Genomic DNA, 288,358 nt, shown 5'->3' with positions numbered 1-288,358 from the left:
GTTAAACCTAAGCGCGGACCTGTGTCCGCAACCTGCGCCCGCAGGGTTAAACCTAAGCGCGGACCTGTGTCCGCAACCTGCGCCCGCAGGGTTAAACCTAAGCGCGGACCTGTGTCCGCAACCTGCGCCCGCAGGGTTAAACCTAACCACGGACCTGAGTCGGCAACTTGACTCGGACCCACGTTCGCGACCTGCACTTGCGGGATTAGCATACGCAGATCCGGAGTCATAGCCTGACAGATCCGGAACCGTAGACACGTATACATGCTGACATGTTACCACCACCAGTTATAGGTATATTTACCATCTTTTAGTGTTTGAGGGACCTTTGGATAGCCAGCACGGCACTGATGTCCGGGCGGATGTAGGATGTGAAGGCAGAGGAGGACCATCGTCCGAGTTGTTGCAGGGATGAGGATGAGACGCCTTGATTAGCAGCGGAGGTAGCTGCGCCTATCCTGAACGAATGCCCCGAGAATAATTGGGGCGATAAGCCGGATCTAATGAGAACTTGCTTAAGGTAATGATTGAACTGGTGTTGAGTTAAGGGAAAATCCCCTGAAATAAGAAATAGTGGTGAGAGAGGATTAATGGAAGGTCTAAGACGCAGGAATTTGATCATGGATCCATAAGGGCAGAACGGGGAATCGTTGCGAGCTGCGATGACGGAGCAAGCGCCTCCGCATTTTGAGTGTTTAATGTTTAAACTAAAATGGCTAGCGTGGAAGGATAGGTCGTTAAGGCAGACGTCTTGATTGGGATTGAATGATCGTGAAGCTGTGGTAAATTCGCCTGGTCTAAGAAAAGCATAAAATGCCAGCAGAAATACGGCGTCGAGTAGGGCGTCGATGTAGGGAGAAAATAATCCTTCTCTAAGTTTGGAGAGCATAAGGCGCAGAGTGGAGAGTGTAATGGGTCGTCTATGGTCTAACGCTGGGGGAAACGTTTTTAGAAGACCTCTAAGTATGAGTTTAACGGATAGGTTAGCAAGCAAGCTGGGGAAGCTGGGATCGAAGCAGCGAACGTTAAATTGTACTCCTGCTAAGAGGCCCCGGATGTATTGGGGTTTGAGGTGGCGATCAGTGGCGCAGTAGCACATGAAGGCGCACACGGTGGGGATGAGAACGGGTCTAAGTGAGATGCCTACGGAAACACAAAAGAACGCGAACGTTCTCCATGCAAAGTCGTACGTTCTGAGGGTGGAAGTGGCTAAGCCTTTCCTCATAAAATATCTGGCGGACTCTAGGTGCCTAGCTAAGGGGCTCTTGTTTAATGTAGAGAGAGGAGATGCAGAGGAGGAATCCCAACGGGTTGCGGGCTGGCTTCCGGGCAGAGGTTCCGGAAGGTCTGAAATTGAAAGCGAGAGAGGGAATCAGCCACTATATTGAGGTGGCCGGGGACGTGACGAGCTGAGATGAGGAAGTTGTGGGTGAGGGAGGACCACGTGATGCTTCTCATGAACGGCATGATGTCACTGCAAGAGGAGCGACCTTTATTGATGATCCAGACCACTGACTGGTTGTCGCAGAGCACCGAGATGCGTTTCCGTAGCCAGAGGTGGCCCCACACGTGGCAGGCAACAGCAATCGGATAGATCTCGTGCAGGGCGGAGGATGAGGCATGATTGGGAAATGAGGGAGGCCACGGGCCCGCGAACCACTCTCCCTGAAAGAAACCCCCAAAACCCACGGATGGGGCAGCGTCCGTGAAAAACCTCATGGAATCAGAGGAGTACACGAGGTCGTCGTAAAAGAAGGTGATGCCATTCCAGTGGGCGAGCAGGAGAGACCAGAAGCATAGGTCTGAGCGGCAGCCTTCGTCTAGAAACACGCGGTCGTGGAGGTTTGTTACAGCCGACGCTGCGTCCAGGAGGCGGGAGATGAATGAGCGCCCCTGGGGGATGACGCGCATGGCAAAGTTGAGGTGCCCGAGGAGGGAGAGCAGCTGTAGGATTTAGTGATGTCGCGTATGCGCTGCAGTTTGGCGATGGGGAGAGATGCTTTCATGTCTATAGTGTCGAGTGTGATGCCTAAAAACTCCAAGCTAGTGTCGGGTCCTATGGTTTTCTCTCCGGACAGGGGGACGCCTAGCTCCTGAAAGCAGCATTTGAGTTTCGCCAGGGAAGCGCCTGAGTTATCCCGAGGGGGATCTATGAGGAGAAAATCATCCAGCAAGTGGAGAACGGAGGGAATCCTGACATTATTCAGCAGAATCCAGCAGAGAGCTTCGGAAAAGGAATTAAAAATACAAGGGCTACTTCTGCACCCGAAAGTCAAGCGAACCGCAAAGTAGAATTTAGCTTCCCACTTAATACCGAACATGTTCCACTGGGATGGATGGATGGGAATGATCTTGAATGCGTCAGTTATCGACTGAGGCATAATGAAGGGAGAATGGCTCTGGAGGAATAAGGCTGTTAATACTGCAAAACGGGCCGGAGCGGGGTGCGGACAGATCGAAAATCAGCCTTTTTTTCTCAGAGTATTTACTCGTGGCTACTCCTATTGGGCTTGTCCGGAACACTGAGAACGGGGGTGAGTGAAACGGACCGATAAGGTATCCTTTGTTGAGTTCTTTCTCGATAAGCTGGGAGACTATGGTGGGTTCTTTAAATGCTGATTGCAGATTTTTTGAAACAAGGGACACGGAGGGAGGAGAAATAACCCCGACCCTGAACCCTTGAGAGAGCCCTGACAGAAGATATTCTACGAACACGGGATCTGGGTGAGTAGAAAGCGCTGCTGCTAAATGTGGGATGTTGATGGGGGTGGAAAGGTGATGTTTCAGGAGTTTTTTCCCCCACGTGGTTTCTGCTGCGGGAACTTCACGTGCCCGCGCCTGGGGCAAACTGACTTCGGGTGAGCCTCCCTGCAGGTACTGCAGATATGGAGATAAGAACAATAAGCAAAGGTGCAGATATTTTCGTTGAATTTATAACAGATCCTGTCGTCTGCCCTAATCTGCGCCTCTTGCCTATTCTGCACCTGGTTTTTTTGTTTATTATTCCCCGACTGTGACGCAGGAAAAGCTCTGAACCCGGAGAAAGGCACTGATGGGCAGAAGGGGGAGGTGTGGCCCTGCGTCCCGCAGCTGATGCATGAAACAACTTGTTGCCCGCCAGTCGCCATCACGAGCAGCTCGGTGTCCAGCACGGAACAGTCCAGGCGAACGTTGCAGTGGGCTAAGTGAAGCGCTGCTTTGCTAGAAAAGCTCTTGTGATAGGAGTAGAACGTGGATTTCCCGAATTTGAGATAAAGATCGCCGATGAGGCCCAGATAAGCGTCTAACTCAACTCTTCTTTCCGGGTAAACGGAACACAGGACATCGCGGAAGATGCCGAAAGCAACCAGAAATTGTCCTATGTTGAGGTCTCTGAGGAGCCGAGGATCTGCGGATTTAAAAACGGCAGTGATGCTTCCTCCCGTGGCGATTGACTTGTCGCACTCCGGGGAAGGCAAGATGAGGGTGACTAAATTTATGTCTTTCCCTTCGAGGATTTTCGCTCTCAGCCGAGAGGAAATGTGAGCGCTCTGGGGAATATGAGGCCTACCTGAGTGAGGCGCTGGGAGTGCTGAAGCCAGGGAGTGAGGGGGAGCTATGATTTGTGGAGGAAAACCCCCGAGACCTGGCATAAATCCTGTTGGCAGCGAAGCGGGGACCGAGGCCCAGTTCGCAGAAGAGGTTGAAGCTCCGATGGGGCCTTTATCCATGGCCTGCAGGCGAGCGTCAATTAGCAGCATAGAGCTAGCCAAAGATTGCAGGGAGTTTGCTATGCTATCCGTTAGTGGCTGATTACCGGGGCTCCCGGGCTGGGCGACGCTCGGGTGAGCCTGTGGAAAGGTGGACCTTTTAGATGGACCGGCTCTAGAGGGACTTGACTTTTTTTTCCTTTCCCCCCCGCGGCTCCGCCCGCGTCCTCGCTCCGGCCTCTCGGGGGTGATAGCTGGAGAGTTGGCTGGAGCTGCTGGGGCTGCTGCCCTGGGCTGATGGACCGCGCCGGAGACTTGGTCCGAGAGCTCCCTGAGCTGGGAGAGAGGGAGATCTGAGGCTGCAGAGATACCCTGCTGCCGTAAATGGGTGATTATGAAGTTTGCTTCTGCTGATTGTGAGCTGTCACGGGAAGCCAGGCGGGCGCTCATGCGCCGGAGGCTTGAGGAGTTCGAAGCTGCATCCGGAGGTACATCGGAGCCAGGATCGAGATCCTTCGAAAACGGTTCGTTCTCGGAAGAGTCTGTGTTAGACATTGTGGTTTGTTTTTCTTTCTTTTCTGAGTGTTTGCGGAGGAGTATTCGTTTACTACCTTTTGCGTTGACAGATTTAAAGAGGTTAGCAGGTGCGATGATTAGCTAGCCGGGGCGTAATGCCCCTGATCACTTATTGAAATAACGTGTGACACCCGATGCTGTTGTCTTCCTGATTGAACTTACACTGAGCTACATTTCTCTCCAAAAGTCATCTGAATGACAGTTTTGGAGAGAATCAAGCATAAATCTGTCAAATGTTAAAAACAGCCTTGTTTCACTGAAATAGCCTCAAAATCACAAACTGACATTCAGATTACTTATGGAGATAGTTAAGCATAAATGTCATCTGAATGGCAGTTTGTGATTTTGAGGTTATTTCATTGAAACAAGGCTGTTTTGGACATTTGACAGATTTATTCTTAATTCTCTCCAAAAAGTCATCTGAATGGCAATTTGTGATTTTGAGGTTATTTCATTGAAACAAGGCTGTTTTGGACATTTGACAGATTTATGCTTAATTCTCTCCAAAAGTCATCTGAATGGCAATTTGTGATTTTGAGGTTATTTCATTGAAACAAGGCTGTTTTGGATATTTGACAGATTTATGCTTAATTCTCTCCACAAAGTCATCTGAATGGCAATTTGTGATTTTGAGGTTATTTCATTGAAACAAGGCTGTTTTGGATATTTGACAGATTTATGCTTAATTCTCTCCAAAAGTCATCTGAATGACAATTTTTGAGAGAATCAAGCATAAATCTGTCAAATGTTAAAAACAGCCTTGTTTATCTGAAATAGCCTCAAAATCACAAACTGACATTCAGATTACTTATGGAGATAGTTAAGCATAAATGTCATCTGAATGGCAGTTTGTGATTTTGAGGTTATTTCATTGATACAAGGCTGTTTTGGACATTTGACAGATTTATGCTTAATTCTCTCCAAAAGTCATCTGAATGGCAATTTGTGATTTTGAGGTTATTTCATTGAAACAAGGCTGTTTTGGATATTTGACAGATTTATGCTTAATTCTCTCCAAAAGTCATCTGAATGACAGTTTTGGAGAGAATCAAGCATAAATCTGCCAGACCAGGCTCTCAAAATGTGAAACCAGATGCTTTGTCACGCATGTACGAGCCTGAACCTGCTGCCAAAAAACCTGAAAGCATCCTTCCACTTCATTGTGTGGTTGGGGCAGTTTCATGGCAAATAGAATCTGTGGTGAAGCAAGCACATGAGCCCGGCTCCTAGTGGTTGCCCGCAAAATAGGTTGTTTGTACCTGTTTCTGTTCGCTCACAGGTAATTCACTGGGCTCACACGTCTTTGCTCACCTGTCATCCGGGGATTAAACGCACAATCTTTATGATAAAGCAACGTTTCTGGTGGCCGGCTATGGAGAAACAGGTGGCAGAGTATGTGGCAGCCTGCACCGTTTGTGCCAGAAACAAGACCTCCAAACAAGCTCAGATGGGTCTGCTGCAGCCTCTTCCTGTTCCACATCGTCCATGGTCACACCTCTCCATGGACTTCGTCACTGTATTACCCGTTTCCGAGGGAAACACCACCGTCCTGACGGTGGTGGACAGATTCAGTAAGATGGCACATTTCATTGCATTACCCAAGCTCCCCTCTGCCAAAGAAATGGCAGAGGTCATGTTACGTGAAGTTTTCCGCATTCATGGTTTTCCCAGGGATATCGTATCGGACCGAGGCCCCCAGTTCATCTCAGGTTTTTGGAAGGAGTTCTGCCATCTCCTGGGTGCCACCGTCAGCTTGTCTTCGGGTTACCACCCGCAGTCCAATGGCCAATCAGAGCGGATCAACCAGGAGCTGGAGACCTGTTTGCGGTGTCTCGTTTCCCAGAACCAGGCATCGTGGAGCAAGCACCTGGTGTGGGTCGAGTATGCTCACAACACACTGCCCACCGCAGCTACTAGACTTACTCCTTTCCAGTGTGTTTATGGTTATCAGCCACCCTTGTTCCCTGCCAATGAAGGTGAGGTCACGGTCCCGTCGGCACACGCCATGGTCCGTCGGTGCCGCCGGATCTGGGCAGGTGCTCGTCGTGCTCTCCTGCGCAGTGCCAGCCAGATGAAGAAGGTGGTGGATCGGCATCGCAGACCTGCTCCATCCTATAGGCCTGGACAAAGCGTTTGGCTGGCTACCAAAGACTTACCCCTTCATGTCATGTCCAGAAAGCTAGCCCCAAGGATCGTGGGTCCTTTCCAGGTGTCTAAGGTGATTAACCCAGTGTCTGTGCGCTTACGTCTACCCAGGTCGCTCAAAGTCCATCCGACGTTTCATGTGGGGAAGGTCAAGCCTGTAAGAGAGAGTCCTCTGGTGCCCGCCTCTAAGCCCCCACCGCCTCCCCGGATGGTTGATGGTGGTCCTGTCTACACTGTTAAGAAACTGCTTGGAGTCCGTAACCGTGGTCGAGGGAAACAATTCCTCGTGGACTGGGTTGGTTACGGTCCCGAAGAAAGACAATGGGTCCCTGCAAGCTTCATTGTAGATCGGAGTTTGATCACTGACTTTTATCAGGATCATCCAGGAGGGTCTGGGACTTCCGGAGCAGTCCCTAGAGGGGGGGGTACTGTGGTGTCTCGTCAATTGTGTTAGTCGTGTTTGTTTTATGTCTGTCACTTCATGTTTAGTCAGGTATGTAATTCCAAGTCTAGTAAGGTTTCTATGTAGAGTCACGTTTTCTTGTTACTTCATGTCTTGTCTGTCTATTTCATGTCATGTCTCGTTTTCCCATTTCCTGTTTTATTTTGTACTTACCTCTTGTCTTTCCTTTCAGGTCCTGTTAATTCCTCACTTTGGGTGATTTTCCGTCATCGTCAGTGTCTGCCCCGCCCCTGATTGTTTCCACCTGGTCCCTATTCCCTCATGTATAAATAGTCCTTGTCTCCCTTTGTCTTGTGCCAGTTCGTCTTGTTTCAGTGTGCTTCCATGTCCAGAGACCCAGCGTTAAAACCAGAGAGAAGAGTTTTGTTTGTTTGAAATCGAGAAGTTTTGTTTTGTCCTCGCTTGAGTGATTTTTTGTTAAAACTTTGTTTTATTTTTTCATTAAAATCTGAGCCGTCGCATTTGAGTCCAGTATTTTTGTACCCCGTTCTAACAGTCGCCACTGCTAGAGACCCGGGCCTGTCCTTCATGCCCTGGTTGAAATAGCGGGCGCCGATCCCCACCACCTTGCTTCGAGTGGTTGGGGGACCAGGATATGGCTGAGACGTTCGCCATTCCTTCCGGGTCTGGCGTCCATGGAAGTCCACCGCCCAGGGCTGTACTCTCCCTGGATGATGATCGTGGCGGCGGATGTGTGGGCTACTCACTTATTGCGAGAGATGCCCCCGCCTCACCAGGTCAGAGCGATTATTGGGCCGCAAGGCCGAATAAGCCGCCACCGCTGCCCGCCGTGTGATGTCCCTGGGATATCACGCCGCGTGGCACTTTCCAAAGAGGATCGTGTTGATCTCCTGGGAGCCCCCGTGTTTACGGAAGGGCTCTTTGCTCACGGGATGAGGATTAGTCGCAGCGTAGCTGCTTCTTGCCCATTCCCAGAGGAAGAAACACTGTCCTACACTCCCCGCCCTGCTGTAAACCCCAGTATAGGGAGCCAGCAGGTGGGCGTGTGCACGTGAGTGGAATAAACCGAGTGCTGTCAAAGCACTGTGCGGGTTCAAGAGACGCTATTGCCGGCGTGCTGTTGTCAGAAAACACACCTTGCCTAGTATAATGGCTCCGATTAATGCATTTCACCGTTGCAATGGGAAATACAGCGTTAATACGTGGGCGCGCGGCCCTCGTGAGAGTGGCCGCGGTGCGTTCAGGAACCCCCGCAGGAGAACGGTGGTTTACGTTTGTAAACTCTAGTTCTGGAGGGAGGTGTGTGTGTGTGTGGGAAAAATGCATTCAGTAAAGACTATTGCATTTATCCCAGAGTAAGAGTCATTTCTCTCCACAATTCCACTTTCCCCCATAATGTCCGGTTCAAAGAGACGGCATTGTGAAGGCGCGCGCGGCCCCCCTCCCCCGAGGGCGGGCCACGGTGCGTTCAAAGATCTCAGTAGAGAGGTGAGACGAAGGGAGAGGTGCAGGCACGGAGATCCCGTGCCCGCGGCGCCCTCCACCTCTTCGGCCCACCCCGTGGAACCGGCGTGCCGGCACTCACGGGGACGGGTTTTCCGTCTTTACGGATCTGGCTGGCGGGGGGAGAACATCTCTCCGCCCGGGACGAGGGGGCGAATCCCGCCTCCTCCCTGTATAATGCACAGATCACTACGTTTTCTAATAAGAATGAGGTTGATCTGTATCCAAATCCAAGTGTATCTTGTTTCCACAAAGGCTACACTTACACACAATGTTAACCGTACAAATTCCCCATTCGCTGCCCCAGCTGTAGCTCCTGTAAAGGAGGTGGCTAATGGGCGTGCGCAGAGAGGGATGAACCGCAGGGAGTGCTATCTAAAGGAGAGCGCTATGCGGGTACAGGGACATTATGGCCGGCGTATTGCTGTCAGAGAACACACTACGCCTAGAGCAAAGACTCCAATGCAGTTTACCCGTAGTGGTAAAGGCTGCATTATGGCGGAGTCCGCACTCACACAAGAGCGCGTGGCGGTGCGTTCAGGGACCTTAGTAAAACACACTACGCCTATAAAGACTCCGATTAATGCTGTTTACCGTAGTGGTGAGAACAGCATTAGGGTGGAGCGCGCGCTCTTGTGTGAGCGCGCGGCGGTGCATTCAGGGTCCTCAGTAAATAATCGGCCCTTTCTGTGTCAACCCTCCAGGGGCAAATCTTCCCTTCGCGGGGAGTTTTTGCGGTGGAACGGGTCACCAGAGAGTATCACAGCTTCATAGCTCCACAGCTGAGGGCTTGTCCATTAACACAATGTTCTGGGGAATGGAAACTCAGCTGTGTGCTAACAAGGTGGAGGGACAGGAGGACGCAGCGTCCCACTGTACCACATGTCTATACACTGTACCACTGTATCACATGGACCACTGTCTTGTGGGTGTCCCACACTCACCTCTTTTTATGGGCATGCGAGAGGTAAATGTGTACTATCAGGGTGGATGGACAGGACGCTGAAACGGGGCTATTCACTCCAGTTCTGCAGCGTCCCACCCCCTTTTATGGGCATGCGAGAGGTGAAGCTATCCTCTCGAGAGGGGATGAGTTTCCTCTCAGCAGAGATTCAGGCTCTGGTGCAGAAACAGGCTGTGTCTGTTGTGCACCCTCAGCGCAGGGAAGAGGGTCTTTATTCCATATACTTCCTGGTTCCCAAGAAGACAGGGGAATTCAGACCTATTCTAGATCTCCGCGGCCTGAATGGCCACATTTCCCGCAGGAAATTCTGCATGCTAACTATGAAACAGTTACTGGGGCTGGTGCAGCCAGGCGATTGGTTCACCACCATCGACCTGAAAGACGCGTACTTTCATGTAGAAATTGCTCCAAAGCACAGAAAGTATCTGCGTTTTGCCTTCCAGGGAATAGCCTACGAGTACAACAGGCTGCCGTTCGGCTATTCCCTATCCCCACGCACATTCAGCAAATGTGTGGCCACAGCGCTTCAACCGCTGCGCGCACACGGCATGAGAGTTTTCTTTTACATAGACGACCTCATAGTCATGGCTGGGTCACGGGAACAGGCAATGTTTTGCACAGCACAATTGATCACACACCTAACCAGATTAGGCTTCGCGATCAATTGGAAAAAGAGCACCCCCATACCTCACCAACGGGCGTTGTATTTGGGTGTGGTGCTCGATGCAGGCACGTTGCGCGCCACCCTGTCAGAGAGCAGACGTGCGTCCCTTCTTCAGGGGGTACGCAGACTGCGACAGGGGGCAACAGTGACAGCTTTTACTGTCATGCAGACGCTGGGTCTCATGGCGGCTGATCACATGATGGTCCCGTTAGGGTTACTACATATGCGCCGCCTGCAGAGGTGCTTGGATCCCAAGAGGCACAAGCGGCGGCTGGTGACCATACCCCCCTCAGTGAGGGGCAACCTCCGGTTTTGGGGGTCCCCGGATCACCTCCGGAGGGGGTCTCCACTGGGACGGGTGACCTCCTACATCACAGTGTTCACGGATGCATCCGGAACAGGATGGGGAGGGACCTGCCTGAAGAGGGCTATAGGTGGGCGCTGGGCTCTAACAGAGTCTCGACACAGCAACCTCCTAGAGCTACGGGCGGTAGTGTTAGTCCTCCAGCATTTCAGGCCCCTAATTCAAGGGAGGCATGTAATGGTCAGGAGCGACAACAGCACCACAGTGGCTTATATCAACAGGCAGAGCGGAGTCCGCTCCGCCGCCTTGTTGACCACAGCGGAGAGGCTGTGGTTATGGGCTTCAGAGGTGGTGTTATCTCTGAGAGCCCTCCATATCCCGGGACTGGAGAACGGGGGAGCCGACCTCATGTCGAGGGGCGGCCCCCTGCCAGGCGAGTGAGTGCTTCACCCGAAGGTGGTGAAGCAGATCTGGGCCCAGTTCGGGAGAGCGGAAGTGGATCTGTTCGCCAGCCGGCGAAACAGCCACTGTGCCCTGTGGTTCTCCGTGGCTCGGAGCGACGACCCACCCTTGGGGGTGGACGCGTTTGCACACGAGCCATGGCCAAGGAAGCTGCTATACGCCTTTCCACCGCTGCGTCTCATTCTCCCCCTCCTGAGGAGAGTGAGGCGAGAACGTCTGTCAGTCATCCTAGTGGCTCCGGATCGCGTTGGGGCGCCGTGGTACTCAGAGATGACACAGATGAAGGTGGGCCAGCCCTGGGCGGTTCCCCAGTTCTGGGGGGCGATGTCTCAAGAGGCAGGTGCAATCGGGGCGTTACCCACTCTCGGCCGTCCTCTCCAGGTTTGGCTCCTGAGAGGGACAGGTTGAGACAGGGTGGATTGTCTGATAGTGTTATTCAGTCTATCCAGGCAGCTACAGCTGGATCCACCACAGCCTGTTACAGGCCAAAGTGGCTAGGATTCCAGCGATGGTGTGAGGAGCGGAGAATAGAGCCCCTATTTTGTGAGTTAGGCTCTATTTTATCCTTCTTACAGTTACTGGTGGACAGAGGGCTTGCGCATTCAACAGTGAAGGTGTATGCAGCAGCCATCTCGTCCTGCCATGAGGGATTTGCGGCAGGTCAGCCTTTAGTCAACCACTGATGTCGCGGTTTTTACAGGGGGTCAGGAGGCTGCGCCCAGTAGTGCACGCCTCCACCCCACAGTGGGACCTGCCCCTAGTGCTCGAGGCTCTGGCCTCGGGGCCGTTTGAGCCTCTGGAGCTCTCCTCTCTGAAAGCATTGTCGTGGAAAACAGCTTTGCTTCTTGCCTTAACGTCAGCCAAAAGAGTGTCCGAGTTAACTGCTCTGTCGGTGCACCCGAGCTGTTTACAGATTCGGGGTGACCGGAGCGGCGCGACACTCAGACCGAACCCCTCCTTTGTGCCCAAGAGCCTAAGGAGTGCGTTCAGGTCAAGGGCTATTCAGTTAGGGGGTTTTAGGCTTCCCCTCCATGTGGGACCAGGGAAGCTAAACTGCACCTCCTCTGCGTGCGCTAGCATGTTATGTAGAGTGCACGGCTGCCCTTAGACGCACCGAACAGCTGTTCGTGTGCTTCGGGGGCGGGGTGATCGGGAAAGCTCTGTCCAAGAAACGCCTGGCAGGCTGGCTCTGCGAGTGCATTGCACATGCCTACGGACAGGCAGGGAGAGCCTGCCCCACGGGGGTTCGTGCACACTCCACACGGGCTGTGGCTGCGTCAACAGCTTTATTCAACGGTGCACAGCGGCGTCTTGGTCGACGCCAGGCCCCTTCATAAGGTTTTATCTCTTGGACATGTCGGGCTCTTTCTCCTCGTCTGTACTTGCGGGGGCAACACAGGACTGGTAGGGGGGAGGGGGGTTGTGGGTCAGTTGGCATCTGACCCCCTCCCCGGACGTAATGTGCCTTCGCTGTTTTCGGGCCTTCGGAGGGTCCCGGGAGGGGCGGGGGTGGCGCACTGGGCCCTTGCAGGGCTGGAGGGCTGCTCTCCTCCTGCCGAGAGCAGGAGGGGGGGAGCCCTCCACACTTTAGTCCACACACTCGACACGGGATCAGTGTTTGAGTGTGGGGCAGGGGCTCTGGCGCTCTCCCTGTTATCTTTAGGGATTCAGGGAGGCAGGCGTGTAGTTAGCCCTTTCGGGGCCGAGGGGGCTCTCCCCGGCACTGTTTTTTGAGCACACTTTTTGCGAGGTAAGCGCAGCAGGGTGTGCTCTGTCAGCCACAGCCCAGATTTCTCCTCGGTTACAACCGGGTTAAAGGAGAAGGTGGGGCAGCAGCTGCTGACCATAATAGCCGGTCAGGGGTAGTAGGGTGGAATATTGTTGGACGACAGTGCGCGTATACATCGCGGCTCCACCCACTGTACCCATAGAGTCCAGTAGAGGGCGGAGCCTGTGAGAGATATAACGTCGGGTTACTTAGTGTAACCCTTGTCATATTAGCACAGGCGGAGCCCTCTACTCGGGGCACTGTCAGTCCTATTCCACTCGCTGAAGAGAAGTGTAGGATGATAGTCAGGAGGCGAGGCCTCCTTTTTTACGGTGTGATGCGCGCGCATTCAGGTAGGCCCGCCGAGGGCCGGCTACGTCTATAGAAGTCTCAGTGGGAGAATGCTTTCGGGGTAAGAGAGTACCCATAGAGTCCAGTAGAGGGCTCCGCCTGTGCTAATATGACAAGGGTTACACTACGTAACCCGACGTTTTGGACATTTGACAGATTTATGCTTAATTCTCTCCAAAAGTCATCTGAATGATAGTTTGTGATTTTGAGGCTATTTCAGTGAAACAAGGCTGTTTTGGACATTTGACAGATTTATGCTTAATTCTCTCCAAAAGTCATCTGAATGGCAATTTGTGATTTTGAGGCTATTTCAGTGAAACAAGGCTGTTTTGGACATTTGACAGATTTATGCTTAATTCTCTCCAAAAGTCATCTGAATGGCAATTTGTGATTTTGAGGTTATTTCAGTGAAACAAGGCTGTTTTGGACATTTGACAGATTTATGCTTAATTCTCTCCAAAAGTCATCTGAATGATAGTTTGTCATTTTGAGGCTATTTCAGTGAAACAAGGCTGATTTGAACATTTGACAGATGTATGCTTAATTCTCTCAAAAAGTCATCTGAATGGCAGTTTTGGAGAGAATCAAGCATAAATCTGTCAAATGTTAAAAACAGCCTTGTTTCACTGAAATAGCCTCAAAATCACAAACTGACATTCAGATTACTTATGGAGAGAATTAAGCATACATGTCATCTGAATGGCAGTTTGTGATTTTGAGGCTATTTCAGTGAAACAAGGCTGTTTTGGACATTTGACAGATTTATGCTTAATTCTCTCCAAAAGTCATCTGAATGGCAATTTGTCATTTTGAGGCTATTTCAGTGAAACAAGGCTGTTTTGGACATTTGACAGATTTATGCTTATTCTCTCCAAAAGTCATCTGAATGATAGTTTGTCATTTTGAGGTTATTTCAGTGAAACAAGGCTGTTTTGGACATTTGACAGATTTATGCTTAATTCTCTCCAAAAGTCATCTGAATGGCAATTTGTGATTTTGAGGTTATTTCAGTGAAACAAGGCTGTTTTGTACATTTGACAGATTTATGCTTAATTCTCTCCAAAAGTCATCTGAATGATAGTTTGTCATTTTGAGGCTATTTCAGTGAAACAAGGCTGATTTGAACATTTGACAGATTTATGCTTAATTCTCTCAAAAAGTCATCTGAATGGCAGTTTTGGAGAGAATCAAGCATAAATCTGTCAAATGTTAAAAACAGCCTTGTTTCACTGAAATAGCCTCAAAATCACAAACTGACATTCAGATTACTTATGGAGAGAATTAAGCATACATGTCATCTGAATGGCAGTTTGTGATTTTGAGGCTATTTCAGTGAAACAAGGCTGTTTTGGACATTTGACAGATTTATGCTTAATTCTCTCCAAAAGTCATCTGAATGGCAATTTGTGATTTTGAGGTTATTTCAGTGAAACAAGGCTGTTTTGGACATTTGACAGATTTATGCTTATACGCACGAGTCCCTTTTTGTCAACGATGGTCTCAGCAACTTTTCCAGTAAGCCAGGAGTTCCGAGGCGTTGAGTCATCCATAATGATCACGATGTCTCCTGGTGTGAAGTTGCGTCTGATTTTTGTCCATTTCTGTCGTTCTTGAAGTAGGGGAAGATATTCTTTAATCCACCTTTTCCAGAATAAGTCTGACATATACTGATTGTCCCCACCTGCGGCGAGCGTAAATGTCTTCCTTTTGAAACAGTCCTGGTGGCAGGGATGGTGTTGTCTTAAGGAGCAAAAGATGATTCGGTGTCAGTGCTTCTAGGTCGTTTAGATCTGTAGAAGCTTTGGTGATTGGACGGCTATTGAGAATAGCTTCTGCTTCACATAAGACTGTGTTAAGTCCCTCTTCGTCGAGACTTTGTACATTCAGAGTGAAGTTGAGAACCTTTCGTACTGATCTGATTAATCTTTCTCAAACACCTCCATGATGTGTGCCAGCTGGGGATGGAAGATCCAATGAATTCCTTTCTAGAGAAGTGTTTTGTGGATCTGACCTTGATTCCAACTTTCAATTGCCTCCTTCAACTCACGTTCGGATCCAATGAAATTAGTGCCATTGTCAGATCTGAGTTCTTTGACTTGACCACGTCTAGCTATAAAGCGCTGTAGCGCATTGATGAACGAATCAGTGTCAAGAGACGATGCCATTTTAAGGTGAATTGCTCTTATTGCTCAGCATGTGAAAATGACGCCATAACGTTTCACAATGCTCCTTCCATGCTTCACTCCAAAGAGTCCGAAATTATCAACTCCAACATATGTGAATGGAGGTTCATCAGGAGAGACTCTATCCAGGGGCAAATCCACCATCTGTTGTTGTCCAGGAGTAGCATTTATACGCCGGCAGACTACGCATTTCGACAACCATCCATCCACCCATCTTCTCCCGCTTATCCGTGGTCGGGTCGGGGGGTAGCAGTTCCAGCAGAGAGCCCCAAACTTTATTTTCCCTGGCGACATCAACCAGCTCTGACTGAGGGATCCCAAGGCGCTCCCAGGCCAGCGAAGAGATATAATCCCTCCACCTGGTCCTAGGTCTACCCCTTGGTCTCTTCCCAGCTGGACGTGCCTGGAACACCTCCCTAGGGAGGCGCCCAGGTGGCTTCCTAACTAGGTGCCCGAACCACCTCAACTGGCTCCTTTCGACACGAAGGAGGAGCGGCTCAACTCCGAGTCCCTCCCTGATGACCGAACTTCTCACCTTATCCCTAAGGGAGACACCAGCCACCCTGCGGAGAAAACCCATCTCGGCCGCTTGTATCCGCAATTTCGTTCTTTCGGTCATGACCCATCCTTCATGACCATAGGTAAGGGTAGGAACGAAAATGGCCCGGTAGACAGAGAGCTTTGCCTTCTGGCTCAGCTCCCTTTTTGTCACAACGGTGCGATAAAGCGACTACAGTACCGCTCCCGCTGCTCCGATTCTCCGGGCCATCTCACGCTCCATTGTTCCCTCACTCGTGAACAAGACCCCGAGATACTTGAACTCCTTCACTTGAGGTAAGGACTCATTCCTTACTTGGAGTGGACAGTCTATCGGTTTCCTGCTGAGAACCATGGCCTCAGATTTGGAGGTGCTGATCCTCATCCCAGCCGCTTCACACTCGGTTGCGAACCAATCCTGTGAGTGCTGAAGGTCGCAGACCCGATGAAGCCATTAGAACCACATCATCTGCAAAATCAGTGGTGCAATATTTAGTCTACCTAACTGCAGACCCCCTCCCCCATGACTACGCCTCGAAATCCGATCCATGTATATTACAAACAGGATTGGTGACAAAGCGCAGCCCTGGCGGAGGCCAACCCTCACCGGAAATGGGTCCAACTTACTGCCGAGGACCCGGACACAGCTCTCGCTTTGGGAGTACAGAGATTGGATGGCCCTGAGTAGAGACCCCCTCACCCCATACTCCCGCAGCGCCTCCCACAGTAACTCCCTGGGAACTCGGTCATACGCCTTCTCCAAGTCTACAAAACACATGTAGACCGTACTCCCAGGCCCCCTCCAGGATCCTTGCGAGAGTAAAAAGCTGATCCGTCGTTCCACGACCAGGACGGAATCCGCATTGTTCCTCCTCAATCTGAGGTTCGACAATCGGCCTGACCCTCCTTTCGAGTACCTTAGAATAAACTTTCCCGGGGAGGCTGAGTAGTGTGATGCCTCTGTAATTGGCACACACCCTCTGACCCCCCTTTTTAAAAAGGGGAACCACCACCCCGGTCTGCCACTCCTTCGGTACTGTTTCCGACTTACACGCAACGTTGATGAGACGTGTCAACCATGACAGTCCCTCAACACACAGAGCCTTCAGCATTTCCGGGCGGATCTCATCCACCACCGGGTCTTTGCCACTGTGGAGTTGTTTGACGACCTGAGTGACCTTCCCCCGGGAGATTGGTGTTGATCCCCCGTCATACTCCAACTCTGCCTCTAACATAGAGGGCGGAGTTGTCGGGTTCAGGAGTTCCTCAAAGTGTTCCTTCCAACGCCCTAACACTCCATCAGTTGAGGTCAACAACGTCCCATCCTTACTGTACACAGCTTGGATGGTTCCCTCTCTGAAGAACCAGCACCTTACCGTGGTAGAGAGGTTTGTGTGCCCTGATGAACCTGGGCGCTGTGTTGTCTGGAACCTTGTGTTCCTGGTAGGGTCTCCCATGGCAAATTGGTCTCAGGCAAGGGGCCAAACTAAGATTGGTTCAAAAGACCTCATGAAAGACGACACAGGAAGTGAGGATACCCGGCCCGGAGGAAGCCCGGGGTCCCCTTCTGGAGCCAGGCTCAGAAGGAGGACTCGTCGGCGAGCGTCTGGTGGCCGGGCTTGCCACGGAGCCCGGCCGGGCCCAGCCCGAAAAGGCAACGTGGGCAACACCTCCGCTTCTCCGTCCCACCACCTACGGGAAACAGCGATGGGGTCGGGTGCGCTGCCAGAAGGGTGGCAGTGAAAGCGGAGGGTCTCGACGGACCAGACCCGGGCGACAGAAGCTGGCTTTGGGGACGTGGAACGTCACCTCTCTGGGGGGGAAGGAGCTGGAGCTTGTGCGGGAGGTGGAGCGTTACCAGTTGGATCTGGTTGGGCTCGCTGTGCGTAGAGACGCACAGCGTCGGCTCTGGAACCTTACTTCTGGATAGGGGTTGGACTCTATTCTTCTCTGGAGTTACTCAAGGTGTGAGGCGCCGGGCGGTTGTGGGGATACTCACAAGTCCCGGTTAGGTGCTTCGTTGTTGGAGTTTACCCCAGTGGACGAGAGGGTTGCCTCCCTACGCCTGCGGGTTATGGGGGGGAAAACTCAGACTGTTGTGTGTGCTTATGCACCCAACAGCAGTTCAGAGTATACGGCCTTCTTGGAGACCCTGGAAAGAGTCCTGTATGGGGCTCCTGAAGGGGACTCTTTAATCTTGCTGGGAGACTTCAACGCACATGTGGGCAATGATGGAGACACTTGGAGGGGCGTGTTTGGGAGGAACGGCCCCCTGATCTGAACCGGAGCGGTGGTTTGTTACTGGACTTCTGTGCTGGTCATGGATTGGCCATAACAAACACCATGTTCGAACATAAGGATGCTCATAAGTGTACATGGTACCAGAGCACCCTATGCAGAAGGTCCATCATCGATTTCGTTATCGTATCATCGGACCTGAGGCTGTATGTCTTGGACACTCGGGTAAAGAGAGGCGTGGAGTTGTCAACTGATCACCATCTGGTGGTGAGTTGGGTCGAGTGGCGGGGGAAGCCTCTGGATAGACCTGGTAAGCCCAAACGTGTAGTTCGGGTGAACTGGGAACGTCTGGAGGAGGCCCAAGTTCAGGAGGCCTTCAACTCACACCTCCGGCGGTGCTTTTCGGGCATTCCTGTGGAGGTTGGGGACATTGAACCAGAGTGGTCGGTGTTCAAAGCCTCTATTGCCGAAGCCGCGGCGGGGAGCTGTGGTCTCAAGGTCCTAGGTGCCTCAAGGGGCGGTAACCCTCGAACCTCCTAGTGGACACCGGTGGTCAGGGAAGCCGGCCGACTGAAGAAGGAGGCCTTCAGGGATTTGTTATCCCGGGGGACTCCCGAGGCAGTTGCAAGGTACCGACAGGCCCGAAGGGCAGCAGCCTCATCCGTGGCCGAGGCAAAGCAGCGGGTGTGGGAGAAGTTCGGAGAAGACATGGAGAAGGACTTTCGGGCGGCACCAAAGTTGTTAGTCAGAAAAAAAGTGACTCTGGAGGAATGTGAGGGGAGTTGTCAGGGGACTCTACCCGCCTTAAGAGACACTATTTTCGGATACAATTTATCCATTTTCACCCCTTTTTTATGGTTCTCCAAAAAGTTAACTCAGACTTTTTTCTGACTCTGGAGGAATGTGAGGGGAGTTGTCAGGGGACTCTACCCGCCTTAAGAGACACTATTTTTGGATACAATTTATCCATTTTCACCCCTTTTCTATGGTTCTTCCAAAAGTTAAATTAGAGTTTTTCTGACTCTGGAGGAATGTGAGGGGAGTTGTCAGGGGACTCTACCCGCCTTAAGAGACACTATTTTTGGATACAATGTATCCATTTTCACCCCTTTCTATGGTTCTTCCAAAAGTTAAAATACAGTTTTTCTTTCTCTGGAGGAATGTAAGGAGAGTTGTCAGGGGACTCTACCCGCCTTATGGGACACTATTTTTGGATACAATTTATCCATTTTCACCCCTTTGTTATGGTTCTTCCAAAAGTTAACTTAAACTTGTTCTGACTCTGGAGGAATGTGAGGGGAGTTGTCAGGGGACTCTACCCGCCTTAAGAGACACTGTTTTCGGATACAATTTCTCCATTTTCACCCCTTTTCTATGGTTCTTCCAAAAGTTAATTTAGAGTTTTTCTGACTCTGGAGGAATGTAAGGAGAGTTGTCAGGGGACTCTACACGCCTTACGAGACACTATTTTCAGATACAATTTATCCATTTTCACCCCTTTCTATGGTTTTTCCAAAAGTTAACTTAAACTTTTTCTGACTCTGGAGGAATGTAAGGAGAGTTGTCAGGGGACTCTACACGCCTTAAGAGACACTATTTTTGGATACAATTTATCAATTGTCATCCCTTTTCTATGGTTCTTCCAATTCTCTCAGAAAGTTACTGAAAGATACACTTTTGTGTATAAAAGCTGAAAAGTAGACAATGTATTGCTTTGTTTTAGTAGATTTCGTCAAGCATCTGACTCTTAATGGCAGTTTGTGATTTTGAGGCTATTTTAGTGAAACAAGGCTGTTTTGAACATTTGAAAGATTTATGCTTAATTCTCTCAAAAAGTTACCGAAAGATACACTTTTGTGTTTAAAAGCTGATAACTACCATGAAGTTCTCTGTTTGAGTAGATTTCGTTAGGAATCTGACTCTAAATGGCAGTTTGTCATTTTGAGGCTATTTCAGTGAAACAAGGCTGTTTTGAACATTTGACAGATTTATGCTGAATTCTCTCAAAAAGATACTGAAAGATACACTTTTCTTTTTAAAAGCTGACCACTACCATTAAAGTGCTCTGTTTTATTAGATTTTGTCAAGTATCTGACTCTTAATGGCAGTTTGTGATTTTGTGGCTATTTCAGTGAAACAAGGCTGTTTTGAACATTTGACAGATTTATGCTTAAATTCTCTCAGAAAGTTACTGAAAGATACACTTTTGTGTTTAAAAGCTGACCACTACCATGAAAGTGCTCTGTTTTATTTGATTTCGTCAAGCATCTGACTCTTAATGGAAGTTTGTGATTTTGAGGCTATTTCAGTAAAACAAAGCTATTTTGAACATTTGACAGATTTATGCTTATCTCTCAAAAAGTTACCGAAAGATAAACTTTTCTTTTTAAAAGCTGACCACTACCATGAAAGTACTCTGTTTTATTAGATTTCGTCAAGCATCTGACTCTTAATGGCAGTTTGTGATTTTGAGGCTATTTCAGTGAAACAAGGCTGTTTTGAACATTTGACAGATTTATTCTTAAATTCTCTAAGAAAGTTACTGAAAGATACACTTTTGTGTATAAAAGCTGAAAAGTAGATAATCAAGTACTTTGTGTCAGTAGATTTCGTCAAGTATCTGACTCTTAATGGCAGTTTGTGATTTTGAGGCTATTTCAGTGAAACAAGGCTGTTTTGAAAATGTGACAGATTTATGCTAAATTCTCTTAAAAAGTTACCGAAAGATAATTGTTTTAGTATAAAAGATGAAAACTAGAAAATAAAGTACTTTGTGTCAGTATATTTCGTTCAAAATCTGACTCTTAATGGCAGTTTGTGATTTTGAGGCTATTTCAGTGAAACAAGGCTGTTTTGAACATTTGACAGATGTATGCTTAATTCTCTCAAAAAGATACTGAAATATACACTTTTGTGCTTAAAAGCTGATCACTACCATGAAGTACCCATTATATAATGACTGTCACCGAGTCATCATTTTGAGAAAAAGGCCTTTAAAGTTTTCTCTTCTCTGGAATCCATCGATCTGATTGATTATTAGCGGAGCAAATGATCAAAATACGTACGGAGGGAAGATATTTTCGTTTGGAGGGAAGCTTGCGAGTGTGTGTGTATACGTGTGCGTGTGTGTTTTTTTGTGTAATTTTGCATTTGTGTCTATTGTGTGTGTTTCCCGGGGAAAACACTCAAAGTTGTATTTATCATCTGAATTTGCCGAAACAAGTTTAATATTCTGAAAGCCAATACTTTGTTTAATTGAAATCAGATGAAAACAAACTGTAACGGACCCTGCCGTGTTATCTATGATTACTATACTCTTAAGGCCCTGACAGACCAAGCAGTCACCAGAGGACTAGCCGACGCTGAAGTCGGCTGTTGCCTGGCCGTGTTCTCCTGCGTTTTGGCCATGTGTCGCACGGGAACACACCGCACCGACTTCAGTGCGTGAGTGTGTATTCGTCATTCAAAAGAGGCAACAACCGGAAGACAGAGAAGAAGAACAGACCGTGATATAAACAACAACAAATAGCGTGTGCATTCCATTTTCCCTCTCGTCCATCTAAAACATGTTTCGTGCGGCACTGGAGCTATCAGCCATTGCAGTGTTACTTGTGGAAGACATTCTCAAGCAACAGTCTCTCAAGAAGCGGAAGCGAAGAATTAGGAGAAACCGCACTAAATGGGTGAAGTCATGGATACTACAGCGAGAAGCTCATGGGGCTTTCCCGAACCTGTGTCGAGAGCTGGAATTCAATGAAGTGCCAGATTTCAGAAATTTCGCTTGGCTTTTTCCTGTGCAGTTCCACATGTTGGAGGAACTCATAACTCCAATCATCCAGAGGCAAAACACCAACTACCGGGATTGCATCTCCGTGGGGACACGTCTGATGGTTACGCTGCGATTTTTGGCAACAGGTATGCAAGCTAAAGATGTTGCTATATTTAAAATTGCAGCACTTTGTATATTATTGTATATTTTGCTAAAGCAAATAATATACAAGTGCTTACTAAAGTAAGTAGTAATACCGCAGTGTAATGTAGATGTACTAGTGTAAGTACAAAACCAAAGTACTGCTTGGTTGCTTGAGAATTTACCAAGGGATCAATAAAGCGTTATCTTCTTCCTATAATAATGCTTGTTAAAATATTTCATTATTATATTTTGTATCATTTGTCTGAATCTTCATAGTAGCTAAAGTAATCAAACTATAACCTGTTGTTTTGTAGCTAATGAGTGTTTTGTTCAGCTGCTTGTGTAGATAACTCAGTTATGTGTTTGTTAATATTTGCAGGGGAAAGCTTCAGGAGCCTTTCCTACCAGTTCCGAGTGGGAGTGTCAACCATCCGGCAATTCGTTCCTGAGACCTGTACAGCCATTTACGAGGTTTTAAAAGAGAAATACCTGAAGGTATGTGTGGATACTTACTGGTTTTACTGTGCAAACTCTATGTAATACAGTGAGGTCTGTAGGCATTTGAACAGCAAATGTTTGGTTTGCCATATGAAGCATGGGTCTTAAAAAATATATGTTTTGTTTTTCAGTGCCCAGACACAGTGGAAGAGTGGCAGCAAGTAGCTGATGGATTCCAGGCTCAGTGGGACTTCCCAAACTGCCTAGGTGCCCTGGATGGGAAACACATCAACATCCGCCCGCCTCCAGGAACTGGATCAACCTACTTCAACTACAAACATACATTTTCAATAGTGCTAATGGAACTGGTCGACAGCAACTACAAGTTCTTGTATGTAGATGTAGGTTGTAATGGGAGGATTTCAGATGGTGGTGTGTTTGGTGGATGCTCACTGCAGGATGCCTTGGAGAATAGGACATTCAACATCCCTGCACCTGCACCACTTCCTGCTTCTGACCAGGCGGTTTGTTACCACATTGTGGCAGATGAGGCATTTCCCCTGAAAGAGTACAGAAGCCCTATCCGAACCGCAGGCTAGCTGTAGAGCAACGCATCTTCAACTACAGGCTGTCACGGGCTCGGAGGGTGGTAGAAAATGCCCTTGGCATCCTAGCCAACCGTTTTCGGGTCTTCCTAACCACCATAAACATGGCCAAAGTTGTTTTGGCTTGATGTGCTCTGCACAACTTCCTGCGCACAGAGAACTGTAGCACATACATGGCGGGTGTTGTTGACCAGGAAGGACCCGATCATGGCACTGTCCCAGGAATCTGGAGACAAGACCCTGACCTACGGCAAGCCACCCTGCCACCCACCACCAATAATCCAGCTCGAGCCAAGCATCACAGGGATGAACTATGCCAATATTTTAACGGTATCGGTGCAGTGCCTTTTCAGTGGGATAAGATATTGTTAGGAACCTTACAGACACTTGGACTCAAACGCACGACTCAAAAGAAAGTTTGTTCAAAAATAGTCTTTACTTTGGAAAAGTATAAAGTTCAAACAAAACATCACTCCTAAGAGGCAAAACATAGCAAAGCAAACTACAAACTAAATAAACTTCACTATGGTCGCAAAATACAATAATCTCTGGGCGAGACAAGCTGGCTCTCTAAATGGCACAAGGCACAAGACGAACTGGCACAGTATATATAAATATATACATGAGGTAAGGGGGAACAGGTGGAAACAATCAGGGGGCGGGGCAGACACTGACGATGGTGGGAAAACACACAAAGGGAGGAAGTAAAGGGACCTGAAATGAGACCAGAGGTTAGTACAAAATAAAACAGGAAGTGCAATGACAAGACTAGACAGGTGAACAAAAAGACTTGACTAAACATAAATCTAACCTGGGCTATGAACTAAACGTGAAACAATAACATGAACCTGATTAACATGACATGAACAATTTAGCAGACATGACGGGATGTTACAGATATAGCACCATAGTTTTCTTTCATGATGGTTTGGCTCATAAAGGGGTTGTGTTGTGATATTTTCCTCAAGCTTTGGTAAAGTGTATTCTTTGAATGCAGATTTCAGTTCTGCCCGCTCTGTATTAATGTCATGTGGATTTTCCTGTCATGTTCACAGGTTATCATCATGTAGGCGTTGATAAAAGCTCATTCTAATGTTGTGTTATGTGTGTATGAAGGTACGAAATAAAGTTTAGCATTGCCTTTCCTGCTATTTGTGTTTATTCTTTATAGTAACAGCTACAACATTAAAATACTTCTAGGCAGATTGAGGAGGATAATGGGAGAATTAACAGAGGGGCAGAAACATAAGATATCAAATCAGTGTCAAATAAGCAGCAAGAGCAAAGCATAAAGTGGGATCAAATAATGCAGATATATTTTATATATATATATATATATATATAGTAATCCCAACCGGCCACCTTGTTTATGGTTTGATTCAGTTTTAGTAGAATATAAAATACATGATTGAATGATGAAATGAGCACATAAAGTGCAGACATACTATCATTATATTGAGGTACTTGAGACTAATCCTGCAACTGTATAGTTCTGCTCCACAACAGTTCGAGAATGAAGAAACCATGAAAGGCTACATGTGAATAGAGGGGCAGAAAAACGGCTTGCACATTTACATTTCAATCTTGAACAATGAACAGTGGTAGACAGTATCTCATTTAGTATCATCATCCTGCGCTTCGCCAGAGGCCTTCGAGTGCTGAGTGTGCTTGGCCTCTCTCCGAGCGGTGCCGGTGTGGTGCAGATGGTGGATTCTGCCAGGGGAGTGCAGGGCTCAGCATCAAAGTTGAAGGACTCCTCGGCGGTGCTGGTCGAGGTTTCACTGCTGGTGCCACCGGGGGTTGATTCTGCAGCCACCGGACATTCCTTACATTTTTTTAAATAAATTCACAGTTAGTTGGATTTAATACCAAGACTTTGTTTGTTTAAAATCAAACAAAACACCTGAACCCCGAAAAAATAGTTTTTTACGTAAATCCACGTTTATTTTGAAATGAGCCGTTGCGACTTCCGACTGATTTCGATAGAGCAGGTCACATATGCACTAAAGAAAGCATTACAAATAAAAACAAGAACTGACATTTTGAAGTAGCGCAATTAGTACATTCTGAAAACACATGACCCCAGGAAAAACACACATTTCTGAAACATGCAAATCAATACAACAAAAAGCATAAGCAAAGAAAGTGCAAGACAGTTGTATCGATGAAAGTCCAGTATGAATGCTGAAAAAGTGCACAATGGTCCATGGCAACAGCTCATTCAAATTGTTTGTTTTTAAACGCTTGGGCTTTCTTGGAGAGCATGTTGCCGTCTAGCTCCATTAACATTTGCTGGAGCGCTTCGAACGTGCACTTCAGTTTGGGGGGGTAGTTCAGGTTCATTGCATACATTAGTCCAAACAGCTAATGCAATGTTGTCCACATCAGTTAGTACCTGTTGGCCTTACAGGAAAATCTGTCCTCTGGTCTCATCTGTCCTCTGGTCTCATGGTGGAATTGTGTTTGACAACATAAAATCCCATTGTAATCCCCTGAATGGACCGCAGAATGACGTCTTCATCTTCTGCCTGCAGAGTGCACAGTCACAAAGGGAACAGAGTGAGATCTAACAAATCAATACATATATATATACCCATTACTAAGTCCCTGTGTTTGGTCAGATTGCAGTACTTTCTAACGGCCCGTACACACTACAGGCGTCAAAAAAGGCTTCCAACGCTTCGCCCATTCATTTGAATGGGGTGACGTAGGATATTTTCAAAATTCCCGGAACTGCATTGTGGGTAGCATGGCAAGGCGTTGCAAGCCTCGCGAGCGTCTATCGGCATCAAAAGTTCAACAATGTTCAACTTTTGAGGCTCGAGGCTTGCTCGAAGCTGGCGTCAGCCAATCAAATCCCGTTTTTGAATTCCCGTCATTACAAGCACCAACCAATCAAACCGCGTGTATGCAGGTCTCGACTATTTTCCTTATGTCAGAAAATGGAGGACAAATTAATCATTTCCGTGGCAAATGTCCCAGTCTTGTATGACTGTACTCTGTTCACCTACCGGGACCTAAACCGGAGGAACCAGGCATGGCGGGAGGTGGCAGAGACAGTTGGTGAAACTGGTAGGTTTTCAACTGTTTGGAGAGTTTATATCCAGTTTACTTCGTTTTAGCATTGAACAGACAGCTAGTAATGTAGCATAATAACATATTGTGGTGACCACCTTCGATCGCCTCCGACTCCCATATCTCTCGGCACTACAATATCATATATATTAATAAAAAAATATTATAAGTATAAGCATAATATATAACATAACATATAATACATGCACAGCTATCAAGCATAGGCAGTATATTTAGCCAGCTAGTAATGTAGCATAACATATAATATATATTAATATAATAATAAAAAAATATTATATATAATATAAGTATAAGCATAATATATAATATAACAATACTGATATTCTGAACAATCTGTGTTGTTGTATTTGCTGTAAAGTGTCTCTACTGTAGGCTAATTTTATTATATGTACAGGACTTTGGCTCGACCAAAAATCGTTTATAAATGTGCTATATCAATAAAACTTGATTTGATTCACAGCTATCAAGCATAGACAGTATATTTAGCCAGCATGGAATGTAGCATAAAAATAGCATTCATTAATGGAGGAATAATTTAGTAAATTAACAAAATTCACTTTATTATTTATTAACTTTATTATTTCATTTAATTTCATTAGAGAACGTCTGCAAGAAAAGATGAAAGACGTCTGCTGTCTGCTGTGACCAATTGCCCAGCCAACCCCGAGGACGAGGACTTTCAATTCTTCAAGAGCCTCTTGCCCACCATGAGGCAGATGACAAAGGCACAGAGGGCAAGAGTCCGCCTCGGGGTACACCAGCTCATTTTTGAGGTGGACCAGGAGAACAATGTATACTTTTATAATTCTTTCACACATACTGATCCACATTACATTTTTTACACTCATCACACACACTTCACTCAAATTCACCAAATAAAACATTATTTCAAGTATGTTATGGCTATACTGTGTCTTCACTTGTTCATGTGGTTTGTCAGTTGCAACATACCAGAAGCTTCATGTATGTCGGTATATATAATGTGCTTTCTTCTGTAATTGGTCATGTGAAAACATATTGAAATTATGAGTGGTTTATCAGTAAAAACAGGGCTGAAAGAAAAAGGTTGTTAGTCATATCATAATATAATAATATCAATTCAAGAAACATGTTTATTAGCAATGTTTGATTTTAAAATGGCTCATTTGGAATATTTGCTCTTTAAAGAAAATGGGTAGCTCTTAAAAGAGCTTTTGGTTTGGAGGAGCCATGTTGACCCTACACCACGTTATGCTGCCATGACCCTCCACCCTCCTCATTCAGATAGGAGCAGAAGGTCTCCCGCAGTTGGATGGATCGGCGTGTGGCGTTGTTGGAGCCCATCATAGGTGCATCGCGCAGGGTTGGAGCTTCATCACTCGACTTTGCGACGACAGGTGTGCATGATGACCTTCCTATTGTCTTCCTGCGGAGGACGTTGTGTAACACACAGGTGGCCTTCACACACAACTCTGTTACCTCCGGGCTGGTGGTGATGACACGCCGGAACATTCTCCACTGAGATGAGAGGATGCCAAACGCACATTCAACCACCAACCTGGCCGAGGCGGTAGTTGAACAGCCTCCTGTGAGGTGACGTCCAGGGAACGGACGCAGCAGGTTGTCCAACCCTCAGCCTCAGAAAAGCCTCATCCCCAACGAACACATGGGGAAGAAGGCCGAGCCGCTCTGCTCCTGGGATGACGGTGCCAGGTGGTAGCTGCAGACTGCCATCTCTGAGGCCCTCTCCAAATGCAGAATTCCGCAGGCTCCCACCGTCGCTGCTCCTTCCAAAGCCTCCGACATCCACTACCCTGAAGAGGTACTGGGCATCCACGACAGCCAGCAGTACCAAGGAGTGGGTGGACTTATAATTAAAGTAGAGGGACCCAGAATGTGCCGGAGCCTGGTGCCACGTGCTTCCCATCAATGGCACCAACGCAATTTGGAAAGTTCCAGCGCTCCTGGAACCCAGCAGCGATGGCTCTCCAGTCCTCCGTCTGTGGTACCGGCATGGTCTCCTCGACCAGCGCACCTCGGTCCAGATGGCACCCGCAACCTCCTTCACGATGACAGCCACTGTTGTATGCCCGACCCGATAGCTGAATGCTATGGTCCTGTACGAGTCACCGGTTGCCAGGTACCTGAGAAAAAAGTAATATACATGATTTAAAAAAAAAAAAAGTTATACGCCACGCAGACACAGACAGACACACACATCACAGACAGACACAGACACACATTACAGACACACAATTACACCACAGGCAGACACACACACCGCAGACACACACACACACCAACATACCACAGACACACACACCAACATACCACAGACACACAATTACACCACAGGCAGACACATACACACCAACATACCACAGGCAGACACATACACACCACAGACACACAATTACACCACAGGCAGACACACACACATCACAGACAGACACACACACACACCGCAGACACACACACAGACATACCACAGACACACACCAACATACCACAGACACACAATTACACCACAGGCAGACACATACACACCACAGACACACAATTACACCACAGGCAGACACACACACATCACAGACAGACACACACACACACACACACACCGCAGACACACACACAGACATACCACAGACACACACCAACATACCACAGACACACAAACACCGCAGACACACAAACATACCACAGACACACAATTACACCACAGGCAGACACACACACCACAGACACACAATTACACCACAGGCAGACACACACACATCACAGACACACCAACATACCACAGACACACAATTACACCACACGCACACACACACACACACACACACACACACACACACACACACACACACACACACACACACACACACACACACACACACACACACACACACACACACACACACACACACACACACACACACACACACACACACACACACACACACACACACACACACACACACACACACACACACACACACACACACACAGGAGCAATACTGCGTTTACCTAGCTATCTTAATTAATGTCATTCATCTGAACTAAATCACAGACTTCATTCATCCATTGCATGCATTCTCTCTCTTTATATACAGAGTCATATTAAAGAAGTAGAAATACACAAAACGTACCGTAGGCAGATGGCGAGTCGCAGATGTGCTGAAACAGTTCACCATCCAGGCGGATCTCTTGGACCAGAACGTGGTATTCCCCCCGTTGCAGACGTTTTCTGAGTATCGGATGTACCCAACAGCGACGCACTATACGTGGCCTCCTGCGAGACATTGAATAAACCAACGCTACTGTTGCTACAAAACCGGCATCCATTTTGGCAATAGTAAAGAAGAGCCGGGCTTTTTTTTGCTTTGTATGCCGGGGGTGGGCGGGAGATTCCTGATTGGTTGTTGGTCGCCTTGGGCGCGAGAAAGCGCCAAGCCTCGGACACGCCCAGCTTCAAGCTTTTCTGACGCCTGTAGTAGGCTTGTTTGAGACAAGCAAGACCTGCGCAGACCTGCGCAGTTGCGATCAACGTCTTGCTAGTGCGTTGCATGATGGTTAGTCATTTTGTCCGACTTGCTCTGGAGGCTCGCCCACATGAGACTTTGAAATCTCGCGGGACAAAGACGCCCGCAGCCTTGAGAGCGAGGCGAGGCGAGTTGGCGCACTTGCTCTCCACGAGCTGCGGAAGCGAAATGCTTGATGGGAAACGGCTCGCTGGTATCTCGAGCTGAGCGCTCATTGGTGGTTTTTACCACGTGCTGCTGATGAAACTCTCCAATTGGCTGGCAAAAGTTTGTTGTTGTTTTGTGTCAGTTTTACGTCGCCACTTCCATTCCCAATTTTCATCATTGTTCCACAATGTTTATCATCATGAAATTAATATCTATATATTTTATACTATACTGCTTACCGTTTTCATACTTTATATATCTTAGCATATTCATACACACTGTGCATACTGCTCACAGGCTGATATCTAGTGTATTCATACCCCACTGTTTATTCATCATTCAATTCATTCTATGTTATTCTGTAGATTGTGTACATATACTTTTCACTTCACTGCTTGTTGCACCTGGTTAGAAGCTAAACTGCATTTCGTTGTCTCAGTACCTGTAATATGTGCAATAACAATAAAGTTGAATCTAATCTTGAGCAGGAACAAATGTATTTACTTAGTACATATCTGACATTAACGACACAACACATGTGTGCATTCTTTATAAATGCAAACCGAGTCAAGCCGACTTCGGAGGTGGCGGTATGCACCTTAAAGTTGTTTGCAATCCGCCAAAAAACCGAGAGAAGAAGAAGGAGAATGCGAAGAAGAATATGAAGAAGAAGAAGCCGACTCGGAGCTGTCCGACTTCAGGCGAGCTTTTTGACACCTCCCCCGGCTGCGATCGGCTACTCTCGTCTACTTTCGAGGCGAGCCGCAATGTGTCTCAAACAAGCCTAGTGTGTACGGGCCGTAAGCCTCCTTGTTATCTGATATACTCCTGTCTGACCTGATACATTTTTTTTCATTTCCTGTATCCGTTTTAATAATAATAATAATAATAATAATAGATTTATTTTGTTAACGCTTTTACAGGTGCTCAAAGACGCTTTACAGATATAGTGAAAAGAAAGGAAAAACAAATATGTATTTGTAAATCAAACAAAACATTGGAATACTCACCATTTACTACAGAGCCTTTGGAACAATGTTCAAAGCAAGACTGAGGTCAATCTTCTCCACACCAATTACCTATCACAGAAAAACATATTTGAAATTATTTCATTATTCACACACAAATAAAACAAAAATGTTCTGCTCCTTAAAGGCGACATTTACCATTTAATTATGTACCTTTAGGTTAATATGAACCGACTTTGGGCCGAGATGGGCGCCTCCAATGTAAAAAGCTACAGTAGCCTATACTAATGCAATGAGTACAACTTTGTATGGAGCCATACACATCAGTGTTGCGAGCTCATTTCCATTGGTTTCAATGGAGACGTGCACTGCAGCAGTGCGCACCGCTCGTCATGTGACGAGGAACAACCAATCACAACCGAGAAACATCTCAACTTCCGTAAACACAAGTGTACAGCAAATATGGAAGATAAGTTCATTTCACAGCGGGTGGATCGTAACCCTTACTTTAAGATCTGTCCGGCATGTCCCCCATATTCATGGTATGTGCACCGCTGCTAAAATGTAACACAATCATTAATATCCTCCACTTTCCAGTATCAATTGTCGCTTTCCGGGACATACCCCCACACACAATACTGTGTCTGTTTTGATCCGCTCTGTGTGTATTTATGGTATTTACATGAACACAAAGCGGATCAAAGCAGATACATACACCGTTTTTTAGGGAAAACACTGCGGTCCCACAGACAATATTGTAATATATCTTTAACAATCAACACCTTAAATGGGTAAAGATGGTCGCTTAACGTAACCTACTACCGTACAACCTGCCTCAGAGCCCCTAAAAGTCGGCACAAGAGTAGACATGCAGAGCCGGACCGAGGCAGTAAAGTTCTACACCGCCTGACAGCAGACATGACACAATAATTTAAAACAAGACGTACCGCAAACATGCCGCAAGCTCATCCATCGGCTATGACTCTCCCTCCCGACTGAGCTTGGTTTAATGTGCAAAACTTTGGGCAAGGTTCATAGTTTTAAATATTGTAAAGTGTAGAGCCGATGAATGGGAGTCGGAGGCGGCGTGTTGAGTATGACACTCCACACTTTATTTTCCATTAGTTTACAGAAAGGTAGGAACCACTTCATTACATGCTACTCAAGCTAGAATGATAACAAACCACAGGTGCGCTACCTAACAGGTCCATGGCGCAACACACTCTCTATAGCAGGGGTATTCAACTCAAATTCAACGAGGTCCAGTTAGAGAAAATCTCCCCATGCAAAGGTCCGGAACATCAAAATGTCTAAGTTGCTTTATGAATTAGTGTGATATATATTGAAGTAGCCTGTAGCTTTATCAACATCTGCATGTAATCAACAACTGACTGCCAATCAAATAAAGAAAGTACGATTCAAAAACAACAATATTTATTGGCAATTAACATTGAACTATACAGTACATACTGTGGATATGTGTTATGTTCCTCTCGGGCTGCATTTAAAAATAAAATAGAGAAAATAGTTTTTGAAAATATGTGCATCCTCCGGCCTCCGGTCGTATACGGCCCGCGAGACAATTTGGTACGGCTCTCGAGGTAATTTATAAACACACGCAAAAAATAAAAAATGAAAGAAATCTAGACCGCAAAAAAATTAAACAAGCGAGTGCCTGTTTTTCCTGGCCAAGGTTAGGGTCCTTGAACACAACACGAGCCTAACGTGTCATCACGTGGTATATGTCTCGACTGACAGGGGTGCAGTTCTGACGGAGAGCACCAGAACGCCACTCCAGCACTTCAGAAATTGCAGTACCGATAAGTCCATACACATGCCGCAGTTTCTGCGTGTCTGTGTCTTTAGTTGAAAGCCCAGTTGCGATCTGCTCATCTGTCATACTGATCAGACAGTCAATAACTGTGTTGTTATCATTAGCATCTGGTTAGCTAGCTATGCTAACGAATATAAGAAGCTTTGTCTACAACCAGTGAGGTAAAGGCACATCTTTATATGATCATTATAGTTATCAAAAAAATAAGAGAATAAAGTAAACAGGTATAAAATACTATATGACAGTTATTAATAAAGAAGAATAGGCCTACAGTTTGAAAGGGGAGTGATTTGTCAAATATCCATAAATTAAAAGAAAATCTGTTTACAGTTGTGTTTGGGTGTTGAGAGATGTGTCCATAGATCTCCTAATGTTGCTCTCAAAGTGCACCAGATTGATGCTTTTAACTTCAACATTTAAAAAAAAATCTTCCCAGGGGAGCATGCCCTCCGGACCCCCCTAGAGGAGGTTAGGTCCCCCCCCACTTAAACCATGTTCACATGGATAGGAAACTAAATACATTTGCACACATCTTGTGTCCATATCTTTCTGTTTTGGTGGTCACGCCACACCCTGCACATGCATGCATACGCGAGTCATGGTGAGATATCTGGATTAAGAGGTTGCTTAATCTTTGCAAAAAAGGTTTGCAAAGGTTGCAAAGGTTTCTTTGCACAGAATGAAATGAATGAGTTGTGATTTTAGTTTTTTTAAGCAGAGGTCAATAACTTGTACGGCCCTCTGAGGATATTGTAAACATTGAAATGGTCCATTAACATCGTACAGGAGACAAATAATAGCTTGCAGCAACGTATTGAAAAAAGAACTATGAACTATAAATTAGTTCATTTTTGAAACCATGAACTTTAGTTCAACATTTTGAATTATGAACTATGAACTGAACTAGTTCATTTTAAAATGTGTGAACTGTGAACTGAACTAGTTCATGTAGAAAGTGAACTTTCCCAACACTGAATATCGGCTTTAAAATTAGGAATAACAGATGATTTTAGCAGTCAGAACAATCAATCAATCAATCAATGTTTATTTATATAGCCCAATATCACAAATGTTACATTTGTCTCAGTGGTCTTCACAGTGTGTACAGAATATCAGTATGACAATACGACACCCTCTGTCCTTAGACCCTCACATCGTACAAGGAAAAACTTCCAAAGAAAACCCAGTTTAAACGGAAAAATGGGAGAAACCTCAGGGAGAGCCACAGAGGAGGGATCCCTCTCCCAGGACGGACAGACGTGCAATAGATGCCGTGTGTAAATTGAAAAGATAATACATTTGCAACATAGGTAGTCCAGATGTTTGGAAATGCATGTGTGTATAATAGGAAGATGAATCCACGAGGATATCCATCCAGGACCGATGATCCAGGACCACAGCCACGAGAACAACTAAAGCAGCAGTGTTACTAAGAACAGAAACGCCAAAGAGTCACATCTAATATAAATATATATAAAAGCATTTATTTTAATTGTGTAGCAGTGAGTTTAACATTTTGGCAGCACTGTTGAGCATTTTGAAAATGTATTTTCATGCCTCTGTGCAAGGCTTAGTCTTTCTATCTTTAGTCTATCTTCACTGGTGTAAAGTAACTAAATTCATAAACTCAAGTACTACTTGGGTACAATTTTGAGATACTTGTACTTTATTTAAGTATTTCAATGTTTCTTTTGCTACTTTGTACTTCTAATCCACTACAGTTCAGAAATAATGGTGTACTTTTCCTCCACTACATGTATTTAATCCCTTTAGTTACTTCACAGATCTGGATGAATGATGTGAAATATAATCAAGTGTTAAATCAGACTTTAGTTCCACCTGGAGTAAATCCACCAGCTACCCTGCAGTCTACAAAGTACTTCAGACTAGCTGCACCTTCACCAGCTACCCTGCAGTCTACAAAGTACTTCAGACTAGCTGCACCTTTACCAGCTTTGAGAACACTTTCATGATCAATCATTATAAAACATATCATATATATTATTCTGAAATGGACCAATCTGCACAATGACTACTTTTACTGTCGCTACTTTAATACTTTTACTTGAGGAACATTTTGAATGCAGTACTTTTACTGTAACAGAGTATTCCTACACTCTGGTGCTTCTAGTACAAGACCTGAGCACTTCTACTTTTACTGTCGCTACTTTAACTATATTTTGATGATAATACTTTTGTACTTTTATTTGAGGAACATTTTGATTGCAGGATTGTTCCTACATTCTGGTACTTCTACTTTAACTCAAGTACAAGACCTGGGTACTTCTACTTTTACTCAAGTACAAGATATATAGGCTACTTATACCACCTCCGTTTATAGCCTATGAAAAAAACTAATAGAAAACGAAGGCTAAAGCTAACGTTAGCAGATAGTGATGCTAGTTTGCTAGTTAAGTTTGCTCAACGATAATATTGCGACAGAAAAACTTTTCAGTGCACATCACGCTCTGCTGCTCCGACAGGAAGCTCTGCTCTGAACACCTGAACGGCCCGTTCACAGACTTCTGGCGTCTTTTTTGTCAACAAGCCGAGGCGCAGCGGCAGTTGCACTCCCACTTGCAGCCATGCTTCTCGTTTTCTCACATGCTCTGGCAGCTAGCGCGTGGCCGCGTGCAAGAGAGAGGGGAGGGACTTAGAACGTGCTTGAGAGGAGCGGGACTGCAGGCACGGCTGCAGTGCAAGGAGTGGAAGCAGAGCGCTGAACACACACGGCTCTTATTAAACGGCGTTTTTTCACGGGAGTACTTTCCCCCGTCATTCTTAAAGTACCGATACTAATGAAACGGAGGAATCGTACCGTTTTTAACGGCAGGGTATCGCGGTACCTTTCAAGTATCGGTACACCGTGCAACACTACTTCACTGCAAACATCGCTGCTACAACCCGTTGCTGCAGATACATGCTTTACAACATCAGGAAGTTACGTCCCCAGCTGTCCCAGAAAGCGACGCAGCTTCTGGTGCAGGCTTTCGTCACCTCACGCCTAGACTACTGCAACTCCCTCCTGGCTGGTCTTCCTGCATGTGCCATCCGACCTCTGCAGCTCATCCAGAATGCAGCGGCTCGTCTGGTCTTCAACCTTCCTACATTTTCCCACACCACTCCGCTCCTCCGCTCCCTTCACTGGCTTCCAGTAACTGCTAGAATTCACTTCAAGACACTGGTACTTGCGTACCATGCTGCGAATGGATCTGGCCCTTCCTACATCCAGGACATGGTTAAACTGTACACCCCAGCGTGTGCACTACGCTCTGCATCAGCCAAACGACTCGCTGCACCCTCGCTGCGAGGGGGACCCAAGTTCCCATCAGCAATAACACGTAGGTTTGCTATCCTGGCTCCAAAATGGTGGAATGAGCTCCCCATTGACATCAGGACAGCAGAAAGCTTACACACCTTCCGACGCAGACTGAAAACTCATCTCTTTCGACTCCACCTCGAGCGATAGAATTATTAACAAAGAACTGCTAACAGAGCACTTATATACTAATAAAGGACTGGCTTATTTATAGCCAGTTGAGTAGCACTTGAAATGCTTGGCTCTATGAAAGCTGATGTACTTATATGATTCTGTTTTCTTCAAGGTTGTGTCTTCCTGGTCGAATGTACTTATTGTAAGTCGCTTTGGATAAAAGCTTCAGCTAAATGCAATGAATGCGGATAGTGGCGTTTTGGCACTTTTAATGAGCACCACGGTCTCTGAACAAATGAGACACACTGGTTCTGTGCTCCCAGTGGGCAGGATGAACATGAATGAGTCCGTCCACTCAGGGTTAAAAGCTCTGTTCTCACTGTCCACTTTCCTCTTCTTGGAGAGCGCCATGTGTAATTATTTGTCTCTCCCTGTCTGCCGCTAACACGCCTGTTCACTCTCCTCTCCGCTTCTCTCCCTGAATTGCTAATTATTCTCTTCACTCACTTTCCTCTCCGCTTCTCTCTGCCGCGCTCTCGTCTCTTCTTCTGTGTTTCTCTTCCTGTATTGCTCTCTCGTCTCTTCTTCTGTGTTTCTCTCCCTGTATCACTCACTCGTCTCTTTCGCCCCCTGTCAGCGGCGGTTAAAATAGAATCGCCCTGTCAAAATTGAAATCCCCTATTGATGTATTGATTATAGGTCCGGGTCCGTATACGCCCATCTACTTCCGGTCCATGGGACCTTATTTCGGAAAAATAATGTATTGAAGTCAATGCAGAGAGAAAACGTATCTTTCGATCCCGTTTGAATTGTGCCATGAATTACACATATGATGTTTGTCAATCTTAAAAAATAATTTCCATGTCAAAAAAGTCACAGTTTGTCGTAAAACTGTTGAAATATAAGACTATGAAAAATACGCAACTAGAAAGACTACAAATCCCAGAGTAAGTGATGTCACAATTGTTTTCCTCCACTAAGAGATAGCTAAGATCAGCGCCATATAGATATAATCTATCTATATCGCGCTGGCTAAGATAAGATAACTTTAACAAGATGCCTGTGTGCTTAGTACCAGGTTGTTATCATACCAGCAATGGGTCTTGCTCGTTCTTTCGCTTCCCGTCTGATGAAAGGACCAGGAGTGGCTGGATCAAGTTAGATACCTAGCTAGTAAGTGAATGAAGTAACATTAAGTAAACCAAAATGTTAAACAGTAAGAGTAGTAGTCATATTTCGTGAACCCTTTGAAGAGTACTGTCACCGGTGTGATCATTCTATAATACACAATTTAAGCCTGGGGAAGAAATGCTAACGCTAGCATCGGCGATCTGCACAAATGGTTGACATTAAACATTAAAAAGACCAGGCAGTTCAGAGAGAATCAAAGGAAGGCAGGCATAGAGTGGCGAAGTCCCTCCCCTTCCGGTGGACCTCCATGGGACCTTATTTAGAAAAAATGATGTATTGAAGTCAATGGAGAGAGAAAGATTATCTTTCGATCCCGTTTGAATTGTGCCACGAATTACACATATGATGTTTGTCAATTTAAAAGATCATTTTGCGAGTCAAAAAAGAAAAAGATGTGTCGTAAAACTGTGAAGTTACACATTTGTTTGTGTGAAACGCTCAATGAACTACATCTCTGGTCTCGCAGAACAACACACGTCACCAAGATGGCCGTCACTACTGTCTTGTCAACAAAATAATTGACTACCCTCACTATCACCACGTCCAGAAGAATGTCATGCAAAGCTGCCTGCCTGCCTGCCTTCCTTTGATTCTCTCTGAATTGCCTGGTCTTTTTAATATTTAATGTCAACCATTTGTGCAGATAGCATGAATTAGAAAAGATCGGCAATCGCCGATGCTAGCGTTAGCATTTCTCCCCCGGGCTTAAATTGTGTATTATAGAATGATTACACAGTACTCTTCAAAGGGTTCACGAAATATGACTAACTACTCTTACTGTTTAACATTGTGGGTTACTTAATGTTACTTCATATTAAGGCTAATAAAAATGACAAGGCTGTAATGCTAACTAACGTGCTAGCTACTAGCTAGGTAGCTAACTTGATCCAGCCACTCCTGGTCCCTTCATCAGACGGGAAGCGAAAGAAGAGCAAGACCCATTGCTGGTATGATAACAACCTGGTACTAAGCACACAGGCATCTTGTTAAAGTTATCTTATCTTAGCCAGCGCCATATAGACAGATTATATCTATATGGTGCTGATCTTAGCTATCTCTTAGTGAAGGAAAACAATTGTGACATCACTTACGCGACTCTGGGATTTGTAGTCTTTCTAGTTGCGTATTTTTCATAGTCTTATATTTCAACAGTTTTACGACAAACTGTGACTTTTTTGACATGGAAATTAGTTTTTAAGATTGACAAACATCATATGTGTAATTCATGGCACAATTCAAACGGGATCGAAAGATAAGTTTTCTCTCTCCATTGACTTCAATACATTATTTTTCCGAAATAAGGTCCCATGGAGTAGATGGGCGTGACTTTGCCACTCTATAACATAGTGAATTATGTCCCGTAATGTTCCACCACAAAAGCAAGCAACTGCCGGACTTACGCTCTACAAATACTCACACTAAAAACACGCTAAACACAAGTCAATCAATATAAACTCACCTTATGATTTTCATGGCTTTATCCTAGCTAACACCAGTGAGTGAATGACAATGTTTACAAATTGACAGCTGTATTTATGTTGCTCGTTGTAACAGCAAATGTGAACTCAGCTTTTTGCAAACGATAACCTGTAACATTTGATGACATTAAATCACTTGTAATAACTTTTACCTTGTAGAGATCTCCTCGGAACAGAACCAGCTTGCTCCTCCGATGCGGGATGAAAATATGGTGGACCCCTCCCCCCCTCTTTGTTTAAAAAAAGCTTCAACATTTTCAAATAAAGATTTTTTGCAATTTGTTCTGCTTTTCTTGTCCATTAAAGTGCCATATTGTTGAAGTTAAATTATGAAACTATTAAAAGTAGGGTTTTGAGTCAGAACATTTTGATTTGTGAATAACATATTTGTCAATAATAAGAAGCTGAGTAATCGGCTGCAGAGCAAGCTGCTGACGTATGTGCTCAGTGGGCGGAGTTACAGAGATAAACATAACTTTGTTCTTATTTCTTAACATGATTGAGACTTATAGAACGTACACCCCTCAATATTAAAATAGTTCTACATGATTGATTGATGTTTCGATGAGAAACATGAATACATTCTGTCTCATATATTAACTGCATATTTGCAAATTGAACAACCCCACTTTCCCCTTTATTTCAGTGTAGACAGGTATTTTCTGTGTTAGAGTTTTACTCGCTACAGGGTGTACTGCGAGAGTTTGTGACTTTGCAGACCATTTACATGCATAAAAAACTACATAACACACAAGGGGACGGGTAATAACCGGAAAACCATATGATGAGACCTTTTAAAAGAGAGAATGTTTTGTGTGCTAAAGTGGACAATAGATGTACAAAATGTTCATATAATTGAATTAAATCGTAATAATTAACTGAATAAATAATGACTCTTTTTTTATTTGTTCATTTTAGTTCATTTTGTCTAACATTGATTGCAATCTTCAGCATGACCATATCTCAATGTAGATTCAATGACTTGTTGCTATCTGGGGTGATATCACAGGATCCCTCTAATCACCCTGCTCTACAAGCAGGGCTCTCAAGTCTCACGCATTTGGCGTGAGACACACGCATTCCACTCCATTCACACGCTCACACGCCACACCTTGTATTTCTCACGCAGAGATTCCTTTCCAGGGTACCGCCCACCAAGTTGCGCCGCAATTTTGTAAACAAACTAGGCTTGTTTGAGACACATTGCGGCTCGCCTCGAAAGTAGACGAGAGTAGCCGATCTCAGCCGGGGGAGGTGTCAAAAACTTCGTCTTAAATCGGACAGCTCGGACTCGGAGTCGGCTTGACTGGCTGGGTTTGCAATGGCGGAAATTGATTTAATCTTGCCATTTTAAATGATGTATTCAATAAATAAGGTTAAACCAAATCATTACATTACAATAGATTTTATTTTAATGATTTGGTTTAACTTAAAGAGAAACTTTATTGTTATTGCACATATTACAGGTACTGAGACAACGAAATGCAGTTTAGCTTCTAACCAGGTGCAACAAGCAGTGAAGTGGAAAGTAATGTACACAATCTACAGAATAACATGTATAATGAATTGAATGATGAATAAACAGTGGGGTATTAATACACTAGATATCAGCCTGTGAGCAGTATGAACAGTGTGTATGAATATGCTAAGATATATAAAGTATGAAAACGGTAAGCAGTATATATAGATATTAATTTCATGATGATAAACATTGTGGAACAATGATGAAAAATGGGAATGGATTTGGCGACGTAAAACTGACACAAAACAACAACAAACTTTTGCCAGCCAATTGGAGAGTTTCATCAGCAGCACGTGGTAAAAACCACCAATGAGCGCTCAGCTCCAGATACCAGCGAGCCGTTTCCCATCAAGCATTTCGCTTCCGCAGCTCGTGGAGAGCAACTGCGCCAACTCGCCTCGCCTTGCTCTCAAGGCTGCGGGCGTCTTTGTCCCGCGAGATTTCAAAGTCTCATGTGGGCGAGCCTCCAGAGCAAGTCGGACAAAATGACTAACCATCATGCAACGCACTAGCAAGACGTTGATCGCAACTGCGCAGGTCTGCCCAGGTCTTGCTTGTCTCAAACAAGCCGACTAGTACAGAATCACTGTAGCCACGCATCAACCAATCAAAAGAATGTAAACTGTCGAACAGCCAATTAGAAAATAACATGGCTGTATCCGGGTAGGATTTAGACATTCTGCCCTATACTTTATAGACAGGTAAGGGTTTCAACATTTTCCAGGATTTCAATACTTTGATTGAATACATTAATCAGTTCTTTACACATGGTGCTCTTTTTAGATTTCAGGAACTACTACCTTTCCATGGGCCGGAGGAACAGGACAAGTGTGTCCGGGGCGTGTTATTTACAATATCGGACAAGTAGATCTTTCAATTGACTTGTCCGGCGGACAAGTGACGTTTTTCGACCTGATTTATTGACAAATTATTGATACATTCAGTTTACAAAAGGCAGAACTCATTCGCAAATTGTACGTGTCCGACATTGTTCGTTTAGAAGTGTTAGTTTCGGTTCTGCTTGTCGATTCCTAAGGAAATGCATCGCTGCTTTCTGTACAGTTAGACGGGGGCGGGGCGGGAAGTGTAGCACAGTGGCAGGCTTGGGAAGCAACACTCGGTTCCGAGTAGGAACAAATAACAATGTCCGGTACCGGGATTAATAAGAGTTGTGAGGACAGGAGGCGAGGCCGAGCCCCGCGGACTGCAGCTCTCTCTATGCTCCGTATCAGCTGATCGCTGCGGCTCAGCGTCTCTCTCTTGCGGCTTTCACACCAGCGCTTTTCAGTTTCTAGCTCCGAGCGGGAGCTTTTCTGATTCAGCTCCGGTTTCCCTTTTCAGCTCCCGCTCTGTGCACACCGCCCACTGGCGCCCCAGAGCTGCCCTTGCTGCGTCATGACGTGACCGTTTACATCGCTGATTTCTCCCCAACGGAAGCTCACAACAACAACAACAGCGTCGGGTCGATGATCGTGTTGCTTTTAATCACACGAAGCCAGAATAAATTGAATAACGACTTCTCCAACCTTATACTTTGCTCCAGAGTGCCGTGGTTCATTGTTTATTAATGTGTTTCTGCAGCATTTACCGACCGCTGCAGTGCTGCTCTTCCACGGGAGTTTATTCTCCCGTTAGCTCCCGGTTAGCTCACACTGTAGCGGCCGCTCTAAAGTATTCACTGTCCGACTCACACAAGCAGCTGATGCATATCCCCAGTTCCCCTTAGCCTAAGTGAATGTGTGTCAGTCTGAATTGACACTGTTTGGTATCACAACGCTGTTATGAAAGTGTCTCTGGTATAAAACGGGTGATGTTAGCATAGCAACCGAAGCTAAACTGACTACTCTAATCCGATAGCTGCAATAATACAAAACAACACGTCTGCCTCTCTCCACAATGATCGATAACAGTGAACGGATGGTCAAAGTAAGGCACAAATAAACAGAATCACACGAAGCCTGGTTAGTGTTGCCTGACTTTATAAAGTGTGTTTATAAGCACTACTGCTTGTAGGCAGGCATAACAGTCGACCCATGGGAGGTAGAGATGGGCGAGTCATGATTCATCCGGATCATAACCCGGATCCTAGTAATGAGCCGGTCGTGACGAGTCTCCCTCTCGATTAACCCGAGTCCTTTGAGTCCTACACCTGATGTGACGTAACAATTAAAACTATAAATTGCGTCACTCTTTACTCTCTTTATAACGTGTACAATCACATTACAACGTTGTTGTATCCAGAGATCCAGCAGACTCGTCGCCATGCACGAATCAACAGCAAATGCAGCCCCTCCTCCGGCTCCCGCGAGAGTCCCGTGAGTCGTTGGACTCGCGGGAGCCGTGAGTGAGCCGTGAGCCGTGAGTCCGCAAATCTCTGAGTCTGCTGCGACTCGTCGAGGGAGCCGTGGGACTCGCGGGAGCCGTGGTATGCCCATACATGGGACTCGCGGGAGCCGTGCGAGCCGGAGGAGGGGCTGAGTCGCTGTAGATTCGTGCATGGGGACGAGTCTGCTGGATCTCTGGATCTGCTGCCTGCTATATGTTACGGCTCTGAGTCCTCGTAGGCTACTGGTCTCTCTCGATCATTGACCTGGATTCACGGATCCCGCGATTTTTCCGGCTCTAAATTAAGTTTCAGTGTAGACTTCTAACAAAATGGTCATGTTGTGCAACAGTCTCCTGTAATAATATCTGCATTTCCAATAAGGATCTTACTTGGAAACTCGTTTATTTTGAACATGGCACACAAAAAGAAACAAATGATAGAAAATTGCAAAACAGTTAGAATATATAAAATGTAATTATACAATTATTATTATTATTATTATTATTATTATTATTATTAAATGAAAACACAATTGTGCAAAATTAGCTTAAGTACAGGAACATATTAAAATAACTATATACATATAATGCAAAACACTTATTTTTTAAAATGCACACACACACACACACACACACACACATGTTTTATTAAAGCAAAAGACACTGTGTAGCGGAGGTTAATGTAACGTTAGTTTAATATGCTGGTTAAATGCAACAACTTTTCGGTTTCACTGGTAGGATTTCTACGATCTTGGTCATGCTGACTCATATGACTCAAATGACTCAAATGACTCGTATGATCCGGATCTCTTCAATGATTGACTCAGAAGACTCCGAGTCCATAAAATGATCCGGATTTGCCATCTCTAATGGGAGGTGGGTTTAGTTTCCTGCACGCCTCGACGTAAGCGACGTCACCTCTTAGCTCCAAAGCTCTTGCCTCTGGACCGACAATTTTTTGGAGCTGGAAATGAAGCGGATTCCGGAGCTAAGAGCCGGCGCAGCTCCGGTGTGAACTGGAAAACCCGGCGCTTTTCAGGCTCTAGCTCCGAGCCGGAGCTGAAAAGGCGCTGGTGTGAAAGGGGCATCTCTCTCTCTTTCTACACACAGCGGATCCGCTGCCCGTTTAACAGCCTCATCTTTGTCAAACTTTCTTATGTTCTTTCTCTAACACGTAATGAAGGTTATTAAGCGTTTTAACTCCTGTGTTGTTAATATTAACCACCATTTCCTTTATGAAGTGAAGCAGCCTCCCTGTCTGTCCTCGCGCTGTCCTCACATCCCCGGACCCCCAGACTCGGAGGAGCAGGATGTCAGTATTGTTTATGAAGCAGGGTATAGAAAGTACATTATGGAAATGAAAATACTATTTCTTTACTTTTACAAACAGTGAGCAGCTGCAGCATGTGTATTGCAGGACGTGTGTAAGCGTGCAAGCGTCTTTGCGTTGTAGAAAAACGCTAGGCCTATAGGCTATAAATATAATGTATTATTATTATTAGGTTATGTCCTATGTGTTGGACATGTGTGGTTGGACTCTGTCTCACAGGCAGTGTAACATCAGAGGAGACTGGGCCAATTGTACATTCTCAAACTGCACCACTTAGAACTAAATAAACAATGCAGAGATTATTTTTATATAATTGTATTCAATAACCGTAAGAAATTAAACAGTATGTGATTTGTAAATAGGAATACAGATTTGACTTAATGTTTTCATAAATATATTTTTCTCCCAGTTTGTCATGGGACTTATTTTTACTCTCTCAAAGAACCGGAACCGAAAATAACCGGAATCGAAAAGCAGAACCGGAATCGTTAAAATCCAAACGATACCCAACCCTATGTGTGATGCAGTAAAATCTCACTTCTCACTTACGTTAGCGGTGTCATAAAAACCGTGGGAAAATGTAAAATACGATGACGAAGAAGAAGATTCCAGTGGCCCCAATTTTTGTCCATTCTGGACAAGTGAAAAATGTATTCGGACAAGTAAATTTCCAAACTCACTTGTCCATGGACAAGTACTCTCTAAAAACTTTTTCTCACACCTTAGGTGTGTGAGGAGTTCCTGGAATATCAGCTGATGGATATCCCCATGGTTCCTTTTTTTAAAGGTGACCGGTTTGAGCCAGTTTGAGGCTCACTAAAATAGCTCAACTTGTTCTAGTGCTCCCTCACTCTAATGCCGACGCGGAGAGGGTTGCCACCAACACCTACAACAAAAAACACACACACACACACACACACACACACACACACACACACACACACACACACACACACACACACACACACACACACACACACACACACACACACACACACACACACACACATGAATTTATGTGTCATTTATCAGATAAGACCACCGTCCCCACCCAAAGCCCCGCCGCTGCCAAAATCTCACTCTGAACTCTGTTCAAAACTTGAGAGCCCTGCTACAAGTTACACTGAAAATGCAATGCTTTCTACTAACACAATGTATTTTTCTCTTTACATCTTTATAATTGTATGCCAAATACTCTTATACAGATAAATACACATTTTAGACTTCACATTTTATTGTATGTTTTTTTATCAGGTTTATGATCAATTCAGAAGATAAGTTATCTATAGCACTTAATTTTTTTCACAATAATAATAAAAGCTATTATGCAAGTCAAAGACAGTAAATGCATAACTTCATCGACTAAACCCTTTTAAAGAAATGCATTCTTTGAAAATGTATTACCCATAACCACCAGGAGGTGGATCTCTTCCATAGGGGACACTCCTATAGAAGGGAGGACACACACTCCATTCACACATGGTTGCCTCCCCCTCTTGCATGAAAAGTGTGCCTGTGCATGAGGCAGTCGGGAACATTCAGCAGTAGTAGTGCCTTCCCTGCCTGGCTGCATTCTTACAACAGATCTGGGGCAAGAAGACATCGGATCATGCATTGAATCAGAGACTGGTGGAGAAAATGGTGCAGTTTCTGTCTTTGCTAATATAGAGCAGTGGAACTTGGGTTTGTTAACAACATAGATTATTTTTAAACAATTTAAACTATTTTTGACAAACATGGGGTGCTCCTCATCCAGTGCACAGACTGTTGATCAGGAGAAAAGACCAGGTACAAAGCCAGAGGAGGCCAATGGAGATACAGTGGGTAAGTTTGAACAATCTATGTTTAAATGTCTAAACGTGTCTAGCTTAGTGTATGTTTAATGAATAAGCATACCATATGATTTATACACTTACTCTACATGTACATATGTAGAGTAAGTCACTTTTATGCAGTCAAGGCTTGCTGAGGGGTGTGTGACTCTGCTCTGGAACACTGTGTGCTTTCTCACTCTCTTCTGCTTCGAAGCATTCTACAGCAGCCCATGTAGAGAATTATTCATGTTTACCCATTTTCTCATTGCTCCCCAGAAGTGGTCAGCATTTATTTTTAATAAGCTTGGTATCCATTCAAAATATGCTGCCAGAAACTGAGTGTTTTGGCTTGTGAAATGAGAGTTATATTGTGTGTTTGTGTTTAATTCTCCGCTCCTCTCCTTACCAAAGCCAATTGGGTATTTACATGTACATGAAGCTAGCTTTGTCAAATGTAGTGAGGACTTCATACAACTCTGACAGTAGCACCGTGTGAAAGCCAGCTGCTTTGTTCAGCAGTGCATCTGCAGCCTGAGGAAAGAGTTGTGACCAAACCATTTTTCTGCCAATCTACAGTAGTCTGATTTGTGAATTAAATTATGTTTCCCTACATAGTGTGCATGCTTTTTGTGCTTCCAAAGTCTGAATACAAAGTTTTCCTCAAAAGTGAGTTGCTTAGATTGCCATCTGTTTATGCATGATATGGAGTGTTTGACACTGCTACAGGAATTTAGCGCTCGCACAAAACAATGGATGCTGGATATCAAAGGAGAGGGGCTAGGAGATTGATGGCTTTTCCAAAAAGCCCAAATGCTTTTTAGGCTATCCTGGAATTTCTGAATATATGTTACATCTGAACTTGCAGTCATGCTCTGTAGTTCTTGTTTTGTTTGTCGTTTGGATTCTTATGTGCAAGCCCTGTGTACACTGACCGTGATTGTTTATTCATGCGTGTCATCAGTGTATGATGGTTGTACCATTGTCTCTTCAGCCTGCCAGCTATAGTAACCTGGAAAAGCTTTCCAGACTCTTACAGAATTCCCACAAGAAAACCACTTATTGTATTTCTCAGGAAGGCTTCTACAAATGAATGGGTGGAGTTTTCACCCATTACAGTCACTGTATGATCCACCACTGGTCGCATCCCCTGACCGGGCCCCCTATACTTTACATCCCATCCCTCCCTCTACTCTGTGTTATAAGCCATCCATGGCACTTATTTTGACTGGGATCATCTTTGGCTGCTAAATTATGTTGAAATTCTGGTCATCCATGCTTGGAGAGGCTGTCTATGTCTTCACCAAAACTGTTTTTAACACCAGTTCAAGCTGCACAACAGTGTGGAATACTCTGTTAGATCGTATGTGAGCCGTAAACTGGACACTAATGGAAACATGTTTAAATTCAATTAAGGGGAGTCATACCATAATAACAATTAAACATTTTTTAAAACACTTTTCGTCAAGAATGTAAGTCTGCAGTTCTGAACTCTTAGTTGAAACTTGATATTATTAGAAATATTTCACTTGCATGGCTTACCCACTTTTTTTCTCTGTTGCGTTTCTTCCAATGATTTATTTTCATTTGAGTTGCCAGCCTGTCACATTCCTTTCCACCCATTATTCCACCCATTACTCTCAGCACTTCTGACAGACGAATACATTCCGGAAGCTGTGGCTTCTGAACCATCCACCCATTCTGCTCTGTCTTAGCTGGTGTTTTTGTAAATAAATTAGCTGCAAAACTTATCTAGAGAGAAACTGTCAGTTAAAATGTCCTAGGCTGCCATTGATACTAAATTCATGTTTTTCCACCTGAGGGCTTGTTACTTGTTCAAATATCTAACAGCAGCATTAAGAAGGAGAATGAAGGAAGGGTCTCTCTCAAAATGCAGCAAATGCATTGTCATGTGTATTTCATTTCCTCAGAGAGTGACATGCATGTCCTCCGGGCTTTAGACAAAGACTGGCTTCAATAAATCACATTTTTAACCAGGGAAATTAAAGAATGTTTTCTACCTTGTTGCCTTTATTTTCTATCTCCTGCATTCCATAAGTTAAGCTGTTGTTTGGATTTGTATTATTCATATTATTTATTAGATTGACTTCAGACATTTGTCTTTGGCCTTTTACAAGAACAGCAAAATGATATGCAAAAACATGCTGATAGGCAGATTAAGACAATAAAATACAGGAATAATTGAACACCCTGCAATATAGAAGTCTATTCTTCGTTAAATGTCACCTTAGGATGCATTTGAATTCGGCCATTAGAAATGTTGTTATTGAAGCCTACTGTAGATTAGCTCGCCAACCCCCAAATAATGTTCAATTTAATTAAATTAGGAATGTTTTCTTCATTATTTTTGTTGTCAGGTAGTTACTGTTACAGATTAACAGGGCATCACATAGGGGAGATGTAGATTGATAATATGCTTGCAAGTCGTACATCTAACTATAAAAAATGTTGTGTTGTCCACCCTGTTTTTACAGCAGTCAGAAATGGCTTCATTGCAGAAGATGCACAAACCATCGAGGACCAGATACAGTTGCCTGTGCAGACTGCCTTACCGGACAATTTCCAACCAGGAGCCGATGATGAAGCTGATGTTGTGTTGGTAGCCCTGGAGGCCCAGGAGGATCTTGGGTCTGGGGAGGACCTCCTGTCTGCTCCTGAGCCACAGCTAGAACCTGTCAGCCATTCAGAGCCAGTTCCAGAAACTGCTGCTCCAACTGAAGCCTACACTGAACCTGAGGCTGCACTACCCCATTTAGAGAAATCCGTCCCTGTAGAAACTTTACTGTCTGAGGCCACTCCTGTGGTCGAAGCCCTGGTTGAGGAGGCCACTGCTGATCTAGCTGTGCAGGCAGAGGCCCCTGCTGATGTAGCTGTGCAGGCAGAGGACGCTGCTGATGTAGCTGTGCAGGCAGAGGACCCTGCTGTTGTAGCTGTGCAGACAGAGGCCCCTGTTGTTGTAGAAGAGGCAGCAGCTCTAGCTGTTGAGGCCCCTGCTGTAGTGGCTGCTCAAGTGGAGGGAGAGGCTCCAACTGACAATTCCGCTGCTACCTCAACAGAAAAATGTGTATACCCAGAACCATTTGAATCTGCTGCCCCAGCACCAACTGAAGCCCCAGCACCAGCTGTAGCTGCATCTGCAGTCCCAGCACCAGTCCCAGTACCAAATGAAGCCCCAGAACCAGCTGCACCAACAACTGAAGCCCCAGAACCAGCTGCAGGACCATCTGAAGCCCCAGCACCAGCTGTAGCTGCAGTCCCAGCACCAGCACCAACTGAAGCCCCAGAACCAGCTGCACCAACAACTGAAGCCCCAGCACCAGCTGTAGGTGCAGTCCCAGCACCAGCACCAACTGAAGCCCCAGAACCAGCTGCACCAACAACTGAATCCCCAGAACCAGCTGCACCAACAACTGAAGCCCCAGAACCAGCTGTAGCTGCAGTCCCAGCACCAGCCCCAGCACCAACTGAAGCCCCAGAACCAGCTGTAGCTGCAGTCCCAGAACCAGCCCCAGCACCAACTGAAGCCCCAGAACCAGCTGTAGCTGCAGTCCCAGCACCAGCCCCAGCACCAACTGAAGCCCCAGAACCAGCTGTAGCTGCAGTCCCAGCCCCAGCACCAACTGAAGCCCCAGAACCAGCTGTAGCTGCAGTCCCAGCACCAGCCCCAGCACCAACTGAAGCCCCAGAACCAGCTGTAGCTGCAGTCCCAGCACCAGCCCTAGCACCAACTGAAACCCCAGCACCAGCTGCAGCACCATCTGAAGCCCCAGCACCAGCTGTAGCTGCAGTCCCAGCACCAGCCCCAGCACCAACTGAAGCCCCAGAACCGGCTGCACCAACACATGAAGCCCCAGCACCAGCTGCAGCACCATCTGAAGCCCCAGCTCCAGCTGTAGCTGCAATCCCAGCACCAGCCCCAGCATATACTGAAGCTGGAGCACCTGAAGCAACAGCCGCAGCACCAACTGAAGCCGCAACACCAATCGAAGCAACAGCCACAGCATCAACTGAAGTCGCAGTACCAACTGAAGTCGCAGCACCAACTGAAGTCGCAGCACCAACTGAAGCCACAGCACCAACTGAAGCTAAAGCCCCATCACCAGCAGTAGTAACAGACAAGGCTTCAGAACCAAGTGAAGTATCAGCATCGGACGAGGCAGTACACACTCTTATAGATATAAAGATTGCTGCAGCAACTATTCCACTGTTGCCTCCATTATCACCAGTCACTGCAGCTGCTCAAACAAAGGCAGATCCCTCACCTAAAGGTATGAAACTCTAACACCGATCATTGTAAGTAAGTTTACCCTGTTTTCTTTAATAGTCTATCATAAAAATCTAAAATCCATCATCATTCTTTTTAGTAATCTGTTCCAACAACAGAGACTTAACAAAGCAGATTCAGTTTTCTATATGTGACAATAGTGGGAGATATATGTTTTTTTAACACCGTTCTGTATTTCTTGAGGCAGTTTACTGCTCAGTGATTTTACATGATTAAAAATCCTGACAAACCTGTAATTCAGAAACAAAATAAACTATTCAAAGGCAGTGGCGAGCCGTGACTTGTATACCTAGGCCCTCTGACCCCCCTTCCCTCGAGAAGAAAAGAAGAGTTATTACGTCACAGCGTATACTTCAGCGGAATATCAAAACAGCGGCCCGGGGTGCAAAACCCATCAATGACAGCGGCACCCACAGCCAAGTAACAATTACAAATGAATTAAGTCGGCACGGCGGCCCACATTGAAAATGACTTAGGCCTACCTTTGATGATCAAATCACTTAAACACAAAGTCCATCCTCCTGTCCTTTTGGATGAAGCACTTGATGGCGGGGTCATGCAGCTGATCCTTTGCCACTCAAGTTTATCATTGTAACTCAATCTTGAAAATGACTCGGTTAATACTTTCGCAACGATGTCATCACTATCACTGAAGTGAGCCATCATGAACGAACTTATGCTAATTATAAATCTATCGATTAGATTTATGATTCGAAAATAATAAAAGTAGGGTAGACATGTGGATATTATCCGGCTGAACAAAACGTAGCATTTATCTAACAGGTTCGTTTTCCACAGATCTTATTTCGAGCTATTTTCCAAAATCCTATGGAGAAATTCCATTGCTTTCTGTCGAGGGAATCCGAGCGCAGCTTACTTCCGGGTTTTAGGACGCGTCACTGCACCACTTGCATAGTCCTCACAGCAGGCGGAACTTGTCATAAATTCCGCAAAAATAAAGCCCGCCCATTTAGAGGGAAGATATGATTGGTCAATTATACTGTCATTTGACATTACTCTCTCATTGAGTTACGGGCCCTCTGTGAATGTAGAGAGGGACCAACAAGCTCTCCCGTCTTCAATCAATCAATCAATGTTTATTTATATAGCCCAATATCACAAATGTTACATTTGTCTCAGTGGTCTTCACAGTGTGTACAGAATATCAGTATGACAATACGACACCCTCTGTCCTTAGACCCTCACATCATACAAGGAAAAACTTCCGAAGAAAACCCAGTTTAAAGGGAAAAATGGGAGAAACCTCAGGGAGAGCAACAGAGGAGGGATCCCTCTCCCAGGACGGACAGACGTGCAATAGATGCCGTGTGTAAATTGAAAAGATAATACATTTGCAACATAGGTAGTCCAAATGTTTGGAAATGCATGTGTGTATAATAGGAAGATGAATCCACGAGGATATCCATCCAGGACCGATGATCCAGGACCACAGCCACGACTCAAGATCCAGCGCTCGCGATCCAGGACACAGGACCGCAGGATCATCCATGACTCCGGATCCCAGTGTATATAGACACCAAAAAGAAAGACATTTGGGGAAGCTGGGTTAATCGGAACATGAGAGTACTCAGGTATAGACAGAGAGAAGGAAGAAGTAAGATGTCCCCCGAAAAACTAAGCCTATATCAGCAAAACTAGCGGCTGAATCTAATCATCCCTAACTATAAGCTTTATCAAAAAGGAAGGTCTTAAGCGCACTCTTAAAAACGGATAGGGTGTCTGCCGCCCGAACACAAACTGGAAGCTGATTCCACAAATGTGGAGCTTGATAAGAAAAGGCTCTGGCTCCCATTGTACTTTTAGAGATTCTAGGAACAACTAACAACCCTGCATTCTTGGAACGCAATGCCCTAGTAGGACAGTAGGGTATAATGAGTTCTTTAAGGTAAGATGGCGCCTGCCCATTAAGGGCTTTGTAGGCGAGAAGAAGAATTTTAAATTCTATCCTGTGTTCTATAGGGAGCCAGTGTAAGGCAGCCAGAACAGGAGTAATGTGGTCCCTTTTCCTAACTCTGGTTATAATATTGCCTAACGGAAGCATATATAATGTGAACAAAATAGGTCCAAGCACTGAGCCCTGTGGCACTCCATGGCTAACTTTGGTTTGCGTGGAAGATTCATCGTTAACACATACAAACTGAGAGTGTTCAGATAGATAGGACCTAAACCAGCCTAAAGCAGTTCCCTGTATGCCAACTAAGTGCTCTAGTCTTTGCAATAGGATATCATGGTCGATAGTATCAAATGCAGCACTGAGATCGAGCAAAACAAGAATAGAGACAAGTCCCTTGTCTGAGGCTATTAGAATGTCATTTGTGACTTTAACCAGAGCTGTCTCTGTGCTATGATGTGTTCTAAAGCCAGACTGAAAATCTTCAAATAAATCATTGTTTTTTAAGTAATCACACAACTGTTTTGCGACCGCTTTCTCAAGAATTGTTGAGAGGAACGGAAGATTAGAAATAGGTCTATAGTTGGCTAAAACCTCTGGATCGAGGTTGTGCTTTTTAAGAAGCGGTTTTATCACTGCTTCACAGTTGCAGAGACGACATTTAACCCTTCACATTCCAACAGAAACTGAATAGGCAGATTCGAAGGATTTATTTCTTTGGAAATATTATTTTAAATACAATTAAATCAAGTTATTTTGGTAAAACTAATGAAAAATGTAACAACAAAAACCTATTTTAAAAGATATTTTTAAAAAAACGTTTTTTTTTTATGTTTTCAAATATAATTTTTTTGAATATCTTAGGCCCTCACAGAGGGCCTAGAGGGCCCTGACGGCTCGCCACTGTTCAAAGCATATTCCAATTCAGTTTTCTATATGTGACATTAGCGTAAAACCATGTTTTAAACTACATGATAGTCACCGTCCACTTACTGGTCGGATGGCTGCGTTTTTGGGTGGAGGTCAAACATTGCTACTAGCTAAAATAGCTGGTAAATCTATGCAAACATGCTTGCCAATTAGATGTGTAAACAAGCAGTAAGGGGATAGAACATTAAGAAATATTTCAGTGTTTTAACTATTATTTTTTACATCCAGGTAAACGATCAATGACCCTTCACCAGCCATGCAAGCCAATCTATCTTCTTGTTACACATAAAGACAACGTTTAACAAATTCACCCCCTTGAAGGGGCTGCCATTATAACTAAGCGGGTATCAAAAACACACATGGCAACAACAAACTCAGTTTACCATAATTGTCATTGGAATAAACAATACTTATTCTTAGTCCCTGCCTGTCCTGTGATCGGTCTGAGCTGACAGGATGAACAGGATATTTTTGGGCCGTGGTGATGAACAGATAACACAGTGTGAACAAATAAACACACTCTGGGAGTGAGAAATTAACGCTTTTCTTGAGTGTGTCCATTTTACCAAGAGCATGCTAACAGTACAATAGATTCAACTCTCACTCAATGTACTCTATTGTGAACTGTCTTCTATCATACCGTGTTGCTTCAAATTAAACAATATTTGACTTAATTTGACTTAAACCCAAAGTAATTTAGCACTAAGTAAATGCACAGGACATCTGGTGGTAATTTATAAAGGAATACTTTACCCACAAAATGACAATTTATTTATAAATGTCTCACTCCCCATGTAACCTTGAATTATTGAATACAACTTTTCTCTTATGTGTTCTCAAAAGCCTCCAGGCTGAAAGAATTGGGTGTTGTATGGGAGAGAAACTCCCTCTGGAGGGAACACAGGGATTTATTTTAACAATATATTATAGTTATCAGATATATATATATACACAAAACGTCTCTGAAGAGTTTGTCTCCTAATACCAAACAGATAATTGTAGCATCCCATAAACCCCTCTGTTTCAGGCAGTTTCAAAAGTGCTGATTCTGTGTCTGTAGCTTTAAATGCAAATGAGCTGCTGCTGGCCACGCCCCCCTGCAAGATGCTTGGTTTAAAAAAACATAATGGTGCTCTAGGAGGAGATTCAGGTGATAAGGTGGGTTACCTTGGTTGGTTTGTGGCTAATCGTTGCCCAACCAAAAAAACCAGTTGTGACATCGGGACTTCAGTTGGTAGTATACACCGTGAAGTTGTTTGCGGCCTGCCAGTAAACCCAAAGCAGAAGAAGAAGAAGAAGTGACGTCAGCGGCTCCCTCAGGGACTTATTCTGGTGTGAACGCGATCTACTAGATTGTTCCGGAACTAAAGATTTCCGAGGAACTAAGTTCTGGGAACTATTCCTGGGAAAAGTACTAGGTGTGAAAGCGCCTATTGACATGCACAAAAACCTAATAGGGTCAAAAGGGGCCCCTCCCCCAGTCAAATGAATCAAAAACAATTCTGTTTTTTTATTCTGTTGTTTTGTGCAGTCTGAAAGCAATATAAATAAAGTTTACAGACGATAAACTTTGTTTTTGGCGCTTGCCAAACTGTACATCAGATGCTATGGTGATATGGTGGTGAAGTTTTCCTTTAAGAAGCAGAGCTAGTGGTTTCATTTCCTCCTGCACTCCACCCTTGACTGTCAGAGAACATGCTGTACTTTTAGGGCAGAGATGCCTCTACAGGCAGAATGTGTATAAAACTGGTCTGGTGAAGACAAATTGCATAACATCTACAAAACCTTTTCTCTGGAATCTATGCAGTATGCATACCAGACCATTCGCCATACAGTATTGTGAGTGTAAGTTTAGAAACCAGGTGAATAACTAGTAACCAGTTCAGCAGACCTGGATGTGACAAAGAAGGGATGCTCTCCTGTGGTGCATTGTTACAGTTGTCTCTTTAGTTTTGGTGAAGGTGAAGCCATATGTTAAACGAGTGAAAGTTTCCTCTGTATGAAGTCTGCAATGTCGATTGTATTGTATCATGTATTGATTTCCTCTCAATGTGTGCGCAGTGACTTCTGCAACTGAAGCCTCTCAGGATATAGAGAGCGTGAAAGCCAAAAAGGAGGATTGAGTTGGTAAGAGCACAACCACAAACCAAACTCAATACAAACACAGTATGATCAACTCTGTATCCATTATACTGAGTATCATTTTATATATGTTCAGTGAAGGGTGCACATAACCAACCTTTAAACCGGGTGAAAACGGGATAAATGCAGTAGAGAAGGGGTTTTTGATATTGATAGTTAAATATTGGTGATGTGATGTTTGCTTTATCTGACAAAGGTAATGTAATTAAAACACTGAATAGTGGGGAAGTGTACATCACTTGTATAAGGAATGACTCATTATTTTCTTCATCTTTTGTTTTTAGAGATAAGAGATGCACCAAAAAACATAAACCCAAAGCTACCATTGGAAGAAAACTGGAAGGAGAACAAGACAAAGCAGTAAATGCTATATTTTCAGTATTGTCATCAGCGCTTGCCAAACTGTACATCAGATGCTATGGTGTATGGTGCCCTAATAACATATCAGGATATTTCCTTAATGTGTATATATAACCTTTTTTAAAGGTATTATACTGACACCTTATGTGCCCTTAAGCTACGTACTTGATATGCAGGTCAAACAAGCCATTACAGGACAGGCGAGGTGAGACTAGAGGGTGCAATATTCTGTGAAATCTGTGAACTCCTGTGTGCAACACACTCTCACTCCATAATCGTCCAGGAGCGACGTTTGGTCAGGGTCCCGTGGCGTGCAGTTGTGACGCTCCGAGGCTCCTTCAGCTTCATAAAGGGTCGCAAATAGCTTTCAACTGATTCCAATGTATTCCCATCTGCGGCAGGATTTGACGCTCATGGAAGCACGGCATTCGTTTGTGTCGGCTGCCCTTAAAGGCAATGTCAGCATCCATTCCCATTGGATAACGGAGAATTGTACACCCGGAAGTAAGTATTCCCCTTACTGTCGATTGATTTTACAGTGATATCTGCACTACTCATCGACTAAAAAACACCAGATTATCCTTGTTAATTACACAACATTGATTGGTTTAAATTGCGTGCAATGCTTTTGTATTTTTCCCCTTCGATTCGGAGAAACAAATATTTTTTTAAAACACTACACTACCCAGAATCCCCAGCTATCGTTTAGGACTACACCATGTGCTCTGTTTGACAAACCCCTTGATTAGTTCTCAAGCTCTGTGATTGGTTGACCTCCAACTGCATTCCATATGAAAAAAAAAGGTTTCGTAAAAGATAAAATCATACTTTATTCAGCAGTGCTTGCTTTACTCTTTGAAAGTCATCACATGAATGCATTGTAATAAATGGTTCGGCTGCATTAAATATATTACACATCTGTCGTAGTTCTTTATTTTTATTTATCTACAGAGATCGGGCTCAGAATAGACCGGAAACTATTATTTTACCGTTCAGTTTGAATTTCACAATAGAGTTAGTAGTAATATTTTGTTTTGATATTATTGTTTTTTTATTTAAACCACTGGGTCATGTTAAGACCATCTTTTCTGTGTTGCTGTGGTTTTTTTCCATCGCTTTTGTGTTACAAATATCAAAACAATAACTAAATATATCCGTCGTAAACTAAACCAGAAACAGCGGGATATTTTATTTTGTTAACACTGTAAACTTGACAGCTTTTTAACCCAAACCACGCACGCTATTACACGTTTAGAGTAATGCATAATAAATATGCAGTGGTGTTTATTTGTAAATCATTTAGTATAATCACACAAATTCTGTGTTTTATATTTAACAATTCTGTGTTCTTTATTTATTGATTGTTCAATACCTGACAAGGCCGGATTGTTCAATACCTGACAAGGCCGGAGATGAAATATCTACATAGAGTAATTATACTCTTATAAGATGTATGTAGATATTTCATATGTATTAACATATGTATAATATCAGTTAAAATAAGTGCTTCAACATAGTTAACATTGCTGGAGGTATGCACAAATATTGATAGATGTCTTGTAATGCACTATTGAGGAACCCGCGACCCAAGTTCTTCATTCAATGCATAACTACACCGTAGTTGTGTAAATGATATGTCAATAAACCTTAGAAAATCTTGAAATCTTGAAAGGGATGTGCAAAATAGTCATTATATACAGTCCTTAATTAACTATTAGTAGAGAATAACGAGTAATGAATATACTTTATAGGGATCCTATTAATATCTAATAATAAAAATAATGAAATTCAATAACATGCTTTAACCACTAGGTGTCCCTTTATATCAGCTGTGCACCTTTATGGTGTAAATACAGCCTATCTACCAATTGGATCAAATATAAAAGTCAGCCGAATTAGTGTTGATACTGCAAGGAGACGTATTGTGTGAAAATCAATGTAAGATGTTGTTGAATTGCTGATATATTTATGATCCACGTCACGTTTTCAGTTCCTCATGTTTGTCTAGAAGTCTTCTCATCAGGGCTATAAATAGAGAACTACGGCAGATATGTAATATTTAATGCAGCCGAACCGTGTATTACAATGCCGTTATGTGATGACTTTCAAAGAGAAAAGCAAGCACACTCGGAATAAAGTTTTTTTTTTTTTTTTAAATGTTTTCGGTCTGTTTCCGGTATTTGTTAATGACGATGTGCTGTGAGATGTGAGACTGGAATTGCACAGGGGGAAATAACGTATCTTTAGATGTGGATTTTGTTCACCTAATACGTTTGCGCTGTGGACCAACACTATACATTGACGGGGAAGGGGGTAGAAATAAAGATAACACCATTAAACAGTTACACAACATAACAGAAATAATAGCAGCGTCCCTAGCAACCACCTTGGTAACAATGAAAACGTTCTATGGACGCAATTTCCTGAAGTAATCTTCGTAATAACTAGCAAACTAAAGATCATGTACATCCACTGCACACATAATCTGAAATAACAACTCATATTTCTCGCATCAAATGACATCAAAACGCATTTTAATGGCCAAACTAACTTTAAAATAGGCATTTTCCACCGAGAATAAAACGAAGTTCGGCCATGTTTTTTTTTTCTGCAGGGAGAAATTTGAAGATCATGTGACATAGACGCCCAGCCATTGGAATGAATGGTGAAAAAAAACGGGGTTTGTCAAACAGAGCACATGGTGTAGTCCTAAACGATAGCTGGGGATTCTGGGTAGTGTAGTGTCATCTGCCATCCTTTACTCCGAAAAATATTTGTTTCTCCGAATCGAAGGGGGAAAATACAAAAGCATTACCCACAATTGAATCCAATCAATGTTGTGTAATTAACAAGGATAATCTGGTGATTTTTAGTCAATGAGATACAGATATCACTGTAAAATCAATCGACAGTAAGGGGAATACTTACTTCCGGGTGTACAATTCTCCGTTATCCAATGGGAATGGACGCTCACATTGCCTTTTAAGGGCAGCCGACAAAAACGAATGCAGTGCTTCTATGAGCGTCAAATCCCGCTGCAGATGGGAATACATTGCAATCAGTTGAAAGCTATTTGCGTCCCTTTATGAAGCTGAAGGAGTCTAGGAGCGTCACAACGGCACGCCACAGGACCCTGACCAAACGTCGCTCCTGGACGATTATGGAGTGAGATTGTGTTGTTGTGTGATGAATTTGGGAAGGAATCTTTCTATGTAAAGCCTTGAGTATTTAAAATAGCTGCTTCTGAGGAATACAAGCCAAACACAACTGTAGATTAAATTATGCAAAGAGTTTGAAGTGACAGAAACACCAAACAAAATAAAACTGAAACAAAGCTGTTTTCTTGATATAACACCTAAAAACAAAAGACGATCTGCCTATGTTAGACCTTGATGTAAAAAGAATGTACTATTCTCCTTGACTGAACATGTTCAGTTAAATCAGTTGCTATGGTTGTCAAGACGCCATCTATGGCCCTCCTGATCTTGATTATCTCAAGTTATTACACGGCTTAGTTGAATAATCGATTATGATTGGTCAGTTAAGAAATTCCAGAGGTTATTAATACTCATTAACCCGTTGCTAAGCATAACTGTTGTTAAGGAGGATCAAGGGAAAGAAGCAAAGAGGTTAAAAGACAGCGTTGGAAGTCAGATAAATCAACAGAAGAAGACAAACAGGAAGTCAATACTAGCAGGGACACGCTATGGGGTCTGCAATGTTTAAGGATTTAATTATCGGATCAGAAACTGTGAACAGACTTTGACAGTTACAGTGAACCTCGATCAGTTCCGCTGTTAATTTTAAGCCACATTGTTGTTGTCACAGTTCAGCCATTCGCTGTGGAACGGAGATTTGTTCTCTTTGCGGCAGCAATACGATTATTTTTCGTATTATAAATCAATAACATAATTTCAATTCATGTCAAGGTGTTAGTTTATTGAGTATGTGGCCATGTAAAAAGCGGGATATGTCCAGCGAGGTGGATATTATTGAAAAACACCCCTTAACACCCCTTAACATCCCAAAGCCTGTTTTCTGGACGATATGAAATAATTACCTTGTGATCTTAAGAATAACAAATATTAAAAACTAGCAGTTTTTGGCTTCCGTAGATATCGACTAGTGGATAGGATTTTTATATCATTAGTTATACATGCTGTTTTATACAAAAGTGTAAAGTTTCAAGAAAATTATTTCAGTTGTGAAAGATGTGATGGGTGTATTGGGAACAAAATGTGTTTCAGTGTCTGATGAATCAGTTTTTTTCCTCTGTAATATATAACTTTTTTCTGAGCTTTGTCTATGATTCTGCTAACCTATTGTACAGAATAAAGTTTTACTCACTAAAACATGTGCAATGAAATGGGACTATTTTTGTGTATAGCAACCACCATGTTGCAACATCTTCAATGAGTATGGGATTAGTTTTGTATCATAAAGTCAAAGCAACACATTCTTAGAATAAAGCAAAACTATGAGTTTAAAAGAAAAAAAAACTGAGTCAAGCAAAAGAAAATACATTTCAAAAATAAAACTATAAATTGCAAAGAAATCATTTGTGTAATCATGTAAACTATAAGTCTTTTTTCTTTATTTTAACATAGGTTTTTGTTTGCAGTTCTTGTTTCTTCTTTCTCAATGATCAGACTTTTGCTCTCGCTGCAGCTTTTCTCGTTTGTGCTCCCTCATTTTTTGTTTTCGATTTTGCACAAACATCTCAGGTGGGCGGGACTTTCAGGGGTGTGTCCCCATTGGCTACTCAGTTTTTAAGTTACAGCCCACTACACCACAGATCATACAGTGCAACTCATGCAGCAAACTCCGGAGTCCACTCGGCCACGTTAGTGAAGGCTTTCCTCGGTCGTCGGTCCTCGGTATCACCGGAAGTTGATTTGTCTGCGCGTTTGAGTATCGTCCCATGGCTCTTATTTCTGCCGGAGGACCGAGGAGCGATAATGGAGGAGCGATAACCGAGGAACCACCAGACCATCCTCCGATGAAATTCTCAGATACTCGCTCCGCCCCCTTACTGTGTGTCGCTCACTGATTGGACGATGCAGCGCATGCACTGATCTGATGCTTCTTGACATGAGAGCAGTTTCCCAGCGGAGTGAAGAAAATACATGAAACTCACGAGAGTCACTCCTCAGTTTATACTGTGTTTTGTTTAAATTAATGTATCATTTAGTTACAAATATGTGATATATCTGAACAACAAAGTCATCAAAAATCATTTTATTCACTTATTGGAAACATTTTCATGATCGCTTTTTTCGTTGATACATTTTAAGAATGGCGTTTATCTTTTTTGAGAATGAGTTCTTATTTTATTTTATTTATTTGGGTCTACAACAGATGATACCAATGTTTGTGTCGGTAAATGTGTGGCGGGGGCATACTTGCCAACCTTGAGACCTCAGAAATCGGGAGCATTTCAAAACCACCGCGGGGAGGGGTGCTAGTGGATCGCCGGAGCTGTATTAGCTTAACATTAACATGCTTATTGTAGTTGTAAGTGCACTGTCTTGATGGAGCATATGTGTGGGCTTGACCTGTGTTATACAGGAAAGGAGTGAGCAGAGGGGAGTTTTGTCGATTCTTGTTCTGTTTTCTGTGACTATCTTCCTCACCAGGGGCGGCGCCAGGGGGTAGCTTGGAGTTGCTATAGCAACTCCAACAATTGGCCTAGCAACGGCTTAGCAACTCCATTGTTTTGTTATGAAAATGTATCTATATTTATACACATTCTCGCAAGATCTATCAGGGGTCGTTGTTCGCTCCCATCGCTCTAAACGCTCGAGTTTCACCCATGGTTTCACTACGGCTGCCAGCTGTGTTTAGACGTGCTGGCTCGGGAGCTACAACTACAACAAAATTAACATATTTTACCGTGATTAAATTGTAATACACGTTTCTAAATGATGCCGAAGTAACAACATACCGGTTAGTAAAAACCATGAATTAATGCTTGACAAGTCTACAGACAGACGGCAGGCAAAAACACATTTAAAATGCTTGTTTTCTGAATGAAGATCGGGTCGACCAGGCTAAGCTAACGTTGTATATAGGCCTACTCCCTCCACACTCACAACAACGGCCTACAGACATAAATAAACCAGCGACTGTATTCGCCATGACACAGACAGTCTGTGGTTTGTACTTGTTTAACTTTTGTCCAGTTTCTGAACAGATATGAGGAGATGGCTCCTTTGTCGTGGTGCACTCACGCATTTCTACCACATCCTGGTGGTTGATAGCTTTTATTCTATCAAACGTTTTTAAAATCTACTTTATAGCTTGTAGTAACTCACGGGAGGCTTCTTTTATTTTATTTGTATTCATAATAATTTTTATTTTTCCTCAGAATGTATTATGGTGCATTAGTTACGAATTTGTGTTCTCAAAAAACAGTGCATTGTGTGTAATACAACTGTGATTTTTATTACATTAATTTGTTTTTAAGGAAGGCCAGAGCTTCAGCTGTGTCAAATAGATTGTTCCCTTTAGTTAACGTTTTTTAAAAGAACATTATATTCCGATTTGATCATGTCCCCTTTATTGTATTACGGAGAGCAATGTGAGCATCCATTCCCATTGGATAACGCAGAATTTTACACCCGGAAGTAAGTATTCTCTTTACTGTCGATTGATTTTACAGTGATATCTGCATTACTCATCAACACAAAAACACCAGATTATCCTTGTTGATTACACAACATTAGTACACTGCGGTACTTTTCCCACAAAGGTTCATGCGAACTTAGTTCATGTGAACTCTTTAGTTCGCATGAACTAAGTACAGATCACGTTCACACCAGAAAAAGTCCCTGGGGGTGGATTAGGCAAATGAAGCCACTGACGTAACTTCTTCTTCTTCTGCTTTGGGTTTACTGGCAGGCCGCAAACCACTTCACGGCGTATACTGCCGCCCAAAGTCCCCGGCCGGAAGTCCCCGGAGTTGGGGACTGGCTTCAGTAGAAGCTGCTGGGAGTCCCAGCAGCTTCTACTGAAGCCTTCCGAGTAAATCGCCAGAACGCCGACACCTCCTCATCTCCACCGCTCCCATGTTTTATTTTGTGTTGCCATAAGTTAGTCTCTCTGCGTTTCTGCGCTGGGCTAATGCTAATAATGCTAATGCGAGGATAATAAAATGGCGGCTTCACAAAACTTTTTGGGAGTTTTACGGGGCGTGGTTTGCAATTCGCCCAGCCAATCTGGAATATAGCTCTTTTCTCAAAAAAGAGCCGCTCTAAAGTCCCTGCTCTCTAGCAGGGACTTTCGAGGGGGTAAAAAGGTTCGCATGAACTACTTTTAGTACCGGCTCTTTTTGGTGTGAACGCGATCATGAACTAAGTTCGCATGAACCTTTGTGGGAAAAGTACCGCAGTGTGAACGCGGCTATTGGTTGGTTTAAATTGTGTACAATGCTTTTGTAATTTTCCCCTTTGATTCGGAGAAACAAATATTTGTTCAGTTTAGGATGGCCGAAGACACTACACTACCCAGAATCCTCAGCTATTGTTCCGCATTGCCTCAAGCTCTGTGATTGGTTGACCTCCAACTGCATTCCATATGAAAAAAAACGTTTCGTAAAAGATAAATCATACTTTATTCAGCAGTGCTTGCTTTACTCTTTGAAAGTCATCACATGAATGCATTGTAATAAATGGTTTGGCTGAATTAAATATTACACATCTGTCGTAGTTCTTTATTTGTATTTATCTACAGAGATCGGGCTCAGAATAGACCGGAAACCATTCTTTTACCGTTCTGTTTTAATTTCACAATAAAGTTAGTAGTAATAATTTGTTTTGATATTATTGTTTTTTATTAACTACTAGACCACTGGTTCATGTTAAGACCATCTTTTCTGTGTTGCTGTGGGTTTTTTCCATCGCTTTTGTGTAACAAATATCAAAACAATAACTGAATATATCCGTCGTAAACTAAACCAGAAACAGCAGTATATTTTATTTTGTTAACACTGTAAACTTGACAGCTTTTTAACCCAAACCACCTACTGGTTAAAGCACGTTATTACACGTTTAGAGTAATATTGAAATCTTGAAAAGGGATGGCCAAAATAGCAATTATATACAGTTTTAATTAACTATTTGTAGAGAATAACGAGTAATGTATATACTTTATAGGGATCTGCAGATACATATTTAGTCTTCTCAAGCACCAACAATCATTACATTACATTACATTGCATTTAGCTGACGCTTTTATCCAAAGCGACTTACAATAAGTGCGTTCGACCAACAAAATACAACCTTGAAGAAAACAGAATCATATACGTACATCAGGTTTCATAAAGCCAAAACATTTCAAGTGCTACTCAACTGACTTTAGATAAGCCAGTCCTCCAATCAAATATCTCACCTGATTGTTGGCACTTGACAATCACCTTCCCTGAATTTTACTCAGGTGTAACTAAAGTCTGCTTTAAGGGTTGTTTATATTTCACATCATTAATCAAAATCTGTAAAGTAACTAAAATAAATGTAGTGGAGTAAACATACCAGGTTAACCTTAAAGAAAGCCCTCAGGATTATAAAAGACTGACTGGGAACGGTGACACACCAGACGACGCCGGTACATATGCTCATGTCGGGGAACCACCATGAGACAATCCAGTTTCATGTGCTACGGTCCCCCCAAATCCCTCTGATTTTGGGTTATCCGTGGCTCCGCCGCCACAACCCAAACATTGACTGGGCAACTGGGTCTATCCTAGGTTGGAGTTCCTCCTGTCATCAGGTTTGCCTCAAGCAGGCTTCCGCACCTCAACTATCTGTGGATATGAACCTGGTCCCGGATGTCACAGGGTTTCCGGCAGCATATTTGGACTTTAAGGAGGTTTTTAGCAAGGCTAAGGCGACATCTCTCCCACCTCATCGGCCCTATGACTGCGCCATTGAGCTACATCCAGGAGCAGTCCCACCCAAGGCCCGGTTGTACTCGCTTTCGGCACCAGAGAGGAAGTCCATGGAGACTTACATCAATGACTCTCTGGCTGCAGGAATTATTCGTCCTTCCACATCACCCGCAGGAGCAGGGGGTTTTTTTGTGGCGAAGAAGGACAAGACCCTGAGACCCTGCATTGACTATCGGGGCCTGAACGACGTCACGGTGAAGAATCGTTATCCCTTGCCACTCATCTCGTCAGCATTCGAGTTACTACAGGGGGCTACAATCTTCACTAAGCTGGATCTAGGAAACGCTTATCACCTGGTACGAATCCGTGAGGGGGACGAATGGAAGACCGCCTTCAACACCTCTTCCGAGTACCTGGTGATGCCATTTGGACTTACCAATGCCCCTGCAGTTTTCCAAGCATTGGTGAACGACGTACTCCGGGACATGTTGGATCGTTATGTTTTTGTTTATCTGGATGACATTTTGATCTTTTCAAAGAACCTCAAGGAACACGTCCAGCATGTCCAGACAGTCCTCCAGAGACTTCTGGAGAACTAGCTGTTCGTCAAGACGGAGAAGTGCGAGTTTCACACTTCTTCGGTCGCCTTTCTTGGCTACATCGTGGGTCAAGGAAGTGTGGAGATGGATCCTTCTAAGGTTTCAGCGGTTACCTCGTGGCGGGTCCCTGATTCCCGGAAGGAGCTGCAGCGTTTCCTGGGATTCGCCAACTTTTACTGACAGTTCATCCGTGGCTACAGCACCGTGGCCGCCCCGCTCACCGCCCTGACCTCGTCCAAGGTGACGTTCCGATGGTCCCCTGCAGCCGAGGAGGCTTTTCAGGACCTCAAGGGCCGGTTTACATCGGCTCCTATCCTGCAGGTACCATATCCCGCTGGTCAGTTGGTGGTGGAGGTGGATGCTTCTGACGTAGGGGTGGGGGCCATCCTGTCGCAACGTTCTGGTGAGAACCAGAAGCTCCATCCCTGTAGTTTCTTTTCGAGGAGATTGAGTCCGGCGGAGAGGAACTATGACGTGGGGAATCGGGAGCTTCTAGTCAAGTTGGCGTTGGAGGAGTGGCGACACTGGCTTGAGGGGACAGAACAACCATTTCAGGTTTGGACCGACCATAAGAACCTGGAATACATCAGGTCGGCCCAAAGACTGAATTCCCGGCAAGCCAGGTGGTCGTTATTTTTTACCCGGTTTAATTTTTTCCTCTCCTACCACCCGGGCTCCCGCAACGTTAAGGCCGACGCTTTGTCCCGGCAGTTCGGGAGGGGGGGAGACACCTGGGGTATTCCGGACACTATTCTTCCTGCTCCTCGGGTGATCGGCGTCCTCACTTGGGAGATTGAGGAGAGGGTTAAGACCGCTTTGGTGGACCAACCCGGTCCTAGTTCTTGTCCTCTCAACCGTTTGTTTGTGCCTCAGGTTTTGAGGGCTGAGGTGCTTCAGTGGGCTCACAGCTCCAGACTTTCCTGCCACCCTGGAATTCAACGTACCAAAGGGAAGGTTCTACAACGGTTCTGGTGGGCCACGCTGGAGGCTGACACCCGGGAGTTTGTGAACGCCTGTCCTGTGTGCAATCGGCACAAACCATCTCACCAAGCGCCAGCTGGCCTCCTTCATCCATTACCGGTCCCACGTCGCCCTTGGTCACATATTTCATTGGACTTTGTGACTGGTCTACCACCGTCCCACGGACATACTGCCATCTTGATGGTGGTAGATCGGTTTAGTAAGATGGCTCATTTCGTACCCCTGCCTAAGATCCCGTCAGCTAAGGAGACGGCAGAACTGATTCTTATCCACGTTTTTCGCATTCACGGACTGGCGACTGATGTGGTTTCCGACCGGGGGCCCCAGTTCACCTCTGTGTTTTGGAGGGAGTTTTGTGAACTGATCGGGGCGACGGTCAGTCTCACCTCCGGTTTCCACCCACAGGCCAATGGCCAGACCGAACGGAAGAATCAGGAGATGGAGACCACTCTCCGCTGCATGGCTTCCGATCATCCCACAACCTGGTCAAAACAACTCCTGTGGGTGGAGTATGCCCACAACACCCTCATCAGTTCCGCTACTGGTCTTTCCCCTTTTCAGTGTGCATACGGTTTTCAACCCCCATTATTCTCTGCATTGGAGAAGGAGGTTACCTGTCCGTCTGTCCAGGCTTTCATCAGACGTTGTCGGAGGACTTGGAGGCAGGCTCGAACAACTCTGCTTCAGTCTGCTAACCGGTACGCCACATCAGCGAACCGCCGACGCACCAAGGCACCTGTGTACCAGGTAGGCCAGAGGGTGTGGCTTTCCACTCAGAACATTCCCCTTCGGGTGGAGTCTAAGAAGTTAGCACCCAGGTTTATTGGACCCTTCGAGATTGTCAAGGTCATTAACCCTGCAGCAGTTCGACTGAGTTTGCCCCGGAACATGAAGATCCATCCCACCTTCCACGTTTCTAGGATTAAACCTGTCTGGGAGAGTCCTATGATTCCCGCCACCCCTCCACCACCACCCCCTAGGATGATCGATGGGGGTCCTACCTACACCCTTTGTCGTCTACTCCGTTCCCGTCGCAGAGGAAGAGGGGTTCAATATTCGGTGGACTGGGAGAGCTTTGGTCCTGAGGAAAGGCAGTGGATTCCTGCTCGTCATATCCTCAACCCTCAACTCATCCGAGACTTCCACCTGCGTTACCCGGAGCAGCCTTCTAGGACCCACGCTTAACCAGGCGTTAAGCCAGGGGGCACTCGTCCACTACAGACCAGAGGCTTCGTCGAGGGGGGGGGGGGGGGGAAGTGTCATCAGTCCAGGGGGACGAGGATTTCCAGGAGGGAGAAACCGAGAGAGCATTCTCAGATGAGTATTAGCCTTTCCCCATACCTCCACCTTCCACCCTGTGTCTGTAGGGTTTTTGTTGATTCTTCTTATATATATTTTTTTTTTTCTCTCTCCTAGAATTTTCTTAGACGTCAGGAGCCGTCCATTAAGGGGGGGGTTCTGTCACAGTTTGCTTTCTCACTCACCTATTTTCTGCATTAACTTTCCTTAGTCACCTGGTAGTCACACCCTGTCTCTCTCTCACTCTGTTACACCCATCAGCTCCATTAGTATTTAGGCCCACTTCACTTTCACCTCAGTGCCAGATCGTACTTTGCAGCATGCCAGTCTTTCCCGCATTACCCTTCAGATTGCTCTCCCGGTTTCGACCCTGCCTGTCCCTGACCAGCCTGCCTCGCCTGCTCCCTGACCCGTTCTGTACCTGCGACTCCCGTCCTGCTTTCTCCTGGAACCCTCGCCTGTCCCCGACCAGCCCTTTGCCTACTATCTGCCATTTTGTCTCCTACCAGCCTATTGCCATCAATAAAGCTGGTTACCGACTATCCCTGGTTTCCCGTGTTCTGCATTTTGGTCCTCAGCTCGTTTGTGACAGTAGTGTCTTCGGCCATCCTAAACTGAACAAATATTTGTTTCTCCGAATCGAAGGGGAAAATTACAAAAGCATTGTACACAATTTAAACCAATCAATGTTGTGTAATCAACAAGGATAATCTGGTGTTTTTAAGTTGATCAGTAATGCAGATATCACTGTAAAATCAATCGACAGTAAAGAGAATACTTACTTCCGGGTGTAAAATCCTCCGTTATCCAATGGGAATGGACGCTCACATTGCTCTCCGTAATACAATAAAGGGGACATGATCAAATCGGAATATAATGTTCTTTTAAAAAACGTTAACTAAAGGGAACAATCTATTTGACACAGCTGAAGCTCTGGCCTTCCTTAAAAACAAACTAATGTAATACAAATCACAGTTGTATTACACACAATGACAATGCACTGTTTTTTTAGAACAACAATTCGTAACTAATGCACCATAATACATTCTGACGAAAAATTAAAATTATTATGAATACAAATAAAATAAAAGAAGCCTCCCGTGAGTTACTACAAGCTATAAAGTAGATTTTAAAAACGTTTTATAGAATAAAAGCTCACCGCAGGACGTTGTAGAAATGCGTGTGTGCACCACGACAAAATAGCCTCATTCACTTTACATTGGGGTTGTTTGCGTGGTGCAGACACGTAAATGTAACAAAGTTCGTGAGTCCACCATGCAATGCGGTGTTAAGGAGTCGTGGTGGAGTCACGCATTCTGGTGAGATCAGGTTGTTTTAGTACATTTGTAAAGTTATTTAGGCAATGTTGTTGGTGGGATTTAGGGAGAGACCGCCCCTTCCAGGTGTGTGTGTGCTTTTTCCGGTGTGTGTGGAGGGACTACGAGACGGTAGGAGTTGTGTTCGAGTGTGGGGTAAAGTCATGAGTGTTATACTATTGATTGGTTCTGGAAGGCGTGGCTGTGGCCGTCAATACCAGAAAATAAAGAGAACGTTTTCGACATTGAAGGCTCGAGTGATGCTATGATCTTGAATAGCGGTGAACGCTACAATATGAACAGGCTTGTGCTTGGCCCACTGGTATTGTTTGTTTATTTATTTAGAAAATTAACTAGCAACGCCATGCTGTCATATAGCAACTGCAAAGCTACTGCAGCAAAAAAATCATGGCGTGCTCACCCTGTCAGATTTTCAGTTGCGCACGCTACTAAAGAGACGCGCTACCATGGAAACCAAACAATGGTGTAGCTGTATTAAAGTCTGAGTGGAAACAGTCGTGAGTAAATCCGATTTTGTCAGAAATCGGGAGAAATGCGGGAGAAATATGACCCCGGGAGGAAACCGGGAGAGGGCAATGAAATTGGGAGTCTCCCGCGAAAATCGGGAGGGTTGGCAAGTATGGGCGGGGGTGTTTGCGACTAGTTCCTCCCACCAGGGAAGCATGGAGAGATGCAAGGAAACCACGAGAAGCAGGAAAATTAGTTTTAAGAGCAATGGGAAGTCCTTTCCAGTGGCGTAACTAGGTTGTGATTGGCCCCGGTGCAAACAAAAGTTTGCCCCCCCCCAAACTCAGCGCTGCTTGCTTCTTTTTTTCTCTCTCTCTCTCCACTTTCAAAATCTATTTAAAACTCATAACAAACAAACAAAATTCCCAAAGTTGTTCTTGAAATTAACTTAATAAATAAACTAAACGAAAAATATAGCCTACTTATGCAAACAACATTGAATCTGGACTTGAAATGATTCTGATTAGGCCTATTCGGCATTATTCCTGGAGCACACGCTCTATCTCTCTTTCTCTCACTCTCTCACTCTCACTCACAAACACAGGCTTCAAATCAAGTCGTCATTATTACAACAAATACACACTTGCAACTGATAACACTGGCAATTATTTTATATTTATTAGACTATTCAAAAAAATCATGCTTCAAAAAACAACGGCACAGCGAACTAATCACACAATCACAGAATGAATCATTCTTCATCATGGCACAGCGGCCAAACGTTATCACAGACACAGGTTAGGTGTGCACCATGCGCATTTTCCAACATAAGAGAGGTCACAATTACATTGCTACAGATTTAAATCTCCGATCCCTCTCCATAACAAGAGAAAAGCTACTCATCACCATTAGAAGTTAATCTTGCGGGCCTTGCGCTCAGCAAAGTCGTCAACAACGCTGCTCAGGTCTAACTTCCGGGCCCTGCTGTTCTCTATTGAGAGTGTTGCCAATCCACTGAGTCGTTCTTGTCCCATGCTGCTTCTTAAATACGTCTTAATCAATTTGAGCTTTGAGAATGAGCGTTCTGCGGTCGCAACAGTGACAGGTATGGTGAGATATAACAGCAATGCTGTGCACACTTCGCTAAATGTGGCTGCCATTGAGCTGTGGTCCACAATAAGCATCTTGGTCATATCCTTCACAGATGGTTCTTTAGCTATTTCAGTCTTAAAGCAGGCTCTGAATGCAAGGAGTTAGACGGGGAAACTCAGGGATAAATCCCTGCTGTAGTGGTGGTCCGCGTGCTGGTGAAGGGCATTATCCTGCGCACGGTTCAATGTAGCCTGGAACAGTTTGTTCGTTTCACACATAGAAGTGAACCTCTGTGACAGCTGGCTGTTAATGATGTCCAGGCTGGCGTTGAACACATTTATTCTGAAACGGCTCTCGCCATCACTAAGCCTCTCGTCTTGACTGAGTTCATCGAAGTGGCGTTTCATCCTTCTTTTGCGAATTTCCGTGAACTCGCTCTGCGCTCCCCATCTCTCAGCAAGATTTTGAGCGGTGCGTTTGACCTGGTCAAAGTCATCTCGGTATGCAGATAGGGCCTGTATTGTGTTTTGGAGGACACCAACAGCTTTGTGGATGTCTACATCCTTTGCCTGCAACATCTTTGACACTGCATTCATGTTTTCCAGTATTTTTGTCTGTTGTACGACAAGAAAAATAAAGCTGAATTTTTCCATATGGTTTTTTAGGGCTGTAGCCTCGTCCCGTTCCTCCCTCTTTTCGCTGACCAGTGCGATTTTAGTTAGAGCTTTCATGATATCTACATACCGGTATCTAAGGGCAGCAATTGCATCATGTCTTGAGCACCACCTGGTTGGGCAGAGGCGCTTCATGGTAACTTTACCATGCTCTGAGAGTTCTGATGACATGATACCGGAAAGGAGTGACCATCTCTTAATACTTTGGCTGAAAAAAGTATAAAGAGTCTCAACAATATCATAAAAATTGCGCAGCTCCGCTATATTCTTTACGGAGTCATTCAGTGTCAGATTTAAATTGTGTGCAGCACAGTGTACATATTTGGCAAGCGGTTCCATCTCCATGATCCTGGCCTGCACACCTGAATAGACCCCATTCATGTTCGCCGCGCCATCGTATCCCTGGCCCGACACTTGCTCAGGTGAAATCCGTTACTCTCTATGCTGTCCAGGATTTTCTTTTGGAGTTCACGAGCTGACGTGTCCACTGTTTCCACGAACCCCAAGAAAGCCTCGTTTATCAGGATATCTTTTGCGTTGTCGTTTTCATCCCTCTGGATTGTCACATATCTATACACTTGGCTAATTTGGTCTCTTTTGGAAATATCTTGGGTGGTGTCCATGATCACAGAAAAAAACGGAGCATTATTTATTTCTACTTGAATGTCGCACTGCACCCTTTGCGATTATGTAGATTATCTCATTTTGAACAGCTGGACTCAAGTATTTCACAGAACCTTGTGGTCGCTCAACAAGTTCTTTCAGAACCTGGATCGTAACATGCTAAAAGTTCTATCATACTGAGAACATTCCACTGTTGGGCTGTCCAAGAATCTCCCTATGTCCTCTAAAAGCCAAGTTACAAGTGGCCAGAGTGATTGTAACGTTGACAATACGCTCAAGTACCTGTCTCCAGTAATTAGCAGCATTCCTTGCATTCCTCTCCATGTTTGCATCGATTCTCCCGTTTTTTTCCTACTGTTCATATATGACACACGCTCCGACATGGACCTGAGATTGTGCATGTGAGTCAATCCTCGCAGACAAATGTTGCCAGTCACGAACTCCTTTGAACCACGCTTTACTGTAGAACGGTGCACCTCGGTCAGCCAGCACGGCTCACAATAGGCACAGTCCAGGGTAGGGGAGTAACACAGCCATGTCCGTGGCAGTTTGATACCTGCTCTGGTAGTGGTGGTGTAATAGATCTCGGAGAAACACCTGTTTCCTTGATGTGTGTCTCTGGGGAATGGGCCGGTAGGCCTACATGGGCCAGTTGCTATAATATAGCCTTTGATCTTGGCGTCGGGGGTCTCAATAGCGCCATAGAGTCCCCTATCGGTTGGGGAAGGGGCCCTTGCGGGAACTGTAGGACCACCGCCGGGCACAGCCAAATCCATCCTCTCCTCCTGGCTCATGGCTGGAGAAGAAGGTCGCACAGCCACGGATACAGCTTCACTTGTGGAGCTAGACGATGGTGAGGCAGGTGAGCTATCGTTAGCCTCCGGCTCCGGCTGCCGCTGCACGTCAACATTACCAACGTTAGCGTTCGATTTCGAGGACGATGTATGACAAAATAAACTGTCTAATTTTGTCAGTTTAGCCTTTACATCTCCTTGTTCTCTCTTGTCCTTTCTCTTTTGAGAGCCACTCTTGTGTTCTGGTTTGCTGTACATTATAAATGCTAGCTATTCAATTTGTTATGATTCTGCCGATCTTGCTGCTGCTATAGCTATGTAGTACATATAACTTTTGGTTCGCTCGTCACGCAAGGTATCATATGACATGAAAGGGAGCAAGGTCATTGGACAGACAAATTACAAATTAATTTAGGTTGCTAGGTTACTTTGAAGACTGCGTGAACCAGTCAATGCCATTGGGGCCCCAAACAAATATATATTTAAAAACATTTATTTTTTTTGCATGGGCCCCTGGACGGCTGTGGGCCCCGGTGCAATGTACCGGCTGCACCGGCGATAGTTACGCCACTGGTCCTTTCCTCCGAAGCGTCACGTGAAGCGACGTCCGTTTGTGATGACGCCGCATAGCTGATCGTCTGACAGCAGGCTTGTTTGAGACAAGCGAGACCTGTGCAGTTGCGATCAACGTCTTGCTAGTGCGTTGCATGATGGTTAGTCATTTTGTCCGACTTGCTCTGGAGGCTCGCCTACATGAGACGTTGTCTCGCGGGACAAAGACGCACGCAGCCTTGAGAGAAAAGCACGGCGAGGTGGCGCAGTTCCTCTCCACGGGCTGCGGTAGCTAAATGCTTGATGGGAAACGACTTGCTGGTATCTCGAGCTGAGCGCTCATTGGTGGTTTTTACCACGTGCTGCTGATGAAACTCTCCAATTGGCTCGGCAAAAGTTTGTTGTTGTTTTGTGTCAGTGTTACGTCGCCACATCCATTCCCATTTTTCATCATTGTTCCACAATGTTTATCATCATGAAATTAATATCTATATATTTTATACTATACTTGCACTGCTTACCGTTTTCATACTTTATATATCTTAGCATATTCATACACACTGTTTATACTGCTCACAGGCTGATATCTAGTGTATTCATACCCCTCACTGTTTATTCATCATTCAATTCATTTTATATTTTATTATGTCTATATTACTTTTCACTTTACTGCTTGTTGCACCTGGTTAGAAGCTAAACTGCATTTCGTTGTCTCAGTACCTGTAATATGTGAAATAACAATAAAGTTGAATCTAATCTTGAGCAGGAACAAAGTCCTTTATTAGTATATAAGTGCTTTGTTAATAGTTCTATTGCTCGAAGTGGAGTCGAAAGAGATGAGTTTTCAGTCTGCGCCGGAAGGTGTGTAAGCTTTCTGCTGTCCTGATTTCAATGGGGAGCTCATTCCACCATTTTGGAGCCAGGATAGCAAACCCACGTGTTTTTGCTGATGGGAACTTGGGCCCCCTTCGCAGCGAGGGTGCAGCGAGCCATTTGGTTGATGCAGAGCGGAGTGCACGTGCTGGGGTGTACAGTTTAACCATGTCCTGGATGTAGGAAGGGCCAGATCCATTCACAGCATGGTACGCAAGTACCATTGTCTTGAAGAGGATTCTAGCAGTTACCGGAAGCCAGTGGAGGGAGCGGAGGAGCGGCGTGGTGTGGGAGAATTTAGGAAGGTTGAAGACCAGACGAGCCGCTGCATTCTGGAAGTGCTGCAGAGGTCGGATGGCACATGCAGGTAGACCAGCCAGGAGGGAGTTGCAGTAGTCTAGGCGTGAGCTGACGAGAGCCTGGACCAGAACCTGCGTCGCTTTCTGGGTCAGCTGGGGACGTATCCTCCTGATGTTGTAAAGCGTGTATCTGCAGCAGCGGGTTGTAGCAGCTAAGTTTTCAGTGAAGGACAGGTTGTTATCTAGGATCACACCCAGATTCCTTGCAGTCTGAGTCGGGGAAACAACAGAGGTGCCGATGTTGATTGTTAGGTCAAGCGTGGGACAATCTTTTCCCGGAAGGAAAAGCAGTTCAGTCTTGTCAAGGTTGAGCTTGAGGTGATGAGCAGACATCCACTGAGAGATGTCAGCTAGACAAGCAGAGATGCTTGCGACGACCTGGGTCTCTGAGCGGGGAAAGGACAGAATTAAGTGGGTGTCGTCAGCGTAGCAGTGGTATGAAAAATCATGCGGGCTAATGACAGATCCGAGCGAGTTTGTGTACAAGGAGAAGAGGAGGGGACCAAGAACAGAGCCCTAAGGGACCCCTGTAGTTAATTGACAAGGGTCGGACTCCGACCCTCTCCAAGTAACCCTGTAGGTGCGTTCTTTGAGGTATGAGGTGAGGAGGGAAAGTGCAGAGCCTGAAACTCCAAGTTCTTGGAGAGTATGAAGGAGGATCTGATGATTCACCGTGTCGAATGCAGCAGACAGGTCCAAAAGGATGATGACAGAGGAGAGGGAGGCTGCTTTAGCAGTGTGCAGTTCCTCAGTGACAGCAATGAGAGCAGTTTCTGTGGAGTGACCTGCCTTGAAACCAGACTGGTGCGGATCCAGAAGGTTGTTCTGATGGAGATAACAGGAGAGTTGTTTAAAGACAGCGCGTTCAAGTGTTTTAGACAGGAACGAGAGGAGAGAGACAGGCCTGTAGTTTATAACATCAGACGGGTTGAGAGTGGGTTTCTTCAGGAGAGGGTTTACTCTTGCCTCCTTGAGACTGTTTGGAAAGTGAGCAGAAGTTAGAGAAGTGTTGATGAAATAGGAGAGAAACTGTAGAATATCAGGAGCGATAGTCTGAAGGAGGTTTGAAGGGATAGGGTCCAGAGGACAGGTGGTAGGGCGGGCAGAGGTAATGAGGGTAAGAACCTCACTTGGAGAGAGAGGGGAAAAGGAGGTCAATGTGTGGGTGAAAGGAGGGTCTGGTGACCCAGTGGTGAGTAAAGGTGAGTCAGAAAAAGAAGAGCGAATATCATCAACCTTTTTTTCAAAGTGGTTAACAAAGTCGCTTGACAGAAGGGAGGAGGGGGAAGGGGCTTTGGGAGGGTCCAGGAGGGAGGAGAAGATGGAAAATAGTTTTTTGGGATTAGAATAGAAGATTGGATCTTATCTTGAAAGAAAGTGCTTTTTGCCTGAGAGATCGAAGCAGAGAAAGAGGAGAGGAGAGCCTGATAGGTTAGGAGGTCATCATGGTGTTTGGATTTCCACCGTTTCTGCTGCCCGAAGGACGGTTCTATTAGCACGCAGTGCGTCATTTAGCCAGGGAGCAGGAGGGGACTGACGAGCCTGCCGAGATGTGAGAGGACAGAGAGAGTCCAGAGAGGATGAGAGAGTAGAGAGGAGAGTTTCTGCAGCAGAGGTTGGAGGTAGGAGTTGGAACGAGTCAGAGGAAGGGAGGGCTGAGAGCACCGATGAGGCAAGGGTAGAGGGGGAGAGGGGGAGAAGGAACGGAGTTACGGCGGACAGGTGCAGGATGAGAAGAGATTAGTTTGTTATGTTTGGAAAGGGGTAGAGAGAATGAAATGAAGAAGTGATCGGATGTGTGGAGCGGGTTTATAGATAGGTTAGAAGTAGTGCAGTTCCTTGAGAATATGAGATCAAGGACATTGCCAGCTTTATGAGTTGGTGGGGATGGAGACAGTGAGAAAGCAAAGGCGGTTAACAGAGATGTTAGTTCGTCTATCTTCCCTGTCTGGAGGTTGAAGTCTCCGAGAAGTAGAGGGCCAGTTTCAGGGATGTGTGAGAGGAGATTATCTAATTCCTCCAAGAAGTCCCCCAAGGCGCCTGGTGGACGGTAGAGAACAACAATGGTTAATTGTATGTATGTAATGTGTGGGTTACTGTGACGGCATGGAATTCAAAGGTGGAAGGAGTGAAGTTAGGTAGCTTGAAGAGGGAAAAGCTCCATTTGGGAGAGAGCAGGAGACCAGTGCCACCTCCTCTGCCAGTGGGTCTGGGTGTATGGGAGAAGGAATATGCTGTGGAGAGAGCGGCTGGGGTGGATGTGTTGGATGGAGTAATCCACGTCTCAGTGAGAGCAAGGAAATCCAGAGACTGCAGGGAAGCGTAGCCAGAGATGAAGTCAGCCTTAGGAACAGCTGACTGGCAGTTCCACAGGCCGCCTGAAACAAGATGTTGGATGTCAGTGGAGCATGTGGGATAGACGAGAGCAGGCCGGTTGTATCGATTACGAGATACACGGGGCCAGTGATAATTGCGAGAAGACACATGAACAGGAATGGAGAAAATACACATGATTATAGCATGAGGGGCTAAACAACCAAATAAAATAAAACACCAGCGATACTTAGTTCAATCAAAGTAGGATTTGCCTCCTCTTTGCCACCCTCGTGACTCCAGCAGGACTCTATTGTCTTCGTCTGTCTGACGCTCCAGGAAAGTGCTACCTAAAAATGGACACCTGATTGCTGAGTTCTCACAGATGTGGGGCCACGCCCCTTTAATTAGTTAACTCTCTGCAGCTGGTGGCCCTCAAAAGGAAATCTAGACTGGCTCCCTCCTGAGTTGCTATTGTGTATTTTCAGTGGCCCAATGGTTTTACAATTACATTAAACCATAAGTTATAAAGTTATGAGTTTAACCCTTAATACAGTTACACCTACACAATAAAGCTCTTAGTATTCTACAAATGTTGAAATCAAAGTTAACCCTAGCAGTCAGTTAGTTCAGTTTTAAGGTTTCAGTCAAGTTACTTGTCCCAAGTTTCTGCCTGACAGATACTGTAGCGGTTTTGAGATTTAAAATCACAATTTCCGTCAGATCAACTACAGAGCATTTATGGGTCAGTGACGTGACGCGTCACACAATCTGTTTCCACAAGCAGTTAATTTTATATTGTTGTATAAAAATGGTTAAATATTGTATGAAAGCATTAATCTCACTTCACTTTATTGACCACTATTCGTAAATAGTGTAAATAATACTAAATTGGGAGATTTTTCTAGTATTAAAGTGGTAAGATGTCATTCGGTAAAACGGTTCTCACTTAAAGTCAATGAAGATAATTGTTTGTAAAATGATGAAAATAATTAAAAATCATGAACTATTCTATGCGGCATATTTTTTCAAGTCTCTTGATAAACATTTTAAAGTTTTGATAAGATGCACCTTTAAAAACATAAAGAAATATCTAAAGAACTTTGTTCCGCAAAGAAACATTTTCCTGAATGTCATTCGGTAAAACAAAGATCAGAGGCCATTTTGAACTATAGTCACATGACTTTAGTCAGGCCACATGTGATGACATCACTCAGAGGACCCTTGAAGATTGCCCAAGTTGAAGGTAAGTTTACATTTTGCTCCTAAGTTTGAGAGAATTACACCTTTCCATGTGTGGTACCATGTGTCACAGATTAGAGTGTCATTCGGTGAAACGTCAAAAAAGTGTTTATAACGTTTTTAATTTTAAAAACATTAAGTTATAGGTGAAATTTGAAGTTAACAAATTGAGGTCAAGGTCATTGTTGCTAATAGGCGACCAAGTAACTGCCTGTTAGGAATGAAATTCTATGAAATTTGTCATTCAGCAAAACAGAATTTGTCATTCAGTAAAACCGTTTGTCTGGATGACATCTGTTATCTCGAATGACACAGTGGATGTAACTGATTTCTTTCTTTCTTTATTGATTGTTTTAACATGCTATTGAGTTTGTATAACTGCATTTATTTAATTTTTTATTTAAATTTTGTATTATTATTAAAATAAAACATTTTAACAGATGCCTGTGTCCAACAAGGAAAGGGGTGCACGCTTCCGTGCAAGGATAAGGACAGATCCTGCTGCTAGGGAGGAGAGACTAGCAAAGAGAAGGGACATGTATAACTGTTAACTTGTATGAGAGCAGTAATGGCAGTAAACAGTGTAGGATGCATTGTCTATAAGTAGGGATGATCCAATCGATCGGTCACCGATCGAGATCGGCCGATACTCACTCTCTACCGATCGATCGGTGCTCTCTAAACATGCAGATCGCGAGAGCCGAACGCATGACGTAAAATGATGACGTAAAATACATGACACTTTTCTCTGTGCGCGTCAAAACAAGCTGACAAAATGGCTTCACCAGTCTGGCAGTATTTCAAGGTGTCCGAAACAGACATTAAAATAGCAGTATGCAAGGAGTGTGAAGCAGAAATCCCCCGTGGTGGAACGCAACAACGACAATTTAATACCAGCTCTCCCGGATCTCCGCCCGTGGTGACTGACCGGTGACACACACTTCAAGTTAAACCTAACACACTTAGCTATTGTATCTACCTCTGGAACAACCTAAACTAATTATAAATATATTTATTCTTCACTGTCGGGTCACTCATTACTGGATCAGTGAGCTGCATGAGATACTGACGGGCTGTCAGGAGAGGGAGAGAGGGGGAGAGAGGAAAAGAGAGCGCGTCCGCTCATTTCTCCCGTGTTATTATTATATTTATATATATACAGTCTATGGTTATTATTCAAAGTTAATGTAAACTTGAATAATGTACTTCATTTGAATGTAATAATTATCTTGGTTGTTGTTTGTGGAAGCGCCAGTGAATGAGCCCCATTAACTGAGTTTTAAACATCACTTTAAATGGAAGATCCCATAGGCCCCGCCCACTCGATCGGATCGGCCGATACTGATTCTGCCGATCGGCCCCAACATTGGCGATCGGAGCATAACTATCTATAAGCCTGAATTTGTTTTCCATATCTACAGTACAGTATCACTACAAAGTGCATTTGGCACTGAGTCTGTTTTTTGATGTCAATAAATTTAAAGTTACATTTTAAAGTCTTTGGTATCCTTTTTTAAATGTAGGACTATATCCAGTTATTCGATCTATGTGCAATGGCATATTGCAGTTGCAGTATGTCATTCAGTACAACGAAAGACGTCATACAGTAAAACAATGAATTTTACAACAAATATATAAAATAGTGTGTTACTTGACATAAACAATGAAATGAATGGAGAGTATGAAGGAGGATCTGATGATTCACCGTGTCGAATGCAGCAGACAGGTCCAAAAGGATGATGACAGAGGAGAGGGAGGCTGCTTTAGCAGTGTGCAGTTCCTCAGTGACAGCAATGAGAGCAGTTTCTGTGGAGTGACCTGCCTTGAAACCAGACTGGTGCGGATCCAGAAGGTTGTTCTGATGGAGATAACAGGAGAGTTGTTTAAAGACAGCGCGTTCAAGTGTTTTAGACAGGAACGAGAGGAGAGAGACAGGCCTGTAGTTTATAACATCAGACGGGTTGAGAGTGGGTTTCTTCAGGAGAGGGTTTACTCTTGCCTCCTTGAGACTGTTTGGAAAGTGAGCAGAAGTTAGAGAAGTGTTGATGAAATAGGAGAGAAACTGTAGAATATCAGGAGCGATAGTCTGAAGGAGGTTTGAAGGGATAGGGTCCAGAGGACAGGTGGTAGGGCGGGCAGAGGTAATGAGGGTAAGAACCTCACTTGGAGAGAGAGGGGAAAAGGAGGTCAATGTGTGGGTGAAAGGAGGGTCTGGTGACCCAGTGGTGAGTAAAGGTGAGTCAGAAAAAGAAGAGCGAATATCATCAACCTTTTTTTCAAAGTGGTTAACAAAGTCGCTTGACAGAAGGGAGGAGGGGAAGGGGCTTTGGGAGGGTCCAGGAGGGAGGAGAAGATGGAAAATAGTTTTTTGGGATTAGAATAGAAGATTGGATCTTATCTTGAAAGAAAGTGCTTTTTGCCTGAGAGATCGAAGCAGAGAAAGAGGAGAGGAGAGCCTGATAGGTTAGGAGGTCATCATGGTGTTTGGATTTCCACCGTTTCTGCTGCCCGAAGGACGGTTCTATTAGCACGCAGTGCGTCATTTAGCCAGGGAGCAGGAGGGGACTGACGAGCCTGCCGAGATGTGAGAGGACAGAGAGAGTCCAGAGAGGATGAGAGAGTAGAGAGGAGAGTTTCTGCAGCAGAGGTTGGAGGTAGGAGTTGGAACGAGTCAGAGGAAGGGAGGGCTGAGAGCACCGATGAGGCAAGGGTAGAGGGGGAGAGGGGGAGAAGGAACGGAGTTACGGCGGACAGGTGCAGGATGAGAAGAGATTAGTTTGTTATGTTTGGAAAGGGGTAGAGAGAATGAAATGAAGAAGTGATCGGATGTGTGGAGCGGGTTTATAGATAGGTTAGAAGTAGTGCAGTTCCTTGAGAATATGAGATCAAGGACATTGCCAGCTTTATGAGTTGGTGGGGATGGAGACAGTGAGAAAGCAAAGGCGGTTAACAGAGATGTTAGTTCGTCTATCTTCCCTGTCTGGAGGTTGAAGTCTCCGAGAAGTAGAGGGCCAGTTTCAGGGATGTGTGAGAGGAGATTATCTAATTCCTCCAAGAAGTCCCCCAAGGCGCCTGGTGGACGGTAGAGAACAACAATGGTTAATTGTATGTATGTAATGTGTGGGTTACTGTGACGGCATGGAATTCAAAGGTGGAAGGAGTGAAGTTAGGTAGCTTGAAGAGGGAAAAGCTCCATTTGGGAGAGAGCAGGAGACCAGTGCCACCTCCTCTGCCAGTGGGTCTGGGTGTATGGGAGAAGGAATATGCTGTGGAGAGAGCGGCTGGGGTGGATGTGTTGGATGGAGTAATCCACGTCTCAGTGAGAGCAAGGAAATCCAGAGACTGCAGGGAAGCGTAGCCAGAGATGAAGTCAGCCTTAGGAACAGCTGACTGGCAGTTCCACAGGCCGCCTGAAACAAGATGTTGGATGTCAGTGGAGCATGTGGGATAGACGAGAGCAGGCCGGTTGTATCGATTACGAGATACACGGGGCCAGTGATAATTGCGAGAAGACACATGAACAGGAATGGAGAAAATACACATGATTATAGCATGAGGGGCTAAACAACCAAATAAAATAAAACACCAGCGATACTTAGTTCAATCAAAGTAGGATTTGCCTCCTCTTTGCCACCCTCGTGACTCCAGCAGGACTCTATTGTCTTCGTCTGTCTGACGCTCCAGGAAAGTGCTACCTAAAAATGGACACCTGATTGCTGAGTTCTCACAGATGTGGGGCCACGCCCCTTTAATTAGTTAACTCTCTGCAGCTGGTGGCCCTCAAAAGGAAATCTAGACTGGCTCCCTCCTGAGTTGCTATTGTGTATTTTCAGTGGCCCAATGGTTTTACAATTACATTAAACCATAAGTTATAAAGTTATGAGTTTAACCCTTAATACAGTTACACCTACACAATAAAGCTCTTAGTATTCTACAAATGTTGAAATCAAAGTTAACCCTAGCAGTCAGTTAGTTCAGTTTTAAGGTTTCAGTCAAGTTACTTGTCCCAAGTTTCTGCCTGACAGATACTGTAGCGGTTTTGAGATTTAAAATCACAATTTCCGTCAGATCAACTACAGAGCATTTATGGGTCAGTGACGTGACGCGTCACACAATCTGTTTCCACAAGCAGTTAATTTTATATTGTTGTATAAAAATGGTTAAATATTGTATGAAAGCATTAATCTCACTTCACTTTATTGACCACTATTCGTAAATAGTGTAAATAATACTAAATTGGGAGATTTTTCTAGTATTAAAGTGGTAAGATGTCATTCGGTAAAACGGTTCTCACTTAAAGTCAATGAAGATAATTGTTTGTAAAATGATGAAAATAATTAAAAATCATGAACTATTCTATGCGGCATATTTTTTCAAGTCTCTTGATAAACATTTTAAAGTTTTGATAAGATGCACCTTTAAAAACATAAAGAAATATCTAAAAACTTTGTTCCGCAAAGAAACATTTTCCTGAATGTCATTCGGTAAAACAAAGATCAGAGGCCATTTTGAACTATAGTCACATGACTTTAGTCAGGCCACATGTGATGACATCACTCAGAGGACCTTAGGTGAAATTTGAAGTTAACAAATTGAGGTCAAGGTCATTGTTGCTAATAGGCGACCAAGTAACTGCCTGTTAGGAATGAAATTCTATGAAATTTGTCATTCAGCAAAACAGAATTTGTCATTCAGTAAAACCGTTTGTCTGGATGACATCTGTTATCTCGAATGACACAGTGGATGTAACTGATTTCTTTCTTTCTTTATTGATTGTTTTAACATGCTATTGAGTTTGTATAACTGCATTTATTTAATTTTTATTTAAATTTTGTATTATTATTAAAATAAAACATTTTAACAGATGCCTGTGTCCAACAAGGAAAGGGGTGCACGCTTCCGTGCAAGGATAAGGACAGATCCTGCTGCTAGGGAGGAGAGACTAGCAAAGAGAAGGGACATGTATAACTGTTAACTTGTATGAGAGCAGTAATGGCAGTAAACAGTGTAGGATGCATTGTCTATAAGTAGGGATGATCCAATCGATCGGTCACCGATCGAGATCGGCCGATACTCACTCTCTACCGATCGATCGGTGCTCTCTAAACATGCAGATCGCGAGAGCCGAACGCATGACGTAAAATGATGACGTAAAATACATGACACTTTTCTCTGTGCGCGTCAAAACAAGCTGACAAAATGGCTTCACCAGTCTGGCAGTATTTCAAGGTGTCCGAAACAGACATTAAAATAGCAGTATGCAAGGAGTGTGAAGCAGAAATCCCCCGTGGTGGAACGCAACAACGACAATTTAATACCAGCTCTCCCGGATCTCCGCCCGTGGTGACTGACCGGTGACACACACTTCAAGTTAAACCTAACACACTTAGCTATTGTATCTACCTCTGGAACAACCTAAACTAATTATAAATATATTTATTCTTCACTGTCGGGTCACTCATTACTGGATCAGTGAGCTGCATGAGATACTGACGGGCTGTCAGGAGAGGGAGAGAGGAAAAGAGAGCGCGTCCGCTCATTTCTCCCGTGTTATTATTATATTTATATATATACAGTCTATGGTTATTATTCAAAGTTAATGTAAACTTGAATAATGTACTTCATTTGAATGTAATAATTATCTTGGTTGTTGTTTGTGGAAGCGCCAGTGAATGAGCCCCATTAACTGAGTTTTAAACATCACTTTAAATGGAAGATCCCATAGGCCCCGCCCACTCGATCGGATCGGCCGATACTGATTCTGCCGATCGGCCCCAACATTGGCGATCGGAGCATAACTATCTATAAGCCTGAATTTGTTTTCCATATCTACAGTACAGTATCACTACAAAGTGCATTTGGCACTGAGTCTGTTTTTTGATGTCAATAAATTTAAAGTTACATTTTAAAGTCTTTGGTATCCTTTTTTAAATGTAGGACTATATCCAGTTATTCGATCTATGTGCAATGGCATATTGCAGTTGCAGTATGTCATTCAGTACAACGAAAGACGTCATACAGTAAAACAATGAATTTTACAACAAATATATAAAATAGTGTGTTACTTGACATAAACAATGAAATGAATGAAGGGAATTTAATTATAATAAGAGGTTTCATATGATTTGAAAGCATTTTTACCTGTACTGGAATAATGTAGGAAAAAAATGTTGACGGATGAAAAGCTATTGCCTTAAAAGACAACATATTTAATATTTGTAGTTTTGGTGTGAAAATGTTATACAGTACCTGGATATAGATTCCTTACAGTATAGATCAATAATTACATTTTTCACTATCTGTGACTGTGTCATTGTCATTGATTTTAATATCATATGGAACATAGCCTTGTTTTGCCAAATGACATTTTCAAGGGGTGTATACAATGACATGCATAAAAATGCCTTATAGTGTTACCTTTTTCAGTGGGCACATGCAAACATGAAAAATACATATTTGAATTCACTCAGAAAATGTTGAAACTGACTTGCTGTTTCATTTTAATTTTTTTGTCATTTTGAAAATATAAAATGTCACTGACCCTTAATACAGAGTATACACACTGAAACAGAGAAGTCTAAAGACAGAATGTTACTCACACAATTCTAGAAGTCACCAGTTGTTATCCTGTCAAAATCGAGTTGCACTCGAATAAAAATGTATTTACTTAGTACATATCTGACATTAACGATTAAACACGTGTGCATTCTTTATAAATGCAAACAGAGTCAAGCCAACTCCGGAGGTGGCGGTATGCACCTTAAAGTTGTTTGCAATCCGCAAAAAAAACCGAGAGAAGAAGACGAAGCCGACTCCGAGCTGTCCGACTTCAGGCGAGCTTTTTGAGACCTCCCCCGGCTGCGATCGGCTATTCTCGTCTACTTTCGAGGCGAGCCGCAACGCGTCTCAAACAAGCCTACTAGCTCTGTCCCCGTTATTTTCACAAACACCCCCGCCTCTGTTAGTTCACATTTACTGACACAAACATTTGTATCATCTGTTGTAGATCCAAATACATAAAATAAAATAAGAACTCATTCTCAAAAAAGATAAAGGCCATTCTTAAAATGTATAAATGAACAATAGTTTGATTAATATTGATTAGAGTGCACAATAGAAATAAAATAATTGAGAGAAGAAAAAGAGATATGTTATCTATCAAAACCCAGTTAGATTAACATTCATTGGATTGCACACTTTGTTTGTTTGTTTGTTTGGATATGTAGCAAATTAACATTTTAAATAGCACTTAATGACTGACTGAATGGAAATGACAATAAATGAAAATGTAAAACGAAAAAAGCGATCATGAAAATGTTTCCAACAAATGAATAAAATGATTTCTGACCACTTTGTTGTTCAGATATATTACATATTTGTAACTAAATGAAACATGAATTGAAACAAAACACAGTATAAACTGAGGAGTGACTCTCGTGAGTTTCATGTGTTTTCTTCACTCCGCTGGGAAACTTCTCTCACGTCAAGAAGCATCAGATCAGTGCATGCGCTGCATCGTCCAATCAGTGAGCGATACACAGTAAGGGGGCGGTGAGGATTTCACCGGAGGATGGTCTGGTGGTTCCTCTGGACGCTACTCAAGATGGCGCAGACAAATCAACTTCCGGTGATACAGAGACCGAGGAGCGAGGAAATGAAAAATGAAGTGAAACGCAGCCGGTTGAGATATAACATACAGACATGTATAGTGTATGACTCCATGTATTATTGTGTACCATATATTGTTTATGTAAGTAGCTGCGACTACTAACTGTGTTCATTGGTTAGGGCTGTACCACATGATTGTGATGTCACTACCTGGGGTATAAGACCGTTGGAAGTCACGCCCCTTCTCTCTCTGTCCTCAAGCCTCTTGAGATGTGTGCCTATATTAAATAACGCCGTGATGAATGGCTAAACTTGAACTGCTGAGATTATTCACCTTTCTGCTGCAGGAGACAAAAGGTGTAAGTCTAAATCTGCTAACAGGTTATGGGCCCAGATGCGATTAATTATTCTACAGTTCGAAGCGCACGTGCGATAACAAGGCGAGAAGATTGCCTGTTAGCACGGTTAGCATAGGAGTAGCTAGTTAGCCACGTGTTTTAGATAGTTTAGCATCGGGAGAACCGAGGGAAGCTAAAGCTAAGCTAACGAGGACCAAAGCTAAGCTATTGAAGCTACAAACGAAAAAGCCATGGTGAATAGAACCACGAGGAAGAGCAAGTGGCCCACGTTTGACGGGAAAGCAGAAGAGTATGAGCTCTGGGAAGAGAGGATCTGTGTTGCATGCACAGAATGGGATTGAAGGAGACCATCCTTCGAGCACCCGCTGGAGAGCTAACCGCGGCACTGAGGGCTCAAGACGACAAGCTCAATGCTGATGCCTATTGTGAGTTAGCGCCGCTTCTCGACAATACCAGTTTAGGCCTGATATTCAGAGACACGAAGGACAAGGGCCGAGAAAGTCTCAGAATATTAAGGGAACACTATATTGGAAAAGGCAGACCCAGGATCGTCACCTTGTATATAACCATGACTGCGCTGAAGAAAGCTGATAATGAGACGGTAACAGAGTACATTATCCGAGCTGAGCAGATCATTACGGCACTCAGGAGCGCGGGAGAAGCACCGAGTGAGGGACTAATGATGGCGATGGTTATGCGGGGATTACCCGAAAAATACAAGCCGTTCACTCTAATGGTGACACACGGTGACAGTGAAGTAACGTTGGGACAGTTCAAGGCGAAGTTGAGGAACTTCGAGGCCTCAGAAGATTCAGCCCCAGCCTCAGACGAGACGAGCGAGAGGGTGCTGAGGGTCCAAGCAGCAACAAAGAGAAAGCCCGCCAAACGATTCATCCCCGATGGCGACGGAGAACACGTCGGCACATGTTGGCGATGCGGAGAGAAAGGCCATTGAAAAGATGACTGCAGAAAGAAAGTCTGTTGTAGCTTTTGTAAAAGCAAGGGGCACACAGACAAAGCGTACACAAAGAAGGACCGCGGTGATGCCGCTCAGTGCGCGAGCATGCCAGGTGGTACCAGAGAAGCTGCGGGAGGAGGTGACTACACCCTTAAAGTGCAAGCTGAAGGGACCAGCCTACAGAGACAACAACTACAGACTCACAGAAAAGGATTGATCGTGGACACGGGAGCGTCGTCTCACATCATCATAGATAAGAAGAAATTCAAGATTTTTGACAGCACCTTCAAGCCGGAGAGACACAGCATGGAATTGGCAGACGGGAGGCGCACCTTCGGAGTGGCACAAGGCAGAGGAGAAGCAGAGATGTGTCTGATAGACAGCGAGGGACGACGGTGTAAAGTGACTCTGAAGAAAGCGCTATACATCCCATCGTACCCCCAATAACTCTTTTCCGTGAAGTCTGCTACAGCTAACGGAGCCAAGGTTTTCTTCGACGATGGTAAAGATGCTCTGATGTTGGTACATCTGGTACAATAGTCTATAATTTGTGCATAACTCTGCTTCTACTGTATGTTTCACACAGATTGGTTGTGAACCCGTTGTGAGTGAGATCTTCCCATATCACAAGAATAATTGCTGAGAACATGTTGATGATGTATTACCCCAGTGACCTGTATGTTGTATGTTACTTGTTTGTTTTTTTGTTTTTTTCCTCTGTATTGTCTACAAATTAAAAATAAAGTATTAATAAAAAATAAAAAGATGCTCTGATGTTACCGGATGGTACCAAGTTTGACATTTATGTATGTAAGAAAATGTACTATTTGCAAACAGAGTGTGATGTTGAAGCCATGATATCCAAACGTGGCATGAGATTATGGGTCACTGTAATTATGAGGATGCGTTAAAGCTGCAGGATGTAACTGTTGGTATGCATATTAAGGGTACAAAGCGTAAGTCTATTGTACAGTATGCAGAGGGAAAGTTTACCCAAACGAGAAACAGAGATCCGACCGATAAAGCAAACACACCACTTGAGTTGGTGAACACTGATCTAGCTGGTCCAGTTAATAATGAGTCCATAAATGGCTTCAAGTATATGCACTCATTTACAGATGTGTGTACAGGGGCAGTGTTTGTTTATTTCCTGAAAGCGAAGAGTGGCGCAGTTCAAGCCACTGAGAAGTATCTGGCAGATGTAGCTCCCTATGGGACGGTGAAATGCATTAGATCAGATAATGGGACTGAGTTCACTAGTAAGGAGTTTCAGACACTATTGAGAAAGAACAAGATCAGACATGAGACGTCTTATTCTTATTCCCCACATCAAAATGGGACAGCTGAAAGAGAAGGGCGCACTCTTTTAGAAATGGCCAGATGTATGCTTATTGACAGTGATCTGCCTAAAAACCTGTGGCACTATGCCATTCAGGAAGCAGCACATACCAGAAACCTGTGTTTTAATAAGCACACGGGCACTACGCCATATTCAGCACTGACAGGGAAGAAGTGTAACTTAGCGAGGATGCATACGTTTGGAGCAGTGTGCTATGCGTACCAGCAGGACAGGGGAAAATTAGATACTAGGTGTGAGAAAGGACGTTTTGTAGGGCACGACAAGGGAAGCCCTGCCTATCTAGAGACAAAGAGAAGGTTCAGAAGCACAGACTAGTAAAGTTTATCACCAGCACAACTTGTGATAGCGAGACTCAGACACAGTGGTTAGAACAGGATTCGGAGGAAGACTGTGAAGAGGGAGTAAAGGCCCCACAGCCTAGTGTACTGAGCAAAGATGTACAAACTAACGCTCCACAGTCAGCACCAGAGGATGATGGCGAACAGCACCCTAGGGTGACGTCACATGCCTCAGACAGTGGGAGATATCCCAGTAGGGAGCGCAAACCCCCAGAGTACTTTAGAGATTATACTCAGGAAGATAGTGATGAAGAGGATAAAACACTCACTAGTATAGATTATTGTTACAGAGCAGTTTGCAGTGTACCTCTGACCTTTAAAGAGGCCATGACCTCGACTGAGTCAGAAAACTGGGGAAAAGCGATGGATGAGGAAATTAAGTCTCTAGAAGACAATCAGACTTTTACCCTGACAAAATTGCCAGAGGGCAGGAAAACAGTGGGAGGTAAATGGGTCTATTCAGTTAAGGAAGACGTTGACGGACACGACAAGTACAAAGCTAGGTTTGTAGCGAAAGGATACAGTCAGAGGTTAGGGAATGCTCCGGTATTGGGACAAAATGAACATGGGATCACTCCGGTCATTGTACGTACTTCGTCTCACTGGAATATTAACGGTCAGATTGAATACAACATCGACCCAATTTCTCCGGTCAATGACGGGAGAGTTTTGAAAGTGACAAAACACTGTTGATTTTCGAAATTCTCGAAAAAACGAGTGCCAACGGAGGAGGGGCTCCAAAAAGGGCAAGTCTTCGGCGCTTGGGCACTTTTTCACTCCCCCGTTGCACTTTACAACGGAGAGGGGAATCGAGACCTCCCTTCGTCCGTCAAAAAAATTCATTCATCTTTTCCAAGCTACCATCTGCATGGAATCGGAAACCCGGTTTTTGAGAGCACTTAGAAAAAAAACGGCTGTTTCACATCATGGAGGAATGTGTCCGCTACATGAGTGATTTGGCTCGGATACAATTGTTGCCTGGAGGACCCCCAATCATGGTTCTTACCAAACTTTAAGTTTTGGAACTGGTCTCTGGATGAATGCAAGGGGAGTTGTCAGGGAATTATGAGACACTATTTTGGGATACAATTTCTCCATTTTCACCCCTTTCCTCTGGTCTCCCAAAAGATAACTTAGAGTTTTTCTGACTCTGGAGGAATGTAAGGAGAGTTGTCAGGGGACTCTACCCGCCTTAAGAGACACTATTTTGGGATACAATTTCTCCATTTTCACCCCTTTCCTCTGGTTCTCCCAGAATATAACAGAGTTTTTTCCTGATTTCTCACTGATCGAATGACAAACGCGACCCGCAGCTCGTCTCAAACAAGCCTACTGCCACTACCCGATCTGCAGCTCTGCCCGATCTACAGTGCATGTGCGAGATGGTCCGCCATATTGGACAACCCCGGACGGCAACCCAAGTAGGACACTTGACACAGTGGCTTTTGGCAAAGCTCAAAAATAAAACTTGAGAGAGGGATGAGTTATTGTTATTACAACGTGACTTCACTATTATTTAACAACTCTTTTTATTGGATCATTTTATTTGGGGTTAAGTACATTGTCAGAATAAGTGAGAAATGAATTTAACTTCTGTTAGACAGAAGCCACTGTGTCAAGTGTCCTACTTGGGTTGCCGTCCGGAGTTGTCCAATATGGCGGACCATCCCGCACATGCGCACTGCAGATCGGGTAGTGACAGTCCCATTGCTCTTAAAACTCATTTCCCTGCTTCTCGTGGTTTCCTTGTGTCTCTCCATGCTTCCCTGGCGGGAGGGACTAAACGCAGAAAAACGATGGGATGCAAGGATTCCATTTAATCGACCTGAGATAGGCCCTTGGTGTCTCCTGGGGAGTTTTCATGAAAATATCGGACTTATCTTATGGATTGCTGTACATTATACTTGTGTTGTGTTTATACTTTATTCCAACTTTAAATATTGTAATACCTGAACACACTGCTGCTGTTAAATAGTTTCCTAATTTGGGATTGATAAAGTGTCTGTCTGTCTATTTATTTATTTTATAGATAAAAAAAAACATCTATGTATTTTCAAGCTAAAGGTGATACACAATATAAACTGTATACTATTATTTTTTCAAAGACGTGTTACATTTCAAAAGCATATATTGCTATGTTTAGGACAAACAATTAAAGACTGCTTTAATGTAACAAATTCTACAATATAAAAGTGGCAAATTTGCTTTATTAAACAGAGCAGACCTAGGTTGCATACCAACACAATTAGGAACATGCTCACATCTTACTATGTTGGTCTGAAGAGCTGAAGCATTCATGCACAATGGATAACAACTGTGTTGTCTCATTCTTTATCCTGTGAGAAAATGATATACATCTAGCATTACAAACTCAACATACATGAGGAAGATATGAATAATCAACAGATTTGAGTGGAATTTCAAACATTTCCATGTAGAATAAAGACAAAAGACTGATTACACAAATTACATTTATTGAAATTTGAACCATGAAGATGAAGTCTCAAAGAATGTTTTCAATAAAAGGACATAAAACAAAAAGGTGGAAAATAATAACATCTATTAAATGCAGTGGCGTACCATGTCTATCACAACTGGACCTTCTGGAGACACACAAAACCACTGAAATGCGTAGTGCATGGTCCGAGAAGGACAAACAAATCAACGTAACACTGTAATATTACAGATCAATAACACAGATACGATTCTCATTTATTCATTTTATATACATTTTATTTATATCATTAAATCGATTTTTTGGTTTGTTTTATCTGAGTGTTCCAGGGTATTCTCTGAATACCTTGAAGGCCCTGACGGTTCGCCACTGCTTAAATGTATATGTAAAGACATTTGGTGAAATGAAATGACACTGAGCCAGTGATAACAGTAACGCCCAGCGTGGATGAAGATGGTGCAGGTCTTTCGTCATGCCTCCCTCCTAGGATCTAATGCTGTCCCCTCAGAGGAAGTGGGAACACGGGATAAGACCTCTGGACGCCACGCTGTCTCAATGATCCACACTGTTAATATGAGAGTAAAATAAATGTTTTAGGAAATGAAAAATATGAAGTTAACAAATAAAACACAGCTCAGGGGCAGTCATGGACGGTAGGTTTTCTTACAAAGTTAACTCAGCCTCCATTGATTTTCATATCAAATTAGCGTGTTAATAAAATACGCTATCATGGTTTACACGACTGCAGCGGGTGCAAAATGCTGCAGCAAGGCTCTTAACTGGCACACGGAAGTTTGACCACATTTCCCCTGTTTTAGCTTCTCTCCACTGGCTGCCAATTTATTTTAGGATCCATTTTTTAATTCTTTTATTTACTTTTAAATCCCTCAATGGCATGACCCCATCATACCTTGCTGAGCTGCTACAGCATTACACGCCGAACCGCCCTCTCAGGTCAGCGGACCAACTGCTCCTGAATGTGCCTAAAACCAGGTCAAAGCTCAGAGGGGACCGTTGCTTCTCTGTAGCGGCTCCCAAACTGTGGAACACTGCCTGCTTTTAAATCGCTTCTTAAAACCCACCTCTTCTCCTTAGCATTTTAACATTTGGCGTTTCAACATCTTTTAGAGTGTTGCTTTTTTTGCATTTAAATTGTTTTTTGTTTTTACTTGTACTTGTTTTATGGTGTGTGAGCTGAGCTGTGTTTTATCTATTTGTCTGTACAGCACTTTTGTTACGCTCCTCGTAAAGAGACTCAAAACTTGAACCCGCTATGCAAGAACACTTGGGACGGAGACTTAGGTGAAGTGTCAAAAAAGCTGGATTTATTTACGTCCTCAAAAAACAGGCAGGAGACAAAGTAAACTCTCAACAGAGTGGGAAGAACGTGGAGCAGGGCTGAGACGGAGGTTGGGCTGGACATGGCAGGCAGGACGGAATGGAATATGGAGTTTCTGGAACAGGCACAAAACAGAACAGGATTAGTATATGAAAAAATCCAACTGGAAGAATATACAAAAAGACTAGCAATACTAGTCAGCCGGAACTGGAGTTTACCACTGTGAGTATACGAAGAACTGGCGAAGTCTGATGATCGAACCGGAGTTTTAAGCAGCAGCAGGTGAGTAGTGGTAATCAGTGATGATGAGAAACAGGAGCGGAGGTGAGTTGGTCAACCACGCCCAGCCAGGAAGACAGACAAACAGATAGACAAACAAACAGAAAAAAGGAGAAGGAGATACTGCAATTCCTCACAACTTTGGTCTGGAGGTTTAAAGTGCTTTATAAATAAAGTTGTATTGTATTGTATTGTATTGTACTTATAAGCCATGATTGCTTATTTTATTTTATTTTATATCTAAACAGAATCATGAAAGCCTGTTGGTAGAGTCAGGCACACAAGTCTGTTTGAGTGTGTTCACCAGTGTCTGAACGCTCACCCACTGCTCACTTTGTAGCTAACTGTCCCTGCTATTAGGCTACTAGCTTGCATTGTTATGGATCTAAAGTTAGCAAAAGCTAACTTTCATAGTTCATAGCACAGATTTTCTTTACTTCTCACTTAACACAATAAAGAAACATACCGTATAGTACAGCACAAACAACACAAATGATCAATACTTACATATATTTTCACTCGTAGTATTATAATCATTGAAATGCTGGTTCTTCTGCTGGTTCTTCTTCTATCCACGCTCAGCTACCACACCGCAGCTGCACTGTACAATCGCTGGACGACTGGGCTTTAACTAAAAAAACTGAGTAGCCAATGGGGACGCACCCCTGAAAGTCCCACCCACTTGGGACGTTTGTGTCAGAATCTCAAACAAAAAGTGAAGGAGCGCAAATGAGAAGTCTGATCATTGAGAAAGAAGAAACAAGAACTGCAAACAAAAACCTATGTTAAAACAAAGAAAAAAGACTTATAGTTTACATGATTACTTACACAAATAATTTGTTTGCAATTTATAGTTTTATTTATGTATTTTCATTTGCTTGACTCCGTTTTTTTTTTAAACTCATAGTTTTGCTTTATTCTTAATGATACAAAACTAATCCCATACAATGTACAACACAGTACAGAAAACAATCCAGGTTGCACAACATTTTGGATTAATTCAATCCCTCTAACAACACCCACCTGACCCACAAAGCACTCAGCATTGTGGGTGACATAGTATATAGTGGGGGTTGGGTCACTATATGATATGTCACCCACAATGCTGAGTGCTTTGCGGGTGAGGTGGGTGTTGTAGAGGTCCAGGAGTGATGGGAGTGAGGCACCGCTTCAGTTTTCGGACAAAGTAGAGGCGCTGCTGGGCTTTCTTGGTGATTGACGTGGTGTTGTTGCTCCAGGAGAGGTCCTCAGTGATGTTCACCCCCAGGAATTTGGTGTTGCTCACCTGCTCCACAGCAGCACCACCGATGGTCAGTGGGTGGGGGTGTTGGTCTATGCAACATGTGGCCAGCTGGTTCACCTCCCTCCTGTAGTGGATCTCGTCGTTGTTACTGATGAGACCCACCACGGTTGTGACTGGCAGTGTCTCAGTCAGTAGGGGCTTGGACTTTCCCCGAACAGACCTAAATATCCATATTTGACTGCTACTTTGAGAGGTCCCAGTTCACTTCCTGGCCCCTGCAAGGCACCGTCGTCCTCGCAAAGGATCATCTCTCTCTTCCCCGGCGGAGCCTGAAGGTGGAGCCCCGGTCCACAACGGTCCCAGCGGGCAGACCCACTCCGGCCCCTGGGCGGACCCACACATGTCACACCCACACCTTTTCCTACACACACACACATGCCCCATACACCACAGCCCCCGACCGACCCTCCCCCTTTTCCTGTCTCTTCTCAGGGTCCAGTCTACACGTCTGGCCATACGGCTCCACAGGGGGCTCCTCTGACGCCAGGGCAGGATTCTATGGAATGCCATTTAAGCCAAAATTAAATAAATAAATAAATACATATATATAAATATGCCTATGAAATAAATTCTGAGATAAATAAATGAGGCAATAAATACGTATACATGTACATTTAAATACACATTTATTTATTTCATGGGACTTTTATTTCATAATGACATATTTATTTATTTCAGATGACTTGTATTTCATAATGACGCCTTTATTTATTTCAGGTGACTTGTATTTCATGATGAGACATTTCCATTCCTTATATGCAAATTAACGGGGCGTGGTTAGCTCACAGATCCAGAGACCCAGACCAAAGCAACAGCACCACACTGATTCCCGAGAAGAGGAAGAAAATGGAGGAGAAGGACTATAAGGCAAACTACTAAATTCTCAGAGTCAGACATCGCATGTAATCTGATACTCTAAATTTCTCCTGCCAGAAATGTTCGCTTCTTCTTCTTCGGTGTAAATTGTCCATTGGCAAACCAGTTGACTTCTTCTTCTCTTGGTTTTTTGGCGGATTGCAAACAACTTTAAGGTGCATACCACCACCTACTGTACATGAGTGTGAATCATCATATCATTCCATCTCTTAACTCATGGACGTATCTATGATCTAATCCAAAAATAAATAAAAAAACATAATAAATAAAACAAAACAAAACAACAATCTATGATCTTTCCTGACCTAATGTTAGATAATTTTACCTACCCCAGTTTCACTAAAGGTAAACAGTGCCTTTCTGGTAGCTCTTTCTTCCTCTCCTTTTGTTCCCAAAATACTAACCACACTCCATTCCCTCTCTGCCTCTAAAACGTTATACTTTAGTTTTTCTCTTTCAGCTTTATAGATGTTCCACATTTTCTTCAACTCCACAGTTCCTACACTTGTCACCGTTACTTTTCCCCATGACATGCAGCGCACCATTCAATGCTGTGTGATTTATTCTGAGTCTAGCTATCATCATTTCCTCCCTTCTGTTTCTTTCTTTATAAATATGTGTCTGCTGGCATACCAGCAGACCAGCATTTATCTAAAAGCCGAATCTAGATTTATTCTCTCTCTCCATTCGAGAGGGGGGCGGGGCTTAAGGGGCGCATGCTCTGTGAGCGCACAAACGGGTTCTTCTGCTCTGACAGCCAGGCATGACGGGTAATCTGACGTTTCGCTCTCTCAAAAGTTGGGCCATTTTGACTTCATGCGCCAATGAGCAGCTCTCATAGGAAATAACGAGGCCCCTCCTCCGACGCTGTATCCAGTTCTTATTAAACATCCATGCTCAAGACGGGTAACATAACTACCCTCGGGGCACTTAGTTCTCTCCGCCATGTGTTTGTGTGCGCGCGCGCGCGTGTGTGTGTGTGTGTGTCATGCATGTAGCAGGTTATGTGTGTAAACTGCCCCATCCCCTCGCACACCCACAGGGGAGAGAGATCTCGCCTCGATTGGAAAGATCGAAAATAAATGATAGACGCACTTTGTAGTCTTATTGCATATTAGAAACGGAGTTGGCGACAGTAAGACTGCGATATAATGTTTATGTAGATATAATACATATGACATCTATTTTTTAAATGTCTCCAGTACCGATAAAAAGATCGATAACGTTGGACGTTAACGGTACCACAGTCTTTAATAATTCAGCCCCGGGGCCCCGTTAATACTGGGGCTTGGTACCCATCCCTAATTTTAATTATTACATCATCAATATTAAATTTCAAATAACCAAGTACTTGGTGTCTCACAAAGCGCAAGTGGCTCGTGCTGCTAAGAACATACCTGGTGATGGTGATGATGGTGGCTCTTCGCTGCAGGATCTGGTCGATGTCCTCCTAGCAGAAGCGATTGCCTTCGTCGTTCTCGTCCATGATGGCGGCGTAGGCTCCTTTCCTCAGCAGGTCCTCGATCTCCTTCTTGGAGAACTGCTGGACCGGCTAAAGGCGACGCAGAGAGACATTTACACAAGTGGATTTAGAAAACTCTTTTTGAAAATAAACTAAGCGTACTGCAACAGCGACTGACCCAAAATGACTTAGCATCTAGACATATGACAGATTTTCTTTTTCTCACCCCGTTGTTGTTGCCTTCTTTGTTCCGCAGGACAGCATGGTCCAGCCCGAGCTTCAGACTAGCTTTATCCAGCATTTCCCTCTCATAGTTTCTAGTGATCAGACGGTACACCTTCACCGCCTTAGACTGGCCAAAACGATGACACCGAGCTTGAGCCTGAAATAAAAAATTAAAAGAGGGGTCAAAAGAGCATCATGTGCAGCTGCTGTTCAACGTTTGTAAGCATTAAATGGGAAAATATACACTTAAAGAACCGAGGGAATAAACGGACTGCTGTTGTTGTTGTTGTTGTTGTTGTAGCCCTATTGAACTATCTTTAGGACGGACAGAGCAGATATATATATCGTACCTGCAGGTCATATTCAGGGTTCCAGTCAGAGTGGAATATCACACAGGTGTCCGCAGCAGTGAGGTTCAAAAGTTCTTGATCAGGTGTTTGATGTGGGCTGGCATGATCCTTTCTGCAGTGATAAATAAATTAAACAAAGAAGACATTATTAATAATAGTAATGATGGTAACAACAATAATATTAGTATAACTATTTATATAGCACTTACACAATAATTGAAAAGTGATTCTCACAACAAAAATAAAGAACAAAACAATAAAACAACTAATTATTATAGGAATGTTAAGATACAAATAAATGATAAACATTCTAAGAGGCCGACTACAAAAGGTAAACTCAATGGCTCTTGATGACATCAATGAGCAGTCCCAACACATGCTGCTGTATAAAAAGAAATAGGTCCTGATTTCTTCTATTTAGTGTTGGATGATTTGTTGTTTTGATTGCTGAATGATGTTAAGATATGTTTTACAATTATAACAAAAAGATTATTGTAATTGGAATTAAAAAGTTTACAAATCGTAGTTTTAATAAAATGACTAGCAATATAGGATTTATTCAACAGCGGTAAAGCATTAAGTTGCTAAATTAACGTACACTGAACTGTAAAACTTACCACTATTTAGGAAAGAACCTGATCAGAAGGATTGACTAGTAAGACAGCAAAGAGGTGGAGGAGGTCTCTGTCATGTACAACCAGGATGTTACACCTGAAAGAAAGATAAGAAAATAAGAGAAGACAGGAGGACAAAGACCTTCTTAAGTAAAAGACGAAATCATGTCAAGCTTTACATCTTTCAGTCTTTACAATGCACTGTTGGAAATTACATTCCAAGGCTAAATTCAAACTCAATACCATAAATAATTGGGTACCAAAGTGCTTTACCTGATAGAACACGTTCCACACGGAGCAGCAACCATCCGGCTGGGCATTTTGCTGCATATCATCTCCTCCCTCTCCACTGTTTCCAGTAGATATCTACTGCCTGTCCAATAAAACAGAAATGCCCCAAAACAATCATATTTAAAAAGTTAAAAACAATAACTTGCTTTTGGCATTCAAATGTATTAGAATCTCACCTTTTTCCTGGATGTCAGGAAGGCGTTCCCTTCAAGTCCGCAACCAGTCATAGGAGTTCAAATGCAAAGCCTGAACGATGACAAGAGTGAGACTTACATTTTACAAGATAAGTAATACCAGAGCAGTGTTTAGGACATGCAGAGAACAGATCAAATCCCCTGACAGAATCACACACTTTGGTGATGTCCTCATATGATAATGATGTTTCATTTTTAGCAGCAAAGTAACATTACTCAAGGTATATGTTGGACCCAACTCATGTACAGTATGTTTTGCATCTCCTCAACAATGGTCTGTATAGTTGAGTAGAAACAAACTGTCCCTACAGTTTCAGGTAGATTAAAAAAGAAAAGTTTGCAATGAAGCACAAAACCCCTCTTTGTATTAAGCTAGCTGCCACAGAAAGTACAGCTTAACATACTAACCTGGTAGAGTTAGCTAACGTTAGCTAACTTCATGTCCAACTAAAAACCTTTAACGTGCATTACATTGACGATTTTAAACACAACTTAACTCTCTCAACTTGTGAAATAACGTTAATTTAACATGCCCTTAAATAACTACATCACGTTTTTCAGGGGCAACACAAACTGCAGAAAACGTTAGCTGCTAACTGTTGTTAGCTAAGACAGCTAGCTCGTAACAATAGCCTACTAGCAAACGTAAGGTTACGTTAACATTAACTTAACGTTGTAAGAAAGCAAAACGAACCTTCGAGAAATATTTTACTCTCAGACTGGGTGTAATTGTGTAGCGTTGCTTACCTCCAGAAGGACTTTTAGCTGTTTCCCAGTAGAGACAAGAGATGGGCGAGTCATGATTCATCCGGATCATTAACCCGGATCCTAGTAATGAACCGGTCGTGACGAGTCTCCCTCTCGATTAACCCGAGTCCTTTGAGTCCTACACCTGATGTGACGTAACAATTAAAACTATAAATTGCGTCACTCTTTACTCTCTTTATAACGTGTACAATCACATTACAACGTTGTTGTATCCAGAGATCCAGCAGACTCGTCGCCATGCACGAATCAACAGCAAATTCAGCCCCTCCTCCGGCTCCCGCGAGAGTCCCGTGAGCCGTGAGTGAGCCGTGAGTCGTTGGACTCGCGGGAGCCGTGAGCCGTGAGTGAGCCGTGAGTCCGCAAATCTCTGAGTCTGCTGCGACTCGTCGAGGGAGCCGTGGGACTCGCGGGAGCCGTGGGACTCGGAGGAGGGGCTGAGTCTGCTGTAGATTCGTGCATGGGGACGAGTCTGCGGGATCTCTGGATCTGCTGCCTGCTATATGTTACGGCTCTGAGTCCTCGTAGGCTACTGGCAGTGTTGGGAAAGTTCACTTTCTACATGAACTAGTTCAGTTCACAGTTCACACATTTTAAAATGAACTAGTTCAGTTCATAGTTCATAATTCAAAATGTTGAACTAAAGTTCATGGTTTCAAAAATGAACTAATTTATAGTTCATAGTTCTTTTTTCAATACGTTGCTGCGAGCTATTATTTGTCTCCTGTACGATGTTAATGGGCCATTTCAATTTTTACAATATCCTCAGAGGGCCGTACAAGTTATTGACCTCTGCTTAAAAAAACTAAAATCACAGCCCATTCATTTCATTCTGTGCAAAGAAAAAGCAACCTCTTAATCCAGATATCTCACCATGACTCGCGTATGCATGCACGTGCACGGTGTGGCGTGACCACCAAAACAGAAAGATAATTTATGGACACAAGATGTGTGCAAATGTATTTAGTTTCCTATCCATGTGAACATGGTTTAAGTGGGGGGGACCTAACCTCCTCTAGAGGGGTCCGGGGGGCATGCTCCCCTGGGAAGATTTGTTGCACTATGAGAGCAACATTAGGAGATCTATGGACACATCTCTCAACACCCAAACAGAACTGTAAGCAGATTTTCTTTTAATTTATGGATATTTGACAAATCACTACCCTTTCAAACTGTATTCTTCTTTATTAATAACTGTCATATAGTATTTTATACCTGTTTACTTTATTCTCTTATTTTTTTTAGAACTATAATGATCATATAAAGATGTGCCTTTACCTCACTGACTGTAGACAAAGCTTCTTATATTCGTTAGCATAGCTAGCTAACCAGATGCTAATTATAACAACACAGTTATTGACTGTCTGATCAGTATGACAGATGAGCAGATCGCCACTGGGCTTTCAACTAAAGACACAGACACGCAGAAACTGCGGCATGTGTATGGACTTATCGGTACTGCAATTTCTGAAGTGCTGGAGTGGCGTGGCGTGGCGTAGGGAACCTCCGGCCCACCCCTGCCGTAGAGTCTCACTCTGAGCGAGTGCTGCTGCAGCTGCTCTCGGCTTCGTCCATACTAATTAATTCATTCATTCATTCAATGCTCGCCGGTTCCGCGGTTCCACATTGTTTGTTGTGAGGAGTCTGATATATTTAGTATATTTATATTTTAGTGCGACAGCCAGGGGTGACAGGCGCGTACGCGTCACAGGCAGCTTGCTGTTGCCAGATTGGGTGGTTTTCCGCATTATTTTGAAGCCTGTTTACGGTGTGTTTTAACTGGGTTTTCGGCTGAAAGGCATATGAAATCTGGCACACTTTTGAACGCCGTTATAATACAGTGCTGAGAATGAACGCACTTTTGAACGCCGTTATACAGTGCTGAGAATGAACGCGTTCTCAATTACGTTCATCTAGCGGAAATACAGTACGTTCAGTTCACGTTCGCCCAAAATATGAACGCGTTCATGAACGATCGTTCATTGAACGCGTTCAGGTACATCACTGGCTACTGGTCTCTCTCGATCATTGACCTGGATTCACGGATCCCGCGATTTTTCCGGCTCTAAATTAAGTTTCAGTGTAGACTTCTAACAAAATGGTCATGTTGTGCAACAGTCTCCTGTAATAATATCTGCATTTCCAATAAGGATCTTACTTGGAAACTCGTTTATTTTGAACATGGCACACAAAAAGAAACAAATGATAGAAAATTGCAAAACAGTTAGAATATATAAAATGTAATTATACTATTATTATTATTATTATTATTATTATTATTAAATGAAAACACAATTGTGCAAAATTAGCTTAAGTACAGGAACATATTAAAATAACTATATACATATAATGCAAAACACTTATTTTTTAAAATGCACACACACACACACACATGTTTTATTAAAGCAAAAGACACTGTGTAGCGGAGGTTAATGTAACGTTAGTTTAATATGCTGGTTAAATGCAACAACTTTTCGGTTTCACCGGTAGGATTTCTACGGTCTTGAGAGGCTTCTCAATACTCAAATTTCCCCTCCTCGACTCCCCTCCTCGACTCCCCTCCTCGACTCCCCTCCTCGAGACTTAGACCCGCCCACAGGAGATGCGAGCGGAGGACCGAGGAGGGGAACCGAGGAGAGAGGAGGGGAAGCAGCAGACGTTTAAAGAAATGAGAACTCCTCTCCTCTGAGCGGTCATATTAAAGCGACGTCCGTTCATTATGACGTGGCAACAGCTGCATCAGCTGTCGAGTGTTTTGTCATATTTTATAATCTCTGTTAGATCAGCTGAACATTGTTCCCCCACATATTTTATTTGAATTCATTGAGAGTGCGGTATAATGAGACAATAACAGGCTACAGATGCGGACACACACACACAAATATATGTATATAAATATATACAATTTAAAGTATGAGAGCACTCTCATAATAACGTAACACAATCAGAGACTGGATATACCCCCCCCCCCCCCTCTCTCTCTGGTCGCTGAAATGGGGAATTGAAATTACGGGCCAAAAGTTGTATTTGCAAGTATTAAAAGTAAGGACATCAAACCAACTGAGACCCGTCTGTCCGCGGCATCTGCGCACTGTACAACACACACCTACACACTGTACAACACACACACCTACACACTGTACAACACACGCACCTACACACTGTACAACACACGCACCTACACACTGTACAACACACGCACCTACACACTGTACAACACACTGTACAACACACGCACCTACACACTGTACAACACACACCTACACACTGTACAACACACACCTACACACTGTACAACACACACCTACATACTGTACCACACACACCTACAGCTGCTAAAGCATAATCAGGCTACAGCCGTTGTGTATTTTATTATGTGAAGCACTAAATGGTTTTAGAAAAATATGGACTCTTTGTAGATATCTACTAAACTAAAGCAAATAAAGAGAGTAGGCCTGTTATACTGAGTGATATATATTTTACACACTGCTCTGCTTTCTGCAGGACCTCACAGCTGTTCTCACTGTAAACATCGCGTTGCGATGAGAGCAGGTTCTCAAATAATATCCAGGGGATGCATGCAGAGCTGTCATTGGCTGAGATAAGTCCGGCCGTGCGTCACGCCTCCACCGTTCCCGGAAATGCATCCGCGGAGGAGCCGTGGAGGAACCATCAGTGTATCCTCGGTTATAGCTCCTCCAGAGAGCCTCCTCGATGCTCGATCCTCGGTCCTCGGTGTGCATTTAGAGAAATGAGACGTCCTTCAAAATGGCGCGCTGAAATTCATTTCCGGGTCACTACCGGAGGACCGAGGAGTCGAGGAGTCGAGGAGGGGAAATTTGAGTATTGAGAAGCCTCTTTGGTCATGCTGACTCATATGACTCAAATGACTCAAATGACTCGTATGATCCGGATCTCTTCAATGATTGACTCAGAAGACTCCGAGTCCATAAAATGATCCGGATTTGCCATCTCTAGTAGAGACTAGAGAGAGCTGTCAGAGCGGTTGCTCTCAGAAGAGCAGCATTGGGCGGACCAGATAAGAACCAGAGAAGAACCAGTTAAGCACCAGAAAAGCACAAGAATGGTTCTTGAACCGGTTTGGTTTATTGGCAGTTTGCAAACCACTTAAGAGTACTGGAGTGTGAAACAAAAGCTATTGAGTCAGTGTTGTGGTGCTGTTGCTTTGGTCTGGATCTGTGAGCTAACCACGCCCCGTTCATTTGCATATAAGGAATGGAAATGTCTCATCATGAAATACAAGTCACCTGAAATAAATAAATGCGTCATTATGAAATACATGTCATATGAAATAAATAAATGTGTCATTATGAACTACGAGTCTCTTGAAATAAATAAATGTGTCATTATGAAATAAAAGTCCCATGAAATAAATAAATGTGTATTTAAATGTACATGTATACATATGTATTGCCTCATTTATTTATTTCAGAATTTATTTCATAGGCATATTTATATATATATATATGTATTTATTTAATTATTTATGTATTTATTTATTTAATTTTGGCTTTTTTTTGGCAGCCTGGCCACTTCCGCCGTGAGTGCCCGCTCATGGAAGTTGGACAGCTGGTCCGGGTTGTGGGACCGCCGGTGTCCTCCCCAGGTCCCGAGGGTACGTACAGTACCGGTATGTATACAGGGTGATACCAGAGGTAACCGAATATTTTCCGTCCATGACGGATTTTTTTTAACAATGACGGAAAAATCTGAAAGCTGTCCGTCCTTTTGACGGCCTAGTGGAACTTCTGGGTGGTACACACCAGGCTCTGATGGACACTGATGAAGTGGCCACGGTGGGGGCCGCGGAGGTCCCTCCGCCCCCGCCAGCGGTTCCAGTGGGGGATTTCCCTCTTGAGCCTTCAGCACGGCTTCGACCAGGTGGTGAACATTGATGGCTCCCAGCTACACCCAAACGCAGCACTCACTTACCCACACTTTACTGTGATTTGAACAGGCTATATTGTGTAAGCCGTGACACACAAACAGGAGAACTAAATACCCAGTTGTTGGTGCCAAAAAGCCGTATGGAAACGATTTTTCAGGCGGCTCATCATAAACCCATGTCAGGTAATCTAGGGTATGATAAAATACTACACTGGATAATTGGCCAGGCATTCGCGCAGATGTGAAGTGGTGATGTGCATCTTGCCGTGAATGTCAGCTGGTTGACCTGCTGGCCACCCCAAAAGCGATGTTGCGCCCCCTACCATTGATTGAGGTGCCTTTTGAGAGAGTGGGTAATGACCTCTGTCGCCTCCTCCTCCTGTTTGCTGGTTATTATGTAAATTAGCTGTGTGGTTGCTTCAACGTCATTGGCTACCATCTCCTGGTTCCGCCTCCGAAGATACTAATTGGAGCACGCCGGGCTCGATGCGCTCCAATCCCCGTGCCATCCCAGCGCACAACTGCGAGAGATGACGCTACAAAGCCTGGGGACAGCTATCACTCAGGAGGCTCTGCTGCGATCAGACGCCTCACTCATTTTGCTCCTGTGTCGTGGACACGGTAGACTTAAACTATTAGAACTTGTGTGGTCCGTGTTTAGTGTTGTGTGTTAGCGTGTTGATATATGTGCTTAGAGTAGCGTGTTGATATATGTGTGTAGAGTAGCGTGTTTTGGTTTCCCTGTGTTAGCTGCATTTCCCTGTGGCTTCCTTCCATTAGTAGTGATTAGTAGTAATTAGTAGTGTTTTCAGGTGTGGATTTAGGGTCACTTTTAGAGTCCTCCTTCTGTTTAGCAGTTTACCTGTGCCCTTTTGGCTCTTTAGTTTGGCTTGGGCTATATTTGCCCTCTTTTGGTTGTACACCTGTTTGTTATTCCATTAAACCCTATTGTAATTCATTACCAAAACCATCTGGTGTGTGTTGCCTTCCTCATCCCTAGTGGGTTCGTAACATACATGGGGGATCGTCCGGGATATATTCACCTGAATCCTGGGGAAGTGGGTTTGGTGGTGACGATTGGGTAAAACCTTGAGTGCAGTTCACCTGGGTATGGCATCGTTTAATTTGAAGTCCTTTTTAATCAGTCCTTCAGTCAAGCAACTAGATCAGTGTCTTAAAGAAGACCTGTTAGAGATTGCTCAACACTTCAGTCTCACTGGGGCAAAGCAGTTATTAAAAGCAGAGTCACTTAATAACCCTACACCTGACGAGATAAATGACTGTTTTAAGCCCTTCATATTTGATGGGTTGATATCTTTAACTGGTAGGCCTACCGATCAGAGACCTGTGTGTATACTGCGAGACACTGGAGGTGCACAGTCTGTGATAGTTGCCTCTGCTCTGCCACTTTCTGACCAGTCAGCCTGTGGTTATGGCTCCATACTATGTGGCATTGAGATGGATTATGTTCCACGGCCCGTACACACTGTACATGTGCAGTCAAGATTAGTCACTGTTTTTTCCCCTGTTGCTGTGTGTCCCGCGTTACCTATACAAGGTATAGTATTCTTGATGGGAAACGATATTGTGGGTGGTAAGGTGACTCCTGCACTGGAAGTAATGGACGGCCCTCGGTCCGCAGGGTCACCTGAGGTCATAAATACTCACATTTTCCCTAGTTGTGCAGTCACATGTGCACAGGGGCGTAAGACTGACTCAGATGTGACATTGTCTGATACTATGTTTGTGCCGATGCTTCCAGATGAAGCTGTGTCCGAGGAAAAGCCAGAAGATGTGGCTTCCCCTTCTCACGAGGATGTCGCGAGACCAGCGCAACATGCCGGCTCAGACACGCCTCCCGCCAGACCGACTCTCCCGGTAATCCGAGAGTGTCTGCTAGGCTATCAGTTAGTCATCTTCGGTCTATTGTTAGTCTTACGGTATCTTGAGATTTGTGTGGGATCTAGCTTTTGGCTAATTGTGATGTGTATTTGCTACGATATCTTCATGTTATGGATTCGCCTGTACCGGCACCGTGAGCGGCTCATGCAGTGGGCTCTGATCGAGCGGGACTACCAGGTTAGATACCCGCCATATAAAAGGGCTCAGAGAGTGTATTGGCTGATGATATGTCCAGGTTGGTTGGTGTTATTCGTGTGTGTGTGTTATTAGATAGGATCGTTAGTGTGTGTAGTTTCACAAAACCTGTGGGTTCGTGTCTTAAGGGGGGGGGGGGAGTGTGACGGATGTCGCCTCTCCGGTCCTGTTAATCCTGTTTGCTGGTTCTTATGTAAATGAGCGTTGTGGTTGCTTCAACGTCATTGGCTACCATCTCCTGGTTCGGCCTCCGAAGATACTGATTGGAGCACGCCGGGCCCGATGCGCTCCAATCCCTGTGCCATCCCAGTGCACACCTGCCAGAGGTGACGCTACAAAGCCTGGGGACAGCTATCACTCGGGAGGCTCTACTGCGATCAGACACCTCACTCATTTTGCTCCTGTGTCGTGGACACGGTAGACTTAAACATTAGAACTTGTGTGGTCTGTGTTTAGTGTTGTGTGTTAACGTGTTGATATATGTGCTTAGAGTAGCGTGTTGATATATGTGTGTAGAGTAGCGTGTTTTGGTTTCCCTGTGTGGTGTGTGTTGCCTTCCTCATCCCTAGTGGGTTCGTAATCATGTGCATTGGAATATTAGACCAGAGTGCACAGGGATATCGCTTTGTCCCAGTAGATAATGCATCACGGTATCCTGAGGCAGTGCCGCCGTGTAATATCTCTGCTAAGAGCGTTGCACAGGCATTGTTTCATATAATCTCCCAAGTCGGGATCCCGAAAGAGGTCCTGACTGAGCAGGGCACTTCATTTATGTCACGCACACTACGTGAGCTGTATGAACTGTTGGGCGTCCACTCAATCCCGACTAGTGTTTACCATCTCCAGACTGACGGCCTGGTGGAGCGGTTTAACAAAACACTAAAGAACACGGTTCGTAAATTTGTTCATGAAGATAGCCGTAATTGGGATAATTGGTTAGACCCTCTGTTGGTTGCAGTGCGGGAAGCAGAGGTGGGAGTAAGTCCTACATGTGCAAGTCATGAGCAAGTCTCAAGTTTTAACCTACAAGCCCAACCTTTTTTGAACCGAGAGCTACTTTTAAAGTTGCCAGTCAGATCTACCAGTCCAAATAGAGAGGCATAGCCATTACTGACAGCCTACTACCAGGTAAATACACACTTCTACTTGTATAAAACTGACCTTTGTACGATTAATACCTCATAAAATACTGCAGATCCTTTATCTTAGTATTTAACTGAAGTTACACAACAGTGTTGTTGATACAGAGTTGGAGTTTATTCACACGTCACAGTGGGTAATGTTTTCAAGAAACATTGAACAGTGCTGCCACATATGACTCAGGAAAAAAAGAAAAGACTCTGAACCCTTTCTTTGCCATTATATAACAATAGTTTTGCTACAAAAGTATAAATTAGGCTTACTAATAAGACAACTCAGATCTGAAGCTACACAGGAATCTGCTGCCAAAGTGCAATACATAAGACTAAATTAATAGAATTTGTTGCATTTTAGTAGATTATAAAAAGAAATGCCTTTAAAATGGGATGCAAGCAATAGTTTCTTAACCTGAATTGATAATAGACTATAATCAATTTAAGTTTGCATTCTTATACCATTTTGTACAATAATTATAATGACTAAGTTCAAACAAACTAAAAATCACAGCTGATTAATAACGGTATCTAACTTGAGTTTTTATTATATCAAAAACCTGTTGAAATGCTTCTGTTATTTTTACTGTCCCCCAAAAGCACGTCGCAGCCTCCAGGAATGCTTCTTTCACAACTTTGCCGTCTTTGAAAGACTTCATGTGTTTCGCAAGAACGTGACTGACACGATAAGATGCTATGGGAGCAGCCTTGCTCTTGTTGTTGGGCCTGGTGAAAATGGCTGCTGTGCTAAATAGCTGTCCTTTCAGGCCCCTCCCCTTTTGGGAGCGTAGGGCAGAATCAGGAGGGAATTCCGTCTCGTAGCGTTTGTGCACTGTTTTGAAATGCCGCTCCTAAATTACCCTTCTTCGATAAAGCCACGCTCGCATTGCAGATGAGACAGATGGACTTTGAATTGGAATAGATACAAAAATAATCATCCTCCCACTCCGAGTGAAAATGATATATTTTGGGCTCTTTTGCTTCTGCCATAATTGCGGTCTTGTCACTCCTGTTGACACGGACACAACACACTCTCACTCCCTAAGCGTCCAATAGCGACGTTTGGTCAGTGTCCGTGGCGTCCAATTGTGACGCTCCTAGGCTCCTTCAGCGTCATAAAGGGACGCAAATAGCTTTCAACTGATTGCAATGCGTCGGGATTTGACGCTCATGGAAGCACGGCATTCGTTTATGCCGGCTGCCCTTAAAGGCAATGTGAGCATCCATTCCCATTGGATAACGGAGAATTGTACACCCGGAAGTAAGTACTCCTCTTACTGTCGATTGATTTTACAGTGATATCTGCACTACTCATCGACTAAAAAACACCAGATTATCCTTGTTAATTACACAACATTGATTGGTTTAAATTGTGTGCAATGCTTTTGTATTTTTCCCCTTCGATTCGGAGAAACAAATATGTTTTCTGAGTAAAGGATGGCAGAAGACACTACACTACCCAGAATCCCCAGCTATCGTTTGGCCTACACCATGTGCTCTGTTTGACAAACCCCGTTTTTTCACCATTCATTCCGATGGCTGGCGTCTATGTCACGTGATCTTCAAATTTCTCCCTGCAGAAAAAGAAAACATGGCCGAAATTCGTTTTATTCTCGGTAGAAAAGGTCTATTTTAAAGTTAATTTGGCCATTAAAATGCGTTTTGATGTCATTTGATGCGAGAAATATGAGTTGTTATTTCAGATTATGTGTGCAGTGGATGTACATGATCTTTAGTTTGCTAGTTATTACGAAGATTACTTCAGGAAATCGCAACGTTTTCATTGTTACCAAGGTGGTTGCTAGGGACGCTGCTATCGATATTATTTCTGTTATGTTGTGTAACTGTTTAATGGTGTTATCTTTATTGCTACCCCCTTCCCCGTCAATGTATAGTGTTGGTCCACAGCCTAAACATATTAGTTTAACAAAATCCGCATCTAAAGATAGCTTACGTTATTTCCCCCCTGTGCAATTCCAGTCTCACATCTCAGAGCACATCGTCATTAACAAATACCAGAAACAGACCAAAATAATAATAATACCTTATTCCGAGTGTGCTTGCTTTTCTCTTTGAAAGTCATCACATAACGGCATTGTAATACACGGTTCGGCTGCATTACATATTACATATCTGCCGTAGTTCTGTATTTATAGAGCCCTGAGGAGAAGACAAACATGAGGAACTGAAAACGTGACGTGGATCATAAATATATCAGCCATTAAACAACATCTTACATTTCTTTTCACACAATACGTCTCCTTGCAGTATCAACACCAATTCGGCTCACTTTTATATTTGATCCAATTGGTAGATAGGCTGTATTTACACCATAAAGGTGCACAGATGATATAAAGAGACACCTGGTGGTTAAAGCATGTTATTGAATTTCAATATTTTTATTATTAGATATTAATACGATCCCTATAAAGTATATTCATTACTCGTTATTCTCTACTAATTGTTAATTAAAGACTGTATGTAATGACTATTTTGCACATCCCGTTCAAGATTTCAAGATGTTCTAAGGTTTATTGACATATCATATAGGCCTACACAACTGTGGTGTAGTTCTGCACTGAATGAAAAACTTGGGTCGCAGGTTCCTCAACAGTGCATTACAAGACATCTATCAATATTTGTGCATACCTCCAGCAATGTTAACTATGTTGAAGCACTTATTTTAACTGATATTATACATAATGTATTATACATATAAGATGTATGTAGATATTTCATCTCCGGCCTTGTCAGGTATTGAACAATCAATAAATAAAGAACACAGAATTGTTGAATATAAAACACAGAATTTATGTGATTATACTAAATGATTTTCAAATAAACACAACTGCATATTTAACTGTTACACATGCTGATGTAACGCAAATGTTCCAACTTGGGATCAATAAAGTATATCTTATCTTAAGCTGATCGATGGCTACTGCCATATGTGCACAATGTGCCTCTGAACCTTGACAAGTGCATGTTTCAGGCTTATCAATTAATGTAATGTAATGTTATCACAGGGGTCACACACATAAGACCAGCTGTTAAATAAAGCTCTTCTGACCTTAGCTGGCATGTGGGTATATATATTAATACTGCCCATATTGGGCACAAGCAATTTTCACCCATTTATTAATTATATGTTTTAAATGTGAGTGTTTCCTGTCCCCTACACCTCCAGGGATGTACACAGTTTAATACTGGCAACTTCTTATTATGGGAAATACGAAAACGTCTTTTAAAACTACAACTCCCAGTAGAGACGTGCCATAGAGAACATGTTGCGAAACAGAATAGCCAGCATGTGTAGTTCGGGGTACGGGGTGGGGGAGGGGGGACGCGGTGGACCCGTTCAAATCCAGTTTTGGACAGTCTGCCGTGGTTCCATCCCATTTCAAGTGCTGTTCGAGAATCGGCTTAACCCTCGGAGCACACTCTCCAATCACAGAGCTTGAGGACTATCACGGGGTTTGTCAAGAGCACATGGTGTAGTCCAAACGATAGCTGGGGATTCTGGGTAGTGTAGTGTTCTGCCATTTACTCCTGGGAATGGACGCTCACATTACCTTTAAGGGCAGCCGACATAAACGAATGCCGTGCTTCCATGAGCGTCAAATCCCGACGCAGATGGGAATACATTGCAATCAGTTGAAAGCTATTTGCGTCCCTTTATGACGCTGAAGGAGCCTAGGAGCGTCACAATTGGACGCCAGGACACTGACCAAACGTCGTTATTGGACGCTTAGGGAGTGAGAGTGTGTTGACGGACAACGTCAGCGAAATATTGCCCACTGCCCACCAGCCACGCCCCGACACATGGGGTCACGCCGGCCAATCACAAAGCTTTGATGCATTCAAGTGCATTATTCTGGCACAGGAAGATTATGTTATAGGACATAGTGTTAATTTTGTCAGCTATTTTTTTATTTAGTTTTAGTCTTAGTCCTGTGTTAAATTTTCTTTTTAGTTTTAGTCATATTTAGTCACCTTCATCCTGTTTTTATTTAGTCAAGTTTTAGGGTGTGTTCACACCTAATAGTCCGCTCTCTGGTGCGCACCAGACCACAGTTTGTTACATTGTTTCATTTTTCAGAAGGTTCGGTTTGCGTTCACACTGGCAAAAACTCAAAGGGACTATAAACTTTAAACACAAGTCATGTGCACGGAAATGCTGTTCAACCATTGGTCAGACATTAAGGGGGTACAAACGCTGTTAGTCTGGAGATCAACAGACATGATTATATAATCAAAAAACGTCCGTTAAAAAACATCCCTCCGCTTCACGTCGGGCTCCTGATCAGCCTGTCGGTGTTCTTTTCCTGCTTATCCATGAGACGTCCTGCAGAGGAGGGGCGTTTCACCAACGACAGGTGTTCTAACTTTTATGTAGCTGACGGAGAATTTTTACTTTACACGATACTGTTCAACACTTAATTCTGCTTTACTCTTTAACTAAACAACCGCGGATGTCTTGAAAGACTCTTTCGCTAAAGATTTTTGAAGATATCCGCGTTCTTGTGACACGTACATACTGCGCTTCCTATGTTTTGGTGCGGACTGCGTTCACACCAGTAATGCACCGCTCCAGAGTTCGCAAGCAAGCGCTCCAAGACCACCCATTTTAGCGGACCAGAGTCCGGTTGTTTAGTTCACTTAAGAGGTCTCGGACTGCGTTCACACCGACCCAAATGAACCGCACCAAGCGGCTAAACGCACCAGGGTTAGATTCAACCGGACTATACAAGGCAGGTGTGAACGCACCCTTAGTCGACTAAAAGTCTGAGCATTTTAGTCTTATTTTAGTCGACTAAAACAGTAAACATTTTAGTCAAGATTTAGTCGACTAAAAGTCTGAGCATTTTAGTCTTATTTTAGTCAAAGAAAACTAATTATTTTAGTCTACTTTTTGTCAATGAAAACTGTTGAGTCTTTTTTAGTCATCAGATTATATAGAACATTTCAGTCAAACTAGTCTAGCCAAAACCAATAATTTGTCATTTTAGTATATATAAATAGGATTATATCTTGTCCTTATTTGATGAAAAACACAGGTTGAATGATTAAGCAGCTTTGCAGAGAGTATCTGGTCAGGTTTGTGGTGTTTTTACCAGCTGTGTTATGGCCACATTGCTTCCCTTCTGATAAAACAATGCATTCGCTTCTTTTTCTCTGCCTCATTGTAGCGAAAATGGGCCCAAATATCACATTGTTTCTTTCTCCCAAGCAGTGGTGGCTTTAGACTTTTTCGTTGTCAGTCATTTTGACGGACAGGATCGTAACATTTCTGTCATAATCCATTATTATCCGTCGAGTGCACAATTTATCACTCACTCGCGCTGACGGGGGGGTATTCGGTTAACGCGAGTGCGACCACTGCTCCCAAGCCCTGTTGTTGCCATTTTATTTTCTGTTAAATAAGGTTAGTTAGACCATGAGTTAGACCCGAGTCTTTCACGTTAACAATGTGCCGCTGCCCGGTGTAATTCAAATGTACCACCGCGCGCAGCACAGACACACACAGCTGCTGCCCTGCCAGTGCCGCAGCACCGGAAATAGAACTGCTGGGAAAAAAACTAACTATGAGAGATGTAACGTTATCTTTGATAATATTTCGTCTCCTCATTTTTCGTCAACGAAAGTAAAGAGAGATTTTGGCATAGTTTTTATTTAGTAAACTACATTTTCGTCTCGTCACTTTTCGTCAACGATATTGCATGATGATTTCGTTACAGTTATTGTTTATTGTGCCGCCTCGTCATCGTCTCGTTTTCGTCATGGAAAAAAAGGTCGTTGACGAACATATTTCGTCATAGTTTTAGTCAACGAAATTAACACTAATAGGACATTAACGATAAAACAGAATATTGTTGTTCTATTTTTAGACACATCTCGCGATCGACTGGTTGGGCACCCCTGATTTACACTGAAGACAGAACTTAGGCTACTGCTGATTTAATGTAGCGGACAGACATATCATATTGACATGCTTTGGTCATCCTTTGAAGTTTAATTAATTAGCTGACTATAATTAATGATCAGGGTTGGGAAGTTTACTTTTTTGAAATGTAGTAGGTTACAGATCACTAATTACCCTGTTAAAAATGTAATAAGTAATGTAACTGACTATGTAACTATTTGTATTGATATTCTAATTCATTCCTGAGACTGCAGCCTCCGACGCTGCAGCTTCATACTACTTCCTTTTCCACCAAACCGGTTCCAGTGCCAGTTCCGGGCTACAGCCTGATTTAGCTCTGGTTCTTCCTGTTTCCACTGCAGCGGAGCCGGTTCTAAGCACTGAAAACCGGTTCTTAGCTGGCCCCACTCGGCTGCCCGGCAAGAACCAAGAACCAATACTTCACGCCGGTGGTGGCTGGCCCATAGGGCGTTGATAGACGCGTTTATGAATGGACTGGCAGATCCCATAAAGGATTGCCTGGCTCCGTTGTAATTACCTCAAGACCTGGAAACATTCATTTCCATGGCCACTCAAGTGGATAATCGCCTCAGAGAGAGGGAGAGAGAGAGGGGCGAGCCACACCTCCAAGCCACCAGGGGCGTTTTCCTGGGAATTCTTCCTCATGAATTCTGCCTGTTTCTGCAACTCCAGAAACAGCGCCTCTACAAGCATGGGAGGAACCCATGCAGCTGGGAAGGACCAGTGATTTCCCCAGAGGAAAGACAGCGCCGACTACAGGAGGGAAGCTGTTTTTACTGTGGACGTCCGGGCCACCAGCATGCCGCATGTCCGGGAAAAGGACAAGCTCTTTTCGAAATCCCGTTTGTGTCTCCCCACTTTACAAATATGTTTATTATTTTTTAACACAAGCCGTCATCGCCACGGAGGAGCACACAGCCTCTGTGAGAGAGCGAGCGAGCGAAAGAGAGAGAGCTAGGGAGAGCACACCTTTTGTCACGATTCTCATGTTATGTCACGTTTGTAGTTTTGTCTGTGTTGGTGTTTTTCTTGTCTTTGGGTTTCCTGTCTTATTGTGTAAAGTGTTCACCCCCGTTTCCTGCCTGTCTGCTTTCTGTCTGTTTCCCTCCCTGATTACCCGATTGTGTTCACCTGTTGTCCTTGTGTTTCTCCTCCCCTGCCCAGCTGTGTCTTGTTCTGTGATTACCCTTCTGTGTATTTAGTCTAGTCTTCCCCTGTGCTCCATGTCGGTTCATTGTTTCCCCTCCATGTTCTTCCACGGTCTGTGTTCCTTGTGTTGCTTTGGATATTTTGGATTCTGCCTTGTTCAGCTTTATTATTTAATAAAGCTCGCTTTTCGTTATTCTGCATTTGAGTCCTACCTGATTCACCCATTCGTAACACCTTTATCTATTTAATATAGATAAAGTAAGAAATCATTCCAATGTGTACTATAGGACAGTAAAAAAAACTGTTTAAAAGGGGAGTGATTAGTAAAATATGCATACATAAAAAGAAAGAATGCTAACTAGGTAACATAAGATAAGAATAAACAAGTTTAAATGATTTGTTATCGGTTATTTGTTACCAGATTGATGCCTTTAACTTCAATTTAAAGAAAAACATCTTCCCGGGTGAGGGTGTGAGGTCATCACAAATAAAACAGGTTCACATGGATAGGATACTAGATAAGTGTGCACACTCATTATGTACATTACACATTTTTCTTGGATTTGTTAACACTATAGTCCCTAATATATTTGTAGAAAGGCAGGAAATGGAATTAAATCGAGAATAACTGTCAAAATCAATCATTTCTCTCACACTTGTATCACTTTCCAAAGTCCCCGCCATGTTTACAATCACAACTGAATATTTTTTAATTTTTCATAATTAATTAATCAATAATTAAAATTATTTTAGCCATGAACAGGCACAATGATATGTAAGGAATGAAACTGCCATTTCATTTTGGCGCAAAAAAATGCACTTCACTGGCACTTTAAGACTATTCCTTTGGTCCACCCCATCAATGCCAGCGCATAAGATGGCAGACTAATGTGTCAAGTCACGGATCATACTGAGCCCGTTCAGGTAGTGATTCAGAATCATTCAGAAATGTTACAATTTAATTTATTCAATTTTCCTCAGCACTCACTTGTATTGGGATTCCCCTGGTTAAAAAAACCACAATCCACACATGGATTGGTGCTCAGGCCAAGTTAAGGGATGGGGAGGGGAATGTGAGCAAAATTGTAGTGTTCCTAACTCGCCTCGCCCTGCTATAACGCAGACCCCGGCGATCAGAGTTAATGACATTTTCTCTCACTGAACCTCTTTGAAATGCAATTGAATGCCCCTGCATTATAGCGACAACAACAATAATAATAATAGCAATAATAATTGGGAGGGGGGGCGCGGCTGTTCTTATGTTCTCTGAGGGGAGGCTCACCTTCCCACAATTTGAAAACCCCTGCTTTAGACAATAAGAAATATAAAGTTAACCGTTGAGTTGCTCAGTTTTTTTAGATTGTCAATACTATTACTGTATAACTAATATATCAGGTTAAGAGGCACATTCAAATCAAGATTGGTCTTTAAATACATTTTGTCTTTTGAATTGTTTGTCTAAAGTCAAGGATCTAGAACTGGTACTTAGTTTTAATGATACAGTCTGGTTATTATGCTGTTTGGAGGAGGCCTCACAGGTAAGAGCACTAACTAGCTACCATCACATGTAAATTAGCTTGACTTAAATGTATTAAACGTATAATTAAGTGATATCAAAATATAAATAACTAATGTCATGCAAACATATTAATATTTGATATTATATATTATATATCGGGCACCTAGTTAGGATGCCACCTGGGCGCCTCCCTAGGGAGGTGTTCCAGGCACGTCCAGCTGGGAAGAGACCAAGGGGTAGACCTAGGACCAGGTGGAGGGATTATATCTCTTCGCTGGCCTGGGAGCGCCTTGGGATCCCCCAGTCAGAGCTGGTTGATGTCGCCAGGGAAAAGAAAGTTTGGGGCTCTCTGCTGGAACTGCTACCCCCGCGACCCGACCACGGATAAGCGGGAGAAGATGGATGGATGGATTATATATTATATATATTGATTCCAGTGTTGAATTTAGCACAATTGAATACAAACGTTAAGGGATTTTAAGATTCTGAAGTATTATGCTAAAAACACAATAACTTGGATTATTATTTATAGTATGCTGAATAGTTTCATGTCCGCTTACCTTAGAAACGTAAAATGCACTGGCAGTGTGCAGATGGGGAGCATGTTAGCTTCAGCTAGCTCTGGAACTTCCAGCTAGGTGGCAGGAGGTCCCGCCTCGACTCAGCCTCTTTGCCCTTATTTGGATCAGTCTGGAGCAGGCAGGAGTTAGACTCTGACGTCACTGTCGAGCCGTTAGTGGCCGACACCGCCTACTTTAGGCTTCTCGGCAACTCTGCAGAATCCTATGGGTGACGTCACAGACCCTACGTCCATTTATATGTATAGTCTATGGGCAAAACATATACAAAAACTGAAATGTCCTATGTGGATCTCCAACCCACTCTCTTCAGTCTGCGTACAAATGTCACGACTTTACACATTGGAAATGCGTGCCTTAGCGTATCATCTTGTCTTGATGATAATAATAATAATAATACATTTATTTTGGGGGGCGCCTTTCATAACACCCAAGGACACCTTACAGGGTTACAGATTTACAATTTACATTTACAATTTTACCTTACAAATTAAAACAGTGGATTTAGTGAAGTATCAGCCGGGGTAAGACAAGACAAACAACAGGAAATTGACTACAAAAAGACACAAAAGGACACAGGTTACAGATTATAAAGAAAATGCCAGTTTGAACAGGTGGGTTTTGAGTTGGGTTTTGAATGTTGTTATGGAATCAGACTGTCGGATGTGTAGTGGCAGGGTGTTCCAGAGTCTGGGAGCCGAGCAGCTGAAAGCTCGAGCACCCATGGTTTTGAGGCGATAGCTTGGGACGGTGAGAAGTCCTACGGACGAAGAGCGGAGGGTGCGGGAGGGGGTGTACTCCTGAAGGAGGTCAGAGATGTAGATGGGGGCAAGGTTATGGACAGCTTTGTATATGAGTAGAATGTTTTGTAGTCAATACGGTAGCGTACAGGAAGCCAGTGTAGCTGAGTGAGAATGGGGGTGATGTGGTCGGATGAGTTGGTGCGGGTGATGATCCGGGCAGCAGAGTTCTGGATTATTTGCAGTCTATTGAGGAGCTTGATGGGAAGGCCAGTCAGAAGTGCATTGCAGTAATCAATCCGGGATGTGACGAATGAGTGGACCAGGATTTCAGTGCTGGGTTGGGACAGAGATGAGCGGAGTCTGGAGATGTTCCGAAGATGAAAGAAGGCGGTGCGGGTGATGTTTTTTATGTGTGGTGCGAATGAGAGGGAGCCGTCCAGAATGACACCGAGGCTTTTCACTTGGGCAGCGAATGGTATGGGGAAGCCGTCGATGATGATGTTTGATGCTGGGGTGATATGTGAATTGGTGAGGGTGGATTTGGAGCCGATGAGCAGGGCCTCAGTTTTGCTACCGTTAAGCTTCAGGAGGTTCCTGCTCATCCAGCTCCTGATGTCCTCAAGGCAGGTGGTGAGGGAGGTTGGGGGGAGGGCAGTGGTGGGTTTGGAGGAAATGTAGACCTGTGTGTCATCGGCGTAGCAGTGAAAATTAACCTCATGGTGACGGAGGATTTTGCCCAGGGGGAGGAGATATATGATGAATTGGAGTGGACCCAGTACTGACCCCTGGGGGACACCCAGTGAAATAGCACTTTCTTACGAAGCTGCGATAGGCCAGATGCCTAAAACGCCTATAAGAGGAGGAATGGATGATAACATATATGTGCTGTCCTGTTTTTCACCCTCTGGCTGCTTGAACTGAATTTCCCCACAGGGATTAATAAAGGTCATTCATATATAGCAAACCATTATTTGATTTTTCATCTAATACAGTAGTAGTTTATTATAGCTAAAAATAACTTACTCTTCTTCAGTTCTACGCCTCAAAGGTCCATAATCAAACCGATAAATATTGTGGAGGGTGTAGGGATTGAGGCAGTTTGGTTCTAGTCCGGGGTGGTCAACCATGCACACAATGGGTTCTGGGACTTGGTGCATTCGTGTTAAAACCTATAGGAGGATAAGATATTTGTAACATAATACGTTTAGCAATTAAATCCAACTATGGCGAGGTTTACAAAATAAACATTCAATTACTATAGAATAAATAAAAGGCCTCCTCTTCATCATCATCCTCTTCATCGTCCTCTTCATCCTCAGATAAACACCTTTTATTTTTAGCCTGATTCCAGTATTGACTTGACAAGTATGTATGGTGTATATAATGTTGTGTGCAACTGTTGGTGTTTTTGTATCTGTTGTGGTAACACCCTGTTTTGACCATAATTCACCTTTGGTATAGTAATAATAATAATAACTTAGATTTCTATAGCGCCTTTCATGATACACAAGGTCGCTTTACAAGGAAGAACAGGAGTAAAAACAAACATAACAATGTAATAACATGTTGCAACACGGACCCTTTAGTGTGTGCTCTTAGGTTTAGCTTGTCATTCCTAGCTTGTCAGACAGAGCAGACATGTATTTTACCTGATTCTAAACACACCGCCCCCGACTCCCTTTCATCGGCACTACACTGTCACCTTTCTAATCTCCCTGCAACAGAGGTTTTCCACCTCGGTAGGCATTACTGCGCAGTTTCCACACGTGCACCTAAATAACACCAGTTGGAAAGTTTGGTTAGTCAGCGGACACACTTGTTACTGTGATGTAGATAAATGATGAAGTTCTAACATTACATCTGAAATGTAGCAGCTATACAAAATTAAAACGTTCCACTGTGAAACTGCCTGCTGTATTCTTGTTTGGGACGGTGGATCAGGTCCATCACGGTCCGTTTCACTCTCAGGGTCGGACTCCGGTTCGTACATATATGGCTTTACTGACGCCATTTCATTTCTGCTACTCCGCTCAGAGCCGAAAAAACAACATGGGCGGAGCTCTCTGGTGGTTGACAAATCAGAACAGAGGGGCCGAGCTGACCAATCGGAGCACACTGGGCTCACAGGGAGGGGGGGCAGGAGCTCCATCGAGTCGTTTAGCACAGGGAGTGAAAACTCATACTATACAGAGATAATGTATGAGAAACCAATCTGAGTTTGGAAAATTGCACAGTATTTTTCTATTGTAATATCCCTCAACAATGGAATTATGATCAGTGGAAATGGCCATGACATGTGACCTTTAAACAGGGAGAGGGAGGGGCAGGATCGGGTTTTGTCCCACATGGCTCTAAACAGCTCAATAGGCACACTGTATTAAAGACACTAATTAGAAGAGCACAGACTAAAACAGCAATGTACAGACGAATCAGAGGATTAAACATGATCTTAAAATATATTTTATATATATATATTTTTTTTGCTTTTTTTTGTAATCATTATTTTTAATACTTTCTGCTGACACTAGGTGGGGCTGTGCCCCACCTGCCCCTAATGACCAGTCGCCACTGCACATGATGATGGATTACTGTTCCACATTTTTCCCACTAATTTGTTTTACAATTAGGCCAAAGGTAAAGAGAGACATTGATGATCTTGTGTCCTTTTTGTTAGTACGTGGTTCCATTTTGTCTATATGGCCTTGGACGGCTTCACTAAGAGTCACCCAGTTCTGCCCTGCTAAAGTCCGGCTGTGTGCAGTCACAGAGATGCTATGGCTGCTCAACATGACATTGATGGTCTGGTCCAAGAATGGACACCATTTCCTGCTCCCAGAGAGAATGACGCTCCTCAAACTGAACATTACAGCCGTTGATACTGTCTCACGTGGGTCTGCTCCCCCCACAGAGCCATGAACTGAAAGCTTGACATCTGCTTTGAACACATGGAAGCCTCCCTATCACAACAGCACCAACCCTTGGGTCAGTCAGATGGAACTAACGGCTTCACTTAGGGCATTTGGGTCAGAAATATGACTCTCGTTACCACAAAGTGGGTTGTTTATTTTTTTAACGCTATTCATACTGCTATGCAGAGGATGCCTGTAAGTTGGCAAGCTGTTAAAAGCCTCTACTATTTTTAGTATAGGCCTAATGTCAGGGGCCTCTTACTGTCTAATTCTGCATGTATTCATATAATTATGGACAGTGTTTCCACCTGGTAAGACTAGAGGCTGCACGAAACTCAGGCTACAATACAACCATTATGTTCTGCTCTAACGATTCAATTTATTGATTCTACATCAAAACAGTTCGTTTTTATTGTTTCCAATGATAACGTCACCTTAAGTGGAGGAATGCAAACCTGTTTTCAAATGTAAGGTTTTGAATTTGTTTGACATTTCTCAGTAATGACACCCTCAGACGCCCACTATCATTCATGCTATGCCTTCAGTGGTAACTCAGATGTTAAGGGGGTTGAAGCTTTTCCTCCTGCATCGGCTATGCTTTGTTTTTTCAACAAAGGTATGCATGCTCCTGCATAATATGTTTCTCACAATTGTTTTTTGTAAGCTACGCACAGGTGATACTGAGTCTTCTCGGGTAATGGATGATGATCTATACCATGCTTACATGGACTCGTATGTTTTATTTAATATCTAACATAAGTGAGAGAAGAAAGAGATGGGGAAGTGAGAAGAGAAAGAGATGGGGAAGTGAGAAGAAAGAGATGGCGGAAGTGAGAAGAAAGAGATGGGGAAGTGAGAAGAAAGAGATGGGGAAGTGAGGAAAGAGGGAGATGAGGATGAGAGAGAGATGAGGAAGAGAGAGGGATGAGGAAGAGAGAATATAGAGAGATGTGGAAGAGAGAATAGAGAGAAGAGCGAAATGTTTTATGGAAGAGGAAATGTATTTCTGATAAACTAATCTTTTATCAAACGGTAAATGGTGAATTAATATAACATTTAGAATCATTGAGAAGGGGTTATATCCATAGGGACAAGCTCACCTTTAACTTAAAATAACATTTATCTGCTTTGGACTGATGAGTATATGATTCTTGCATGTTAAATGACTAACACATACCTTACATTTATGCATGTGCATGTGTCAAGAAGGCTCCCAAATAATTCTGAGGGGCCTATCCTATTTTTGTAATTGAATGATAATGTGCTAATCCATTACCTTGAGTTGTCTTCACTCAGGAAAACATCCCTATCAACCCTATCAACCTATGTTAACCCAATAACTAGGACAGCTCTGAAGGCCAAGGGTAAGAGAGAGAGGATCACACTCTCCGGTTGCAGAGAGCACCCCAGCCACGGGCAAGGAGGCACGAAGTCGTTCGAGATGAGAGGATTCTAATCTTCAACTTTCTGAGGAGATGGGATGCTTCTTCATCTTTCTGCTCAGGGGGCTGAAGCAAACAACCCTGCAGGACGAGCGAGGGCTTCAGAGGCTTCTATAATACAAGGTTCCTTGTTTCTTGGAGGAGCAGATGTCTTCCTAACCTCTCCCATCACGGGGGGGGGGGGGGGCATCTGGATGTGCCACTTGGAATAGGCAATTGCACTGCTCTCAAGCAGATAGCAGACAAAATGCAGGCAGATGAGCCTCCATTTCACTGGGGGGATCAACTACAGTGCTCACTGAATGAGCCACACAAAAGCAGAGCAATTGGGGGGGTTGAAATATGGCGCTCTAAGAAGAGTTTTGAGCCAATCAGCACCTCAGTGCTAATCTATACAGTATCAGGATGCCTTTACACACACCAGACATTCTGTGTCATAAAGAGAGGAGGAGAACGAGTCAGGAGGACATGTTCTTCCAGCTCTTGTACAAAGATAACATTTGAATTGAATGACCAGATGTTTACAGATGTACAATTAATGATTGTTTTTATATTTCCGATGTGTTAAATAGTGGTGATAAATACATTTTGTCAGATCAGATAACACTTTCACACTAAACAAAATAAATTAATTGATATTTTCAGATTATAAAGGTATTGAACAATAAGATATTTCTAATATTATAACAGATAATGTTACTATCCTTAATTGTCCAGCAATCAGGCTTAACAACACTACTCTTCAATATATTACCCATGCACAGACATACCTAAAATGATGGTTCAAGTTTTAAATGTTTAAACCTTCCTTTCCAGGTTTTTACAAAAGTCTTTGAATATTTGCCTAACTTTTCCTTTTCAGATTGTTAAACATTTTGAGAATTGTTTAATTTTCCCTTTAGATTTTGAACAATGTACTTGATTAAAATGAATGTATTGATTTAATTAAAACTGAGTGCCTTACTCTTGAGTAAAGCGTAATGAAGTAAACGTAAAGTAATCCTAAAATTGAGGACACTGTAACTTTGCAGATTACAAATTGATCAAATCACCACTGTAAATTGTATACCTTAACTGTGATTTTATACCTCAGCTGGATCTGTTATGATCCTGATTATAAAATCAGGTGAAGTATAAACCTCACCTGGATCTCTTATGATCCTATGTTTTAAATGCATTTGACTAGTGATTGCCTTAAAGTAAATCTTTAAACTGCAAGATGGTTTTGATTTTATAGTTTGATAAGTGAGATCAACTAATGGTTAATTGTTAAAACATATTATTTTGAAATAGATGTTTTTGCTATTATGCGTCTGTGTTTTATGTGTGTTCATTAGTGTGCTTTTGACAACAGATGATCCAAACATTGATGAGAGATGATTTTTTATTATGATGGCTGAGCAATCATTGTGATTGAATGTTTCAGTCTTATTCTACTTTGTGATGTAATTGATGTACGGTGAGACCACATTCAAATCTGAAGACACCTATTGATTTAAGTATTGACCAAATTATTATTATACTAATGTTTTCAGGTTATCAAAGATGATAACAAAGTGGACTGTTAGAGAATATTTCTTCTCTCTTCCTAAGTATCAAATAATAATTCTTCCTTACTCCTAAGATATTTAACATCTACTGTTTACATTTACGATCAGCCCTGCTCCTTATCTTCCGTAAGAAATGTGATAATGCAGTTGTATGTTGATACTAGGTTTTACAGCTTGACCTACAGGGCGTATGGAGGGTTTGCGAGTGTGAGAACGCTAGTTTCTAAGCTCCAGAGATGGAGAGACGTCTCCGGTGCCTGCAGAAGTGTTTACGCCTTAATTACGCCCATCCCCAATATGTGTAAACTAGTTAAAAGGTCTACCAAGATGCGAGGCTGATCAGAATTGACATGACAACCCACCCATGCAGTCAGAACCTTTTGCTGCTGTGACTTGTGATATGAATTCTCAGGCTGTTGACTTGTAATAAACTACCAGTGTTTGACATCAAAGCTCCAACTCTCCTCGTGACTCTCTGAGTCCTGACTCTCCATTGCTGCAGAAGTTTCCCTTACAGTCACTAGCAAGTGTCTCAAAGTGCTCTTCGACAACAAAGACCCCTGAACAAAGAAAGGACGCTCTAAACAAGCTGGGGCTACAATATTTGGACTTGGAGAGTTGTGAGATGTCTGAGCAGTGGAAAGATAGACTTTTTCAGCTTCTTAAGAAGTATGAGTCCATCTTTTCCAGAAACAAGATGGATTTTGGGGAGGCTACAGACTTTGTCCACAAAATACACCTTGTGGACGAGAAGCCGTTTCGCTTGCCTTACCGCCGGGTTCCACCAAGCCAGTATGAGCAGCTGAGGACTACACTGAATGAGATGGAGGGAAAGAGCATAATCAGGAAATCTCACAGTGAGTAGGCATCCCCATTGGTCTTGGTGTGGAAGAAGGATGGCAGTCTGCACATTTGTACTGATTTCAAATGGATCAATGCAAAGACTGTAAAAGACGCACACCCATTGCCTCATCAAGCCGATGCTCTTGCTGCACTGGGAGGAAATGTCTTCTTCTCTACCATGGACTTGACTTCTGGGTTCTACAACGTGCCACTTCATGAGGAGCAGAAAAAGTACACAGCCTTTTCGTCACCCTTCGGCCTCCATGAGTACAATAGGATGCCTCAAGGCCTGTCCAACAGTCCCGCAACCTTCGTGCGGATGATGTTGTCAATATTCGGAGATGCAAACTTCAGCAGCTTACTCTGTTACCTTGACGACGTGATGGTTTTTTCCCCTAATGAACAGCTGGCTCTTGAACGTCTGGAAATGGTGTTCTCCCGTCTGAAAAATCACAACCTCAAGCTGGCCCCTAAGAGATGTCATCTCTTGAAGAGTTCAGTTAAATTTCTGGGTCATATCGTTTGTCCAGATGGGGTGAGAACAGACCCTGACAAAGTGAAGACCATTGCTGATGTGGGGGAAGCAGAGTTGATGGAGAGCGATGGTGTCACGCCTTCCTGGAAGAAGATCAGGTCATTCTTGGGCATGGTCTTCTATTATCAGCATTTCATTGCCGATTGCTCTGCGAAGGCCAAACCTCTGTTCAGACTCATTTCTGGCCGACAAGTTCAATCACATGCGAAGAAAGGCAAGAAATTCAAGAAAAAGTCCTCGGCCCCAGCAGCTCTAACGTCTAATGACTGGACACCTGCGTGTCAGGAATCATTACAAACTCTGAAAAGTGAGCTCACTCATGGTGTCACGTTGGCTCACCCGAACTTCAATGAGCCTTTCATCCTCGCTGTTGATGCTTCTTTTGATGGTATTGGAGCCGTCTTGTCACAAGTGTCACCTGGTGAGACAGTTGCACGGCCTGTCGCCTTTGCAAGTAAGACGCTGACCCGGTCTCAAATGAACTATCCAGCACACAGGCTGGAGTTTTTGGCGCTGAAGTGGGCTGTGTGCGACAAATTCAGCCATTGGTTGAAGTGGAGACATTTCACCGCTTGGACAGATAACAACCCCCTTTCGTACATTCTGACAAAACCACGTTTGGATCCCTGTGAACAAAGGTGGGTGGCCAAGCTTGCAGCGTACAACTTCGATCTTAACTACGTTCCGGGTGTTAAAAACATTGTTGCAGATGCCTTGAGCCGTGAGCCTTTTGTCCAGTCATGTGTTGGTTACCGCTTGTTGAAAGAGCCATATGTTGCACTACTGGATGAAGTAAATGAAGTTGTCAAGGGCACAGTGCACGATGTTTTTCGGCTGACAAACAACTGCCAGGTTGTCCAAGACACTCGGTCAACGTCATCTGACCTTGGTGCTGGGCCTGTTCACCAGTCTGTGGGAAGTTCCATCAGCTCAGAAGAAGTGTCAGCTGCATTGAGGGCTCATGGTGATCGTGGCCTACCCAGTGCTAACTTATCACTGCCACAGTTGCCTGAGGAAGACTCTTCCACTCCTATTCCTCAGAGCCAGCTTTTGAATCTCCAGGAGCAAGACAACATAGGGCACCAGGTGAACATAATCAGGAGTAACAGAAAGAACGGGAGGGGGAACACTTTTCAAAATAAAAGACGTGCAATATACAAGGCCCGAAGCCGTTAGTCCACAGTGACGAAGTTACCTTCGTCACATTTCCTCCTTCCTCTCCCGAAAGAGAACAGTAGCTCATTCCTGCGACACTTATGGATCTTGGTCATTTTGCTCTCCTCCATGTGTCTCCACTCCGCCCGGTGTTTCTGCGTCTCTTTCTTCTGGATCCTCTGTCTCTTCTTCAGACTCAGTTTCTTCCGGAGACGTTTCTTCTTTTGGCCCGACGCAAGCAGAGAGGCGTCTGCGTCTGTGGTCTCCGGCTCCTTTTCTGTCTCTGCATCGCCCCCTGCTAGTTGGTCCTCAGACTGCACCTCCTCCTGCCCATCCACCTTCTTCCCCTTTTTCCCCTTCTTCTTTTCCTCTGCTGTCGTTTCAGCTGGACTCACAAGACCCTCCTCGTCCACTGCATCCGGCTCCATTTTACTTTTCTTAACCTTCTTCAATGGAGTGGCCTGAGGCATTTGTTGCTCTGCAGCCAGCTCTGCCTTTAATCGGTTCTCTTTTATCAGGGAAACCTGTTCCTGTATCCCTGAAAACGGCTGCTCCATGTTTCCCAAAACGGCACTCCTCCCGCTTGAATCTGGCTGTCTCATACTGCATGTATGACTTCATAATCTCCCTCAGTTCCTCCATCATTTTCACCTCCTCACTTGGTCAATCCCACTTCTGACACCAAATGTGAAGCTGACCGTTGAGCGGCCCGACCAAGCAAGGAGGCAGAGGCAAATGATTCAAATATAACCCGGTGTGGGCATTTATTCATCGCTGTGGTACAGGATACACAGCCTCAATATTGCTGCCCAGGTGAACACAGTCACCAGCCACAAGGATCTCACCCACACTACCAGCCTCCACCAAACAGGAAACATAGAGCCTAAATACACACCCACTAATCAGCAATTAGACACAGGTGGGGGGGGGGGGGGAGACAACACAGGGCACCAGGTGAACATAATCAGGAGTAACAGAAAGAACAGGAGGGGGAACACTTTTCAAAATAAAAGACATGTGCAATATACAAGGCCCGAAGCCGTTAGTCCACAGTGACGAAGATGTAAATCGCCAGCTGATATATCCGTACTTTCTTCCACAGCAATTGAGTATTGAGTAGTTTACAAATTATTTTGCTTTATCTTTGAGCTGTGATTGCAAATCGTCAGAAAGATCATTCACACGGCTGGCTATCATATTTCTTGTCAGACTGACATTGGCAAAGTTTTGTTTATTGGCGAGGCAGACAAACTTTAAGCATACAGTTTTTTAGAAAGCGATTTCCTCTGCTATTATGAAACTTGCCTTTACAGCTCCATCTGTTAAAGATTTGGCCCTATGAAAGATATTTTGCTGTTGTTGCCTGCCTTTTTTGAGCTCCGTGACTTTCTGAAGCCTCTGTTCCCTGTCCATGGTGGCATATTGCTGCTGGTGGGCCGTCTCAAAATGACGACGCAAATTATATTTTTGAACACGGCTTTTGTGTCATTGTAAATAAGACACACAGGCCTCTCTTTATACTCAGTAAAGAAGTATTCTATCTCCCACCTCTCTTGAAATAGCCTCCCTTCAACATCAATCTTCCTTTTTTTGTTGACATTCTCTGTGTTACTAGCTGACAGGTGAGGGCTAGTTGACATTCACAGACCGTTACGGCCCGTCTACACTCAGTGATGTACCTGAACGCGTTCAATGAACGATCGTTCATGAACGCGTTCATATTTTGGGCGAACGTGAACTGAACGTACTGTATTTCCGCTAGATGAACGTAATTGAGAACGCGTTCATTCTCAGCGCTGTATAACGGCGTTCAAAAGTGCGTTCATTCTCAGCACTGTATTATAACGGCGTTCAAAAGTGTGCCAGATTTCATATGCCTTTCAGCCGAAAACCCAGTTAAAACACACCGTAAACAGGCTTCAAAATAATGCGGAAAACCACCCAATCTGGCAACAGCAAGCTGCCTGTGACGCGTACGCGCCTGTCACCCCTGGCTGTCGCACTAAAATATAAATATACTAAATATATCAGACTCCTCACAACAAACAATGTGGAACCGCGGAACCGGCGAGCATTGAATGAAGTATGGACGAAGCCGAGAGCAGCTGCAGCAGCACTCGCTCAGAGTGAGACTCTACGGCAGGGGTGGGGAACCTCCGGCCTCCGGGCCGTATACGGCCCGCGAAAACAATTTGGTACGGCTCTCGAGGTAATTTATAAACACACGCAAAAAATAAAAAATGAAAGAAATCTAGACCGCAAAAAAATTAAACAAGCGAGTGCCTGTTTTTCCTGGCCAAGGTTAGGATCCTTGAACACAACACGAGCCTAACCTGTCATCACGTGGTATATGTCTCGACTGACAGGGGTGCAGTTCTGACGGAGAGCACCAGAACGCCACTCCAGCACTTCAGAAATTGCAGTACCGATAAGTCCATACACATGCCGCAGTTTCTGCGTGTCTGTGTCTTTAGTTGAAAGCCCAGTGGCGATCTGCTCATCTGTCATACTGATCAGACAGTCAATAACTGTGTTGTTATCATTAGCATCTGGTTAGCTAGCTATGCTAACAAATATAAGAAGCTTTGTCTACAACCAGTGAGGTAAAGGCACATTGAAATGGCCCATTAACATCGTACAGGAGACAAATAATAGCTCGCAGCAACTTATTGAAAAAATAACTATGAACTATAAATTAGTTCATTTTTGAAACCATGAACTTTAGTTCAACATTTTGAATTATGAACTATGAACTGAACTAGTTCATTTTAAAATGTGTGAACTGTAAACTGAACTAGTTCATGTAGAAAGTGAACTTTCCCAACACTGTCTACACTACAGCGTCGAAAGCTCCAATCTGCCCATTCACTTTCAATGGGGTGACGTCACGTAGCCGCGCTTTTTCGCCGAACTGAATTGTGGGTAGCAGAGCGGTCCGTCTCAGGCGTCTCCGGCGACAGAAGTTGAACAATGTTCAACTTCTGACGCCGGAGTAGCCAGAGCCAGCCAATCAAATCCCGTTTCCCAAAATCTGACAGCTGAAGCCGTAGCCAATCAAACCGCGTCTAAGCTGGGAGAGATATCCCGCCGTTCATTTCTATATTTCAAAAAAAGTCATAGCAATTGAGAGCATTCTGCCTGTGCCAATCAGGTACGAACAACGTCATTTGCGTAGCTTACGGCGTAGGCTCTTCCGCCAGAACAGAATCATACATTGTATTAATGATATGAATTGATATGCGGGCCTGATCAAAATTGCAGATGGGCCGGATTCGGCCCCGCGGGCCTTGAGTTTGACACATGTGCCTACACCCTACCCCTACACACTCCCCCTCCGTGTCACATTGAGGGTTGTTCCAAAGCAATCAGGGCGGAGGGGTAGTGGGTTATAAAAGCCTCCGAGTTTGCATGGACGCAAGCTCGATAATCTCACTCCACAGGTGTGCAACCATTTTTCGGGCATGGAGGAAACAACGTCATACAAATGTGAGTTCCATGTGGTTATTTTTTTTAACGATAATTAATACGCTGCCTTAACTAAAACATGCCAATGCATGTACTCGCATTTTTACAATAATCTGATTTTGTGTCCATCTGTCAAGCTAAGATATATACATATATCTTAGCTCTTAGCTTGACATGCTCGCTCAGTTAGCATACACATATATATTATTTATATAATTTATTCCATTCCTTTAAATATTTAAAATACAAATTAGCAAAATAAACACAATTACACTGCGCTAAACAGCCAAATCGACAAACAACCGAGAACCTAAATAGTATGCAATTATATCTAAAACCACAAGACGTTAATTACCTGTACTCGGTGCGCCATATTGTCTGTTGTCTGTTCTCTGTAACCTCCATGTCTCTTTAAATATCCTTGTGTCAGCGTCTCACGTGTGGGGCGCTCTCTCTTCTGACCATATTTGGAAGTACAACTTCCTACAGGTTCAACCTCCACCGGCTGCAGCTGGACCCTTCTCCTATTTATACCTTTAACCCTTAATGGAGGGAACTTCATTCAGCGGCGAGCAGGGCCGTATCCAGGATTTCCTAAATACCGAGGTCCAAACATGCTAGGGGGGTTCGGGGGGAGATTTTTGGGATTTTCATGATCTAGTTAGCTGCTTTTTAAGTCCTGTGGGGGGTCACACATTGGATAATATATTGATTTCAAACCATGTCAGTGGGCTGCAGCATACATTATTTTTGAAAGTGTGATGCATAAGAATCAGTTGATTGTTACTATTAATGATCTGGACATGCAGAAGAGGCTAAAATGATCACAAAACATTGTCAACATTCATTTTCCATAACCTGAACCCTCTCTTCCATCGTCTTTAGTCTCTCTGTCTTCTTCCTGTTCATTACTCTCTCCGTCTTCTACTCTTTCTCTTTGTTCAATCTCTCCCTCGTTGTTTACTTTTTGCTCCTCCTCACTTGTCGCTCCTGCCAGTGAATTCAAAGCAATTCAGCCATTTAGTTAATTTGTTTTCACTTTTTGTTTTATTTCAAATGTTTTGTTTGATTCTCAAAAAAGAACAAAGATGTAAGAAAATTGTGTTTTATACAATTGTATGTTATTATGACATCATAACTGCAATAGATGTATGTTGTTTAAAAATGATGCCTATTGTAAATGAAGACTATTGTTATAGATATATAGATGGATGGATGGATGGATAGATAGATGGGGTTATTAAGCCTACATTCTTTTGTGCGACAGTACCTGCAGTTCCTCCCTGACTTCCATCACTTTCTCTCTCTCTCTCTGCCTGTCCTGTCTCTTCCTTACCAACGCTGAGCTTCGACTGACGTAGTCTTTTCATTATATCTGAGTCAGTGTAAAAAGAAAACAATACAATGTTATATCTTCAATGTTTTACTCAAATTGAAAGAAAGAAAAGCATTACGTTTGTTAAAAGGTAATCCTTCTGACATTGGATGAATGTAATTAACGTAAGCTCTCTAGCTAGTTTATTCTCGCAATTTAAACCAAAGTACAGCCTATAGCTGCAATATAAGTTAGTGTGCATGTTGTCGGACGTCCACTGACTAACGTAGAGCGTTCACACAGGATCTGCTGGTCCTATGATGTCCTGATGAACAGGAACACAAGCAGCCCGCTGGACTCACATCTCTAGATACTTCATCACTCCTTCGCTGCTCCGATACAAGTCCGGGCTGCGGTGGTTTGTTGATACATGTCGTCTTCTTCCGTTTGCTTTAATCGAGGCTACGTAGTTATGCAGTGCCCCCATCGGCAGTAAATGGAAGTACCTTCACAATGATCATCATTGACTTTTTTTAGACCAAATTAGGAGGGTCAGTCAGGCCACTAATGAGCTAAATCATTCACATTTATAATTATTATTACTTTATAAATTAAGAGTACTAGGGGTCTAATACAAAACCTTTGCAGGAATCGTCATGCATTCTGAATGTTTCTGTACTTTAAAAACAGGCATCATGGCTGAAGATCCTGTTCTTGTCTAAGATGATTCATACTAATTTGTGAATTAAACATCCATATTCACTCTTCAAAACTGAAACAACTAAAACATTGTTTGTAAAGCATTGCAGGCCTAAAGCTCCACGTCAGTGACCTATATTTTTATTTCTTCCAACAAACTTTAAAAATTGCAAACAGCATGTTTTTAAAGATTTAATCTTTTAAGAAACAAAACATCAACTTCCCAGGACCCTTAAAGGTCCTGGAAACTGCAAAAAATCCCTTATTTTTATCAATGCACTCTGATTTTAGGTGGCGATTTGCTGTGATGTCTGATGTCTTGGATGAGTGGTGCCTTTGTATGTGCATTTTTAGGTTTTTCTTAAGGAGTTGTAGGCTACAGAAACAACATGTTGTGTTTTTGCGCTTTGACAACATTTTGGGGGCTGTGGAAATATTATGCCATGTTGCTGCAGCAGTCAGGGCCATCACTGGAGTGGTCGCTGGGGCCATCACTGGAGCGGTCGATGTGGTCGCTGGGGCCATCACTGGAGCGGTCGATGTGGTCGCTGGGGCCATCACTGGAGCGGTCGATGTGGTCGCTGGGGCCATCACTGGAGCGGTCGATGTGGTCGCTGGGGCCATCACTGGAGCGGTCGATGTTGTCGCTGGGGTCATCACTGGAGCGGTCGATGTGGTCGCTGGGGCCATCACTGGAGCGGTCGATGTGGTCGCTGGGGCCATCACTGGAGCGGTCGATGTAGTTGCCGGAATCATCAGAGACCTAGTTGTGGCTGTTATTGGAGCAGTGGCCGGAGTGACTGTTTTATTTGGAGCTGTAGCCAGTGACGCCAACGTAGTTGGAAGTTGAATGCAGCAGTTTTTAAAGTGATTAAAGAACATCTCCTTCCTCCCAATGATTCGTGGGCAAAGGCCACAGTGATAATGGCTGCTGGCCACACAGTCCAGATGGCATTTATAGACATTATAACCTAAAAAAGAGACAATAAGTGGTTTAGAGCAGGGGTTCCCAACCTTTATTGTGCCAAGGACTGGCAGATCCAATAAATAAAATCGCGGACCGGTTGATTTTAATATTTACTCACCAGCAGGTAGCAACAGAGGCTAATTGTATGCAACAGCCTGAACAAATACTAGAAAAATATGCATCCAAAACATATTAACAACGTTTAAAAAAGAACCGGTGTCGTTTTTTCAGAAAAACGGAAAACCAAAAAACCGACGTTATTCGGTTTTTAAACCAAAACGGGAAAACAGATAAATCAACGTTTTGGTTTTGTTTGTATGATTTGCGGATAATCCAGTGATGGGAAAACGAGGAGAAGGCGCATTATGAAGGACATGTCCGGGGTGTGTGTGTGTCTGGGGTGTGTGTGTGTCTGTGTGACATTGGCATTTGTTTTCAGAAGATATTATGATAGTGTTGTTTGTTCCGGTGCACTCCGACAGCATTTAGCACTACATCGAGATTAAGATTAAACTCATTTATTATGGGAACACCCACATACACTATGGAGTTAGCTAGATGTGTGTAAATTACTGTTCATGGTCATTTGAAAACAAATGCCGGTGTCGGACAGACACAAACACACCGAACACACAGAGCTGAGCTGAGCTGAGCAGAGCACATACACACACACACATCATGCACCTTGGTGACTGGACATCTCCTTCATACAACTAATAAAAGGGGGAGTAATCGGGCAGTTCGATGTGTGTAGAGATGTGTGTGGTTAACACGTAGCACCAGGGGTGAAAGTGGTTTGAATTTCTTGCAGGTACTATAATGCTACCCCAACCTTCATTGGTTCATATTGTTCTCCTCCCGCCCCCAGCTTCATGCATCCCTGAACACAAACTTCACATTTGTAATTCCTTTATGGGGTAGAAATTAGAAACACTTGACAATATAGTAAATTATTTATTTTCAATTGTGCATACAACTTGTGTCAAAACTTAACAGACCATTAGCAAGGCATGTTGAGGGAGGTAAACTACACACTTTTCCACAAGTAGCTCTCCTCTTCTGTGTACCGGCGAGCCATGCAGCTTGTTGAGTGGGCTGCTCTTCTTCCTTTGCCCAGCCAGGTCTTCACATAAGGCACTGTCTGCATGGTGGTCCCACAGAGCTGATGAAGAGGAGATTTGCTGCATTTTTTGTTGTAAGTTTGCTCCTATACTCTGTTATGATGTTGTTCATTGTGCTGAACCCCCGTTCACAGTCAGCATTGCTTGGAGACAGTGTGTCCACTGCCATGAGCAACTTCTTCATTTTGTTGGGAATGTTTCTTCCTCCACTGGCCTTATATTCTGTGAATCCAAGATGGGCCTCTTGTTGGTTCACATGTAGGACATCACACAAAGCCCTCACCTCATTATCTCCAAATCGAGGATTGTCATGGTCCCAGTTGTCAGGGTTGAGGACTGCCATTTGATTGATAAGGCTGTTATAAGCCTCTTTTCGGTTGGCTGCAACACTGGCCTGTGCTCTGTTTGCTGTGGTTGTGAAGAGTCTTTCTTTCATATTGTCTGCCACTGCTCGGATGAACTGAGCAGAGTCAATGATGGGAGACCTGACAACTCTTAACTCCTCTCCCTTGAATTCCATCACTTCCTCTGCCTGACTGGCATCAACTGCATGTTGTCCTGGGTAGCGATTGAAACTTTCTATACGTTTGACATACGTCGTCATGATGTCATGGGCCTTTGGGAGTGTGGTCTTCCTGTTCTGAAGAATTTCTGACAAGTTCTTAAGTTCAGTCAGAACATCTGCCATCAGTGCGAGACTTTTCAGGAAGTTGATGGAGCACAACTTAGAAAGCAGACCTTTGAATTTGGCCCTCTCTCTGCTGTCCCTTGTATCATCCTCTGATGCCTCACGGAAATGTTGTGCCAAGGCTGGATAAGACTGCCAAACTGCAGAGACTGCCCTCCACGAAGAAGCTACCCAGCGAACACTGAACACTTTTCCAATCCTCCTGAGGGCGATGTCCAGGTTGTGAGCACATTCCCTCAGCTGCCTCATGTTTTTTGGTGACTGGCTATATAGTGAATATAGGCTGTCCATGAATGCCTGGAAGTCCTTTGTTCCCCCTGTCACATCCAGTGCCTGGTCAACAGCAAGCTCCAGTCTGTGATTAAGGCAGTGCCATAGTATGATGCCTGGGAAGTCATCCTGGAGCAACTTCCCAACACCTGACTTCACTCCCAGCATGACACTGGCCCCATCACTGCAAAATCCAATGAGGATTTCTCTCAGCAACTCAACAGTGAAGCCATTTTTAAGCAAGCAACCCATAATCTGTTCCTTGATATGAGCAGCAGACATACTTTCCAGCTCAACCAGGTCCAATGGAAAGGCAATGGGCTCCATGTCTCCATCAACACTAGCCTTCAGGAACACAATTAGTGTTGATTTGTGCCCAACACTGGTTGACTCATCAGCCAATACTGTGATTTTGCTCTTGGTCTCTATTATCTTTTTTAGAAGTTCCTTTTTCATCTGTGATGACACATGCTCAATTATGTCAACACAGACAGTTTTGCTATGCAAAACACGCCCTAAATCAGCAGAATTGGCATGCTGCAGGTCAATCAGACTCTCAAAGTCTGTGAAAGGCTTGTTGTTCTTGGCCACATAATAGGCTGTCATGAATACCTTGGCAGTAGACTCAAACAAAGACTCCTGACTACTCACGTTCATGTTCAGAAGAATATCTTTCTTTGCTGTCTGAAGAATCTTGACTGCTTCATTATGTGCTGCAGAGTTCAGATTTTTTTGCGCAGTGATGAAAGCTGGACATCCCTTGATTGACCAGCTGGGATTATCTTTCCATCAGCCCACTGAATAGCAATATTAACACCACGGGATGCCATGACACCTAGATCCTTCACATCATGGCATGGGGTACAGCCTAGCCTTCCATTGTGAGCATACATCCATTCATTTTCTGTTTGAACTGTTCATATTGTTCTTCTTTCCATATAGAAGGGTATGCAGTAGGGCTAGCATCACCTGTGGTGGCTTCTGAGGGACCTGCTGCCACTTCTTCTGGCTGAGTCTCCTCTTCCTCCCTCTGGGCCTCAACTGTTATAAATTAGAATACAAATGTATAACTAAATTCAGCAGACAGTCAAAAATGTACAAGTCTCTGTCTTTCTTAGAATTTTCAGAATATTGGTTACATAAATTAAAATACTAATAAAATAAAATGTCTCAAAATGTATGCAACAATGTGCAGATTAAAATAGAAGATATCAAAGCAAAAATATTTAATGTTTATATTTAAGATATACAGTTTGCTAGTTAGCTAACTTATTATACATCATGGCCAGGTTCATTCTCTGGGCTAAATAAGCATCATCACCTGTGTCATCTGTGGGCGTTGTTTTTCTAATTTTAAGCACATTCTGAGTTTCTTCATCTCTCTCCTTTCTCTTAAACATCTGAAGAATCGTCGTTTGCATTTTTGCTTTAATTACCACGTAGCCTAATTTTCTAGCTGTCATTCAGTCACTCTATTCCTTTCTCCTCCCGCTGTTCTGATCAAGTGTGAAAAAGCAAATACCCGCTCTATCGAAATCAGTCGGAAGTCTCAACGGCTCATTTCAAAATAAACGTGGATTTGCGTAAAAAACTATTTTTTCGGGGTTCGGGTGTTTTATTTGATTTTAAACAAACAAAGTCTTGGCTTTCAGAATATGAAACTTTTATTTCCAAAATCACACGATAAATACATTTTTGAAGCTTGTAAAGGGACGAAGACAGCTCTCACTCGCAATCTGCTCTTCCGCAGCGCCGCCCCCCTCCCTCCGGCTGAAATTATGAATGTAAGGTGTAGAGTAATCACGGCAGGGTCCGTGACAGTTTGTTTTCATCTGATTTCAATTAAACAAAGTCTTGGCTTTCAGAATATTAAACTTGTTTCGGCAAATTCAGATGATAAATACAACTTTGAAGCTTGTAACGGCATAATTACAAGCGGAGAACGGAGTAACTTGCCGTCACAGCAGGCATAACAACAGCCGGTGTTTCTCGTGAGTGTTTTCCCCTGGAAACAAACACAATACGCACAAACGCAAACATACACAAACACACACACACACACACACACACACACACACACACACACACACACACACACACACACACACACACACACACACACACACACACACACACACACACACACACACACACACACACACACACGTATACACACACACACACACTCTCGCGAGCTTCCCCCAGACCAGTAATCCAAACCAAAATATCTTCCCTTCGTAGTATAAATTCCACGGGTGGAGCTGTCAATTCTTCCTGGTCCTCCGGACCGCCTGGACATCTCTTACCGGTACTAAGGACCGGGTAGGACCGGCACACTTTCACCACTGCGTAGCACCCTATGTCACTCGCTGTTCTGATGAAGGTAAACACAGCGTAAAAAGGCACATCTTTACCCGCTGCTGCACTTCTCAGAGGCGGAGTTACATGTCCCGCTGCCTCCAGATGCTGCAGCGATTTCATGAAGTGAAGGAGGCTTTCCTTCTATAAAGGCCCTGACACACCAACCCGATTTTGGGAGTCAGAGGCCGTCAGAGGCTGTCGGGCATTCGCGGCGCCGTAGTCAGGTTGGTGTGTCCCGCACCGTCGACCGTGACACGCCTTATTTGGACTGCCAGACCCGATGCATGGCCGATTCAACATGTTGAATCGGCCATGCATCGGGTCTGGCAGTCGGACCAAATAATCACTCTGATTGGCTGTTCAGCTAGCAAATCAGTGCATGAGAAGCGAAGCGGAAGTGAGGGACGTAAACAAACGATTTAAGAAGGCACACACAGACTGCTATTCATTTTCATCTCATCATGGCGATCTGGAATGATGCAAATGAAGACCTGCTCATCACCTTGATCCAGGAGAGGCCAGCTCTGTATGATATTACAGAGAAAAGATACTCTTCTTCTTCTCTGTTTTCCGGTTGTTGCCTCTTTTGAATGACGAATACACACTACCGCCGCCTGCTGGTAAGGAGAGTTATTGCCACTCACGCACTGAAGTCGGTGCGGTGTGTTCCCGTGCGACACATGGCCAAAACGCAGGAGAACACGGCCAGGCAACAGCCGACTTCAGCGTCGGCTAGTCCTCTGGTGACTGCTTGGTGTGTCAGGGCCTTAAAACAGCTGTGGGCAGCAGATACCGTGAGAGTCCCGGACATGAATTCATAGATCAAGGCAGAATGGTTTACTCTCCTGTTTTGCCAATCCGGTGCTTAAACAAATGGCTCTACACCCCTGGCCGAAATGTCCTTAAAATGAAGTCGGAGTTTGAAATATATCTCAAATAATGTATGCACTGCCATTTCCCCACATAAACATAACAGTCTGCAATCAAACTGTTGTCTCCTGTGTGCTCCTCTTCCTACTTGGCGCACCGGTAACTTTCTCGTGCGCACGAGAGGCTGAGACCTTCGGCTGAGCCGCCGAATCCCTCGGAACATCATAAAAGCCATTTTCAACAGTTTTCTGGTGGAAGATTAACTAGGCGATTAAGGGATTAAGGGACAGGTGGCGAGTAGTAATACAAATGCCACTTCAATCTCATTAGTATGCAGAAAAAGTGACAGGTCGCCCCGCCCCTTTTCGACCGGAAGTCCCGCCTTATTTGACCGGAAGTCCCGCCTTTTTATTTTATTTTGAAACCGGAAGTCCCGCCTCGTTCGACCGGATGTCCCGCCCCCGCTTCCGGCGGATGTCCCGCCCCCGCTTCCGGTTTTCAAAATAAAAATAAAAAATAAATTAAAATTAAAAAAATGAGAAAAATAAAATGCCGTTGTTTTCAATCAATTAATATGCCTAGGATATATGTCCCGCCTCCTTACCACTTCCTGTGTGGTTAATCCTGTATACAGTATCGAATGTAACTTACAAATACTTGCAAATAACATGAAATTAATCAAAAGTAAGGCATCTTAAAAACATATATTTAAACCTCTCTGTTTTTGCAAACAGGACATGACATGAGGGGAGAGAACATATGGTGGAGGAGGGGGAACACACACACACACACACACACACACACACACACACACACACACACACACACACACACACACACACACACACACACACACACACACACACTTTCCCCGCCCCTCACCCTCTCCCTCTGTCTAAATAAAAAGCCATCGTCTTTAGTCACTCTTAAATATTTTTCAAGTCGAGAGAAAATGGCCAAGAGACGTCTTGATATGAATTTAATCAGCGAGACACCGGTGACAACTTACAGCCATCCGTTGGGTGCTCCAAATCAAAGTAAAGCATATAAAAAACAGATATTTTAAAAAGTCAGCCTTTTTGCTAAAGGATAAGGGAGGGGGAAAACCCCAAACCCCCTATGGAGAAGTCATAAACCCCCTATGGAGACAAGCATGTTGTAAACAGAGGGGAGGTAGGTAATATACTTAAATATATATAGAAAGTCAGAGAATATTTATCAGAGGATAACGCATATACATTTGTACAAGTCGACACGGGTGCATTTTGTTAAGAAAACAGAGTTTTCGTACTCAGACCGCTGCAACAATTTCAAGCAGATCTCTGCGATATGCAGTCGCTGTCCGAATATAATGATGGCTTTAATTATTTGTTAACAGTCATAAATGTATTTAGAAAAACCTGTGCTCAAACATTAAAAAGAAAAAGAAGGGTAAGGTTACCAAAGCTTTTGATACAGTTTTAACACACAGCGAGATCCCTAAAAAGTTACAAACAGCTGAGGGGAAAGAATTCTTTAATAAAGTTTAATAAAGTTTTTCAAAACTTGTTGAAGAAAAACGGTATACAACATTATATATAACCGCCATTGACATAAAGGCATGTATGGTAGAAAGATTTAACCGTACGCTGAAAACTAAAATGTGGAGGTATTTTACAGCTAAAAACACTCCTAGACCTATGATAGTGTTTTTTATGTATGACAACTCTACAACTGGTAGAAAGTTAAGTACTTTTTCTGAGCAGATTTTCTTTAAGACTGTGACTCTTAACTAACCAACCCCCGAGAGACAGACATACTCATCCACTTTTCAACGTATTTTGTTTTTGTCTTTCTCGCTTTTTTTTCCATTATATTTTTGGAAAAAACTACATAGTGATTGCTAGCAAAAATACAACATGCAACTAATACATTATACAATATTACGACTTTTGGCGATATTTTCAACACAATATACTTGTACCTTTTTTTTTTTTTGTAGGACTTCAAGATATGTTGCATGTCATGCATAAACACGGTGTCATCTTTCTTGAAACTGATGTGCTGTCCGTTTTACAAACAAGTTATGTTTATGCTTCTTCATCCTATGAATGTTCCTCCCCCGTCCCTCTTCACAATAACAATCAAGGTGGATCTGTGAAATGAAACACCTCTTCCCAAAGCGTGACTACCCTATTGAGGGCATGCGTCTAGGGCAGTAGGGTCTAAATCGATGGGCCAGATATACTAACATGCAGAACGTACGGTATGTTTGAAAAAGACTAACCATTTATCCAGTTCAAGCTGTCTTTAAGATGTGACATCGCGCTCTGACTATTTCCCATAAAATCGTGACAAACTATTACTTGTTCTTACATTTGACCTCTTGCTGCTTGGTTGAAAATGATAGATGAAAAAGAACTTTTTTAAAAAGAGTCAAACCACAAATGTTTTAAGATTGTTACAAAATGTAAAAAATAAAAAAGGTCTGGAGACAAAATTAATTCAGGTGACTCTGGCTTTATTAGGACAACAGACATATAATACAAATGGGTTAGGGGTTAAATATAACCATCGTGGACTTAATAGTCTAACAAAATACTTTTATCTGAATACATTTGTTCTTTTTAAGAGCACTTTTTGAAATTATTTATTTATTATTTCAGTGGAACAATCCAGTGTTTGTTAACATTAACGCTTTCTTCTCTTTTTCTTGTGTTACTAAGATACTTTTAAACACACTTTGGTGTATGCAACACTTGTTCAGATAAAACAAGGTTTTTTCTTTTCTGATAAACTTACATATTTTAGTTATTTTATGTTACCAAGATACTTTGAGATACACCCTGATGTACACAACACTTAACAAAGGGTATAATATGAAGTAGTTGGTAAGGAAGGGGTTTTTCTTTAAGGGTGCAAAACTTTTAGAACGGGGTAAAATATTAATTAATTTGTATTGAATTGAGTTTTCTTTTTTTGATTTTCAACATACTATATGACTTTTACATATTTCTGACGTACTATACTTTTTTTTTTGACTTTTTTCTGTAGAATCTTGACAAAACTATTACTTGTTCTTAAATGATGACCTATTGCTGGAGATGAGATGAAAAAGCTACAACGCTTAAAGAACTTTTTTCTAAAAAACTCTCAACTCTACACTGACTCCCCCCACTCAACGCAATAAGTCCCACCCCACTCAGCAAATCATCTAAAACGAAGGACCCCATCAAGACGACCGTTGAAAACTAGCCATGGATCTGAGAAAAACCAAGTCTGATGTAGCCTACCCTTATTATCACCAGGATAATGGATATGGGCTTAATGACTGGATGGTACAAAGTAGGGGAGAGGATGTTCCCGAAGAAGAGCTTTCGTCTATATCATATCCATGTAAGGTCTTTAGGACAAAAGAGGACCATGATAACATGACATATGAAGAATATCTTTCTTTAAAAGATGGTATTATAGATAACCTTTATAGAAACAGTATATCTCATACCACTCGCCAAGATCGCAAACGACAATTAGCAGAAAAGAATAGAAAAAGTAAAGAAAAACGAAGAAAAAGAAAAACAAACATGAAAAGGAGAAGAAAAATTAAAAGCAAACGCAGAATGCGAATGAAAAGAAAAGGGACCATAGGACGGAAAACTAAAAAGACAAAAAGAAGGAAGGTGAAAAGAAAAAGAAACAAAGTGAAGAAATTTAAACTAGAGGATGGTGTTGAAGAGCCATTACCGGATCATAATAATCTTATAGATCATCTCCCGCTAACCGACTGCTGCGAATGTGTTGAACAAATACCAAAAGCAATGGCAGAACTTTGCTTCAGTATAATGAGAGAAAAAGCGCGATACTGTGGAATTGCCCAAATTGGCGACAGTGCCAGAATATGTATTAAAAGACTGTTGGAGGATCTCTATTCTAGTGTCGGTTGTCATTACAGCGAAGGATACGCCAAAACGTGTGACGACATAGACAAAGCTTTTGAAGACAATTATATGGTACCTGTCCTTACAGCTAAACAAATCCTACGCCAGGTATTCAACAGACCACAAGAAGCACAAGAAGCCCCAGAAAGGATTACATTCAGAGCTAATAATGGAGAAACCGAAGAAGAAGCAAAGCAGATTATAATCGTTGCGGGTGAAAGGATAGAGAATTTACATGTGATGTTAATGCATTTATCTGATATAAAAAATGCTTTCGTATACTTCCAAGAGACCCCTAAACATCTACTTGGGCTGTGTGAATTGAACGACAAACCGATCACTGTCAATGAAACGCGGAGAGAAGCAGCAGTGCAAATCGTTAAGTCTATTACCTTGTATGCACTACGACATTAACTTGGTAAAATGTAATATGTTTTCTATGAATTGTGTTGAATGTTGTGTTTTTTCAATTAAACAACCATTACACAATGAAAATGTGTTTTATTTTTTTGCTTTCATATATAGTAATAGTATTGTAAACGAAACATTTATAGTGTATCATGTGCTTTCATTGTATGCTCTGTTTTTTGACATTGCTTTTGGTATTTGTTCAACACATTCGCAGCAGTCGGTTAGCGGGAGATGATCTATAAGATTATTATGATCCGGTAATGGCTCTACAACACCATCCTCTAGTTTAAATTTCTTCACTTTGTTTCTTTTTCTTTTCACCTTCCTTCTTTTTGTCTTTTTAGTTTTCCGTCCTATGGTCCCTTTTCTTTTCATTCGCATTCTGCGTTTGCTTTTAATTTTTCTTCTCCTTTTCATGTTGTTTTTTCTTTTTCTTCGTTTTTCTTTACTTTTTCTATTCTTTTCTGCTAATTGTCGTTTGCGATCTTGGCGAGTGGTATGAGATATACTGTTTCTATAAAGGTTATCTATAATACCATCTTTTAAAGAAAGATATTCTTCATATGTCATGTTATCATGGTCCTCTTTTGTCCTAAAGACCTTACATGGATATGATATAGACGAGAGCTCTTCTTCGGGGACATCCTCTCCCCTACTTTGTAACATCCAGTCATTAAGCCCATATCCATTATCCTGGTGATAATAAGGGCAGGCTACATCAGACTTGGTTTTTCTCAGATCCATGGCTAGTTTTTAACGGTCGTCCTTAGTTTTATATGATTTGCTGAGTGGGTGGGACATATTGCGTTGAGTGGGAAGGCTTCATCTGTAGAAAGTACTCTGTTTGAGGAGATTTCGTAATAATGGCAGTTTGTCATTTTGAGGGTATTTCAGTGAAACAAGGCTGTTTTGAACATTTGACAGATTTATGCTTAAATTCTCTGAGAAAGTTACTGAAAGATACACTTTGTGTATAAAAGCTGAAAAGTAGATAATGACGCGTGCTTTGTGTGTACAGACACACAGAAAACACTGAAAAACACAACAAGAAGGACTGTAATACACATGTATCAGACACGCTCCCCTTGCTAAAATGATGACAACAGTTTTTAGATGTAAAAAAACACTTTTTTTATTTTTTTCACACGCAAAATCAATAGTTATACTGATTGTAGCATCCCCAGGACAGTCTCCAGCTTAGAATTCCCCATATTACTGGAGATATCGTGATGGAGTTTTTTCACTTCAGTCAAAATATTCACGTCTATGCTGTTTTCGACGCAAAGATGCATTACATCTACAAACAGAGCATACAATGAGAGCACATGATACACTGTTGATGTTTGTTTCATTTCTGAGATAATGTTACAGAATGTTTCGGAAAATGAAGATTCCAGGACCACTTTAAATGTTTCGTTTACAATCATTTCCCAATGACCCGGAATAGTACTGCCAGAACGAACGATATCCAAAATGTCTTCTAGTTTACAAACTTCAGCCATTCTGCTTACACGGGGGTCACTACTCATTCTGTTTTCAATCGTCCCCATCATCACACTTATTAAACGGGTAAGGACTACATTATGATCAATATATACAGAGCGTTTTGCATAGTAGTTTCCCATTTTTATTTTACTTAAAGAAAAAAGTCACTGCATTGAACAAGTCCCTGGCTTCTTCTCCATCCGACTGCTGTTTGTTAGTCTTCTTCTTCTTCTCCATCCAACTCTGTATGGATATTTCAAGTCTCTCCTTGAGGCATCTGCATTTTACAAGCTTGTGCAGAAAGGCTTCCGAAGCGCGTCCTATCCTCAGTTTATCCTCGCAAATGCCTTTTTCAATAAGACTCTGGTCAATCACTGCAACGAAGTCGGCGAGCCAAAGTCTTTTCATTAACGCTTTGTAATTGTTTCTGAAGAAGAAATCGGGCATGTCATTCCGACAATCGTGTTGCCTCTGGTCGGGGTTACTGCGTCGGCATTCTTTGCAGATTTATTTTCTGTACCGATACATCACCATCTCCAGAATATAAAACAATTCCGATTTCACTGTGTCCCTAAACCGAGACTTCTTGACCCGAGGAGTAGCATCAGCAGCAGTAGTACTGCAAGATTCGGGTTTCCCACATGGTGGTGTCGCTGGTGGACTCTGTTCCTGACTGCAACTCGCGGGGGGAGTCTTGGCTTTTCTCTGCTCCATGGCTAGTTTACAACGATCGTCTTAGTGAGGTCCTTCGTTTTAGAAGATTTGTTGAGTGGAGGGTGGGGCTCATTGCGTTGAATGGGGGAGTCAATTATAGAATTGAGAGTTTTTAGAAAAAAAGTTCTTTAAGCGTTGTAGCTTTTTCATCTCATCTCCAGCAATAGGTGACATTTAAGAATAAGTAATAGTTTGTCATGATTTTACGGAAAAAGTATAGTTTATCAGAAATATGGAAAAGTCATTGTGTACAAATAGTATGTTGAAAATCAAAAAAGAAAACTCAATTCAATACAATTTAATGAATATTTTACCCTGTTCTAAAGTTTTACACCCTTAAAGAAAAACCCCTTCCTTACCAAGTACTTCATATTATACCCTTTTGTTAAGTGTTGCGTACATCAGGGTGTATCTCAAAGTATCTTGGTAACATAAAATAACTAAAATATGTAAGTTTATCAGAAAAAAAAACCCATTGTTTAACTGAACAAGTGTTGCATACATCAAAGTGTGTCTAAAAGTATCTTAGTAACACAAGAAAAGAGAAAAAAAGCCTTGATGTCAACAAAACTGTATTTTTCCACTGAAATAGCGTTAAAATAAAAAAAGTGCCTTTAAAGAAAATGTATTCAGACAAAGTATTTTATTTTCAAAAAAAAAAAAAAGTTTAAGGTTTTGCATACATAAAAAGTGTATCTTACAGTTCCTTTGTGAGAGAATTACACACAAATCTGCCAAGTGTCAGGGAAAATTGTTAAAATCACAAACTTACCTTTTAGAGAAACAGTCTTTAAGAAAAAATCTAATCAGACTGTACTTCATTTTCTAGTTTTAAGGTTTTGCATCCCTCAAAGTGTGTCTAAAAGTATCTTGGCAAGAGAAAAAAGCCAAAATCTGCCTTTAAAAGAATCCGAATTCCTTATAAATTACTTTATATTCACCCAGTTTCAGTTTTCAGACACCAAACTGTATCTAAAAGTATCTTGGTAACACAAGAAAAAGAGTAAGTGTAATTTCTTCGGTAATGTTACAGAATGTTTCTGAAAAATGAAGATTCCGGGACCACTTTAAATGTTTCGTTTACAATACTATTACATATAGAGGAGAGCTCTTCTTCGGGAACATCCTCTCCCCTACTTTGTACCATCCAGTCATTAAGCCCATATCCATTATCCTGGTGATAATAAGGGTAGGCTACATCAGACTTGGTTTTTCTCAGATCCATGGCTAGTTTTCAACGGTCGTCTTGATGGGGTCCTTCGTTTTAGATGATTTGCTGAGTGGGGTGGGACTTATTGCGTTGAGTGGGGGGAGTCAGTGTAGAGTTGAGAGTTTTTTAGAAAAAAGTTCTTTAAACGTTGTAGCTTTTTCATCTCATCTCCAGCAATAGGTCATCATTTAAGAACAAGTAATAGTTTTGTCAAGATTCTACAGAAAAAAGTCAAAAAAATAAAGTATAGTACGTCAGAAATATGTAAAAGTCATATAGTATGTTGAAAATCAAAAAAAGAAAACTCAATTCAATACAAATTAATTAATATTTTACCCCGTTCTAAAAGTTTTGCACCCTTAAAGAAAAACCCCTTCCTTACCAACTACTTCATATTATACCCTTTGTTAAGTGTTGTGTACATCAGAGTGTATCTCAAAGTATCTTGGTAACATAAAATAACTAAAATATGTAAGTTTATCAGAAAAGAAAAAACCTTGTTTTATCTGAACAAGTGTTGCATACACCAAAGTGTGTTTACAAGTATCTTAGTAACACAAGAAAAAGAGAAGAAAGCGTTAATGTTAACAAACACTGGATTGTTCCACTGAAATAATAAATAAATAATTTCAAAAAGTGCTCTTAAAAAGAACAAATGTATTCAGATAAAAGTATTTTGTTAGACTATTAAGTCCACGATGGTTATATTTAACCCCTAACCCATTTGTATTATATGTCTGTTGTCCTAATAAAGCCAGAGTCACCTGAATTAATTTTGTCTCCAGACCTTTTTTATTTTTTACATTTTGTAACAATCTTAAAACATTTGTGGTTTGACTCTTTTTAAAAAAGTTCTTTTTCATCTATCATTTTCAACCAAGCAGCAAGAGGTCAAATGTAAGAACAAGTAATAGTTTGTCACGATTTTATGGGAAATAGTCAGAGCGCGATGTCACATCTTAAAGACAGCTTGAACTGGATAAATGGTTAGTCTTTTTCAAACATACCGTACGTTCTGCATGTTAGTATATCTGGCCCATCGATTTAGACCCTACTGCCCTAGACGCATGCCCTCAATAGGGTAGTCACGCTTTGGGAAGAGGTGTTTCATTTCACAGATCCACCTTGATTGTTATTGTGAAGAGGGACGGGGGAGGAACATTCATAGGATGAAGAAGCATAAACATAACTTGTTTGTAAAACGGACAGCACATCAGTTTCAAGAAAGATGACACCGTGTTTATGCATGACATGCAACATATCTTGAAGTCCTACAAAAAAAAAAAAAGGTACAAGTATATTGTGTTGAAAATATCGCCAAAAGTCGTAATATTGTATAATGTATTAGTTGCATGTTGTATTTTTGCTAGCAATCACTATGTAGTTTTTTCCAAAAATATAATGGAAAAAAAAGCGAGAAAGACAAAAACAAAATACGTTGAAAAGTGGATGAGTATGTCTGTCTCTCGGGGGTTGGTTAGTTAAGAGTCACAGTCTTAAAGAAAATCTGCTCAGAAAAAGTACTTAACTTTCTACCAGTTGTAGAGTTGTCATACATAAAAAACACTATCATAGGTCTAGGAGTGTTTTTAGCTGTAAAATACCTCCACATTTTAGTTTTCAGCGTACGGTTAAATCTTTCTACCATACGTGCCTTTATGTCAATGGCGGTTATATATAATGTTGTATACCGTTTTTCTTCAACAAGTTTTGAAAAACTTTATTAAACTTTATTAAAGAATTCTTTCCCCTCAGCTGTTTGTAACTTTTTAGGGATCTCGCTGTGTGTTAAAACTGTATCAAAAAGCTTTGGTAACCTTACCCTTCTTTTTCTTTTTAATGTTTGAGCACAGGTTTTTCTAAATACATTTATGACTGTTAACAAATAATTAAAGCCATCATTATATTCGGACAGCGACTGCATATCGCAGAGATCTGCTTGAAATTGTTGCAGCGGTCTGAGTACGAAAACTCTGTTTTCTTAACAAAATGCACCCGTGTCGACTTGTACAAATGTATATGCGTTATCCTCTGATAAATATTCTCTGACTTTCTATATTTAAGTATATTACCTACCTCCCCTCTGTTTACAACATGCTTGTCTCCATAGGGGGTTTATGACTTCTCCATAGGGGGTTTGGGGTTTTCCCCCTCCCTTATCCTTTAGCAAAAAAGGCTGACTTTTTTTTTATATGCTTTACTTTGATTTGGAGCACCCAACGGATGGCTGTAAGTTGTCACCGGTGTCTCGCTGATTAAATTCATATCAAGACGTCTCTTGGCCATTTTCTCTCGACTTGAAAAATATTTAAGAGTGACTAAAGACAATGGCTTTTTATTTAGACAGAGGGAGAGGGTGAGGGGCGGGGAAAGTGTGTGTGTGTGTGTGTGTGTGTGTGTGTGTGTGTTCCCCCTCCTCCACCATATGTTCTCTCCCCTCATGTCATGTCCTGTTTGCAAAAACAGAGAGGTTTAAATATATGTTTTTAAGATGCCTTACTTTTGATTAATTTCATGTTATTTGCAAGTATTTGTAAGTTACATTCGATACTGTATACAGGATTAACCACACAGGAAGTGGTAAGGAGGCGGGACATATATCCTAGGCATATTAATTGATTGAAAACAACGGCATTTTATTTTTCTCATTTTTTTAATTTTAATTTATTTTTTATTTTTATTTTGAAAACCGGAAGCGGGAGCGGGACATCCGCCGGAAGCGGGGGCGGGACATCCGGTCGAACGAGGCGGGACTTCCGGTTTCAAAATAAAAATAAAAAGGCGGGACTTCCGGTCAAATAAGGCGGGACTTCCGGTCGAGAAGGGGCGGGGCGACCTGTCACTTTTTCTGCATACTAATGAGATTGAAGTGGCATTTGTATTACTACTGTGGCGCAGTGGTTTGTGCATCTGATCATCAGATCAAGGGGGGTGCTGGAGAACTCCAGTTCGAAACCCGCTCCTGCCGCCACTGCGTCAGGCCGTTGTGTCCTTGGGCAAGACACTTCACCCGGATTTGCTCCTGTGGGTATTGTCCACAGTACATGTATAATACTAATGTGTACTTGTAAAAGCGCCTCGATGACTTTGAGGCATGAAGATGGACGGTGTGGCGCAGTGCGCTGTGCAATGATCATCAGATCAAGGGGTGAAACCCGCCGCTGGATGAAATAATATGACTGGTATAGGTGCGAAAATTAAACACTTTAAAAAAAAAATATTATGATACATTTTTTTTATATGTTTATAATTCTGTAAATATTACGATAAACTCACAGCTATTTCGCGGCCCGGTAGTAACACCTCCGCGGACCGGTACCGGGGTTGGGAACCCCTGGTTTAGAGGATTCTAGAAACAAATCGAAATTATTTCCTTGTAAAGATGCAATTATAAACAAGGTGTTTGTGCGAGAGCAATAAATAATCATGTCACCAACAATAATATTTTTGCCTATAAACTGAATTTTTGCAGATTGAATGTGTGATTATGCACATATTGTGCCATTAACCCCAAATGTGTGAGGCATTACACCTTAAGGAAACTTGGAGACCATTCGAAATTCAAATTATGAAGTATACAATGATCATATAGAATTATAGATGGACTTACCTCCATATTTTACAAGCGACCTCTGGTGGCTCTGCAAATGAGCCACCAGGCCAGGGTATGACCCGGTCCTGTGACAAAATGGACACTTGAAAGTGTCCAAGTCCAGTTTTATTAGCTCTGGGAATACTCCATCTGAGAATGTTGTGCTGTTTGTCTATAGGTGAAAAAATATAATACAATTTAAGTGAGTTTAATATTGGAAATAGTTAACTCCTTAAACAAGCAGCAATGGACTGGCCTGTATAATCCTGTGGGACGAAGCTGGTCATACTACCTCACTTTCAGAAGGTTTAAAGAGAAACTAAGAATAAAAACTCATAAATAGTGTAGTGTGCTTTTATTACATGTACAGCACTTTGGCTCGACCAAAAATCGTTTTTAAATGTGCTTTACAAATAAAACTTGATTTGATAAATTATTTGATCATTTATTTTAAACGTCAGGCCTCCAACATGGCCACAAACCCCATCTAAAAACAGAGGCTCTGTCCTAATTACCTGGTTGCATCCACCTGGGTTACTTGGCTCTACCCAATACGTTTATATAATTTTACTTTAAACCACACTTAAAGGAATAATATAAGTATACAACACTGCATATGTACATGGCTACAGTGTAGCAACTAATACAAGTTTTAAATAAACATTTAAATGTGAAAGACTTTCCTTCAAAGGCTGTTCAAAACTGCTTTTGAATTTTAATGAATATTTAAAACTTACACAAAATCAGATTCTTGTAAAAATTAGAGTATATGCATTGTTCCATCCGTCAAGCTAAGATACATAATATCTTAGCTCTTAGCTTGACATGCTCAGTTAGCATACATGTGTATATATATATATATTCCATTACTTTAAATGGAATATTTAAAATATAAATTAGCAAAAGGAACACAATTTACACTGCGCTAAACAGCCAAATCGACAAACAGCCGAGAACCTAAATAGTATGTAAATATATCTAAACCACAAGACGTTAATTACCTGTACTCGGTGCTCCATATTGTCTTTTTCTGCGTTCTCTTTAAACTTCCATGTCTCTTTAAATATCCTTGCGTCAGCGTTTTGGGCGCGCTCTCTTCTGACCATATTTGGAAGTTTAACTTCCTTCAACGTCCTGCAGGTTCAACCTCCACCGTCTTGCTGCGGCTGCAGCTGGGTGTTATTGAACAACGAATATTTTCCTCAGAATCCGGCTTGGATGAACCTAAGGAAACCAGTAGAAGAAAGAGGAAGTAAGGACATTTGTTTTAAGAGCAATAGAGTGACGGAGTCCTTCCCTTTCCGGTGGACCTCCATGGGACCTTATTTCGGAAAAATTATGTATTGAAGTCAATGGAGAGAGAAAGATTATCTTTCGATCCCGTTTGAATTGTGCCACAAAATTATCTTGTAAATAGACAAACATCATATGTGTAATATGATGTTTGTCAATTTAAAAGATAATTTTGCAAGTAAAAAAATAAATAATGTGTCATAAAACTGTGAAGTAACACATTTGTTTGTGTGAAACGCTGAATGAACTACATCTCCGGTCTAGCAGAACAACACACGTCACCAAGATGGCCGTCACTACTGTCTTGTCAACAAAATGATTGGCTACCCTCACTTTCACCACAATGAAACACGTCAGGGCTCGACATTAAGGACTGCCCAGCCTGATGGCCCGGAGCAAACTAGGGCTGCAGACTATTCGTCCAAAGATCAGCTCCTAAATTTTAACCCTATCTCCTATTCCTTGACCTCTGAGTGAAACGTCACGGGGTTAAGGGATAGTGGACAGGAGAATTCAAAGGGACTTAGGAGAAGAGACTGCGGTACTTTAGAGAATCCAAATGCACTTTCACTATCCGACGTGTTTATGATGCGCCAGCGGACGTCATGAATGTGCGTCTGCTTCTGTGGGGGAACTATGGAAACTACAGTTTTCTATCCAGCGGACTACAACATGGATGTTCAATAAGAACGAGGGACTACTGTAAACTCATCTAGAGACTCTGCACCGTGCTCTGATGCTGTTGCTTTTCTTTATGAACGTGGACAACAGAGAAACATATTCTTCATGACCAAAGTTGGCATTGAAATAAAAAAGGAAAGTGAAACTTATGTATGTATGTAATACAAATGTATTTATTATAAACGTTAGTCCTTAACATCTATCACTGTGTATATCACCATTCAAACATCTTTTAAAAGTTGAACAAACTCCACACAGCTCAGTAAAGACTGTGAAATGTTGACTTTATTTGATAATTTCAGTAAAAACTAACGTTCATATTTCTCTTTTTGATTATAATACTGATGAACGTTCAAAACAAAGCACTTTGGCAACTTACCACCTATGTTTTAAAATGCTTAATAAGCACCGTAACTTTCATGATATAATTTCTCGGTCATAATCGGTTGTTTCTGTGAACGGCCGACTGTTGAGTAACGGCAAATGCTGCGGCTGCAAGGCATTGTGAGGCAGCATTTTCGCTTCTCCTGTCGGTTAGGGAGGTCCAGTGTTTCCTAAGCTAAAGGAGGTTATAAAGGAAGTTTGAAACCTCCTTTCCTATCATTCTCATCATTCTAGAGAATTCGAACGGCACTTATCATGGCTGCCACTGAGGGACTTCCGGGTCATTTCACTACTTTAGGAAGGTTCCTAAGCTAAATGGACTATTCGACTTCAGCCTAGTATTTAGCTCGGGCAATGAAGCCTCACCTGCTGGTTGCAGGTGCAATCTAGTATGCCAGTATCATGCCATCACGCGGATCCAGTAATGAGTGACCCGACAGTAAAACTAAACATATCTATAACTAGTTTCGGTAGTTTGAGAGGTAATTAAAATAGCTACGTGTGATATTCTAAACTGTTTTGTCCACTCACCGCTGCAGGTGATCATGCAGAGCTGCGTGTCGACTCGTCAGCAGCAGCTGATCTCTCTCTCCCGTCAGATTAGACTTCACTCGCGTTTATGTCCATATCAATCAGATACAGCTAGTTCTAGCTAATGATATGATTACCTGCCAGTGCTTATTAAAAGACACCTAAACTATAAGTGTCACTATGCAACTGGGTGAGGCCACAAAGTATAGCGCAGCATTATGCATGTGTTTACATGCCCACCGGAACCCCGAGGCATTACCAACAGATCAACGCACAATCAACCCATACAGGACATCTCTTTCTCCACATTAAGTGTTAGACATTAGAGTTGACTATTCTTGTCTGTCACATACTCTTCTTGTCTGTCACATAAGTGGCGCAACTAAAGCGGTATTGCGCTAAAGGGAAATTATTTTGACCGAAGAGATTTTGGCCCAATCCCAAACCACTCCCTACCCCTCCGTGATGGAGTGAACTCCGTCTGTAGACACACTCGCAGCTCAACGAGGCTCCCTCCTGTCAGATGGAGGGAGTAAATACAGCAGCAAGCTTTGGGACGGCCTCCCTTCTCTCCGGCAGAAACAGGAAATGCCGTAACTGTATGTAACAAACCGCGGTGAATTTAGTTCTCATTCATAACACTCCGTTCGAAGTCTCACTATGGGATGCGCCTCATCGCGGAGCAAACAGAAGCATCAATCTCATTACGCCAATCCTGATTGGCTGGTGATCTTGACGTCAACGTCAGGGGAAATCACCCCCTATAAGTAGCCTGCGCCACGACGCATGCGTCATTCAAACACCTCTTCTCGCTTCAGAGCACATCTCTAATGGTACACTCTTAAAACGACTGGGTTAAAAACAACCCAATCTGGGTAGTTTCCCAACCCAGCGCTGGTTAAATATTGGACAGAACACACGCTGGGTTAATTTAACCCAACAAATTGGGTTGGTTATTTAACCCAACAAATTGGGTTGGTTATATGTTATATTACCAACCCAATTTGTTGGGTTATATAATATTACCCAACAAATTGGGTTGGTTATATAACCCAATGAAGGGTTCACATTGACTACACTGCTGGGTTTAGTTGTTAATGTATAATTAATTATGAATTATTACTAATTATAATGGGTTGTTCCCTTTTATAATTGACATTTCATTGGCACAACTGATAGTCATCAATTTAACTAAATTATCACAATTGTGTGATGCATTTACTCACCTCTAATCCTTCGGTTGTTTTCTTGATCAAATATATTCTCACACCAATGTAACAATAATGATTTATTAAAATTCAAATCACAGAATCAACACATCAAAAAATAAAATTCCCAGTTACTCACACAAGGGTTATTGATACAATGGAGAGATGTGGAACAAGAGGGAGAGGAGTGAGAAAGGAAGAGATGGGTGGGGGGGATGCAGGCCAGTCTACTTGCAAGCATGTATTTGCGTTTTCAGGAACTTCACTGCTGGGGAAACAGTTCCCTCGAGTTCATAAACAACATCCTGGAAAAATTGCCAAGTAGGCAAACACTGATTTGTATAGTTTATGTCAAAGACATAAAAACTCTTGAAACAGGTATCCACAGCTGCGAGAGCCGTCTCAGTCTCAATAGCCTTGCCTGAGATCACAACAAAGGCTTGAGAGCACAGCATCCCATCCTGAAGCAGTAGCACGAACGGGCACAACCTGGACGATTTGGCTTGCTCCAAATACTCCACCATGTTAGTTCCGACCTATGATGAGAAAGAAAAGAAAAAAGATAAGTATTTCTACCGGTGCAGAGAAATTGTCATCAGCTCTCTACTGAAGCTCTTTCAACCCCCTCCCACCCCATCAGCTGATTTAAGAAAGAAGCGTGACAGCCCTAAATTCAATGGCGTGGTCTTAAACAATTTATTCTGGGTGCGTGGCCAGTCTACTTATGTGTGGTCTGTGGTTTATACATCCCACGTCGATATGGAGTAACAACTTACACCGAGTTACAACTTGTAAGAATAGTGCTTCATGAAATGAGTATTCTGACAAGCTGTGTCACTCATTCCACGAATACAATCTTTACAAGTTGCACCTCGCTGTAAAGAGGAATCAGGCTTTCCAACAGTGTAAAAGAACAATTGGAGTCATTTCACTATGAATTTATATTTGAATTTCTGTTAAAAGGTAAATAACTTACAGGCTTAACATCAATGAAGAATCTCTTTGATTCTTCCACACTGGCGCGGACCAGTTTTCTGCCCTGTTTATAAACAGGCGGAGGGAGCATGACGGGCAGCAGCATCAGGGCTACTTCTCCCCTGGCATCTGTAGGAGGACAATTATGGGTGTCAATATAGACTTGAATAGTCGTATAATACAATAAAATAAAGTTCCACATCAATCAAATCACCAAAAAAAATTTCTTTCTTGTTTGAGTGTTTTGTTAGTTAAGTTCTTATGTATAGTGCATTTGAGTATCCAGAAAAGCATGATATAAAAACAAACTCCTTATTATTATTAGTAAGGTATTCTTTACATTTGCTAAGTTTGTTATAAAATAACTATCTTACCCAGATTGATCTGTTCCTCTGGCAATGCGAGTTTCCCTTCGCGTTTCGCCAGATGAATGATCTTGTCAGCGTAAAGAGGAACCCACGTTTCGAAGAGTTTAGGTGCAGGCTCTGCGAAGAGGATCGAAAAATCTTGTGCAATCTAAAAGATGGAAACAAATTGAGAAACATGGTCATTTAGACAATATGACAATACACTCACTATTCCTAGTGCATTGTAAAAAAGTACATTTTCCTGACCATAAAGTGATGAAGTTTTAAATACAGGACAAATAAAGATATTGACATAATTCTGGCAAGTTGACAAGACCTATGATGGCTGAGCTCCAATACTTAAAGAAGCAAGGTTAATAAAAGCATGACCAAGATTTAGCCTGTAGGAATCCAAACTCACGAGTAGTGACAATGCATAACAGAATGTGCACACGCTACTGTATGTGCACAAGAATTATATGCACCAACTCTTTATACAGTATGTCCTGTGTATACTATTGGATTAACCCATTTAGACCTGAGGCCGATTCTAAAAATGCCTTCTAAATCCTGACCTAGGTTTTCTGAAAAACTTCAAATATTTACTCAAAAATTACAAAAAATGTATGTTGCTATATACCATGGGTCGGCAATAGGCGGCTCGCGGGCCATTGTTGGCCCGCCAGCAATAATATTTGGCCCGTAATTTTGAGAATCAAAAATAAAATATTATGAGATTTTTTTTTTTTTTTTTTTACAACATTGGACCTTGAGTCGCACATCAGGGTTTCTGTTAGCTGGTAATTACCGGTTTTTATCTGGTAAAATTCATTAAAAACCGGTAAATTCAAAACCTGTTGGTCAAAATGTCTGGTAATAATTAGGGATGCTCCGATCGATCGGCCGCCGGACATTATCGGCCGATATTCACTCTTAATAGTTTGATCGGTGCTCTCTATAAAGGCCGAACAGGGGAGCTGGATCTGATCGATATGGACATAAACGCGAGTGAAGTGTAACCGGACCGAGAGAGATCAGATCAGCTGCTGCATAATCACCTGAAGCCCCGCCCACTGTTTACCAGCTGCATGAGAAACTGACGGCTGTCAGGAGAGAGGGAGAGGGGAAAAGAGAGGATCCGTTTCTCCCGTGTTATTATCCAAACGTTTGAATAATGTACTTCATCTACTACAAGTAGTTTGTTTGAATGTAATAATTATGTTGTTTGTGGAATCATTTATTGAAAAATGAATCTGAAGTTTTCGATCTGTAACGATTATAAACTGAAGCAATATAACAATTACTCCCATTAACTGAGTTTTAAACATCAGCATATCCTGTCATAGTCCGGTGATTACCTGCTAACGGAAACTTTGCTACACCATTCTTATTATTATTATTATTGAAACATGACCGGTAAGTTTCGAATTTGTCCGGTAAAATAAAATCTGTCCCGACATACATTCATAATGTCAGCCGAGGGAGGGGAAGCGGCGCAGTGGAAGAGCAGAGCGCGAGGGAGAGCTGTCATCTTCCCTTTACAAGCTTCAAACATGTATTTATCGTGTGATTTTGGAAATAAAAGTTCCATATTCTGAAAGCCAAGACTTTGTTTATTTAAAATCAAACAAAACACCCGAAAAACTAGTTTTTTACGCAAATTCACGTTTATTTTGAAATGAGCCGTTGCGATTTCCGACTGATTTCGATAGAGCGGGTCACATATGGCAAATGTGTGGTTGTGGGGAACCAGGTCAATTAAAGTACTTATTTAACTATTAAATACATTGAGTTTGAGTAAAATACTTGGTTACTGATTAATTTAGGTTATAATATATTAAATTGCAAAGCAAAACATGCTGTAATTGATTTATTTTGTCCTTTAATATTTTTTAAAGGTTTTCAACCTGAAAGAATCCTAATGTGTCCTTGAAAAGTTGAAATAAAGAAAAGGAAAAAGGATTCCAGTTGTCCATGCGTCCTCTGTTGCCCCTCAAGCCTCTCTCACTCACTCAAATAAATGCCAAAAACCCAGAGAACTTGACAATACTTATCAGAATAAAAGTATGTTAAATAACACTGCTCCCTAGTTAATAACTCTACTTTACTCAGTGGAGGCTCGTCCATTGAGGAAAGGGAGGACCATCCTCCCTACAATTTCAGAGAAAAATAAACTTTGAAGAGAACAATAAATACACCTCAATTTAAAAGATAAGTCTGTTAAAATACAGATAATAGCCCCGGCTTTGGGACTGAAATGGGGCTAGAGAGGACGAGCCTCCCTTTGGGCGGGTCTAGCCAGAGGCTCTGGATTGGGCGCCTATATCATCAGTGAACCAATCAGCGGATCTGACTGCGCATCAGAGTGTTGATGGGGAGGGTTATCAGCGATATCAGAGTTTTTTCTGAACCGGGGAACAGGGGCGCTGCGCCCTCTTACCAAAATCAATTCCTTGAATTAGGCTTTGATTATGTTCTGGCCCGCCATCTTGTGGCTCAGCAAAAAATTGGCCCACGGCCAAACTTACTTGCCTACCCCTGCTATATACTGTACATAGCAACAGGAACACCAAAAGGGGTTCCTGTCCTGAAAGGTATAGTTATTCCTCAGGTCCCCAAAAACATGGTCCAGGTGATTTTCTTTCAAAAGAAGCAATATATTTCATTTTGTGTCGCTCTGTCCTAATTCTCCAATAAGCAATGAGTAGTTTCCATTCTCACAAAATGGCTAAACGCGTCTCCTCCTGGAGGAGAGCCTGGCTTCTATTTACCAAACTGCTCTAGCAAACAGGCGCCAGGCTACTATACATATATTTGAGTTTTGACATACCATGCCTGGAGTAGTACGACAAGGGAACATGGCCAGGACTTCGGGAATGGACTTCGAGTGCTCGGCCCGTATCCATCCTGCCCTGTACTGGCAGCTGTCCCGCATATATGCCTCCACCTGGGCGAGGGGCTGCGAGTTATTCTTCAACCATTCTGCAAACTGCACAGCTCGCTCTTCGGATATGGTGGCTGCTGTAAAATACAAAAGATCACATTGTTGTCAAATATAAATATTACACCAAACCATGCGACCCCGGTGATCTCTCAATGTGCTATACACTATTTTCTTATGTCACTGATATGACAGGGTTCCATAGGTTTGAAGTGATGCCTACGTGTGCTAACTTCCTGGTATATAAAAGTAGCGAAATCCTCTGAGACAACATTGATGCAGCAATTGAGGCAGTTTCACAGAAAAACAAAATTAATGGAATAACAGCTCTAAAGCCAGAGCATAATTCTGCACTGAGATTTAAGATGCAGCATTACAGGCTGCATAACAAATATGACGCCATAGAGAATACTTTGTTGCAGAGCTGTCTGTCAGATTACAAATACCACTCTAAACCAGAGGCAAATCTGGGACAGATTTTCTTTGCATTACCTGGTATGACTATCCTGCTGGGCACAGTGTCTGGTTCCCTCTGTGGCCTGGGCCCGCGCGAGCTCCTCCTCAACTGCTTCCTGATATTACGGAGTCTTTCTTCTAGGAACCCGGTTGCTGGGTGGTGGAATCGCCCCTTGGCATACCATGTTCCCTGACAAGATATTAAAATAATCCCCATATAAGCCCATGAGCATAAAATGTCGACTTGACCCTGTGCATATACATTCAATTTAAAAAAAGAATCAATCTTTTTTTAGATAGTATTTAGTTTTACTTCACAAAAAGTACTCACAAAACCACTGCTACTGTCATCGTTTAAGCAGGGGAATGCATGAATCAAGGCGGAAGCCAGGGCAATTTTCATCACCGCGGTAGGTCTGAAAATGGCCAACATGTACAGATAGAATCATTAGACAATAAAACAGTCGTCATACTGTAAAAACACTCTAAATGTCAACAAGACAAGTAATAGTATTTGAGAACATTGTGGTCTTAGGCCAGGAGCCCATCTCCTGTATCGACCTATATAAAGTATATAAATATAGTTTTTTTATATAAAAAAATATAGAAGACTATATAGACCAAAAAGATCCTGCATTTTAGCCATGCCTCATTTCGCTCTATTTGCTCTTTCCAGTGCTGTTTTTGCAGGGGGCTGATTCTGTGAGCTGCAGCTGACCACGCCACACTGCAGGAGAGGGGAGCATGCTTTGAGATCAGCTGCCTCCGTGTTTTATTCTTATAGAAGAAAGAAGAGAAGTAACGGGGCAGAAACCCTCCTTTTTACACAGCGGTCCAGACATAGTTCCTTTGGCATTAGGGCAGGGATATCTAGATACTTTCCAAGCTTTGACATAATGAATTGTGCTACTTTTAAAGCAAGCAACGATGTTTTCAAATCTGTAATCAAAAAGCTCCTCAAAAACACTATAGAAGCAGTTCCTGCCGTTGTTACGTTAGTTCAAACAGCAACAACGGACTACTTTTCTTAGCGGATGCATGTCAATTTAAATCAATACATAAAACTATTTTTTAAATCAATAAAAATCATTTTCTAAATCCATAAAAGCATTTCAATTAATATTGGGAGTCATGTCGTTACTTTGTTGAGAATGTGGCCTTGTAATAAGCGGGATAATGTGCACATTGCATAATGTGCCTTCAAGCCGATCTAGATCCCTCCGCAAAAAAAACAAAAAACCGGCTCGTTTGTCCCGTGCAATTATTATTATCCCTCAATCGAGTTCGCTATTCAGCATGCAAACGTTAGCTTAAACAAACGTAACATGCAACGTTAGCCTAATCTAAAAAGCTCTACTACGGCGTACCTTTCATGTGGCTCGTCAGCGCAGACTCTCGCATCGTTATGTTTGCAAACTTTGCAGGAGGCTACTCGTGGGCTTGACCCTCGTGTTAGCCATGGCTTTGTCTTCTGCTAGCCAACGCTCGTTGAAACGGCAACCTGCTGACACACAGTCATCTATCTCTCATCAGAATGCCCAGGTCACACGTAACACAAACACTTGCAGGTCGCGCGCGGGAAGATGCAGCGGAGCTGTTTTATGTTGAAGCGAAGCAATGCTTTTCTTTTAATCTAAAAAGCGAACTATTCAGTCAGACAGCAATTTATTATTAAAGTAAAGCATTTACATTTTCAAGCACTTTATCTCAATTTCAAGCACCATTCCCAAAATTCAAGCACTTTCCCAACCTTGAAAACACCCTTCAAGGATTTCAAGCACCCGTACGAACCCTGCATAACACAGTACCCATAAAATGAAGGCATGGAGATGACTTATAAATTAGCTTACCTCTGAACCTTTCTATCAGCCCTGGAAGCTGCCACTCAATCAACTTTGAGGTCACAAAATCGTCCATCTATTGTTCGTATCAACCTGAAACATCAACACAAACAGAGCCCATTAAGGAAAAAAACATACAATAACATGAAATAAGATTCAGTAGTCCAAACGTCTTTTCACTGTTTTAACATAACGGTTAGGCCTAACGTTAACGTTACCAAAGTTTTAGTCGGAGGTTAAACGGGTGCTGTGGAAAGCCTGGTGAGCTAGCTAGGTGAGGCCTGCTAGCATGCAGAGGCTAGCTGATTCACCACCGCGCTTTCCTCTCCATAACACTCACTTGTGTGATATTGCATTAAAAGCCAAATTGACGAGATAACTAACGTTGTCCTTCTAGCTACAATACATGACACATTTCTCGGGTCATTTCGAGTAACAACAACATAGTGTGTTTGCTACATAGCTAGCCAGCTAACGTGTTAGCTTGGTACACAATAGTGCTCCACAAACTTACATCTTAACAACAATATGACGCTTTATATAATAATATCAAGTCAACTACATGGTAAAACAATGTATATGTAATGTATGTAACAAACCTTGCTTTGAGTCTCCTCTCTTCACTTCAGTGGGACCGTCCGACCAAAACTGTCGTGTTGGAGCGGGAGAGTAGTGGGAGGTGCTTGGTTTCGCGGGTTGTGCAATGCGCATGCGCATGCCCGCACGTCAACCCAATGTGTTGGGTATTCCAAAACAAACCAACACAACTTCATAGAAATTGCAACCCAACAGCTAATAACTCCATACCCAACAGAAATAACCTAGCGAATTGGGTTCTCAGAATACCCATTTCCATCAAAATAACCCAATTAAATTAACCAACAGGCTCAACCTAGTGGTTGGGTTGACAAAACAACCCAACATTTTTAAGAGTGTAGCCGGGCTAGCTTAACAGTTCACAGACTGAACCAAAAGCTAATTTTCGGTCGACGGGCGTTAGCCGGCTACCCTATTCTGCCTCGCAGAAGAGTATAGTACTAACACACCAGTTAGTATTATAATCAACCTCGCCATTCTTCCTCAGGAATTAAGGTAAGGTTTTGATTGTTCAAGCTAGCAACACACCTGCTGCTAGCTTGTTTTTTCCCTCACCACGGTAGCGAGGACGGATTTTTTACTTTTTTCTTCCACGAAGGAGAAAAAGGATTAAAAGGATATTACCACACCAGGTAATATTCTTTGAGAAAAAAGACCCACACCGTCCTTTTTCTACGGATTAAAGACAGGTTGGCAACTATTTTTTCTCTCGACGTACCTGTTACGAGCGGGTCCTCTTCACGCCACGCAGCGTATAAGATGGACGCCTCTCTCCCTCACACCAGAGGAGTCAGGAACTCGGAGGCTCGGCTCTGCGGCTGCGGGTTGAAAGTGTCAGGCACAGACTCACACCAGATCAGATCTGTCCTGCCTCGGGCTGGAACACGCCCAGGAGGCCATTGACAACCCCGGCCTCGTGCGGGCATTGTGCCCGCTTCACCATGAAGAGCCTCCGCCGAAGGTTAGCACAACAAGCTAGCCTGTCGGGACAGGACCCCCTCATGTCCACTGGTTTGCTGGCTGGCAATCAAGACACGGGGGCATCCGCCGCAGAGATGGAGCCCCTCACTGGGTCGGTCTGGGGCTCATCGACAGCGGCAGCCGCAGAACCGGAATCCCGCGCCATATCAGACCGAGACCCGGTGGCGGCAAGAGACGCGGGAACGGGGCCCCACACTTTACCAAGCTGGGGCTCCCGGCTGGACCTCACCATGGTTTCACCCGCGGAAGATGTCCTAGAGTTAGACTACATGGAGGACGAAGAGGATACCTCTGAGTTCCTCCTGTCTGACTCGGAGGAGCAGGAAGACGACATCTACATGTCATCGGCTCAGGCTGCAAAGCCGGGAGCGATGGCTGCTCTCCCGGGCGATAGCACACCAGCTTCGCCCTGTCTAAGCATGGATCTGCAGGCCGTGTGTCAGCGCGCTGCGTCCAGGCTAGACATCCCATGGCCCGAAATGGCCAAGGAGACCTCCAGGTCCCGTTACGAGGGGAAACATTTTCCCCAAACAACGAGGACGAAGAGGCAGCTCCTTCCGGTCTTCCCGGAGATGTTGGATGAGGTGTCGGTCTCGTGGAGAGACCGGCCCTTTAGCAACAAGGCCCCAATCCAGGGTGCCTCCTCCCTTGACTGTGACAGTATGGAGAGGCTCGGCCTGCTCCGCATACCGCCTATGGAACCGCTGGTGGCAGCCCACCTCCTACCGAGGATGGCCCGTCACCAAGCAGGAACCCCACGCTGCCAGCAAAAACGGACCGATTGCAGTCGACCATGACTGAACGGGCCTACAGAGCCGCAGCATTGTCCGCCAGGGCTCTGAACGTTTCCTCGATGCTAACCGCGTACCAAGCGGAGCTCTGTGAGGATCTATCGAGCAATCCTGGACCGGCCACTCTGGACGAGATAGCCGCGGTCACAGACATTTGTCTCCGTGTCCAATGCTGCGCCGTCCAGGCCACGGGCAAGGTAATGGGGATCATGGTGGTGCAGGAAAGAGCTAGATGGCTCAACCTCACCAACCTCCCAGACCGGGAAAAGGAAGATGTGCTTGACATGCCCATCGGCTCCGCTCTCGCTTCCATGCAGAGGAAGTGCGAGTCGAAAAAGAAGGCCCTCCACCTCTGTCTCCCTCGAAGGGTCCAGCCGCTGCCTTCGCAACAGCGGCCCTTCGCCCAAGCTGCACCGAACCCTGCTAGGTTTTAAGTACCAGGACAGCAGAGGTCGCAGCCCACCCCGAGTCCCCAGCCCAGGCAGGAGACGAGGGCGAGTTGGCCTAGAAAATCTCCGGTTCCGGCTGCAGCCCAGGCGCAGCCAACCCAGAATTTCGGCCAGCAGTCGAGGAAGAAGAAGCGAGCGGCCTGACAGCCCCTCCTTCTCCCCTCTGTGACAGAGCTGGAAGTTCTTTCCCCGGCTCTAAACGTGTCCCCGCTGCATTCTATGGTATGCTTATGACATATTCTATGCCAAAATACATGGGACTAGGGGAGACCTTCTTGTTGTTTGCATTGTCACTGATAAATGACAGCGCAGTATTCATTGTCAAGATTTTGTGTTTTTAAACTTGGGACTCTTTTCAGACTGCTCCGGAAAAGATTTGAGCCTTAATGTGTAATGTTTTCTGTATTGTATGGTAAGCTTATCCTTTCATTTGATAGTCCCATTTGGATGTGATAGCTAACATTTTCAGTAAGCCAACCTGATCTCACCAGAATGCGTGACTCCACCACGACTCCTTAACACCACAATGCGTGGTGGAGTCACGAACTTTGTTACATTTGCGTGTCGGCACCACGCAAACAACCCCAATGTAAAGTGAATGAGGCTCCTTTGTCGTGGTGCACACACGCATTTCTACAACGTGCATTGTGTGTAATGCAACTGTTATTTTTATTAAATTAGTTAGTTTTTAAGGAAGGCCAGAGCTTCAGCTGTGTCAAATAGATTGTTCCCTTCAGTTAACGTTATTTAAAAGATAATGATCATGTCCCCTGTATTGTATTACGAGCGTCCATTCCCATTGGATAACGGAGAATTTTACACCCGGAAGTAAGTAGCCTATTCTCCTTACTGTCGATTGATTTTACAGTGATATCTGCACTACTCATCGACTAAAAAACACCAACTTGTCCTTGTTAATTACACAACATTGATTGGTTTGAATTGTGTACAATGCTTTTGTATTTTCCCCCTTCGATTCGGAGAAACAAATATATTTTCGGAGTTATTGGACGGCAGAAGACACTACACTACCCAGAATCCTCAGCTATCGTTTGGGACTACACCATGTGCTTAGCTTGACAAACCCCGTGATCAGTCCTCAACCTCTGTGATTGGATGCGCGACGTTTACACAGAGCGTCCAAAAGGACTTTGAAATGGAATGAAACCCATCTATGGCACACTATTCAAAACAGGAATCGAATGTGTCCTACCCCCCTCCCCCCCTTAGGTCACAGGCTCCTCCAACAGTGCTACGCAATAAAACAGATGCACAGAAAAAATAGTGAAATAGTGCAATAAGAGTCTATATACAAGTGATTGGAATATGATATATTAGATAAATAATTTCTAAGTAGCAGCCAGATGAATGTTATTTCTAAGTTCAGGTGTTTAATAGTCTTCTGGCCTGTGGGATGAAGCTGTCTCTGTGTCTGGTGGTTTTAGTCCGAATGCTGTGGTACCGCCTGCCAGACTGCAGCAGACAGAACCGTTTGTGGCTGGGGTGATGGTGGTCTTTTATAATCCTGAGGGCTTTCTTTAAGGTTAACCTGGTATTTTTAATCCACTACATTTATTTTAGTTACTTTACAGATTTGGATTAATGATGTGAAATATAAACAACCCTTAAATCAGACTTTAGTTACACCTGAATGAAATTCAGTGAAGGTGATTGTCAAGTGCCAACAATCAGGAGAGATATTTGATAGTTGGTTGCTTGAGAAGACTAAATATTTATCTGCAGATCCGTTTAAAGCATATTCATTACTCGTTATTCTCTAATAGTTCATTAAAGACTGTATATAATTGCTATTTTGCACATCCCTTTCAAGATTTCAAGATTTTCTAAGGTTTATTGACATATCATATACACAACAGTGTAGTTATGCAATGAATGAACAACTTGGGTCACAGGTTCATCAACAGTGCATTACAAGACATCTATCAATATGTGTGTACCTCCACCATTACACTGTCGTATTCTGCACATTTCTTTAATTAAAGCCTTATTAGTTAGCACATCCTCCTATCAGGCACTAAACTGTTTTACTCTAGATATCATTTGAGTATCTTCTTGATATTTTCTATTCTATATTTATATAATTGACCTTCTACTTTCCCACTATTTTGTATGTACTCTTAATATTTGAATGTTTTCATAAAATATAACACATTCAAAAGTGCGTTACAAAAATGAAAGACATTAAGAAAAAGGCATTTTAAACAGTCATTAAAAAGCAACACAATCTTCCTGCATTGCAATTACTCTAAACGTGTAATAACGTGCTTTAACCAGTAGGTGGTTTGGGTTAAAAGCATAGGTTAAAAGTTTACAGTGTTAACAAAATAAAATATACTGCTGTTTCCGGTTTAGTTTACAACGAATATTATTTTGTTATTGTTTTGATATTTGTAACACAAAAGCGATGGAAAAAACCCATAGCAACCAAAAAAAGATGGTCTTAACATGACCCAGTCGTCTAGTAGTTAATAAAAAACAATAATATCAAAACAAAATATTACTACTAACTTTATTGTGAAATTAAAACAGAACGGTAAAAGAATAGTTTCCGGTGTATTCTGATGCCCGATCTCTGTAGATAAATAAAGAACTAAGACAGATGTGTAATATTTAATGCAGCCAAACCATTTATTACAATGCATTAATGTGATGACTATCAAAGAGTAAAGCAAGCACTGCTGAATAAAGTATGATTTTCTCTTTTACGAAACGTTTTTTTTCATATGGAATGCAGTTGGAGGTCAACCAATCAAAGAACTTGAGGACTGATCACGGGGTTCATGGTGTAGTCCCAAACGATAGCTGAGGATTCTGGGTAGTGTAGTGTCTTCTGCCGTCCAAAAACTCCGAAAAAATATTTGTTTCTCCGAATCGAAGGGGGAAAATACAAAAGCATTGCACACAATTCAAACCAATCAATGTTGTGTAATTAACAAGGACAATTTGGTGTTTTTTAGTCGATGAGTAGTACAGATATCACTGTAAAATCAATCGACAGTAAGGAGAATAGGCTACTTACTTCCGGGTGTAAAATTCTCCGTTATCCAATGGGAATGGACGCTCGTAATACAAGACATGATCATTATCTTTTAAATAACGTTAACTAAAGGGAACAATCTATTTGACACAGCTGAAGCTCTGGCCTTCCTTAAAAACAAACTAATTTAATACAATTAACAGTTGCATTACACACAATGCACGTTGTAGAAATGCGTGTGTGCACCACGACAAAGGAGCCTCATTCACTTTACATTGGGGTTGTTTGCGTGGTGCCGACACGCAAATGTAACAAAGTTCGTGACTCCACCACGCATTGTGGTGTTAAGGAGTCGTGGTGGAGTCACGCATTCTGGTGAGATCAGGTTGCAGTAAGCAGTAGACAAAAGAAGTGAAAATATGAATGTAATTTATTTTCAATATTTACATAAATACATAATTATTTTAACAAATAAAATAACAAAAAACATCATAACAAATACAAAATAAAAGGTTTGAAAGACAGCCATGCCCAGCATGGGCCTGGAGAGCTGCAGAGTCCATTGGGGGAAGAGGGGGGGTGGGATATGGGGAAGAGGAAGAGCAGCCATGTTAACAGTGTTATGGCTACAGATGTAATATCTAACTCAACATTAGCCATGACAGTCTGGGCTTAGCAAGGGCCTTATGGCGCATTTCCACTGCAACGGGGTAGCCCCGTTTAAGCGTCCCTAAGCGTCCTCGCTCAGGCCTCGGGCTGCCTCGCTGGCCGTCCGCTTTTTGGCGGGCTTTTTTGGCGGAGCGACGCTGGGTAAAACTGCAGTGGCGTCATTTTCAATGCGACACAACTCACAAAACACACACAACAATGGAGGATGTGGAAGCGATCGTTTTCTTGTTTATTGTGAAATCCATGGTGCTGACATGCTGTGCTCTGCATAACGTCTGCGAGAGTCATGGAGAGGACTATGATGATGGGTGGAATGCACCAGCAGCAGAGTCTCAAGGTGCAGAGGAGGGCACTGACATCAGAGAGGGTTTGATGCGCTACCTGAATACCTACATATGCATTGTATTGCATTCATTGTATTGAACATAAATAAATCTTTTTTTTTTCATATACATGTGTTTGTCAAATGTTTTAAACAAATGTTATCTGAATTGAATATTTAGTAAGTACTGCCCCATAATAAGAACATTTGAGGAAATATCAGATCATGAAAAGAAAATCTTTCTAATAAATTAAGCGAATATCAAAGATAACTATAAACATAAATACTAAAGTGTAAAACACAGCAAAACTATATTCATAAATGCAAGTGTAAAATAGTGTGGACAATTGTAAACATGGATGGAAACTAAAGTATCCACAACATAAATAATATATTAAATATAACCTCAATCTTTCTTCTAGACATGTTAAAAGCTTGCTTGAATGGGTTATAGGTTTATTTTGTTCTCTCGTCTTTGAAATATATAAGGAATGTGTTGTTTGAGTCTAGTAGAACGTAGAACGAGGGTATTACAATTGAGCAATTTCTACATGTATGATGTATTTATCATGTATTCTTAATACTATTACAAAATAAACATGTAATAATGTTTTAGAGGAGGACCTCAAGCTAGCAAACTCAATTTCTTGCTTTAAATCTCTTAAAAGTAAGGGGCTTTTTCCTAACTGATGGTGTTTGTTATTGCTTTATAAATTCATGTATGTTTATGTCTTCTCTAAATCAAGATTATGTGAATCTAATTTTTTTCTGTTGGGTGCCATTCATTATCAACAAGAGATAAGATAAGTCAAAGAAGTACTTTATTGATGGCAGTATAAAAATACAAAAAAAATGTTGTATCAAAGGCATGCCATTAAACAATACAAATAAAAAATGTAAAACTGTATTGCAGCCAGCATAAATATACATGGAATTGTAAATATAAAATGAACATTTTAAAGAAAATAAATAAACAAGGAAGTACAAATGTTGCATTTAAAAATTAACTAGATACAAAATATATAATATGTACAATAACTATTAAGGTTTTTTGAAGTATCACGGAGGAGACGGGCCACGTCGGCTGCCCAGTCATGGTGCCGTTCCTGCTGGGCCCGATCCTCTCCTCCTCGTTTCCTCTTGCCTGGGTGACAATAAGATAATAATTAGCAATAAGGAAAAAACATAGGACAGGTACAGGTCACACAAGGATATAAGAATAACATGTATAAACAGAACAACAGTAAGGTGAACTAAAGAAAGTTCTGGCCCTAGATGTTTACAATGATTGTGAAAGTGAATTACATTATGTCCAGCCTGTTGATAATGAATATACATATATGTATATGATAGGATGTCACACACAACTGTACTAGCTGCTTACTAGCTAAGACTTTACTTGTAACAGAGCATTTCCACACAGTGGTATAGCTTATTTTAATTACTGTTGATGGATGATCCAAGGTTTAAAAAAAACAAAACACAATTCCAGTCGTTTTGCCATTTCTATTTCTTACCTAGAACCACACGTGATGGCACTCGGTGTTGGTGGTTAAGTCGGTGTCGATTCTTTAGCTGGGGTCCGTTCTGGATTCGATGACGATGTGGACGGAACACTGCCATCAACCGTTGTTCGGGAATGTTCCTCCTCACAAGTCCCAATGTAATCATCTAGAACAGCAAAATGACTTGTTAATTCCACAAACTACTGCAGCACAATACTAAATAGCAACAACAACTATAGAAAAGAAAAACTGAACGTAAACAATGGCACATATGGTGTTAGCAAACAATAGCTCTAGCTAAGGCTATCTGCCTTAGCTAGCTATGTAGCTCTTCGGGGCTCCATAAAAGCATGGGTTGTCGAACATTAATGTAAGGATAAAATAGACTTCTTTGTTAGAAGTGAGCGTACCTTGCAGGGACTCCAGTAAAGCCGTTGCCGTTTTCCCTACATTGCAGGAAAGTCCTCGAAAATCCGCGTTCGGACATCTGTGCAGAGACATCCTGGAACACTTTCACATTTCGCGTTGTTCCGTCGAGCTCCCGCTGGATTTTATCATCCCCAATGAGATTAAGGAACGTCGTCACCTCCTCGGTCGACCACGGTGTGCTTTTCTTCGACGTTGCCATTTTTGTAGCTCCTCCGTTTACAAAATGCTGCAAGCTTGCTTCTAGATCTATATGCGACGCTAGGGATGATCTCGCGCGCGATCTTGTGACGATTCTCTCTGACCAATCAGCAGTCGAGTGTTGACGTCACAGCCCTGGCCTGGTCTGATAGAACCACGATTTTATGGGGCCGGAAAAAGAGAGAAAAAGTACCCGCTAGCCGGTACTAGGCTATATGGAAATGCCACCAAAAACTGGCCTGGCCGCTTGAGGACGGTTAAGGACGCTTAAACGGGGCTACCCGCTGCAGTGGAAATGCGCCATTAGAATACATACTCTAAAGGCCAAATCCAAAGACAGTGATACTGACATTTTAGCAGTTCACAGTCTTTGGGGGTGGTCTTTCAGGCAATTGGCTGGTGACTTAAAAAAAATATCATTTCCCCTAGGGGTGAAATGAACTCCATCTTGCAAACAGCCCAGGACTGTCATGTCTAATGTTGGAGTGGTCAACAATGACACCATTTAGGCTATGAACAAAAGAAGCCATCACACTGTTAACAAACTTCCGGGCCTTGTCAATTTTGACAGGATTTGCACCAGCCCTCCACCGGCGCCTCTGGGAGAGCATGATCTTCATGCCAGGGTGCCGATGGTGAAGCTGGTGCAGGTCCTCCTTCATCTGGTTCAGCAACTGAACACTGGGCACATCCCCCAAGTCATTGCCGCCACAGTGGATGAGGAGGACATCCGGGACTGCTCTTCCTCGCAGGGAGTAGGAAAAGAAAGGGAGGACACCTCTCCAGCGCAGTCTACCCAAACCGAACCAGCACACCCTCAGGTCGAGGCCAAGGTTGCTGCCGATGGTCTCTGTAGCTCTCTGGGCTCCACGCATAGCTGTCTCCGATTATCCATACAGTCACTATGGGAGGAAAATAAATGAGTAACAAATGCTTCAGATAATGAGGAATATCAAATTAAGTATAAAGGGTTGCTCATTTTGTTCCTTTGACAATAACATACAAAATAACTATGAAATCACACCTGTATGGTTAAAAGTAACAAGAGAGCAAAACCTCAAAAAACAGATTAACAGCACACAGTTTATATATTTATATACTGTGTGCTGTTTTATCTACAATTGTGCACACATGTATATGTATAGTATGTTTGTGTTTAATGTCAACCATCTGAAGTCATGTAAAGTAAGCCAGGACCATCAACTTACAGGTTGTGCAGTTTGGCGTGGAGGAGGTTGCAATCTTCTATTTTCTTAATGCTGAAAAAAATAAATAATCAATATAAAAGCACCTTTCTTTTTCTACAGTCATATTTCATTAATCACATTTAATTCACGCAACACTGGCCATATCTCTGCTAGTATACACAGTTTAGTTAAATGACATTTATATTTCAAAAACGGTGAAGCACTTAAAAAACAATTGTATAGTGTAGGTTCAAGAACATTTAAATCAAAAGGACAAGTTTTGTAAAGTTACAGGGTATCTTACCTTCAGAATATGCCGGGAACGAGGAGCAGTGACCGCAAGCTGGGTTGTTAGCATAGGTTGTTAGCTTAATACTGAGAGCATGTTAGCTTAGCTTCTTAGCCTGAGCAAGGGCTGCAGTCGGATAGTTTAAAAATCAGATCCTAAGTTCTAACCCTATCGTCTATTCCTTGACCTCTGAGTGCAACGTCACGGGGTTAAGGGATAGTGGATAGGAGAATTCAAAAGCACTTAGGAGAAGAGACTGCGGTACTTTAGAGAATCCGAATGCACTTTCACTATCCGACGTGTTTATGATGCGCCAGCGGACGTCATTGTGTGCGTCTGCTGCTGTGGGGAAACTATGGAAACCACAGTTTTCTATACAGCGGACTACAACATGGATGTTCAATAAGAACGAGGGACTACTGTAAACTCATCTAGAGACTCTGCACCGTGCTCTGATGCTGTTGCTTTATGCTTTATGAACAACAGAGAAACATATTCTTCATGACCAAAGTTGGAATTGAAATAAAAAAGGAAAGTGAAACTTATGCTCGTCACCCTCTCCCTCCGGTCCACATTAATACAAATGATCCCAAGACATATGATTGACTGTATGAACTAAAGATCTTAAAAATCAATACAAATGTATTTATTATAAACATTAGTCCTTAACATCTATCACTGTGTATATCACCATTCAAACATCTTTTAAAAGTTGAACAAACCCCACACAGCTCAGTAAAGACTGAAATGTTGACTTTATTTGATAATTTCAGTGAAAACTAACGTTCATATTTCTCTCTTTGATTATAATACTGATGAACGTTCAAAACAAAGCACTTTGGCAACTTACCACCTATGTTATAAAATCCTTAATAAGCACCGTAACTTTCATGATATCATTTCTCGGTCATAATCGGTTGTTTCCGTGAACGGCCGAGACTCGAGTGACGGCAAATGCTGCGGCTGCAAGGCATTGTGGGGCAGCATTTTCGCTTCCCCTGTCGGTTAGGGAGGTCCAGTGGTTCCTAAACTAAAGGAGGTTATAAAGGAAGTTTGAAACCTCCTTTCCTATCATTCTCATCATTCTAGAGAATTCGAACGGCACTTATCATGGCTGCCACTGAGGGACTTCCGGGTCATTTCACTCCTTTAGGAAGGTTCCTAAGATAAATGGACTATTCGACTTCAGCCTAGGTCTGGAACGTCACGCTCGGTGGCAGCAGGTCCCGCCTCGGCACCGCCTCAGCACCGCCTCTTTGCCCTTATTTGGAGCAGGCGGGAGTTAGACACTGACGTCACTGTCGAGCCGTTAGTGGCTGACTCCGCCTACTAAGGGCTTCACGGCAACTCTGCAGAATCCTATGGGTGACGTCACGGACCCTACGTCCATTTATATATACAGTCTATGATTTTAACACTCTAAATATTTTATATTAATATTTTGATGGAAAAATGAGCTTATTTCTTCAATACCTTCCAGGTCATGTGACCGATTCACTCAAAATCAATGCTGGGTCAGAGAACTACACTGGCTGCATAGGACACACCTCTTTTTATTGCATTTTAATACTCTAAATATTTTTATATTAATATTTTGATGGAAACATTTGCTTATTTCTTCAATACCTTCCAGGTCATGTGATCTAATCACTCAAAATCAATGCTGGGTCAAAGAACTACACTGGCTGCATAGGACACACCTCTTTTTATTGTATTATAACACTCTAAATATTTTATATTAATATTTTGATGGAAAATGTAGCCTTTTTCTTCAATACCTTCCAGGTCATGTGACCGATTCGCTCAAAATCAATGTCAATGAGCCTCCTGTCATCATTAATGGACGTCTCTTTAAAATGACCGCTCAGAGGAGAGGAGTTCTCATTTCTTTAACCGCCTGCTGCTTTCCCTCCTCTCTCCTCGGTTCCTCCGCTCGCATCTCCTGTGGGCGGGACTAAGTCTCGAGGATAGGAGTCGAGGGGGGGGGGGGTTGAGGAGGGGAGTTAGAGAAATGAGAAAGGTCCCAGGGTTGCATTCCAATAGTCCATTTAGCTTAGGAACCTTCCTAACGGAGTGAAATGACCTGGAAGTACGTCACTGGCAGCCATTATAAGTGCCGTTCCAATTCTCCAAATGAAAGGAAAGGAGGTTTCAAACTTCCTTTAGCTTAGGAACCACTGGACCTCCCTTACCGAAAGGAGAGGAGAAAATGCTGCCCCACAATGCATTGCAGCCGCAGCATTTGCCGTCACTCAACAGTCGGCCGTTCATGGAAACAACCGATTATGACCGAGAAATGATATCATGAAAGTTACGGTGCTTATTAAGCATTTTAAAACGTATGTGGTAAAGTGATTTGTTCTGAACGTTCATCGGTATTATAATCAAAAAGAGAAATATGAACGTTAGTTTTGACTGAAATGATCAAATAAAGTCAACATTTCACAGTCTTTACTGAGCTGTGTGGAGTTTGTTCAACTTTTAAAAGATGTTTGAATGGTGATATACACAGTGATAGATGTTCAGGACTAACGTTTATAATAAATACATTTGTATTGATTTTAAGATATTTTCATAGTTCATACAATCATACGTATTGGGATCATTTGTATTAATGTGGACCGGAGGGAGAGGGTGACGAGCATAAGTTTCACTTTGCAGGTCTCCCTTGATAAAGAGATCTATGATCTCAATGGGACCAATCTGGTTAAATAAAGGTTTGAAATGAAATGAAATGAAAACTTTCCTTTTTTATTTCAATTCCAACTTTGGTCATGAAGAAAATGTTTCTCTGTTGTCCACGTTCATAGAGCAAAGCAACAGCATCAGAGCACGGTGCAGAGTCTCTAGATGAGTTTACAGTAGTCCCTCGTTCTTATTAAACATCCATGTTGTAGTCCGCTATAGAAAACTGTAGTTTCCATAGTTTCCCCACATTCATGACGTCCGCTGGCGCATCATAAACCGGATAGTGAAAGTGCATTCGGATTCTCTAAAGTACCGCAGTCTCTTCTCCTAAATCCTTTTGCATTCTCCTATCCACTATCCCTTAATCCCGTGACGTTTCACTCAGAGGACAAGGAATAGGAGGTAGGGTTAGAATTTAGGAGCTGATTTTTGGATTATCGGAACGCAACCTAGGGCCCGGGCTGCAGTCGGATAGTTTAAAAATCAGCTCCTAAGTTCTAACCCTATCGTCTATTCCTTGACCTCGGAGTGAAACGTCACGGGGTTAAGGGATAGTGGACAGGAGAATTCAAAAGGACTTAGGAGAAGAGACTTGCGGTACTTTAGAGAATCCGAATGCACTTTCACTATCCGACGTGTTTATGATGCGCCAGCGGACGTCATTGTGTGCGTCTGCTGCTGTGGGTAACTATGGAAACCACAGTTTTCTATACAGCGGACTACAAGATGGATGTTTAATAAGAACGAGGGACTACTGTAAACTCATCTAGAGACTCTGCACCGTGCTCTGATGCTGCTGCTTTGCTTTATGAACGTGGACAACAGAGAAACATATTCTTCATGACCAAAGTTGGAATTGAAATAAAAAAGGAAAGTGAAACTTATGCTCGTCACCCTCTCCCTCCGGTCCACATTAATACAAATGATCCCAATACGTATGATTGTATGAACTAAAGATCTTAAAATCAATACAGATGTATTTATTATAAACGTTAGTCCTTAACATCTATCACTGTGTATATCACCATTCAAACATCTTTTAAAAGTTGAACAAACTCCACACAGCTCAGTAAAGACTGAAATGTCGACTTTATTTGATCATTTCAGTAAAAACTAACGTTCATATTTCTCTTTTTGATTATAATACTGATGAACGTTCAAAACAAAGCACTTTGGCAACTTACCACCTACGTTTTAAAATGCTTAATAAGCACCGTAACTTTCATGATATCATTTCTCCGTCATAATCGGTTGTTTCCGTGAACGGCCGACCGTTGAGTGACGGCAAATGCTGCGGCTGCAAGGCATTGTGGGGCAGCATTTTCGCTTCTCCTGTCGGTTAGGGAGGTCCAGTGGTTCCTAAGCTAAAGGAGGTTATAAAGGAAGTTTGAAACCTCCTTTCCTTCATTCTCATCATTCTAGAGAATTCGAACGGCACTTATCATGGCTGCCACTGAGGGACTTCCGGGTCATTTCACTCCTTTAGGAAGGTTCCTAAGCTAAATGGACTATTCGACTTCAGCCTCTAGAGGCTTCTCAATACTCAAATTTCCCCTCCTGGACTCCTCGGTCCTCCGGTAGTGACCCGGAAATGAATTTCAGTGCGCCATTTTGAAGGACGTCTCATTTCTCTAAATGCACACCGAGGACCGAGGATCGAGCGTCGAGGAGGCTCTCTGGAGGAGCTATAACCGAGGATACACTGATGGTTCCTCCACGGCTCCTCCGCGGATGCATTTCCGGGATCGGTGGAGGCGTGACGCACGGCCGGACTTATCTCAGCCAATGACAGCTCTGCATGCATCCCCTGGATATTATTTTAGAACCTGCTCTCATCGCAACGCGATGTTTACAGTGAGAACAGCTGTGAGGTGCAGAAAGCAGAGCAGTGTGTACAATATATATCACTCAGTATAACAGGCATAGGCCTACTCTCTTTATTTGCTTTAGTTTAGTAGATATCTACAAACAAAGAGTCGATATTTTTCTAAACCCATTTAGTGCTTCACATAATAAAATACACAACGGCTGTAGCCTGATTATGCTTTAGGAGCTGTAGGTGTGTGTGGTATAGTGTGTAGGTGTGTGTCACACACACCTACACACTGTACCACACGCACCTATACACTGTACAACACGCACTGGTACAGTGTGTATGTGTGTGTTGTACAGTGCGCAGATGCGGTGGGCAGACAGGTCTCAGTTGGTTTGGTGTCCTTACTTTTAATACTTGCAAATACAACTTTTGGCCCGTAATTTCAATTCCCCATTTCAGCGACCAGAGAGAGGGGGGATATATATCCAGTCTCTGATTGTGTTACGTTATTATGAGAGTGCTCTCATACTTTAAATTGTATATATTTATATAAATATATGTGTGTGTGTCCACATCTGTAGCCTGTTATTGTCTCATTATACCGCACTCTCAATGAATTCAAAGTAAATATGTGGGGGAACAATGTTCAGCTGATCTAACAGAGATTATAAAATATGACGAAACACCCGACAGCTGATGCAGCTGTTGCCACGTAATAATGAACGGACGTCGCTTTAATATGACCGCTCAGAGGAGAGGAGTTCTCATTTCTTTAAACGTCTGCTGCTTCCCCTCCTCTCTCCTCGGTCCTCCGCTCGCATCTCCTGTGGGCGGGACTAAGTCTCGAGGAGGGGAGTCGAGGAGGGGAAATTTAAGAATTGAGAAGCCTCTTCTGTATTGGACATCCTTTCCTCGGAGCGTCACGTAAAGCGACGTCCGTTTGTGATGACGCAGGCACAGCTGATCATCTGAAAGCCATGGATGTGTAATGCAGCCAGCTCTGTCCCACACACACACAACCCCCCCGCCACTGTTAGTCGGCTACACATTTACTGACATACAAACAGTTGTATCATCTGTTGTAGACCAAAATAAATTACATACAATAAGAACTAGTTTTCAAAAAAAGATAAAAGCCATTCTTAAGATGTATAAACGAACATCAGTTTAAGATTTATTTGAGTGCACAATAGAAATACAAATAATTGAGAGAAGATAAAGCGTAACAGAACTATTGTGGGTTAAATAAATGTGAACAGATGATGCATTACCGTAACGGTATGGTTGTATACAAATAACATTAAGTAACGGCACTTACACTTGTGTTGTGTTGGCTGTTAAACTGAGCCAAATCAGCTAATTCATGTATCAGCTGTGACTGAATAGAAATGACAATAAATCCACATGTAAAACGAAAAAAGCTGTTCTTGCTGACAGACATTAAATCCGTCTCACAGGGAAGGAAATTCCTGGAGAAGGGTCTAATAACTGCGGCCGCGGCCAGTACACGGGGGTACACGATGGTACACGACACGCCCACCTGACACGACACTACGGTGGCTGAGAAGGGTCTAGCTGCGGCCGCGGACAGTGGAGGTTGAACCAAGCCCCCAGGAGTGCGCCGGAGTCTTGTGGCCAAACGGCGGTACTACACTTCCTTTGTGGTCTAACTCGTTGGATACTTTTTTTTAAACTAAATAAACTACCCAGTATGAACGTTCCCGGGTAGCAGTTCTCTTCCCTCCCTTCAATCTAACCCTTCCCTTCCCCCCATCCTAACCCTAACCCCCAAAACCTCTCCTACTGTAAGAAATTAAAATCAATGTTTATACTACATGGGTTGTATGATGTAAATCTCGTCAATTCGCTTTTAACGGTGGTGCCTCTCAGCCACTAGGCTTGTTTGCGACACATTGCGGCTCGCCTTGAAAGTAGACGAGAGTAGCCGATCGCAGCCGAGGTGTCAAAAAGCTCGCCTGAAGTCGGACAGCTCGGAGTCGGCTTCTTCTTCTTCATCTTCTTCTTCTTCGCATTCTTCTTCTTCTTCTCTCGGTTTTTTGGCGGATTGCAAACAACTTTAAGGTGCATACCGCCACCTCCGGAGTCGGCTTGACTCGGTTTGCATTTATAAAGAATGCACACATGTGTTTAATCGTTAATGTCAGATATGTACTAAGTAAATACATTTGTTCCTGCTCAAGATTAGATTCAACTTTATTGTTATTGCACATATTACAGGTACTGAGACAACGAAATGCAGTTTAGCTTCTAACCAGGTGCAACAAGCAGTAAAGTGAAAAGTAATGTACACAATCTACAGAATAAAATATAGAATGAATTGAATGATGAATAAACAGTGAGGGGTATGAATACACTAGATATCAGCCTGTGAGCAGTATGAACAGTGTGTATGAATATGCTAAGATATATAAAATATGAAAACGGTAAGCAGTATAATATAAAATATATAGATATTAATTTCGTGATGATAAACATTGTGGAACAATGATGAAAAATGGGAATGGATGTGGCGACGTAAAACTGACACAAAACAACAACACACTTTTGCCAGCCAATTGGAGAGTTTCATCAGCAGCACGTGGTAAACACCACCAATAAGCGCTCAGCTCGAGATACCAGCGAGCCGTTTCCCATCAAGCATTTCGCTTCCGCAGCTCGTGGAGAGCAAGTGCGCCAACTCGCCTCGCCTCGCTCTCAAGGCTGCGGGCGTCTTTGTCCCGCGAGATTTCAAAGTCTCATGTGGGCGAGCCTCCAGAGCAAGTCGGACAAAATGACTAACCATCATGCAACGCACGAGCAAGACGTTGATCGCAACTGCGCAGGTCTTGCTTGTCTCAAAAGAGGCTTCTCAATACTCAAATTTCCCCTCCTCGACTCCCCTCCTCGAGACTTAGACCCGCCCACAGGAGATGCGAGCGGAGGACCGAGGAGGGGAACCGAGGAGAGAGGAGGGGAAGTAGCAGACGTTTAAAGAAATGAGAACTCCTCTCCTCTGAGCGGTCATATTAAAGCGACGTCCGTTCATTATGACGTGGCAACAGCTCGAGTGTTTTGTCATATTTTATAATCTCTGTTAGATCAGCTGAACATTGTTCCCCCACATATTTTATTTGAATTCATTGAGAGTGCGGTATAATGAGACAATAACAGGCTACAGATGCGGACACACACACACAAATATATTTATATAAATATATACAATTTAAAGTATGAGAGCACTCTCATAATAACGTAACACAGTCAGAGACTGGATATACCCCCCCCCCCCCCCCCCCCTCTCTCTCTCTGGTCGCTGAAATGGGGAATTGAAATTACGGGCCAAAAGTTGTATTTGCAAGTATTAAAAGTAAGGACATCAAACCAACTGAGACCCGTCTGTCCGCGGCATCTGCGCACTGTACAACACACACCTACACACTGTACAACACACACCTACACACTGTACAACACACACCTACATACTGTACCACACACACCTACAGCTGCTAAAGCATAATCAGGCTACAGCCGTTGTGTATTTTATTATGTGAAGCACTAAATGGTTTTAGAAAAATATGGACTCTTTGTAGATATCTACTAAACTAAAGCAAATAAAGAGAGTAGGCCTGTTATACTGAGTGATATATATTTTACACACTGCTCTGCTTTCTGCAGGACCTCACAGCTGTTCTCACTGTAAACATCGCGTTGCGATGAGAGCAGGTTCTCAAATAATATCCAGGGGATGCATGCAGAGCTGTCATTGGCTGAGATAAGTCCGGCCGTGCGTCACGCCTCCACCGTTCCCGGAAATGCATCCGCGGAGGAGCCGTGGAGGAACCATCAGTGTATCCTCGGTTATAGCTCCTCCAGAGAGCCTCCTCGATGCTCGATCCTCGGTCCTCGGTGTGCATTTAGAGAAATGAGACGTCCTTCAAAATGGCGCGCTGAAATTCATTTCCGGGTCACTACCGGAGGACCGAGGAGTCGAGGAGTCGAGGAGGGGAAATTTGAGTATTGAGAAGCCTCTATACAAGCCTACTGTCGTGTCGTGTCAGGTGGGCGTGTCGTGTACCACCGTGTACTGGCCGCGGCCGCAGCTAGACCATATTGAATTCCTGGGGGCATTTTACATCCATGGGCGTCAGCGTGTGTCAATCGATTTCCGGGTCAAGTGATCGAGAAGAGAGGAGTCGAGGAGGTACATTGGGGCCCAATTCGAAACCGCACCCTACACCGTACGCACTTACACTCCGTTTGCGCGTTCGCGTGGAGGGTTCTCCACATTAAGTTCCGTTCCAATTAAACAAGTGGGTAATGGGAGTGGGTTGTCAAGCTCTCTAACAGTCAGTCTGCAAAGAAGGAAGCCTCATTCAGCTGTGAGTGTGACTACAGACGGATTGGGTAGGGGTCGGTTCGGAATTATGCCGTAGTTTCCGGAAGCAAACGTTAAACCGACCAGCGTTGGCTTTGTCAGTCACTCCCCGATCTGCAGCCCTGCACATGTGCGAGACTCGACTGTTTCTCGTCAGAGAAATACACATGGTAATTGTAGCAAAGTGGAAAACAGAAAACTACACCTTGAACACCGTGCATTCGTTCTGGGGAATCTAGAGGTGAACACATGCTGTGTTACTATCTGAACGTAATGTTTTAAAGGCATGTTGTGTTGTTCCCCCTTTTAATCCAACTCCCAAACTAAGCGTTATGCTGACCTGGAATAGTAGCTAACGTTAGCAAGCAACTATGGCAAGTCACGTGGTTCTTGTTTTTTTTTTTATAGAAAATGTCTGCGGCTAAAGTGAAGATGCGAGGGAAGAAGATGAGGAACCAGCCCTCCAGTGTTCAGTATGTGGAGAGCGGCACACAGAACGGTAATGTGCCTTCTGTTGGATCTGCGCTTCTGCTTCTTTGTTGTTTGTGTCATACTGTATCCGTTGTATTCACTTCTCTTTATCTCCATGACCTCGTCTCTTGTTGATGCATGATCAGCTTTTCACAGGGTCAGCAAATCAGTATCCTGTAAGATAAACAGTAATTTATTCATGTATCTGCCGAGCTCTGTTTCTTTTACTTGAATATGAATAGTCAGCGCTCCTAGGCACTGCTTTTACTGTCTGTGGGGGCAGAGTTGATCTAAATGCAGTAATGCTGTTCTGAGCAACATTCATGGTGTAATAAACTCGCGGCTCTTGGTAAGATGTACTGTGGGCTTCTATGTTGTAACAATAGTTTACCCCAGCGTGACAGTTGGGTGGTTTGAGATACTTAATAATCTAAGAAATCAAAACAATAATCCAATGTGCTAATGTTGCGTAAGTATGATAATAACAAAAGGAATATTATAGGTATACAAAATAAATTGGTCACTTTTTAAGTTGAAACCAGATTTTGTGTTTTTATCATGCTTTTATAAACAGATTTTAAACTCCTCAAGCTATAACAAAAATATTTGCCTCCAGACAAGCACCCCTAAGTGTCTGGCAGTTGTCTGACATTATTGTTAATCCATCCTAGCCAGTTAATTCAACATTTTACATGGTGGCCTTGAACTGATAAAATAATTGTCTTCCCTAAGGTGGCGGTGGTGATGAGGGTCCATCTAGCATCCATCCCTCTACAAAAAGGCAGACAAACACCCACCAACGGGGTGGATGGGTCCGTGGACACCAGAAAGATGGTGGGGGCTACTCTAGGGAAATGCCCAATTACATCACAGGTAAACACGATGTCCTACTCTCATAATTTATAAACACATTTTACTTTTATATCTATAACGCTGCTGTTTTGCAACCCTGTTGCTTTCCTGTTGGCCTTTATATAAATATGGTATTAAGTGGAAGTAAGGACACTGCAAATTCACTGTCAGATTAATACCATTTTAAAATGTAGTGTCTCCACCCTTCCCCCTGCTTCCATCATTACTCAGCTGGAGCTTTTGCCAGGGCCAGGGCGGAAGAGGTGAGCACCATGCTTAAAGCCGTCACCAAGACAACGGGCAGCTGCCATGTGTTTGGAGCCCTGCCTAAACACATGAGGAGAAGGGCCATGAGCCACAACACCAAGCGCCTCCCTTGCAGACTGAGAGAGGTGGCTAACAGAATGGTAAAGCAAAAATATTCCCTTTTTTAATCTTCTACATAACATTTTCTGTCTCTTTTTTTCATAGACTATCCATCTCTGAGTACAGTGACATTTCTGTTTCTTTCCTCCTCCAGCGGGAAAGGAGCCTACAGGCCGGCCCCAAGAAGAAGAAGGAACAGGCAAAGAGGAAGAGCCGCAAGGCGCGTCGCCGCCACGGAAATCTGCTGCTGGAGTTCAACCGCCGCCAGAGAAAGAACATCTGGCTGGAAACGCACATTTGGCACGCCAAGCGCTTCCACATGGTTAAAAAGTGGGGATACTGCCTTGGGAACAAGCCCACCTACAAATGCTACCGCTCTTGTCACAGGGCAATGAGCAGCCACTGCCTGCTACAGGTAACCCTTACTGAAATGGAGGTCGTGTTGGTTTTTTTCTAACAAAATTAGGATTGTAATCAACAGGATTTCACTGCCATTTTAAATATTTGGAATTTGTTGTTTTTGTTAACGTAGGACCTATCTTACTATTGCTGCATAGAGCTTCGGGGAGAGGAAGAAGAGCTGCTGGCTTCTCTCTCACAACTGACCGGCAAGGAGACCGGTGAGACTAGCCTTAGTCCCACAAATTTCATTCTTGGTTTTTACTATATGCTCCAAAATACTGTGGATATGGTTTTAATCTTCCACATGAATTCTTCCTTATTGAGTTTGGAGTGGTAATCTGTGTACTGTTAATTAACACCCTATCTGATCAAAGTAGTTTATTGTTATTGATTTAATTACAATGTTAAAAGCATTTGGTTTACTTCAGGTCCCACCTTTGCTGCAGCACTGTGTCTATCAGGGTGCAGACAGGGCAGTGTGGTGGTGTACAGAGCAGGACAGTACCCCACGCAGCCCCTGGGCCCTGTCACCTTCCTCTGGAGACCCCGTTCACAGGATTTAACCAACAGGCAGCTGTGGATCTGGGCTCATCCCACTATTAAACAGGTTTGGTGGTTGACAATGAGTTCAAATGCAATCTGTAGTGAAAGGTTTCTTTTGGTTGCTATGATCGTTACTGGAGTTAAACCTTGTCTCCCATTCACTGTGTGCTCGTTTTAAGGACCTTCTTCTGGAGTTACAAAAGGTGTGCCAGTGTTGTGACCCTGTGGTTCCTCCAGTGGTGACACCGGCTGAGGTTTTTCCCACCCTACAATTGGAGCCAAAGCCTGAGAAGACCTCCGATGCCAAGCAGATTACTGAAACCAAGAGAAAGCGAAAATGTAAGGATGCCATTGGACCTCCTGCTAAGAAGATTCTTGGAGATGGAACCAGATCTCCCAGCACCCCGGTGACTTGGAAGTCCAGTTCAAATCGAATAGTTATAAGGTTAGTGTAGTTCGTATAGAAGGTAATTAAGATGTATACATACAATTTGGCTTGGATGTATTATTTTCACTCAAAAGTATTGATATATTTTAGTTTTTACTTGTGGATGTGTTACAGTGATCTCACAATGGAAATAGTTCGCTATCGCCTGATTGGACCACAGTCCTTTTCTGTCCTGGCGGAAACCATGGAAGCAGCTACGGTCTGTAATGTAAGAATTATAGTCTTGGGATCATGGAAAGCAGAAAGCCTCTTAACTGTTCTCGCATTTAACTCCAAACAACTGTGTTTTTCTTTCTTTAAGGAAATAAATATATCCAAGCCCTCTCACCTCTGGTGGCCTGAGCAATGCAAAAGCGAGAGCAAGATGAACCTGCATCAACAACAAACTCATGTCTTTCATATACTAAAAGGTGTATTGATATTTTTTATTTTCACACAATCAAAATACTGTTGTTTTTTACGACATAGTACGACATTTGTTGCCATCTGGTTAGGTATGTGTGTGCATGTTCATCTCACCATGACTGTATAATTCATCCAGGCATCTTTTCGACTGGAGAGCTGCCCTCAGGCACAGTGCTGGGTCTGACTGTAGATGACCCCAGGCTGACTTTACCAACAAAGAAGGTTAAAGCTTTGCCCTGTGTAAGGCCGGCACAAGGTAAAATCTGACCTATCAGACACTGGAGGAGGGTGGGCCCTTTATTTACACATACACATGGTTATAAGGCATGCAATCACAAGTCATCTCCCCAGACTGGAATCATAACCTCTATTTTTCTTATGTGGACTAAGTCATACAGCGTGCAGATGCATGAAATGTTCCTTTTTATATATGCAAGCAGAAACCTAACCCTTAAATAAGACGTCTATAGTTTAGGTAGAATCAGTCTGTTGTTGTGCTCATGAGCTTGCTTCAGTGAGTACACATCTGGTTCTGTGCGCCGGGGGGCCTCTGCCTGGCCATGCAGATGTTCCAGGTTCGAATCCTGGCAGGACCCTGTACTCCAAATACACCCTCAGTGACACACAACAGCTGATTCGCTGACAAAAAAGGGGTTTCTTTCAACCGTGCCGTTTTTGTGTTTATAGTTTACTTGTTTCAAATGTACAACAATATTAGACTAAAGGAAATCCAGTCAAGAAAAAAAAAAAGAAGCAAATTACATTACATTGATGCTTTATGTCCATGCTTGGACACTTCCTTGTTTACTTTCGCCCACATTATATTAAGAGTGTTCAGTAGAGCACCTTTTCTTTCTTTACTTACACCTCTTCTAATGCCAAATGGCTAGATCGAATAAAAAGGTTTTGTTTTTATACAAATTTAGTTTTTAGATAACTTCACATAAAAAAAACTACAAAAGAAAATGCACAAATAATAAAGAAACATGGGCCAATTAAGGCTCTAAGCATGTTGTGATGATGTATGACCAAAACTACGTTAAATCTGTTCACTGAATAATTTTGTATTACCTTATACATTACAAATATATTCAGCCCAGTTAATTTTGAACAATTATGTTTTGTTTTTCAGTTACAAAAGCTTGAGAACTTCTGGGATACAGGAACATAATCTCTCTCTTCAATTAGCACTAACCAAGAGAGGGATTAGCATAAGCAGGACTGCAAGGATAATATGGCACGGCTTGAACTAACCAGGGTTATCTGTAACTTGTTATGACAGTTTGATTAAATTCCTTATGATATGTAAAACCTGTAAAAGCCACTGGGATAATTGGTAGGATAACAAGTTTTTTTCCCCAAAGATTTTAAATCCTATAACATTTTTGAAAAGGAATGTCTGAAAGCACTGCAAAAGCATTTTCTCTCAAATCCCATCTCTACCAGACTCTGTACTATAATAAGATATTGTCATTAGATTTAAGCTTAGCAAGACCTGCATAAATGAGGATGAAACAATAAATGAACTTATATTTAGGACTGTTACCTTACTGCCTGGCAAAAAAATGGCTGGCCTACTTTCTGGTGAAAACAAAGAATTGGCCCCAAGCAGGAAAATAATGTTTTATTATACCTTAAAGATGCTGTGTTTTGTATTGCACGTCAACAAGGAAAATATCCGAAGTTCCGATTTATATATACTTGAAAAAACAATAAAAGAAGAAGAGATCTGTGGCAGATTGTAATCAATGGGACCCGGTCAGTCAATACTTGTATATGTATGGGAAATGCAGCTATAATGCTAATAAGGTTAAAATCAAATGCAGACTCAGAGTAAACATTTGCAGTGTTCAAAGTAAAACTGGTGAATATATATTAACTGCATTAGAATATAACACTGACAAGCAAAGAAAAATCCCAGTTTCAGTGTTAGCTGCTGCCTGCCACTGGTCCACCAGCAGACTGACGGGACATCCATCCTCTATAGTTTTTAATTTAAGTATATATCTTGTATTTGAGTTCCTTGTAGATCAAAAATGGTACGGTATTCTTACTTTTTTGATTTGATTAACGAAAACCTCAGAATCTGTATTTACCGGCAGTCACATGGCGGCTAATGTTTTCACCCAAAAAGGGTTGACCATGACGTAGACGGAAAGTACCCGGATGGATTTTTTTCATCTATAAATCAGTCAAAAAGATCTTCATATGTCCTTCTCACACTTATGATGATGCTGGTCATAGAGGATTGTGCCATGTCTGTGTGTGTGTTTGTTTCAGAGATGGACGAGAAGAGGAGGGAGCTGATGTTGCAAGGAGTTCCTGAACTCTGCTGTCAGAGTGACCTGTGGGAGCAGTCGGTCCGCAGCAACGTCGCTGATAACAAAACATCCGAACAGGTTGTCCATCATTTTGTTAATAGCAGAAATGTAATTCAGTACTTTCCAGTCACTCAGTTATTTATCTTACATATGTAACTCTGGAAGCACAGATAATCGCATAGGTTGGTCATTTCTCAAGCATTTTCTTCGCATTTCCTTCAGGAGTTGAACCGTATGAGGAACGAGGTGCTGGTTCCGGGCTCCAGGCTGAGCCCAACCCCTCCGCAGGGCAGAGTCCCCATCCTGCTGGTTCAACAGCCTGGCAAGCAGGTGGGAAATGAGATGAGCTCCTGGGGGGCTGGATGGGACCTACTGCTTCCCAAAGGATGGGGCATGGCCTTCTGGGTCCCATTGGTAGGTAGCATGAACAGTGGGTGTATTTGATTACATTTAACAACAATGAAATGCAGTTTGTATTCAACCAGAAAGTGTAATAATGTGCATTAAGTGTTACAAAAGATTTACATAACAAAGAATGTTGGAGTAATGTACATAAATGTATCAGTATCTCTAGATAAGGTTAAGATTTATAATTGTATACATATAAGGTGCAGGGTTTAGGCATATATAGGGATGGGTACCGAGCCCCGGTATTAAACGGGCCCCGGGGCTGAATTATTAAAGACCGTGGTACCGTTAAGCTCCGAAGTTATCGGTACTGGAGACATGTAAAAAATGTCATATGTATTATTGCTACACAAACATTATATTGCAGTTTTAGTTTCGCCAACTCCGTTTCTAATACGCAAAAAGTCTGCAAAATGCGTCTATGATTATTTTTGATCTTTCCAATCCAGGAGAGAGATCTCTCTCCCCGCCTGCTTGCGAGGGGGCGGGGCAGTTTACACACACACGCAACTGCTACATGCAGCATCACACACACACACTGAGGGGATGGCGGAGAGAACGCGGTGTGGTTAAACTTTACCCAACTCGATGTGGACAATGCTCGTTACCAAAAGTGCAATAAGAGTTTAGCATGTTAACTCAATTATACAAACATGGGTTAATGATTAGAGGTAACTGAGTTATTTATTTTGTTAAAGTTTCAGCTATTCTGTTTACAGTTCTGTCATCAGATTATTTAATACGATTTGTTAAAACTATGTTCTTTCTTCTGATGTGAAATATTATGTATTTTATTTAAATAAAAAGCAATGTTAGTTTTGTTCACAATTTGTTTAGTTAGTTTACCTTTTTTTTTTTTTCTTAAAGAACCAATAAGAGTACCGTTAAAAGACCGTATCGATAAAAGTAGTAGTAGTAGTACCGTTAAAACCTTAATGATACCCATCCCTATGGATATCATTAAATACAGGTGTAATGAATATTACATACAGATGTGATAGTAATACCAGACATTGTAAATGTGTTACAAGAAGTGAATTTTCCCTGACTGTGAGGTGCCATGACATTCAAAGGGGAGTGTGGTGGTGGGCTTGTACTAATTGACTCATGGATTTGAGGACCCTGGCTAGTTCTGAGTTTGAAAGTTCAGAAGGGTTATGGAGTTGTGGAAAAAACTGTTGCGTAAAACTGCCGTGATGTCATCTTCAATGCGAACCACAAAACCAACATCAGCTGTTAGCACTCTCACCCTCATATCTGTTCAGAAACTCGACAAAAGTTAAACAAGTACAAACCACAAACTGTCTGTGTCATGGCGAATACAGTCGCTGGTTTATTTATGTCTGTAGGCCGTTGTTGTGAGTGTGGATGGAGTAGGCCTATATACAACGTTAGCTTAGCCTGGTCGATCCGATCTCCATTCAGAAAACACGCATTTTAAAAGGTTTTTCGCCTGCCTGCAGACTTGTCAAAGCATCAATTCATGGTTTTTACTAACCAGTGTCAGTTGCTTCGGCATCATTTTGAAACGTGTATTACAATTAAATCACGGTAAAATATGTTCATTTTGTTGTAGTTGTAGCCCCTGAGCCAGCGATTTTCTCTGACCATTCAGCAGTCGAGTGTTTACGTCACTAGTTTAGCATATTCAGCCCGGTAAGAACCTTGATGTTGGAGGGCCAGAAAAAAGGTGAAACAGTAGCCATGAGTCGGAAAAGCAAAACAAATAAAAAGCGCCATTTGGGTCCTGTCCCGCTTGGCAAACAGTCTGTGGTTTGGATGTGAGGGACCTTTGATGACGCTGTGAGCACATCGCAGACACCGTGTACGATGGAGGTCAGCGCTGGCAGGTAGTGGGACACCGATGATGTGTTGAACTGTTGCAGGGCCTTCTTGTCAGCTAAAGAGCAGCTGCCATACCACACCGAGATGCAGCTGGTAAGAACGCTCTCGATGGTGCAGCGGTAAAAATTATTCTGTATTTGAAGAGACGGGTGGGCTTTTTTTAGCCCCCTTAAAAAGTACAGGTGTTGTTGTGCCTTTTTAAACAAGGCTGGATGTTTTTGAAAGACCAAATGAGATCATCACAGAGATGGACATGCAGGAATTTGAAGACTGAGCCACGTTATACCTCAGATGTGAATACAGGGTGCGTCTGCAGCCTTTGGGCTTTCAGTAGTCCACAATGAGCTTTTTGGTGTTAATGATGTTAATGATGTTGAGGCCAAGGTTGTTGTCAGCGCACCATTTTGTGAGAAGCTGGATCTCCTCCCTGTAGGCCGACTTGTCGCTGATAAGGCCTACAACAGTGCTCATCTAACTTAATGCTGGCGTTGGAGTCATGTACAGGAGAGCATAGGGGCTCTATTTTACGCTCCTCACACCATCGCTGGAATCCTAGCCACCTCGGCCTGTAACAGGCTGTGGTGGATCCCGCTCTAGCTGCCTGGATAGACTGAATAACACTATCAGACAATCCACCCTGTCTTAGCCTGTCCCTCTCAGGAGCCAAGCCTGGAGAGGACGGCCGAGAGTGGGTAACGCCCTGATTGCACCTGCCTCATCAGACATCGCCTCCCAGAACTGGGGAAGCGCCCAGGGCTGGCCCACCTTTGTCTGTGTCATCTCTGAGTACCACGTAGCCCCGACGCGGTCCGGCGCTACTAGGATGATTGACAGACGTTCTCGCCTCACCCTCCCCAGGAGAGGGAGAATGAGACCCAGTGGTGGAAAGGCGTAGAGCAGCTTCCTTGGCCATGGCTCGTGTGCAAACGCGTCCACCCCCAAGGGCGGGTCGTCGCTCAGAGCCACGGAGAACCACAGGGCACAGTGGCTGTTGCACCGGCTGGCGAACAGATCCACCTCTGCTGTCCCGAACCGGGCCCAGATCTGCTTCACCACCTCCGGGTGAAGCGCCCACTCGCCTGGCAGGGGTCCGCCCCTTGACATGAGGTTGGCCCTCTTGTTCTCCAGACCCAGAATGTGGAGGGCTCTCAGAGATAACACCACCGCTGAAGCCCATAACCACAGTTTCTCCGCTGTGGTCAACAAAGCGGTGGAGCGGACTCCGCCCTGCCTGTTGATATATGCCACTGTGGTGCTGTGGTCGCTCCTGACCATTACATGTCTCCCCCAAATTAAGGGTTTGAAATGCTGCAGTGTTTCCCCTAGGATGGAGTCATAGCAGCGGTGCTAAGGCACCTGGGCCCAGCATAATGTGAGCGCGGAGCTCCCTTTCCTTCTCCAAGGTGACTGGCTCAGAGACAGTACTACCCAGCCTGACGCATTGAGTACGGTCGGTTAGATAACTCTGAAACCAGCAAATGGCATTATGACAAACGAGACATCAACATAACATTAGACATAATGTGGTGATCTGCCGAGTCAAATGCTTTGGCTAGGTCAATAAACAATGCAACACAAACATATTGTTTTTTCATCCAAAGCAGCCTTAATATCGTCTAAGACTTTCAGACTGGCAGTCACAGTACTGTGCTTTGATCTGAATCCAGATTGCATAGGGTTAAGGATGTTGTGTGCATTTAAAAAAAGTTTTAGCTGAGTAGAAACTAGGGACTCAAGAATATTTGATAACACAGCAAGATAGGAGAGGGGCGATACCAGAGCTTGCTTCCACACAGCTGGCAGTGTGTGAGTGGACAGGGAGAGATTGCAAATATCAGTTACTGGTTGTGCTATAATCTGAGCTGCAATTTAAAAAAAGAACGGGTCGAGGCCGTCAGGCCCGGCAGACTTTTTAGGATCAAGTAATCAAAAACAGGGGAGTTCATCTCTTGACTAGGGCTGTGAGTGTGACCCTTAAGTCATGACTTTGCTCATCAAAAATGTGACCAGCCTTTTTGAAGTGAGCATTGAAAGCATTAGACATACCATCAGAATCTGAAATAAAAGAATCACTGACCTTCAGTTTTTATGGGAAACTAGAAACCTTCTTGTTCTGAAGTGATTTAATTGTTTTCCAGAATTTAGAATGGTCATTAAAACAATCAGTGGTTAAGCTCAGATAGTAATCAGCTTTTTTAATAAGGGCTGAACATTTATTTCTGAGGATATGAACAAGAAGCCAGTCATCACTAGTGTTAGACTTTCTAGCTAAGGACCATTGCTTATTTCGATAATGAATTAGATCAGATAATTCTCTAGTAAACCATGGAGTGTTCCTATTCTTGACTCTGAATTTTCTAAGGGGGGCATGTCTATTAATAATCGATAAAAAGTGATCAATACAAAATTGGACTGCAACATCGACAGATGGAATTAACGCTATGAAGTGCCATTTAACCGCCGCCTGATCGTGTAGGAAAGCCTGCTCAGAGAAGTGTTTGAAGCAGCGCCTGAGCACAATAAGGCCCTTGGCTTTGGGCAACTTAGTGCTCCTAACGCAAGCAATAGTGGAATGGTCGCTGATATCATTAGGAAAAACACCAACATACTTATGAGCTGCATTTGTTAGAATGACATCTATAAGGGTATCGTTATTGGGTTTGGCAGGGTTTATTCTAGTGGGACTATCAATAAGCTGAGTTAAGTTCAAAGAATCACAAACCTGCTTACATTTTGAAGATTTATCACTCAACCAGTCCCAATTTAAATCACCCAATAATATGATTTCAGAAGAAAACGTAGTCTGACAGGAGAGCTCTCCTCCACCCTGGTTGTAGAAACATCAACTTCTTATATCCGTTAGCGCAGCTAGCACCCGATTCTAATAACAACAGCGCCGTACCGTTACATTTACTTAATTATCACCAAAAATCGACCCTGCCATACAGACAGTGGCAATGTCTCAAGATTAAGCAAAAATACACCTTTTATTGAACATACAGCAACACAAATACTACAAATCCACATAACAATCAAAAATGAAAAAGGTTCGCCACTTATTATTATTTGAATAAAAAAAGGGTACCTGGCTGGCGCCCCCCAGCAGCGGCCGCTATTTGTATATAGGGGAAACACTGTGCTGGAGGATCAACACTACTGCCCGTAGCTCTAGGACAGTGTTTCTCAAACTTTTTCATACCAAGGACCACTTAACCAATAAAAAAACACTCGCGGACCACCTAACTCCACAAATATCCCAAAACACATTGTTTTTCTAGAACGGATTATAAATCGCCTGGAAATGGTACAAACAAGTGGCAACATGTGTGACGAAGGTGTTGCCCTGGGCTTTATCATGCAATAGAAAGTGAAACTTAAGCTCGTTCCATTATGGAGATATTCCCGCGAGAGTGCGAAAAACTTAAATGTATTTATTTATTTCAAATGTGAAATGTTACCAATATACTCACGGACCACTCCCCTAGTGGTCCTTGAGTATATTGGTAACATTTCACATTTGAAACCACCAGTGGTCCGCGACCACACTTTGAGAAGCACTGCTCTAGGAGGTTGCTGTGTCGTGTTTCTGTTAGAGACCAGCGCCCACCTATAGCTCTCCCCTGGCAGGTCCCTCCCCATCCTGTTCCGGATGCGTCCGTGAACACTGTGATGTAGGAGGTCACCCGTCCCAGTGGAGACCCCTCCGGAGGTGATCCGTGGACCCCAGAACCGGAGGTTGCCCTCCACTGAGGGGGGGATGGTCACCAGACGCTGTTTGTGCCTCTTGGGATCAAAACGCAGGCTGGAGAACGACCTCTGCAGGCGGCGCATATGCAGTAACCCGAGTGGGACCACAACGTGAGCAGCCGCCATGAGACTCAGAGTCTGCATGATAGTCAAAGCTGTCACTGTTGCCCCCTGTCGCAGTCTGCAAACTGCCCGAAGCAAGGATGCCTGTCTGCTCTCTGACAGGGTGGCGTGTAGCCTGCCTGCATCGAGCACCACTCCTAAATACAACGCCTGTTGGTGAGGTATGGGGGTGTTCTTCTTCCAATTGATCGCAAAGCCCAACTTGGTTAGGTGTAGGATCAATTGGGCTGTGTAAAACATTGCCCGTTCCCTGGACCTGGCCATGACTATAGCCGCGTTCACACTGCGGTACTTTTCCCACAAAGGTTCATGCGAACTTAGTCCATGCGAACTCTTTAGTTCGCATGAACTAAGTACAGATCGCGTTCACACCAGAAAAAGTCCCTGGGGGTGGATTAGGCAAATGAAGCCGCTGATGTCACTTCTTCTTCTTCTGCTTTGGGTTTACTGGCAGGCTGCAAACCACTTCACGGCGTATACTGCCGCCCAAAGTCCCCGGCCGGAAGTCCCCGGAGTTGGGGAAGGCTTCAGTAGAAGCTGCTGGGAGTCCCAGCAGCTTCTACTGAAGCCTTCCGAGTAAATCGCCAGAACGCCGACACCTCCTCATCTCCACCGCTCCCATGTTTTATTTTGTGTTGCCATAAGTTAGTCTCTCTGCGTTTCTGCGCTGGGCTAATGCTAATAATGCTAATGCGAGGATAATAAAATGGCGGCTTAACAAAACTTTTTGGGAGTTTTACGGGGCGTGGTTTGCAATCCGCCCAGCCAATCAGAAATATAGCTCTTTTCTCAAAAAAGAGCCGCTGGAAAGTCCCTGCTCTCTAGCAGGGACTTTCGAGGGGGTAAAAAGGTTCGCATGAACTACTTTTAGTACCGGCTCTTTTTGGTGTGAACGCGATCATGAACTAAGTTCGCATGAACCTTTGTGGGAAAAGTACCGCAGTGTGAACGCGGCTAATGAGGTCGTCCAGATAAAAGAAAACGCATGCCACGGGCGCGCAGCGGTTGGCCACACATTTGCTGAACTTGCGTGGGGACAGGGAGTAGCCGAATGATAGTCTGTTGTACTCGTAGACTACACCCTGGAAGGCAAAACGCAAATACTTTCTATGTTTCGGAGCAATCTCGACATGAAAGTAAGCGTTCAGGTCGATGGTTGCACCAGTCCCAGTAACTGTTTTATAGTTAACATCTGGAATTTTCTGCGTACAATGTGGAGATTCAGGCTGCGAAGATCCAGAATGGGCCTGAATTCACCCGTCTTCTTGGGAACCAGGAAGTACAGAGAATAGTGCCTATGACGAAGGTAACTTTGTCACGATGGACTGACGGCTTCAGGCCGGGTAATATGGCACTTTATTAGCTTGATTGCACAGTATATGTTGTCTGTGGCTGATGATTGTGTGCACCTGGTGTCCTGTGTTGTCTCCTCCCCCCTCACCTGTGTCTTGTGATGATTGGAGTGTGGGTATTTAGGCTCTGTTGCCCTGTCTGTTGAGAGGGCTGGGTGTGTATGTGAGATCCTTGTGGCTGCAGGATGTGGACAAGGAGAACAGCAGGATTGAGGCTGTGAACTTTGTGCCCATGTTTTTAATAAATGCCCACGTCGGGTTATATTTTTGGACGTTCTGCCTCTGCCTCCTTGCTTGGTCTGGGCCGCTCAACGGTCAGCTTCACAGTGCCTCTCCTCTCTGCCTTGAGTGAGCACAGCAGACACAGCCTGTTTTTGCACCAGGGCCTGAACCTCTGCCGAGAGGAAACCTATCTCCCCTCGAGATGATAGCTTTGCCTCTCTTATGCCTGTGAACGGAGGAGGGATGCTGCAAAACTGGAGTGAATAACCCAGTCTCAGCGTCCTGTCCATCCACTCCGTTAACACACAGCTGCGCTTCCATTCCCCATAACACTGCATTAGGGGATGTGCAATCAGCAGTGGGGCCCCAGCGATAAAGCTATGGTACACTCTGGTGACCCGTCCTGCCGCAAAACTCCCCGCGAAGGGAAGCTCTGCCCATGGGGGGGTCGACACAGAAAGGGCAGACTCTCTACTGAGGTCCTTGAACGCGGCTCACGCGCGCTCCGCCATGATGCATTCACCCAAACAGTGAAATGCATCAAGCTGAGTTTTTACACTCGGCGTTTTATCACACTCACCCGCGCATGCCCGCTAGCTTCTTCCTTTACTGGAGTTACAACCGGGGCAGCGAGTGGGGAATCTGTACGGTCAACATTATGTGGCAGTGTGGGTGTGTGGAAAGAAAAGACACCTGCTGAGGGGTAATCAGCGACACTCCCAACACGCCAAGATTACTGGCCGCCGCCATCTGCGCTCTGAGCCTGAACATCTTATCCAGATGCTCAAGCGGCAGCATTTCACGGCCACTGGAGAGGTTGGCCCAGAGTGGGTAACGCCCTGATTGCACCTGCCTCTTGAGACATCGCCCCCCAGAATTGGGGAAGCGCCCAGGGCTGGCCCACCTTCGTCTGTGTCATCTCTGAGTACCACGGAGCCCTGACGCGATCCGGTGCTACTAGGATGATTGACAGACGTTCTCGCCTCACTCTCCCCAGGAGAGGGAGATTGAGACGCAGCGGTAGAAAGGCGTAGAGCAGCTTCCTTGGCCATGGCTCATGTGCAAACGCGTCCACCCCCAAGGGCGGGTCGTCGCTCAGAGCCATGGAGAACCACAGGGCACAGTGTCCGAGTGGCCCTGCACCCTGAGGATTCCAGCCCATGTTGCCACTGGAGCCTTTGTCCCCAGATGTCTGGCAGGGGGGGCGAAACGAAGGCCGGCTGCGCCAGACGGGCCGTAGAAGCCCTGACTCACCGGCCTCTGTGGCAGTGGTGGGGAGAGCGGTAAGTCTACGCGCTCCGCGTGTCATAGTCATCACCGCGCAGACCTGTGCTGCTGGCCTTCCTGGCGGCCGCCGGAAGCATCAGATAACGAGGTGTCGTCGTCCCTCTCCCGACAGCGGGCCCATCCGGTCAGCTGGCATGGCGAACACAAAAGGCACTCCCTCATCGTTGTCCTCCATCTCCACCACCTCGAGTTCTGGGTCCTCCACTGGCGAGACGTAACCTACCCCGAACTGCACCAGTCGGTGGCGGCGGCTGATCCGAGGGATTAAACGGCAGCCGCTGCAGGCCGTAAATGGGCCCAGGTTGGCCGTGGCGTGGTCGAACCCCAGGCACTCGATACACTGGCGGTGGAGGTCGGTGCCTGCAATAACGCCCGGGCACAAAGGGCAGGGTCGTTGCTCCAGTAATGGTGAGTCCATTTTTCTTCTTTATCCGTCTCTCTTCACTCAGTGTTTTCTCTTGCTTGCTGAAGAGAAAGGTATGGCAGTCAGGAGGCGAGGCCTCCTTCTATGCGGTGAGATGCACGCGCATTCCGGTTGGCCCGGGCCTGCTACGTCTATAGGGTGACTGTGGCTGCGAGGGAGTGCGGTCGTCTTTCAACCAGAAGGTTGTGGGTGCGATCCCAGCCCATGCAGTCAACATGTCGATGTATCCTTGGGCAAGATACTTAACCCTGAGTTGCTCCCGATGGCATAGCCAACGGTGTGTGAATGTGTATGAATGTTAGTTCCTAGAGTTAGGTACACTGCTCTGTATGGATGGGTGTGAATGGGTGAACGACATGTAGTATGTAAAGCGCTTTGAGGGGTCTTAAAGACTGGATAAAGCGCTATATAAGTACAGTCCATTTACCATTTATAGAAGTCTCAGTGGATGAATGCTTGCATGATATGATCAAGGGGAGTACCCCATAGAGTCCAGTAGAGGGCGGAGCCTTTGAGAGATATAGCTGTAGTTACGACATCCTCAGTTGACCTATTGGGGTGCAAACTGATTAGGCTATAGTGTGGAAGTAGGACTATATCCGAATATTCGTTCGTTGGCCAACTATTCGGGTTTCAATTTCATTATTCGTTTTTTTTATTCCTAAATGTATGCTATCAATAAAGGCGAATTGCCATATTCTTATACTATATTTATACTTTTGAATTGCACTGCTAAAATGCGGAAATATATACAATCTCAGCTTGGGCTCTAGGGCTGCAACAAACGACTAATTTGATAATCGATTAATCTATCGATTAATGAAACGATTAATCGACTATTCGGACTATTACTGTATGCCTTGCACAATTTCTCAAACGCTCTTATTTAGCCATCAACTTTTAGATTTAGCTTGAGGTTGTTTTAGGCATGTGGAAACTAACAATAAAGATGAATACTTGATTCAAAAATACATATATTATTGAAATAACTTAAATTGTGAACAAAACTAACATAGCTTTTTATTCAAATTAAATAAATAATATTTCACATCAAAAGAAACAACAGTGTTTTAACAAATCGTATTAAATAATCTGATGACAGAACTGTAAACAGAATAGCTGAAACTTTAACAAACTAAATAATAATAATAATAATTATATATAATATTTTTATAGCGCCTTTCAGGAAACCCAAGGTCGCTTTACAAGTCGGGTAGAGGGGGGGGGGGGGGGGGAGTAGGGGAAAAAAGGCAGACAGGTTAAGGGGGTGGGGGGGGGGGAAGTAGCGGACAAATAAACCTATTAAACTAACTATACAGTGGGGAAAGCCTTGGTAAAAAGGTGCGTTTTGAGGGCTTTTTTGAAAATGTCCAGGGTTGGGGCGCTGCCGATTTCAGGGGGGGAGAGAGTTCCAGAGGGTGGGGGGATGCCACACTGAAGGCTCTGTCACCAAAAGTCCGCAAATAACTGTTACCTCTAATCATTATGTTTGTATAATGTAGTTAGCTCCGTGTGTTGCTGCTAGCATACATAACACCTGACGTGGACACGTTACTCGTGGACGCGGCTACAGAGCTACTAGAAAGACAGTGGAACCCGGTGCATTCCTCCGTCTGGATGTGGAGCACTTTCGCTAAATGTTTAGAAAAATAGCTCGTGTTACCGCCCTTACATGCTAAACTCGTATTGCACTTTTGGTAACGAGCGTTCTCCACATCGAGACGGGTAAAGTTTAACCACCTCGGAGCGCGTTCTCTCCGCCATCTCCCAGGTGTGTGTGTTGCTGCATGTTGCAGCTGCCCGTGTGTAAACTGCCCCGCCCCCTCGCAAGCAGGCGGGGGAGAGAAAGATCGAAAATACATCATAGACGCATTTGTTTGTCTTTTTGCATATTAGAAACGAGTTGGCGACACTAAGACTGCGATATAATGTCTTTGTAGCAATACTACATGACATATATTTTTTAAATGTCTCCAGTACCGATACAAAGACCAATAAAGTTAGAGCATAACGGGGCGTAAAACACACGTGATGACGTCACCAACGAATCGACGACTGAATTAGTTGGCAACTAATTTGGTAATCGATTTTAATCGATTAAGTCGATTAGTTGTTGCACCCCTATTGGGCTCCTGACATCGCTTTCCCTCAGTCACGAACGTGAACGTCACGCTTCACCTTGCTTCACACACCTGAACACAAAATGCCGAAGACTCCAGCTGTGTGGGACCATTTTAAATTGGACGACGATAAGAAGAAGGCAGTGTGCCAAATATACGACAAGAAACTGGCCTACCACGGTGGCACAACAACTCTGAAAAGTCACCTGAATGCTGTAAGTAGTAGCCTAGCTTAGCTGTTGTCAAGTTGCCATGATGAAGCTGCTTTATCTGCCGTTCAAACAGTAAAGTTACACATGATAAAAACGTGCACTTACTTTGCTTGGAAATAAATATAAATCTTATAAGTATAAATCGTAATAGTATGCTCTTTCTGCGCTTCTGCTTAACAGCGTGTTGTCTGGTGTCTCGGATTCGGAGCGTGTTATGAAACCTTTTGGAAAATGTTTTTTTATTTAAAAAAAAAAATTCTCTCCGTTCGAATATTCTAATATTCGCTGCTGATTACTACCGAATATCCGGAGCCCGAAAAATGATATTCAGGACAGCCCTATTAGGGCTGTGCATCTTCACTGGTCTCACGATTCGATTCGATTACGATTATCCTGTCTTCGATTCGGTTCGATATCCCGGTGCATCACGATTCATACCAATGCGTTGCATCCTCAATTTTCTATATTACTGCACATGGCTTATTTTTCATCAATGCATACATGCAGTAAATACATATGAACTCTCTTTTTATTATTTAGAAAGTGCTTCAGAAATCAATAACATAAATGTCTTGACATTAATTTATAAACCAAAATAAATGGATTGTATAGGTCTAGCCTCAGGACTTGAGTCTGAACACAGCAGACAACAGGAGTATTTACAACAGCATATACAAACTAAAATACTGCATGTGGGTGCTCACTTATATTCTCTGTCTTACTGTTACATGAATCCCATGAATGTATGAGATTAAGTTAGCTTCATTATATCTCAGTGATTAAGTGAATAATAAAGTTTCTATCGGGTCACTATCAGCCTGTCACTCATTATTTTCAGGGAGGGGGCGGGGCTTGGAGGAACGGAGAGGAGACGGTGATCGCGGAAGCTTTTTTCCTCCTGCCTTCACAATCTTTAGACACGTATATATCGTCTGAAAATTGCTAGAGGACATTCATACTCTGCAATCCAAGACTTAATTAAATCCACCAAAAACCTGACATGATTGTAACGCGATTATTTTTGAAAAACATAAATCCCTGTGTGTCTGAGCCGCAGCGACATGGAGTGAGTCAGAGCGGGTCCTTCTGCTGCTGGTTCTGGACTGGTGGTGTTGTGTTGGTGGATAAAGCAGACTGCTCCGTGTTGCTGTGCCGCTGTCACGTATGTTCACTGATCTCTGCGTCACCGACCGATTTGATATTAAAGTGACAGAAAAAACGTTATAGTAAAGCCGCGGCCGGAAAATCAGGAAGCAACGTTACTACTCTATAACCGATTATCTTCCGTCACTGCATCGAGACCGAATCGTCCACGTCCGCATCGCAATGCATCGTAGAAACGATTATTTTCAACACCCCTAAGCCCTATGTGGAAGCAGGGTTTCCGTTAGCCGGTACCGGTTTTTAGCTGGTAAAATGTATTAAAAACCGGTAAATTCAAAACCTGCCGGTCAAAATGTCTGGTAATATTTAGGGATGCTCTGATCGGTTGGCCGCCGATCATTATCAGCCGATATTCACTTAATAGTTTGATCGGTGCTCTTTATAATTGCCGATCAGGAGAGCTGGATCTGATTGATATGGACATAAACACGAGTGAAGTATAACGCGAGAGAGATCAGATCAGCTGCTGCTGTGTCTGACGGAGACAAGCAGCACTGCTTGATCACCTGAAGCCCCGCCCACTGTTTAGCGAGCTGCATGAGAAACTGACAGGCTGTCAGGAGAGAGAAGGATTGAGAGAGGAAAAAGAGAGGCTCCGGTTTCTCCCGTGTTATTATCCAAAGTTAATGTAAGCTTTTGAATAATGTACTTTATCTACTATAAGTAGTTTGTTTGAATGTAATAATTATGATCTTGAACTTTTCGACCTTTACGATTTATAAACTGAAGCAATATAAAAATGAGCCCCATTAACTGAGTTTTAAACATCAGCATATCCGGTCATAGTCCGGTAATTACCTGCTAACGGAAACTGCTACACAATTCTTATTATTATTATTGAAACCTGACCGGTAAGTTTCAAATTTGTCCGGTAAAATTAATTATTTCCGGACATTTGACCGCCAAGAAAAAATCCTAGCGGAAACCCTGTGTGGAAGGTAGGCTGGACTTAAGTTGAGCCAGGACCAGTGTCCCGAAGCACTTGGCGATGATGGGGCTGAGTGTGACGGAATGAAAAACATTCAGACTCCCTGCAGCAGTTTTTTTGACAACTGGTACAATAGTTTTCAACTACGGGCACTTGGGGACAAAAACCTGGGCCAGTAAAGACCTCGGACGGCACATGCTTTGAGCACACTTCCAGCGAGGCCATCTGGAGCAGTGGTAGAGAGTCGGGTGGTCTGTTCTTTTGGTCTGGGGATGGCTTTGATGTTTGATCAATTTAAAAGGCCCTCAGGTTTGCATCATTTGTCAATTTCCCTATAATCCAGTGTTTATTCTTTTATGCCTTCTTTTTCTATCTGCTAGGTGTACAGAGGAGTTCGCATTGGAGGGCTGAATATGAGTCTGAAACACTCTCAGAATAAAGGAGCCCCACACTTTCCCCACGATTACCCAGACTGCCCTGCAGGCGTACGTTTTCAGGAGGAACAGGAAGCAGAGCTCTTGGCAAAGTTCAAAAGGTCAGCTTAAAACTGAGCAGGGAAGGAACCAAAAACATGAATATTGTATGTTTGAGTATTTGTATTTTTACGGAATTCAGCGGGAAAATATTGTGCTGCCAAAGCTTACATGTATTTTGTATTGTATAGAAGGCTGATTTTTACTGATGGAACTGTTTCTAAAATGTAGTTTAATCATCCATTGCAGAGGCAAACTTGAGCTTAGTAAATGGGAAATGTGTCCTTTAACAAATCATAAAGTAAGGTGATAATTAGACTAGTGCTTGAACTAAATATACCTTGAAGTAGTTACACTATGACTATACAATCATCTGCTAGGTTAAGATAGTATTCCCTTGCCTACACTCTGAATAAATGAAGAGCATGACAGTGGATTAAAGTTTGATAGAGAGAAGCACTCCAAAGCTCTGACTAGGTATGGGTATCGTTTGAAATTGATCGATTCCGGTTCTGCTTATCGATTCCGGTTCTTATCGATTCCCCGTTTCGATTCCAAAATTGTAAAAGAAAGAGGTCAAACCTTTAGATAACAAAACTATCTTTATTCTTTTAAGCTTTAACTGACATTTTTACAAATAAAAAATATACATGCAATACAAATGTATTGCACAATAGCTGTGCTTTATTTTAACTGAGCTATGCCTGTGGCAAGCTATTAACAGGCATTACACTGTGCCTTGTCGTCTTCTTTTTTAGTGTAGTGGAGCCTCACTTTAGAGCGTTTTATGCGATCCATCTTTGCTGTAATGAAGTGACTGAGCTTGTGAACTGTCTACGGGAGAGCAGAGGGAGCCTCGCTGCGGGGCAACTGTAGACCTCTGTCGCCTGTCAGCGCAACTTACATGATGCCATTTAAAAAAATTAAGGGCGGTGCCGGCTAATCCTTCTGTAATTTCTCCAGAACTCACAGATGGCCAGTCCGCCCTTACCCTGTATTCCACCGGGTCACCGCTGAGCAGACAGACCCGCGGCGCAGATGGACCCGGTGGAATACAGGGTCTACCGCATTTAGGAACCGTTAAGCAGAACCGAAATTGTGTATTTTGTATGGGTACCCGGTACCCGGCATTTTGTTATCGGTTCTCATCTGGAACCGAGTTTCGGTTCCCAACCCTAGCTCTGACCCCAGTAAATTCCCATTATGCACATTTCCCAGACTGCGTGCTTCTTTTTCAATACTTCTGTGGCCGTGTAGCACTTATGGCAGTTTGACAGGGGTTTAACCTTCTGACCTCTCCTGTAGACGTCCACCCGCCAAAAGAACCAATTATATTAAACATGGCTGTCTGGCTCCGTTCTGTTGCCCGTGGCAACAGCTGTCCGAGGAGTGTGAGCTTATCACGAGGGAAGGAGAAGAAGAGAGGAGAGGAGAGTGCCAGAGCACAACAGAGGCTGACACAGTGATGGAGGAGATGACATCATATGGAGAAATCGCTGAGACAAAGCCTCTGAGCCGAGTCGTTGTACTTAGGTAAGTGTTTGTCTTTACCTTCCCTTTATTCATGTTTGTGACATTCACTGAAGATTTACTATTTTTCTGAATCCTCTCCTCTATTGTGAACATGAACTCAAGTCAGTATTGACTCAACGCACACCCACTGCAGTTCAACACCAAGCTGCAGGGACGTGCCCAGACATTTGGAGGGGCCTCCCCCCGAAAATAAACACAAGACCTTTTGAAAAGTGTAACTTGTTTTTAATGTAAAAGAAATCAAACAATTATTACATCAACTAAATGGAACAGTAATTCACATCTCATAACAAAATAAGCTAAGGCGACTACTTGCATTCGGTGACTTGATTTTAAAATTGAAAACCAGGGAAATGTTTTGTTTTGCGGTCCATATCGCATTAAAATATCTAATGTTAGTAACTGTTAAAGACAAAAAATGGACAATTCTGTTCTAATGTAGTTTGACCATTGTAACTGCTGTGCAGTCCAGACATACTGATAAAATAGGGCCTCTAACTAATTAGCTTAAATAAACTCACTAATTGATGAAACCAATTCAATACGCATTGTTCTTATTCTTATAATTTTTTATGAGCACAGTAACGGTAAGGTATCCAATTACTTATGTATTTAGTATTCCATAACTTAATAACAGAGATGGTCAAACTAAAGTGGTAGAGACATGGCAGGAATCCTACAATGAAGCGGGATAGTGAACTGTTCACCGTGAGAGGGCGATCAAGAAAAGAGAGCGAGCGGCCCTGTTGAGGGAGTTTACAGATGAAAAGACACAGAAAGACAGAAGCACAATAACATGTATATTTAGGTGTTTTTTTGTAAATAACCGACGGTATCAAGAGTAAGTAAAGTCCCCTGGTTTTATACCCTAACTGCCATGAGACAATTCAAAATCAAGTTTCCAAAATCCGACACTGAGGTGGCAGATCACCGGCAGATCACAGCGCTGACAAAGTGTGTTTCCCGCAGCGAGACGCTACAATACTAACTGTAGGCTCGTCATGTTGATTTGGCCACAACAGAAAAAAGAAAAACAAACTCTCGCTCTCTCCAGAGAGGCAGGTCAGCCAAAAAGGCCAAACGGCTTTTTATCCATTCATCCTCATGAAACCATCACACCAGTCTTGAGTAATGAAAGACTATATGAGAAATACAATGGATTGCTTTTCACTGTCCATTGGTTGCCTTTTTGCTTTCAGTATTATAATTAATATATATATTAATAATCCTTTAGGGAGCTTTACAGGGCCATAACAATGTTTCTTTTTGTATATGAATCATTTTTTACAAATGGATATTGATTGTTTTGTATGCTTCTTAGGAACAGAAAGTCACTGAGACTGCTCTCTGGTTGGTGCAGACCCACGACATCTAAAGGTCAAAAGTCATGCCGTGTTGGGGAGCTGCCACCTCTGGACCGATCAGCCATGACGGTGTTTCTCACTGCACATAGGATGACTCTGGTGTGGGTGCGTCTTTCAGTACTGTGCAAGGGCAAACCAGAGCTCCATGCCATGGTGTGTGTGCCAACAGCAGAAGACCTGAATCTTCTGAAGAAAAAGTGTGGCAGCAGTGGCCCCCAGGAGCCCCCGCACAGAGACCACTTTAAAAGCAGAGTTCGACGCAGAAAAAAGGAGCCCAAGAAAGCTGCTGAATCATCTTCTGATAACATTCAGGGCAAAGAGTCAGTCTTTTCCACTGAACCAAACCCCACCACATCTGTCGTCCTCAATTCCTCATCCTCTGACATCATTCTCGGGCTGTGGCCAGACCCTCTGCCGAGCATCACCTCTAACTGCTCCCGGGTGACTCTGGGCTGGGTCACCCAGGGCGACTTCTCCCTGTCTGCAGGCTGCGGGGAGGCCCTGGGTTTCGTCAGCGTTACTGCTCTTCTCAAAACCCTCTTCAACCAGCCGATGGAACACAGAGGAGTGTTGCTGCTGCGCAACCCCACATCTCTGCACTACCGCTTTGCAAAAATCAACATAGAGGTCTGATAGAAACATCTGGGCCCATGCAGAACTGTACTTCCCATCTGAATTCTTGGGTATTGGAACAACTCAAGATATGTCATTAATTTGCATGATTTTTCATCCCCCAATGCCTCTGTCTGAGGGACGCACCAGGTTAAAACAAGTGTTTTCTTTTAGCAACAGGTTTCCAAATGAATCGAAGTAAGGCTTATTTCACACCTTCTATATTCATGCTAATGATCCCAGGAGTATTAATGTTGATGGTATGTGTGCACATACTTTTTTTTTTTGCGTCAAATGCATGGGTTTGAATTTTGGAAAAGTGTCCCTTTCTGTTTGAGAAGCCTTGGTTAAAAAGGTTTAGTTGGAATATAAGCTAATAAAATATCCTGCACATAACAGTCGTTGTTATTTTGGGGTAATTACTGTCCACATTCCCACTTGTAAGAACATACAGTGTTACGGCACACTCAATAATTGAAATATCCATTATGTTATCAGAAGTAAATGCTATGATCATGCAATATTTTTATAGTTGCATTGCATGAGCACTGGTTTTCCACTCATCCCATAATGTGTAGGTGGCAGATAAGAGTTTTGTTGCTTGGCAACACTAAAGTTTAGCAGTTAGGAATGCAGTCTGAAATGTTCTGTTTCTACTTCTTGGAAACAGGTTTCAGAGTCTTGCATGCTCAAGTTTTCCCACACACCTGCGAGCTATGTGTGAGCAACTTTAATTAATATAACTAATACTGAACATCTTATGTTTGTCCTTTTATTCACTTCATATCACTTATAGTTGCCTGGTCATTTAAGGTCCCCAACCATTAGAGGGCAGTAGTGTTCCTAATTTCACTTATGTTATGAAATGGACACCATCAGATGTTTCCTTGTTCATTGACAACAGATCCCAAATAGGCAGATTTATACAATTGATTTCAATATATAGATGTGATTTATTTTATAAATACAATGTACTTGCTAGAAAGGGATTTGATGTTGCACTCTGATTCACCACAATGAGATAATACTCTTCAGCTACTGTTAACTGTGCTGGTATAACTGTTAACTCGAGAGATGTCTCTGATATTTAAAGAGGCCATTTTTAAAGACCAATGTGGCCATCATTACATTACATTGCATTTAGCTGACGCTTTTATCCAAAGCGACTTACAATAAGTACATTCGACCAGGAAGACACAACCTTGAAGTAAACAGAATCATATAAGAACATCAGGTTTCAAAGAGCCAATCGTTTCAAGTGCTAGTCAACTGGCTTTAGATAAGCCAGTCCTTTATTAGTATATAAGTGCTCTGTTAGTCATTCTATCGCTCGAAGTGGAGTCGAAAGAGATGAGTTTTCAGTCTGCGCCGGAAGGTGTGTAAGCTTTCTGCGGTCCTGATTTCAATGGGGAGCTCATTCCACCATTTTGGAGCCAGGATAGCAAATCCACGTGTTTTTGCTGATGGGAACTTGGGTCCCCCTCGCAGCGTGGGTGCAGCGAGTCGTTTGGCTGATGCAGAGCGAAGGGCACGCGCTGGGGTGTACGGTTTAACCATGTCCTGGATGTAGGAAGGGCCAGATCCATCAATATGCCACTCAGCTATTGTATGAATTGATGCCTACCATTTAATTTTAGAAAGAGATATTTTTCAAGTTCACAGGAAAAATGATTCACACACAAATCAACCAACATTACACTCCCAACAGATGGTGCTGGTCCTATGCATCGTCTGATTGGCCAGCTCTGTTGCACATGAGTTTGGCAGCCAGCGATCCGTATGTCTGCGCCTCGGGCTGCACTCTGTCTGTGTGACTTCTCCCTGTGAAGGTGGACAGCACACACATTAGACCCTGCTGCAGTCGGATAGATCCAGGGTTGCTGCTTGCTAATCAATGCACCATGCTCAATGCAAATAGGTATGTATGTAACATACCATCATTTGAAGAGAGGTGATTAAAAATGTATCAGAAACTTACGAGGAATCTTATCCATTGAGATACAATTGGGATTTTGTAGCTTTATTTTTGGCCTGTTTCGGGCGATCAGGAAAACTCCAAGGAAAGACAGAAGACAACTGGAAGATAATTTTTAGATACAATCTTACAACAAATACCACATTTAAATAGGTGGCAACAACTTGTGTGTTATTGAACACTTACCCAAGAAGAAACATAAAAATGTTTAGTAAAGCCAATTCTTCAAATTCCTCGTAAAATACTATCCCTGCAAAGTGAAAATCACACACACAACGATGTAGACTCAAGTGCTTTGTGTAAATAGACCTGAAAATCCTGAGCACACATCACACGCATGGGAGGAATGTGAGGAGTTTAGTTCTTAAAGTTGAGCAACAACACATAACTGTTAATTTTTTCTCTGAGTGATTGTTTCCATCTGCGATAGTTGGAACAAAAGTGCATCTTCGATCTTCCTGAGCTCACTTAGAGGAACACACCCCGAGGTGTCGTAATGCTGCCAGAAATAATGAGTCATCAATTTCTTGTGCAGTCAATTGAGGGTGTTGCGTGTAGGTGGAGAGAGCCACTGTAATACCAACAGCAAAAACAGCAGGAGATTATAATAAAAGGTGAGAGTAGTTTAAATCCCTGCATGCCCTGGGTGGATGATTTATGACTATAGCACATCAGAGGCCTGTACTACGAAGCTGGTTCAACCTAACCTGGATATGTTTTGAGTTATCCGGTTGACTTAATCCAAAACAAAGCCGCTCTCGCTAAACTGTCCTACGACGCGGGTTATCAACTCGTTCGCTCAAGCCAGCCGTGTCCTAGTTAGGTGCGCGTTCACATAAAAGGGGTGGTATCTGGAGCATTCGACCAATCACAAACATGGAAAAGCGTACTGACAGCGCAGCGTCATACTTCCTGTATGAAAAGTCAACTATAATATTAGTCAAATATGAAGAAGTTAAACTTTAAACATAAACTTAAACACTTTATCCAGGATCAAAGCCACATAGCTGCACATGCAAGGTGAATACAGCTGGTAAAATAACAAGTTTTTGAATGCGTACATTAACAGGAGCCACGAGTGGATCTGACTCGAGTGTTTCGTCAACTTAATGTGTTGTGTAAAATAATACTTCTGCATACAGTGTGACACTGTAAGCGTTGCACGGCCAGATACGTCTCAGCTGACTCGGATAAGGAAATATGATACATTATGATGTGATATTTGGGCGGTAGTCTACCGCTTTTAGTTTAGTTTATTTATTTATAGTGTCGTGGACAGTCCCCATCGATGAACTGTCAAATGGTGCAGTTTTAGCCGACATGGCTAATTTCCAGCTGTTGTCCCCGGCCAGATGGGAATAGACACCCTTAAAATTACAATATATCAACAGCATTAGTGATAAGAAAATATATAAAATAAAATAAAAAGGAGGAAAGAGGATAAAAGAGAACAATAAACAACACACGTTACTATATACAGTACATGTCACATATAGCACATCACAATCACATCACAGAAACGAGGGGCAAAATCCATGATCACAACATGTAACACTCACGCCATACTTAACACAGACTAGTGCGTGCAGGTGTAGTTCTCAGTGAACCATGTTTTTAAGTGAGCTGTGAAGGTATGTATGTCTTTGATTCTTTCACACACATACGCGTTTTGGGCCGAGGGCGACACCGTACTTCCGGTATGCGCCATTTCACGCGAGGTGCAAGCAGAATATCATAGTCTATTGCCTTAATCAATATAGTCAACTCTAAAATACCACATATATGCATTGGCATGATAATATTATTGTGACAAGTGGGGTATTCACCTGGTGTTTCCAGAAGATAGACGTAGATGCTGCCAAAATCGACCGAAGGCCACTTTCGAGAGTCGTTTTTCAATACATCTGGAGGCAGTCTGTAAGGGCAATCGGACAACCCACACAGCTCTAGTTTACGCTGGTAACGACCTAGAGCACACCCCTCAAATCCAGAGATGTAATCCGAAGACATGCAGCGATTTCTTCGGTCGTTAATCCAGAAAAAAAACCTAGTGCGCTCTGCTCTGCTAGCTAGCTGTTTATATTAGCACCTCCAGGATATTAGCACCTCCAGGAAAATGGCGTATTTATATATATATATATGGCACGCGTTGCATTATGGGTAGCTCGTGACGTCACTGTGTGTGAAAGAATTTGAGTGGGTACAGAGCCATTTAATAGAAGAGTTACGACATCTCCGTTCACTCCAATGGACCACTTTTTTACAGCAATGGCGGATCGTGGATCCTGTCAATCGTTCCCCGGAAGTTAGCGCCAAGGCTGGCAGAGCTGTGGAGTTGCAGCATAATAGACCGTCCGTGACGGACTTTTAAAGGTAAGAAGAAGTTTAAAGATGTATATTGCGGATATTATCAGTACATCTGATTCAAATGAACATGTGTATTAAAGGATGTCAGTGGATTATCCCTAAATTAGTAGATTTAGGGAACGTTTACAGATAACAGATTAAGCTAGCATACCGAAGCAAGTTAGCAACACACGTTGAACAGCCTTTTAATTGTAAATTCCGTTCTCTCTATGTCATTTCGTCCAACATGTTGAATTAGAGAAAAGGGGCTTCTAAACGGGATTGTATGCGGGGGTGGAGGGAGTTAAATATTAGATAAATATAACTTTGGTGCGTGTAAGAGTGAGTGTTTTTAGCAGAGCCATATTGTGTCCTTGTGATTCTGTTGATTATTACCTGTCTGTATAATGTTGCAGCCCAGCTGATTCTGGATTGATGGCAAAGGGAGAGGGACTTAAGTGAGAGTGAAAACACAAGGTACGTTTAATACTACTGTTTTATATAAGTAAACACGTTATCTCCCCAAGGCAATAGGTGTGCTATATAGGTGTGTATAACCCTTTCTCCTGTCTGTTGCTCCCTCTCTCAGCACAAGAACCAGAGGGGGGTTCAATGGAGCCTGAATACCTGCACTGAGACCCTCACCCTGCACCCTGAGTCTCAACTCTGTGTTTTTCAAGTCTTTCCCTGTTTTTTTGTATTAAACAAAACATTAAGCTTTCCCAATGGTGTGGTTTTCGTTTTGTGAAAAAGTGCAAATGCAGTGTTTGTATATAAATCACATATTTTGTTGCTGTTGGTCGTGAAATTGCTCCTGCTGACTTGAGCCAGCCATTTTTTCCTCCGCTCTGTGTCAGTGGGGAAGCCGTACATTCGTACTCCTTTCTCTGAGAGATTTGAGCATCCCCAGGCAGCACATCAAACCATGGTGGCGACTAGGAGGCAGCACAGCAAACCATGGTGGCGACTAGGAGGCAGCACAGCAAACCAGGACAACACGGAGGAAAAGGCACCGACAAACTGCATGATATGCTCTTCTATGTTTATTGAATTCCATGTATTTGCAATGGAAGTTCCTAAAGCAACACATTTAACATCATCATCATCATCATCATATCCTGTCGGTCTCCTGTCCTTTCTGAAAGCCATAAAGACGACATTAGTCATTTAGATAACTTGTGTCCTCAATTACCAGGGGATTACTGAAACTACCATGAATTTAAGAAAATGGTAGAAATTAATCTAATCTGAATTTTAAAGCATTACTTTAGATCCCCTCCCTCTAAATGTATCAATAAACATTAGAAAGTGATCCTCCTGACTACCATACAAGTTTAAGAAGATAATATTGGTTTGAAAGAATTCAAAGCTATAAATAAACAGCAACAGGCTCTTTAACCAAGGCACTGTTAGTAACATGTAAACTAGTTGTTCACACTAATCCTAATATTATCACTTAATATTAGCAAATTCGATTTTATTTTTGAAAACATATTGATGTAAATACATACACATATCGATTTGTTGTATAAATATTGCAAATCAAAACCTTTATTCACTAATAATTAACAAAAATCGTAGTTCTATCTCCTGTTATCAATGCATTCACATTGCCCGCCATGAACTTCCGGGGAACGATCCCTCGTCTACATGAACCACGTGACGATAACCGTTTTTGGACTTCCGGTGTCGTAACTCTTCTATTAAATAGCTCTGAGTGGGTAGAGAGTTCCAGTTTTGTATTGCTGTGACCGAGAATGATGACTGACCAAAAGTACTCTTCCTGAATGGGACTGATAGGTCGCCACGTGTGGAGCTTCTGGTGGTCCGTCCGGTTTTGACATGTTTCTACCGCCTACCGACTTTGCTGGCTTTCCCTACCGATTTTCAATCCTCCCAAACTATAACAAATAAAAATGACACTCCATAGACACTGGACTCGACTTTTGGCGGACACCGTTTGCAGCGTGTCTGTGATCCCATCATAGTCCGCTGTGTTTCTGAAAGAGAAACAACGTGCAGACCGGGGGTAACGCTGCCTTTCCTCTGCACTCCCGGGGCTGATGGGTAATCACTCCCATATTAGTGAGGGAACAGAGACGAGGCATTTGAGTCCTGCAGGGTTTTCCCGTTAATATCAGTGTCTCGAAAACACATGTTGGTTACTGAAAGACATCCAGTGTTTGGTCTTTTCCTGAAGCATCCTTCACATACAGTGTCTCAACTGAAAGAGGACCACAAACACACACACACACACACACACACACACACACACACACAATATAATACAATTTTGAGATTTGGGGATATTTATCTCCCAGTCTTTCACTTTTTCTGACATTTTCAACACCAAACATGTCGTTAATGTCTCTGTTTAGTGAACTACAGCAATCTGAAAGCCTGTACATTATTTATTTTCTGATTTATGGCGCAACACAAATATATTTCGCTCTGTGCAAACCTTTGACTCTAATATGTCAACAACATGAAACAAGAATATGAACCTGGCTTTATCCAATGTTCACACAAGCAAGAGTTCTACATCCTTACATATCCTTGATCTACTGTCTGTGTCCATAAACACATAAAAAATATAATAAAATGTGGAGACTTAGGGATATTTATCTCCCATTATTTTACTTTTCGGGCATTTTACAGACCAGACATGTCGTTGATGTCACTGTTTACCAAACTACCACTTTTTCTGAAAAATGCATACAATTATGCAATATATGTTAAATACATGGTTTATACATGTAATTGGGGTTCCATTTCTTCTGATTACCTAATTTGGGCGTGCACATTTGCCACGTGCAAACCTACCTCTTTTGGATTTGGAAAGGTTGGCATGTATGGATATGAATGATAATGGGACACATCGACGTCTGCACTCACAGTGCCGCGGACTGTAGGCTACGTAATGTTACTTTGATCTGGTTACTTATGTTGTGGCAGATATTTAAGTAAGCTTTCTTAACGCTAATGTTATAATAGTCAGATTGCTCTGAAGATGGGAGGTGATATTCTATTAATTTTCACGTTCACACAGACGGTGATTTGAACTGCAACAGCAGTTTAAACTGTTTTCCTTTATCCTGTAATATGACTTGATCGTTTTAAACTCTGCACACTGTTGTTATCAGCTGTTCCACCATGGGTTCTACCTCAACCTGTAATAGATTTATCCTTATTGAAACGGTTACATTCAATGAAAAATCAAATCAATGTGCAGGCTTACGTGAACACTGTTCTACATAAACAATATGGGCAGTTTATACATTAAATAGATCAACAGTATAGTGGCGATATGCTCCAAGTGGAAGCGAACTCCGCACAGTTGATCTCTTATCCTGGAACCTATCCTGCTCAGGCTAGCCGCTAAAAAGTGAACCAGCTTCGTAGTACCGGAAATCCCAGAAGTTATCTTGCTAAACGAAAATCCTGCTTCGTAGTAGGCTATACCCCCCAGGTTAGCCGCTCAGCATAAGTTACCATGGAGATCTAGCCTGCTAAAAAGAGAACCAGCATCGTAGGACCGGAAACCCCGAGTTTTCCCTGAAGTTAAGCGAAAATCCTGCTTCGTAGTACAGGCCTCAGATCAGGACTTATTACAACAAATATATATAAATATGTCTCTTATATTTTTAGAGCCTGACATAAAAGCCTACTGTAGATGATTTGGACTGGTAGTGGAATATACAGTGCATCCGGAAAGTGTTCATACTCCTTCACATTTTCCACATTTGTTATGTTACAGCCATATTTCAAAATAGATTTGAGTTGTTCTCAACATTTGAGACACAATACCCCATAATGATCAAGTGGAAAAAGTTTTAAAATATTTTTTTAAAATGACTTAAAAATAAAACACTCAAATATCACATAAACATAAGTATTCATACCCTTTACTCAATACTTTGTTGAAGCAGCTATTACAGCCTCAAATCTTCTTGAGTATGATGCTACAAGCTTTGCACACCTATATTTGGGCAGTTTCTCCCATTCTTCTTTGCAGATTGTCTCAAGCTCCCACAGCTTGGATGGGGAGCGTCAGTGCACAGCCATTTTCAGATGTCCAGAGATGTTCAATCGCGCTCAAGTCTGGGCTCTGGCTGGGCCACTCAAGGACATTCACAGTCTTGTCCTGAAACCACTCCTTTGTTATCGTGACTCCAATCAAGTTATAGAAACATTTCAAGGATGATCAGTGGAAACGGGATGCACTTGAGCTCAATTTTCAGTGTCAGTAGTATTACCAATGCTGTTTCAATCACATTAGTATGCATGAAAAGTGACAGGTGACACGCCCCCAATTATGCAAATGAGCTACGTCCCGCCTCCCATTGTTCGCGATCCTTTGATGTGAGTGGGTACAATTATGTTAAAGAGCCTGTGACACGGTTTTCCCCCATCATCCAAACCCATCAATTTGAGTAAATATTGTCCCCTTGAAAACCGTTACTGAACTGATGTTGGATATTTGTACTTTGATAACCATTAATCTGCCCTTCAATGTTGACAATTTTCTGGCTCTTCTCGCGGATTCTTCAAGTCCCGCCAAATGATGGGTGACGTCATTGCGGGCACAGCGCTCCAGCTGCACCGTCCAGGATCCCAGCTTCTGCATGTAAACGCACGACGGTGCACACAGCAGCAAGCTCAGACAGCGATGACAGTTTGAAGGATCGGTTTATGTTGTATCTGTTAGAAGTTTAGGAATTAGGTGCGTCAATATGGGCGATCATATGGTCATGTAGCCAGTGGTGGAATGGGACTAAAAATCATCCCGGGACTCTCGACCGGCCCACTTCGGTACCGCTAGTAAATTGTCAACGGGGGGAGTGGGGGATGTCAGGGGCGGCGGGTGCTGTAGATAGTAAATGTAAATATGTAAATATTTGTGTCACTGCATCCTGGTAAAATACAAATATAATGTATAATGTCTGTGTCTTTGACCTTAGCGCTGCTAGCCACCTGTGCCCTGTACTACGAAGCCAGTTCAACAGACCCTGGATATGTTTGAGTAACAAACAAACTAACAACAACAAACTAACACACGATATCTCGCAAAGCGGTCCTACGACGCTGGTTATCAACTCGGTAAATCAAGCCAGGGTTTCTCTCTCCAGCTGAGAGCGCGTTCTTGTCTAAGACACGAGTGGATCTGACTTTAATTACATTTGTCTCGAGTGTTTCGTCAACATAATGTGTTGCTTAAAATAATACTTCTGCATACAGTCTGTGACACTGTGAGTGTTGCACGGCCAGATGAGGCTGGAGAAGCTGACTCAGATAAGGAAATATATGATATATTATGATATTATATGATCGATGATCTGATTGATGATGTAATATGAATGATAAGTGCGACACGTTGGCGTCTTCTCTGCATACGGCAGTTTAAACTGTATTTCCTTTATCCTGTAATATGACTTGAGAGATTTAAACTCCGCACACTGAGTTGATCTCTTTTCTATAGACGCCGGAGGTGGGCAGCGTCAAGTAAAAGAAGTTATTTAGCCTTCTCAAACCTGAGCCTCACGCGCCGCCTATGGGGGATGTGCTAGTTACTTATCCTACCGGCCCACTTCGGTACCGGCCCATCGGGATTCGTCCCGATGGCCAGTCCGCCACTGCACCCAGCCCACGTAAACTGTCAACGGGGGGAGCCTCACTGCGGGGAAACGGTGGACCTAGTGTCCCGATCGGAGTGGGAATAATAATAATAATCCGTGCATTTTATCCATTAATTTCCCCAACATTGTGGTAAAAAAACCACACGTTTAATCCATGTTGTTGGTGTACTACAACTACAAAAAGCATCGGTTTGTTTTCTCATCAGGAAATGCAGACCGGCTCAAACAAACGATTTTTAATCATCATCCTCACGATCATTTAATGTATCATATGTTCGCCGAATTGACATGAAAGCACTAATAAATGTAGTTTCATCCACTTGAGTTTACAACTACAAAAATAATCGATTTGTTTGTGCAATATTTCATTGCACAACAGTTGTTGGGATGCTGTCACAGGCTCTTTAAGCTAAGTCCCGCCTCCCTTTGTTCGAGATCCTTTGATGTGAGGGGTGAGGTGTTATAACAGGTAGGTGTGAAAAGCCCCCCTGTGTAGTGCCTTTGTTGTCTAATCCTTTGATGTGTTGATTAAGGCAGACTCTTTGAAGTTATGCGTGAGACTGTCTGGCCCCTGTCCCCACAGAGTTGTATAATCGAATTAGCCTTTGATGTTTGCCCTTTGATGTGAGGTGTTATAACAGGCAGGTGTGATTTCACACCGGTGTGTTATAAGCCTCTGATGTTAATCTAGGTGTCTCTTTGAAGTTATGCGTGAGACTGTCTAGCCCCCGCCCCCTCACCGCCCAGGCCTCTCCCCCTTTCTCCACCCCTTCCTTTGGCTATGAGGCCAGCAGATAGTGGGGGGTGGAATTAGGTGAAAATAGAAATACGCTCAAACTAAATAAAAAAGACAGTAATTTCCACTTACCAAGTCACCTTTCAAAAAAGAAAAATGGCCAAGAGACGCCTCGATATGGGTTTAATCAGCTAAAGGCCTGTGACAACTTACCGCCATCCGTCCGGAACGCCAGTCAAGAAACGAATGCAGCATCTGTGCGGGGTTCAGACGCCTCCAGCCGAAGATCTGTGCACAAACTTATCTCGTGCCCTTTTGGTCATGTGAGCGCGTTCATGTGTGTTGGAGGAGAGCAGAGGGGCTCTGTGAGGAAGTGGCAGATTTTCCCCCGGTTGTGTACTTTTCAAATACGTAAAGAGGGAAATAATAAAATATCCTATTCCCCCCATGATCTTTTTCTTTTTTATAATTACTTCACACAACTATAAGGAAACCCAATATGAAGTCATGTGAGGTTGTATGGGTGTAATATTAGAATTTGTTGTATGCAACAACAAAAAAAGGTTTGACTGCAAAAGACTCTCACTTTTTACAGAGGGCTCCGCCTCCCACTCAACATAACAAGTCCTGCCCTCCTCACCTGATCATTTCAAAGTAAGGGGGTGGAATTAGGTGAAAATAGAAATACGCTCAAACTAAATAAAAAGACAGTAATTTCCACTTACCAAGTCACCTTTCAAAAAAGAAAAATGGCCAAGAGACGCCTCGATATGAGTTTAATCAGTGAGACGCCTGTGACAACTTACCGCCATCCATCCGGAGCGCCAATCAAGAAACGGATGCAGTATCTGTGCCGGTTCAGACGCCTCCAGCCGAAGAACTTCATGAAGAATGGACTCTGAAAAATGGCGATGTTTGGGGTTATGTATTCCCCTATATGGCGAATGAACTGCATTTCTACAATCTGAAGAATGGAGAAACGTATGGACCCCGTAGTGTTAAAGCGACACTGACCTCAACAGATTGGGCTGTGTTAACTCTGGTGTCTTCCAGAGATCTCCACGCAACCACTGTATCGGAAGAAGTAGTGCATCAAGAAACCATAGTGGAACCAGCGGTGTACAAGATATTTTCAAAGAAAAGCAAAGAAACACAGACAGCATGCGAGATCAAAGAAGAGTTTTATCGCTGCCCCTCAATGTGGAGGAAGAAGAAGGAGATATTCCCCCGCCGCCAGAAGTGAGAAGAGTCCTGACAAGCACCGTCTGGGAAACTAAAAGCAGACCATCGGGGCGATGGTATTACTGTGCAAGCCGTTTGGTGACGCTGGGGAAGGACCCCTCTGATGATTTTGTTTTGCAGTATTTCAACTCTACATGCAGGGTTTTTCAGACATCCTTGCGGGTGCCTCTGACTGCTTCGCTGAAAATGATTGATGGAAAAGCTACAAAGCTTAAAGAACTTTTTAAACAGAGTCAGACATCGTCTTTTTCACCATATACTGGTGAAAAAGACTCTCACTTTTGCAGAGGACTCCGACTCCCACTCAACATAACAAGTTACACCCTCCTCACCAGATCATTTAAAACTAAGGACCCCTCAAAGAAAAGCATTGTGTTTTCTACCTATGTAAAAAGAGCGTCAGGGTTGTCTTATGAAAATGTGTTATCTCTGTATCAAGATGATGTGTTTAAAAATGAATTTTGTGAAAAATACCAACGGTGTGAGAGACGTCATAAAGACACTCATTTTAACCAGTGTTTGTTCTCTACAAATGTTTAAAGATTGTTACAAAATGTAAAAAAATAAAAATAAAAAGGTATGGAGACAAAATTAATTCAGGTGACTGTCTTCATTAGGAAAACAAAAATATAATACAAATGGTTTAGGGGGTAACATGTAACTATCTTGGACTTAATATTCTAACAAAATACTTTATCTGAATACATTTTATTTTAAATGCAATTTATTTGAAATTATTTATTTATTATTTCAGTGGAACAATCCAGTTTTTGTTAACTTCAATGCTTTTTTCTCTTTTCTTGTGTTACTAAGATACTTTTTGACACACTTTGGCGTATGTAACACATAACAACTGGTAGAATATGAAGTACTTTGTAAGGAATTTGTTGTTCAACGCAATAAGTCCCACCCTCCACTCAGCAAATCATCTAAAACGAAGGACCCCACTAAGACAACCGTTGTAAACTAGCCATGGATCTGAGAAAAACCAAGACTCCCCCTGCGAGTTGCAGCCTTGAACAGACTCCTGGACTACCATCATCACCACCATTTTGGACACCCGAATCTTGCAGTACTACTGCTGCTGATTTTGCTCCTTGGGCCAAGACGTCTCTGTTTATGGACACAGTGAAATCGGTGTTGGTTGATATTTTGGAGAGGGTGATACATCGGTACAGAGAAGAAATCTGCAACAGGTGCCGAGTCAGTCACCCTGGCCAGAGGCAACACGATTTTCTGAATGACATGCCCGATTTTTTCTTCAGAAACAATTACAACGCGTTAATGAAAAGACTCTGGCTCACCGACTTCATTACTGAGATCGACCAGACTCTTATTGATAAAGACATTTTCACGGATGATTGGAGGATCCAAGGCGCTTCGGAGGCTTTACTTCACAATCTCAGAGAGACTTGAAAAGATCCATACCGAGTTGGATGGAGAAGAAGAAGACTAATAACCAGTAGTTGACTGAAGCCAGGGATTTGTTCGATACATTGACTTTTTTTTCTTTAAAGTAAAATAAAAATGGGAAACTACTATGCAAAACGCTCTGTATATATTGATCATAATGTAGTCAATACCCTTTTAATAAGTGTGGTGATGAGGACGATTGAAAACAGAATAAGTAGTGACCCCTGTGTAAAAAGAATGGCTGAAGTTTGTAAACTGGAAGACATTTTGGATATCGTTCATTCTGGCAGTACTATTCCGGGTCATTGGGAAACGATTGTAAACTAAACATTTAAAGTGGTCCTGGAATCTTCATTTCCCGAAACATTCTGTAACATTACCGAAGAAATTAAACAAACATCAAAAGTGTATCATGTGCTCTCATTGTATACTCTGTTTGTAGATGTAATGCATCTTTGTGTCGAAAACAGCATACACATGAATATTTTGACTGAAGTGAAAAAACTCCATCAGGATATGGGAAATTCTAAGCTACAACCCTGATGCTCTTTTTACATAGGTAGAAAACACAATGCTTTTCTTTGAGGGGTCCTTAGTGTTAAATGATCTGGTGAGGAGGGTGTAACTTGTTATGTTGAGTGGGAGTCGGAGTCCTCTGCAAAAGTGAGAGTCTTTTTCACCAGTATAATGTCCTTCGATGTCTGACTCTGTTTTAAAAGTTCTTTAAGCTTTGTAGCTTTTCCATCAATCATTTTCAGCCAAGCAGTCAGAGGCACCCGCAAGGATGTCTGAAAAACCCTGCATGTAGAGTTGAAATACTGCAAAACAAAATCATCAGAGGGGTCCTTCCCCAGCGTCACCAAACGGCTTGCGCGGTAATACCATCGCCCCGATGGTCCGCTTTTAGTTTCCCAGATGGTGCTTGTCAGGACTCTTCTCACTTCTGGCGGCGGGGGAATATCTCTTTCTTCTTTCTCCACATTGAGGGACAGCGGTGAAAACCCTGCATGTAGAGTTGAAATACTGCAAAACAAAATCATCAGAGGGGTCCTTCCCCAGCGTCACCAAACGGCTTGCGCGGTAATACCATCGCCCCGATGGTCCGCTTTTAGTTTCCCAGATGGTGCTTGTCAGGACTCTTCTCACTTCTGGCGGCGGGGGAATATCTCTTTCTTCTTCCTCCACATTGAGGGACAGCGGTGAAAACTCTTCTTTGATCTTGCATGCTGTCTGTGTTTCTTTGCTTTTCTTTGCAAATATCTTGTACACCGCTGGTTCCACTATGGTTTCTTGATGCACTACTTCTTCCGATACAGTGGTTGTGTGGAGATCTCTGGAAGACACCAGAGTTAACACAGCCCAATCTGTTGAGGTCAGTTTAACACTACGGGGTCCATACGTTTCTCCATTCTTCAGATTGTAGAAATGCAGTTCATTCGCCATATAGTTACATAACCCCAAACATCGCCATTTTTCAGAGTCCATTCTTCATGAAGTTCTTCGGCTGGAGGCGTCTGAAAATCTGCCACTTCCTCACAGAGCCCCTCCTCCAGCACACATGAACGCGCTCACATGACCAAAAGAGGGCACGAGATAAGTTTGTGCACAGAATTTCGGCTGGAGGCGCCTGAACTCCGCACAGATGCTGCATTCGTTTCTTGACTGGCGCTCCGGACGGATGGCGGTAAGTTGTCACAGGCCTCTCGCTGATTAAACCCACATCGAGGCGTCTCTTGGCCATTTTTCTTTTTTGAAAGGTGACTTGGTAAGTAGAAATTACTGTCTTTTTTATTTTAGTTTGAGCGTATTTCTATTTTCACCTAATTCCACCCCCCCCCCCACTATCTGCTGGCCTCATAGCCAAAGGAAGGGGTGGAGAAAGGGGGAGAGGCCTGGGCGGTGAGGGGGCGGGGGCTAGACAGTCTCACGCATAACTTCAAAGAGACACCTAGATTAACATCATAGGCTTATAACACACCGGTGTGAAATCACACCTGCCTGTTATAACACCTCACATCAAAGGGCACACATCAAAGGCTAATTAGATTATACAACTCTGTGGGGACAGGGGACAGACAGTCTCACGCATAACTTCAAAGAGACTGCCTTAATCAACACCTAGATTAACATCAGAGGCTTATATCACACCTCACATCAAAGGATTAGACTACAAAAGGGGTGTGAGGGGACAGGGGCCAGACAGCATAACTTCAAAGATACTGCCTTAATCAACACATCAAAGGATCTCGAACAAAGGGAGAATTGGGGGCGTGTCACTTGTCACTTTTCATGCATACTAATGTGATTGAAACAGCATTGGTAATACTACTAGTGTCAAAGCAAAGGGTGTGAATACTTATGTACATGTGATATGTAATTAAATGATTTTTGTTTGCAAAATATTCTTTAAATACGTTTTTGCTTTGTCATTATGGGGTGTTTGTGGGTTATTGAGAACAAAAATGAACTTAATCCACGGAATGAAATAAGACCCCACGGTTTGATGATTGATTGGTGTGTGTGGGCTGTCTTTCATTTTGACACACAGAACAATGGGGGCTATCATATCTTATTTCATTACGTGTTGATTTCTATCAACACGTAATGTTGTATCGATGTATATAGGAGATGTACTACAGCAAAAATGATTCTCCGTCGGGACTTCCTGCAACAACACCACACCGTTATCTTGATTCTGATTGGCCAGAAGACATTATCAAAGATGTTCTATTGAGAAGACGATCACTAGGTGACAAAAGTTTTCAAAACCGTTTCTGGTCTTCGGTATTTCCAGACAAGTGGCTACTGAAATCAATCTTACTAACTGCTGTCTGTGCAATTTACTCCGCGCGAGTTGGCAGACTTTATTTTGCTTACTTTAACATCATTTTCATGGTGGGGCTAAGCCATTTATTGGTATGGCTGTAGCCTACCCCAGCCACCTGACCGCAAATACCTCATTCCTTCCGTCTACTTGGATCCGAAATGCTTCTTGTTTTGAGCTGTCCCCCGTTCAAATGAAATCGCCGCCAATCATATTTCCATGCTCGCGCCAGGGGGGGGAGGGGTTACAAGGCTTGCGTCTTGTGCTGCATTCACTTGCACTCGGACATTAGAGATTTTCTCTCATAAATGTCCAATGAGCCACAACTTTTCTTTCAAAACAAAGCTGCCAAATGGGGTGGCAGCTGGGGTGGCAAGGCTTTTTTCTGAGGTGGCAGCTGCCACCCCATGCCACCCCGTAGAACCACCACTGGTGAGCAAGCATTTTGAGGAACATTCATCATTAACTCCTCCAACAAATATAGTTTATTTAATAATAACACTGAATATGTGAATCATAACAGTGATTGACAGCTGATAGGAATGATATGATTGTTAATATTATCATATTCATACAGACAAACATCGATGAGACAGTTAATTAATGTACTTATTGCAGCAGTGCATAGCTGTGGTACCCCCAGGGTTGGGTTGTAACGGAATACATGTAACGGCGTTACGTAATCAGAATACAAAAATCAAGTAACTGTATTCAGCTCGCGTTACATTTGAAAAACGAGTACTCTGATTACAGTTACTTTCGTAAACCTGAAGTGAATACATTTTGGATTACTTATTGGAATTATTGGTGGAAGGATTTCCTCTCAACATTTAATATTCAAGTAGTAACAGCCGAATCATCACAGCCCACAAAACCTATTAGCGCCGCAGATGGACCAAAATAGCGTTTGGAAAAAAATCGCGGGTCCGCTCGCTCAGTGAAACAATAACAACGAAACATGGAGGAACAAAAGTCTGCGTTTAAATCGCGTGTGTGTATATATAGGTGTGTGTGGTTAAAACACATCAGCCTGCGGTCGCTCTTTAGTCTTTAGCCTTACTAATGATTATTTCTGAAGGTATACACAGTGAAGGCGGTGCGTGAAAGGCGGTGCGTGAAAGGCACTGCGCGGCGTGCTCGTCTTCTCAGAGGCTGAGTTAACCCTCCCGCTGCCTCCTGGCGCTGCAGAGATTTCATGAAGTGAAGGAGGTTTTCCTTCTAAAAAACAGCTGTGTCACGGACATTAATTCATAGATCAAGGCAGACTGGTGCACACTCTCCTGTTTTGCCAATCCGGTGCTTAAACTATAGCTCTACACCCCTGGCCGAAATGTCCTTAAAATGAAGTCCGAGTTCGACATTTTAATTGTCCTGCCAACACTGGCAGGACAGAAGGCGACACGCCCGTTCTAAGCCGTGTCCCTTACTCCTCACATCCCAAGCTGCATCCCCAACAAGTGTATTATGTTGTTAAATCGTTTCAGATGTGCTCTTGATAAGCCATTAAAACAGTAAAAACACGTTCAGTTTCCTTTTGCTTTTTTGTGTCTCCTGTTCACCAAAACATACCCATCTGTGATGGAAAAAGAAAGTAATCCAAAAGTAATCTAAAAGTAATCTGATTACGTTACTTTTTTAAGACACGTAACTGTAACTGTATTCGGATTACTTTCAGAGCCATGTAATCAGTAATCAGTAACTGATTACATTTACAAAGTAACCCTCCCAACCCTGGGTACCCCTGCTGGTCTAAGAGTGAGACAAACTCATTCAGTTATTGTTCAGTTAAAATTCATTAAATTATGTCTGCCACCTTATATATTTATATGTAAGGCTTTATTGATGTGCCACAATAATGTCACCTATGTTATTGAGTTAACATATCAATATTGTGGCTTTCCAAGTTAACATTGTTGATATGACATTGTTGATATGACTGCGATATGACTGCGATTAAATCAGCATATCTTCTGCCACCCCTGAAATTCTCCTGTCACCCTCTTGCCACCCCATGAATATTTGTCGACATCCGCCCCTGCCCTCGAGGTAATTTATAAACACGGGCAAAAAAGAAAAAAATTAAAGAAATCTAGACCGCAAACAAATTAAACAAGCGAAGGTCTGTTTTTCCTGGCCACGGTCAGGGTCCTTGAACACAACACGAGCCTAACGTGTCATCACGTGGTATATGTCTCGTCTGACACTTCCAAACATTGCAGTACCCATAAGGAGCCGTACACATGCTGCAGTTTTTGAGTGGCTGTGTCTTATTATTGACTGTAATAATTAAAGAGTTGAAGTGGCGATCTGCTCATCTGTCATACTGATTATACAGTCAATAACTTTGTTGTTATTAGCATCTGCTAGCTTTTTCTACAACCAGTGAGGTAAAGGCACATCTTGATATGATCATTATAGTTATTGTAAAAAAATAAGAGAATAAGGTAAACACGTATAACATACTTTATGACTGTAAACAAATGTTGATATTAATAAACAAGAATACAGTTTAAAGGGGGAGTGATTTGTAAAATATCCATAAAGAAAAAGAAAATCTGCTTACAGTTCTGTTTCATATGTGTTGAGAGATGTATCTCCTAATTTTGCTCTCAAAGTGCACCAGATTGATGCTTTTAACTTCAACTTTTAAAAACAAATATTCCCGTGGGAGCATGCCCCCGGACCCCCCTAGAGGAGGTTAGGTCCCCCCCCCCCACACTTAAATCATGTCCACATGGATAGGAAACTAAATACATTTGCAGACATCTTGTGTCCATATCTTTCTGTTTTGGTGGTCATGCCACAACCGTGCACGTGCATGCATGCATGGTAAGATATCTGGACTAAGAGGTTGCTTTTTCTTTGCACAGCATTGAAAGAAAGGCGAAATGAATGGGCCGTGATTTTAGTACTTTTAAGCAGAGGTCAATAATTTGTACGGCCCTCGGAGGATGTTGAAAAAATTGAAATGGCCCTTGAGAGGAAAAAGGTTCCCCACCCCTGCTGTAACATAACAAAATGTGAACAAAGTTAAGGGGTATGAATACTTTCCGGATGCACTGTATTTAGCTATGACACTGAGGCTTCACTGGAAATGATCTCATGGCAACAGCAGTTGGGCAATTTTTCCACTTGAAGAATACCAAACATGGTAATTAGTTTATGATTGCAAGGTCAATTTTAACAATTGCTTTAAATCATAAAGTGTAGGGTGTTCATTCAAGACGAAAATGCTTTTGAAAATGGTTGTCTTGGTATACAAAGAACACCATAAACGATTAGATAATAGAAGTCACCTGACACTACTCATGCTATAAATACTGCGGGGCCTTTGCCAAAAAATGAGTAAGTGATTCACATCTACAGGTATAAATCACCATCTTGACTTTGTTTTATTTGTTGGGGAAAATATTACATATATATAATAGAAATGTATTTTGCTCGTATTTGTGGCAGAACAATACATGAACTTAACACAAAATAAACTACCCTGGCTATAAAGGAACATGTCACCTGTTTGAACAACAATGAAGCTCTGAGTCACAGGATACGTTACAGAATGCAGAATACCAGTATTGTACTGATTCTTTGTTAGTTTTTGAATCTCTTAGGATTCGTTGACAAAAACGAGCTTGTCTTTCACTTAAAGAGGACCTATCATGCAAAATGCACTTGTGTACGTCTTTTATACATGAATATGTGTCCCCGGTGTGTCAGGGAACTCACCAAGTGTCCGAAAACACAACCCTCTCTCTTTTCCTCCATACCCAAATCTCTAAAAACGGGGCTGCAACGGAGCTGCTACAGACGTCAGAAAAGGGGTGCTCCGCCTATATGGCCAACTCTCCACCTATCAGGGGAATGGGGGGTTGGGCCACGGCCATTGGCGCTCAAAAGCGCTGGAGACGCTGTAGTACATATGCCAGGCCTGTAAGTGGCGCTGTAGTCTTCCACAAAAGCAGCGAAGAAAACTTCCCGCGCATGGTTGCCATGGTTACCCTTCTGTTTATTCTCCGCTGTGGACGCTCTGGCTCTTTTTCTCCCTCCCCGAGGCAAGCGTTTGCTCCTGCTGCTGTAATTCTCTCCGGTTAGTCCACCAGCAGATGACAAACACCCACCTCTCCGCCTCTTCCAAGGCACGAGGGGACCGTGCGGCAGAGTTTCAGTTAGATCTTTTTCCGCCGGTCAACATGTCCGTTAAAGTTTAAATCTTCCGGACAAAATTAGAAAAGTGCCGGTCAAAGGGCTTCTTTGTTATTTATTGAGCTTTAAAACAAATGATTAATGACTATATATATATATATATATTAGAGCCGGGACTCGATTAAAAAAATTAATCTAATTAATTAGAGGCTTTGTAATTAATTAATCGAAATTAATCGCATTTTTAATCGCATTTTTAAAAATCGCATTTTTAAGCACAGGGCCATCTAAGCTAATGTACAGATGGCCCTGAGCCCAATAGAGATTGCCCTGAAAAATGCACGCGGACGAAATGGCACGAAAGGGTTTGGGGGGCCTCCGTCCCCCTAGACATTTTTAAATTTTTGCAGGTCTTAGATGCTGTCTGGTGCATTCTCTAGACTGAATTATAAGATGAACCACCACAATATTATATTGTACAATTTCAATTTTATTCTTCATTTCACTTGTTTGTTTGTTCTTGTTTGCTCGCTTGCATGCCCTGCATAGCTTTAAGAAATACTTAAGTTGTTGGTCAAAACACTTTCCATCTGATGAAGGCAAATGCCTTCCCAGATGGAAACAAGTAGAAAACATTACATTCAGTTATAACTGCCGAAACAAACATTATTTACACTATTATGGCCCCTGTTAAAAATGTTTGTAATGTTAACTACTGTAAGTTGGTCGAACGAATGCCTCCTCATCCGGAAGCTGACCGAGCAGACCCGAGCAGCAGTCGAGAGGAGCCGAGCGCATCCGCGAAGAACACGTCAGAGTTCCCGTTAGCCGGCAAATCTAAATATCTTCGGTCAAAATAATTTCCCTTTAGAGCAATTCCGCTTCAGTTGCGCCACTTATGTGACAGACAAGAAGAGTCAACTCTAATGTCTAACACTTAATGTGGAGAAAGAGATGTCCTGTATGGGTTGATTGTGCTGTTGGTAATGCCTCGGGGTTCCGGTGGGCATGTAAACAAATGCATAATGCTGCGCTATACTTTGTGGCCTCATCCGGTTGCATAGCGACACTTATTGTGTAGGTGTCTTTTAATAAGCAGGTAGTCATATCATTAGCTAGAACTAGCTGGATCTGATCGATATGGACATAAACGCGAGTGAAGTCTAATCTGACGGGAGAGAGAGATCAGCTGCTGCTGACGAGTCGAGACTCGACACGCAGCTCTGCATAACCACATGCAGCGGTGAGCGGAACAAAACACACACTTCAGGTTAGAATATCACACGTAGCTATTTTAATTACCTCTCAAACTACCTGAACTAGTTATACTGTAGATATGTTTAGTTTTACTGTCGGGTCACTCATTACTAGATCCGCGAGCTGCATGATACTGGCATAATAGATTGCAGCAGGTGAGGCTTCATTGCCCGAGCTAAATGCTAGATGGCCCCGGGCCATCGGGCAGTCCTTAATGTCGAACCCCCAGTGAGCCAGTGAGTTGGTTATTCTCTCAGACGTGGACTGACTTACCCTGGCCCTGAAAGCAGTCGTCTGGTCTTAATTAACGCGTTAAAGTCCCGGCCCTAATATATATATATATATATAGGGCCGGGACTTTAACGCGTTAATTAAGATTAATTAATTACACAAAAATTAACGCGTTAAAAAAATTAACGCATTTTAATCGCACTTATTTTTGCACAGCGGAACGTTTCTCACTGGTTGAGTTTCAGGCGTACCGATTATACTGGAGCACCAACTAACGTTCATGACTTCAGCATGGGACTTCAAGCAACAACAAACCACGGTGAACAATAGTCAAACATGAACGAACAAGCTAATGAGACCGCTTTGGTCGGCCCCGTGGATGGGAAATTTTGTTTTAAAAAACGGACGGATGGAAGCGTCGACAAGAGCACGGTTGTGTACAAATTATGCAAAAAAGAATTTGCATATCACCGCAGCACATCAAGCCTAAAGTATCACCTAAATGCAAAGCATGTAGCAGCTAGCGTGGACGTTAGCCCGACTCCGAGTGCAAGGAACCACACCCTGACCCAACCCACACTCAACCAGACGACTGGTTTCATGGCCAGGATAAGTAAGTCCACGTCTGAGAAAATAACCAGCTCCCTGGCTCACTGGATGGGCTCGACATTAAGGACTGCCCGATGGCCCGGGGCCATCTAGTATTTAGCTCGGGCAATGAAGCCTCACCTGCTGGTTGCCCGATCGGGCAATCTATTATGCCAGTATCATGCAGCTCGCGGATCTAGTAATGAGTGACCCGACAGTAAAACTAAACATATCTATAACTAGTTTAGGTAGTTTGAGAGGTAATTAAAATAGCTACGTGTGATATTCTAACCTGAAGTGTGTGTTTTGTTCCGCTCACCGCTGCATGTGCTTATGCAGAGCTGCGTGTCGAGTCTCGCCTCGTCAGCAGCAGCTGATCTCTCTCTCCCGTCAGATTAGACTTCACTCGCGTTTATGTCCATATCGATCAGATCCAGCTAGTTCTAGCTAATGATATGACTACCTGCTTATTAAAAGACAACTACACAATAAGTGTCGCTATGCAACTGGATGAGGCCACAAAGTATAGCGCAGCATTATGCATTTGTTTACATGCCCACCGGAAGCCCGAGGCATTACCAACAGATCAACGCACAATCAACCCATCCAGGATATCTCTTTCTCCACATTACGTGTTAGACATTAGAGTTGTCTGTCACATACTCTTCTTGTCTGTCACATAAGTGGCGCAACTGAAGCGGTATTGCTCTAAAGGGAAATTATTTTGACCGAAGATATTTAGATTTGCCGGCTAACGGGAACTCTGACGTGTACTTCGTGGATGCGCTCGGCTCCTCTCGACTGCTGCTCGGTCAGCTTCCGGATGAGGAGGCATTCGTTCGACCAATTTACAGTAGTTAACATTACAAACATTTTTAACAGGGGCCATAATAGTGTAAATAATGTTTGTTTTGGCAGTTATAACTGAATGTAATGTTTTCTACTTTTTTCCATCTGGGAAGGCATTTGCCTTCATCAGATGGAAAGTGTTTTGACCAACAACTTAAGTATTTCTTAAAGCTATGCAGGGCATGCAAGCGAGCAAACACAAACAAGAACAAACAAACAAGTGAAATGAAGAATACAATTGAAATTGTACAATATAATATTGTGGTGGTTCATCTTATAATTCAGTCTAGAGAATGCACCAGACAGCATCTAAGACCTGCAAAAATTAAAAAATGTCTAGGGGGACGGAGGCCCCCCAAACCCTTCGTGCCATTTCGTCCGCGTGCATTTTTCAGGGCAATCTCTATTGGGCTCAGGGCCATCTGTAAATTAGCTTAGATGGCCCTGTACTTAAAAATGCGATTTTTAAAAATGCGATTAAAAATGCGATTAAAAATGCGATTAATTTCGATTAATTAATTACAAAGCCTCTAATTAGATTAATTTTTTTAATCGAGTCCCGGCTCTAATATATATATAAGAATAAAACACGAAGGACGGAGCCTCTCTTTTCCTCCCCCTCTTCTGAGAGCCCAGCAGCTGATCAGAGCATGCTCCCCTCTCCTGCAGGGGGGCGTGGTCAGCTGTAGCTAATTTGCATTAAAGCTACGTCACAGAATCAGCCCTTGCAAAAACAGGGCTGGAAAAGAGCAAATAGAGCGAAATGATGCATGGTATTTTGAAAAGAAAACTTCACAGACATGTTTTATATAGGTATGGCCCTACAATATATTTGTCAAATATAGCATGATAGGTCCACTTTAAATTGGAAAAATACACACTTTCATTAAATGGGTGAAACTGTTGATATACCTGCAACAATGGCACTTGTGGTGAAAAACACAAAGTTGATAGGAACCACCTCTGTGGCATCAAACATTGTCATTGCCTGATTGAGAAATCTGTAGAAAGAGGACAAAAATCAGTTTGGGAGATGCAGCGAAAATAAAGACATTTGTTATAGAAACAAGTGTGTATATTCATCCGTCATATCACTTTAGATGCCAATATCACCATCTCAAATATAATTATTTCCCTCAGATTCTGCTTGAACTAATATGTCTAAATTGCATCCAGCCTGTGACAAACATCAGGGATTTCAACAACAAAATAGTGTCTGAAAGAGAAAAAGAAGGTTCACAGAGGAAGAGAGACAAAACCAGGACTTACTTGATCTGGAAGGCACAGGAGACAATCATGATGACACCCATGACGTAGAAGATGGGGTAGATGAGCTGCAGCTGGCCTGTTATTGACTCTGCGATCATCCCTGACACCGCTTTGACTGAGATAACTGTCAGAGAAGCTGCCGAACAATGGATCACTTTATTATCACAGCAGCAAAACATATTTTATCCAACTCAAAGCAAGGCACCTTAAAATATATATATATATATATATATATATATATCATTGAAGTGTACACTACAATAAGAATATTTTTATAATTTCTCGGATGATGGCACCTGTATAGTTAGAGTTAACATTGTTGTATTTTTCAATCTGGTGAATAGAACATGGATAACAACTTCGGTTCCCCTTCAGAAAGCAGGGTGAATCGGTGAAAATATTCAAAATTTAGCGATGATACTAGTGATATAGATTTTTTTATGTGTGACTAAAATATGTTTTGCTGCTGCCGCAGTTTACAACAGAACATCACTGAGCTTCTTTGCTTGTGCTCCCTTCCATTAAACTATACAAACTATCCCTTTAACAGAGATGATTACAGAGCATGAGTCCAGTTTTAGTAGCCAGGCAACGGAGCAACCAATGACTTCCTCAATATGTTTAATCCCTAACCTCTGCTCTCAATCAGACAGCTGCCATGGGTTCTTACCTAGCAGAGCCACCAGCAGCATCACAATGACGATGTGCTTCACATTCCTCATCTTGTACAGATAGAGCAGGAAACAAAAGAGAAGCATCTCTAGTAACTGTTGAGAGTGAGAGGGGGACACACAAATCATTCATTGAGATTCCATTGCGTCAAATTTTGCCATTACAATTTTAATCAGAACTGTACTTTTACTGACCATCTTATCTTTATTACAAAGGGTGGTATGCAGGCAATGAGCTGCATGCTTAAAGGGGACCTATCATGCAAAATGCACTTTGTGATGTCTTTTATACATAAATACGTGTCCCCGGTGCGTCGGGGAACTCAAGCAGCGTCAGAAAATAAAACCCTTTCCTCTGTACCCAAATCTTTTAAAAACGGGTGCACAACGAGCGGATAAAGATTTCCATCCGCTGTGACGATTTCCATCCGCTGTGACGATTTCCATCCGCTGGGACGTCGGCGGACCCACAGAAAGTTGCTATCAGAAACAATGCCTGACGTGTTTTGGACGTAATCAAGTCTAGCAAGCCTAGCTAACACTCAGAGCTAACCTGTACTGAAGAGCACATGTGTTTAAAAAGTAGGAAATAAAAAAAGAACTCACTTTGTGATAAACCTGCAAGAGAAAAAGCATTTGAGCTCCATACTATTTCGGAAATAATCCTTGACGTGGTTTAAACAAAATGGCGTTTTATCACAACCGAATTAGATCAGGAATTCTGATCAGGCATTAGCTCCGCCTCCTCTTCTCTAAGGACCCAAGATCCGCGTTTCTCTAACAGGGCTTCAAAAGAGGGGTTTGAGCAGTATGAGGCATGGCTACAATGGGTGATCTGTTTGGTATTTTGAAAAAAAAACGTCACAGACAGATTTTGTATAGGTATGGCTCTACAATATATTTTTCAAATATAGCATGATAGGTCCACTTTAAATTATAGTTTCACATTGATCACTGTGGTTGATGTAGTTTTCATTAATGTTGAGATATGATATAAGCTCTGCTGATGTGGTAATGTCACTGCTGTGATATTAATGTTTGACTCTGGCTGTGTTTGCATATTTTAAATTGGTATAAAGGGATCAAAATTGGGGGTTAGGGATTGTGGGTCATAAAGCTGCCCTGATTACCAAGGGGTCTCCCAACGACACGGGGTTTCCCCTCCAGGGGCAGTTTTGATACTGCTCTGGGGCTCTACCAGCCGTAAGCTGTAACGGACGTTACACATACATACAATAACGAACATTACACATACATAAAATAAAATAAGTAGTCAGTCTGTGGCAGATACAGTGTAAAATCAAATGAATAGGCATGCAAATAAACACAGGTGATACAGGACAAACATCTGAAAGAATATGACGTGGGCTACTACACTTTAGAATCGTATTCTCGTTGCCCCCTTCCCCGCCCGGTCTTTGGTGTTATTAATCATTACCAACATTATTTTTCAGAAACTCCATGAAGCTCCCCCAGATATTTTCGAAAACTGCCAGCTTTCCTTTAGTAATGTATGTTAGTTTTTCTAAAGCGACACATGCTGACAGATCCTTAATATATTTATTCATACTAGGTTTGTTCACATTTTTCCCTTCTATAGCTATTGCCCTCTTAGCTTGTAAAATACACAAGTCTATAAGTGCACGCTCACTCTTCTTAGAAACAAAGTCTTTTGGATAAATACCCAGGATGCACAACTTTGGCTGACAAGGGATTTTCAGTTTTGTTATCTGGTTAATCGTGTTAAGAGCCTCCTTCCAAAAACTATTGACCACATTACATTCCCACAAACAGTGAAAGAGTGATCCTTTAGCATCGTTACATTTAAAGCAGGTGTCTGGGGTATTGGGATTAAAGTGATGTAGTTTTGATGGCGTTATATATGTTCTTAAAATCCAAGAACATATATAACAGGCTTAAGTATCAACTTAAGCCGTGTGTTGATTGTTTGTGTTTGAGCCTTCAGGCACACTTCAGACCATTCTTTTTCAGAGATTTCCTCTTGTAAATCAAGCCTCAAGTTTATCTTCTGAAGATGCAGGTGACTTGTCTACAAAATGTTTATAGAGCAGCGATAGCTGGCCTCTACCAACCACGTGTTTAACTGTAATGTCTTCCAACATTGAGAGAGGTGGCTGAGTAAGTGAGCGGTTTTGAGATACAGAGATAACATGTCTTATTTGTAAAAATGTAAAGAAGTGCTTAGAAGGAATATCATACTTTTCTTGTAGTTTAGTAAATGGCATTACATTTCCATCATTGTACAAATCGGTAATCCTGCTTAATCCCTTGTTCGCCCAAGTCTTAAAACCAGCATCTTCTCTACCAGGTATAAATGGCCCCATATGGGGGTGAAACCTGACCAACCTGATCTCACCAGAATGCGTGACTCCACCACGACTCCTTAACACCACAATGCGTGGTGGAGTCACGAACTTTGTTACATTTGCGTGTCGGCACCACGCAAACAACCCCAATGTAAAGTGAATGAGGCTCCTTTGTCGTGGTGCACACACGCATTTCTACAACGTGCATTGTGTGTAATGCAACTGTGATTTTTATTAAATTAGTTAGTTTTTAAGGAAGGCCAGAGCTTCAGCTGTGTCAAATAGATTGTTCCCTTTAGTTAACGTTATTTAAAAGATAATGATCATGTCTTGTATTACGAGCGTCCATTCCCATTGGATAACGGAGAATTTTACACCTGGAAGTAAGTAGCCTATTCTCCTTACTGTCGATTGATTTTACAGTGATATCTGCACTACTCATCGACTAAAAAACACCAAATTGTCCTTGTTAATTACACAACATTTATTGGTTTGAATTGTGTGCAATGCTTTTGTATTTTACCCCTTCGATTCGGAGAAACAAATATTTTTTCGGAGTTTTTGGACGGCAGAAGACACTACACTACCCAGAATCCTCAGCTATCGTTTGGGACTACACCATGAACCCCGTGATCAGTCCTCAAGTTCTTTGATTGGTTGACCTCCAACTGCATTCCATATGAAAAAAAACGTTTCGTAAAAGAGAAAATCATACTTTATTCAGCAGTGCTTGCTTTACTCTTTGATAGTCATCACATGAATGCATTGTAATAAATGGTTTGGCTGCATTAAATATTACACATCTGTCTTAGTTCTTTATTTATCTACAGAGATCGGGCATCAGAATACACCGGAAACTATTCTTCTACCGTTCTGTTTTAATTTCACAATAAAGTTAGTAGTAATATTTTGTTTTGATATTATTGTTTTTTATTAACTACTAGACGACTGGGTCATGTTAAGACCATCTTTTTTTGGTTGCTATGGGTTTTTTCCATCGCTTTTGTGTTACAAATATCAAAACAATAACAAAATAATATTCGTCGTAAACTAAACCGGAAACAGCAGTAGGCCTATATTTTATTTTGTTAACACTGTAAACTTGACAGCCTTTTAACCCAAACCACCTACTGGTTAAAGCACGTTATTACACGTTTAGAGTAATTGCAATGCAGGAAGATTGTGTTGCTTTTTAATGACTGTTTAAAATGCCTTTTTCTTAATGTCTTTCATTTTTGTAACGCACTTTTGAATGTGTTATATTTTATGAAAACATTCAAATATTAAGAGTACATACAAAATAGTGGGAAAGTAGAAGGTCAATTATATAAATATAGAATAGAAAATATCAAGAAGATACTCAAATGATATCTAGAGTAAAACAGTTTAGTGCCTGATAGGAGGATGTGCTAACTAATAAGGCTTTATTTAAAGAAATGTGCAGAATACGACAGTGTAATGGTGGAAGTATACACACATTGATAGATGTCTTGTAATGCACTGTTGATGAACCTGTGACCCAAGTTGTTCATTCATTGCATAACTACACTGTTGTGTATATGATATGTCAATAAACCTTAGAAAATCTTGAAATCTTGAAAGGGATGTGCAAAATAGCAATTATATACAGTCTTTAATGAACTATTAGAGAATAACGAGTAATGAATATGCTTTAAACGGATCTGCAGATAAATATTTAGTCTTCTCAAGCACCAACTATCAAATATCTCGCCTGATTGTTGGCACTTGACAATCACCTTCACTGAATTTCATTCAGGTGTAACTAAAGTCTGATTTAAGGGTTGTTTATATTTCACATCATTAATCCAAATCTGTAAAGTAACTAAAATAAATGTAGTGGAGTAAAAATACCAGGTTAACCTTAAAGAAAGCCCTCAGGATTATAAAAGACCCCATCACCCCAGCCACAAACGGTTCTGTCTGCTGCAGTCTGGCAGGCGGTACCGCAGCATCCGGACTAAAACCACCAGACACAGAGACAGCTTCATCCCACAGGCCAGAAGACTATTAAACACCTGCACTTAGAAATAACATTCATCTGGCTGCTACTTAGAAATTATTTATCTAATATATCATATTCCAATCACTTGTATATAGACTCTTATTGCACTATTTCACTATTTTTTCTGTGTATCTGTTTTATTGCGTAGCACTGTTGGAGGAGCCTGTGACCTAAGGGGGGGGGGGGGGGGTAGGACACGTTCGATTCCTGTTTTGAATAGTGTGCCGTCGATGGGTTTCATTCCATTTCAAAGTCCTTTTGGACGCTCCGTGTAAACGTCGCGCATCCAATCACAGAGGTTGAGGATTGATCACGGGGTTTGTCAAGCTAAGCACATGGTGTAGTCCCAAACGATAGCTGAGGATTCTGGGTAGTGTAGTGTCTTCTGCCGTCCAAAAACTCCGAAAATATATTTGTTTCTCCGAATCGAAGGGGTAAAATACAAAAGCATTGTACACAATTCAAACCAATCAATGTTGTGTAATTAACAAGGACAATTTGGTGTTTTTTAGTCGTTGAGTAGTGCAGATATCACTGTAAAATCAATCAACAGTAAGGAGAATAGGCTACTTACTTCCGGGTGTAAAATTCTCCGTTATCCAATGGGAATGGACGCTCGTAATACAATACAGGGGACATGATCATTATCTTTTAAATAACGTTAACTGAAGGGAACAATCTATTTGACACAGCTGAAGCTCTGGCCTTCCTTAAAAACTAACTAATTTAATAAAAATAACAGTTGCATTACACACAATGCACGTTGTAGAAATGCGTGTGTGCACCACGACAAAGGAGCCTCATTCACTTGGGGTTGTTTGCGTGGTGCCGACACGCAAATGTAACAAAGTTCGTGACTCCACCACGCATTGTGGTGTTAAGAAGTCGTGGTGGAGTCACGCATTCTGGTGAGATCAGGTTGAACCTGACAGTGGGGGGTGTCCCCTATATATCTTTGGACCTCATGCCAGATGTGTATGGTATTTCTTAGAAAGGTTTTTTTTCAAGTAGGGTAAAACGGAGCCGAGAGCGTCTATTATTCCAGATAAAGTTGGCAAATATGTTCTTACATTTTTAAAAAAATTACTCGGGTGGGGGTAAGGGGATTGATTGAAACAAATAGAGCAATTTGGGTAATGTATTCATTTTTAAGATGTTAACACGACCGATTAAGGAGATTGGCATTAAGGTCCATCTGTTAAGCGATTCTACCACAGAGTCTACAACAGGGTTATAGTTGGCTGGAACCAGATCATTCATTTCAGGTGTGATTTTTATTCCTAAATAGGTGAATCCTTCCCTATGAGCTGAAACGGGAGTTTGTATTCTAGGTTGCTGCCTCTCTTGTTCATTTAGATAAAGTATTGAGGATTTATGCATATTTATTTTGTAGGTTGTAATTAGTTCTAACAGAGATGGTACAGAATACTCTAGATTTGATTAAAAAAAAGAACAACATCGTCCGCATAAAGTGATATTCGATGATCCAAGTCACCGACTGAGATCCCAGATATAGATGGAGAGTCTCTAATAGCCATGGCAAATGGCTCCATTGCTAACACAAACAGCAATGGGGAGAGGGGGCAGCCCTGACGTGTAGATCTGTACAATGAGAAGGATGTAGAAGTAATATTATTTGTCACCACTTCAGCTGTTGGGTTCTTATATATCGTCCTGATCCATTTGAGAAAGCCTTCGCCTATTCCAAACCTCTCCAACACTTCAAATAAATACTTCCACTCAATTCGGTCGAAGGCCTTCTCTGCGTCTAAGGACAGCAGTGCCATGTTAGGTGACCCTCTTTTTTCATAAAGAATATTTAGTACCCTTCTAACATTATGAAAAGCTTGCCTTCCCTGAATAAAACCATTTTGATCATCTTTAATCATGGAAGGCAGTAGTTTGTTTAGGCGTCTCGACAACGTCTTGCATAAAATGTTGCTATCTGTATTAAGCAGTGAGATTGGTCTGTACGATGCACAGTCAGTGGGGTCCTTTCCTGGTTTTAGCATCAGAGTGATTAGTGCCCCTCTAAGAGATGGTGGTAGGTCCTCCTTTTCGTATGACTCCAACAGCATATCCAAAAGTGGTTGTAGTAGCTTATCTTTAAATTGTTTATAGATTTCTACAGGAAGCCCATCTGGACCAGCCGCCTTCCCCCCGTCATGCTGGTTATGGCTTCTGAAAGCTCGTCAGTTCCTATGATATGGTCTAGTTTTCCTTTTGAATCAGTTGAAATAGTGGGGAAAACTAATGAACTTAGAAAATGTTCCTGTTGGCCTGAATCTTTATGTTCGGATGTATAAAGTTTTTCATAAAATATTTTAAAAGCATTATTTATTTCTGCTTGGTCATTTGTTAATTTACCATTTGTTTTAATGCTGTTGATCTTTCAGATTGCAATTTTTTTATACGCCAAGCCAATATTTTCCCAGTCTTTTCTCCCTGATCATAGTAGCTTTGTTACTCGATAATTCACTATATTGAGTCCTTAGGACCAAAAGTTCTGCTTGTAGTTCTGGGGAATCTTGGGTAACAATCCTATCCTCCAAATCTTTAATACAACCCTCCAGTGAATTTAATTTGGATTTAAAGGCTTTGTTCTGCGAGCTAGAATAGCTAATAATCATGCCCCTAATGTATGCCTTAAACGCTTCCCAGCGTACAGTTGGAGAGGTTTCGTTAGTATTCATGCTAAAATAGAGGTCAATATGTATTCCTACAAATTCAACAAATGTTCTATCCTGTAGCCATCTGGATTGAAAACGCCACCTAGGTGGATTCATAACAAGATTAGAGTTATTAAACTGTAATGAAATTGGTGAATGGTCAGAGAGGACCCTACTGTCATACCAACATTTTGTAATTTTGTAATTTGTAATTTTGTAATAGAAACCAGGAAATGGTCTATACGTGAGTGTCTTTGGTGAGTGGTGGAAAAACAAGAATATTCTCTGGAAGCTGGTTTAAATGACCTCCAAACTTCAAACAAATTAAAATCCTGGATCAGTTGTTTAAGGGTTTTCCTTGTTTGGTGTGAGACAAGTCTGTCCCCCTTGATCCGTCAATACTGGGCTCTAGTGCACAATTGAAGTCTCCCCCTATAATATAATGGCCTGGGAGGGAGGATAAAGTTAGAAAAATGTTTTTGAAGAATAAGGGAACATTCTCATTAGGGCCGTATATATTGACAACATTCAAGGTTTCTGTAAGAAGGGTGCCGTGAATAATGGAATATCTGCCTCTTGGGTCAGAGATAGTCCTAATTATGTTAAAAGGAATGGATTTATGTATAAGAGTTAACACACCTCTAGCATGGGAAGAATAGGAGGCTGCGATGACCTGACCATTGAATATCACATCGTGGCAAATGTGATTCCTGTAAAAGCAGTATTTTGGAATTCAACCTCTTAGCTTTATTTAACACTTGCTTAAGATTCGATAAGTTATTGAGCCCACGTACGTTCCATGAAGTTATCTTAAATTATGTATTGGAAGTCATATTCTGTTATCTGAACATAAATACAACAGTATTTAGAAGAAACAAAACGCCCCATGTGAAATTCCCCAAACGAACCCCACACCTCTCTGTGCTCAAACGATGAGCATCCCTTTCCCTCCTAAAGACTCTAATCATGGAGCTACCTGGTCCACAAAACTGAGGAACAGAATAAATGTCCACAAACAAGTCCCTAAAGCGTTGCTCCGTTCCAATTTCCATACAAATTATAGAAATGTTAACAAAGGGAATGAATATAACTAAACACTTCTATAAAATATTTCCAATTTAACTTGTCAATGTTTTCATTCAATAGGCAGCAAGTTTAAAGCTCTTAAAATAAAAAGTATTCATAAGTAAACACCACGTTTAGCTGCCATTGTTAGGATCTACAATGTGATTTTGGGAGTTTAAAGGCATAACTTAGATTTAACCGTTCAAGGACATCACTTATTCTTAAGAGTATCAATAACAGAAAACAGTGTAATATAATAAATGTAACAAAGATATACCAGTGTATAGCCTATACATCCTACATAAATATTATTACTGCTAAATACTGCAAAGACAAAACTTTACTTTGACAGTGTATATATAGCAGATTTTGTCCTTTTACAGTAACAAGTAATATACTGTAGGCTATTCTTTATGGTAATCTCACCAGGAGCTTTCACAGAACTGTTCAATCTCTGGGCCTCTCCTGGATCTTGTTCAGGAACGTGTGTACATCCGTAGGAGAAGTGAAGAGGCGAGAGTTGCCATCATGCGTCACTCGGAAAGAGGATGGATATTGTATTCCATACCGCAGACCCATGTCTCTGCACCTCGTTTTAACTCCATCGTAGGCTCTGCGCTTTTTATCCGTCTCCTTGGCGACGTCATGGAAAAACATTATATGATGTTTGTCAAAGTGGATTTTACCCTTTTCATATGCAGCCGACATCACTTTGGTTTTGTCCTTGTAGTTTAAGAACTTAATCAGAAGTGCTCGAGGCGAGCAAGGTGCTTACACAGCAGTCAATGATGGATCAGAAAATGGGTCAAACAACCAGCCCTTATCGCCAGCATACACTGCATCTACTGCAGGTAATAACAGTTCAGATCATGGGGACATTACGTTACTGTCGTGGACACTAACGTCTTCCTGCCCGACTCGCCGGCTTTGCCCGCCTCGCCCACGGAGGCGGAGAAGCCACAGCCGTCTTCGTTACCCCAAACTCCTCAGCGGCTTGCAAGTGCCAGAGGACCTCTGCAAAACAGAGCCTGCCCAGGTATATTTAAAAAAGTACCCAACTCGCCTGTACAGTAGGGTAAGGCGCTCATTTTGCAGCTCATGGTTTCAAAACAGAGATTGGCTGGAATATTCATGTAAAAAAGATGCCATCTTCTGCTATGCATGTAGACATTTCGGTTCAAGTAAGTCAGATTCCTTCACCACAACTGGCTACAACAACTGGTGCCAAGCTCTTATAGGCTACGTGATAAGGGACTGGGAAGGCATGAATCAAGCAAAGAGCACATAGATCTCCTGATGTTGCTCTCAAAGTGCACCAGATTGATGCTTTTAACTTCAATATTTAAAAAAAAAAATCTTCCCAGGGGAGCATGCCCCTGGACCCCCCCAGAGGAGGTGAGGATAGAGGATAGAGGGTGTTAGGTACACTCCCCACTTGTAAAATAGCACTTTACCACTGCACCCTCTCTAATCTCAGATGCACCCTTAGTCATTTTGTTCTGGAACCGGGCCTGACGCAATGAAACATGTTGAGCATAGAAAATGCGATTGAGCGCGCACTTGAACATTTCTGAGCACAGAGAAATATATTTTCTCTCATAAAACTCCTGCTCCGTGCGCAAGCAGACCGCTGCATGCGCTCTCTCTCCCTCGCTCGCTCGACCTCTCCAGCCTGTGCGCGCTCAGCTTTGCCTGCGCTCGCTCAAGTTGTCACAGCGTTACAAATGTGCCACAAAACCAACCAATCGGAGAACTCGAGAAGGTCAATTCTGATTGGCTGGTCCAGCGCCATGTAGAGAGAAGAGTTGCGACAGCGGAAGTCCAAAATGCTTGATCATCACGTGGTTCAGAGAGACTCAGAAAGTTCCCTGAAGTTCGTGGCGGGCCATTTGAATCACGATTTGAATGCATTAATAACAGGATAGAAATGCAATTTTTGTTAATTAGTGGTCAATAAAGGTTTTGAGTTGCAATATTTATACAACATATTGATATGTGTATGTAGTTACATCAATGTGTTTTTGTTTTTTTAAAGTAAAATGTGCTAATATTTGAGGATTAAGATAAAATAAGAAGTACTTTATTGATACCAATTGGGGAAATGTTTACGCTGCAGCAGCATTGTATTGCATTGTACATTAGACAGTTAAAAAACTAGGATTAAACAATCGAAAATGTAAACATCTTAAATAGAAATAAAATAGCATTACAAAAAGTAGAAAATAGACAGTGTGAACAGCTATCTTACCTGTTAACATACAGTATAGCCTACATGTTAGGCTAACATTGCCTTGGTTACAGAGCCTGTTGTTTATTGCTTTGAATTATTTAAAACAAATATTATCTTCTTAAACTTGTATGGTAGTCAAGAACATCAAATCCTAATGTTTATTGATATATTTAGAGGGAGGGAAGGAATGTTTAAAAATTCAGATTAGAATCATTTCTACAATTTATTTAATTCATGGTGGTTACAGTAATCCCCTGGTAATGACCTAAGTAATCTAAATGACTAATGTAATCTTTATGACTTTCAGAAAGGACAGGAGACCCACAGGTGCCTATCAATGATGGTCAACTGACAGCACAATGAGTCAAAGGACTAGCAGCAGCAGCATGATGATGACATGTGTTGTTTTTGGAACATCCATGTAAATAAATTGAATTCAATAAACATTGAATAGCATGCATGCAGTTTGTCTGTGCCTTTTCCTCCATGTTGTCCTGGCATATAGTCTCCCCCATGGTTTGCTGTGCAGCCTGGGGATGCTCCAAGAGCTCAGAGAAAGGAGTACACATGTAAAGTTTCCCCACTGACAGAGGAAAGAATGGCTGGCTCAAGTCAGCAGGAGCAATTTACTATCACAAAAGACAACAACTTTTTTTTTCACAAAACAAAGACCACACCATTGGGAAGCTTAACGTCTGTTTAATCAAAAATAAGGAACAGGAGGAGGCTTGCTAAACTCTGGGAGTTGAGACTCAGGTGCAGGGTGAGGGTCTCATTGCAGGTCTTCAGGCTCCATTGAATCCCCCTGGGGTTCTTGTGCTGAGAGAGGGAGACAGGAGAAAGGGTTAGATACATCTAGCAACCTAGAGGATGGGAAATTGCTGACCTATTTTAAACTTACCTTGTGTTTTCACTCTCACGTAAGTCCCTCTCCCTTTGCCATCAATCCAAAATCAGCTGAGCTGCAACATAATACAGACAGGTAATAATAACAGAATCACAAGGACATTATGACTCTGCTAAAAACACTCACCCATAAGTTACGTTTTTGTTTACTGTTTAGAAGTCTCAAATATCCATTCTAAATCCATATCAATAGCGATGCATCACAAACATAGCTCTCTTCCTTATTATTGTGTAACGTTAACTATACACAATAATAATAATAATAATAATAATAATAATACTAGCTTGAACTCCAAGATGGATATACTCATTTCACCACCTCCACCCACTACAATCACAAGCCCCAATGTTATATTTAACTCATATGTAACTCCCTCTACCTTTTCTCTAATTCCACAACGTTGGAGGAAATAACATTAAGAGAACGGATGAATAGGCTGTTCATGGTTAACGTGTGTTGCTAACTTTATCCGGTATCCTAGCCTAATCTGTTTAGTTGTCCGGTTGAAAATGAACGCAAGCTCTATGCCCATTGTAGAACAGGAAACAGAAGTTGGTCCAGGTTCTGCTCAACCCAAAATTGTGATAGAGAGAGAAACATGTTTTGTCATTCTGCCACCTCTAATGCTTACAGCAAGTAATCAATACCTCAGAAGGGTTCATGTACATGTTAGCTGTTTGCTTAAACTACCCCTATAGCTATGTTGCCGGCTAGCAAACTCAGGTATTGCAAACAATAACGTGATATCAGAAAACTAGAAATGTATAACTCACCTGACACTGTGGCGTGCTATTCTCTTCATTCGAGTCTGTCATGTCCTGTAAATGTCAACGATGGATGTGTAATAAGAACGTCAACAGCCTGATGGCAACAGAAAATTCCTCTCTCATCTCAGATAGAAGATATAATTGGAGACGACCAGCCAATCAGAATTGACCTTCTCGAGTTCTCCGATTGGTTGGTTTTGTGGCACATTTGTAACGCTGTAACAACTTGAGCGAGCGCAGGCAAAGCTGAGCGCGCACAGGCTGGAGAGGTCGAGTGAGCGAGGTCGAGCGAGCGAGGGAGAGAGAGCACGTGCAGCACGGAGCAGGCGTTTTATGAGAGAAAATATATTTCTCTGTGCTCAACATGTTTCATTGCGTGCTCAGGATAGAGGCACAAATATAACGCCATATTAGTTCGCCTTGGATAGATTGTATTGAGTGTATCACCCAGAGGTTGCGTTAATCGAATATTTTCCGTCTATGACGGATTTTTTTTAACAATGACGGAAAAATCTGAAAGCAGTCCGTCATTTTGACGGATTAGAACAAACTCGGAACAGCGCCAAAGTTTCCCCGCAGCGAGGCTCCGGTGTTAAGCATGCCCGCCAAAAAGGACATGATACCGTTTCCAAACCCAACTTTGCCCTACAAATCATTGAAATGTCTGTGAGTTTTGGCTTTACGCTGTGCGCAAGCCCACATTAACCTGCCATCAGGCCCTGGGGTTTTGTAGGCCCCCTATGTAAACAACAAATCAAAGTCATTTATAGCCTCGGCAGGCTCTGTGATCGCACTTCTCCACTCTGCTCTACGCGCGCCTGGTCCTCTCCTCCAGATGAGTGACATATCGGGCCTCCCTCATGTATTTGTCCGGTTGCCGTTGGCTCCCCTCCACGTAGCAAGTTCTCGTCGTTCTCTCCATCTCCTCCAACATCCCTCCTGTCTGTTTTTCCTCTCCAGCTACTCCATCGCTATCAGAACCAGACGGCCTACTTGGCTCCGAGGCCCGGCGGGAGGCCGGCGGGAGGCCGGCACCGCTACCGCTCGATACAGAACTCATCTGTCCTTCCTCCTCATCCTGGCCTACAGGTTTAAAATAACCTGTAAGCTTCGACATTTTTTGTAATAGCTGCTTGTCTCAAAACTCCTTTTCCCTCAACAATTTCCTTTTCCGAGCGCCACTCTCAAACTTTTTCTTCTCAAACTTTTTCTCCTAAACAACCTTCATCAATCACTCGCAATTTGAATACGTCACATGTGAAACATATTCTCATTATGATTGGCTGTTAAGTGGTGCCCACTGACTGTTTCGGAGTCATCATTTTTGAGAAAAATCTCTGGAATCCATCGATCTGATTGATTAGCGGAGCAAATGATCAAAATAGTATGGAGGGAAGATATTTTCGTTTGGATTACTGGTCTGGGGGAAGCTCAGTGTGTGTGTGTGTATACATGTGTGTGTTTGTGTATTTTTGCATTTGTGTGTATTGTGTTTGTTTCCCGGGGAAAACACTCACGAGAAACACCGGCTGTTGTTATGCCTGCTGTGACGTAAAGTTACTCCGTTCTCCGCTAGTAATTATGCCGAAGCTTCAAAGTTGTATTTATGATCTGAATTTGCCGAAACAAGTTTAATATTCTGAAAGCCAAGACTTTGTTTATTTGAAACCCCTGCCGTGTTATCTTATGATTACTATACGCCTTACATTCCTAATTTCAGCGGAGGGAGGGGAACAGCAGAACAGCAGAGTGGCGAGGGAGAGCTGTCTTCTTGCCTTTACAAGCTTCAAAAATGTATTTATTGTGAGATTTTGGAAATAAAAGTTTCATATTAAAAAAAATAAAATGGTATTGGCTCATGATAGTAAATTAGTTTTACTTACTTTATTGTATTACGGAGAGCAATGTGAGCGTCCATTCCCATTGGATAACGCTGGATTTTACACCCGGAAGTAAGTATTCTCTTTACTGTCGATTGATATTACAGTGATATCTGCACTACTCATCAACTAAAAAACACCAGATTATCCTTGTTGATTACACAACATTGGTTGGTTTAAATTGTGTACAATGCTTTTGTAATTTTCCCCTTCAATTCGGAGAAACAAATATTTGTTCAGTTTAGGATGGCCGAAGACACTACACTACCCAGAATCCTCAGCTATCGTTTGGGACTACACCATGTGCTTTGCTTGACAAGTGGCAGGTGAAGTTTACACATCAAACATCATTTTGAAATGGAATGAAACCCATCCACGGCACACTATTCAAAACAGGAATCGAACCCCCCCCCCCCACACCTGAGTGAAATTCAGGGAAGGTGATTGTCAAGTGCCAACAACCAGGAGAGATATTTGATTGTTCGTGCTTGAGAAGACTAAACATTTATCTCCAGATCTCTATAAAGTATATTCATTACTCGTTATTCTCTACTAATAGTTAACTGTATAATGGCTATTTTGCACATCCCTTTCAATATTTAAAGATTTTCTAATGTTTATTGACATATCATATACACAACTACGGTGTAGTTATGCAATGAATGAAAAACTTGGGTCACAGGTTCCTCAACAGTGCATTACAAGACATCTATCAATATGTGTGTATACCTCCACCATTAAACTGTCAAATTCTGCACATTTCTTATTCTATCTACATACATCTTAAAAGAGTATAATATAATTAATATGTATAATATCGGTTAAAATAAGTGCTTCAACATAGTTAACATTGCAGGAAAGTTGCACATCCTCCTATCAGGCACTAAACTGTTTTATTGCTTATCTAAAGCCAGTTGAGTAGCACTTGAAACGATTGGCTCTTTGAAACCTGATGTTCTTATATGATTCTGTTTTCTTCAAGGTTGTGTCTTCCTGGTCGAATGTACTTATTGTAAGTCGCTTTGGATAAAAGCGTCAGCTAAATGTAATGTAATGTAATGTATTGCAGAGATCACTTACAGTATCTTCTTGATATTTTCTATTCTATATTTATATCATTGACCTTCTACTTTCCCACTATTTTGTATGTACCCTTAATATTTATATATTATATATATATATAATATAACACATTCAAAAGTGCTTTACAAAAATGAAAGACATTAAGGCATTTTAAAACAGTCATTAAAAAGCAACACAATCTACCTGCATTGTATTACTCTAAACGTGTAATAACCTTTATATATACAGTCTATGGTAATAACGTGCTTTTTTTTTGGTGGTTTGGGTTATAAAGCTGTCAAGTTTACAGTGTTAACAAAATAAAATATACTGCTGTTTCCGGTTCTAGTTTACGACAGATATATTCTGTTATTGTTTTGATATTTGTAACACAAAAGCGATGGAAAAAACCCACAGCAACACAGAAAAGATGGTCTTAACATGACCCAGCGGTCTAGTAGTTAATAAAAAACAATAATATCAAAACAAATTATTATTACTAACTTTATTGTGAAATTAAAACAGAACGGTAAAAGAATAGTTTCCGGTCTATTCTGAGGCCCGATCTCTGTAGATAAATAAAGAACTACGACAGATGTGTAATATTTAATGCAGCCAAACAATTTATTATGCATTCATGTGATGACTTTTAAAGAGTAAAGCAAGCACTGCTGAATAAAGTATGATTTTATATTTTACGAAACGTTTTTTTTTTCATATGGAATGCAGTTGGAGGTCAACCAATCACAGAGCTTGAGGCAAAGCGGAACAATAGCTGAGGATTCTGGGTAGTGTAGTGTCTTCGGCCATCCTAAACTGAACAAATATTTGTTTCTCCGAATCGAAGGGGGAAATTATAAAAGCATTGTACACAATTTAAACCAAATGCCAAACATTTCTGACTTTTGTTGCCGTCTGTGAGGAAAATAAATGGGGCTCAGAGCCTCAGAATACTGAAATCTGTATTTTTAAAATCTTTTTTTCGTTCTAATTTGTTATTCTTTTCAAAATAACACACTGTTATTTACTCACCAATAACACACAATTATCCTTTTTTGGCGTCCGTCAGGAACTGAATTTCAAAATAAAAATAACCATGAAACAGACGTAGGCCTCTAGGAGTTTAGGATGGCCGAAGACACTACACTACCCATAATCCCCAGCTATCGTTTAGGACTACAGTCCCCGTGATTAATCTTCAAGCTCAGGGATTTGATGTTGGAGTGGCAGTGCGCCAAGGTTACGCTGAGCGTCAAACAGCTGTTTGAAGTGGAACGAAACCACGCCAGACTATCCAAAACTGGAATCGAACGCCCCCCCAGAACTACACATGCTGGCTATTGTGTTTCGCAATATGTTTTCTGGGACGTCTCTACTGAACATTTTCGTTTTTCCCACAATTAGAAGTTGCCAGTATTAAACACATTGGTGTTATCAAATGTAAAACATATAATTACTAAATGGATGAAAATCGCTTGTGTCCATAATGCGCAGCATTAATATATACCCACATGACAGCTCATTGTTACTTTGTAATTCTACTCCACTACAATTCAGAGGTTAACCTGGTATTTTTACTCCACTACATTTATTTGAGTTACTTTGCAGATTCTGATTAATGATGTGAAATATAAACAACCCTTAAAGCAGACTTTAGTTACACCTGAGTAAAATTCAGGGAAGGTGATTGTCAAGTGTCAACAATCAGGAGAGATATTTGATAGTTGGTGCTTGAGAAGACTAAACATTTATCTGCAATTGACATGAATGGAAACGAGTAATACAGTATATTCGTTACTCGTTATTCTCTACTAATAGTTAATTAAAGACTGTATATTATGGCTATTTTGCACATCCCTTTCAAGATTTCAAGATTTTCTAAGGTTTATTGACATATCATATACACAACTTGGGTCACAGGTTCCTCAGCAGTGCATTACAAGACATCTATCAATATGTGTGTATACCTCCACCATTACACTGTCATATTCTGCACATTTCTTATACTATCTACATACATAAGAGTATAAATAAGTGTTTCAACCTAGTTAACATTGCAGGAAAGCAATATATTAGACGTTAAAGAGCCTGTGACAGCCTCCCAACAACTGTTGTGTAATGAAATATTGGGCTACTAGTCATCTCCAACCGTCAGTTTAAAAAAGAAGGTGCGATACCGTTCCGACATATCAATAATTTCGAACATCGCGGAGAAATTCCTTCGACTCATTTTGAAGTTTTTGGGGAAGCCGGAAGTGACGTCAATGCGGGACCGCTTCACTGTGCGGCGAGAGAGCCAAACACGGACAAAGTGTGTTGTCATGGGTAGAAATGGTGAATTACTGAGTTTAGGCACGTTAATAACGTTGTAATAAAGTTGACTACAGTATATTCATTTTCATGTAAATTCGGCGAAAATAAACATAAATGATCGGGGTGAAGATGATGATTAAATTAGGATTAAAATCGGAGCTGCTGAATTTCCTCCCGTCGGATGTGATATAAAAACAAATCGATTATTTTTGTAGTTGTAAACTCAAGTGGATGAAACTACATTTATTAGTGCTTTCATGTCAATTCGGCGAACATATGATACATTAAATGATCGTGAGGATGATGATTTAACAAACCGATGCTTTTTGTAGTTGTAGTACACCAACATGGATTAAACGTGTGGTTTTTTTTACCACAATGTTGGGGAAATTAATGGATAAAATGCACGGATTATTATTATTATTCCCACTCCGATCGGGACACTAGGTCCACCGTTTCCCCGCAGTGAGGCTCCCCCCGTTGACAGTTTACGTGGGCCGGGTGCAGTGGCGGACTGGCCATCGGGACGAATCCCGATGGGCCGGTACCGAAGTGGGCCGCTCGGATAAATCACTAGCACATCCCCCACTCCCCCCGTTGACAATTTACTAGCGGTACCGAAGTGGGCGGGTTGAGAGTCCCGGGATGATTTTTAGTCCCAGTCCCACTGGCTACATGACCGTATTATCGCCCATATTGACGCACCTCATTCCTAAACTTCTAACAGATACAACATAAACCGATCCTTCAGCCTCATATGAGCTCTCAGACACGTTCAAAAGTAAACTGTCATCGCTGTCTGAGCTTGCTGCTGTGTGCGCCGTTGTGCGTTTACATGCAGATGCTGGGATCCTAAACGGTGCAGCTGGAGCGCTGTGCTCGCAATGACGTCACACATCATTTAGCGGGACTTGAAGAATCCCCGAGAAGATCCAGAAAATGGTCAACTTTGAAGGGCAGATTAATGGTTATCAAAGTACAAATATCCAAAATCAGTTCAGTAACGGTTTCAAGGGGACAATATTTACTCAAATTGATGGGTTTGGATGATGGGGGAAACTCGTGTCACAGGCTCTTTAAGTACTTTGTCAGGCTTAATATTTATCTGTAGATAGATACCCCCAAAGTTTTTTTCTTATTTAAAAGAAGACCTTGATCTAAAGTATTATTTCATGTTAAAATAAAGGTTAATTCATTTTTCTGTTTTGCACCTCCTCATATTAATATCTTTGTACATCCTGCACTAAACTGTTTTATTGTAGAGATCACTTATAGTATCTTCTTGGTTTTTTATATTCTATATTTCTATCACAGACCTTCTACTTTCCCCCATGAAAGTATGTACTCTTAATATTGTTTTAATCAAATATAACACATACAAACAATAATTCAATAACGTGCTTTAACCACTAGGCGGTGCACACAAGGTACACACAGCCATAATAACTTTGTATTATTAGTGTAGGACACTTATGCAAGTACAACATTCTGAAGATGTGTAGTTTTATTCATGCTTTCACATAATTGTACAGCATATTGCTATATTATTTCAGACTCAGTATTTACATTCTTATATTCAAAGAAAATCAGTAATATCTTTAAAAACTACAGTCCTTTTATATCAGCTGTGCACCGTTATGGTGTAAATATAACCTATCTATGAATTAGATCAAATGTAAAAGTCAGCCGAATTAATGTTGATACTGCAAGGAGACGTATTGTGTGAAGAGAAATTGAAGATGTTTAATTGTTGATATATTTATGATCCACATCAAGTATTCAGTTTCGGCTGCATTTCTTCAGTTTTTCCAAAGGTCTTCTCATCAGGGCTTTATAAATAAAGAACTACGGCAGATCTGTAATATGTAATGCAGCCGAACCGTGTATTACAATGCCGTTATGTGATGGCTTTCAAGAGAAAAGCAAGAACACTCGGAATTAAGTATTATTTTATTCTTTTAAAATGTTTTCCGGATTTCATATCATATAAACACCAAATCCCAGCATGAATTGCGGCTAAAACATCCAATCAGCGAGCTTAAACCATAGCTGAGGAGTCCGAAATTATACGATTTCAATTAAAAGCAATAATTGTGGCTTGATATTGAGTAAGAACATGTTTTTATGAACCACACAGCTTCCGGTCTTCCAAGACCCGACCCGAGAAAAAGACGTGCTGCAGGCACGAAACAGATTACCAGTAGAAATACATTGCTTTTAAAATTGTGCTGTGCAACACGAAAAAAAGGGGAAAATCGTGTTGGTGAACACGAATCAATAGATTAAAAATCGTGTTGATGAACACGAAATACCATGAGACTGGGTTGGTGCACCACGACAAAGCAGCCTAATTCACTTTGCATTCACGTTGTTTGCTTGGTGCAGAGATGTAAATGTAGCAAAGTTCGTGACTCCACCACGCAATGCGGTGTTAATGAGTCGTGGTGGAGTCACTGATTCTGGTGAGACCAGGTTGGTCTGATCAACACCGCGCCATAACCGGAAGTCCTCTTGAATTGAACTAATTTATACTTCTGTGATGAGTTTTGAGAAAAACACAGATCTACAGTATACAAGACCCATCACTATGACAACAGGTATGTTTATGCCATCCCTGCCTGAGGCTAAATTGGAGAAGCAGAGCATATGGGTATCAAACCATGAGGTAGGGCCGATCTGTTTTAGTTGTCACAGACTCCACTTTACAAAGTCCATGTAAACACAACACAAGGACAAGAGAAATCTTTGTTAGGCTGCGGCCCCACGAGGACGAAAACGGCTAAACGCATAGGATTAACGCAAACGCAATCGCAAACGGCTTCCGTCCACATGCAATAATTATCCGGATAGTGTCTGCCCACACGAGACCGCTCCGTTTAGCTCCAACCGCTGGAGAAGCTGCAGTACATATGCAGGAGCCTCTACGTGGCGCTGTAACTTCTCCACAAAAGCAGCGAAGAAGCATGGTTGTCATGGTTGCCCTTCTGTTTATTCTCCGCGGTGGGGGCTGAGGGAACCGGGCAGAGTTTTTCGCCAGTCAGCGTGTATTAAAGTTGAAATCTTCCGGACAAAATTATAAAAGTGCCGGTCAAAGGTCTTCTTTGTTATTTATTGAGCTTTAAAACAAATGAATAACGACTCTATATAATATAATGATAAAATACACGGAGCCTCTCTTTTTCCTCCCTCTCTTCGGACAGCGCCAGTGTCTGTCTCATGCAGCAGCTCATCCAGTAATCAGTGACCCGGCCGACTGTAAAAATAAACATATTTATAACTAGTTTAGGGAGTTTGAGAGGTAATTAAAATAGCTAAGGGTGATGATCTGACTTGAAGTGTGTGTTTTGCTGCAGAGGGAGGAGCTGCAGGTGAGCAGAGCTGCGTGTCTCCGTCCTGTCAGATTAGACTTCACTCGCGAGAGAAAGATAACTAATCTGAATTCAGGGTGCAGTTTACTTTGACGTGGGGGTGAGCAGCAGAGGTGGGGAGAGGCGGGGCTATTGCCTCATCATTATTGCTGTAGATGTTGCACAAACAACTGTAGCATGGTCAATAGCGTCCGGAGCACGATAGCAACTCCGCCATTGTTGTTGTTGTTGGTGGCGAAACACTTCAGCACTGGCGCGGGGTAAGCGGAGGTGAGCAGAAGAGGTGGGGAGAGGCGGGGCTATTGCGCAATCACTATCAGTGATCTGAAAATGTCCGTATAGGGCGCACACACGGAGCTGTTTGACCCCCCAGAGAGTGGCGTATGCATTTCTATCCACCTTGGGACCCGTTGTCGTTTCCTCAGTCGTTTAGTGCCATATTCGGTCGTCCTCGTGTGGCCGAACGGTCTATATGACACTAAACAGTAACGCAAACGACCGAATTCGTCCTCGTGGGGCCGCAGCCTTAATCAACGATTCATTTCACCTTTCTCTTATCCATCAACTGTATACTTCAACATTTTGACAGAGGATTTATACTATACTTGAATTGAGCCTTAAAAGGAGTGCTCCTCTCTAAAGGGAGGTCAAAGGTTGGGTGAGCTAACTAACAGCAGGGCAAAAGCTGTCATATGTACAAGTACACACTTACGAGCATCCCATGTAGACATACAAAAAGAAGCTCAAAGTCTGTTCTGGTTGAAAAATTACAGCAAATAGAAAAATACATGGCATTCTTACTTTTAAATATATGGGATATTTAAAGGGGTTACGTACAAGGTAAAGCAGGAAGTGCCAGTTCATCACGTAGTACTGTACCAGATGGGCTGTAATGTGTATGGTAGTGTGGGGGGCAAAGTTCACCAGGACATACGTTCCTGTTATTGCCAGGGTGCCACCTAGAGAAGAAGGAGAACAGAGAACGGCGAGATCAGTGTGCATGATTTTGTTTAATGTGATTTCAGAACTAACTGTACATCATTTGTATTGCCTGTTTTAAAGGGTACAACTCTAAAATCCTGGAAAAGAAACTGCAAATATACTGTATGGCTGAACATAAGTATGGGGAATACATATATTTAAACTGTCACTGCAAATCTTACATTTCTGATTCCCATGCAAAATATTTCAACATGCACACTCATTGTGATTTTCAGTTTTTGCAAATGTTCCCTTTAATGAATTGACAATTATGCATTAATACATTAACATCCACACTAAACTAATTTATTTTGGTAATAAATACAACCTAGTTTGACATCCTTCAAAAAAGCCCTCGCTATTTCACTCTTTCGCTTTCAACTGCTAATACCCTAAACGTGTGATTTATTAAGGCAACACACGTTTATTAACTTTTGTATTCAAGTTTACAAAGTTAATGTAAACTTGAATAATGTACTTCATTTGAATGTAATAATTATGTTGGTTGTTGTTTGTGTTGTTCATGTATTGTTTGTTGTTGTTCATGTATGCAGTATGCAGTACATTTTCAATGTAGAATGAGTGTCATTGCGACTAACATAAAGGCCATGATCATTTAGCAGCAGTCTCTACAATTTGACAAATGACAAACAGCTTTCCATAAAATAATATAATAGGATTGATCGGTTTATTTCACTGGCAGAAACAAACAGCAATTAGACGTTTAAACTGCAGGATCAAATGTTTGATTTTATCTCAGTCTGAAAGGAAGTAAAATGAGGTCAGTAGTGTTGTAAACTGAAATATGTTTTCTTCTGTCACAAGACTTTTTGCGACTGAGAGTCCCTGTGATATGCCTGATCTGTTCGATGAAGACTTGTGAACTTGAGAGGAAGTGTTTGCTTACCAACAATGTCAGAGGCACGCACTGTCTCCTTCAGGAAAACCACGGATAACACAGCGCTCGCTGGGAAGTGAAAATATATTACTGTCAGTTTAACTGTGATTATTATCAAAACAGTGTTTCCAGTCAATTTAGTTCGATATACTTCATTGGCATGCACTAAATGCTTTGCCTAAACAAAATTACAATAGTAAAAGAAAATAAATGTTAAAGTAAAAACATGTTAGTTTCAATATTAGCTTTTTAGAGGGTAAATAAATACATATAATATTTACTTCATTATAAATCTGAAAATAATTTGAATTGTGAATAAAAACAAACTGGCTGCATACATGTATGCATTTATTGAATGTTAGTAAATAGCATTTACTGTCCAGCATGCAGGTTGAAATTATATCTGTAATTTCTTATATATTGTATGTATACAACAAAGCATGTGCAGTTAAACATACAGGCAAGCACAGATTTACTCACAGTTATATATGGGATGCTCCGATCGATCGGCCGCCGATCGTTATCGGCCGATATTCACTCTCGGCCGATCGATCGGTGCTCTCTATAAAGGCCGATCAGGAGAGCTGATCACATGACGTAAAATACATGACACTTTTCTCTGTGCGTGGCAAAACAAGCTCGCCAAAATGGCTTCATTTTCTGGCAGCATTTTAAGGTGTCCGAAAAAGTCAATAAAATAGCGCGATGCAACGTGTGTGAAGCAGAAATCCTGCAGCTCCGCCCGCTGTGATGGACCGGTGAGCGGAGCAAAACACACACTAAGAGTTAGACCTAACACACTTAGCTACCTCTGGAACAAGCTAAACTAGTTATACATATGTTTATTCTTCACTGTCGGGTCTAACCCATTACTAGGGTTGGGTATCGTTTGAATTTCCACGATTCTGATTCCGATTCTACTTTTCGATTCCGGTTCTTAATTCCGATTCCTTGAGGGGCAGGGTAAAAAAAACTATACATGATACTAGACACATTCTTCTTCCACCAAAAAGATTACATTTATTCGAGAAACTTTTACACAGGTTAGTTTTCAGTAATATTCACATTAATCAGTCTGTTTATATTCACTGCTATGTAATAAAGTAAACATATATTGTTCTAAACTGTATTAAAGTAAACAGGTATTATCTTGAACTCTATTGAAGTAAACATGTATTATTTTGGACTGTTTTAAGTAATCCTATATATATAACCGTCTCACTTACACTCAATGACCCAGATACCCTGCTACACACACATACACCTCCTTCCACCAGCACACACACATATTCTTTTCAAGGTTCTTTCTGAGGCCAATATAATGTCAAGCACCAATATATCTGTGTACAATGTTTGATTGTCTGCGAAAGAATAGTTTGTGTGAAATATTCCTTGGGAAAGTAAAGGAGTGAAGTCAGGTGGAAGATAAAGATTGACTCTGTCCTTGTTTACTTCCGAAGCTCTCACGCTCTGTTCAGAAGTAAGGCACCAATATATCTGTGTACAATGTTTGATTGTTTGGGAAAGAATAGTTTGTGTGAAATATTCCTTGGGAAAGTAAAGGAGTGAACTCAGGTGCAAGATAAAAAGTGACTCTGTCCTTGTTTACTTCCGAAGCTCTCACGCTCTGTTCAGAAGAAAAATACTTTTTTCCAGAACTCTGATTCGCTGTATTGGGCCCGACCCGAAGTGAATTCAACCAGTAAGAACACCTAGGGGAGTGAGCAACCGACACAACTCCTCCCCACGGACTCTCTGATTCGCTTAGGAGTAAAATGGGGCGGAGTTGTGTCGACTCTTCCGTCCCATTTTACTCCCAAGCGAATAAAATATGTCTATATATACTGTTGTTTATTCATGCAAAATGCCTCCTGTTTCTGACTGGCTTAGGGTTGCCAACTTCCAGGAATGGAGAAACAGGACACATGCATGAAGATTTTCGGGTTTCTAGCAGATTTAGTTCATTTTTTACGTTACTTTATTTCGGTTTTAGGGTTAGGGTTATGTTATTTAATTCTTTTGGGGGAGCCAGCCCCCTAGGGTTCGAGGGGTCAAACCCCCCAAAACCCTCAAAATGCATAGAAAACTATGCATACCTATAACACAATACAAACACAATGATCTTACACCTGCATTAGGCGACTACATCACATTGTGTATCAGCATGTTCAATTCGAATAGGTGGGCCCTAGGGACATCTTGGCACCTCAATGTACAATTGGCTATTTTGTCCAAAATGTTAAAAAAATAAATATTTAAAAAATGGTAATAAGTAATGCAAAGTATACATGATGTGAACATGCACGGTACATCATTATTAGACTTAATGTTATCCTTCAACCAACCATTTTCCCAACACACACACACACACACACACACACACACACACACACACACACACACACACATGCACACACACACACACACATGCCCACACACACACACACCGACGCACACACACACACACACACACACACACACACACACACACACACACACACACACACACACACACACACACACACACACACACACACACACACACACACACACAGTATTGTATTATTGTATGAGAGAGGTTCCATGTTGAATTGAGGCGAATATGTGTAATGTTCAGAGGTTGTTGTGTTTAATATTCATGAGAATATTTCTCATTGTTCAAATGATCATAAACATTTGCATAAAGCATATTTGTCCACTCATATGTGGATAAGAGTATTAAAAACTTGAAAAATATTCCTCTAAGGTACATTTAGAACAGATTAAAAATGTGCGGTTAATTTTCGATTAATCGCGATTAACTATGGACAATCATGCGATTAATCGCGATTAAATATTTTAATCGACTGACAGCCCTAATATATATATATATGTATAAACATCATTGGCACATAATCTGCCCTACTCAAGGTGACCAACAACATTATCCTCTCTGCTGACTCTGGTTCCCTCTCAATTCTCATTCTCCTAGACCTAACAGCCACATTAATACATCTCCATTAACAACTCCAAATCCCCCACAGCCCCCGTCAATCATGGCGTCCCTCAGGGTTCTGTACTTGGTCCCCTTCTGTTCATCATCTACATCCTCCCAATTGGACAAATCCTCTGTCAACACCAACTCCAGTTCCACTGTTGTGCTGATGACACACAGCTCCACCTCTCAACAAAATCAATTTACACACCACACACTCCCAGCTCAGCACCTGCCTCACTGACATTACAATTTGGATGCAAAACAATTTTCTAAAACTTAACTGTGACACATCGGAACTTATAATTGGCCCAAACTCACTTACCCGCTCAACCCAAGATTTTTCTCTTACCATCGATGGCTCCATTGTCAACCCCTCCACTCACATCCGTAACCTTGGCATCATCCTCGACCCCACCCTCACTTTCCTCCCTCACGTCAACCAGGTCACAAAAAACGCTTTCTTCCATTTAAAGAACATCGCTCGCATCAGACCCTCCCTCTCATCGACCGCTGTTGAAACTCTGATCCATGCCTTTATAACATCCCAACTGGATTACTGCAACAGCATACTTTTTGGATCACCTGCGTTCACACTAAAAAAACTTCAATATGTCCAAAACTCAGCTGCCCGCTTGCTCACCTCCGCCCGACCACATCACCCTTATCCTCCATGACCACCACTGGCTCCCTATCAAACACCGCATTGACTTTAAAATGTTACTTTTCACTTTCAAAGCCCTCAACAACCTTACCCCCCTCCTACCTCTGTGACCTCATCCAACGACACACCCCCACCCGTCGCCTCAGGTCTGCTGAAGCTAACCTACTGCAGCCCATCAGGACAAAGCTCCGGACCTGGGGGGGGCAGGGCCTTCGCAGCAGCCTCCCCCACACTCTGGAACTCCCATCCCAGCCACGTCAGATCCGCCAACACTCTCACATCATTCAAACAATCCCTCAAAACTCACATTTTCACCCTTCAACTCCTAATCAATTAACCCCCCTTATTCCTCCTAGCTTAGCACTTTCTACTTTTGTTGTTATTTTTGTTTTACTTGCTTGTAAGCGCTTTGAGCACCAGGAAAAGCGCTTTATAAATGTAATGTATTATTATTATTATTGGTAAGATATTTAGCGGATACAAAATAGCTTACAAGCGGGACCTCTTCTATTAGATTCTTCCTAATGCAGGGTCGGCGTCATGGGGGGTCATTCACGGGCCATCCCCCCCAAAACGAGTCACTGTGCCCCCCCAATTCAGGGCAGGCAAGCCCTGCCACTTTGCCGGTTTAAAAAAAAAAAATCATATTATAAGTGAAAACGTTTCCACTAAATGTTTTTTGTGTGAAATAAATCAGAAATAAAGAATACAAATAAAAAACATAGCCTGAGGTGTGCTCAATGCTGCTCGTTGATTGGTGTGTTGCTTGACCAATGACCCCCGACCTTTGTTTTGTTGTCATTACGTGGCTGACTGATTAGTTGTAAGCCCAGTGGCGATCTGTTCATCCGTTATACTGATTATACAGTAAAGCTATCGAAAATAATATGATACAGTACAGTACAAGTACTTCTGGGTCTCTGTCTTTCATTCAAGCTCGGCTCTGTGTATGTGTGGCACAAGCACATTTTGTTGTTGTTAGCATCTGGTTAGCTAGCTATGCTAACGGATATAAAGAGCTGTTTCTACAACAAGTGTAGAGGAGAGTCCTCTCCTGTCAGACTGAGAGTCTCAGATAAATACAGCTCAGTGAGGTAAGGTCAGGACTCTGTCAGTGTTTAGATAGTTAACTTACCCCCCCATGCTATTTTTGGTCAAAATTGACCGGTGTGTTTTGCACAGTGATATCTCTGGAACCCCTTATCCAATTGTGATGGTTGACATCTCATTCGAACAGTCAAAGCAAGTAGAATCAAGGGATGATAGACAGAATGACACCAGGGGTGAATTTCATATTATATTTGGTAGTAAGTATAGTAAGTTCAAAGATAGTGCTTATTTTACGTTACTGTACTGTATATTATAAAAATGATTGCCATATAGGTTGTGTTTACTGGAGATGGAAATGATTTAGTTAGTGTTGTAGCTGAGATTCCTCCCGTTCCAATGATGTATGGGATGTATTGATTTGATACAAGCAAGCCAGTGTTTCATGTCATGGTCCGGACCTACCGGTGGGCCAATCAAGTTCAGCATTCCCTGTGATGAATATAAAATAAGACACTGATACTGTTTTCTTCAATGAACATTTATTGAAAGAGAAATATACCATAACAGAACATGTGTGTGTGTGTGTGTGTGTGTGTGTGTGTGTGTGTGTGTGTGTGTGTGTGTGTGTGTGTGTGTGTGTGCTCACGTGTGTTCACGCACATGGTTGGCAATACAAAATGGTGGAATGTCACCTCAGGCTCCTCTCCCTCAGGGCTCTCAGGGGCCTCTCCCTCAGAGGCCTCTCCCTGGTCTGTTGTAGGCTCATAGTCTGGATCGATGTTGTCTTCCATTTCTGAGACCTCTTCCTCTATCTCCTCTTCATCTGGTTCAATCTCCTCTTCATCTGGTTCAAAAATGTGTCCAGAGCCCCTCGTACAGAACATAGCGTAATCGGTGTCAATGAGTCAAATGTGAGCAAGGCACAAATATAACTGCTTGAGAGCCAGTAAGGGAGGCACATTTAGCGCGAGAAAGTGAGAGGTTTGTGTTTCTCGAGGGGCACAGAGCTGCACCTGTGAGAAGGTATGATACATTGTATCATACAGCGCAAGAAAGGGAGAGATATGTGTGTGTGTGTGTGTGTGTGTATATAGATGTTTTCCATCTGCAGGATGACCATAATACACTCATACCCATTAATTTCTATGGCGGTTAAATCTGACCCAAAACATCAAGGGTGTTTCACTGTTGAATAAATCACTCAAAATTCAATGCAAGTGGTGATCATCAAGTGTATATGTTCAGAGGCCTAGTGTGGAGGATAACATAAGGTATTGAGGCAATTGGATGAAAAACACAATATTTATGATTCAAATAAAAGTCATTCGGTCACTTTTGACCCGAAACGCAAGAGAAGACCACGGATAAACGGGAGAAGATGGATGGATGGACCTTTATATGATCATTATAGTTATTAAAAAATAAGAGAATAAATTAAAAACAGGTATGAATACTACATGACAGTAAAACAAGAATACAGTTTAAAAGGGGAGTGATTTGAAAAACATGCAGAAAGAAAAAGTAAATATGTTTACAGTTCTGTTTCATCTGGGTGTTGAGAGATGTATCCATAGATCTCTTAATTTTGCTCTCAAAGTGCACCAAATTGATGCATTTAACTTCAATATTTAAAAAAAGAATCTTCCCGGGGGAGGTTAGGTCCACCTAAAACATGTTCACATGGATTAGATACTAAATACATTTGCACACTTTTTATATGGTGGCCTATGTCCTATGTTTCTGTTTTTGGTGGTCGTGCCACAACCGTGCATGTATGCACAAGTCATAGGTGTGCTATAAAATAGCACTACACCCTGCAATGTGTGTGAAAACAAGAGACTTTACACCATGTTTTGAAATTGAAGTTGCGTTGGCGTTTGTGTGTTGGTTGTTGAAGGCAGTGTGTGCCGTGGTAAATGATTGCCCCCCCCATTCAATTTGTTCCAGATCCGACCCTGTCCTAATTGTTGAAAGATATCTTTTAAGGATCTGCCCTCCCATTATTTTATTATCAAGTGAATGGTAAATAAATCCATATTGGTAGGTATGGTACTTGTATGGAATGGAGTGCCAAAAGATATATATATATAGAAAAGATTATTACAAAATTGTAGTGAGAAAAACTTTTCAGCAACACTAAGAATATTGTTGAGACATATATCTGTCAAACAGGTGTATATATAGTAATGGTTATAAGTAAAACTAATAGCTTGGAAGAGCAACAATGCCTCTTTTCTTTTTTTTTAATGAACATATAAATGTTTTTTGTTGTTTTCTAGAGACATTGCACATTAATGAACACTTAAAACAATACACATTTCAGGTGTAAAGTTGCCGGATTTAGCTTTGAGCTACTTTCCATCACATAAAACATTTAAGAAAATGACATTTATAAACATAGAAAAAACAAATACATTATGCAAAAAGTGCAAAAGAGCAAGAGCAGCATACACAAGTATTTATCACATGGCAATACAATATGGCAGCAACGACATATAAAGTGCAAGAGAAGATACAAGAGATGCATAAAGTGCAAGAGAAGATACCCCTGAGTTAAAGTGCATTTAGCGGTGATTGCACGTCTGTTTGTTTCTCAACCATTCTTTGAGTTGACCTTTAAAACTATTGAGAGTGGGACATTCCTGTATCTCAGTTGGGAGGCTATTCCAGAATGAGCCAGAACGTTCACTTAAATGTTGTATGGAAATCTTCAAAACGTTAATGTTACTATAACTTTAAATCTGTTTCATAATGCACTTGAGTGAATTTTATGAAACGCCACACATACTGTAGAGGAAAACCTTTCAGACTTTGGACTGTAATTATATGGACTGTACTTATCCAGTCTTTACGACCCCTCAAAGCGCTTTTACATACTACATGTCATTCACCTATTCACACCCATTCATACAGAGCAGTGTACCTTACTCTAGGAACTAACATTCATACACATTCACACACCGTTGGCCATGCCATCGGGAGTAACTTCAGGGTTAAGTATCGTGCCCAAGGGAACATCGACATGTTGGCTGCGGGCTGGGATCGAACCCACAACTTTCTGGTTGAAAGACGACCGCACTCCCTCGCAGCCAAAGTCGCCCGCACATAAGGTACGCTCTGGCAAGAGGACTGCTTAGGAAAGATCAGAAGAAGAGCAGACTTCACATGGCATCACTTCCTGTTCCCTGAGAGAGCAACCTGTCGTTGTGCCTTGGTGGAAAATGCATGAGGGGGGAAAGGTTGCACCTACCTATGACAGACACACAGCCTAGCGGGGCTATGAGTGATGCTGGGGCAAAGCCGTAGGCAGCAAAGTTCCCCAGTTCCCCGAAACCCATGAGTGCCACGCCGCACCACCACGTCCCAGAGGTGTAGTAGGGCTTTGATCCACGTTGGGACTGACGCACATGGGCATATTTCTGTCAGAGAGAGAGGGAGCAGGAGCCAGCGGCATCATATCCTAGGGACCTCATGTGACTATAAAAATGTAGTTTTAAAGATTGTCAATTAAATCATCAAATCGATAATGTCGAGTTATCACATTTTGATTTAGTCAGGACAGTCCTGATATATAATATTAATGTAGAATTTTTACCTAAAAATTACAGTAATGGCAGATTTTCCATATTATGATTAAGATCACAAACAACTTCCTGAAATACTACAAATTACTTGAGGTCCACGTTTAGTTCTGTTTAGGGCCAGTAAAATATATAAGACCTTATGATAAATAGGATGAAATTTAAAAGAAAAAGGAAATGTTGCCATTATCTGAATCACGCTAGGAAAACAAAAACGATGATCATTTATCAGTCAATGTATTTATAGCTCAGCCTTTAAAGCTTCTCAGTCTGGCAGAGGCAATCATCTATGTTGTATTAAAATAATCAAATTAACTCTCTAAATGACTTGGTTGAATATTTATTGGTAAGCGGATTAAAAACAATGGCGTTCAAGTCACTTGAAATATTGCCTTCAAAAGATCAGAGAGCATCATAAGCATTATAGTAAAGTAGGTCTGTACTTTATTATAATACCTATTATGCTCCCTGATCCTTATGAAAGCACAACAACGTTGCAGTTTGGTTCTTTAAGTGGACAATTGTATTGCTTTTCACAATATGAATATTAAGTAGATTTTAAAGATTCACTTTAATTCATTACAATTCTTAAGCTGCAAAATGGCTGCTGTAGCATGTCAGCAGAACACAGAGTCACTTTCTTATAATGAACACAGAGAATCAACTTGAAATAAAGCATACCGTCAGGAAAATGCAGTCTATAAGTAACTCGTCAAAGACTCTAAGTGCTTCTTACCTGTATGTTGAGTGAAATGCTGATGAGGACGTTCCCACATATGGAGATAATGATTCCCAGGAGATAGGTCTGTGGGAACAAACAGTAATCAGGCAAGATTAGGTAACATTCTACTTGTCACACAACAACTCCAAACACCCCATAGTACTCCCTGCAAGGTTTCACTCCAGCTGTCACATCTGTCATTTCCAAGACAACCACAGAGACTATTGTTCCAATAGGCACTTTCACACCAGAGTACTTTTCCCAGGAATAGTTCCGATAGTTCCTGGGATTTTGCGTTAACACCAAAAAGATCTGGAACTAGAACTTTTTTTTCCGAACCTTTTCACCCCGTAAAACTAAACTAAATGTTTTCGTGAAGCCGCCATTTTATTTGCTTGCATTAGCATTATTAGCATTAGCCCAGCGCACCAACAGAGATAGACTAACTTATGGCAACACAAAAGAAAACATGGGAGCGGTGGAGATGAGGAGGTGTCGGCGCTTCTGGCGATTTACTCGGAAGGCTTCAGTAGAAGCGGCCTGCCAGTAAACCCAAAGCAGAAGAAGAAGAAGAAGAAGAAGAAGAAGAAGAAGAAGAAGAAGAAGAGACGCCAGCCGCTCCCTCAGGGACTTTTTCCGGCGTTAACGCGATTTAACGTGTAAAAAAGTTCCAGGACATTTTTTTTTTTCGGGGAAAAGTTCCGGGAACTATTCCTTGGAAAAGTACTTTGTGTTAAAGTGCCTATTGCTGCTTTGTTCGAAGGCACAGTGTGTGTGTGTGTGTGTGTGTGTGTGTGTGTGTGTGTCTTTCTAATTCAGATGCTTAAAAGGTTCTTAATATAGAAATGTTTATTCTCACACTCACATGCAGTAAAGAGCAGCAAACAAACACACCTCCCACCTAGGGATGGGTACAGAGCCCTGGTATTAAACGGGCCCCGGGGCTGAATTATTAAAGACCGTGGTACCGTTAAGCTCCGACGTTAGCGGTCTTTTTATCGGTACTGGAGACATGTAAAAAATATGTCATATGTATTAAAACTACACAAAACATTATATTGCAGTTTTAGTGTCGCCAACTCCGTGCGTGCGTGCGAGAGAGAGAGAGAGAGAGAGAGAGAGAGAGAGAGAGAGAGAGAGAGAGAGAGAGAGAGAGAGAGATTCACAGAGTCTTCACACAGTAACTGCAATTTGAAGTGTGAGGAGGGAATAATCTTATTTACTGGAGTAAATTAAGCATGCCAGCAAATATATTTATAAAATGAAATGTAATTCTTTTTAATTTGTTTGTTGTCCAATGTTTGGGGAACAGAGCGAGAACCAACCTGATCTCACCAGAATGCGTGACTCCACCACGACTTCTTAACACCACAATGCGTAGTGGAGTCACAAACGTTGTTACATTTACGTGTCGGCACCACGCAAACAACCCCAATGTAAAGTGAATGAGGCTCCTTTGTCGTGGTGCACACACAAATTTCTACAACATCCCGCAGTGAGCTTTTATTCTATACAACGTTTTTTTAAATCTACTTTATAGCTTGTAGTAACTCACGGGAGGCTTCTTTTATTTTATTTGTATTCATAATAATTAAAAAATTTCGTTAGAATGTAAAAATGACATTAGTTACGAATTTGTGTTCTCAAAAAACAGTGCTTTGTGTGTAATGCAACTGTGATTTTTATTAAATTAGTTAGTTTTTAAGGAAGGCCAGAGCTTCAGCTGTGTCAAATAGATTGTTCCCTTTAGATAACGTTACTTAAAAGATAATGATCATGTCCCCTGTATTGTATTACGAGCGTCCATTCCCATTGGATAACGGGGAGTTTTACACCCGGAAGTAAGTATTCTCCTTACTGTCGATTGATTTTACAGTGATATCTGCACTACTCATCGACTAAAAAACACCAGATTATCCTTGTTAATTACACAACATTGATTGGTTTGAATTGTGTACAATGCTTTTGTATTTTCCCCCTTCAATTCGGAGAAACAACGATTTTTTCGGAGTTTTTGGATGGCAGAAGACACTACACTACCCAGAATCCTCAGCTATCGTTTGGGACTACACCATGTGCTTAGCTTGACAAACCCCGTGATCAGTCCTCAAGCTCTTTGATTGGTTGACCTCCAACTGCATTCCATATTAAAAAAAAGTTTCGTAAAAGAGAAAATCATACTTTATTCAGCAGTGCTTGCTTTACTCTTTGAAAGTCATCAAATGAATGTATTGTAATAAATGGTTTGGCTGCATTAAATATTACACATCTGTCGTAGTTCTTTATTTATCTACAGAGATCGGGCTCAGAATAGACCGGAAACTATTCTTTTACTGTTCTGTTTTAAATTTCACAATAAATTAGTAGTCATATTTTGTTTTGATATTATTGTTTTTTATTAACTACTAGACCGCTGGGTCATGTTAAGACCATCTTTTCTGTGTTGCTGTGGGGTTTTTCCATCGCTTTTGTGTTACAAATATCAAAACAATAACAAAATAATATTCGTCGTAAACTAAACCAGAAACAGCAGTATATCTTATTTTGTTAACACTGTAAACTTTACAGCTTTTTAACCCAAACCACCTACTGGTTTGGGCACATTATTGCACGTTAGTAATTGCAATGCAGGAAGATTGTGTTGCTTTTTAACGACTGTTTAAAATGCCTTTTTCTTAATGTCTTTCATTTTTGTAAAGCACTTTTGAATGTGTTATATTTTATGAAAACATTTAAATATTAAGAGTACATACAAAATAGTGGGAAAGTAGAAGGTCAATGATATAAATATAGAATAGAAAATATCAAGAAGATACTCAAATGATATCTAGAATAAAACAGTTTAGTGCCTGATAGGAGGATGTGCTAACTAATAAGGCTTTATTTAAACATTAAAGAATACTTTAGGTGAAGGTCTTCTTTTAAATAGGAAAAAAGCTTTGGGGGTATCTAAATATTAAACCTGACAAAGTCTAAATTGCATGGTTTGTTTTGGAACTTGACAATCAACTTTCCTGCAATGTTAACTATGTTGAAGCACTTATTTTAACTGATATTATACACATTAATTATAATCTTATGTATGTAGATAGTATAAGAAATGTGCAGAATACGACAGTGTAATTGTGGAAGTATACACACATATTGATAGATGTCTTGTAATGCACTGTTGAGGAACCTGTGACTCAAGTTTTTCATTCATTACATAACTACACTGTTGTGTATATGATATGTCAATAAACCTTAGAAAATCTTGAAATCTTGAAAGGGATGTGCAAAATAGCAATTATATACAGTCTTTAATGAACTATTAGAGAATAACGAGTAATGAATATGCTTTAAACGGATCTGCAGATAAATATGTAGTCTTCTCAAGCACCAACTATCAAATATCTCGCCTGATTGTTGGCACTTGACAATCACCTTCACTGAATTTCACTCAGGTGTAACTAAAGTCTGATTTAAGGGTTGTTTATATTTCACATCATTAATCCAAATCTGTAAAGTAACTAAAATAAATGTAGTGGAGTAAAAATACCAGGTTAACCTTAAAGAAAGCCCTCAGGATTATAAAAGACCCCCATCACCCCAGCCACAAACTGTTCTGTCTGCTGCCGTCTGGCAGGCGGTACCGCAGCATCCGGACTAAAACCACCAGACACAGAGACAGCTTCATCCCACAGGCTATACGATTATTAAACACCTGAATTTAGAAACAACATCCATAACATTCATCTGGCTGCTACTTAGAAATTATTTATCTAATATATCATATTCCAATCACTTGTAGACTCTTATTGCACTATTTCACTATTTTTTCTGTGTAGGCCTATCTGTTTTATTGAGTAGCACTGTTAGAGGAGCCTGTGACCTAAGGGGGGATTCCTGTTTTGAATAGTGTGCCGTCGATGGGTTTCATTCCATTTCAAAGTCCTTTTTGACGCTCTGTGTAAACTTCGCACACTGCCACTCCAACATCCAATCACAGAGGTTGAGGACTGATCACGGGTTTGTCAAGCTAAGCACATGGTGTAGTCCCAAACGATAGCTGAGGATTCTGGGTAGTGTAGTGTCTTCGGCCATCCTAAAACTCCGAAAAAACATTTGTTTCTACGAATCGAAGGGGAAAAATACAAAAGCATTGCACACAATTCAAACCAATCAATGTTGTGTAATTAACAAGGATAATCTGGTGTTTTTTAGTCGATGAGTAGTGCAGATATCACTGTAAAATCAATCGACAGTAAGGAGAATACTTACTTCCGGGTGTACAATTCTCCGTTATCCAATGGGAATGGACGCTCGTAATACAATACAGGGGACATGATCATTATCTTTTAAAAAACGTTAACTAAAGGGAACAATCTATTTGACACAGCTGAAGCTCTGGCCTTCCTTAAAAACTAACTAATTTAATAAAAATCACAGTTGCATTACACACAATGCACTGTTTTTTGAGAACACAAATTCGTAACCAGTGGCGGGCCGTGACTTTTATACCTAGGCCCTCTGACCCCCCTTCCCTCGAAAAAAAAGAAGAGATATTACGTCTCAACGTAGACTTCAGCGGAATATCAAAACAGTGGGCCGGGGTGCAAAACGCATCAATGACAACCACACAAAACAACACCATTTATATAAACACCTATCATGACAGGGCACCCACAGCCAAGTAGCAACTACAAATGAATTAAGTCCGCACGCGGCCCGCATTGAAAAAAAGCCTACCTTTGATGATAAATCACTGAAACACAAAGTCCATCCTCCTGTCCTTTTGGATGAAGCACTTGATGGCGGGTCATTCAGCTGATCCTTTGCCACTCCAGTTTATCATTGTAACTCAATCTTGAAAATGACTCGGTTAATAATTTCGCAACGATGTCATCACTATCACTGAAGTGAGCCATCATGAACGAACTTATGCTAATCATAAATCTATCAATCATAAATCTATCGATTAGATTTAATAAAAACATAAATAAAAGTAGGATAGACATGTGGATATTATCCGGCTGAACAAAACGTGCATTTATCTAACAGGTTCGTTTTCCACAGACCTTATTTCGAGCTATTTTCCAAAATCCTATGGAGAAATCCCACTGCTTTCTGTCGAGGGAATCCGAGCGAAGCTTACTTCCGGGTTTTAGGACGCGTCACTGCACCACTTGCATAGACTTCACAGCGGGCGGAACCTGTCATAAAGTCCGCGAAAATAAAGGCCGCCCATTTAGAGGGAAGATATGATTGGTCAATCGTACTGTCATTTGACATTACTCTCTCATTGAGTTACTATAGCGGGCCCTCTGTGAATGTAGAGAGGGACCAACAAGCACTCCCGTCTTCACAGAACTCGCAGAGACGGCATTTAACCCTTCACATTCCAACAGAAACTGAACAGGCAGATTCGAAGGATTTATTTCTTTGGAAATATTATTTTAAATACAATTAAATCAAGTTATTTTGGTAAAACTAATGAAAAATGTAACAACAAAAAAATATAAAAAATAATATTTAAAAAAAAAAATGTTTTTTTTTTAATGTTTTCAAATATTATTTTTTAGAATATCTTAGGCCCTCACATAAAAATTATTATGAATACAAATAAAATAAAAGAAGCCTCCCGTGAGTTACTACAAGCTATAAAGTAGATTTAAAAAAACGTTTTATAGAATAAAAGCTCACTGCGGGACGTTGTAGAAATGCGTGTGTGCACCACGACAAAGGAGCCTCATTCACTTTACATTGGGGTTGTTTGCGTGGTGCCGACACGTAAATGTAACAAAGTTCGTGACTCCACCACGCATTGTGGTGTTAAGAAGTCGTGGTGGAGTCACGCATTCTGGTGAGATCAGGTTGGCGAGAACATGCATGTGCCTGTGGTCCCAGCAGGGACCGAACCAGCCAAATGTTTTACCAAACAGTGAGATGAGGGGAAATACACAGGGAGAGAGCTTCCGCACTGCCCAAGAAGAGCAAACACAGCCGTGAGGCGGGGTTACTGGGAGGGCTTTGGCTTGCGGCTTACATTACACACTTTACCTAAGGTAAGCAAGAAACTCCACACAACAAAGCTATCGTTTTTGCAATCTATTTTTTTTACACTTTTAAGATTTCACAATAAATAACAATTTGAAAAGCCTCAATGTCCTGAAAGAGCTGAATAATGTAATAGTTGAATGGTTTCTGTAGCTGAAAGTAGGCTGAAGGAGTTACATATTAAATGTAAGTAGTAGTGAATGAATGTGTATTACGAAGAGAAAATAAAGTAAAAAGGCTTTGAAAAGAGGCAGAATATTTTAACTGCAAACTTTTTAACTAACTTGATGGCGAGTGATCCGTCACCTTGGCAACGGCATAATACGGTTAGATGTGTTGATGGCTGCATCGTTACCAAACCTGTGAAGTTTTGAGAAAACCGTGTTTCATGGTGAGCATTGTGAGAAGTTTTCCCTACAATTCAAGCATAAAATGATGTCCCAGGAGTGTAGGGTTTGGGAATCATGGCAGTTTAAAAAGAAAAATGTAAGGAGAATTTCAAGCTGTGACATCACGCACTCTAAGCCTTAACGAGCTGCGCAATACTGTTAAAATCTGAAGAAAGTGTCTTTACCAAGCTCCAAACTAAGTTAAATATCTCAAAAAGTTTAAAAGATATCAGAAATCTGAGAAAAAAGTTTTATAACTGAGGGTCTTGTGATCATTTTAAAGTTGGAATGAAGTCTCTAACTGAAAGTATGTGGAAGGAGTAGCATTTGGCGCAAGGTGTAGGTAAAAGAGAATTTGAAGGCCATCCAATTGGTTGTACTTTTTACAGTATTACGGCTTCTACAGATGACATTTTTGTATGGATTTTTTGTCAAAGCACTTAAGATATTCATTGCTATCGGGATGTTAAGAGCATTCCATGGAATATAACAAAAAGTGTATCTCGAGCCGGTTTCTGAAACTTACCTACCCCACCTTTAATACACATTCATTCACTACTACTTACATTTAATATCTAACTCCTTCACTTTCAGCTACAGAAACCATTCAGCTGTTTCAGGACATTTTTCAGGATATATTTCAGGACATACATTTTGTTGTTTATACCTTTTTAAAACCTTTTCTTTCAAATATTAAGCTTCTTCACAATTGTTCCATGCCTGTCAGCCTTCCATCGGGGCACACATTTATCTCGTGCCCTCATTGGTCATGTGCGCGTTCGTAAAGTAAAGTAAAGTAAACTTGCATTTCACAAGAAAGTAAGATCTTATTTCCTATATCAACATATATGCCTATGATTATATATATATATTTTCATATATCTCTATCTATTATCTACATATATGTGTATACATATATTTATATATTATATTATTTGTGATTTATATTTTTTTTATATATATATTATATTATTATACTTTAGCTTGTTAATTTCGCAAGCATTAGGGATCAATACAGTTTTGTGTTATCCTATTATAATGATAATATATTTTTGTATTATAATTGTTTTTTATTAATCTTGAATTTGCAATAATAATTATTAGTCCGAAAAATGTAAAATTAAGAAAATAATATTTCCCTCTGGAGGTGTATTGTAGTAGAAATAAAACAGGAAATGGTATTTCTCAAGTATGCACAAGCGCCATTGTAAAGTAATTAATCAAATCTATTACATTTTAATTGAGATGTTTTTACATCATTGAAAGAACTTCACTTAGCTATGTGAGTATAGTGTTATAACAACTACACAAAGTACTGTCAATAATGTTTAAATACAGTATGCTGTGGTGGTCCTTGCATTTCTAATCTGAAGATAAATTGTGAGGACAGACAAGAATCATTTGGCAGTCATTTGTCAGACAAAACTATTTATTTTAAAATAAATAACGTAGCATATTAAAAAATAAAGAACACTTATTTAAAAATGCAAATGGTAGTACAATAACTTGTTTGCTTTTTATAATTTTCTGGAATGAAAAAAGAACACATTTTTCAATCGATTTGGCGGTGTAATAACTATTGTGTTCCAGTAATCAAACCATCCTGTCAAGTCACACTGCCCTCAGGAGAGTTGAAGAAGGTGCAGAAAGCCTCCCTGACATTACAGGCATCTCTTGATGGCCTGTTTCCTCCCATGTTTCTCATCGGTGCCATCTGTCTACCCTTCTGCTCTTCCTCATCTAAAAACCTCTGGTTTTCACTAGGGGCCAGCAGGAAGTTGTGAAGGATGCATCCAGCCACCACTAGGGTGTCCACGTTTTTCGGGTGCAGCTTGATACGGCGATGGAAGATTCTACACCTGGAGGCCAGAATGCCGAAAGCATTTTCCACCACCATCCTTGCTCTGGAAAGTCTGTAGTTGAACATCCTCTTTTGATGAGTGAGGTTCTTTCCGGGGTATGGTCTCATGAGGTATGGCTCGAGTGGGAAAGCTGCGTCATCCACCATGACGAATGGCATCTCACCGAGGTGAGCAGCACCAGGTAGAGAGGTTCTAGTTGGAAGAGTTTTGGTCTCCATTCCTTTCCCCAAATCCGATCCGGCATACTTCCCACCATCACTTGTTCTTCCGAAGTCCCCCACTTGAATGACTCTGAACCTGTAGTCAGCATCAACAAGTGCCATAAGCACTATGGAAAATGTCTTCTTGTAGTTGAAGTATTGACAGTGGTGGTGCTTGGATGACAATATGTTTTACATCTATTGCTCACAGGCAATTTGGGAAATTCCATTTTTCCCAGAAGCCTTGTGCGACCTCCTTCCATGTGTCTTCTGTTGGCCTGGGTAGGAACCTCTCCATCCTCATGTTCTCAATGGCTGCACACACCAAATGGACAGAGTTTGTCACAGTAGTGCATTCTAGCCGATAGCTGAATGCTAGGCTGACCAGTGAGTCCCCGGAAGCCAAGTATCTGTGAAGGGAAAAACAAGCAAAGAAAAATGTGTGAAATAATTGTATTCATCTGAATCCATTCTTTATTTCAGTCGACGTTTGCAAGGCAAGATGGAAGACCCTCAGGGATGCCTTTGTGAAAAAAATCTCTCCCAAGTGGATCAGCAGGTGTCTGCCCTATATACAGCCAAGGAGGTATGTATGCAAATATTTAAATTTACATAATTTTGCAGGAAATTAATGAAGTCTTTCACAATAACAACTTTGTAATTTGTCATGATGTATTGCAAAGGGTATGAAAGAGTTTATATTAAATTACTTAAATATGTTCCTATTGCATAAATTCTTTTCATATAGTTCAAAAAGCAGCCTGAGCAATCCTTCACCGGTGAACATGGAAGACATGGAGAGATCCTGTACACCACTGCTATCAGGAACAGATCAACTTTCCAGAATTACATCTGCATCTCCAGCCCCACTACATCCAAACCCACCACCTCCAGCCCCATCACCTCTGGTACCCACAACCTCTGGGGAGGCAAGGCCCTCTAGGTCCCATAGCCCCAGTGATCCCATTTCTGCAGCAGCAGCCCAGCGTTCCACACAGGATGCAAGGAGGAGGCCACAGAGCAGAGAGATCGGAGAGCAACTAATGGAAGAGTCCTACCACTTTGCTCTCAGTCTTGTGCCTATTTTGAAAAGACTGGACAAAGACAGGAGACATCAGGCCAAACAAAATATTTTATTCCATAACCTGGAAAATACACAGCACCAACATTGGCAACAATTGACCATCCCCCCCATGTCACAACATTCCACTCACACCTCCAGGCCAATAGCCTTTCGGCCAAGTGTACCCCAGCCACCACAAGGCCCATCAACACCTATAGGGCCATTAACATAAATGCTTTCCTCCAGCAGTGGCTCAACATGGCAGGACCTGGGGGGTCTTATTATGAAGAGTTATAGTTACTGTTAATTGTGTTTGTTGTATGTAGTTAATTTGTTGTGTTAATTGTTGTACATTTAAACAGCTATTTTATGTTTCGGTTTCAAATGTTTTTTGGGTGACATTTTTATAATTAAAACGTTTATTAAACTTGTGGTCAGTGATTTATTGTCTGTGAAATGTGCTTCTTACCTCAATGCAACAGCCAGTCTCTGCTTGGGTTCGATGGCAGCCCTGTAATGTGTCGATTTTCTGGTCAGTTCAGGGCCGAGGAGGGACAGAAGTTCATCCATCTGCTCTGCACTCATCCTAAAATATCGATGATGTCGTTTGCTGTCCAGCCTCAGCTCAGCCACAGAGCTGCTCACACAGCTCAGTCTCCTTTGCTGGTTGAGGGGGTGCACCCAAAACCGGTTCCTTCTCCTCCCCCATCCCTCCTCTGTAGTCTTTCCAGTAGGAGAATAAAGGCCAGCGTTCTCGTTCGGTTTACAGGCACTGCGTGTAAATTATATAGAATAATTATGATGATGAATGCATTTTTTTTTACCACTAAAATACAGCAACACATCTTTGATTAATGTTGTTTATAACTGGACTATTACAATTATTATTAACTATGTCTGTATTCTACAACACAACAAAATAGGAAATAACAACAATATACACAATTTAAACAGACACACAAATAAACTATTTAACTACGTAGCCTACTTACTTTCTTGCCCAAATCGACAAGAACTGCGAGCCGGCATGTAAGACGCTCCGCTTCTGAAATGCTCCTGAAACGCGCCCGGTAGGGTATGACGCCGGAGAAGGCCGGACCAAAACCGTGGCGCAGCCGTGACGCGACGCAGACGGACACGGTGGAATCTAGGGGTGAGGGTCCAGAAGAACATCCAAGAGGGAAAGGAAAAGCTAATGATATGAGATTTAAGAGCAGTACAGGACATTCACTAAGAGACACTTATATTGTAACACAAAGACCTGCACACTGAATAGTTTTGTAGTCTAACAGGAACTTAATTGTTGTGTTGTTTTGTGTTTTATGTTGCACCTCAGAGACAGTGTGATTATTGTCAGGCCTATAAAGTTTGGCAAAAAAAAACTCAGCTGATCAAATGCATTGCCTCACTTTGAGCTTCACATCACCTGTGCCTTGTACTGCAGAGTTTGCAACGTCACAAATAAATGGGGCCAATCTTCAGTCAGATGTGAATATGTAATCTAACATTTTCATTAAGAATAACGGACAAAAGGAGTGCAAATACAAATAAAATTTATTGAAATGTGAACTAAAAGTTATCAAGCATGAACCATCACCATTTTTATATCCATCACAAAATAAAAACGAAATAATATACACAACTTACACACAATGTGAACCTGTTAATTGATTAAGTTTGACACATTTTGTCAAATAAAGTGACGGGCTAAAAAGTTCTGTAGGTGCAGCTGGTGCAGGTCCTCCTCCCTCAGGCCTGGTCCTCCTCGCAGAGAAATACCCTCAGCCCTCTCTGGCCAAACCAACAGAAAGGACGTTCATAAAGCTGAGGTTTCCCCCAAAGTATCTAATCATCCATACTGTGAATATGAGGGAAACAAATTCAAGCGCAAGTTCAATCAGGAAGACCCGTCTGTTACACGTCATTTCAATACTCTCTCCTCTCTCAATAAGTGATCGGGGTCGTCACTCCCCAGCTAACCAATCACTTCCCCCCCCCCCATTTTCACAAGCCTATCATTGCACCCGCTAACCCCTTTAAATCTGCTCTTCCCTCTCCGCCAGCTGTCATTTCAGGTGACAATGCGCAAAGAGCTTTTCAAGCAAAGCAGCGCTTCACTTAGCTCATTGCAACATCCGCTGGATTGGTCCGAGCTGCTAGTGATGGCTACCGGCGGCCAACAAGCCGCCTCGTGTAACAGCTGCGGGGCGCAGGGCCACACCTCCCCCTTCTGCCCTTCAGTACCTCTTAAGGACGTGCACTACACATGCTTCGTTTGGGGGGACTCTCGCAGGGTAAGCGAGTCGCAGTCTCGAGCCTCTCTTCAGTAGCGACTCTTCCCTGCACGAGATTATCCGCCATAGCGGCATGCTCAGATTTCCACTATTGCTTAAACATTTATTCCACATTCGTCCCTCCATCATCCTCATTTCAGATGATAGAAGTCAGTCTTAATCACTCAATCAGCTTATCAGCATCTATGACTCATCCTGGCGTACTAAACTGCTAATTAAGCTAGACTATATCATGGGTTATGTTTCAGTATTTAACTAAGCGTACATCATTTTCTGCGTGCATCCTGCACTCCATTCATATTCTGGGTTCATGCTCACATGGCTCGTGTTAAGCCAGGTTATGATATTCATGCATCACGAATGCACGGCATGAATAGCCGGAGCTTGTGCGGGAGGTGGAGCGTTACCAGTTGGATCTGGTTGGGCTCACCTCTACGCACAGCGTTGGCTCTGGAACCTTACTTCTGGATAGGGGTTGGACTCTATTATTCTCCGGAGTTGCTCAAGGTGTGAGGCGCCGGGCGGGTGTGGGGATACTCACAAGTCCCCGGTTGGGTGCTTCATTGTTGGAGTTTACCCTAGTGGACGAGAGGGTCGCCTCCCTACGCCTGCGGGTTATGGGGGGGAAAACTCTGACTGTTGTGTGTGCTTATGCACCCAACAGCAGTTCAGAGTATACGGCCTTCTTGGAGACCCTGGAAAGAGTCCTGTATGGGGCTCCGGAAGGGGACTCTTTAGTCTTGCTGGGAGACTTCAACGCACATGTGGGCAATGATGGAGACACTTGGAGCGGCGTGATTGGGAGGAACGGCCCCCCTGATCTGATCTGGAGTGGTGGTTTGTTACTGGACTTCTGTGCTAGTCATGGATTGGCCATAACAAACACCATGTTCGAACATAAGGATGCTCATAAGTGTACGTGGTACCAGAGCACCCTAGGCAGAAGGTCCATGATCGTTTTCGTTATTGTATCATCGGACCTGAGGCCGTATGTTTTGGACACTCGGGTAAAGAGAGGGACGGAGTTGTCAACTGATCACCATCTGGTGGTGAGTTCGGTCGAGTGGTGGGGGAAGCCTCTGGATAGACCTGGTAAGCCCAAACGTGTAGTTCGGGTGAACTGGGAATGTCTGGAGGAGGCCCAAGTTCAGGAGGCCTTCAACTCACACCTCCGGCGGAGCTTTTCAGGCATTCGTGTGGAGGTTGGGGACATTGAACCAGAGTGGTCGGTGTTCAAAGCCTCTATTGCCGAAACCGCAGCGGGGAGCTGTGGTCTCAAGGTCCTAGGTGCCTCAAGGGGCGGTAACCCTCGAACCTCCTGGTGGACACCGGTGGTCAGGGAAGCCGTCCGACTGAAGAAGGAGGCCTTCAGGGATCTGTTATCCCGGGGGACTCCCGAGGTAGTTGCAAGGTACCGACAGGCCCGAAGGGCGGCAGCAGCCTCATCCGTGGCCGAGGCAAAGCAGCGGGTGTGGGAGAAGTTCGGAGAAGACATGGAGAAGGACTTTCGGGCGGCACCAAAGTTGTTCTGGAAAACTGTCCCACACCTCAGGAGGGGGAAGCAGGGAACCATCCAAGCTGTGTACAGTAAGGATGGGACGTTGTTGACCTCAACTGATGGAGTGTTAGGGCGTTGGAAAGAACACTTTGAGGAACTCCTGAACCCGACAACTACGCCCTCTATGTTAGAGGCAGAGCTGGAGGATGACGGGGGATCAACACCAATCTCCCGGGGCGAGGTCACTGACGTCGTTAAACAACTCCACAGTGGCAAAGCCCCGGGGGTGGATGAGATCCGCCCAGAAATGCTGAAGGCTCTGGGTATGTGCCAATTACAGAGGCATCACACTACTCAGCCTCCCCGGGAAAGTTTACTCCAAGGTACTCGAGGGGAGGGTCAGGCCGATTGTTGAACCTCAGATTGAGGAGGAACAATGCGGATTCCGTCCTGGTCGTGGAACGACGGATCAGCTATTTACTCTCGCAAGGATCCTGGAGGGGGCCTGGGAGTACGCTTATCCGGTCTACATATGTTTTGTAGACTTGGAGAACGCGTATAATAATTCCTTACATTTATTATACATGCATCATACATGCAATGGTCATGTACTGTGGACAATACCCACAGGGGCAAGTTCAGATGAAGTGTCTTGCCCAAGGACACAACGGCTTTACAGACGCAGCAGCAGCGGGTTTCACCCCTTGATCTGATGATCATTGCACAGCGCACTGCGCCACACCGTCCATCTTCACGCCTCGAAGTCATCGAGGCGCTTTTACAAGTACACATTAGTATCATACATGTACTGTGGACAATACCCACAGGAGCAAATGCGGGTGAACTGTCTTGCCCAAGGACACAACGGCCTGACGCAGTGGCGGCAGGAGCGGGTTTCGAACTGGAGTTCCCCAGCACCCCCCTTGATCTGATGATCAGATGCACAGACCACTGCGCCACCCGTCCCATATGACCGAGTTCCCAGGGAGTTACTGTGGGAGGTGCTGCGGGAATATGGGGTGAGGGGGTCTCTACGCAGGGCCATCCAATCTCTGTACTCCCAAAGCGAGAGCTGTATCCGGGTCCTCTGCAGTAAGTCGGACCCATTTCCGGTGAGGGTTGGCCTCCGCCAGGGCTGCGCTTTGTCACCAATCCTGTTTGTAATATACATGGGTCGGATTTCGAGGCGTAGTCATGGGGGAGGGGGTCTGCAGTTCGGTGGACTAAGGATTGCACCACTGCTTTTTGCAGATGATGTGGTTCTGATGGCTTCATCGGTCTGCGACCTTCAGCACTCACTAGATCGGTTCGCAACCGAGTGTGAAGCAGCTGGGATGAGGATCTCCAAGTAGGGAATGAGTTCTTACCCCAAATGAAGGAGTTCAAGTATCTCTGGGTCTTGTTCTCGAATGAGGGAACAATGGAGCGTGAGATGGGCCGGAGAATCGGAGCAGCGGGAGCGGTACTGCAGTCGCTTTACCGCACCGTTGTGACGAAAAGGGAGCCGAGCCAGAAGGCAAAGCTCTCGGTTTACCGGGCCATTTTCGTTCCTACCCTCACCTACGGTCATGAAGGATGGGTCATGACCGAAAGAACGAGATCGCGGATACAAGCGGCCAAGATGGGTTTTCTCCGCAGGGTGGCTGGTGTCTCCCTTAGGGATAAGGTGAGAAGTTCGGTCATCCGGGAGGGACTCGGAGTTGAGCTGCTCCTCCTTCCCTTCGAAAGGAGTCAGTTGAGGTGGTTCGGGCACCTAGTTAGGATGCCACCTGGGCGCCTCCCTAGGGAGGTGTTCCAGGCACGTCCAGCTGGGAAGAGACCAAGGGGTAGACCTAGGACCAGGTGGAGGGATTATATCTCTTCGCTGGCCTGGGAGCGCCTTGGGATTCCCCAGTCAGAGCTGGTTGATGTCACCAGGGGAAAGGAAGTTTGGGGCTCTCTGCTGGAACTGCTACCCCCGCGACCCGACCACGGATAAGCGGGAGAAGATGGATGGATGGAAATTAATGCGATATGGAAATCAACTTCTGGGGAGATTCAGGTCCATCTATTATCAAGCATTATTCTAAAAACACAACATATAAAGCATCAATGATCTGTGAAAAATAGGCTCAAACATGAGATACTATTGGTAAAGTCATTCAAGTAATTGAAATGGTGTAAATTATTTGTCTGTAGTATGGGACTGTGAGGTGGCTGCCATCCTTCTGCTTCTTCACCTGTTGCCGCCAACATCCAAGGGCAAGAAGTCACGAGTCAAGATTAGTGCAAATGATGCTGCTGGCCGCCTGGTGAAGTTCTTAAGGGTATGTTCTTCGAAACGTTTTTAATGTATATTTCCATTTAGAAAACAGATGTTTGATTGTAAAGATCTGATAGTAATTTGGAAGTGGCTTGACATGTTGCAGATTTTTTTTTAAATGTTCAGACCGGGTTGGTGTTACAACACGGGAGCAGCTTTTGTCCTAATTTGAAAGTAATCGTGAAAGGAGGAAAAAATAATTGTGCTCTTCCAGTCATTTGAAGATTTTAATCCTAATTCTTCTCCAAATTCCAAGTTCTATTCCTTGTGAGGAAAAGCATTGAGACCTTCCTCAAGGACACTGGCCCTGCTCAGCCGTTTCTCCTGTGTGTTGGAGAAAGAAACGACAGCATCCAACATTTCTACATCGTCATGGACCAAAAGGCCATTCCTTGTAAGACGCAGACTGGAGTTGCTGCCTTTGACGAGCTCTTCAAGGCACATTTTGCTTTTGCTGTGTCTTATGATGAAGCACTATGCAACTTCTACACATTCATCCAGACAACCGTGTATGGCATTGATGTTGGAAGTGTGAAGGAAAGTCCTCGAGTCAAGGAAATTAGAGCAAGACTTCTTCACAGTTCAGTTTGAAAGGCAGTCCTTTCTGACTTGAACTAATGTTCACATGTTACATTTGCAAGGTACACCACATAAACTGTTCAGTGTTATTTAGACATTTGAAGTTTCAGCATGGTTTGTACCCAGGAAGGTCTTTGCGTTTGCACTGTGGAGAGCTTGGATGTTTATTTGTGTTTTGCACATACTCTGGTTACAAGCGGCACCTATCTCGAGCACATGAACACAGTGTTGATCCAGATGTCGCCAGCCATGTTGAGTTTGAACCTGGAGCTTCTGTTGGAGCTTCTGTTTCACAGCCAGTTAATGTGGATTCTCCTGTGATGGTCACTACACACATCCCGATGGAGAAAAAGAAATTACTAGACATGTGCAGCTCAGTTATTGCTCAAGTACAAGCATCAGGAGTTCCTGAAAGTACTGTGCAATGTTTAGTTGGTTCGATGGAGGAACTGGTTAAGGACATCCATGCCCATGCAAAAGAAGCTGTTGTTGAATGTTTGTCATCTGAAGCATCTAAAGAAACCCTAGAAAAAGTTGAGAATTGTTTTGATCAGCTTGGGAATCCTTTTTCATGTCTTAACACAGAATCTAAACGGATGAGGCATTTTGAGGAGAAATGGAAAATAGTTCAACCTGTCGAGTATATTCTTGGTGTGCGTTTTGATACACGCAGAGATAAAACAACAGGACTATACAGGCAAGTTCCTGTCAATGATAAGTTCATGGGGTCTCTTTCATCTATGTTTCAGAACACGGAACTTTGTAACAGTTTTCAAAGAGCTAAACAACACCAGGAGGGCTTTTACAGAGATGTAAACGATGGCGCGTACTTCAGGAACCACTGTTTATTCTCACAACAAGAGCATGCTATGCAGATACAGCTCTACTATGATGATTTTGAGACCGCTAATCCATTAGGCTCAAAAAAGGGTGTGCACAAACTTGGCTGTGTTTATTTTATTTTGAGAAATTCCCTCCAAAGCTTAATTCTGTGTTGATGAACATTCATCTTGTATCTCTCTTTCACTCAGAAGACTTAAAGAAATATGGGTTTGACGCTATTCTAAAGCCACTTCTCGACGATTTAAAGATTTTAGAAGTTGAAGGAATGCAGGTGCCTTTTTCAACCACACCTGTGAAAGGTTCAGTGTTTCAGGTTACAGGTGACAACTTGGCTATACATGGCCTTTTTGGTTTTGTTGAATCATTTAGTGCAAAGTACTGTTGTCGTTTTTGTTTAACTGAAAAGGGAGAGATGCAATCAGTTTTCAGTGAAGATCATCCAGGTTTAACTTTACGTTCTAAAGCCCTTCATTCAGAACACTGTGCTGCCATTCAACAAAATCCTGCTTTGGCCTCAACATTTGGTGTTAAAAAAACCTGTCCACTCAATTCCCTACGGCTGTTCCATACTACAGACAACTACGCAGTAGATATAATGCATGATTTACTGGAAGGAGTGGTGCAGTATGAGTTGAAGCTTGTGTTTCAGTACCTGATAAGGAACTTTATATCCAGAAGTTCATTGTCAGAGAGAATCACGAGCTTCAATTATGGATTTACACAGAGGAAAAACAGGCCAAGTGGGCTAAACTGGATGATGATGGCAACAATCTTGGCCTTAATGCTGTTCAGTCCTGGTGTCTTTTGCGCAATACCCCATTGATGTTTGGAGATTTAGTTAGCAGGAATGATAGCTGCTGGAACTTGCTGCTCCTCTTAGTACAGATTGTGAACATTGTCTTTTCACCCATTGTAACCCATGGTATGACCTGCTATCTGAAACATCTTATTTTTGATCATCATACACTTTTTAAATCTCTGTTTCCAGAACGAAATTTGATTCCCAAGCACCACCATATGATACATTACCCAAGCTGTATTAGGAAGATTGGGCCACTAATACACATGTGGTGCATGAGGTTTGAAGGCAAGCACACATTTTTCAAAACGTCTGTAAAGAACTTTAAAAATATCACAAAAACACTGGCAAAGAGACATCAGAATCAGTTGGCTTTTCATTTTGAGAACTTTTATTTTATTTTAGTATCGAGGAGAAAAGCGATGTATTCACACTGATCTGTGTAGATGACCTGCCATACTACAGACCATATGATAGGCAATTTTCAAATGACACTGATGACCAAATGTTTATTGTCCCATACTGTAATTTTGTGTCACTCCATGCTGAACTGTTGTACGTTTATGAATGTAATTGTGGTGTACTTGCCATGTAATGCAAACTATTTTGTTAAATTTGTTGTCTTGTATTTTTTGTAAAGTGGGTTTTGGCTGGGAGGGATTGGATCTTCACAACATTCTACACTCTCAAGTGTTAATTTTTGTAACACCCAATAGTGTTACTAAATTGAGATCCAGTGTAGTCTGGTAGTGTTGATTCTTTAACACTGACACTAGTGTAGAGTAATATTAACACTACTATGTGTTGGCCAGTGTTGATTTTCAACTCGTTTCAGTGTTCCATTAACTACAGGGGAGTGTTAAAATATTAACACTTTCGAAAGTGTTATTTTTACACTGACAAGAGTGGACGCATATACACACTTTTCTGGTGTTAAAGTCAACACTCAGTGTTGAATTTAACACTGGCATTTTTGCTGTGTACCACTGGTCCATCACTCATCAGCTCCCTCTCCATCTTCACCCCAGCATTGGAATACACCATCTCAGCTCATCCTTAAAGCTAAAACCACCACCCGGTATTATACACACATGCATTTCCAAAGATTTGGACTACCTATGTTGTAAATGTATTATCTTTTCAATTTACACACGGCATCTATTGCACGTCTGTCCGTCCTGGGAGAGGGATCCCTCCTCTGTTGCTCTCCCTGAGGTTTCTCCCATTTTTACCTTTAAACTGTGGGTTTTCTCCGGAAGTTTTTCCTTGTACGATGTGAGGGTCTAAGGACAGAGGGTGTCGTATTGTCATACTGATATTCTGTACAAACTGTGAAGTCCACTGAGACAAATGTAACATTTGTGATATTGGCCTATATAAATAAACATTGATTGATTGACCTGTCAGCTTGATCCTCTACCCACCACCCTGGTCAAGGCTTGCCTACCAGCCATATCACCCATGATCACTGACATAATTAACTCCTCCCTCACCTCTGGAATTGTACCCACCTCCCTCAAACTGGCTGCATTCACTCCCATCCTCAAAAAACCCAGTACTGACCCGGCCGATCTAAACCACTACAGGCCCATCTCCAACCTACCCTTCATTTCCAAGACCCTTGAGAGGGTGGTTGCCGCACAGCTTCAGTCCCATCTTGACACAAACAACCTCCATGATCCCTTCCAATCTGGTTTCCGCCAGTACTGAAACAGCCCTGGTTAAAATCACTAACGACCTCACCATCATACCTCACTGACAGACAACAGTTTGTACAACTTGGTAATCACAAGTCACAAGAAAGTGCTATTTCACTGGGTTTCCCCCAGGGGTCAGTATTGGGTCCACTCCTATTCATCATATATCTCTTCCCCCTTGGCAAAATCCTCCATCACCATGAGGTACATTTTCACTGCTACGCCGACGACACACAGGTCTACATTTCCTCCAAACCCACCACTGCCCTGCCCCCAACCTCCCTCACCACCTGCCTTGAGGACATCAGGAGCTGGATGAGCAGGAACCTCCTGAAACTTGACAGTAACAAAACTGCACCATTTGTTGTGTTCCATCCACAACAAATTCACACAGATTGATGTGTGTATTTATTCATCTACTATTTCTTGGATCATTACTGTCAGTCCAAAACAGAGATATTTTGTTTTAGTAACATGTTTTTAAAACATCATCTCTTTTCCACTACACTATCTTGAATATTTTTGTTTTACATCACTACATTTATCTAACAGCTTTAACATTGTAAAGGTGTCACTTCGGACGGTAATTATGACAGCATGACCTACTGTTTTGAGAGTTTGAACAAACCAGACCTTCATCTATTAATGTAGAAAATAATCAGCACATTAAACCATTATGAAAGTAATCATTAGTTAGCTCATTGTTCAAAATGAGCTCCAACAACAGTTCAACAACTCTTGCATCGGTAATAACAATAAAACAAATGATATAGTGTTACGTTCCCACTAAGGACGGGCAGGGGTGCCCAACCAGTCGATCGCGAGATGTGTCTAAAAATAGAACAACAATATTCTGTTTTATCATTAATGTCCTATAACATAATCTTCCTGTGCCAGAATAATGCACTTGAACGCATCAAAGCTTTGTGATTGGCCGGCGTGACCCCATGTGTCGGGGTGTGGCTTTATGACAGAAGCAAAAAAGCCCAAAATATATAATTTTCACTCCGAGTGAGAGGATGATTATTTTTGTATCTATTCCAATTCAAAGTCCATCTGTCTCATCTGCAATGCAAGCGTGGCTTTATCGAAGAAGGGTAATTTAGGAGCGGCATTTCAAAACAGTGCACGAGACGGAATTCCCTCCTAATTCTGCCCTACGCTCCCAAAAGGGGAGGGGCCTGAAAGGACAGCTAAATGCACAGCAGTCCATTTTCACCAGGCCCAACAACAAGAGCAAGGCTGCTACCATAGCATCTTATCGTGTCAATCACGTTCTTGCGAAACACATGAAGTCTTTCAAAGATGTCGCCATCGTTGTGAAAGAAGCATTCCTGGAGGCTGCGACGCACTTTTTGGGGACAGTAAAAATAACAGTAGCATTTCAACAGGTTTTTGATATAATAAAAACTCAAGTTAGATACCGTTATTAATCAGCTGTAAGTTTTAGTTTGTTTGAATTTATTCATTATATTTATTGTACAAAATGGTATAAGAATGCAAACTTAAATTGATTATAGTCTATTATCAATTCAGGTTAAGAAACTAGTGTTGCTTGCATCCTATTTTAAAGGAATTTATTTTTATACTCTACTAAAATGCAACAAAAAAAGGGTTTGATTCTTTCATTTCATACCTTTATTTAACCAGATTGGTCCCATTGAGATCATAGATCTCTTTTTCAAGGGAGACCTGCAGCATATAGGTTCCACATGAAACAATAAAGGACATTATACATTATATTTACAGGATACATAGTTATAGACATTTACAAGTGCCCATTGTATCAGCAAGCATTTCATTTACCCTAGCTTTAAAAACATGCAGAGGAATGAGATTGCTCAGTTTCAATTCTTGCTGAAGATTGTTCCAAGCAAGTGGAGCTGCGCACATAAAAGCTGTCTTACCTAAGACCGTCCTTGCTCTTGGCACATCTAACAAGACTACATCATGTGACCTCAGACAATAGCTGCTTGCAACTCTCTGTGTTATCAGAGAGCAGATATAAGACGGGAGTTTACCCAACAAAGCTTTATAGATAAACGTGTACCAATGACTGAGCCTCCGTACAGAGAGTGATGGTAAACCTGCCTTGGTATACAGGGTACAGTGATGTGCAAGCGCTTTACAATTTGTGACAAATCTCAGAGCACTGTGATACGCAGCATCCAATTTGCTCAGGTAATTGGCAGGTGCATTCATAAAGACCAGATCCCCATAGTCCAGCACAGGTAAAAAGGTCACAGTGACTAGCCTTTTCCTGGCCTCAAGCGAGAAACAGGACTTGTTTCTGAAAAAGAAACCTAGCTTAACCCTCAGTTTTTTAAGCAGGTTATTGACATGAAGTTTAAAAGAGAGACAATCATCAAGCCAGATACCAAGGTATTTGTAACAGGCAACAACTTCAAGTTTTGTTCCTTGCGTAGTTACAATATCTAAAACAGGCTCTGGTGTCTTTTTAGCTTTTGAAAAGAGCATTACCTTGGTTTTATCCACATTTAAAAGAAGCTTTAATTCAGAGAGCTGAGTCTGAATAGTGTTAAAAACAGCTTGTAATTTAACAACAGCCTCCTGAATGGAGGGACCTGCACAATACATCACAGTATCATCCGCATAAAAATGTAAAGTAGCTTCATCCACATTTTCACCTAAACTGTTAATATATATGGAGAATAAAAGTGGTCCTAAAACAGAACCTTGTGGTACACCATTAGAAATGTTTAACCATTCAGAAGACAGTCCATCAAAATGAACACATTGGGATCTTTCAGAGAGGTAGTTTACAAACCACCCCACTGCATTGCTGGATATGCCAATACTGAGTAGCCTCTGCTTTAAAATGCGATGATCAACGGTGTCAAATGCTTTGGAAAGGTCAATAAACAGAGCTGCACAACTCTGCTTATTATCTAAAATAGTAGTAATGTCATTTACCACTTTCATTGTCGCAGTGATGGTGCTCTGTTTCTTTCTGAAGCCTGACTGATGTTTAGACAGGATATCATTTATACATAAAAACTCCTTTACTTGTTCACTCACTAAGCGTTCGAGCACCTTAGCCAGAACTGACAATTTAGAGATTGGCCTATAGTTATTTAAAATAGTTGCCTCCCCTCCTTTCAGTAAAGGCAAGACATAAGCAGACTTCCATACTTTTGGAATTGTGTTCGTGCTGAGGGAGAGGTTAAAAAGAGAAGTAAGAGGTGGAGCAATAAAATCTGCAGCTATCTTTAAAAAGAAAGGTTCTACGTTGTCCGGGCCAGCCGGTTTCCTAGGATCTAACTTGGATAATGCTTCATGAACAATACCAATAGTTAAAGGAGTAAAACTGAAAGGGTTTTCCAGACCACATTGTTCAGAGTCAAGGATTGGAGCGTTCACAGGAGCCACACAGCCAAACAGAGAGCCACAAGACACAACATGCTCATTAAAGCAATTTAGCACGGTAAGGCACGGAGGTAGCTCATTTGGGATATCACCAGTGGAAATCGATTTTATGGCTTTCCAAAATTTCCTAGGATTATTCAGGTTTTCTGTGGTAACCGAAAAATAGTACTTTGATTTAGCACTTTTTATTTGAGATGTGAAGCTATTTCTTAGCTGCCTAAAACGTAGCCATTCTACCTCTGAGCCTGATTTCCTAGCCTTAGCCCAAGCATTATTTCTCTCATGAAGGAGACTGGACAGCTCAGCAGAAAACCAGGGATTGTTTCGTCCCTTCACTCTAAATTTACGCAGAGGTGCATGTCTATCTATAATTTTCATAAAACCAAGATAAAAATAAGACCATGCAGATTCTACATCAGCACACAAATTGATTCTACCCCAATCAAAATCAAAACAGATCATGTAAAAAAACCCTGCTCCACAAAGTGTTTTTTGTCTCTCTTTGTGATGATACGTGGTTTAACCTTTTGGACCTTAGTGTCCCTAATTGTGGCTACAACACAGTGGTCACTCACATCATTAGCAAATACTCCCACAGATGAGTATTTATGTGGAACATTTGTTAAAATTAGATCAATTAAGGAGGATTTATTTGGGTACTTAATATTTGGGCGAGTAGGACTGTCTATAATCTGGGTAAAATTCAAAGGGGTACACAGGTTTTTAAAATCCTCTGACACAGAAGTTAACCAGTCCCAATTAAAATCACCAAGCAGCACTATTTCCTTGTAGGAAAGTTGTGATAACAGTTTTGCCAAAGACGATAAAGAGTCCTTGACAGCCGAAGGGGCCCTGTAGCAGCCCACCACCATGAGCTGTTGACCCTTTGTTACCTCAATATTCACGGCTAAAAATTCTAACTGTTTACTAACAGATTTGGAAACCATATTAGTTACACAAAACTTATTCTATTAATTTTATCTTTTTTATTGGACTTTGGCAGCAGATTCCTGAGTAGCTTCAGATCTCAGTTGTCTTATTAGTAAGCCTAATTTATACTTTTGTAGCAACACTATTTGTATATAATGGCAAAGAAAGGGTTCCGTGTCTTTTCTTTTTTTCCTGTGTCATATGTGGCAGCACTGTTCAATTTTTCTTGAAAACATTACCCACTGTAGTATGTGACGTGTGAATAAACTCCAACTCTGTATCAACAACACTGTTGTGTAACTTCAGTTAAATACTTGTATGTGTGTAGATTAGAAAGAGGTAAGATAAAGGATCTGCAGTATTTTATGAATTATTCATCGTACAAAGGTCAGTTTTATACAAGTAGAAGTGTGTATTTACCTGGTAGTAGGCTGTCAGTAATGGCTACTCCTCTCTATTTGGACTGGTAGATCTCGGCAGACTGGCAACTTTAAAAGTAGCTCTCGGTTCAAAAAAGGTCGGGCCCCCCTGGTCTAGGGGACCTGGAGACAATAACCTACAACCAATACAAATGAGGGAGTCAGCGTAACAGTTGACAAAAGGTTTATTTTATGTAAACCCAGAACTGAACAGACATATAACTGAAACACTCTGTATGGTGAGGAGGAGGAGGAGTCAAAGGATTGTGCCAAACAAAAGAAACAAGCATAAAAAAACCAGGCCTATCTCTACATCTACCCTTCGAAACCAAAACTCCAACAAAAACCCTCACTAAAGACTTTGACAAAACAATATACAGGGGTGGCAACAATCCGCTAACCTAGTGTGTCTAAACATTAGTTAGCTATGTGGTGAGAAATGTACAGGGTACCCCAGACTTACCTAACTCCTCCACCTCTCAACACACACACTTTCAAAGAGGTCAGACAATACAAGGAAAATTAGTTGCTAAACACTGCAGGCTCCTTCATCAGCAACAGGCCCAGAGTGAGAGAGCGAGAAGACTTCCTGGGTGCCTCCTTTATGGTCGGCCCTGGCTGCTGATAGGCCAGCTGAGGGTGAGAGGATCCAATCAGCCATCAGACTCAGGTGCACAGGCAGATACCGATCAGCTGCTGATTAGCTGTGCAGAAGACAGGAGAGGCTTCTCAATACTCAAATTTCCCCTCCTCGATTCCCCTCCTCGACTCCCCTCCTCGATACTTAGACCCGCCCACAGGAGATGCGAGCGGAGGACCGAGGAGGGGAACCGAGGAGAGAGGAGGGGAAGCAGCAGACGTTTAAAGAAATGAGAACTCCTCTCCTCTGAGCGGTCATATTAAAGCGACGTCCGTTCATTATTACGTGGCAACAGCTGCATCAGCTGTCGAGTGTTTTGTCATATTTTATAATCTCTGTTAGATCAGCTGAACATTGTTCCCCCACATATTTACTTTGAATTCATTGAGAGTGCGGTATAATGAGACAATAACAGGCTACAGATGCGGACACACACACACAAATATATTTATATAAATATATGCAATTTAAAGTATGAGAGCACTCTCATAATAACGTAACACAATCAGAGACTGGATATATCCCCCCCCCTTCTCCCTAGTCGCTGAAATGGGGAATTGAAATTATGGGCCAAAATTGTATTTACAAGTATTAAAAGTAAGGACACCAAACCAACTGAGACCCGTCTGTCCGCCGCATCTACGCACTGTAGCATACAACACACACCTACACACTGTACCACACACACCTACACACTGTACCACACACACACCTACAGCTCCTAAAGCATAATCAGGCTACAGCCGTTGTGTATTTTATTATGTGAAGCACTAAATGGTTTTAGAAAAATATCGACTCTTTGTTTGTAGATATCTACTAAACTAAAGCAAATAAAGAGAGTAGGCATGTTTTACTGAGTGATATATATTTTTGGGCCTCACAGCTGTTATCACTGTAAACATCACGTTGCGATGAGAGCAGGTTCTAAAATAATATCCAGGGGTTGCATGCAGAGATAAGTCCGGCCGTACGTCACGCCTCCACCGTTCCCGGAAATGCATCCGCGGAGGAGCCGTGGAGGAACCATCAGTGTATCCTCGGTTATAGCTCCTCCAGAGAGCCTCCTCGACGCTCGATCCTCGGTCCTCGGTGTGCATTTAGAGAAATGAGACGTCCTTCAAAATGGCGTGCTGAAATTCATTTCCGGGTCACTACCGGAGGACCGAGGAGTCGAGGAGTCGAGGAGGGGAAATTTGAGTATTGAGAAGCCTCTAGGGGCTGCTTCTCAGGTCGATTACATGAAATCCTTGCTTCCCTCACTTGCGTCGTTTCCCTGCATTTAGTCCCTCCCACCAGGGAAGCATGGAGGGACGCAAGGAAACCACGAGAAGCAGGGAAATGAGTTTTAAGAGCAATGGGACGTCCTTTCCTCCAGAGCGTCACGTGAAGTGACGTCCGTTTGTGATGACGCTGCACAGCTATTTCCACACACACCCCCGCCTCTGTTAGTACACATTTACTGACACAAACATTTGTATCATCTGTTGTAGACCCAAATAAATCAAATCAAATAAGAACTCATTCTCAAAAAAGATAAACGCCATTCTTAAAATCTATAAACAAAAAAAGCGATCATGAAAATGTTTCCAATAAATTAATAAAATGATTTTTGACCACTTTGTTGTTCAGATATATCACATATTTGTAACTACATTAATTGAAACAAAACACAGTATACTGAGGAGTGAGTCCCGTGAGGTTCATGTATTTTCTTCACTCTGCTGGGGTATTGCTCTCATGTCAAGAAGCATCAGATTAGTGCATGCACTGCCTCGTCCAATCAGTGAGTGATACACAGTAAGGGGGCGGGGTGAGTATCTGAGGATTTCATCGGAGGATGGTCTGGTGGTTCCTCGGTTATCGCTCCCCCATGATCGCTCCTCGGTCCTCCGGCAGAAATAAGAGCCATGGGACAGTACTCAAGATGGCGCAGGCAAATCAACTTCCAGTGAGACCGAGGACCGAGGAGCGAGGAAATGAAAATAGTCGACCTGAGAAGCAGCCAGGGAGAAGAGAGAAACACAGGAGGGAAGGAAAACCACACAAGTACAGCCTGCCTGGCACGTAACATATAGTATAACTTGTGTCTACTTTAAATACTTTAACAACACTTTCCTGATTATACTAGCATACTTTTACTAAAGTAACATTAACATGTTTAAATGCAGGGCTTTTGTAAGAGAGTATTTGTATAGTGTAGCACCGTCGCCCCCCCCACACACACAAAAGGACACGGTAACGTTGTGATGCACTTCAATGAATGATAACTACGGAGCTTGCTAACAGCAAGGCACAAGGCTACTTCACTCATTTAGCTAAGATACAAATACAAATGGTATCGAGCCCTCACTGCTTGTAAAATAAACAGCACAAACTGACTACTTACGCCCCGCTGTTCTCCGTCATCTTTCTCCCGGATTGTTTTGATCACATGACTGACAAAGCCGTGCTCTGATAGGCCAGAAGTTGGTTCGATTGCATTCAGGCTTGATTGCTTATCCTGTCTGGGTAGCCCGGAGGATGCTGCATCGACATTTTTGACGTTGAATTTTAAACACCGAAATTGTGCATTCAAATGTTTATAACTTGAATGTTTGGGATCTGAATTAGACCATCCAAATTTTTTTAACTTGAATTGTTACATTTTTATTTCACATGGGTAAATTGGGTAAACAATTCAGATACATGATTTTCAAAGTAATTATTTTCAATGCTATAAATGCGGTGTCAATTCAAATACTTCTGTCTCTTGTTTGCTTCCATAATTTTTTTGAAAAGCATCACAATATTTTAATTGCAAACTTTTGAACTAAAACCAAACGTTACCAATAATGTATAAAATATGTGGAATGTGTTGAAGTCAGTATGAAGTCTCCATCAGACAGAAAATAATAGGCTGAGACAGTCTTTAAACTCCAGTCTGTTTGTATGTGTTTGAGGTGACGATGTTATGAAACACCTCTGTGTAAGCCCAGAGATCAAAGGTTACCATTGTGACAACGTTAGCAAACACCTGTTTACGTGATTCCAGAGATCAAAGGTTTCCATGGAGATGTGCTGTGAAAGGAGAGCCTTTCCATTGTTCTGAAGGAGAAATAAACCTCTTAACCTGTGAAGGATAAAGATAAGGCAAATGTGGCAGTGAATATAAGATATAGTGGGACTATCATGGAAAAGCTAAGACATTGAGCTGTCTGAGTGGAAAAGTACAGTACGGTGTTAAAGTCCAACTGCTGAGGAGCCTCAGTGGAAATATACGCGGGGTCAACCAGATTAAGAACAGAGGCATCCTGTTATGTCCAAACTGATAAGCCACAAGGTTGCAGAACTCATTGTTCTCACACTAAATCACCCGCCAAGCAGGCGCAACAGTTCACAAGGGCAGTCTTGTGAGTGAAACCAGATAAGGAAGTGAGTGAAAGCAAATAAGGAAGTAAACAAAAGCGCGCCAAAGGCTAACCTAAGAGTTGCTAGGGTAAGCAACGGCAGATTACACCACAAGAGAGCAGCAAAGGTGAGGGTTTGACTTACAGTGAACTCAGATCTACGAGATAATGAAGCTAAGCTACTGTGATTGGGGAAACTTAAGAAGTGAGGTGTTGGTGATATTTGGGCAGCCAATCACGGAGGTCTGGAAGGGAGGCTCAGATAACTCCTCCCATTGTTAGCAATGTATAAAACACAGGAACCAGGCTGTGTTCAGTCTCTTTCCTCTGGCTGGCTCACGTGAGTATCAGGTAAATGTGGGATCCCACAGATAACTGTATTGAATTTGTACTGTATTGATTGTATTGCATTGTCATATTACCATTAAAGTGGATTATTGTATAACGGTTAATTGTATGCTCTTGATTCCTTCCTGTATGATAACCAGCTTGTTAGGGACGTGCGGAGATTTGAAAAAGCGGACCAGTTGTCCTTACAAATCTTCAACAAATGGTGACCCGACGTGCCTGATAAACAGAGCTGTGGAAGAATCCGGACGACCGGAATGGGTCGGGAACAAACACTTTTAGACATCTCAGACAATCAGCAGGGCCCTGCAACTACAAATAAGGTAAAACTTTAGGATTGTCTGTAGGCGTTTCACAGTGTTTTTGAAGTTTAAATGGAATATACAATGCATATTTTACTATGTTAGGAAAGTTATATAAAACACGTGAACGTTGATCGCAAGGTAGACAGAAAGTCCGGCGTAACGAAAAGTAGAGCAGTTTGGCGTGGACCTCAGGTATACTTATTCCTGAGTGGCGTGGAAACGGTGCAGTTTGTGGGTTGCGAGGTTATATTCCTGCACGACAAAACCTGGAAACTCGATATTTTAGATCGGGTCGCCGTTTAAAACTGGGGTTAAATAGCAGACCAAGGCTAAAAGCTAAGTGCCAGCGGTCTGGTATATGTTGAATCGAGGGGAAAGAGAACGCAAACCTCACCGAAATTGTGACGGGACCGGCTCTGGTTTCCCTTTGTCTGTAAACTTAATTTGAAAAGCTAACGTGTGATAAAGGGCTCGCTAAGACCTGGGTTCATCATTCGCGGTCTTGCTTGTCTGTTGAAATACACATCACATTATCAAGCTGGACAAACTGTACGGGGAATAAATCTGTGTGATTTTTACCTAAAATACCTGTGTGAGCGATTGTCTGTGGAACTCAGACAATGCACTCAGAAGAGTGAAGCTCATTTGTGCTCTGCAGCTGCCATCTAGTGGCTGAAAGGGGGGGAAGCACATTAACAACGACAATAGTTGTTAGAAACTGATGATGTGAACCAATTTTAGCAAAAAAAAACAAGACTAACGCTGAGCCTCTGAATCTGCCCTGAGCGAAAAAATCTTAATGCCGTTATTACAGAACTCTAGCTATACCGATCGATATACTTATTGGATCTGCACAAACAAGTTTAGCTAACATCCTGAGATTCCACAGATTATAGAAATATAAGTATCATCACTGAGCGATCAGAACTAGTGACAGGGGAAGCAAATACAGACAACTCACAACGTAGCTTTAGGTAGCAAAACACGGAGATATGCTCACCTTAGCTGTTATTCTGATCAAAAGTCGTATTCAATGGCATTAAAACAAGACACAACGCGGCTGAAGGTTAATCCATAGGTTAATCCAATGTGTCTGTCACTTTGAAAAAATGATTGATAATCCATAATTCAATTTGTATGCAAAAATTGGAGGATAAAAATGTGCTGCTAATGGTAGCCACCAGAGGTTAGCGCAGTTTCCGGTTTTTCTACGCGTCACTCTCACTCCTTATTTGGTAACCTGTGTGTGTATGTGGAACTTTCCCTCGATTCCATTGGCTCTGACGGTTAACAAGAGATGTCAATCTTCAAAATCGACCAAGGGGGGCCAGAGATAGGTCAAATCCACCCAAATGACCCCAGATGTGTTTTTTTGTGCTAAATCTGTCTAAAAAGGTAACATTTCACTTGTTTTGCATCAATCTTGATACAGGGTACTTATTATATGTTGTACTTTGGATTCCTAAAGCTTTTAGTCTACTAACCCATCATCCAAGGGTAGTTTTTACTACAAGTAAAAAATAATTTTTCGACGGACACTATAACTTTACAGTTTTTTACTTTTTACAATAAAAGGGATAAAAGAGAGCAGCGGCTGCAGCACAGAGCGTATGCGGCCGGGTTAAAACCTGTACTCCTGCCC

General features: G+C 42.6%; 6 protein-coding genes, 2 long non-coding RNA genes and 2 pseudogenes across 13 annotated transcripts; 4 read left to right on the top strand and 6 right to left on the bottom strand.

Annotated features, from left to right (window-relative positions):
• Positions 1 to 21,373: 21,373 nt before the first annotated feature.
• LOC139435391 (uncharacterized) lies at positions 21,374 to 24,608 on the top strand (annotated as a pseudogene).
• A 190-nt stretch (positions 24,609 to 24,798) lies between these two features.
• On the bottom strand, positions 24,799 to 38,641 carry LOC117461576 (uncharacterized). Its single transcript, XR_004553718.2, has 3 exons — positions 38,585 to 38,641; positions 30,539 to 30,607; positions 24,799 to 25,292 (listed from the first exon to the last, which is right to left on the bottom strand). It is a non-coding gene; the product is annotated as an uncharacterized lncRNA (long non-coding RNA).
• Positions 38,642 to 45,144: 6,503 nt separating this feature from the next.
• On the top strand, positions 45,145 to 55,636 carry LOC117461203 (uncharacterized). Its single transcript, XM_034102982.2, has 4 exons — positions 45,145 to 45,433; positions 47,916 to 49,709; positions 54,630 to 54,695; positions 54,995 to 55,636. Exons 1-3 carry the CDS (start codon positions 45,346 to 45,348, stop codon positions 54,689 to 54,691), a joined length of 1,944 nt encoding a protein of 647 aa, XP_033958873.1. The 5' UTR covers positions 45,145 to 45,345; the 3' UTR covers positions 54,692 to 54,695; positions 54,995 to 55,636.
• A 34,623-nt stretch (positions 55,637 to 90,259) lies between these two features.
• LOC117461330 (chromodomain-helicase-DNA-binding protein 8-like) lies at positions 90,260 to 96,975 on the bottom strand. The gene is made up of 7 exons (XM_071206119.1): positions 96,940 to 96,975; positions 96,053 to 96,164; positions 95,704 to 95,859; positions 95,413 to 95,567; positions 91,776 to 93,635; positions 91,129 to 91,672; positions 90,260 to 90,783 (listed from the first exon to the last, which is right to left on the bottom strand). Exons 1-4 carry the CDS (start codon positions 96,972 to 96,974, stop codon positions 95,466 to 95,468), a joined length of 405 nt encoding a protein of 134 aa, XP_071062220.1. The 5' UTR covers position 96,975; the 3' UTR covers positions 90,260 to 90,783; positions 91,129 to 91,672; positions 91,776 to 93,635; positions 95,413 to 95,465.
• Positions 96,976 to 131,846: 34,871 nt separating this feature from the next.
• LOC117460411 (E3 SUMO-protein ligase KIAA1586-like) lies at positions 131,847 to 174,813 on the bottom strand. Of its 3 annotated transcripts, XM_034101802.2 has the most exons (5): positions 174,401 to 174,813; positions 148,508 to 148,730; positions 147,525 to 147,678; positions 147,191 to 147,263; positions 131,847 to 133,987 (listed from the first exon to the last, which is right to left on the bottom strand). In XM_034101802.2, the coding sequence occupies exon 5, from the start codon at positions 133,601 to 133,603 to the stop codon at positions 131,993 to 131,995; it is 1,611 nt and encodes a 536-aa protein (XP_033957693.1). In that variant the 5' UTR covers positions 133,604 to 133,987; positions 147,191 to 147,263; positions 147,525 to 147,678; positions 148,508 to 148,730; positions 174,401 to 174,813; the 3' UTR covers positions 131,847 to 131,992. The 3 variants fall into 3 exon arrangements, 2 of the variants coding, with proteins under 2 accessions (XP_033957693.1, XP_033957695.1); XR_011644697.1 differs by lacking the exons at positions 131,847 to 133,987; positions 147,191 to 147,263; positions 147,525 to 147,678; positions 148,508 to 148,730 and adding exons at positions 165,308 to 166,114; positions 166,488 to 168,004; positions 168,311 to 168,361; XM_034101804.2 differs by lacking the exons at positions 147,191 to 147,263; positions 147,525 to 147,678; positions 148,508 to 148,730; positions 174,401 to 174,813 and adding an exon at positions 134,268 to 134,663.
• Positions 151,736 to 159,088, bottom strand: LOC117460413 (uncharacterized). The gene is made up of 9 exons (XM_034101805.2): positions 158,763 to 159,088; positions 158,173 to 158,256; positions 157,690 to 157,826; positions 156,654 to 156,738; positions 156,359 to 156,512; positions 155,756 to 155,946; positions 152,953 to 153,094; positions 152,580 to 152,707; positions 151,736 to 152,139 (listed from the first exon to the last, which is right to left on the bottom strand). The coding sequence occupies exons 4-9, from the start codon at positions 156,723 to 156,725 to the stop codon at positions 151,831 to 151,833; spliced, it is 996 nt and encodes a 331-aa protein (XP_033957696.2). The 5' UTR covers positions 156,726 to 156,738; positions 157,690 to 157,826; positions 158,173 to 158,256; positions 158,763 to 159,088; the 3' UTR covers positions 151,736 to 151,830.
• A 2,174-nt stretch (positions 174,814 to 176,987) lies between the features above and the next one.
• Positions 176,988 to 201,475, top strand: pop1 (POP1 homolog, ribonuclease P/MRP subunit). Of its 3 annotated transcripts, none has more exons than XM_034102443.2 (16): positions 176,988 to 177,627; positions 177,866 to 177,956; positions 178,661 to 178,801; positions 179,012 to 179,187; positions 179,301 to 179,561; positions 179,679 to 179,766; positions 179,977 to 180,155; positions 180,271 to 180,536; positions 180,654 to 180,738; positions 180,841 to 180,949; positions 181,081 to 181,200; positions 183,225 to 183,343; positions 183,488 to 183,679; positions 197,478 to 197,632; positions 198,876 to 199,103; positions 200,425 to 201,475. In XM_034102443.2, the coding sequence occupies exons 1-16, from the start codon at positions 177,586 to 177,588 to the stop codon at positions 201,098 to 201,100; spliced, it is 2,928 nt and encodes a 975-aa protein (XP_033958334.1). In that variant the 5' UTR covers positions 176,988 to 177,585; the 3' UTR covers positions 201,101 to 201,475. The 3 variants fall into 3 exon arrangements, with proteins under 3 accessions (XP_033958334.1, XP_033958333.1, XP_033958335.1); XM_034102442.2 differs by having other exon boundaries at positions 180,654 to 180,747; XM_034102444.2 differs by having other exon boundaries at positions 176,988 to 177,698; positions 180,654 to 180,747.
• Positions 201,476 to 201,577: 102 nt separating this feature from the next.
• On the bottom strand, positions 201,578 to 257,940 carry LOC117460443 (NIPA-like protein 2). Its single transcript, XM_034101849.2, has 11 exons — positions 257,932 to 257,940; positions 257,755 to 257,823; positions 256,688 to 256,856; positions 248,759 to 248,818; positions 247,708 to 247,829; positions 226,259 to 226,355; positions 225,589 to 225,724; positions 225,232 to 225,320; positions 203,241 to 203,304; positions 203,058 to 203,155; positions 201,578 to 202,900 (listed from the first exon to the last, which is right to left on the bottom strand). The coding sequence occupies exons 1-11, from the start codon at positions 257,938 to 257,940 to the stop codon at positions 202,800 to 202,802; spliced, it is 1,014 nt and encodes a 337-aa protein (XP_033957740.1). The 3' UTR covers positions 201,578 to 202,799.
• LOC139435316 (uncharacterized) lies at positions 203,871 to 206,121 on the top strand. 2 transcript variants are annotated; one of them, XR_011644591.1, is made up of 4 exons: positions 203,871 to 204,087; positions 205,321 to 205,427; positions 205,817 to 205,877; positions 205,990 to 206,121. It is a non-coding gene; the product is annotated as an uncharacterized lncRNA (long non-coding RNA). The 2 variants fall into 2 exon arrangements; XR_011644590.1 differs by having other exon boundaries at positions 203,938 to 204,074.
• A 7,800-nt stretch (positions 257,941 to 265,740) lies between the features above and the next one.
• Positions 265,741 to 268,318, bottom strand: LOC117460232 (uncharacterized; annotated as a pseudogene).
• Positions 268,319 to 288,358: the final 20,040 nt, after the last annotated feature.

The sequence above is a fragment of the Pseudochaenichthys georgianus genome, chromosome 16, assembly GCF_902827115.2.
Source record: "Pseudochaenichthys georgianus chromosome 16, fPseGeo1.2, whole genome shotgun sequence".
Lineage (NCBI taxonomy): Eukaryota > Metazoa > Chordata > Actinopteri > Perciformes > Channichthyidae > Pseudochaenichthys > Pseudochaenichthys georgianus.
Note: the sequence above shows the minus strand (reverse complement) of the source record. Positions and strands in the feature narration are given on the sequence as shown.

Bases quoted from the DNA above. Each gene is read 5' to 3' on its own strand.
- LOC117461203 (XM_034102982.2), top strand. From the start codon at position 45,346: ATGGGGTGCTCCTCATCCAGTGCACAGACTGTTGATCAGGAGAAAAGA. The intron at 45,434-47,915 runs GTAAGTTTGAAC...CTGTTTTTACAG, and splicing joins GGCCAATGGAGATACAGTGG to CAGTCAGAAATGGCTTCATT. The intron at 49,710-54,629 runs GTATGAAACTCT...ATGTGTGCGCAG, and splicing joins GGCAGATCCCTCACCTAAAG to TGACTTCTGCAACTGAAGCC.
- LOC117461330 (XM_071206119.1), bottom strand. From the start codon at position 96,974: ATGGTTGCTGCTCCGTGTGGAACGTGTTCTATCAG. The intron at 96,165-96,939 runs GTAAAGCACTTT...TTATCACTGCAG, and splicing joins TGTGGAACGTGTTCTATCAG to AAAGGATCATGCCAGCCCAC. The intron at 95,568-95,703 runs GTGAGAAAAAGA...CGTCGCCTTTAG, and splicing joins AAGAAGGCAACAACAACGGG to CCGGTCCAGCAGTTCTCCAA.
- LOC117460411 (XM_034101802.2), bottom strand. From the start codon at position 133,603: ATGAACGTGAGTAGTCAGGAGTCTTTGTTTGAGTCTACTGCCAAGGTA.
- LOC117460413 (XM_034101805.2), bottom strand. From the start codon at position 156,725: ATGAAAATTGCCCTGGCTTCCGCCTTGATTCATGCATTCCCCTGCTTA. The intron at 156,513-156,653 runs GTGAGTACTTTT...ATATCTTGTCAG, and splicing joins ATGACAGTAGCAGTGGTTTT to GGAACATGGTATGCCAAGGG. The intron at 153,095-155,755 runs GTATGTCAAAAC...TCCATCTTTTAG, and splicing joins GTCGTACTACTCCAGGCATG to ATTGCACAAGATTTTTCGAT.
- pop1 (XM_034102442.2), top strand. From the start codon at position 177,586: ATGTGCGAGACTCGACTGTTTCTCGTCAGAGAAATACACATG. The intron at 177,628-177,865 runs GTAATTGTAGCA...TTTTTTTTATAG, and splicing joins TCGTCAGAGAAATACACATG to AAAATGTCTGCGGCTAAAGT. The intron at 180,950-181,080 runs GTGTATTGATAT...TAATTCATCCAG, and splicing joins TGTCTTTCATATACTAAAAG to GCATCTTTTCGACTGGAGAG.
- LOC117460443 (XM_034101849.2), bottom strand. The intron at 248,819-256,687 runs GTAGGTGCAACC...TTCACTTCCCAG, and splicing joins AGGCTGTGTGTCTGTCATAG to CGAGCGCTGTGTTATCCGTG. The intron at 203,305-225,231 runs GTATATCAACAG...TTCACTTTGCAG, and splicing joins CACAAGTGCCATTGTTGCAG to GGATAGTATTTTACGAGGAA.